We start from the raw sequence: 244,500 nt of genomic DNA on the forward strand, positions 1-244,500 counted from the left end.
GCTTCATAACAGAGTACAATTGTTTTATGAGAAACGCCTACGAAGTCTTGAAATTCCTTCCCTTTGAGTCATTGAGAAAGAACACCAGTCAGTTGTGTTGTATATAATGCAGACTGGAAGAACTCCAGGTTTAACTACAATCTGTAGAATGGGTAGTTTCCTTCATGGATATCCTGATGAAGTTAGTGGGACTGCTTCAGGGTAGTGCTGCTGGCATCCAGCTAATTCCTCTAATATTACTATAACCTTTAGCCCCCTTCAGCACATTTGGGTGTAAATTAAAGAACCCATGCAATGATAAGGGTAAAGTCTAGTTTTAATCTTCATTATATGATCAGCTCTGAACTTTGCTTAGTTGTTTACATTAATTGTTCTGCACCAAGTTTTTCCTTTATATCAAGGGTGGGGAATGTGTGGCCCTCCAGATGTTGGTGGGCTGCACTCCCATCAGCCCTAGAAAGCACTGCCAGTGGTGAGGGATGAACGGCACTGGAGTCCAATGACGTATGTAGGGTGGTATGTTCACCAGCACTTCCTTATAAAAATATTCTAATAGCTGCTGAAGGTGTTTTAAGAGACGATATAACAATTATCCACCACTGTAGAGCTGCCTGTGGTGGAAAGCAGTGCTGTAGGGGAGCCAGGACTTACGTGGTCAAAGCGTCAGGCCTTTTTTTTTTTTAATTAGGAAGGACAATGAGGTCATCTGCGAAGCCCCTCAGACTTTCCTGTTCCTTCAGAGCTTAGCTACAATCCTCAGAGTAACTAGTGTGGTGGCAGGGATAGATTTCCCCAGAAACAACATACTGACCCTGTTCAGATGACATGTTAAGCCATGGTGGTTAAGCATTTTGAACTAAATGGTTTAGTATGTCGTGTGAACCATTCCAAACCATGGTGGCTACATAACCACGGTTTAAACACACTGGCCCCATTCAGAAGACACCTTAAACCATGGCTTTTACCACAGTGGTTAAGACAAAAAACTGTTTTGTGGCTAACGCCATGGTTAAAGCTATGTTTTAAGATGTCTTCTGAACGGGGCCACTCACCATTTGCTGCAAACAGGTCAGTGCCTAACTATGGCTTAGCGTGTTATCTGAACAGGGCCATTGCGAGCTTTCCTGTTCTTATGCAAAGTATTCTGGGGTAGCTTGGTCTTGAATGGGCAATTAAGACCCATTAGCTTTATAAAAACATACAAAAGACATATATAATTATATAGACATATATAACCTATGTGGAAAGGTTACAACATCTGAGATTGTTTAGCCTAGAAAAAAGAATAAGGGGAGACATAGGTGTTCAAAATTATGCATAATGTGAAGAAAGTGGATAGGAAGACATTTACTTCCCTATCATAATAGTAGAACATGGGATCATCCTATGAAGCTGAGGGTGGAAGATTCAGGACAGATCAAAGGAAGTATTTCTTCACACAGCACATACTTAAACTACGGAATTCTCTACTGGAAGATGTAGTGATGGCCAGCACTTTGGATGGATTTAAAAGGGATTGGACAAATTCTTGGGGGATAAGGCAACCAATAGCTACTGGTCCTTACAAGTATATATATTACCACCAGCATTATTAGTAGTATGCCCCTGAATACCAGTTGCTATGGAAAACCAGCAGAAGGATCCTATCGCTTTCACGCCCTGTTTGTGAGATTCCCATTGCGACACCTGGTTGGCCACCATGAGAACAGAATGGTGGATTAGATGCACTTTTGATCTGATGCAACACAACTCTTCATATGTTCTTGAGACATATGTAATGTGTGAGAGAGAGAGATCAACACAGCTGCCTTCATTTTGGGACTCTCTTTGGGGACAGGTCATAATGAGTACCTGCATTTCAGCACTGGTAGCAAGGCTACCAGCATTACTGCATATTGAAATCATATCCCTTTAACTAGAACGGTGGTCTTTATTTTGATCCAGCAAGGAAGACAATTCTCTCACACAGATACAACCAACAGTAAACATACCACCCTGAAAGTATTTTCTTGACCATTTGACTTTAGTCAGGTGTTGTTGCCAAGCCCTTAAAAACACAGTCATTGGGTTACATGTGGTTCTTCCTTTCAGCGTCTTGTTATTATAAAATAATTTGTTTTAGAAGTTCCAGCACTTGCAATGATGGATGTGTCAGATCAATTAAAACACACAGAGCACTAAATATATGGGGTGTGTGGTGTTTTGTTTGTTTAAAAAAATGCTTCAGTTTCCAGATTTAGACCCAACAAATTCCTATGATTATTTAGTGGCCGGAAGTAAGTCCCTTTTAAGTCCATGAGACTCCAATTTCCGAATAAGATGGGTTAGGGCGTTGGACTGAAAACATCTCAGAGCCGGATGACGGTGGCGCTGGAGGCAGTGGAGGCTGGTGGCTCCAATGTCAGTGGGGCTGTAAATCCGCTCTGGGTTTCAGTCCCAGTTTGGGGACAGGGTCCAGCACCTTGGATAGCTCCTTTAGAGTTCTGACTGAAGCCCAGAGCGAATTTACAGCCCCACTGTAACTGGAGCCACCAGCCTCCACTGGGCGGAGGGGAGAAGTCGAAGCGTCGTCACGGCTTTCGTACTCTCCCCGCTAAAGTCTTTCCCGCGCGCCCTCTAGTGGCCGCCCCGGGGAGCGTCCTGCTGGCTTCCGCTACGTCCTCTCTATGGTGCCCGCTGGCTTTCTCTATGGTCTGAGGGATGGCCATTCTTCATTCCCCTCCCATCCTGTCAGTTCGAGGGCTGGGCACTGTGGGATGACAGCGGACTCTGGCTGACAAGTAAGCCCTTGCCACAGCTAGGCAGAGAGCATTGAGCTCGAGCTGGAGGAGGAAGAGGAGGAGGAGGAGGAGGGGGAAAGGAGGAAGAGAGGCACAAGGGGCAGTTCCCCCACCCTGGTGGCATCATGCCCCTTGCCACAGCCAGAGTGACCAGGCGGCTGGTTCAAGGGGTCACGGCCAAAAGAGCGGCAGTGGCACTGCTGGTGGCGGCGTATGGCGCCAAGAAGTTGTACCCAATCTTGCGACGGCAGTGGGCTACCTCTGACCTCCGGGTGAACTCTAACCCAACAGGAAACTCCAAGTGCGGGGCACCCGATGAGGCGACGGCATCCCCACCTGGCGTGAACAAGGTGTTCTTCCTCCGCCTCTTGCGCCTGCTGCGGCTGTTGTTCCCTGGGCCGCTGTGCCGGGAAACGGGGCTCCTGGCTTTGCATTCCGCTGCTCTGGCCAGCCGCACTTTCCTCTCGGTGTACGTGGCCCAGCTGGACGGGCGTTTGGCCCGCTGCATCGTCCGCAAGAACCCGCACGACTTTACGTGGCAGCTTCTCCAGTGGGTCCTCATTGCCCTCCCGGCCACCTTTGTCAACAGTGCCATTCGGTACCTAGAGGGGCAGCTGAGTCTGGCCTTCCGTGGACGCTTGGTGGACCATGCCTACCAGCTCTACTTTGAGGGCCAGACCTATTACCGGGTCAGCAATATGGATGGACGCCTGCGCAACCCAGACCAGTCTCTCACAGAAGATCTGGTGGCCTTCGCCAACTCCGTGGCCCACCTCTACTCAAACCTCACCAAGCCGGTGCTTGATCTTGTTGTGACTTCCTATACCCTGCTCAGTTCAGCCAGATCAAAGGGAGCTGACACAGCCTGGCCCTCGGTTATTGCCGGAATGGTGGTTGGCATCACTGCCAAGGTGCTGCGTGACTGTTCGCCAAAGTTTGGCCAGCTGGTGGCTGAGGAGGCACGGCGGAAAGGGGAGCTTCGCTACATGCATTCCCGGGTGGTGGCCAACTCCGAAGAGATTGCCTTCTATGGGGGGCACAAGGTAAAGTGTGTGGGCAGGATGCCAGGGTTCTCTAGGAGAAAAATAGGGGTGAGTTGATAGGAGGGTTATTGCGTATCAGAACTCCTGGGTTTCTGAGTAGAGAATTGTAGTGCAGTAGAATTAGGGAAATTAAGAGGGGTGGTTGTGTATTTTTATTTTATTTCTGCTCTACGGCTTGCCATTTTCCCCGTCCTGTAGTTCTAAGCTGTGAAATGGAGGCAGCCGGCTCTGTTAATCTCCAGGTGGAAGTGAAGCTGACGCCAAAGAAGGCGTCATGCTGGGGCTGAAAACGGCACTCTTGTTTACTTCCCTTTTCTTTGTTATTTGTCTTCCTTAAATCCCTCCGGGGCATGGCTGGGCCCGTGCTCTCAATTTATGGTGCTTGGGAGTTTGTTCCTGTTCACTAAGCACCACCAGACTGGTAGCTGCTTCCTGAATTCCTGTAGAAATCCTCCTTGGTTTCTGTTGCTCATGCCTGACTCCCTATTGAACTGTCAAAACAGCCCCGGGGCCTTCCAAATTCGTCTCTGGTGTGCCACTTAAGGACTCTTGCATTCCCTGTCAGGGAGTGGATTAGAGGACAGCAGGCATGTGTATATGTGAGAGAGCATTTCTGATCCCCAGCTCTGGAAAGCCAGTGGATTCCGGCAAAAGTTGCAAGCTGGAAATTATTATTATTATTATTATTATTATTTATTTATATAGCACCATCAATGTACATGGTGCTGTACAGAGTAAAATCGTGATGTCTCTGATTCTGAGGTATAGGGAAGGAAGGCTGTTATACTGAAGAAAGGGGTGTATGGTGTTAACCGTCATTTCTATCACATATACTGCAGTCCCTCTCCATCCGTTTCAATTCATCTGAGTAAAGCACATTTCAAGGACGAAAACTTCCCCCCTCTGGCATCCCGCCACAATTATGGGTAATTTCAGGTCACACTTATGCTCTCTCTCTCCCCCTCCCAAATGGGCCCTACCTTTGTCCTCAGCCTCTTCCTGGAACCAAAACACACACACACACACACACACATATAGACAGACAAACACACAGAGCGAGACATTTTGGACAAAAATCCTAAGGAGCTAGACGATATCCCATGACCAGTATTAGTCACGCCATGTTTGTTATGTAGCTGCAAGCTGACTTATGTCACTAATTGTGCTGTGTAGGCCACATCTGAATCTGGAGGCTTTCCTTAGGATAGCCTTCCCCCACCCTGGGGCCTTCCAGATGTTTTGGATTACTGCTCCCAGAATTCCTGACCATTGGCCATGCTGCCCAGGGCTGATGGGAGTCGGCATTCAAAACACCTGGAACGCACTAGGTTGGGGGAGGTTGCCATGCACTTGTGCCAGGGCATCCCCGCAGTAGTCTACTTACTGGTGCATCTTCAACTTAAGACGGTTCCACCATCAATTTTGCACAGCTGATGGAAGCTGTGGTGGGGAGAGGACACGTGCAAAATAGAAACAAATGCAAGAATGATTTGCAGGTCACACTGTTCCCATAAAAAAGCCACCAATTTGAATAACAGGATCACGATTCAGCCCCCTGCATGCTTCTCCATAGGGTAAGCCCTATTGGTTGTCAATCCAATGGACAGGAAATACTGATCAGATTCTGTTGGGACTCGTTGTAGCTTTCCCAATCCTAGGTGTGATGTTGATGCAGGTGTTTTCTCATGCTGCTTTGACCCCTCTCCTTTTTGGGGGGGGGGCACATTTCCCAAAGATGTTGTTCCGTGCAACCAAGGGACAGTCTAATAGGTACTTTTGTTTTCAGCTGTAAGCAAGCAAAATAGCTAATGTGAGGCCAACAGGGCTTGTACCGTGGAGACGTAGGCACAGACCAACTTCCCGATTTCAAATGTGGAGAAGCAAGAAGAACGCTAGAGAGAGTGACAACAGCAGCCGGAAATTCCAGTATTAAATCGAAAGCCATCCTTGGCCATGGCTTTCTGCAGAGGCACATAAGGGCATTGCTTCACCCTTGCATCTATCTCCACAGTGAAAGCCTTCTATTACCTGGCACTGACAAGCAGGGAGGCAGTATACCAGAAGTGCTTTCTCCTAGGCACGACAGGAAGTGTTTCCTTTCCAGTGTGCCCTTGAGGATTGCAGTAAGAGGAAAGTTAATAACAACATGTCTGGTTTTACTGTTGATGTTTTGAAATGGAGCAGAGCAGCCTTCCTCAAGCTGATGTTTAGATTTCAACTCCCATTAACCCCAGCCATAGTCAAGAAGTCTAGGAGTTATAGTCCCAAACATCTGGAGGGCATCACACTGGGGAAGGCATGAGCAGAGTCTCTTAGCCTGCGATATAAAACACTTATTAGGCAGTAAGCCCCATTGAACACAATGGGACTTACTTCTGAGTAGACATGCGCTGGATTGCATTGCAAGGCTGCTGTCCTATATTCCCAATCATACTTCTGAGTCTAAATGGGCTGTGTTTGGACAGCACAAATAGTCAATAGTGAGGTAATAATCAACTTGACAGTTGTTTATCTAGGGGGTACATCGCCCACAACATGATAATGATCAACCATGGTGTGGATTAGGATCAGTATTGAGTTGACTATTAGTCCTCATCGAGTTGACTCACTCATCCCCCACCCTCTCTCCCTCAAGTCCTTCACTAGTATCCCATCAGCCATTGCTGCCCAAAATCTATCCTGCCAGCTTGGCTCAAGTGGCATCTGCCGTTTTGAGCACTCTTGCCTTGCAACTCTCTGGCTGATGAAATGACCAAAGATGGCCAAGGAAATAACCAACGGTGCCCTCCACACAACATTTATTTATTTATTTATTTATTTATTACATTTCTATACGATCAGAAATGATAACCAATGGTGTTTCAAATAGCCAACTCTGCACAGCTTTGGTTATTTCGGCCAAAAAAACAACCATTGCTTAAAAAAGCTCCATCTACACAACACGATAACCCATGGTGGGTTAAATAACCAACCGTCAACTATTTAAACCACCGTTGGTTATCAGGTTTTCTGAATCCAGTCATGCACTGCATTGCACTATAATGCTGCAGTCCTAAATTCCCAATCATACTTCAAGTGCCATTGAATTCATTGGAACTTATTTTCAAGTAAATATGCAAAGGATTTCATTGTTAGAGCAACTGGATTCTAGAATTTTTTGCTCTCCCTATAATTTTCTCCTGGCATTTTTTTTACACTCTATTTCACCCTCATTATTTCCCCCCTTCTCAGGGTAGGAGGCACAATCTCAGGGCCACTTCACACATTCAGATCCATCGCTTGATTACTTATCACTAGATGTCTAGCAGCAGTTCAGCACTTTTTTGCTTTGCTTTTTTTGCCTGCCTCTGCTCCTGTGCCTTTAACAATAGCGGAATTGGACAAAAATCTGTAGGTGAAAGTTTTCTGGGCCTGGAGACAAAACCCTGCGGCTTCCCAATGTCTGCTGATAAAAGTTGCTGTTAAAGGCAAACAGAGCAGGGCATGTTAAAATGTTGAGAACACACACACACACACACACACACTCCCTTGCGATCGAGATCGAAAGGCCAATGCTATTTTGGGCTGCATTAATAGAAGTATAGCTTCCAAATCACGTGAGGTACTGGTTCCTCTCTATTCGGCCCTGGTTAGGCCTCATCTAGAGTCTTGCGTCCAGTTCTGGGCTCCACAATTCAAGAAGGACGCAGACAAGCTGGAGCGTGTTCAGAGGAGGGCAACCAGGATGATCAGGGGTCTGGAAACAAAGCCCTATGAAGAGAGACTGAAAGAACTGGGCATGTTTAGCCTGGAGAAGAGAAGATGGAGGGGAGACGTGATAGCACTCTTCCAATACTTAAAAGGTTGTCACACAGAGGAGGGCCAGGATCTCTTCTCGATCCTCCCAGAGTGCAGGACACAGAATAACGGGCTCAAGTTAAAGGAAGCCAGATTCCAGCTGGACATCAGGAAAAACTTCCTGACAGTTAGAGCAGTGCGATGGTGGAATCAGCTACCTAGGGAGGCTGTGGGCTCTCCCACACTAGAGGCCTTCAAGAGGCAGCTGGACAGCCATCTGTCAGGGATGTTTTAGGGTGGATTCCTGCATTGAGCAGGGGGTTGGACTCGATGGCCTTGTAGGCCCCTTCCAACTCTGCTATTCTATGATTCTATGAGATCATGGTAGAATTCTGTGATGTCAGGGAACGGCAATGGTTCTGTCACACATGCCAGCCCCCGCTGGATACAGTAGTCCTGAAGTCATGCATGTGTGAACCAGCCCAAAGTGCAGGGGTGGGAACCCTGTGGCGCTTCCAACATTGTTGCACCCCAACTCCCATCAGCCCCAGCCAGCATGGCCAATGGTCAGGGATGATGGGAGGTGGACTGCAGCACAAGTGGAAGGCCACAGATTCACACATACACACACCGTAATGCCTCCTGTAGCCATGGACAACACAAGACTGGTTATAGTTGCCCCTCTTTTTTTAAAAGCAAAACAAAAACCTTGTTTCAGTGTCTTTGAGACCAGGTTGGTGTTCAGAAATAAAGGGGGCAATCCCATATAAGTTGCTGGCTGGGGCATGCTGGAAGTTGTAGGGCTTTTTTTCTGTCTAAACTTGCATAGGATTGCCCCATTAGCAAGTGAAACTTTTTTGGGCATAGAGCGAGGAGCGAAGCTTGAGCTGCCTTATGTCAGCCTGCTGCTAAAGGCATTGGAGCTAGTAGTGGCAGGTGTGGGGGAGGCAAGGGGGCTCCCTTAGAATGGTTGAACCTTCTCTTGACTTGGACAAGGATGGGGACACGCCAGGTTCTCTATCAAGGTATGATATCGCCGGGGTTCCGCTTTGCCTTCCGTCGGTGACTGCAGAGTCCTCCCTCATTACCACCCCCTTCCAGCCCTGCTGCCCTCTGTGGTTCCTTTCTGGCCCATGCAACCACTGATAGGTCCACAGGTGCAGATCAATTGTCCCCACGTGCGGTTGGCCCCCTTGGGCGTGTTGAAACCGTGGAGACTGGAAGTGAAGGAGCAGCGCTCCCACGCTCTGAAATTGGAGCCCCGTGGCCACAGCCCCCTGCCTCGGCAGCTGCCAACCTCACGGCCTAACGCCTTCTTTTGGTGCCCCCTCTGCAGGTGGAGCTGTCCCTTCTATGGCACTGTTATCGCAACCTGGCCTCCCAGATCAACGTGCTGCTCCTAGAACGGCTATGGTACGTCATGCTGGAGCAGTTCCTCATGAAGTACGTGTGGAGTGCTGCTGGGCTGGTCATGGTGGCGGTGCCCATCATCACCGCCACTGGCTACTCTGAGTCAGGTGAGTACAGGCAGTAGTGGCTTTGAAGGGGGGCAAAGCTATGCCTCCTCTTCGCCTCTCCCTAGTCCCAAACTCTTTCCAAAAGCAATGCCTGTACTTTGGGACACAGCCTTAGGCTTCCAGTTCTGTGCAAGCATGCAGAATCATTATGAATAGTTGTAGTGAGTTAAAAGCAGAACATCTGGCAAAGATCCAGATTTGGGCATGTGCAACTGTGCAACGTAAAGTGGAGAAGTAGCAATTGAGCTTCTGTAGCTCTTTGCAAAGGCACAAAAGGGAAAGCGAGGGCCCTTTGCTGCATGGCTGATGCACATGACGGGAAGGTTCCGCCAATGGCTGCGTTGCTGGAGCTGCTGGGAAGAGAGCAGGGATGGAGCAGTGGGCAGAGTTAACTAGGGTGACCCTATGAAAAGGAGGACAGAGTTCCTGTGTCTTTAACAGTTGCATAGAAAAGGGAATTTCAGCAGGCGTCATTTGTATATATGGAGAACCTGCTGAAATTCCCTCTTCATCACCACAGTTAAAGCTGCAGGAGCTATACTAGAGCGACCAGATTTAAAAGAGGGCAGGGCACCTGCAGCTTTAACTGTGGTGATGAAGAGGAAATTTCACCCGGTTCTCCATATATACGAATGACACCTGCTGAGATTTCCTTGTTAAAGATACAGGAGCAACTGTTAAAGATACAGGAGCCCTGTCCTCCTTTTCATATGGTCACCCTAAACAAGCCTCAAGGTAAACTCGGGGGCTTTATTGGATTGACACTTGAGTTTTTCCTGGCTGTGCTGTCCCATCTCAGGAGCATTCTCATGCTGGTATTTTAAAAATCTCTACAGCTGCCTTCCCCAACCTGTGCCCTCTAGATGTGCTGGACTACAGCACACCTGGAGGGCTGCAAGTTGTGGAAGGCTGCTTGCTCGCTCTACAGCAAGATGAGTTCCCATAGGGAAGGGATTCCTGGTAAGATAATGAGATTTACAGGCAGACTCGAGTCCCTAAATCAGAGGTGGAGTGAGGGAATCCAGTCCAGAGATGCTGTTCTTGGCGGTCCGCTGACCCCTAACACAACTTTGTTCCCTGCCAGACTCAGAGGCGGTGAAGCAAGCTGCACTGGAAATGGAGGAGAAAGAGCTGGTGAGCTTGAGAACCGAAGCCTTCACCACAGCCCGGAATCTGCTGACTGCAGCAGCGGACGCTGCGGAGAGGGTCATCTCTTCCTACAAAGAGGTGTGGATGCAGCTAAGGCGCTTGGGTTGATTGGGGAGGCATTGGGTCCGTCTGACTGTCAAAAGAAGGAAGGGACGAAACCATTCCACCTCTACTTTCCCCTGAGATGCCCTTCCATTTCTGCAAGGCATGACTCACACCCCAGAAGCTTGGAGTCTCAGCCTCAGAACGTTTGGGAGCAGAGCATCATAGTGCCCTAGATTCTACCTTCTTATGTGAACGCGTTTACGTGACTTTTGACCTAATGACGCTGTCTAGTAATTTATAGGGCTGATTTTGATCTGTGATCACCTAAACCATTTCAAGCCAACACGCCCAATGAGTCAGTCTCTCTCTCTCTCTCTCTCTCTCTCTCTAAGTCCCATTAAATTTGTTGGGACTTTTATTGATTAGGATCGCCACCCACTTAGAACATGTTGAAATGTCTGTTACAAAAACCTCATTAACTCAATCCTTGTTTACCAAATAAGCACCTTCAGTGGTCAACTGGATTTCTTGTAAAAAAAAATGCCACATCAACATTAAGCTCTTTTAGCTTTGAAAGCACTGTTTTCTGCCTATTAATATTTCGGAGTCCCTTGACATTCCATGACATCACATAAAGGCAACATGCCATTTGCACCTCCATATAGACAAATCATATCAATATTGCAAGTATTTCTCACATTTAGACCAAAGACCACATTAAATCTTAGTATAATACATATTGGTCTGCAAAAATAAAATAAAAATCCTCAATAATATTTCTCTCTCTCTCTTTCTCTCTCTCTCTCTCTCAGTCCCATTAAACTTGTTGGGACTTACTTTTGGGTAAACATGCATAACATCTAGTTAGAAGAGGCCATCTTTGCTGTGTTCCATCCTAAGGGGACGTACACATTGCTGATCTTAACCCTGGTTTAAACTGCCTTGTTGTTATTGTATCCTCAGTTTGAGAAAACTCCTTGACATGTGTTTTAGGAATGCCCTGATTGATAGCACTCTTCTAACAATGGGACCCAAGCGCCATATGCAGAGAGAAATTGGGAGCTCTCTAGGCTAGGGAGCTCTGCCTTGCGAAATCTGCTCCCCTTGGAAACTAGCCCAAAATGTATCCTTGGGGAAGGAGCACTAGCTGAGTGGAAAAGCAAATGCTTTGCATACAGAAGGTCCCAGGTTTAAATCAGTAATAAGGATCCGGTGATGGGAAGGACTGAGACCTTGGAAAGCTGCTGCCAGTCAGAACTCGCAATACCAGGCTGATGGAGTGACGGTCTGACTGGGTATAAGGCAGTTCGTTATATCCATAGGACCATCTTTAGACTGTGATTCTGTGCACACTTAGGAGTAAGCTGTATTGAACTCAGTGGGACTTCCCCATAAGCACATATAATGCTGTCAGAAGGATTATAAAATTTGACTGGGTTGGTTTTAGGAGCCTGGAGTCGATCCAGTAAGTTTCTAGTTTTAGCATCTGGGTTACTCTTTTTTACTTTTTCTTTTTTAGCTGTTTGCTTGGATTTTAGCTGAATGTAACAAGGTGCTTTCAGGATTGTGTATAATCCTGTGCCAAACAAATTCAAGTTCTGCCCCAAGAAAAGCCTAATTCTGTGGCTCATATGCAAAATAAAGTGAAGTATAATTCTGCCTCTGCCAGCCATGGCAAAGGGCAAGTTGCTACAGAGTGTATAGAAGCCCCATTGGTGGAACATCTTCTAGTACTCTCCATCTGGTATCGGAGATTTCACAAGGCAATGTCCATACATTTTAAAAGTCTGTCACTGCAAGCATAAGGACTAAAAACTTGATTTTAAAACTAGAAAAAGAAAGAAAGCTGAGGTTCTCAGGAAGCTGGTATATTCTGGTTTTATTGCGACTGGACGGAAGTGGGCTGAACGCTTTTAAATACAGTAACATATTTTAAATAAATGACAAGCTTGCTCCAATTGGGTAGTAGTAAGATTCCCCAATAGATATTTTGTGGCATTTCCTTTATTCCCATGCAAATTGATCTGTAAGATCAAGGTAGTATCAGTTACATCCATTTCTATTATGGAGCTCTCTAGTCTCAATTGTAAATTTGACCATCTCTCGCAAATAACAGTCTGTGTGTTTCCAGACATATCTCCAGTAGCATAAGGACTAGAAACATATTTTTAAAAAGGTAATTTTACTGTCTCCCGAATTTGCACTGGGTGTCATGTTCTGGGCCGAGTACCAGATCACATGCAAAGTTGCATTCCAGGGCAAAAGGGCTGTTTTAGTTGACCTCTGGGTGCCCCTTCCAGCAGTAATTTGTTTGCTCCTTCCTACTTTAGGTGACCGAGCTGGCAGGGTACACCGCTCGCGTATACGAGATGTTCCAAGTGTTTGAGGATGTGAAATCCTGCAACTTCCGGCGTCCTGGAGAGCTCGAGGAGGGGCAGGCACGTGCTGGGGCAGTGATGAGGCATGGTGTACGTGTAGAGGGACCGCTCCAGATACAAGGTAAGGCGCTCCAGCCTCCAGGGTGTATATGGCGGATGAAGCACGCTTGCCTTTAGCGGCTGGCTTGGGAACTGCTGGATGTGTCCTGCTAGATAAAGAGACGTGTGTTGCCTGCAGCGGCATCAGATGTTGGCCCTTGCACAATCAAACCAAGACTGCAATCCTATGCACACTTACTCAGGAGTAAGTTCCATTAAATCCAGTGGGATTTGTCATCCGAGTAAACATGCATAGGACTAAGCTACAGAAAGCTGGAGGCAGCTGTATAGCTTATATAAAGGAACCAGGAGAGTAGAAGCTCCCCAGCTTCCCCGATTCCTCTAGCCTTTGATTGGTTGCCTGGCCAGCCTAGCTTAGAACCCTGATTGGTGGTTCTGTTGGTGATGCATGGACCTAATTCTCAGTAAGGTACTCAACCTGTTTCTGGGATGGGCCGCTTCAGACTGCAACTGGAGGCTCCCATGACATGACTCAGTACAAAAACAATTCCCTGCAGATAGAAATCTGCCATGTCTTCTGTTTAGCTGATCTCCTCTCTTTTCTTTGAACAGTATGTAGGGGAGTTGCTTCCCAAGGCTTTATTTTGATTACTTTTTTGGTTTTGTATGTACCCACTACCTTCAATAACCGAAATAGTTAACACAAATAAAAGAGAAGCACCATGTCAGGATGAAGAATCATAGAATAGTAGAGTTGGAAGGGGCCTATAAGGCCATCAGTGCAGGAATCCACCCTAAAGCATCCCTGACAGATGGTTGTCCAGCTGCCTCTTGAAGGCCTCTAGTGTGGGAGAGCCCACAACCTCCCTAGGTAACTGGTTCCATTGTCTTACTGCTCTAACAGTCAGGAAGTTTTTCCTGATGTCCAGCCAGAATCTGGCTTCCTGTAACTTCAGCCTGTTATTCCGTGTCCTGCACTCTGGGAGGATCGAGAAGGGATCCTGGCCCTCCTCAGTGTGAGAACCTTTCAAGTATTTGAATGTTTGTCCCTGGCATCTGTTATTCTATGCAGAGGGTGTTCTGTTTTGTTTTACAATTATTTTTTGTATGGATGAGTATTTAGTCATCTGGGCAGCTGTACAACTCAGGTGCAGCTTGACACCTCTGTGCGAATTCGGCCTTGCTGCCAGCAAGTGGGAATGGTCTCTTGTCCATCAGCCCAAGTCTGCGTGGCCTTTTCTTTTTTTCCCTCCCTTCCTTGTGCAGCGCACAATTGCAGATGAAGACGGGTAGACCAGCAATCAAGCTATAATGTAGTCTAATGGATGCTTTGACAACATTTCTTTATTATTATGGATTAAAACAATTGGCACAATTGATTAACCACTATAAACCAGGGGCCAGCACAACCCAAATGAACCCCAAACTCCTTTTGATGACTTGATGTCGGAAGTCCCTTTCAGTCTTTTAGTCTCTGCTGCTCTGCCTCCGCTCTTATTCTTCTTTCCGATGTCATGTGTCTCTCCTTTTTCTCCTTCTGGGCTCTCTTCAGCTTCTTCTCCAACTGCCCCAAAGCAACTTTACCTCCTCTCGTCTTTCCCCACACATTTGACATCCTCCCCTTCTCTCATTCACCCTGCAATCCACCCCATCATGGGAGTAGGCATTATACCTGCTTCTTGCTCTCTGTTGACAGATGCTTCCCTGGCCAAACTCTGTGCCTGTCAGGTGTGTGTGTGTGGTGTATTAGATTTATATCCGGTCTTTCCCCCCCAAAAAATAACGCGGGGTAGCTGACAAAGCTACAAATAGAGGAAAAATCTTAAGGTGCCACAGGGCTAGGGCTAAATGTTTTCTGTGCTTTAAAAATAAATACATTCTGCTCCAAGATCAGCTGATGTCTGTGCCTCTGTGCACATCATACAAATGAAACACATTTGCACAATATATGTTGCGTAATCTAATCTGCAGGGTTTATTATTTTGCATAATTTGTCCTGTTTGTGTTCATCATGAGGAGGGGCAAGGAATCATGCAAGGCACACTTCCATCGCAGGAAATCTCATTAGCTACTTCTCTGGCTCCTGAGGCTTCCACTGACATTATCCTGAAACACTTTCAAGCATATGTTCAGAGCCACAAGGGCTAGAATCGATTGTGCTGTATAGGGAGATGCAACGTCTACATTATTCCCTCACTCTCTGGCAAGCACTTTGAGCTTCTGGGTGTCCCATATATTGGCCAACACTTGTTATGCTTGTTGTGTTCGCCCTGCGGAGCTGGAGGTTCAGCCCAGTTCATGCCAAACTGTGGCTCAGTGACCTGACCCATCAGTCAGCATGATGTCTCAGGGTGCTTCCAGACAAGACTTTTATTGTGCAATCGCATCCCCTAATTCACAGAATTTTACCGTGTGTGTGTGTGTGTGTGTGGTTCAGACAACACGGTCTTCAATTTGTAGCCTTCCTGTATTTTCCTACCAATTTTGATTGGTAGCAGTAGAAACTGGAAGCACCCCAAACTGAGGCCCTGAGAGGGAGAGAAGGATTGAGAGAGGGGTGCTGCCCCCTTCTGGTTGAGTGTGTGTATGTACTTTCTTGCAAGGGTTCAAGCACTGTCTTTCACTGAGGATTTGATGCCCAGACTCTTCCTCCTGATCCCTCCATTCCCCCCCACCCCACCCTTCTTACTCACAGGGCGTGTGGTTGATGTTGATAGTGGAATTATCTGTGAAAACATCCCCATCATCACTCCCACCGGAGATGTGGTGGTCACCAGGCTCAACATCCGGGTAAGTAGTCAAGCTGTTGGTAGATGGGGACCGCTGGGTGTCAGGGAGACCTCAGCTGGGCTAGCAATTAAAAATATTAATTGTATAAAATGTATAAAATAAATTGTATAAAAATGTAATAAATAAAATAAATAAATAAATAAATAAATAATAATGGTGGTGCGGAACAACATTAGTACAACAATACAATATAAATCAAATACATACAATTAATTAAAAGAGCATATAAACCAAATACAATATTAAAATAACAATCAGGACATCTTAAAATTCTTAGGTTTAAAATTCATCTGGGTAGGCCTGCCAGAAGAGACTAGGCTTTATAGCTGTCTTAAAATCAGAGAGTTAAGTTGACCAATCTCCTCTGGCAGGCCATTCCACAGTCTGGGGGCGACAGAAGAAAAGGTCCTCTGGGTAACAATTGTCAGCCTAGCAGATATCCCCAGAGGACTTGAGTATGCAGGGCATATTGTATGGGAGAAGGCAACCCCGCAGGTAACCTGGACCCAAACCATGTAGGGCTTTACTTTGTACTTCGCCCAGAAACTAATTGGCAGCCAGCGGAGTGATTCTAAAGTGCAGGGGCCCACCTGCCTGGGCATTGTGTCCTTTGACCTGGAAGGATTTCTCTACAGCTGCAAAAATATTAATGTCACTCTCATTGAGTAAGGTTGCCAAACTTTGAATTGTCTTGTATAGCTATGTCATTAACATGGACCTGATATTCAGGAATTAGCAGGTGTTAATGCTGATCTCTGTAACATGAGAAACACCTCCACCTTTAGATTACGACTGATTAAGTTACTGTTAAAAGTACAGGAGCAGGTTGGGCCCAGTTCTTTATCCCCCCCCCCCCCCAGTCCATCAACAATCCGGTTTGCAAAGCAGATGCACTCTGCAGATGCTCCTTTTTTCTTCATGTCTCCTCGGGCAGAGCGCTGGCATTGAAATCTGTCTCTAGGGCTAAGCTCTGGTGGCCCCCTTTTCCAATTTACGGGAAGGTGGGGAGGAGGCAGGGGGAGCGTTGCGTGGGGCTGGCACATGTTTTGTAGGTTGGAATTCAGAGGGCAGGAGATCTGTGGCTGGGAGTGAGGGTTCCTGCCAGCACTGGCTCTGCCTGTTGCAAGGGCAGGGGGGGGTGGGGGCGTTGGATAAGGCCTTGATCGCTGCCTTCTGGCCTTTTATCTTTTTTCACGATTGTACAAAACCGCTGGCAGCATGGCAGGACAGAGTACAGAATCGGAGAGGGGGGAGGGAGAACTGACGTGGCTCCAAGATTGCTGTCAAGGCCTCAGAGGAATAAAGTCAAGTTGGCAGGTTGCCGAAAGGGGCCGGCAAGTCACGGATACAAGCTCCTATCTGAGGTTCTTGGGCATTTGGGGATGGAAAGGGGTGGAGGGGTGGGGGGAGAGCCGTGAAAAGAGAGACCTGCCCTTCCTCACTGTGCTCTCTGCTGCCCTCTTGCAGGTGGAAGAGGGCATGCACCTGCTGATCACAGGCCCGAATGGCTGTGGGAAAAGCTCCCTGTTCCGCATCTTGGGGGGCCTCTGGCCGACGTATGAAGGCATCCTCTACAAACCACCCCCCCATCGTATGTTCTACATTCCACAGAGGTACCGTGGGCCGGCCTTTAGGCCTTTTCATACTGTATTTTTGTATTTGTGCTTTTAACCTGTTGGTTGTTTTATTATGGTTTTAATTTTTGTGAACCGCCCAGAGAGCTTCAGCTATTGGGCAGTATAAAAATGTAATAAATAAATAAATAAATTTTAAGGGCGAGGGAAAGAGAAGCGGTCTAGCGGAGCGAGAAGAGAGGTTTGGCAGCTCAGACTCCTGGATCCTGTTCCCAGCTCTACGCGAAGAGTGGGTTCGGATCGGGGTGGGGTCGGGGGTCAGATATCCCAATGGCTGTATTCTGGCATCCTCTGAGGGTTTGATCTTTTTTGATGTCTGAGAGAACCAACAAGAGAACTGATGTAGCATGGTGGTGAAGAGGCAGAATGGAGAGCCAGGAAAACCCTGACTCAAATCTTGCCTCTGCCATTTATTTATATATTTATTTGTTCGTTCGTTCGTTCGTTCATTCATTCATTTATGTATTATGTTTATATTCTGCCCCATAGCAGAAGCTCTCTGGGCATTTCACAAAAACTAAAAAACCATTTAAATACGTTGCACAAAGTTCAAAAGAAGTAATTGCATCACATATATCTGAAAATATTTTTTTAAATCATCAGCCAAAGATAGTCCAAGACATAATTAAACTCATCGTAGGCTGCCAAATCCCTGAGAGATAAGGGCAGTTTTTACCTGGCGCTGGAAAAACGTTAGTGTTGGCACCAGGCGGGCCTCATTGCGAAGATCATTCCACAATTGGGGGGCCATTGCCAAGAAGGCCTCTCTCTTGTTGCTGTCCTCTCAGCCTCCCTTAGAGGAAGAACCCGCCTTGGATGCTGAGTGTGGTGTACAGGTCATTTCATGTCAGGACAGGGGCTCCATCAGGCATTGTGGTGCCAATTATTACATTTATATATCCCTTTTTTAAAATCTTGCAAGGAACCGAAAGCGAGCTACAGAGCCTTCCTCCTCTGCACTTTATCCTCACAGCAACCCTGTGAGGTAGGTTAGTCTGAGAGTCAGCAACTGGCCCAAAACCACCCAGTGAGCTTCATAGCTGAGTGGGGACTAGAACCCGGATCTCCCGAGTCTCAGTCCGACACTTTAGCCACTATGCCACACTGGTCATGAGCTTACACAGTGGCCTTAGTCAAGCCACGATTCTCTCAGCATCAGCACACGAGAGACACTCCATCTAGATACCAAGAGCATAATTATGGCCTACATGAACGGACTGTTTTGAAAACATGACTGAGATGAGGTATATGCAAGCGCTTTGGAACCTCTCAGATTGGCTCTTTTAATGCCAAGTATTATTATGACTCGTCTGCTTGGTATCTCACTGTAGGCCATACATGTCTGTGGGGACCCTGAGGGACCAGGTGATCTACCCAGACACGGCAGAGGACATGGCGGAGAAAGGACAGACAGAAGCTGACCTGGAGCAGATCCTGGGCATTGTCAACCTCAACTACATTGTGCAGCGGGAGGGAGGTCAGTGCAGCCAGGCGAGGTTGGCATGCATGGGGTGGGGGGAGGGAGACGAGGGAAAGCCAGTTCTCTGCACGTTCTCAGACGCCTTTAATCGTAGAGGAGAGCTGGCTGAGGCCGTTTATCTAGTTCCTTCCTCTGTCTCTGGCTTGATGAAGCAGGAAGTGAATGGACAAGCAGAGGATATGGGAGGGCCTGGTGCATCACCCTGACTGAGTGACCAATGAAACCTCTTGTCTTTCTGTTTGTGGGTGGGGCCAGGCTGGGAAGCCGTCAGCGACTGGAAGGATGTGCTTTCAGGTGGCGAGAAGCAACGAATGGGGATGGCCCGGATGTTCTATCACAGGTTAGTGCCTGGAAAACGCCATAAGGGGCCTGATCGTCTTTCCATCATTCCATCTTGGGTGTTTGCTCCTCCTCCCAGTGTGGGGAGGCAGGGCCTTTCTGGGGTTGGCTGCTACTTCCCATCTGTCCCCTTCCCAGTGGGAAAGCAGCAGAACCAAAGCCGGGCCTGCGGGAATGTTGGAGAGTCAACACCGAAAAGAATGTGGGGAGGGAGATGTTATCAGATTCACAGCTGAAATGTGCAAGAGCCAAGGCTGGGTCAGGAGTGGGGCGGGGTGGGGGTGGAGAAGAAAGGGAATCCACGAAGCGTAGCGGTGGGACAAAGTGTTCTTGGTCCAGCCAGCCAGCTGGGGGCCTCTCATTTGAGCCCTCTGTCATCTCCCTAGGCCAAAGTACGCCCTCCTGGATGAATGCACCAGCGCGGTCAGCATCGACGTAGAAGGCAAGATCTTCCAAGCTGCGAAGGATGCTGGGATAGCCCTGCTCTCGATTACCCACCGGCCTTCGCTATGGTATGTCTCGTGCTCCCCCCCCCCACAGGCCTTGGTCTGCTGTGCAGTGCTTCTTTTCACCGTCCTTCTCTGTTCAAGGACAGCCTCTTTTTATTGAATATCTCCCACTCTTAGCCCTGCTCTCGATTACCCACCGGCCTTCGCTATGGTATGTCTCGTGCTCCCCCCACCACAGGCCTTGGTCTGCTGTGCAGTGCTTCTTTTCACCGCCCTTCTCTGTTCAAGGACAGCCTCTTTTTATTGAATATCTCCCACTCTTAGCCCTGCTCTCGATTACCCACCGGCCTTCACTATGGTATGTCTCGTGCTCCCCCCCCCCCCACAGGCCTTGGTCTGCTGTGCAGTGCTTCTTTTCACCGCCCTTCTCTGTTCAAGGACAGCCTCTTTTTATTGAATATCTCCCACTCTTAGCCCTGCTCTCGATTACCCACCGGCCTTCGCTATGGTATGTCTCGTGCTCCCCCCACCACAGGCCTTGGTCTGCTGTGCAGTGCTTCTTTTCACCGCCCTTCTCTGTTCAAGGACAGCCTCTTTTTATTGAATATCTCCCACTCTTAGCCCTGCTCTCGATTACCCACCGGCCTTCACTATGGTATGTCTCGTGCTCCCCCCCCCCCCCACAGGCCTTGGTCTGCTGTGCAGTGCTTCTTTTCACCGCCCTTCTCTGTTCAAGGACAGCCTCTTTTTATTGAATATCTCCCACTCTTGCACAGGGTGCCCAACAGTGTAATGGTGAGAATTTTGACATTGCAGGCATTCGTCATCATTGTCCCCCATAGAAAGGCCAGAAATGCAGGCAGCTGTGTCAATCCATGTCAACAAACCAGATCTCGTAGTGTGCTTCCTTCCTCCCGCCCCACCCCCACCCCCACCCCCAGGAGCAGGTCTTTTGTGAAACAAATTGGTCTTAAATGCCATTCAGGACCAAGCAACCCCAAAATACTGTGCATTAACCAGGGGTAGCTCACAACTACGTGTTATTGCTGAGAAATTTCAGTCTCTCCCCCAGCTGCTGCAAGGATTGCAGTTAAGCTCAAAGGAAAGAGGGCCATCTGAGCGGGTGGCAGGTGACGTCATCGTCCCTGCTAGTCAAAATGTCCCAGCACTTTGACCCCGTGAGCCCGGGCTCTGCTACACCACCACACATGGCTTCCAGGGGCAATCTTCCAACTAGGTTATGGATCCAGGTCCCCCACCCACTTCACTTCATTGACTCTTGCCACATTGGGCGCTCTCAGACCACTCCCTGGGCCCAGCCAACCACGTGAAACCACGGCTAGTTGGAATGACGTAGCTGAGTGCCACACGTACTATCTTACCCTACATTTTTCCTCTCTTGCTCGATATCCCCTTGTGGAATCAGCCACACTGCTGGTCCACATGCAGCTTTTGAGAGAGCAGGGAAGGCTGGTTGAATTCTCTCAGAAAGCTTCCTCGGGGAGCCAGTTGTATGTTCCTCCATGAGAATACATCTCTGCCTCTAAGGAGTGGTTTCTAGGGATATACAGATTGTCTTTCATGGATACCAGGTGCCTTTCTTTCTGTTGTCCTCTCATTGATGGAATCGGATTTTCCCAATGTCCTGAATTTGCGCAGATTTGCATTTGTGAAGATTTGCATTTGCACAAATTTGCATTTCTGAATATGCGCAAACTGCCCCCAAATACACAAATCTAACCAAAACGGGCATTTCCCATCACAAATGTATGCTTTAGCTTATCAGAGAAATGTGCATTGTCGGCTGGTGTTTCTTTATTTTATTTTATTTTTTCTTTGATTAAAATTGTGTAAAATTCCAGAAAGTTTTTTTTAAAAAAACAATGGTTCTCAAGTCCACCAAATTCATGCGACTTGGAAAAACCGGCACACAGCCGAATCCACAGGTTGGATTCATAGAAATCCAAACTCATTTGATTCCATTGCAGATTTTCCCGATATTTCTAGACCGGCCCATAGCCAGCCTAAAAGTTCTAAACTTCTATTATTTGATTATAAAAAAATTAAGGGGGGCCAGGTCCCCTGCTGTGGGCTACCACTTCTTTCCCCTCCCCTGTAGGCGACTGGGAACTGGGGTTGGAACGGGGCACTGGCTAGAGAGGAGCACAGGGGGTGGGAATAAACTCCAGGGGCCTGCCCCCATCACTGCTGCCATTATTCTGTTTCTGCCTATCACTGCGGTAATGCCAGATACCACCCTAGTGTTTCAGAATCAGTGCCAGGGACAAGTATCTCATTTCCCCCAGTAACACTGTCCCCACCCGCACTTGTCCTGACTGCAGTAACACCCAGTTCCTGCTCCCCTTCCTATCATCCTGGCTGCCTCTGTATTAAGCCCCCTTCCCCTGTTTCCCACCTGGCCACACCTCCCAGGCCACCCAGTCAGGTGAGGGAGAGGAGGGGGTCCCTCTGGAGCCTGGAGGCAGGACCTGTCATTTCCCCATTGACCAGTAGAGGCCGCTGTAGAGTGGACAGCCTCACCGGCTCCCCTTTGCTGGGGCAGGGAATGGCCGAAGGAGCCTGTCCTGCGACCTTCTCCTGGAATAATTCCCTGATTCTAGAAGCCCCGGAAGCCTTTAGTAACTGAAGGAAGCTTTTTATGGCAGGTGGGGATGCACCTGCTGCGATCTTCCTTCCTTCCTTCCTTCCTCCCTGTGCTGGCTGTGAAGGCTGGTTCTGTATTGAATCTGGCAAGACCCGGGCCTGCCCGCCTTCCGGGCCAGCCTCCTCCTTCCTCTCTCACCCCTCCAGAGACTTCCTCTCCTTCTGCCATCAATCCCTGTTTCCATCACCCCCTCCAGCCCCTGGCCACTCTCCCAAGCAGGGAGTCACGTCCCCAGCAGGAAGCAGCGGGGGCATCGCGGTCTCGTCCCTAGAGACTGAGAGTGGCTTTGTTCCTGACTCCCCCAGAGACGGCTCAGTGGAAAGATCCCTCCCACCCCGGCAACAGCTAGGGATGCCAACCCCACCCACGCACAGGGCACTCGCCGCACCCGGAGGGATGAGGGGCAGCGAGTGGCAGGGCGGGGGTGGAGGCCGAGCTTGAGCTCAGCAGGCCCGGGGAGGTGGCAGGCCCAGGGGCGAAGGAGGGCCACCCTGGGGCAGCATCTCAGCAGCCTCCCCTCTCATTTCCAGGAAGTACCACACCCACCTGCTCCAGTTTGACGGGGAGGGCGGCTGGCGCTTTGAGAAGCTGGACCCAGCAGCCCGTCTCTCCCTGCGGGAGGAGAAGCAGCGCCTGGAGCAGCAGCTGGCCGGAGTCCCCGAAATGCAGCACCGTCTCAGCGAACTTTGCCAGATCCTGGGCGAAAACGCAGTCCCTGAGGTGGGCGGGCTCTGAGGACCGGGCCCTCTTCGACATCCCCTCCCTGCTCCTGCCACAGCTCGGCCAGAGGGATCCTGGCTGCTCCCTTCTCCTCTCAGGAGGGCCCCAGCTGTCGTCCAGGCGAAAGAAGGAGTCATGAAGGAGTCGTTCCGTTTCTCCCTGCTGGGGCACCATGTCTTTCTGGCACCCACTTATTGTGCACTTGGTAACCTTCCTTGACTTCCCTGCCTCAGTTTAGGGTTGGAAGGAGGGAAGGTGGGGTCTGGCCCCGTCCTGTCAAGCATCTCTGAAGTCTGCCCTCCTCCGTGGAAGATGGACTTCCCATACACACAGTGCCTGAATACCCCAAGATAGCAACTCCAACGCTCCTCACTGCTGTGAGTGGTGTTGCCCACTGCCAGTTTCTGTCCTCCGTATCCACTGACGTTTGGGGGCAAGTTCCCAGCGGGGGCAGCCGGCGCCAGTGCCGCCCCACAGGCCCAGGAGCTTCAGCTGGGCCAATTGTCGCCTTTCTTCACAAAACAGCCGCACAATGTTGGATGTGAACCGAAGCCATGAATGTAGCTTTTGCAACTCTCTTCCCCCCTTCCTTTTTTTGGGCCACAGCTGAGCAGCCATGGTTGGCTGCAACCCTGACCCCCTGGAGCCCAACTGGAGGAAGGCCTGCTTCCTGCTCTGGATTGGCACTCAGGTGGAACGACCCACAGGGGCAGCAAGTTTAGAACTTCACATTCTAGGCCAGTTGTTTTTCACCGCCTCCTGTGAAACCCTGGCCTTCCTCAGAGGCTTACAAGGAGTTCTTCAGTGAGAAGATGGGTGATGCTGAGCAGGCTGCCTAAAAGACCTCATGTCCATGACGGACTGACCTTCCACGGCTGTGTTGGGATTTGGGGCTCATTCTTGAGTACCCTCGACTGGTGCTGTGGCTCATAGGTCTGCCCGGTGCCCTGTACAAACAGAGGGTGCGCCCTACAATACATCCCAGAATCCTTTGCACTGCGCAGAGATCCCAGAGCTGACACTCAGTGGTTCTCCCACAGATAAACTGAAGTGGAAAAGGTTCCCTGAGGAAGGAAGTTTTGAATATTGCTGTTTGAAGCTAACTTGGCACCCCCTTGGGTGCCACAGAGCTGCACTTAGAATATAAAGCCCTTCCTGAGGCCTTCTCCACATGTCTTCTAATACCTGGCAACACCTTCACTTTTTGGAGGAAATTCTCCTTAATTTGAGGGAGATTGCAGTAATCCCACTGACATTGCCAAAACTGATACCGGGGTGGGTGGGGAGGGAGTGCCATAGGAAGGCCACCACAGAATGCCCTGTGGTTTTACCTTATAACATTTTCTACTGGAATCTATTGACTTGATTTAAACACACCTCACCCTTCCAGGTTCGTTTCCCTTAAAATATGTAAGGGGGTACAGGAAAGCTCCAGGGGTCATTTCCCCCCCCCCCCATTCAATTCAACCAGGACATATAGACTTATTTTTGTATACAAACAACGGGGCCTCTGCCAATGCCGCTGCGTTGTTTCAGCATTGCAGCCTGCCTCCGCATAAGGAGGAGCACGGAAACCCAGGCCTCTTTACCTCTTGCCGCTGTGTGATGTGATTGAGAGAGAGGGCCCGGGCAGGAAAAGGATCAGCCAGGTTACCTTTTGTAAGATCTGGAGTGGATGGTGGCCCTCCACTGCAGTGATGCCAGTGTTGGTCTGCACACACAGGCTTCTAATTTCACAAAGCAAACAAAAAAACTGAGCCCTCTTGTAATTACTCATGAAGGTAGATTCTCTTGTTATTTTTGTTTAAAGACTCACTGCCAGTTGTGTTTTGTGTATGAAATTACAGACCAGCAAGCTAGCAGAAATGTGTGCTCAGCCGTGCTTTTAAATGAGCATCAGCTACAGCCATCACAGAGAATGTTTCAAAATCCTAAGCTGCCCCCTTTTCTAGCTAGGGTCAGGCTTTGACTTAGACCCTGCAGAACACTTTTTGTTCTGCATTCCTCTGTCCCTTCTCTCCTCTCTGCAGTTTCGCATAGGTGTTTCCTTTCTCTCTCCTGACCTGCCCTTCCCACTTTTGCCGCAGTTTCTGAGCGTGCTTCATTCTGGCACCCTCCCCTCCACCCTGCGCCACATTTTCCTGAGACAGAGAAGAAGCCTGGTTGTGTAGCAGAAAGAAGCCAACTGCTAGCCCATTTCCCCTCTCTAGTGAACCTTCTTGCACTGCCCTGTGCTCCTGCATCACACCAAGCCCTGGTGCTTGACAACCAGGCAGACTGGCATCCATACCCGACATACATGGGCTAATGGCTGCTTTGCCCTCCCATTTGTGAATTTACTTGGCAGCTGCAGCCAGTCTGGGAAGCTGGCCACTGCATGAAATTTCCCACAGTTGTTCCAGAGTGTCTGACTTAGCATTGCTCCAGGGCATTGTGGGAACTTAACATCCCTGGGTGACACCCCAGACCCAGCCACAGATGCCAGGTAAGCCTCTAGTTGAAAGGCCCTGCAAGGAGCCTCTCACTAGGTGCCCTTTCAAACCTGGTCTCGGCCTGAGACCTCTGTTGTTGTTTTTGCAGTCCCAGGCAAGCAAGCAAAACCAGGAGTGTTTATCACTCACCTGAGCAATAGTCACCATGGGCTGCATTCAGCCTAGCAGCTTACAAGTTGTGCAGGCTCAATCTGCTTGGTGCTCCCCGTTAAATCTGGCACCCTACTTTGCCGACAGGTGAGCCATCCCTAATTGGGAGAGATGTGTCGTTCCTGAAACAGCACATTGCCTCTGGAGGAGTTAAGATGTCAGCAAGGAAAGTGGATACATGCAATGCATATGTGCGTGCAAAGAGACTCGCTGCCCAGTCCTGTCACATTCATAGGGAGATCACAGTAGCCAAGGCATGTTCAGATCTTTGAGTCGCCGGAGGTTCTTGACAGTGCCTCTGTCCAAGTTTGGCAAGGATTGAGCCACAAGGCACCACCATTAATGTTAAACTTGCTGACACACAGCGGAGCGTGTTAAACCTTGAGCCTGTTAGCTCATTGTAGGGCCCTGCTTCTTAGTTTGCGGCCAGGGGCCACTTCGGGCACTGCTGGATCTGTCCAAGCAAGCCTTTGCCACTTCTCCTCCCTCTGCTCATGCAGTTCCTCCCACACCTTTCTCTATTGTTTGCAGGGACTGCTGGTGCCGTGGTCCCTGCTGGCCCAATACTCCTACGTAAAGAAACACAGACAGCCCCGTAAGACTGGCTACCAGTTGCCGGTTCAGTTGCAGTTTTGCTTCCTTCATGTGGGCAATCACGGAATTAAACTCAAGGACATTATAAGAAGCACAGGGGCCAAGTCTCCAGCCAATTTCGGCTCTGGGAGCCCCACCCAAGCCACCATAACCGAACATTTTTGAGTGCCACATTTGGTTCAGATCCACCACAGCTTGCAAGGAGCTCTCATATTTTTAAATAACCCCTCTCTCTCTCTCTCTCTCTCTCTCTCTCTCTCTCTCACACACACACACACACACACACACACACACACACACACAAAATCAAAGGAAGGTGGAAACCTCCCTGCACATTTCAAAACACAGCAGAGAGAGGGAGAACTTGAGCCAGAGCTTTTCTCCCTGGTGTGCTAGTTTTCTACTTGCAGGGAGACTGTACATGTGAACATTCAAAACTAGTGTCTTCCCCACCTGCAGTTTGAAGTAGTACAGCTGCAAGTGTAGATCAAGCTGTTGGTTTCTCAAAAGCAGAGAGAAAACCATATCCACGTTGCTCCTTCCGCAGGCTTTGAACAGGGAATGTGACAGTTCAGGCTGGTGATTTCTCTCTGACCCCCGCCAGCAGCGTCTTGCATTAGCTGCCATTGCCAGAGGGAGTCATAGCAGCTTGTGTCCTCCATTGATTCAGATCCTGTCATTTCATTCCTGGTCTCCAAACGAACAAGTTAAGTCAAGCCCTTTACAGGTATGCACAGACCTAGACCCAGGCCCTGCCAGAGTGAAATCTTTGCATTTGCCCGTTCTAGAACAGCTCTGCAATTCTATAAACACACGAGAGCAGACAGAACTTCTGAAATGAGTTTAAGATGCCGATACCCTTGGGAGAAGAGGGTTCAACTTTTTTTGGTCTTCTCTTATTGTATAATTCGCTAATTTAATTGCAGAGTGTCTGGGTGTTCCGTCAGATATTTTCAAACATACTTTGTGAATCCTTTTTTGGGGGGGGGCATCTTTTTAGCCTGCCATCCACTGTATGAAACCCCAAACGAGCAAACAATGCAATTTTATTGCTTTTGACTGGGGGAGAAAGCCAAAGAATGTGCCACGGAGATTGAGTGTGTGTGTCAAAATTTAAGACTCTCGTAGTGGTATGATGCTGTACCCCCATCTGCTGGCTCTGATGTCAGAATTTTACAAACTATGCAACAAAGACTTCCTTTCTCTGCTGTTTTGTACGTGCAGAACTGCCACCCCAGCCCACCCCTTTCTCCTATCCTCACAGTGCCTTTTACGCTGGCAAAGGCCAGGTTTATTCAGATGATGACAATAAAATATTATAGATCACAAACAGCTGCCTGTGTGATTCTGAATTCAATGATAGGTACATAGCTACTGCATGGGCTCTGCCAAGCATGGTAGTAATCAGAAATGGAAGGGTGGAAGTCAGGGTTGTTTCCACCATGTGGGCCATCAGAGGGCTTCCTTAAGAGCTGAGAGATGGAAGAGGGAGTAACAGAATGGAGCACCTCAGTGCAGTGGTCTTCAGCTGGTCCAAACGCAAGATCCACCTCTTTAAGCTTCATCCCACGTACCTGTTTCCCTCAAATTATCCCCTACAACGCTAAGCTGTAGCCGCTGTTGTTACCGGGCAGCTAGATCCTTTGCATACAAGGAAATGGGTTAAGGGGGGGAATGTAAAAAAATTATTAAAAAATCAACGGATGACCCAATCCGATTCAAATTTAGTATGCTTAAAGCTCTCCTTAATGTCTATTACTGTGCCAATTTTGATGTCTTTCTCTTTAAAGCTTACGCAGATGTAAGCATTTGTTTAATTTTTCTTCCAATCCTGCTCCTGCACCCCAGTGGCCGCTCGGAAAACTACAAATGATACGCTGGAAAACTAGTAGCGTAATATTGCACTTCTTTTGGTTAAGAAGCGCAATTAAAGCAGAATGCATGGGAGTACTTCACAATAGAAGCAGATTATAAGGTGGAAAACTTCGGAGTCCCTTGCACGCTATTCGCAGTGATTGCACAGTATAATGCTGGTGCGAAAAAGCTCTTTGACTCCCGACCTGCAACATGGGACCCACTTCCACAATTGCCCAACATTGTGGCAACAGCTTTGCCATGACCCATCTCTGGACTGATACAGCGACCCACTTTTGGGGGTCAATACCACTGTCTTAATGCATTCCCCCATTGTCCCGGCCTTTGATTCCTTTCCCTTAGCCCAACCTCCTCCAGCCTACGTCCCTCCTGATGTTTTTGCTCATCATTCCCAGTCAGCACAGCCAATGGTCAGGGATGATGGGAATTGTAGGCCAAAACATCTGGATGACCCAGGTTGGAGGAGATTAGTCATAGAATCATAGAATAGCAGAGTTGGAAGGGGCCTATAAGGCCATCAAGTCCAACCCCCTGCTCAATGCAGGAATCCACCCTAAAGCATCCCTGACAGATGGTTGTCCAGCTGCCTCTTGAAGGCCTCTAGTGTGGGAGAGCCCACAACCTCCCTAGGTAACTGGTTCCATTGTCGTACTGCTCTAACAGTCAGGAAGTTTTTCCTGATGTCCAGCTGGAATCTGGCTTCCTTTAACTTGAGCCCATTATACCGTGTCCTGCACTCTGGGAGGATCGAGAAGAGATCCTGGCCCTCCTCTGTGTGACAACCTTTTAAGTGTTTGAAGAGTGCTATCATGTCTCCCCTCAATCTTTTCTTCTCCAGGCTAAACATGCCCAGTCCTATTCACCTGGTCCCAGTCCCCCGTGGGACATGAGAGAGTACACCCTTTCCCCATTCCCCACGGTGCAGCATTCTCACTGCTCAGCCTGAGAACATCCTGCTCCTTCACCTACCCCCCAGGAACTGGGATTAGATTGTCTTTACCTTCTCAAGAAGGAGGTGAGAACAGCACAAGCCCTCGCACTTCTTCCAACTTTCCTGGGACGCCAGTGCAAAGTGAAAACAGCCCTGTAACCAGCAGCCCTTTGGGCCCTCCCTAGGCCTCTAGCTATTGGCATTTTCCCAGCATGTGCAATCTCTGGCACTGGCCATGATGGCAATCTGTCAGTGGCTGCAGGGAATAAGAAGGCGCAGGTGAGGGTGCCGGGTATTTTGGTGAAACTCAGAAAGGTGGAGCTTCAAATCTGGTGCACCTTGATTGATGATGGAAAGATTGACCCACATCTTAAAGGCACAAAAACTTCAGCAAGTGCCCTGTCATCTTTTTGGGGGAATGAGGGAAAGGAGGTGGAACATCTGACACACTGTGGCCATATCACATTTTGAGGGACAGGGTGGATCCTTAAAGTTCAGTTAGAAATTCAAAGAGCAAAACTGTTTTAGTGAAGGCTAAAGGCGTATAATTGTAAGGGGCCCATTCTAAGTCAAAGGGACATAGCAAAAACCTAAAAGCAAGATAATGTTCTAGTGAGCTTGTTTAAACAGCCTTTGCATATAGTGCTGTGCTTTAACATTATATTTTAATTAAAAGGCATTAATATATTGTTTACTCTGAATTTAATTCATATATTTCATTAAACAAGCGGCCATGGGTTTATCAGCCCATCCCGAAGATTTTGCATTCAGTATCCAGAATATTGGCAGACAGCAGCAGGTTTACTTCTTGAAGACCAAGTCAACGAAATACAGCTTGCATATTTTTATAAATAACTCCAGAAGTAAAAGGGAGGGCGTCGTTACTTTTAATTCATTTAGCTAGGGTGACCATATGAAAAGGAGGACAGGGCTCCTGTATCTTTAACAGTTGCATAGAAAAGGGAATTTCAGCAGGTGTCATTTGTATATATGGGGAACCTGGTGAAATTTCCTCTTCATCACAACAGTTAAAGCTGCAGGTGCTCTGCCCTCTTTTAAATCTGGTCACAGTATAGCTCCTGCAGCTTTAACTGCTGTGATGAAGAGGAAATTTGACCAGGTGCGACATGCATACAAATGACACCTGCTGAAATTCCCTTTTCTATGCAACTGTTAAAGATACAGGAGCCCTGTCCTCCTTTTCATATGGACACCCTAATTTAGCACAACTTGAAAATTCAAGGATGGGACATTGCAGCTGCAATCCAAAATGTCCTTGCTAAGGAGTAAGCCCCACTGAACACAGTGGTGCTTACTTCTGAGTAAATATGCATCAAACTGCACTGTGAGGTGACCAGACCCATATTGTCCCTCCGGATTCATTGCAAGCTAGTTGTGAGATGAGTGTTGCATTTTATTTGTGTGCTGCAATATTATTTATTTGTTACAATACCACCAGTGTGTATGGAGCTTTGTAGAGCTTCATAACCAGGGAGCCAGTGTGGTGTAGTGGCTAAAGCGTTGGACTTGGAGCCTGGAGGTCCGGGTTCTAGTCCTCACTCAGCCATGGAAACCCACTGGGTGACTTTGGGCTTGTCACAGACTCAGCCCAGCCTACCTCACAGGGTTGTTGTAGGGATTAAAAATGGAGAAGAGGAGGAGGATTATGTACACCGCCTTGGGTTCCTTGGAGGCAAAAAGGTGGAATATAAATGCAATAATAAATAAATAACCTAAAACAGGGGTGGGCAAATTGCAGCCTAAGGCCGCACTCATCCCCCAATCTAATATTTCAAAGCCCTCCACAAGCAGAAGCTCTCACTGCTTCCAGCCTTCTCTGGACAGCCCAGTGAGTGGGGAGAGAGAGGGCGGGGGTGGGGGAGAGAGAGGGCGGGGGTGGGGGAGAGAGAGAAGAGAGAAGGCTGTATGGCTCCAAGTTTTGGAGGGCCATTGGGCAAGATACCCTCAATTGGGGCCCTCCCTCAGGGAGTCGACCTTCTCACTTCCATTGACACCAGCTGCTCTGGCTCCTCCTCCTCTTTCTCCTCATGGCTACCACTTGGCCGAAAGAGCCAATGAGCAAGCAGGCAGGGGCATCTCCTGCTCCTACTTCTCGCCACCACCATTGTCTGGGCCAGAGTGAGAGGCAGGTGAAGAAGCAGGTTGCCATGGTGAAGGGGAGGAGCACACCCAGGGGGCTCTTGGGGGGAGCTAGTAGCGCATGGGCCCTCAGCAGTTGCCTGACCATGCCAACCCTTGACGCCAGCTCTAGGTGTCAAAAAAGAGAGAAGGCAGTAGCCCACCCATTTTTGGCTCTGGGCCCAGCCACCACCGGCATCTGACTCACCCACAACCAGCATGTGGCCTCTGACAGATCACCCCCAAAGAAGTGTGTCCCTCAACAGAAAAAAAAGGTTCCCACACACCCCACCTAAAAGGTTAGGCCTCTGGCTGCTAAGGATTATGGGGTTTAGACAAACGCTCCATGGAGCAGGTGGGTTTGGAGAGGAGACACCTGAAGAAAGATCCTTCCAAGGTGGCTTGTGGGTAACGTCAAGCTGGAGCACTTTCGGATTGGCCTTCCTTGACCCCTGTACGCACCTGCCAGAGACATTAAGAAGGGCCCTGACATCCCTTTTTCAACCTGAAAACAAAAGAGATTTTCTCTTTGCGATTCAATTACAGTATCGCTGGTTCTGACAGCAGCCAGAAAACCAATGAATTCCTCAAGGGGTTGGCTTACAAAAGTGCTTTACAATTTGGCAGCATGCACTTCAAATGTTTACTCAGAATAAAGTGCTGTTGTTCGAGGGGACTTTCACCCAGGTTAGTCACAAGTGCAAAGCCATGTGCAGTCCGATATGCAGTCCGACATCTGTCAGGAGGGCTGGAGCTCAGTGCTGGAGGACAGTTTCTGGAAGAAATCACCAGCATCTCCAGGTAGGGGCTGGGAAAGACTCTTGTCTGAAACCCTGTAAGAGCCACTATCAGCTAGCATGTGGACCAGACTTCCCCAAACCAGTGCCCTCTAGATGTCTTGGACTTCAATTCCCATTAATGCCATTCATTATACAGGTGATGTGAGTCATTGGCCAAAATATTTGGAGGCACTAGACCTGTCATTATCACAGCCCATAATTTAATTAACCGTGGTTTGCTGAATCGTGGGGTTGTCATTACATTCGAATCCACAAATATGGGTTAACTGTGGATTTGTTAACCATGAACAACTCAGAAAAAGAACCCAAGGTTTGTTGTTGGGTTGTCAACTCTGTGTTGTTCAAACCATGGGTTGTTCTGTATGAACCCAAAATCGTAGACTGTTCTTGCATTGTTTTGCTAGGCTACAAAGGCAGCGGAAAAGTGATTAAAAAAAGGCCCAGCCTCTTTACATACTAATACTGTAGTACCACAAAGGCAGTTGGGATACAGCGAGCAGGAAACCCAAACAACCCAGAGAAAACAATTCATGGTTTGTTTGATTGTCTGCCAGACAAACCATGGGTAGGGCAACAATCTATGATTTTTTTAAAAAAAAACAAAGCATAGTTTAATGTTACATGTAGGGTGACCATATGAAATGGAGGACAGGGCTGCTGTATCTTTAACAGTTGTATAGACAAGGGAATTTCAGCAGGTGTCATTTGTATATATGGAGAACCTGGTGAAATTCCCTCTTCATCACAACAGTTAAAGCTGCAGGTGCCCTGCCCTCTTTTAAATCTGGTCACTCCAGTATAGCTCCTGCAGCTTTAACTGTAGTGATGAAGAGGAATTTCCCCAGGTTCTCCATATATACAAATGACACCTGCTGAAATTCCCTTTTCTATGCAACTGTTAAAGATACAGGAGCCCTGTCCTCCTTTTCATAGGGTCACCCTAGTTACATGTGCATAGCTGATTGAGATGGACCTGTGGTCTGACTTAGTAAAAACAACAACCAGACAACTTTTTTTTTTTACCTTTCTGCGTTTTCCCACCAGTTTTTCTTAAAGCAGAAAAGCAGGGAAAGATGGAATAGCCGCACAATGTCTTTTTATTGGTAGTGCTAGACGCCATCCATTTGTCAGTATCCTAAGTAAATGTCATTGCTTTCAATGGGGCTGTGAGGAGCTGCTGGCTGCCCCCGTGGGGAACTTCTGAACAGCCCTCATAGTGAACAACCTTCCGGACTGATTCCACCCACCTAGGCTGCCCACTGGCCCATTCTAGGCAGGAAAAGGTATAAAGGGCTTCCTGCTTGAACAACATGCACTTCCTCACCTCCTAGTACTCCTGCAGCATGTTAGCTTTGGTCTTGACATTTGACTTGCTCCTTGATTTTGCCTCCTGGCAGGTCCTTCAGACCTAATTTGCTCTGTCATCCTGTTTTCTGGCTCCTCCTATGGCTTCAGGTTCTTGGCTCCCGGCACACCTCAACCTACTACCGACGGCCCAGCCCTGTTAAGGTAGGGTGACCATATGAAAAGGAGGACAGGGCTCCTGTATCTTTAACAGTTGCATAGAAAACGGAATTTCAGCAGGTGTCATTTGTATATATGGAGAACCTGCTGAAATTCCCTCTTCATCACCACAGTTAAAGCTGCAGGAGCTATACTAGAGTGACCAGATTTAAAAGAGGGCAGGGCACCTGCAGCTTTAACTGTGGTGATGAAGAGGAAATTTCAGCAGGTTCCCCATAGATACAAATGACAGCTGCCGAAATTTCCTTTTCAATACAACTGTTAAAGATACAGGAGCCCTGTCCTCCTTTTCATATGGTCACCCTGGTTAAGGGCTTCTGCTGCAAGCTGTAATTCTAAGCATGCTTACTTAGGAAGAAGCCCCATTGTCCTCAGGGCTTTTCTATGTGAAGCTTTCAACCCGCACCTTAACTGAAGCTTCTGTTCCTGGATTCTTTGTGGGATTAAGATTGGCTCCTTTACACATGCTTTTTCCTGGGAGGTTTCTTTCTCTGCCTTTCTATATGTTCCATTATACAGCCACTAGGTGGTGCTGTGGTATGGATTTCTATGGTGTTACAGAGGCCATTCAGAAAAAATACCCCATTTTCCTCATTAGGAAAAAAATGTAATAATGGTTGCAAAGCACAGGAAAGGCCCTGGAGGATGACAACATTGTGTAAAGGACCCACAAACTACTGTAAGTGAGGTATCATGAGCACACATTAAAAGCTTCGTGTAGAAAGGTTCTCAGTGGGTTCACTGCAAAATTCACATACATAGGATCTGGCTACATTGTTACTTAGATGTGTGGCATCTATCTCTACATATTGCAGGTTAGGTCCTTCTGGAGTGGCAACACCACATCCCCTTGCAAGCTGATGGCATTATTTGGTAAGTTTCTGTATTTTGCAACAAAGCAAGAGGTTGAGTTGGAAGTAGAAAACTAATATCTGTAATGATGCTGATTCTTCAGTTCCTTCTTCACATGCCAGATCCTTAATGTAATGATGTGATTGTGATTCTCATTACATCCCCCCTGTGTAAAGAGGCTATTAATTAAAAACAAAACTTTTAGAATCAATTGTGGATGCATGCATGCAACATTGTGGTAACCTGGAATTTCAATCATTACTAACTGGAGTCTACAAGGGATCTCGCTCAGTTCCCCCCCCCCCCCCTGCTTTTTGAAATGTTTCTATTGAATTTTCAGAGATGGCTCCAACTGCAGAAGGCGCATTGGAGAAGGAACTTAGAGTAGCATTGATGTTCCATACCAGATTTCTCAAACCTGGGCTACAACTCCCATAATTCCCAGCTACCATGGCCGTGGTTAGGTCACCCCAAATCAGAAACATTAAGGGTTCAATCCTATTTGGAAGATACTCTGGCTGAGGGGCTATAAGATATGGTGGACACACACACCCCAAACACACACACACCACCCTGGCGTAGTGTGCAATAGGCTGCCACCACAAACGATATGTTGATGCAACTGCTCAGATATGTCAGTAGAACACATTGTCAAAGCATCTACTATATACCAGCACAATGGCCAAAATGGTGCTCATTTGTTGTCTCTCTACTATCTCATGACACATTTTAGATTGCAGCTGATGATCATTGGTCAAGAAAAAAAAATCTCTCCATGTTAGACTGGATAGAGATGCTGACGCTAAATCTCTTAATCTGTCGCATGCAATCAGTTCACACAATCTTTCATCGTTCATGTTTTTACTAAATCACTTCCAGTGCAATACCCTATGCATATCTACTTAGAAGTACCGTTAAGCTAATGGTGCTTATATTCAAGTAAGCGGGTAAAGCAATGCAACTTCCATGATGGGCATCTCTACATTAAGCAACCCCCCTTCATCCTTACCAGGCTTTCTTCTTTTGGAGTCTTTCCAGGTTTATGACGGGCTTCTTTAGATGGCAAACACATGATTTGGTATTGAAAACTTCCTTTCTTGGAAACGCTCCATATGTTCAATGAAACAGCGATATCTAGTGGCTGTATTATAGTGCTCCACTGGTATTACACGCTGCAGATATGTCGCATTAACTTTTATTACAGCTTATCTCCCATCTTTTTGAAAGTGGCATAAATGGGGGAGAGTAGGGAGCAAGTCCTGGAGGTTGAGAACAACATGTAAAGGACCTACAGTACATACTTCTGTGAGTGACCAATCATGAGCGTGCAATAAATCACTCGTGTAAAGAAGCTCTCTGACTCTCTGCTGAATGTGTAACAGTGTGAACCAATTCTACTGAAAAGCATTGATGTGAAATGTGTTTGATGTAGAATGGCTCATTCGCACATGCAAATCAGCATGTAATGAACAGGCATGCATGAACCAGCCAGCCTAGTTAATGTTCCTGAATGTCTCCACTCCTTTATGCACACAAGTACTGCAGAAAGGCTGTGTGAACTGAGCTGCTTACAATGTGATCTGTCAGCCTGTGACCATGATCTTAGCTGCACAGTTTCCAGTTGCCACAATCATTGGAATCACAACATGTTGCTCACCATCATAACTTTGTTTCATGCTCTCCATTCTTCACAGGGAACCTGCGTACAAGACTATATTAAGAAATTCAGCAGTGTGAATTGGCCCTCTCATATTATTTTGCACCAACCTAAGTTGTCTTGAAGCATTCGTCAGTTTCTGAATTTCTGCTCCTTTGGTGGCGGGCTAAACATTATACACAAGAAGCAGAAATGCAAAGGGGAAACTTATGGTTAAAATCCTAATTTGAAGCTCATGGGACTTCTCTACAGTTTTTTAACCCCTATGTCAAATTGTCCTAGTCCAGTATTTATTTATATCCTACCCTTTGTCCTCTTGCAAGGAACCCAAAGCGGCTTACACGGTCCTCCTCCTCTCCATTTTATCCTCACAACAACAACCCTGTGAGGTAGGTTAGGCTGAGAGTCAGGGACTGGCCCAGAGTCACCCGGTGAACTTCATGGCTGTGTAGGGACTTGAATCTAGGCCTCTCGGATCTACACTACTGCTTTAAAGCGCTTTATAACAGTTTTGAAAACTGTATATGGAGTGTGTCCTGGGCCTCAACAGTTATCAAAACTGTTAATAAAGTGCTTTAAAGCAGTAGTGTAGATCCTGCCCCAGTCCAACACTCCAACCACTGCACCACACTGCTTCCCTTTCCCTCTTTTTCCTTTGAGTTTTGCGCACTGTATCTCCCACACGGCCTTTGCCGGCCTGCATTCCAACAATATTTCATGAGCTGCCTCCCTCCAACACTGGGCATGGGTAGGATGAGCTCAGTTTTCATCAGTGCATGTCAGCAGTCCTTCCCAGCCTTAGCAGGGGAAGGGGGAAACCCTAAAAGATATTGCATAGCATGAGCTAAGAATTCCCTACTCAGCAACATAACAGGTAAACAAAGCCCCAGTGTCAACTTAGCAACTCTGGTGTTTTGTTTTCCCTGCTCCCGCCATCAATCATTAGTGTTTTCATAAATTGTGCTTTCATGGATTTATTTTACACTAGCTGTACCCGGCCACGTGTTGCTGTGGCTCAGTCTGGTTAAATGGAAAAGAAAGAAAAGAGAAAGCGCACGTTTTCTTGTCCATGTGAGAACCAATCCGTGTCTAGATCTAAACCGCACAATTCTAAAGATTGGCCCTGAGCTTTGTTGATGGTGATTGCAAACGCCAATCGAATTGGGAATTGCAATCTCTTAAATTGAAATGGCATATCCGTTGGAATCATAGGAATGCGAGGAATGAGGACATCTTCACCTTTGAAAGGTCCTGTCAAGATTGTTGCTTCTACGACGTTGCTCAGTAATTTTTTTACTGCAAGCCGTGTGGCGTTGCAAAGCTTTGGCTGGTTGATATTTCGCAATAGGATAATTGGCACACCGATTTTCAATTGCAGTACGTGCAGTGGCATCTCTGGCAGATCAAGTGAATTCAAAAATTCTGTTGGATAATTAACCGCTTCATCTGCTTCCACAACAGTGTCGACGGACTTGTATGTGACTGCCTCGCTTTGAATGTTAGACTGAATAATATTGTTAAGTTCGTAGACGTCTTTGTTCTTGGCCGCAAAAATAGCTCGTTCACTCAGCCAATCGTAATTCTTATAATTGGTTTGAATATTGGGAAATACTTTTTCAAGCAATTCTTCTTTTGACGTCACTAAATTGCAGAAGTTATGAGGCAATGAAATTTGTCCTGAGGTCAGATCAACCGGCACCTTTCCGTTCCCAATTTCCAGCAATTGACGTGAGAATATCTCAGCTGATCGATCGTTTTGCAGCTGGACACGCATATTTGTAGTTAATTTTAACGTCTTTACGTGTCGCCACAAAGTAGAGTATTTCAGGCAAGCATTTATTTCGTCCGCTGGTGTCGATCGAGGAATTACAGATAATGTTTGCCTGAAATCTCCTGCAAGCAATATTAATGCGTTCCCAAATGGTCTTATGTTTCCACGCAAATCTTGCAACGATTGATCAAGAGCCTCGAGCGATTTTTTGTGCGCCATTGTGCATTCATCCCAAACAATAAGTTTGCATTTATGCAATACTTTTCCCATGCTGGATGCTTTGGAAATGTTGCACGTGGGAGTTTCAATGAGTTGCATGTTCAATGGCAATTTCAAAGCAGAATGAGCAGTTCTTCCACCTGGTAGCAATGTCGCAGCTATTCCGGACGACGAAAGAGCTAAGGCTATGTTATTTTGGGCTCGAATTGCTGCCAGAAGCAATCTAATTAGGAACGTTTTACCAGTTCCTCCTGGCGCATCTAAGAAGAAGATTTCTCCAAGCCCGTTATTGACAGTTTGCATTATTTGATCGTAAATGCCATTTTGCTCAAGCGTTAGCTTAGGAATATTTGATTGCACATATGACAAAAGATCAGCCGTGTTGTAATTTTGTTCACGATGCAATTCTACATCGAACGAAGCAGGAGCAGATCGATTCGGTGATGGCATTCTCAATTGATTGAGAACTTTGTTCGCGATTTCTAAGCACAAATCTTCAATCATTATCAACGCTTCGTTGTAGATTTCTGCTGTGAAATCCATGTTCATATTTGAATTTTCCTTGCGTATTCGACGGAAAATATCTTCAGCCATGTGCGATTTATATTTCTCCCATAACTCTGTTGGAGATGAAGGAGAGCAGGCGGTCAATATGATTGCAAACAATGCACGAATTTGATTTGGATGTGATGTGTTGTACGCGTCACTAATGCATACATCCCAGTGTCGGTCGTTCTCCAATAAATTCAGAGCTTGACATGCACTGCGGAAAGTGGCATGTGTAACGCCGTTGACAATTCTCAATTGCTGGAAAGACGTTGGACCGGGCACATTTACCAACAGCATGCGAAGAAAGAAGCATTCATCTTGATTGGGATGCACGGTGTACAGTCTGCCTATCGTAGTTTCTTTGAATATGCCAGGTTGTCCGTCGACTCGCTCTCCTCATTTGCGTCATTCAAATGATTTTCTACTCGCATTCCATGTGTAATTCGTAGGCACTTCCGAATACAGCGGTGTTTTCGCAAACACGTCATTTTGACATAACGTGAAGAAAGCAGTTAACGTTGTAGCCAGTAGATTCAGGGCTATTTGTTGCACATTTGCAGCTGTGAAATAAACGCGTTGTCCATTTTCTAGATGTACTGCTAAGTGAACAACAGCTGGACTTTGTTCATGTATGGGAAATGAAAGAATTCGCCATACAGCTTCATTGCTGCTTATGTATCTTCCAGCCTGACCAGCATGTGTTGCTTTTACGTCCAACAGATGGCGCTGTTTTTCAAAAAAAGAATGTTTTTACCTGTCACAGGTGTGGTGAGGAGGTTAGTGGGTTTTGGCCCCTCTGCTAGGCCGGAATCTCCTGGCAGTTACCTTTCTTCAGAACTTGGAACTTCCATAGAAGGCCGCAGTCCCAAGAAACATTGCTAGATGGCGCCAAATAGGAGAGAACATGGAAATAGGAGAGAAGGCAGAGGCAGTGGATTGGCCTAGTGGTTGGTGATGTCACAATGACTTCTCTCCTATTTGCATAAGTAGCTTGGAGGAGGCCTCTGGGCTTTTTATACCCTATTTCTTCTATTCTAAGACACACTTTTGTCCCCATCTATAATATAGTTACATAAAACGCGCGTATTCGAATGCAACGTTGTGTCAAAATTTCAAAGCAATCGGTGAAGAACTTTCGGAGATTTTAGATTAGGAACAAACGAACATTTACATTTTTATTTATATAGAAGATGTATCCATCCATACATACATCTATGCATTACATTTTAGCATGTACTTATGCCTATGCATTCATTCACCTTTTACGTGCTGATTTTTTTTTAAAAAAAATCAGCAGTTCTGATGATGTTACAGATATGTGAGTTAGCCAGCCTTCCCCAACCTCATGCCCTCCAGATGTTTTGGACTTCAACTCCCATCAGCTCCTTCCAGCAAGACCAGTGGTCAGGAATGCTGGGAGTTGTAGTTCAAAACATCTGGCGGGTACCAGGTTAGCAAAGGCTGGGTTAGACCCAGATTTAGTCATGCTTAGAGTAGACCCATGGGACTTAAGTTAGGCATAACTAACTTTTCCCATGGATTTCTACTCTAAGCATAACTATAGCTTGCTCCAACCCTACATGAATTATTGTTTATTACATTTATATCCCACTTTTCCTCTAAGAATCTCAAGGCAGCATACATAGTTTTCCCCCTTCCCAACATTTTATCCTCACAACAACCCTGTGAGGTAGGTTAGGCTGGGAGTGACTGGGTCAAGGTTATCCAGTGGGAATTTGGAGCTGGGTCTTCCAAGCCATTGTCCAACGCCCTGGGATGAGTGAGAAGATTATTATTATTTTGCTTTTTAAGTGCTGTTCTCCAAGCCTCTCTTTCCAATCTTATCTAGGATAGTTCTGTATTCCCTGGTCTGCGACAGTATTGACTCATAATCGGTCTGTTTATTTATAGACTACACATGAGCATGGATTAGTTGGCATCCTCATCTAATCCATAAACTATGTAATCCAAGCTATTTTATAGCCAAGTGCTCTATCTTACTTGGTTTGAGAATCTCAGTCCCTTATATTAAAAAGTCACACGCCAGGACTTCGATTTAACAAGGAATGTTGGGGGGGGGGGTTGGAGTTTGTGTCTGTAAAACTGATACAATTCATAAAAATAAAGATAGGTTGTTTTGTTTCTGTTTGTTTTTGCCAAATAATTTGCAGTACAATCCTCCAGGAAGTTTTCCTAGGCAAGCATCAATGAAATGAATCACAAAACTGATAAACTTGAGTATAAATAGTGGATACTTGATTCAAGACAAAAGAAAACAGTGGCCAGAACCCAAAACATATACAATATATTAGTTCATCGCAGTGGGAAATTTTCATTTTATTTTCCCCTTTAAAAAAATACAGCCTCCACCACCCCATCCCATTTTACAATTGTCTTTCTTTCTTTCTTTCTTTCTTTCTTTGTTTTTGTTTATTGTGCAATATTTATTACCAAAGGCCAAAGAAATCCATGTCCAAACTAGCTCAGGAAGTATTTCGGAATAAATAAATAATTTGGGCTTGTAGCTTTTTTATTTTACTTTTACTTTATTGCAATTATTGTTTAGAACTACAGAGGTAAATAAAGATGGCTCACAAAGTAATACTTTTTTAAAAAAAGAGTTACAGTAAGGTGGCTAGCCAGAATAAAAGTGAGGAAAAGGCATATATAGCAAAGGCCTTGGGGTGGATACAATAAGAAATAAAGTGCTGACTGCAGGTTTTGTGAGGCCATTGAGTAAGATGCCCTAAGTAGGCTGGTGGGATTCCTTGCTTTTGTCATCACTGTGCACATTATTTATTTATTTATTTATTTATTTATTTAAAATATTTATATCCCACCCTATATCACTAAGATCTCAGGGCAGCGTACAGATAAAAACATACCATATAAAACAATAAATATACACAGTTAAAAACAAATTAAACCATGATCCAAGTTAAAACAATATATAATTTAAAAGCAATAGATACAGTTAAAACAGTTAAAACAATGTGCCAGTGAGTTTAACCATCAAAGGCTTTGTTAAAAAGCCATGTTTTTACTTGGCGTCGAAATGCAATCAATGTTGGCACCAATAGGGCCTCCAAGGGGAGGGCATTCCACAGTCGGGGTGCCACCACAGAGAAAGCCCTCTACCTTGTCCCGTCATAACGTATATGTTGCATTAGTGGGAAGCGGAGAAAGGCTCCTCCAACAGATCTAAGGTCTCGGGCAGGCATATATAAGGAGAGGCGCTCTCTCATGTATGGAGGTCCCAAGCCATTTAGGGCTTTAAACGTCATTACCAACACCTTGAATTCTGACAGGAAGCATATAGGCAGCCAGTGCAGTTCCTTTAAGATCAGTGTTATGTGGGCTCTAGAAGATGTACCCTCTGGGATTACCCTCTGGGACGTGTCTGCAACACTACCCAGGAGGGGAAGGGAAGGCAAGTGGAGGCAGCATCAGCTCCACATCTTTGCTCTCGTCAGATGATTGGAGAGGGCAGGTGAACAGGCAGAGACAACCAGGATGATCAGGGGTCTGGAAACAAAGCCCTATGAGGAGAGACTGAAAGAACTGGGCATGTTTAGCTTGGAGAAGAGAAGATTGAGGGGAGACATGATAGCACTCTTCAAATACTTAAAAGGTTGTCACACAGAGGAGGGCCAGGATCTCTTCTCGATCCTCCCAGAGTGCAGGACACGGAATAACGGGCTCAAGTTAAAGGAAGCCAGATTCCAGCTGGACATCAGAAAAACCTTCCTGACTGTTAGAGCAGTACGACAATGGAATCAGTTACCTAGGGAGGTTGTGGGCTCTCCCACACTAGAGGCCTCCCAGAGGCAGCTGGACAAGCATCTGTCAGGGATGCTTTAGGGTGGATTCCTGCATTGAGCAAGGGGTTAGACTCGATGGCCTTGTAGGCCCCTTCCAACTCTGCTATTCTATGATTCTATGACACCAAGGAAGAGGTTAAACCACTCTCTACCGAGATGTGGGTCTGAGCAGGTGCAGTAGTATAGAGCAGTGTGGTGTGGTGGTTCAAATATTGGACTGGGAGTCGGGAGATCTGAGTTCTAGTCCCCACTTGGCCATGGAAGCTCCCTGGGTGACTTTGGGCCAGTCACAGACTCTCAGCCCAACCTACCTCACAGGGTTGTTGTTGTGAGGATAAAGTGGAGAGGAGGAGGATTCTGTACGCCACCTTGGGTTCCTTGCAGGAAAAAAGGCGGGATATAAATGCAATAAATAAATAAATAAAACGAGCAGGTGCCCAACCATGCCAGCCCCCCTATGTCTGTCCTGGTGAGGTGAGTCGGGCTCCATTCAGTCAGATTCCAAGGGACCTGGCCGTTAGCGCAAGTGGGCCCAAAGCACATGCAAGTTCCAACACATGGGGTGGGTGGGTTGTGTTCCAGAGCAATAAACAGAGGCCAGAGCCATGTGTATAGTCAAACTGAAGCTGGGGTCAACATCTAAGACCGCCATCAGGGTAATGGAAGCAGGAGCTTGGCCCAGTGTCCACACAATAGCATCACGTTGTTCAGAAGGAGGCCAGTGATTTATAGGGCCCAGCTTGGAGTACTATGATTGGTCCGCAGGGGGCAGGGAGGGCAGGGAGTATCCGTAGGCAGCCTAGTACCGTAGTCGAGGCAGCTCACTTGTAGACTAGACCCAAACGCCGTCTGCCAAGAGTGCAATGTTGTGGTGTAGTGATTAGAGTGTTGGACTAGGACTCAGGAGATCCAAGTTCTAGTCCACACTCAACCCTGAAGTTCATTGGGTGACTTTGGGACTCTCACGAATTCTCAGCCTAACCTACCTCCCAGGGTTGTTGTGAAGATAAAATGGACAGTAGAATAGTTATGTACTCCGCCTTGGGCTCCTTAGGAGGAAAGGTGAGCTATACATGTAATAAATAAATAAAATAAAAACAAAAGGTAGGGTGTTGGACTCTGAACTAGCAAGAGCCCTGGCTTGAGACATACATGGTAAAAGGAAAGAAGGAAGGAAGCATGAGGGGGGTGCGTAATTATGGGAATGGGACAGCAACATCAGTGAAAGGATATTGAGAATGTCCATCTGTGCTATTATAAAAGCTTATCAGTGGTCTATAAGCTGTAATTACGCATAACTACCTGTGTACATTGTTCAAATGCTACAATCAGTTTCTTCTTCGAGTTGTCCTCCTGACTAGATGTGGCTACCTCCCCACCCCACGCCACAAATAGTTAGAAAGCCACAGAGCTAGATGGTTAAGCCAGGGTGGTTTCTAGTCAAATGGTTGATTTGAAATCCGACCAAGTAAGAAGTGTTGGATGACAAAACTGAAGAAGAGTTAAAGGCTGTAGGTGAAGGAGCCCATGGTTGCACCAGAACTGTTAAAGTTATGTTATTTCTAGAAGGAATGAAATGATTTGGGTTCGTATCGGGCTGACAAAACCCAGAGGGGAAAAATACCCCCAAGGCTGGGAATTATGGGAGCTGCAGTCCAACACATCTGGAGGGCACCAGGTTGGGGAACACTGGTTTGGGGTGCAATCCTATGCATGTTTAGGTAGAAGTAAGTCCTATAACTTCCAGCAGCCCCCCAGAGTTATAGGAGTTATTTCTGTCTAAACATGCATAGAACATCTATGAATGTTTAGATAGAAAAAAGTTCTACAACAGCTTGGAATTGTAAGACTTTTTTTCGGGCTAAACATCCATTACACCCTTAATAGTTTAACATCAGAGTCAGACCAAGAGCATCATTTCAGACAGTTTGGACTCAACACTCCAATGAACTGAACAGTAAGCAGAACACTTCTTGCAATCTTCAAAAGCAAAAGGATTCATCTTCCCACCACCTGCCCAACCCACATGCACCACTTCCCAGGTTTCCGCGCACATTTTGCCGCCGTAAAACTCACCCTCTTTGCACTTTGGGACGTGTATGTAATTGCTACGGAGGGTGTCTCCAAGTACCAGGGATTGCTGTATAAGTAGCTGCTGTAAATCGAGCACAATCAGCTGAACCTTACTGATGATGTGTGCCTTTTTGCTTTCATATGGCTGCCTAATTACGCTTCTGCGCACGCTTTTCCATGGCAGTTTAGCAAGCCCCACAAAATTGCTTCTGTTTCAGGTTTGTTTCATTTCCATAGCGATCTACTCAAACTGCGGTAGATTCTCACTCTGAAAAAAATATGTGGTTCTCTTCTTCGTCCTCCCTCTCATCCAGCCCTGAGCTAGCAGGGCCACTAGATGTGCATTCTTTGCCTGGACATCTGAAGCAAAGTGCAGCCCGATACAAACCCACTGTCTCACTTCATTATGGGAGTGCTCAGCATTCAGACAAGGGAAGGGCTGGAGCTCAGCAGAGAGTACATGCTTTGCTCACACTCCCATGTTCACAGTGGTAGCTAGTGCTCACTGGGGCAGATGGGGCGGAGGGCTGGGCTCAATACTCAATATTCTACTGAGATGGTTGGACGAGGAGGGCAGGAGAAGATCACGCATGGCCATCAGCAGCTACATGCAGCGCATTGGAGCAAATGCATCTGGTTGTGGGAGGATTGCTTTACCACCAGTGGGGGGGGGGGAGGCAGGGCCGGTGCCAGACTATTTTGCACCCTAGGCATTTGAGCTGCTTTCACCCACCCACCCCCACTGTCCTCGCCCCACCCCAGCATACCTGGGCGCAGGGCACCATCTCGCCTGCCCAGCTGAAGCGAAGCCAGGATATTGGGGTGGGGAGGCGGCCAGCCGGCCGGCTTCAAAAAGGCACGCCCGGAAGCCGCTCTCCCACTTCCCCACCCCAGCGTCCTGGCTTCGAAGCCAGCGCCCGGCCAGAAGCCATTCCTGGCTTCGAAGCCAGGACGCTGGGGTGGTGGGGCGGGTGGGCGGCTTTGGAATGGCTCGCCCAGAAGCCACCCTCTCAGAGCTGCTGTGGGAGAATGGCTTCCGGGCATGCCATTTGGCGCCCCCCTTACCTTGGCACTCTAGGCTGCCGCCTGAGCTGCCTCTATGGCAGCTCCGTCCCTGGGGGGAGGCAGAGGGTTGCCACTCTGTGTGGCCCAAATATAGAGCCACCTCTGCATGTTCAGTTGCTGGCATCTCTAGGCAGGGCTGCAAAAGGACTCCTGGCTGAAACCTTGAGGAGCCACTGCTTGTTAATGCAGAACTATAGGAAGACAACCTGGTGCCCTTCAGATGTATTTGGACTACAACTCCCATCAGCCCCAGCCAGCATGGTCAATGGTCAGGGATGATTAGGGCTGTAGTGCAAAACATTTGGAAGGCAACAGATTGGGGAAGGCTGTGCTAAGATTTCATAATATTTTGCATTGATCTAGTGCAGGGACAGGCAACCTGGTGCACTCCAGGTGTTCTGGACTACTACTCCCATAGGCCACAGACAGTATGGCTAATGGTCAGGGATTATGCATAGGGGTGCGCAAGGGGTGCGCCAGTTGTGCCCAGGCACACCCTAATGTCTCAAGCAATAAGCAGCTCCTCACCTACCATGGCCCTCCCACAGTCAGGCAAGCCAAACGTATAGTAGGGCAGTATTTAATCAATCAATCAATCAATCCTTTATGATTGAGTATTCAATAAATGTTCACCTTTAAAAAAATAAAATTCCCTGTGTGCACACCCTAATGAAAGGTGCTGCGCACATCTATGGGATTATGGAAATTGTAGTCCAACACATCTGGAAGGCACTAGGTTGCCTTCCCCTGATGGCAAAAATACTGAATTACAGAGCTGATTGGAGGGGGGCGGTTGGCACGTTGTCCTCCAATTTACTTAATTTGCAGCCTTCCCCAACCATCTGTAGTCCAGATCTTTTGGACCACTATTCCCAGCATTCCTGATGATTGGCTATGCTGAAAGGGGCTCATGGGACTTGAAGTCCAAACCCCTCTAGGGCACCATGTTGGGGGAAAGCTGCTCTAAAGCATCCTTCCTATGCCACCTAGGTAGTTAACATTCATCTGATCAGGGCAGGGCAGCTACCATTTTGATTTCCCACAATGCTCCGGAGGAACATTATGCCAGGGGCATGATGGGAAATTAACACGGTGGCTTCATGGCACTGAGCTGTGATGGGCTAGAAAATAAGTGTGGGAGGGGGCAAGGCAGGCATCAGCTGTGGGCTTTGAGGGGGGTGCTGGGGCCTTGCCACCCCCATGAATGCCCTTTGTTAACTGACCTGCTGAGATAGTTTGCCTGCTTCTGATATTCCCTATAGCCCTGTAAAAAAAGAAGGAGAAAAATTCCAAAGGCCAAAGCTACCCACTTTCCTGCTGCTGGGTCCACTCCCATTTCATGAAACTTCCTTATATGTTTCCTTGAATGATAGATACTTCCCTCATTTGGCGTTAATGAGGTGCTTAAGGTCACATCTAAGAGGCAAGGGCAGCAAAAGGGGAACTAAGAGTATCTGCTGAGTCTTTCCCAAAAATAAATAAATGGGAGCTTTAAGCATGATTCAGCCCATCACAGAAAATGTTTGCCCAGCATTTTACCCATGTGCTAGTCAGACTGAAAGTGGCACAGCCAAACAGAACTTGTAACTATGCTGTACTCAGGAGGAACATTTTGGAAACTCCCCTGTGTCCATCACAGAAACTTCCCTCTTCCCACCATTGAGGCAGTTGGGGTCAAATCCGGGCGTGACGCTCTGCAATTAGATTGCTGGAATTTTTAAAAAAGGCGCAGAGAACTCCAAATTGGGTTAGAGTGGCGGAACTGGGAGGGATTGTGCTCAACCCTTCGCCCCCCCCCCTATAAATTGCAAACGCCCACTCTCCACACAGCAGCTATTAGCTCTCTCTGTGTGTACAGATAGTTCATTTAGGGCATTTAAAGCAGGGGCACAAAACCCTTTCAGCCCAAGCTACCATTAGACCAGATAGGCAGCCGCCTAGGGTACAGACCTCAGAGGGGAGCAGTTCTGCCCTTTAAGGGTCACAGTTTTATACAAATTAGCTGTTTTAAGAAAAAACACAATAAAAGGAAAATAAAATAGTTCAGAAACTCTTCTTGAACAGCTGAATCAAAATTGGCCAAAAAATATATTGGGGGGTGCAAGTAGCTTGCCTTGCCTAGGGTGCAAAATAGTCTGGCGCCAACCCTGACTCCAATGCTTCAGACTGAGCACATCACTTTATTTTTAATAAGCAGCTCCTGAGTCGGACTGAGACCACAGCACCTGCTCAGGAGGAGGGGGCCAGCCAGCGGGCTCAGGAGGGACCCCTTCCTCCAGCATCTGCTGCCTGAGGCAGCTGTTACAGTCTGCTTAAGGGTAGGTGTGCTTGGGCACGTGTCAAGGGCTCACAACCCAGGAGGGCCCCCCTGACAAAAGTCCCCTCTTCACCCTTGCAACCTGCTTGTTCACTGACCTCTTACTCTGGCCCAGGCCACAGTGGTGGCGAGAAGGAGGAGCAGTAAATGCATCTGCCTACTTGCTCCCTGGCACTCTGCCTGTCAACATGATGATGATGATGATGATAATAATAATAATAATATTTCTTACCTGCCTCCCCGCTTGGATGGAGGCAGGGAACAACAATATGTATAAAATACTGATTAAAAACATACTATACACTGTTAAAACATCCCTAAAAGCCTACTAAAAGCATCCTAAAATTCCACTGGAGAGGCCTGCTGGAAGAGATCAGTCTTTATAGCTTTCTTAAATGCTGAAAGACTGTTAAGTTGACATGAGAACACAAGAAGCCCCCCCAACTGGTGTACATAGGCACCAACCTGTAACTATCAGGTCTAGTAGCCATTGCTAGCCTTCTCCTCCAGGAATTTGTCCAATGCCCCTTTTAAAGCTGTCCCAGTTGGTGGCCATTGCTATAGCAAGCAAGTGGTAGCAATGCTGAGAGAAGAGGAGGAGGAGGAGGAGGAGGAGGAGGAGGAAGACCAGCTGGTGACCATGGCAGCGAGAAGGTGGCCTGTCTGAGGGAGGGGACACACATTGAAAAACCTGGAGCCACCTTCAGCTCTGGTGAGCAATGGGCAGGGTCCCTTGCTTTGTGGGAACCTGGGTGCAGATAGTTATAATTGCCCCTGCTCTGGGCAGTTCCAGTCCATACCACACCCTCCTGAATTTAACAGATGGAAATGAGGGCATCCTTGTAACAAGGATTACAAGGCAGCAATACCAAACTGCAGAAGACTCAACTCAGCCTGCTATATGTCGGGCATTGTGTGGTATCTTAGTCCATCAAGTCATGCTCACATGTTATGTGCTCATTTCCATTTGCGTGTGTGTCCACAACACCCACTCTAGCCATGTCCATCTCGTGTAGAACGAACGCCCGCGCCTGTTGGTGGCTTTAAGAGGACAGGCTCCGCATCCGACTTACACGCGTTAATTAGAACGTCTGTAGGGAGCCCCAGCGCATTCGACTGCCTTTGCGGCGCCCCCCTAATCCCGTGTCGAGGAATCCCACGGCATGCAGTGATTTACCAGAGTCAGGCACCAGGAGATAGGGCTGCGTGTGTTAAATTTGGACAGTGTGTGTATTGCACATCACGAACAGGTGGCGACCCTGATTCTTTCGGGTTGCCTCGGGACGGGCGCGACTGTCTGCTTGCCTTCTCTTGAGCCTTTTGTGGTTTGATTTTTGGTTTCTAAAGGAAACTCCCGCAGCCAGCGACGAAAGTAAAGAGGTTGGATGGGTAGTTGGGGAAAGCAGGCTTGGGATGAGCTCGCTTCGGACAGCAGGGGGCGCTTTGGTGCCTCCACGTCCTCTAGCCAGCCTTGGGGCTTTGGGAGGGGGCGGGTTGGCTTGCGAACCACCGAGAAGACAGAGCCACTTCGGAGTTGGCAGCGGTGCATTGTGGGGGAGTGGCTGCTGGTACAATCGGTGCCGCTGCCCGGGAGCGGCTGCGGGCTGGGAGCGGCGACCGGGCGGCAAGTTCTTCGTAACTTGGCTCGCCAGGTAAGTGGCATCCGTGGCGCTTGGGGGGTGGGGGGAACCGAGGGGCGCGCTTGGAGCCCTCTTGACTAGGGGACGGATCGCATCTGTCCTCTTCCCCCACGCCCGCCGCTGCCGCCCCTTACTTGTTCCGACGTCTTCTGGAGACCCTAATTTCTCTCTCCCCCTTCCCGTTGGAGGGGCTGGTGAAATCCCCCCCCCCTCGTGCTTCGTTTCCTAATCAAACAAGCACCCGCGCGCGCCCCTCCGTGTATCCTTCTCCCCAAAGCGCTCCTTCCCTCCCCTGTCCAGGGTCCCACCCCGCCGGGATCCTCTTTCTCCTTCCTGTCTCCTGTCGCTTCCCAAACTTGTCGCTCCTCCGATTTTCGGTCTTTCAGCTGCATTTCCCTATTCGTTCTCCAGACAGTCCAACGCCGCTCTCGCCTTTCTCGTAAGCTTTCCCCAGTCTCTCTTTCTCTGGCGACCCCTCCCTTTAGCCCCCTTGAATTCCTCCACCCATCTGTATTATCTATTCTAATTATTTTTTTCTTACTCTGCAATCCCCTTCCCCTTTGTATTCTAGTTTCCCCCCCCCCCAAACAGAAAGTACTTCTTTATTTTATTAGATGTGTGGGGTGGGTGAGTGTATTTCCCACCTTTGTTCCTCTTGCAAGGAACTCAAGGGGGCCTTCTCTCCATTTTATCTTCACAACAACCCTGCGAGGTAGATCAGGCTGAGAGTCAAGGACTGGCTTAAAGTCACCCAGTGAGCTTCCTGGCCAAGTGGGGGCTTGAACCTGGGTCTGTCTCCCTGGTCCCAGTCCAACGTGATAATTGTTGCAGCGCAACCGGCTCTTAGAAGGTGTGCTTTTGAACAGAGGCATGAAGAAGTGGAAGGATGTGAAATTGTTGAACTTGGGGAGTGGGAGAAGGCAGATGAAAAAGTACAAGCGGAAGGTTCTTTTGAAAGGCTGGCTTCCCCAGATTCTGCCTCCACACTTTCTCAAGGTCTGTGGCACCAGCGTTCCTTATAGAGTATAATGCTTTGTGTCTACTTGTTTGTCTGCATTTGACTAACTGGATTGGCTACAAGATTCTAAAGAGGACTGGGAAACAGGTGCCTGGACAGGGTGTGGATGGAGCAGAGTTGTGATCACTCTTCTAAAACTATGGGGAGTGAGTCCTGGGCAGGCCTCGTCAGGCCAGGCAAAGGGTACAATACTTGTTTGAGGGCATGTTTGGTTGATATTTGACAGCACTCATTTTGGGGACTGTATTATGTAGCTCTTATATTTCATAGTTTTGAGTTTTGATTAAGCTTCTGGGGAAAAATAAACTAGAATCCTAAAGGTGGGTTATTTTATGACCGACTGGGGGGGGGGATTCCCAGTTTATTTTTGTTCACGTCCTATCTTTTCCAGGAAAAGAAGTGAAATTTGAGTCAGTGTGAATTTGGGGAAGGTCGTAACTTTTCTCTCCCTAAATACCAACTTCCTCAGTCGCTCAGGTCATTCGGTGCTGTTTCTCTTACTGGGGAGTGGCACGACTGACTGATTTGCAGAAAGACATTCCCCAAGGACTTAATTTGTGCCAGGGCTCAGCCCTGACATCTGATTTCATTGCCAGGGATCACTCTTGGAACATAAAATAAAAGTGTTCCTGAGGAAGTGTAGAGTGCATTTCCCTTTGCATTGGGTAATTACAGAGACACCCCACATGTCTGGTATTAAGAGAGAAGGGCTGCCAGATTCCAGGTGGCCTTAAGTGCTTTCATCATTTAAAAAATAAAATAAAATAGAAATTAAGTGCTACTCTTTCATTAAACAAGGTCACAGGTAGGATGAATTTGCGATCAGTTCCACCCATTTGAGGTTCTACATCTGCTAGTCAGTATGTCAACCATAATTCCTGAGCTCGATGGACAAATCAGTTTAAGGTAGCTTCCTAATGTGTGTTTGTTTGTGTGTGGTGATGCTAGTTTCTCTTGGTACTAAGCAGATAGCTCTCCTCTATCTTTGCAAACACAACAAAAAAGTTAAACCGTTTGATGACCCCTTCACCGAAATCAAATGGAGGGTCCCGCCCTGGCTGCACCATAGCATGGTGTCACCTGTGGTAGAGCCTGTGTTGAAACCAGACTTGTGTACCCTTCTCTTCAAGTTGTTTTATGTTTTTGACGAGGTTCTTTTTATTAATGCAATGTATTAAATTATGTAAATATTTACAGACACAACAAAAACTTGAGCATAAAATACAAATAACATTATAGAGCAAGGAAGGGTGAGTGGTATTAACAGATCCATTTGGATATGAGTAGTCTGGAAAAAGTCCGACACCCCCCACCGGTTTGCTAAGTTAACGTCACCCCGTGCGGATTTTGCCTTTCCCTCCATCGTACTTTTCTTTCTCCCCTCTCCTTTCCCTTGCGATTTGAAGTGGGGATAGCCAAATGGATCTGCCAAGTGTTACCCAGCCTGGTTTTTATGATATTGCAGGTGTTCGGATTACAAAAGGCAAGGGGGTGCTTCAGGAATCAGAAGTGAGGCAGTCAAGCTCTTCGATAGTTATTTTATTTATTTAAAATTATTTTTAAGGGTAGGTATGGGAGGGGGTTATTCCTGGGCGAGCTGGGTACAGTTCTGAGTTTTGGGTGTGTGGGCAATTGTTGGAGGGCTGTAGGGCAAACTGTGGCCCTGTTCAGAAGACACCTTAAACTATGGCTTTAATTATGGTGACTAAGGCAAAAGGCCTTATTCGCTGTGGCTGAAGGTGTCTTCTGAATGGGGCCGGCCACTGTAGGTGGGAGTGAGGTGGGAGCCTCCCCCCCCCCCCCCCCGACTAAAGCTCTCTGCTGTTGACTCCTGAGCAAGTCCCAACAGGCCTGGCTACCATCAGTCACACAGCTATTAAGTTCACAATAGGTGTTTGGTTGGTTGGTTGCTTCATCTTTCTAAAGTGGAATGTATTTATGGGTGCGGGAGGGGGGAGGCCTGAGCAGAAGACACTGCAAGAGGTGTTCCACCACACTGCCTTCGTCCCTAGAGATTTTGGTCAGTGCATGGTTAAGCTCTGGAGTGGGATGGTGTTGAGCGGGAGTTGGGGATGGACTGGATTTGCCAAGAACTCAGAATCACATGATTCTAATCCTGTAGCAATGTTGTTCTCTCCTTCCCCTCCTCCCTTCACACAGCGTAGGGGGGGATTAGAGCCTGTCTCCCCTTAATGGGACTGTTTACCATTGACTAGCAAATAGTGCTTAATGTCTGCCTGGATTATATAACAAACATAGTGATTATCTCTGTCTCTCTCCAATGTGCCCTGCTTGGGAGTGTGGGGACATTGCTGTAGCTTAGGATAGTTGGGGTTAGGCCTGTGATCCCATCTTAGACCTTGGTTTGGGGGTCTCTTCTCATCTGCTGATACCTAGTTAAGCCCCCGCTCCTCCCAGCTGTGGGATTGTCTCTCATCCCTAACTCATCTCTCTCTCTCTTTCTCTCTCTCTCTCTCTCTCTCACACACACACACACACTTGCTGCATAGGCACTTCTGGTGTTTCGCTCCCTTTCCGTGGGGGCCTGCCGCAGTTCCCAGCCCCACACTTGCTGCTGCATGTGAGGGATTATCAGAGGCCGCCCATGATTTTTGCTCTTGCGGGCACCACCGGCAGCAGTGCTGGGTTGGGTTTGATGCTGACTTGCCCAGTGTAGCAACCTGTGCAGAGGCAGGAGGCGGTAGCAGGCACCTTGCAGGCGAAGTGAGAACCTGCTCTCCCACTGAAGCAGGTGTGCGCAGGGAGCCTGAGGCTCTCATGAGCAAGAAATCTGTGGTGGAGGATCCGGGGGGTACCAATGACACTGTGGGGGAATGGTGGTAGGCTGTTGGGTGGGTGTGTCAGTGTGTGCCTGTTGCTGGAACTGAACTAAACCGCCTAGGTATTCATTGAAAGATGTGAGGGCGCATGTGCCTCAGTGCTCAGGGGAGCAGTGCCAATAGGACCTCTGTACATGTGAAGCATATGGAGTTAGGAAACAAGAGTGGCTTGTGGCGAGGTACCAGTCTCTCCCCCTCCCCGGCCATCCCCCCTTGTCTGTGGTCCCTTCACGTCTGCCCCACATTTCCTCTTCTGTTTCTTTTCGCTTCACGCTCTGACTTGCTTTGACGCCCTCTTTCAGTCCTCAATGCTTTTTCCTACCCCAGAGCTTGTTACCCAGGAAGGCGCTCAAAGCCCCATTGATTTCCTCCCGCACCATCATCCGTGTGTCCCAGCCCTCCGCAGCTCCTCCGACCTTTCTCCTCTTTTTGGCGGATGAGGCTCAGTGGGGAGTATGATGCATGTTTGCGTGGTGGGGGAGCGGTAGAAGAGAGAGAGAGAGAGCAGTTTCCTCCACCTGCTAATGTTTCCTCCGTCCCCCCCACTCAGGATGGGCTTTGGTATTGGTAGGGTTAAACCCGCCAGTGATGAACTCCCTGAGCCAAAGTCTTTCATTGTCCCCTGGACCCTTATCAGGGGTGGTTCTGTCCCTGCCCCGAGCCAAACAAAGGGGGCATTCAGCCTGGACTGGCATGGCTCTCCCCACGCCTGCTTCCCGCTGTGGGGGCGGCTGCGCTGGGTGGCCGCCAAGGAACAGCAACTTCTTGCTGACCCTGACACCTTCTCAGCCTCTGCTTCTTCCAGTTGAGGGAGGCCTCTGTCGTGGACTCCCAGGCCCCCACCCCACCCCGCCTGGGGTGCTGCTGGTGATAGGTGGGGGGATGACAGAAGTGTGGGACAAGATGGAGTTTGGAGCAGGGGTGTGAATTTGCCCATTCCTAACTTTGCAGGCAAGGCAAGAACTAGGTGGGACCAAACATGGCAGGGTTCAGGTACCTGGGGAAGGCCTAGTGAAGGAACACCTCGTACTCTTCTTCCTAATCCCTTAGTTTTTGCCTTTTGCACACATATATACACGCTGTTTAATTCCCAGCACTTCCCCACCCTACTTCTCCCTGCATCACTGACTGCAGCCTTACTCTTGCCCCCGCTGCCTTAAAGGGAATGTCCCGCCCCTCCCTGCTCAGGCAAAAATGTCCCAGATTCGACAGCTTCCTGGAGCCAGCAAACAAGAATCGATGGGCCTTTAATGGAAATCACTACTGTGCTATAATGGTGCAGTGGGTGGTGGTATAATAATTGCCTGGGAGAGCCAGGGGAGAGGGCTGTTTCCAGGGATTGAGGTTAGAAGTGGGGTGGGGGTGGGGGTCACTGGCAAGGCAAGCATTAGCAGGACAGCTGGCTGGCTCTGGGCAGCAGTCTCTGCCAAGCCCACGAAAAGCTTGGTGTGTCGTTTTGGTGCGGTCATTTCAGAATCCAGCCAAAGGTTTGCTCAGTTACATCTAGCCCCTTTCATACTCCAGGGGTAGCCTTGTCCTGAAGGAGCTGCCTCAACTAGCCACAGTTTCTGGTCAATGGGACTCAGTCCATTGGGAAGCTCTGTGCCGTCTCTATCGAAATAAACGGGCGCTCACTGCAATACGTCTTGTGCAGGAGAACTTCCCAGTAGTTTGGAACCCCCCCCCCTGTTAATTCAAGGAAACGTTTCTTCCTCCGCGCATTGTCTTGGCTCCATGAGAAGGGGTGAGGGAGCTGCAACACCCAGCAAAATGGCCAGAAAAGTTTGGAAATAGGATTCCTAATTTGGAAATAGGTTTGTAAAGAAATCTTCCTTGCACAATGCCTCCGTTTTGCCCTTCTTAACCTTTTTATTAAAATGTCCCAGGCCAGGCTTGTGATGCTCTGATTTCCTCCTTCCCCCGCTTCCCAAAATCCCCTCAATTATTATTATTTTTTAAAGGTCCCCTCGGGTTCCTGCAAACCAGGCATGGCCACACCCACATCTCTCTCTCTCTCTCTCTCTCTCTCTCTCTCTCTCTCTCTCTCTCTCTGTGCCCCTTCCAATTAATCAATAACTCCATGCAAACAAATTACAAGTGATTCCTCTGTTCCCCACCCAAGGGCTAAACACAAGTCCTGACCTGCCCATTTCTTGCTGCCTCAGACCCCCTCCCCACACTCATCTGATCAGCTGATAGCCCAGCCCTGCAATAGCTGCCTTCTTTCTCCTAACTCGGGCAATGTCCTCCATTCTGCACCCACCTCCGCCTTCCCCCCCCCCCCCCGCCATCCCATTTCATTTTCTCTGGGGTGCCAGTAACATGTGTATAAGAGCTGTGAGAGCTCAATTTCCATGGGATAATGGGCCCCTTTAGCCCCGTGTGGCTCTGTGATGGCACAGCCGAGATGGGAACAGTGGGGGCTTTGATTGGGGGGAGGTTATCACAGCAGCCATTGATGCAGCCTTGAATCGCCATCTAACCCCCACCCCCACCCCGCCTCTCCCCTCCGCGTCAACTCACACGCCGTCTTATCTTGTTCCTCCACCCGTAGGCATGTCTGTGGAGCCCTGCTGCCTGCTGACGCTACCATGTGGGAGCTGAAATGCCCCCAGCGCGGCCAACCGGTAAGCACTGGAAGTGTCGGGAGGCGAAACGGTCTGGGCCAAAAATGGGATTGAACAAGGGAGGAAATGGGCCAGCTGGGGTGCTAGAATTCCAGGGTCCAGTCCCTGGGAGCAGAGTTGTGGGTGAGGGCGTGTGTATCTCCTGGAAGTCGATACTGGAAACATCCGCTTTGGTGGGCTGACCTCTTTCCCTGGCAGATAACTTGGTATTAGATGCCACCCCGTGGTACACTTTGACAGCCGTTTTGGGTTGGTCTGCCAAGCCAAGAAAGTATATTTGAAATTGGGAGCCTGGATTATTTTCCTGGAAGTGTCTCTCTCTCTCTCTGTGTGTGTAGGGGGGCTTTTGTCTCCTTGACAGCCCCACCCCTGTGCCATTGTCTATGTCTATACCTCTCCCACCTTCCCCAGAGATTTGGGTGTGTGTGTGTGTGTGTGTGTGTGCCTGATGGTGGTGTTTCTGCATGTTTCGCCTCGGCTTCCTTCCAGCTGTTGCCAGGAGGGAAGAGATGGGGGAGGGCTGACTCTAAGCTCTAGTGGTCCCTTGCTTCCCGACTGCCCCCCCCCCACACACACACCTAAGACTGGGTGCGGGGAGATGGAATGCGTGGCGGGGGAGACAGAAGGTTTGATTTCCAGCCAGCCAGGATGTTGAATGTCTGGGTGCTGCTCCCGCTCCTGCCCCTGGCAGGCAGATGGTTCCATTTTCTCAGTGATGAGATGGGAAAGGGTGGTGGTGGTGTGTGTGTGTGTGCGTGTGTTGCTGGGTTGGGATTCCACGGGAAAGAAGGGGCTGGGGGGGGAACACCTTCACATCTGTGTGCTTAGGCAACAGCTGGGCCTGGGGAATTGGAGCAGAGTCGGAAAAGGAGCAGGGTTCCCCCCCTCCCTTAAGTACCCTCTTCCTGATGGCATCTGTCTGGCCGGTCTGCGGTGGGCTGTGAAGAGAAGGCTGTGCAAACTTGCAGTCCCATTCTTTGCATACTAATGGTTCCCCCGCCAAGGTGCAAGTGAGGTTGCCAGTTCACGCTCCAATCCTGTCTCGGCTCCCCACGGAGGTTGCTGAATCTGTGAGACTGAATGCAATGTCCCCCTTCCCCTCCCCTTCAGTGCATTGTTGATTTAAAAAATAAGAATTAAAAGTTAACATATACAGTAAACGCCAACAATCACGTTCCCAGTTTGTCTCCCCCCCCCCTCACACACACACGCTTTGAGTGTCTTAAATATGCCCGCAGTGGCTACCGTTGCAGGTCCTTTAAATAGGTAAATTTTAAAATGGTAGAAACGGGCACAGTGAAGAAGTGGGCAGTGAAACCGAGACCCAACCACATGCCATTTGTGCCCCAACTGGCCACTCTCTCTCCTGCCACGTCTGGCGCCTGAGCTGTGACCTCGCTGGGGGGGGGCGGTTAATTCCAAGGGGACGTGGCTTAATCGCCTTCCCTGGGCTGCTAAATCCCAGTCAGTGTCAGGAAGGGGGAGGGGGGGCACTCCTTTCCAAGGTGAAAGCCGCGTGAGAGAGGCCCTCCCGCCTCCTTCCACTTCCTCTTGGGGATAGTTTTGTCACCTCCCTTTCATCTTCTCAATGGAGTTAATTGTAGACAGGGCTGTCCCTGGTGAAGCGATCTGCTTCAGGTGGCACCAGGAAAGAGCAGGATGGGGAATAAACAAAGGCAGGAATTGGTGTCTGAAAAGCATACGAGACTGGTTGAAGTATTAGCCTTTGCTATGGGGGTGGGTGGGAGGTTGTTATTCGGGATCCTCTTCCGTCAGCGACATGTCTTGGGACAGCACCGATTGTGGATTGTTATAGCAGGCCAAAGTGCAGCATCTTGGATTCGCTGTGGGAAAGGGTGGGGGAACCGGGGTCATTCTTACTAGCCTCCATTTTGAGGGATGGGGATTTAATAGGTGGGGCTAAGGGCAGGAGTCTGAGGGAGGGGCATTGAGGCTGAAGATCAGAGGCATCGTAAGTCAGAGAGAGAGAGAGAGAAGTTGTATGCCAGGACTCTTGGGTTCTGTAGCGGCCATAAATGATGCTTTGTCCCTGGTATTATACCTTAGGGTGACCATATGAAAAGGCCCAGCATTGGGCAAAAGGCGGGATACAAATAAATATAATAATAATAATAGGAGGACAGGACTCCTGTATCTTTAAAGTTGTATAGAAAAGGGAATTTCAGCAACTGTTATTTGAATGCATGTAGCACCTGGTGAAATTTTGTCTTCATCATAACAGTTAAAGCTGCAGGAGTCCTGCCCTCCTGACCGGATACAAAAGAGAGGAGGGCTCCTGCAGCTTTAACTATTGTGACGAAGAGGGAATTCTACCAGGTGCTGCATGTATACAAATGACACCTGCTGAAAATCCCTTTTCTCTACAACTGTTAACGATACAGGAGCCCTGTCCTCCCTTTCGTATGGTCACCCTATTATACCTCTTTACTGCAGACTAAACCAGACGATCCCTGCCTGGTTCCCCCACTTGTACTCACTAATGGTGATTAGAATCCCAGATTCAGTTGTTGGCATGTAGATGGCAGAGTGGAAAGAAATCTCCCATTGTCTCCTTGAAATGTCATCAAATTGGCACATTGTCTCTTATTTTGCACAAGTTAGTCTGGTTTTGCTAGCCTTAGGGAGGGGGTGTCTGCCCAGGCTCCTTGTGGGACTTTGTACTTTGCTTCTCATTGACAAAATCTGGATGCAGTGGCTCCTGTTGGGGTGTATTACGACCCCACCCAGCAAAAGAAAGACAGAAAGAAAGAAAATCTGGTGCAGACACTGGCCCTGAGGCAAGCAGGGTTCAACTGGGGAGTGCCTGCTGCCTGCCTAGCACAGTGTTTCCCAAGCAATATGTTTAGCCCCAGTCTGGTGCTGTGCAAGAACTGCTTGTGAGTCGTGAGAAATATGCACAGTTAAAGAATTAAAGCAATCCTGTGAGCCCACAAAAGAGGCTGACTGCTGTGCCTCTGCAGGATTCACTGGAACAGGCTCGTTCTGTCCCATCTCTGCATGGTTGGGTGGGTGGATATTAAATTGCACCCAGTATGGAGATGCAACAGAATTGTCTCTCCCTTGAGGAGGCTTCTTGTTGGGTGTCTGTGTGAGTCATTGCTCTGGCTTGGCCCTCTTGCAATCAAGAAATATGCCCAAAATAGCAACTCATACAGGAATACTTGGGTGAGGGTAGGGAAGACAGGGAGCCTGTGAGGGTGAGTAGCTCTTACTCTTACACACACCAACACAGGGGAAGGGAACCTGTGATCCTCCAGATGTTGCTGGCTGGGGCTGATGAGAACTGGAGTTCAACAACATCTGGAAGGCCACAGGTTCCCCACACCTGCAGTCTAACAGGAAGCCTCTTTGCTCTTTCAGCCAAAGTGCACCTCCAGTTTTAATTCGGAGGCAGAAGTTATGCCTAAACTATTGGGGTGGCATAATGTGGGGACAGACCGCAGCAATTCCGGGCTTCAGCTCATTAAATTTTGTGGGGAAATTTGTGGGGTATTAATGGGTTTAAGCAGGGGTGGTTAACCTCCCGCTCATGGGCCAAATCTGGCCGTCCAGGAGTCCCCAGAAGACCACGCACCCTTTCCCCCTGACTGCCAAACGTTTGGTGGTTTCCAACATTTGCATGGTTCCTCCACCCCCGCCCCATTCTGAAAGGTTGGTTCCCCGAAGCCTTATTTACTGGCAGCAAGAGAAACAATAGTAATATTTTCGGTATTTTGGCTCTACCCCTTTTGCCCTGGACCCTGCCTGCTGCTGGAATGCGGCCCCTGAGAGCTTCTCTGAAATTGAATGTGGGCCTCAGACTGAAACAGGTTCCCCATCCCTGAGTTAAAGGCGAGAGGGCTGAGCACAGCAGACCTGACCCTGAGGTGAGGTGAGCTGGGGTAGCAAATTTTGGCCCTGTTAACAGATTCTGGTTGTGGATAATGCTTAGAGGCAACATGTGCTCAGAGACACCTTTGACTCCCTTTTTTTATTGTGCATGCTCTTGAGTTGGTTTCAGACAACTGATTGACCTGGGGATGACACGTGCGCTGGCTTGAAGGAGTTTTTAAAAATGAGGGAAGCTTCTTAGCTGTAGCGCTCTCTCATTGTCTCTCGCTCTCTCACTCACTCACTACCCTGGCTGGGGCAGCTCTACAGTTCATGCAGGCATGGGAGATTTCGGACGGAGTAAAAAGGCTTGAAACAAAGAACAAAGAAACTAACAGTCCAGTCATCCCAGTGTAGGCTGATACATGGCCTGCATGAGCTCTGAAGCTGCCCCCGCCAGACCATGTGTTCCTGACTACTCAGACACACATCCTATAGATTTCAATGGGGCTTATTCAGAGATAAGTATTATGGGGTTGCACCTAAGTCTTCATCCTGCTTGATAATAACACTCAAGTCAAGAAGCGAAGAACACCATCTGACAAAGCAATCTTGTAGCCCACTACTTTTTTAGGCATTGAATTCCAGCTGATCTGATTTCCTAATAATAAACCTATTTTATAGACTGCAATAATGCACAGTCTCTAAAATAATAGATTTGAAGCTCTGCACGTCTCTAAAACCCATAAACTATGGGCTGTTTTAGGGTTTTGTGAGGGTTGTTTAACTCTTGCATAAGCCTCCTTTGCCGGGTTCACATGACACGATAAGTCACGGTGACTGCAGCTTGAATATTTAGAATGGCCACCACCACTGCAACCCACTGTGACTTAAATAATCCTGCATTGAGTGGGGGGTTGGACTTGATGGCCTTATAGGCCCCTTCCAACTCTACTATTCTATGATTCTATGATTCTATGGTTTCTGGGTCTCATTTCTGCCTTCCCTTACTTTTTAAAATGCACATCTGATAGTAGAGCTTGCAGTGCTCCGGTCTCTAATGATTATTTAAAAACTGTTTGTTAAAGTATTATGAGCAATAAATGAAGAGACAACCTGCTGCTTTGGTTTCTTGGTGCATTTGGAGCAGTTCGGAAGGTAATGTTTCATGTACAGGGGATCAGACTGTGATGCAAAGAAGCAAAGGCATTTGGAGTGTATTTGGGTAGACGCCAGTGTCGCTGAGGACCAGGAGCGCTGGGACTGCAGGCATCGTTTGGATTCAAGGGAGCCCTCAAGGAGCCAAGATATCTTAGGCCTCCTAAGCAGGGCTGGTGTCAAGGGTAGGCCAAGGGCCCACACTCCAGCAGGGCCCCACTGACAAGAGACCCCCCTGGACTTCCTCTTCCTCTTCACCGTTGCATCCTGCTTGTTCACCTGCCTCTCGCCCTGGCCCAGACAAGGGTGGGTGTGAGAAGGAAGAGCAGGAGATGCCCCCTGCCTGCTTGCTCTTTGGCTCTCTGGCAGTCAAGCAAGCAAGTGGAAACACTGCTGAGAAAGAGGAGGAGGAGGAGAAAATGGGAGAGAGAAGGGAGACTCACTGAGAGAGGGGGGCCATTGAGGGGGTCTTGCCCAAGGGATCTCCAGAACATGGAGCCAGCACTGCTCCTAAGGCTGGTGGACTAGTGCTTAAAACGCCTGTGTTGAGCACAGGTCATCTCTTTTCTTTTTTCCTCCTTTTTGTCCAGGATTTGGCCATGTTCCTCGACCGCCTGCTGCTGTGCCTGATGGTTGCGCTGATGCTTCTGCTGCCGTTGTACCCTGCTGCTCGGCCCCCTTCCTACCCATCCTTCTTGGTCCCCAATGCCACCTTCAATCATCTAGCCCAAGCTCAGGACACAGGGGTGCTGTACGTGGGTGCTGTCAACGCTTTGTACCAGCTGAGCCCTGAGATAAGGCTGATGCTGCGTGTCCGCACGGGGCCGGCCCCAGACAGTACCGAGTGTTTCCCTTTCCGTGATCCCCGCGACTGCCCGCAGGCCCGGCTCACGGACAACTCCAACAAGCTCCTGTTGCCCAACGAGCGGGCTGGGGAGCTGGTGGTGTGTGGTCAGCTCTTCCAGGGTGTGTGCGAGAAGCGAGCCCTTGCGGATCTTAACAAAGTGCTGTACCGCCCCGAAGATCCAGGTGACAATCAGTTTGTGGCAGCCAACGAGCCACGGGTTTCGACTGTGGGTTTGGTGGGGCGACACGATGGCCGTGACCTGCTCTTCGTGGGCCGGGGGCTGACCTCAAAGCTCTCCGGGGGGATCCCGCCATTCACCATCCGGCAGCTGGAAGGAGCCCAGGCCTTCTCCAACGATGGGATGGGCAAGCTGGTGGTGGGTGACTTCTCCGACTACAACAATAGCTATGCGGGTGCCTTTGCTTCCGACGGCTATGTCTACTTCCTGTTCTCTCGGCGCGGAGCCAAGGCACAGCTGGAGTATCGCGTCTACCTCTCCCGGAGCTGCATGGAAGACACGAACCTCTATTCTTACGTCGAGCTTCCCCTTGAATGCCGGGATGCAAAAGGGCAGGTTTATAACCTGGCTCAAGCTGTGTATTTGGCACCTGGCTTTGCAGGGAAAGGGAAAACCATCTTTGTGGTCTTAGCCGCCGGGCAGGGCTCCACGGCATCTCCAACGGCGCAGACAGTGCTGTGTGCGTACAGTTTGAGTGAGGTCAATGAAGCCATGGAGCGGACACGGCGGCTGTGTTACACCTCGGCCGGGATAGGCCCAACCAAGGAGGAGGAGGCTGTCATTGCCTATGGGGTGTCCTCTCGCTGCAACTCATTACCCAAGGTGAGAGGGAGAGAAGAGGGAAGGGGCTGCCTGCATTTTGTGGGGAGAGGGTCACCTGCCCCCCACACAACAAGTGGCTGCATTCCAACCTTCTGTTTTTCATTTTACTTATTTATTTATTTATTTTTAGGAGTCCCCAGAGTCTTACCCCTGTGGAGATGAACACACACCTAGTCCCATTGCTAGCCGGAAGCCCCTGGTGGCTGAGGCCCTTCTAGCCACTGTGCCGAGACTGACAGCTGTGGTAGCCATGGTAGAAACGGGACATACCATTGCCTTCCTTGGGGATGGCATTGGGCAGCTGCATAAGGTAATGCTTGTGAGGGGTGTGCGTGTGTGTTGCAGTAACTGTAACCTGAGCTGTATCCTGATGTCCTCTAGATGTGGTGGACTATAACTCCCATCATTCCCATGCTGGCTGGGGATTACGAGAGTTAGCCCACCACATCACTAGGTTGGGGAAGCATTAAGGCACTAGACTGGGATAAACTGCTGGATTAGCTTTTCCTTGCCCTACTTGCATTTGGAAGCCGCTCTGATTGAGAGATCCCACACCTCTGTGCACATGTTAAAAATAGGCATTTGTGCAATTCTTCCTCCGCCATATTTATTTATTCAGACTCGCACCCACTTTTCTACTTGAGCATGTTTTGGTTTGGTTTGGTTTTGGTTCTCCCCATCCTCAGCTATGGGGCAGTATAAAAATATAGGAAATGAAACGAAACGAGTGTTGTGTGCAATGTGCCTGATGCCTCTGCAGGGCACATCGAATGCATGCGTGCTCAGGTAGCAAACCCTGGCAGCCCTTTTGTTCACCCTCTCTTGAAAAAGGCAGTTTTTTCTTGGGTGAAAAAGCAGCGGCAATGGGAAGGACACCTCCCCCCCCCTCCGGGTGTTTATAGCAGATCTTCCTGAAGGAAAATAGGAAGTGGGGCGGAGGACTGTACTTTGGTAGCATGTAGTTAGTCCCAAATGTTGTACATGTGGTTCCTGTTTATATTTCCTCAATTCTTGCAACAGGGGCTGCACCGATGGCACCTCCATCCCAGAAGTAGCTGTGTTTCAGTAGGTTGGCGCTCCAAGACGTCTGGTTATGGCTTTGGGCCAGATGTGCAGAGTTTGGGGCAGAGCCCACAAATCCTAGGATCCTATGGCTTTTGGCTCTATACCGTTTCAGGTTTGAGACATGGAGTAGGAAACTCAGTACCTCTTAGCCCAGCAGAAGTCACAGTAATTCCTTTGCAGAGGCTTGGAGATCCCAGTTGTGTGGGGGAGGTGAAGGAGGGGATTGCTAGCACTATTTGCAAGCCACAGAATTTGGAAATGGTTGCAGGTTCATCAACCTCTCTCTCTCTCTCTCACTCACTCTTACCTGGAATGGGTCTTACCTGCATGGGTCTTTTGCTCCTCCCCATAACTAGCAGAAGCAGAATTTAAACCTGTGCAAGCTGAACATGCACAAATTTGCTTAAATTGCATAATGTTTTGAGTTTGCTGAATTTAGTTTAGAGTGCAGAGTTTGGAGCAAAATGTAACTTTTCTGTTTTTGTTTTTTTAAAATACTAGGCTATGCTTGGCCCATAATATTTCCTCCTCCCTCTTAGTCTGGGACTCCACTTTCCCAGAAATGAAGGACCAATATCATCTTATACAGGCAGGGCTCATTTGACTCAGCCTGTTTGTGGGGTTAGGTTGGCTCTGATGGTTTGGTTTGGTTTGGTTTAATTGCAGGTGTCAGGCTTTTTAAAATTGCAAGTTTTATGTGTGCTGTGCCAGCACCTACTTGCAGTCAGATGGCCCCTCTTCCCCCGTCTTTCCCATGCCATGCCTGAAATCTAAAATCACCGCTTGGTTAATATCGCAAAATCCTAAAGTATTACCATTGTGTTACCTTAAAGATTTGGTTAATAATGCTGATGCATCTGAATGATATTTATAAGCATTACAAATATGCACAAATAGACACACACACACACGTACATAAACTCACAGACACACACATTGTAGAAGGTATATATGAATATAACGGTGGAAGAGCAAAGTAAGAGCTAACTGCATCATGAGCAATCTGTCTAAATGTGAGTATCATAGGGCAAGGAACCCCATGGGAATTCTGATTTCTCCAAAGAAGGGAAGTGAGAATAGACCCTTCTGGGGCATAAGGTATCTACTATCAGTCTTTCAGCTCTGGCAGAATTGCTAGACAAAGTCATGGAGGATAAGGGCACAATCTTGGGGGCTGCATTCTCATGTAGGGCGGGGCTGAAGGCAAAAGAGGCGGAGCCAAAAATGTCAGCATATTTTACTTTAAGAACATAAGAAGAGTCCCGTTGGATCAGACCAAGAGTCCATCTAGTCCAGCACTCTGCTCACACAGTGGCCAACTAGCTGTTGACCAGGGACTCACAAAGCAGGACATGGTGCAACAGTGCCCTCCCACCCATGTTTCCCATGGTGCACAGGCTTACTGCCTCGAAAACTGGAGATAGCACACAACCATCAGGGTTAGTAGCCATTGATAGCCTTCTCCTCCAGGAATTTTTCCAACCCCCTTTTAAAGCCATCCAAATTGTTGGTCATTACTACATCTTCTGGTAGTGAATTCCATAATTTAACTATGCGCTGTCAGTAACAGCCTTGGGGGGACATGTGTTGGGGACACATGAAAAAACCATGAAACCACCAAACAATCAATGGTTGGGGAGGGGGGAAGGGAGTGGTGCCAGGAGAAGGGCTGTGGTCATCTAGGGAAACACACACACCCCGGGCCAGATTGGGCCCCCAGTAGGGTTGGAAGTTCTGCCAATATAGGATCTGTTAGTGTTTCATCCGGTTGAGCAGCTGCACCAGGAAATGTGGGTGGGCGTTCCTAGAGAGTTCCTCTGTCCCTAGCTCCATGCACTGCAGTTTACTCAGGATATGGTTCATCCAGCCCACAAAGCTCCACAGTGTAAGGGGTAGGCAATCTGATGCCATCCAGATGTCTTGGACTATAACTCCCAGAATTCCTGTCCATTGGCCCTGCTGAATTGGTCTTGAAGTTTTGGATTACAGCATCTGGAGGGCACCTTATATTCCGCACCCCTACGATTGTATTGCTTAAGTTCAGAATTGGGCAGAATGTAGCATCCTGAGAATCTCTGCTTTCATTTGTTAAAGCCAGCTTCTAGCTGGGAAGTGTCCATGGTTTGCATGTGGAGGAAGGCCTTGGGCTCAGTCCTCTGCAGCTGAAGGATCTTGGGTAGCACAAAGATGCGAGAAGAAACCTCTGCTTGTGGCCCCAGGGAGAGTGGCTTTCCAGCCAGAGTAGGCATTTGACTTGGTCAATAGTTTCATTCGGGCATAAGGCAGCATCGTGTGTACCAGCTGTGGAACTAAGCTTGAAACTGCGTGGGGAGTATTGGGCGAAATCTCCACAGCCAGCCTGGTGCTGAGCGGGACTTCCAGAAGCCTGGCAAAGGCGCATTGTCACTTTCTGTTCTGAGCCTTCCTTTTTCTGTACAAGTGAAAATTCATGGGCTGGGAAAAGATAGTTAGCCTCTGAGGCCGCCCCCTGTTACCATGCAGTATTTTTAGCTGGGGATGGTCAGAAGGTGCAGATCTCTTGGTGATTTGCAGTAGATCAGCAAGGATTTCTGTCTCCCACGTTGCTTAACATTAGCAACAACAAAATGACTCCCCACCCTATCCCCACCTGGGCCATCCCAAGGCATTTTGCCGCCTGAGGTGAAGGGCAAGATGGTGCCAGCTACCCACCCTCATTGGGCTCAGATGTCACGACAACCTGCCTCTGCCGAGGGTAATGATGCTAATTAGACAGCTCATGACCAGCATGCACATAGAGATGAAATAACCCACCGTGGCTTACTCTCCCCCTGTGATTGTGTGAATCTCAGCAATGTCTTTTGCACCAGACCTTGTCTTTTGGACCTGGAGTTTTTAATAAAAACCAAAGAAGATGCTGCAAGCCTGATGTCTGCCCACCCCTGCTTTAAACTGAAAAGGAGTATCATCCCTTGCTGTTCAAAGGATCCTGGATGAGGTGCAGCTTAGGAATTGGGCTGAGAGGGTGATAGCGTCCACAGCTATATATTCCACAGTCAGTTCCACCCTCTTTCAGTTTCAGGCAGAAGAGAAGCAAGCAGTCAGTTGCTTGCTTCTTCTCCACCCATGTCCTCGTCCCTCGTTGAGTCCTAGCGCATGCACAGATCAGCGCTCATCAACAAGAGCTATTAGGCTGCCAGGTAGAAAGAGACAGGGCTTTCTCAGTGATGGCCCTACATCTTCGGAACTCCTTCCCTGGCTTAAAAAACAACCTAAAGACTCATTTATTCCAGTCTGCTTTTGTTGCTTAAATTTTTTAGCTACTACTGCTGAAAGTTTGTGTGTTTGTTTGTGTATGTGTGTAATTGTATGTTTGTATTTTTGAAATATTGTTATCTGCTTGTGAGGGTAGTGCACCCTGAAAAATACATATTGTTGGGGATTTTGTCCAGGAATATGAGGATCCATCTATGTAACCTGTGCCTAGTGTCAGTTTGGGGTGAGTGGGGGGGATGAGTCCAAATATTTCCGCTACCCCATTCATTTCCCCCAGATTTTAGTTGCAGTATACCACAGTTTTATATAGCACAGATTATATCTCTGCTGTCCCAGCAATGGTCTCTGCAAGCCCTTAGCTCCTCGAAACTGAAGTTGACCTTGGTTTGGGGGTAAAGTGAAGGTTATTCTGGTCTTGTTTCTGCAAAGATAGGGGGTTCGTTGGTCAAGACCAACTCTGTGCTTCCTGCTGCTTAGACTCCCAAGATGTCTTCCCAAAGGCATCAAGGGCTGGCTCAATGCAGCTCAGCTTCTTTCCCTTTTTCAAGTGGAGTTCCTCAGGCTCTGGCTTGGGCCTTTTGTCACACTGGGCCTGTTCACACAATCAAGCAGCCCACCGTGGCTTATTTAAGCCTAAAACAGCTCTTGGGTTCTGTGTGGTTTGTTAACCCATTGTGGTCAGGTTCAGGCAACACAACAAACTGTGTTTGTGACTTAAATATTCAAAAGCCACCCAGCATGTACCACAGTGGGCTGCGGTGATCATGTGAACCCCGTCTCTATCTGCTCACCTTCTCTTCTCCTACTCTCAGATCCACTCCCCGTTTTCCTCACCACCCTATATATCTTGTTTTACCCATGGTTCTCCTTAATTGCAGTGGCACCCATTTCCTTAATTGATCTAGTTTGACTGACTTCTTTTTCCTTTTTTTCAAATCTCTTCACTTTTTTGGCTACTTCTTACCTACTTTCCCTTCTCTCTCTTGTTGTTTGCCGGCTTACTGATCCTGCGTCAGGCCTCTGGCCTCTCCTTCCTGCTCTCCTCTTTCTCTAGCTATTCCTCCCAAGACCCAGCCCCACTCCTTACAAGTGTTCAAAGAAACTGAAAATATTTCTCTTCTGCCAAGCCATTAACCTCAGGCCTTTGCCTCTTCCCAGCCTTCTTTTGGTATCCCTTTCCTAATACTCCTGTGTTTGTGTTTTGTTTTTAGATTGAAACCCAAGGGCTGGGTTTGTCCTTTTACATGTGATCATCCAACAGTGCTTAGTGTCTGAAGTGTCTTTTTTAAAAAGCCAACCACTGTTGTATTATTCTCCATGGCTGACGGAAGCAAGAGGGGGTTTGCAAAATAAGGAAATAATATTAAGATTTATTCAGTACCTGACTAGCTTCCTTTGATGCTGAGTCTGGAGTTTATTTTATTGTTGTTTAAATAGTGTGTACATATGCATAGCTTTGCCCGTAAGGCTGAATCAGGTTTGTGTGGGATCTAATTTCAGTTGCACAAGGTGCTGCTTAATTCTCCTAAAGTGTGTGTGTGCATTTAATTATTTGTTAAGTTTATGTTCCACCCTTCCTCCTAGTTGCTCAGGATATACCTTATACCTGGTTTCTCTCCCACTTTATGCTCAACCCTGGATAGGCTGAGAGATGCTGATTGGCCCAAAATCACCCAGTTGTCACTATAAGCTTTTCTACATGAGACATTTACTCTGTGCACTCGTGATTCCTTTTTCATGGTTGTTTATGGATCCTTTAGATGAAGTTATGATCCTCCCTTTTGTTTTTTAAGAACACTTCCTGGATTTTTTTTTAAGAGTGGGGAAAATGGGGCATTATTAGATTGTAAGCCTATGTGGCAGGGTCTTGCTATTTACTGTTTTACTCTGTACGGCACCATGTACATTGATGGTGCTATATAAATAAATAAATAAATAAATAAATAATAATAATAATAATAATAATATTTCTGATGGCAAAAGAAAGTCCCCCCCCCACTACTTTTCCTGCTGCTATAGCGTTGTGCCACCTGGAGGTTATGTAGTGGAAAAGCAGGAAAGGAAAAACTTTGAATAATGCTCAGATTTCAATTCTGCAACAAAACCAAAAGTAGATACAGCGATTAATTGCCTTGTGTAGAAAAGCTCTTGGTCTAAGTGGGGAAGTAAAACTTGATCTTCCTATTCAAATTGTAACACCGTAACTTCTGAACATAAGAACATAAAAAGAGCCATACTGGATCAGACCAAGGGTCCATCTAGTCCAGTATTCTGTTGTCCAACCAGCTGTTGTCCAGGAACCTACAAGCAGGGCACAGGTGCAACAGCAACTGTTGTATATAGGCTTATTGCTCCTGATACTGGAGGTAGCAAATAGCCGTCAGGACTAGTAGCCATTGATAGCCTTCTCCTCCAGGAATTTATTCAACCTCCTTTTAAAGTCGTCCAAATTGGTGGCCATCACTACATCTTGGGGTAGTGAATCCCATAGTTTAACTATGTGCTGTGTGAAGAAGTCCTTCCTTTTATCTGTCCTGAATCTCCCATCAAGCAGCTTCATGGGATCAGCTTCTGGATCATACTAAGGCTGCAACCCTATAGCCACTTGCCTGAGAGTAAGCCTCATTAAATCAATGGACATTACTTCTGAGTAGGTTTTATAGGAATGCACTGTTCATTGGCATACTTAGATTAATGTGTATGATCAAAAACAAAGATGACAAGGACCTAACAGAAACAGAAGAGATCAAGAAAAGGTGGCAAGAATATACGGAAGATCTGTATAGGAAGGATAATAATATCGGGGATAGCTCAGACGGTGTGGTCAGTGAGTTAGAGCCAGACATCCTGAAGAGTGAGGTTGAATGGGCCTTAAGAAGCATTGCTAATAACAAGGCAGCAGGAGACGACGGTATCCCAGCTGAACTGTTTAAAATATTGCAAGATGATGCTGTCAAGGTGATGCATGCCATATGCCAGCAAATTTGGAAAACACAAGAATGGCCATCAGACTGGAAAAAATCAACTTATATCCCCATACCAAAAAAGGGAAACACTAAAGAATGTTCAAACTATCGGACAGTGGCACTTATTTCACATGCCAGCAAGGTAATGCTCAAGATCCTTCAAGGTAGACTCCAGCAATTCATGGAGCGAGAATTGCCAGAAGTACAAGCTGGGTTTAGAAAAGGCAGAGGAACTAGAGACCAAATTGCCAATATCCGCTGGATAATGGAGAAAGCCAGGGAGTTCCAGAAAAACATCTATTTCTGTTTTATTGACTATTCTTAAGCCTTTGACTGTGTGGATCATAACAAACTGTGGCAAGTTCTTGGTGGTATGGGGATACCAAGTCATCTTGTCTGCCTCCTGAGGAATCTGTATAATGAACAAGTAGCAACGGTAAGAACAGACCACGGAACAACGGACTGGTTTAAGATTGGGAAAGGAGTACGGCAGGGTTGTATACTCTCACCTTACTTATTCAACTTGTATGCAGAACACATCATGCGACGTGCTGGGCTTGACGAATCCAAGGCTGGAGTTAAAATCGAAGGAAGAAACATTAACAATCTCAGATATGCAGATGACACCACTTTGATGGCTGAAAGCGAGGAGGAGCTGAGGAGCCTTATGACAAAGGTGAAAGAAGAAAGTGCAAAAGCTGGGTTGCAGTTAAACCTCAAAAAAAAAACACCAAGATTATGGCAACCAGCTTGATTGATAACTGGCAAATAGAGGGAGAAAACGTGGAGGCAGTGACAGACTTTGTATTTCTGGGCGCAAAGATTACTGCAGACGCTGACTGCAACCAGGAAATCAGAAGACGTTTACTTATTGGGAGGAGAGCAATGACAAATCTTGATAAAATAGTTAAGAGCAGAGACACCACACTGACAACAAAGGTCCGCAGAGTTAAAGCAATGGTATTCCCCATAGTAACCTATGGCTGCGAGAGCTGGACCATAAGGAAAGCTGAGCGAAGGAAGATAGATGCTTTTGAACTGTGGTGTTGGAGGAAAATTCTGAGAGTGCCTTGGACTGCAAGAAAATCAAACCAGTCCATACTCCAGGAAATAAAGCCAGACTGCTCACTTGAAGGAATGGTATTAAAGGCAAAACTGAAGTACTTTGGCCACATAATGAGAAGACAGGATACCCTGGAGAAGAGGCTGATGCTAGGGAAAGTGGAAGGCAAAAGGAAGAAGGGCCGACCGAGGGCAAGATGGATGGATGATATTCTGGAGGTGACAGACTTGACCTTGGGGGAGCTAGGGGTGGCAACAGCCGACAAAAAGCTCTGGCGTGGGCTGGTCCATGAAGTCACGAAGAGTCGGAAACGACTGAACGAATAAACAACAAATAATACTTATGAAAAACACAGCATTGTTCTGGGATTTCTTGGGGTGTCATTCCTTCTAAGTCCAAATAGAGTAACTGATTTGGACTGTGCTTGGAGTGCCTACAGGCATAGCTCCGTAAGCGCTTCATTGCACAGAGGGAGTTCTTGCCTGCTTTGGTTTTCCAATTTCCAGTCTGTTTGCCTTCTCATAAACCACTCTGCAAATGTGTGGGTGAGATTGCTGTCACTGAGAAGCTGAGGGGGTTGGGGGAAGTTTGTGATCTACATTTGCAGTCATTTGCCGAGAGATTCCCCCAACATGACCCTCCCTTCTAAGAACCGCATTTGAGTCTATCGCTGCTTTAGTACCTGTGCAAGACCAACTCTTACCACAATAGCTGCCCCTGGTCTCAGACATGCTTCGGCATGCTTGAGCAGCCAAAGGGAAAAGCCTGCCTCATTTCACAGGCCTGGAAGCCAATGGTCAAGAATGTGTGTGTAGGCACACAAGAGGTGAACAACCACTTGCATTGGCCTGCTCATCCAGCCACAGCCCTTCTTTATGGCCACATGTGCATCATGTGCTGGGCACATTGCCAGTATTGTGTAATTTCTGTTGATTGCAATCGGTGACACATTCCTAACCTTATTAATCCACAGCAGGTAAAAGGAGGGGGAAATGGACAACGTAACCACATAGCAAGGCTACTGCCAGATGAAGGCATGGAATGTGGCAGGGGGCTGTAGCTCAGTGGTGAATCAGCTGCTTTGCATGCAGAAGGTGCCAGGTTCAATCCATGGTATCTCCAGATAGGATGAGGAAAGAATCCCGCCTGCAGCCTCAGAGAGAAGCTGCCAGCCAGTGTTGACAATACTGGGCTAGATGGACCAAGGGTCTGACTCGGTATAAGGATAGCTTCCTATGGCCATGGCTAGACGAGGGGGTTCGTGTGACATCGTGGCCGCCATTTAGATTTTTTTTTAAAAGGAAAATGAGCGCACGCGCGCTCAAATGAAAGGTAAGTTTTTTTAAAAAAAACTCGCTCACCTCATCCCCAATGGGCACAGAGCTCCTGAGGAGCCCTGTGCCCAGTTCCCGGTTACTTGCAAGGAGCCAGGACAACCCGCGATGCCCGGCTATCCCGAGACAGCGGAAAAAACTGGGGAAAAGGGTAGGGCGATATCCTGGGCCAAGGGAGGGATCATCCCTCCCTGCTCCCGGGATGCCCTGTGCATCATGTGGACACACAGGGATGATCCCGGGGTGATCACCGGGATATTTGCAGGTCTAGCCATGGCCTATGTTTCTCATATGGTAGAACATCTGCATTCCATGCACAAATTCCGAGGTTCGGTCCATGCCATGACCAGTTAAAAGAATGGCAAGGATTAGAAAGCCATTGCTAGTCAAAGTGGACCCAAAGTAGGCAAGTATTAGTTTTAAATGTTTGAATTAGTTTTATGTATTTTATGGTGTTTTTATTTGTGTTGTACCCCGCCTCGATCCAGAGGGAGAGGCAGGTAACAAATAAAATTATTATTATTATTATTATTGTGTCCGCCACATGATTTGGACTAGAACTCCCATAATTCCTGGCCATTGGCCATGCTGGCTGGGGTTTGTGGGAGCTGTAGTCCAAAACATCTGGAAGGCACCAGGTTGCTTCCCCCTGGAGTAGACACTACTGGACTAGATACATCGTGGGGTTCAGTATAAGGCCATTCCAGAGGGTCATATGTTCTAGGCCTACATAAGACTGCAGACTTGTTCTGGAGTTCACAGTGTAAATGGGGGTAGACAACTTTTTTAGCCCTGTGGGCTCCTTTGGTAATTTGATATACTGTCACAGGCACCATCACAAAATGGCTGCCATGGGAGGCGTAGCTAGTCACAGAGGGAAAGTAGCCTGCTGAAGTGAGTGTGTACAGGGCACAGCTGGGGGCTGAGCCACAGCATGTAGTCTGTGGTTTTAGTTGTGATCTGCCTAGAGAGCTTCGGCTATTGGGTGGTATAGAAATGTAATAAATAAATAAAATAAATGCACTAAAGAACATTGTTCTTCTTTGTGCTCTCTTATCAGTGTGGATTTGATTTAAATCATGATTTAATCACAATTTAAATCGCTACTCAGAAAGACTCGATTTAATCATGTGACTCTCCCCCCCCCCCCCGCAAAAAAAGTGCACTCTTCCTCACTATATTTTACATAACTCAGAGTTACCAAAGACTCATTCTTGCTGGTATAATCTTAATATTTACAACCAGATGAAGGTTTCATTTTTAGAATAGCGACTTCTCAAATTAGTTTCACAGTTATATAAAAAAAATACTGATTTGGTTATACTATTAGAAATATATCATAGATATGAAATTATTGTGAGGTGAACTATCTCCAGTTTAATAGGTTAATCATTCATATTTGGACAACTTTTCTGCTGTACTTTATTGGAAGGAGAAAAATAATCTTACAGAAACCCATCATGTAGCCCACAGGCATGCATGGGAAATGAAGAGAGCAATGTAGTCACCTTGGCAGCCATTAAAAATGGTGTCCAGAGGTCGATCCGTCTCCTTGAGCACAATGTTGTCTATCCTTGGTGAAGATGCTCAGACATGCGATATTCACTGTTCGGATACTTCTTCGATATTACATACTTGTACTATTATAAGTATATGATTTAATTCTATGTGATATTCCTGTTAGGTATTTGTGTAAAGGTCCGTATTGTATTATGCATCAAACTTGCAGCACAATCCTGTGCATACTTACTCAGAAGTAAGTCCCATTGTGTTTAATTGAGCACAGCCCTAGGTTTTAGGATTATAGCCTCAACACTACAATCCTGTACATGTCTATTCAGAGTTAAGCTCCATTGAGTTCAGTGGGACCTACTCCCAGGTAAGCTTGTATAGGCTTACATTCTAAAAGTTCTTTGCTGATTGATGTTATTTGGTAGTACACTGCTCCCTTTATTTCTGTGGAGTTGCTATTTCATTTATTTCTAAAGATTTCTAGACTGCCTTTTAGGGCAAAGTCCTGTCAAGGTGGCTTACGTAGAAGGAATAAAATATAATTCCAATATAGTTTAACTGCTGTTTTAATACTGCTGTTTCAAAGGCCGTATTAATTTTAAAAGCTAATAAGAGCAATTTAAAGCCAACAGCTAGATTCTAGGTGTAACTTTTATCCTTATCCTTCTCTTTAAAAACCTTTAAGCAGAGACTGCCAATGTCTGAGGGATGGAGCTTCTGTGTCTCTCCCTCATGACCTCAATTCATGTTGTCTTTCCCATACTACTAGAAGGGTTGGGCCTTCCTTTAGGCTGGGGTGAGGCAGCTGCCTCAGGCATCAGATGTTGGGGTACCATTAAAGAGCAGCAAACTATTCATTATTTGGTGTGTGTTTGTTTTTCTACCATGAGATGGGACTGGGAGCCACCATTTAGGTCTTTTGTCTCAAACACTTTAATGTCTTGCATCACCAATGATTTCATATTGCTGTTCTAGGTGCCACCCAACCCCTTGCCCAAAGTATCCAAATAATGCCTGTGTGCACACACACAAACAAGAGCCAATTTACAAGTCAATTCATGTAAAATAAGCACCTTTGCATAAACAGATTTAAGTTATTAAGACCAAGGGTAGTCCTTGGATCACTTTTGCACTTGGGTTGCCACATCAAAAAAAAATTAAGCATTATTTCACCCCTTTCCAGAGCATAATGGTCCCGTAGAACATTGTAGATGTCTCTTCTTCCACTTACTACACTCGGAGTGGGCAACTTGGGTCCTCGTGGGCCACATACAGTGTTAGGTCAGGGGCCATACACACGCATGCACACTCATGCATCCTCCACCACTGCCCGTCCACCCACTCATCTTGGCCTGCAAGGAGGAAAAGGTTTAAATCTCCCCTCCCCACCCACTGAGATCAAGGGATGGGATTGGTGGGGTGGGGAAGTTTAAGTCATCCCCCATCATTCTGACCAGATGGGTGGGAGGGAGCGAGGTTTAACGAATCCAGATTCAGAGTGCTGTTTCCTCACTACTGTTATCAGTTACCTGCCCTCCAGCTGATGACTGATCAGCTGGGGGATAGAGAGAATGGGTGTGACACCCCAGGGACTTTGAAGGCTGCACAGAAAGCAGTGAAACCACATGTGGCTCACAGATTACCCATACCTTCAATATGTTCCTTGTTTTTGAATACCTGGTCAGTGTGGTATAGAGGTTAGAGTGTTGGACTGGGACTCAGGAGACCCGGGTTCTAGTCCCCACTCAGCCATGAAGTTCACTGGGTGACTTTGAGCCTGTAACCTACCTCACAGGCTTGTTGTGAAGATAAAATAGAGAGGAAGAGGATCGTGTATACTGCTTTGGGCTCCTTGGAGGAAAGGCAGGATATAAATGTAACAAAAAAAATACTTTTAAATTAAGTTGGAGCCGATATAAGAACAAAACGACACAAAATCCTAATCAGAGCTACATGTTGTAAGCATTATTGGGATGCCGCTGAAAGCAAGTCCACCCCACCCCACCCTACGACATACTTATAGATACTTTGTTTTGCGTTGCTGTTTCAGCAGGGATTTCTCACTCCCCAATTGTTCAACAATAGCAACAACTTAAAAGCTTTCTACCCCACCCCACCCCCAAAAATTAGGTTGATGAAAAATAAGATGGTGGGGGCGGAGGTCCAGGAGTGGATTTTTGTTTGAAAGGACCTGTGAGCTCAGTTCACAAATTACCAACTGAGTGTGTGCTCAGGGCACCCTGTTCCTGAATTCTGTGCACCCACCTGCCTGACTCACTATTTGGCATCGTGCTCTGGCTGGTGGATCTCAGGTCTGTAATAAAAAAGTATATCCTGCAAGCCTGACATCAGCCCACCCCTGGTTTAAAGAATGTAGCTCTCCCTGAAGAGTGGACAAGCCTGTTCCAAAGCGTTATCTTTTTTTTCCCTGACAGTGGCCAGCAATGGAATTTAAGGAGGAAAAGTATGTAAGCACAAGGACCTAATAGACTAGAGTGTCAACATGTTGTCTGTTTCTAGAATATTATAGGTTTAGAGAGCTCCTTGGTGGTGGTGGTGGTGTATCCTCTAAACATCTTAATAATAAGCAGTGATGCTCTGATTAATTTGTCTAGGTTTATATGAACGGCTCCGTGGCACAGGTCTACAGCACGATCCCCACTGGCCAGCGCTCTCCGGTCAATCCAGATCTGGTACTAGACAACAGTGGGGCCCACCTGTATGTGATGACGACCTCCCAGGTGAGCCGTCAAAGGGCTTAACCTCCCTCTTCCCTTACTTTCAGTAGCATTGTGACTTACTATCTTCAGTTTGGGAGGAGGGGGGAGGATTCTGCACCATATCTGGTGTTAGGGAAAACTGTGGTTGGGTTTTCACTCTTTCCTCTCCCCCACATGAAAGCACTTTTGGGGTAGAAAACATATAACATTTATTGTGCTGATGTGTGCAGAGCACTTTGCGTGTGCTCTAGCCCCCCTATTCTTGGATTAGTAGATGTTAAAGGGTTGAGGCCTACTGTGGAAAATAAACGTGAGTTTGCAAGACTTCCTCTTTATGTTTGCCTTCCTGTGAAATATGTTGTTTAGCTCATTTGTGTTGTCTAGAGTAGTAGGATAAGACAGCATGGGGGGGGGGGTTTCCTATGCCAGATGCTCTTCTTTGTAACATATCCCCTGCCAAAATTGTACGTCCGCCTTTCCTTTCTCTCTACTTTTTCTGCCTTTTCCTTATTTATACCTTTCCTCTGCAACTGTAAAATTCCAAATTCTGCCAACAAACAAACAAAAATGAGTATCAGGCGGAATCCAACGGGGCGCTTCTGGCCCCGCTGATTCTCTTCTGCCCGCTGATTACATTGTACAAGTGGCCCCCACTGCTTGCGCAACAATGATTTAGTGCTCCTGGAGCAACCTGGAAATGCTCATTTCTGGAAGGAAGCAGGTTGGCAGAGCTCACATAAGGAAGCTCCACTGATCTGGCTCCTTCCAGAAATGAGTGTTTTTACTAGGAAGCGCTTAATCTCCCTTGCAACTGAATTGGAGGGGCAGAAAAGAATTGGTGGGGCTGTAAGTCCCCCATTGGATACTGCCTATTGGCTTCAGAATATATCCGCAATTTGTACAGCCCAGTGCAAAATGTATTGCCGGTTAGCACAGATTCTAGTTGTGGTATTTGTTTTTTGAGTGTAGAATATGAACTTCCTTTTTCTGAAAACAACCGGATCCTGCAACCAATTATTGACTCTCTTTGCAACCTAGGTTTCCAAGGTCCCTGTTTCGGAATGCCCTCACTTCCAGGATTGTGCCTCATGCCTGCGTGCCCGAGATCCCTTTTGTGGTTGGTGTGTCCTGCAGAGTAGGTGGGTCTCTGCTGAGAGAGGGGGCGGGGAGAGAGAGAGAGAGAGAGAGAGAGAGAGAGAGAGAGAGCAGAATGGCAAGGTTTACTTTCAAGGAAAGGGTACATAATCTTTTTCATCATCTCTAACATGATTGGCTGATTGGCAGGTGTACCCGAAAGTTGGAATGTGAGCGCCATGAGATGGCCAATCACTGGCTCTGGAGCTACGGAGCTGAGAGCCAATGTTTGAGAGTGGAACAGATGTCACCAGCCAATCACAGCCGAGAAAAGCAGACAGAGGTGAGTGAGGAGGCTGGGGGTGTTGAGGATAGGGGCTGATTCATCCATTACTCTCCTAACAAATGTATGTGTGGAATTAAGCTCCTCCACATCACCTGTGTTTACCTTAAGCCCACCACTGCTTGCCTTTTGTAAGCCAGTTCCTTCCCACTGGAAACCAATATGGGCAGTGGTGGCTAGAGAGCTGCCAAGAGAGATACCGAATTGCTATGCTGCCCAGCAAATTCACCCTATGCGCAAGAGGGGTAGTGTATGGGTTAGTTAAGATCTGTAAACTGCTTTTCCTTTCAAAGTTGCTCATTCAGTAAACCCAAAATGAAATACAAAAATTTCAATCTTGCTGTCAAGATCATAAAATATGAAACCACTTCAAAAGCAGTCAAACCGGTCAAGCTTCCGTCCAATAAAAATGTGTCTCTCCTGCCTTACCCAGGTCTCTTTGCTGGTCCCCCGACTCCCTTCTCTGGCTGAGGGAGAGCATTACCACTGTGCCTTTGGGACGCAAGACAGCCCAGCCCAGCTGCAGGATTCCTGGGTTCGCTGCTTCTCGCCTGTTCCCCAACAGGTGCCACCGACCCAAGAGGGCAAAGGTGAGCATGAGAAGTATGTGTGGCTCATAGCCTCACCAGATTGCCTCTTTTAGGGCTGCTGTTTGCCCCCAAAAGTAGGGGCGATTTTCGACAGGAAATCAGTGCAAGGGCCCAAATCCAGACCCAGAGTGTGAACTGGGTCAGGTCCCCGTAGGGCTGCTTTTCCTTCAAAATAATAGTGGCTAGCATTATTCCTCTAAAATGGTTATCACTCAGGTTGCCAGCATTTCAAACAGGCCCTGCTTCTGTGCCTTTTCACAGGAACTTAATCTAAAACAGGCAAGTAAAGAGTTTTGAGGCATGAAGACATGGCATTGTTAGTACCACACCAATGGGCAAATGCCTGGAGTTTTGTAGCCTGGCAGCATTCCAGAAAACCTCCAAACAATGCCAGAGAGGCAGTGGCACTCTGGTGACACCGGCAGCCATATGCCAGGTAGCAAAGTGCTGCTCTGGCAGCTTGGTGTCATTTTAATTTAATTCCTTTCCCCAAGAGCAAGAGTGGCTGTGACCTCAGCTATTTAGATGCCACTTTTGGCATTGGGCAGCCAATGAGTGCACTGGAGCATTGAGGGGGTGGGCTGAACCCTCATGCCCCCACCCCTCACCAGTGTGATATCCTCATTGGCCCCATGCCTCATAAGGTGGCTGCTACTCTCACTCCTGGGGAAAGGATGTAAATTAAAATGGCACACAGGTTCAGCCAGGACCGCACTTTGCTTTGCAACCCAGCCATTCAAGGGAGGAGGAAAATCCTGCCCCCTCCCAAAGGAAGGAAGGAAGGAAGAAGTGACCAGTGATGAATTAATGAGAAGAGCAACCCCACTGCCAACAAAAGGTGTGTTTTTTTAAAAAATAACCTCAAAAATATAGGCCACTACATGGGGGCTCCCAGAAGGCACCTTGCCAGGGGCCTCATCAAACCTGTCAGAACCACTTCATGAAGATAAACATTATCAGCCGCTAAGTGTCTGCAGATCAAGCTGCTGTTAAAGCACAGCAGTGAATGGCACTTCAAAAGTTGGCAGCCCTAATTACAAGCAATAATAATAATAATAATAATGGTTCAGCTCTGTAATAATGGTTCAGTTCTATGCTGCCAACCATTAACGTAGATTAGAAACTACCAAGTTACACCAGTTTGAAGAAATTGTCTTGTGTCCCTTTCTTTTGAGTACCCTCATATACAAAAAGAAAGGTTTATACTGTCTTAAGTAAGTAATCTATCTGAACTGACCTTGAGAGCCAGAGTAGGATTACTGTAAGGAATTATTTCCCTGCGCTATTTTATTTCCTCAGCAGGAGGTAGGGGAGTAGTGTTTTTGCAAAGTATCAGGGTCAGCCATTGGTCCTGTTGGCAAGGCCTTCATAAACCTTTGGGAGTTCACATCCAGGGAGGCCCACCATGGCGGTTTTGCTACACGTACCATACTCCAAAATCCTGTTGCTTTGCCAGGGGGATATAGGGAACGAGGTGGTATTCCCCTTTCTTGTGACTGTATTTTTATTTATTTATTTATTTATTTATTTATTACATTGTTATACCGCCCAATAGCCGAAGATGTCTGAGCGGTTCACAAAAATTAAAACCATGGAGAACATAATAAAACAACCAACAATCTAAAAACACAAATACAAAATACAGTATAAAAAGCACAACCAGGATAAAACCATGCAACAGAAGTTGATATAAGATTAAAATACAGAATTAGAACAGTAAAATTTAAATGTAAGTTAAAATTAGTTGTTAAAATACTGAGAGAATAAAAAGGTCAGCTGGCGACGAAAGGAGTACAGTGTATTTATGTAGATTAATACATTTACCCACCTCCTACCCACCTGTGGGCTCCCATGAAGTCTTATGAAACAATGAAAAATGTATTGACTTTGAAACAAAACCTCAAAGGGTAAAATACTTTAAACTTAAAAGCAACTGATAAATTCAAGTCTGGTTCCTATGTCTAGTTAGCCACACCGGATGATAGGCCTAGGCTTAGCTCTCACTGAGTAGGTGGTGATCATGTGTTTGGGCTGTCCCATTTCAGGCTGCAGGTTGGGACTTACATTTATTTATTTATTTATTTATTTATTACATTTTTATACCGCCCAATAGCCGAAGCTCTCTGGGCGGTTCACATGGTTGAGTGCTCCTCCATACAAAGCAAAAAGACCCTTCACATAGAAAACTAGCATGTCAGGGGAAACGGTGCTAGCCTGGCCTTTCCCCAACATGCTCGCTTTGTGGGAGCAGAGGGGTAAAACTTTTTGTATAGAGCAACATGCAGGCATGTGAGCCCAAACCTGCTTTCTGAAGTGGTAGAACAGACACAGATTCTCACAGAGAATTCAACTTCTCGGTGAGAAGTTGTTGGTCATTTTATTACATCAACCTTCCCCAACTCGGTGCTTTCTGGAAGTGTTGCACGTGCTGGCTGGGAATTATGGGAGATGCAGCCCAACGCATCTGGAGGGCACCAGGTTGGAGATGGTGGTTTTATATTTTTACCAGTGTGTTGGGAGGTGGCTGTAGCCACATGTCATTCAAATTCCTTCATGCAGGCTTTTGGAGTATTTGGGGCCTTCTTTGTGCATGTCCAAGATTCCAATCCTAGGTTTGGCAGGAAAAAGCATGTCCCTGTTACCTAGCAACAACGAATGCTTCTGGCCTAAACAGATAATCTCAGGGGCTTTCAACACAGTGGCCTCAATGGTGGGAGCAGTGGAGAGGCCAGCTATGTGTGCAGGGTGCTGGCATTTTGTTATTTTTATTTTATTTTATTTTATTTAAATCATCCCTTTCCTCCAAGGAGCCCAAGGCGGCCTGCATAGTCCTCCTCCTCTCCATTTTATCCCCTCAACAACCCTGTCAGAGAGGTTGGGCTGAGCGTTAGTGACTGGCCCAGAGTCACCCACTGAGTTTCATGGCCAAGCAGGGCCTAGAACCCAGCTCTCCCAAGCCCCAGAGTCCAAAGCTCCAAATACTAACAACGCACAGGATGGTTTGTGAAGAAAGCACCAACCATCTTGCATGATGGGTAATTGAAAAAAGTTTCCTGATCCCAGGCCTGTCTCACTTTTCTCTCCTTTTGCTTCCTCAGATCATGTTACTGTGGCGTTAGCTCTGATGTTCCGAGATGTGGTTGTGGCCTCCGTGGGATTTTCCTTCTATGATTGTAATGCCGTGAGCCAACTCGCTGATACCACCCCGTGAGCGAATATTGAGTGGGATTGGAGGCATAGGGGTGGTGGTGGTGGCAGTGGCTGCAGGTTGGAGACTGAGAGGCATTTCCAAGATGATTTGGGGGAAAGAGGATTGCCAGTTGGGGGGCAGGAAAGGGAGCTTGGCCTCACAAGAAGCTTTATGTTAAATCAGGAGTCTGTACACACTTCCCACCAAAGGATTGAAATTCTGCACCAGGACAAACTATATTCTAGAACTTTTCTGTAAAATATATGCAAAATATATGCCTATATTTTCTTGTTTTGCATAATTTATCCTGCTTCTGCTGTCAATGAACTATGCAGAGCACTGAAGCTCCACCCTCTGAGCATTGAAAATTGTAATGAGCTTCTCCTGGCTTCTATGATGTCACCTGACATTTTCAAGCTTACCTTTGCTGGCTTAAGGACTAGAAACATGCGTGCTTTAACATAAGAAAGAGAGATTCTCAGGATATCAAACTTTATATGGATGTTTCTTCTTCTTTTTTTTGTACTTGCTGATCACACACATCCCTTTTTCTTTGACCCCCTTCTCCCATAGGTGTGGGACATGTGTGGAGAGCCCCTGGATGTGCCACTGGTGTCCATCTAGTCACCGTTGTGTCCCTACAGGGCCCTGCCCAGATGGAGAGGGGCTTGTATACAACCAGAAAGTGAGTCACTTAAACTGTACAGCAGTGACCCCTTGGCTTTCCGGAATAGCTAGAGGCAGGGAAAGCAGAAGGGGTGAAATGCAGCTGGATCTTCCTCCTCTATGTCTCCTAGGTGCCCACTGAAGAACTCCAGGGTCCAGCTGCCTGCCCTAGTGTGGGGGGTGTTGGAGAGACCCACTTGATTCCTGTTGGTGTGGAAGTGCCGCTGAACCTGGTTGCCTGGAATCTGCACTTGTTGATGGTAAGCAAAGAGATTAGAAGTCCTAGGAAGGGGCCAGGGTGTGAGAGAAGGTAGGGCTTGAAGCTGGGACATCTGCTCTTGGGATACCAGGAGCTCATTTCTATTACAAAGCTGTCCTATCTTCCTCTAAGGAACTCTGGGAATTGTCATTCTTGTAATGGTGCTCTTAGCTCTCAGCTTTGGATAGCGTTCCTCAGCCAGGGCTCTCCGGCTCATCCCTTACCCTCAACCTTTGCCATTGGCCATGCTGCCTGGGGCTGATGGGAGATGAGGGCCAAAATACCTGAGATTCTTTGGAAGCTGTAGAACTTTAAAATGGGTTTCATTAAGAGTGTGCTTGGGCTGCAGTAGTGTCCCCTACTAGTATTTTATTGGTTCTTAGTAAAGAGTACCCAAGGGCGGGGGGCTTCAGATTGCAATGGTGAATGGGACTGGTGTTTGGGCATGGGCATTGCCCCTCTGCATTAAGGAAGATAGAAGGGTGGAGAGTGGGATAGGAAGCGAACAGACTTTGTGGCAGGGCTGGGGGTGAAGGGACAGGTGAGGTGTGCTGGGCCCTGTCTCACCCTGTCCTCCTCCCCAGCACCCAGTGACACTCTCCTGTGTACTGGAGGTGGAGGGAACCCCAGTTTTGGTCCCGGCATCCCTGGAAGATGGGGACAGGGGAACACCCCAGCATGTGCAATGCCTGCCCCAGGCATATAGCTACACACAGCCTGTCCCGGAGCTCCATGTCCGTCTCTATATCATGGTGGGGGATGACCAGCGCCTTGACAGCCGTGGAGACCTGAATGGTAAGGAATGACCAGACAAAGTTGGCGTTTTGTTGTTGCGATATGCCCAGGCCTATGTATGGGCTGTAATTCAACAGGAGAGCAGAACTTGGCTGGATGTAGAATTCAGTTTCATGAGAATCTCAATTTATTTATTTTTTTAAAAAGCACGTTTCTAGCCCTTATGGCTGCAAAGATAGACGTGAAAGTTTGTGTACAATGCTGAGGGGAAGGGAGGAGAAGAGTAAGATTTCCAGGAGTTGGGGCTGGGTTTTAGTGACCCATAGAACTCTTTGTCCTTTCCCACAATATAAAAACAGAAAGAAATTAAGCATTGCATAACAAAGCTATCCAGAATTAGAATGGATGAAATGTTAGCCATGATGATCTATGAGTAAGAAATCCAAATCCATAATTAGAATAAAATCCTAATCCCGTTTAGGATAAAATTTTAATCCCAACCAAATTTCCACAGACGCTTGTGCAAACTTTTGAGTTCTCAAGAACTCTTCATCAGGCCAGGTGGTAGAAGAGGCAGGATGGGGGAAGAAACAGAAAAGCTCAACGGTTACGCCACATCTTGTGACCATGAGGTCTGCAGTAGAAACTCTGTTTTGAAATTGTGGTTGCAGACTGAGTCACTGGTCGGTGTTGCAGGTATCAGATAACACCTAGCTTTCTTGGACAAAGGAGCAACTGCTGGCACCCGTTTCCGGAAACATTTGGCTGACTGCAACTCAAAGCTGCCTTTTGCCTTGGCTGAAACACGCAAGTCCCTGAGTAGAGAGAGAGAGAGCTAAAATACAGAGAAATGGCAGACTTTACATTAGCAAAGCCAGAGATTAGTTTTAGGTGGTGCACTAGATAAAAAAAATCATGAGTTGTTGAATTATGGGTTGTTGTTACATGCGAGCCTTGCACTATGGTTTAAATATGGGTTGTTAACCACAAACAGACCAGAGTTCACAACCCAATAACAAACCATGGGTTCTCTTCCTATCCAGTAGAATTTTAGGATACTTTTAGGATGTTTTTAACAGTGTATGCTATGTTTTTAATCAGTATTTTATGATTGCTGTTGTTCCCCGCCTCGATCCAATCGGAGAGGCAGGTAAGAAATAAATTATTATTATTATTATTATTATTATTATTATTATTATTATTATTTGCGGTTAACAACCTATAGTTAAATCATAGTGCAGCATTCACATGTAGCGACCACCCGCAATTCAACAACAAGCTGCACTCAACACATATTATTGGTTGTCGTTACGTGCGAACCAGGCCATTGTCTCTTTAAACTTTTGCAGTTTAGAAGAGACTTCTTGGTGCAAAAACATTATTTTTTGAATATGAATCCTGTTTATGCCTCATTGCTACTGCCTTCCCTCCCCACCATCACCACTACTCTTCATTGCTCAATGCCTGCTGTCTTACACCTTGCCTTCCCTGGGTGTGAAGAATTTGAGGGAGGGGGGAACAGGCTTTTTCCAAAAACTTGGGAAAATTTTACAATTTGGGATTATGAAACATTTTCTTTTAGAATTTAAGGCAAAATATATGTTATTACCCAGCTTTTACTCCCACCCCCCAAATGATTTCTAAAAACTATGTAATAAGAAAAGTTTTATAGAAAGACTAGAGATGTAAAATGTCTGGAAATAACGAAAGTATGGGGGAAATGTTTTTTTTAACCCTCTTTGTGAGATTCCCAGCATAGTTCTTTCTTTCATTCCGTATTAAAATTACTTATGTTTTGCTGATAGACATTTATGCCCAGTTTCCCAACATGATGTGAGCAGAGTCACCATTGATAGTAAATGTGCATTCTTGACAATTTGGATTTTGTTCTATAGAGTTCTGTGTTTCTGATGCTGAAGCAGTCATTTAATGTAGTTCTGATCTATTCAGACAATAATTACAAATTTACTGAGTTTACTTTTTAATGTTAATTTTCATAGAATAGAATACTTTTATGAGCAAACTAAGTTATACGTAAAATAACTTCCAGAACAGAAAGACTGCTTTATATTCCTAAAGCTACCCTCCCCAATCCGATGCCCTCCGGATGTTTTGGACAACAACACCCAGCATTCTTAACTATTGGCCAAGTTGCCTGGGGCTGATGGATGCTGAACCCAAATATATGGAGGACGCCAAGTTTGGGAAAGCTGTCTTAAAGCAACAAAGTGACTTCAGATCTCTGAAGAGCACTAAATAAAAAAAGAAAAGTATTGCTTGCTTTTTTCCCCTCCCCAAATTTCCGTTATTTGTTGGGGGCAGGGAAACGTTTTTTTCCCCTGGGCTCAGAATTTCTGGAATTCTTACATCTCTAGGTAGGGACGAGCTCTCTCTGGAACAGAAAAGTCAGTATGAACAGCTCAGCTTGGATCCATCACCTCTACCCTTCTTGCCTCCCCTTCCTCAGTGACTTTGTACAATTGCTTGGCTGGCCGTTCTGACTGCAGCCGCTGCAAGGCTGCTCCCCTGCGTTTCCGCTGCATCTGGTGCCAGCTGGAAGAAGGGCCTGGCTGCGTCTATGAGGAACAATGTCCATCCAAGGTTGGAGTAGCTGCTTGCCCATCGCCAGTCATCCACTCGGTGAGAACCAACACAGTTGATCCCACTAGTCTTTCTGCCTCCTGGGAATGGGCTCCTCCTTACCTGGTTTTTGGACAGGGCTTGAGCTAGGACACAGATGGAGACCTCCCTGCATTAACTTGGATCCACCCATGGCAGAGTTCTGGGCTGCTTCACTTCCAACTGCAGATAGGGGTTCACGTGATTGAATGCTCCTTCATTCAAAGAAATTCTCTTAATGTAGGAAGCCAATGTGTGGGGGAGAAAACTATGCTAGAACCCTTCTCCTTGACATCTAGTTTGAGATGTGTATACAAGCAAAACTCACGTTCTTCAAAACTCCTTCATCTTGTGTCCGTATGAGAATCCAGGTCCCCCCCCCCTTTTTTTGCATGGAAAATGTGTGTGTATTTTCATGAGCATTTTCCCAAATGTAAAATCAATTCTGCGCATCTGCAAAATGTACACCTTCTTCTCCCATTGATTAAAGCCTGCTTGTGTGCATTTTCAAAAGTATGTAATTTTTCATGCACATTTTTCAAATCTATGCATGCTGTCAAAATCAAATTCTTTTGGGGGGTTTGTGAATCACATTGCAAGATTTGGAACCCCAATTTTCTAGCATTTGAAATTACATAGAGCAGCTCCCCTTTGAGGAAAGGTTACAACATCTGGGACTGCTTAGCTTAGAAAAAGAATTGAGTAAGGAGAGCCATGATAGAGGTGCACAAAATAATGCATGGTGAGGAGCCATTTTTTCTCCCTCTCTCATTTTACAAGAACCCAATAGATCACCCTATGAAGCTGATTGGTGGGAGACTCAGGACAGATAAAAAGAAGTACTTCTTCAGACAGTGCATAGTTCAACCATGAGATATAGCGAAGGCCACCAACTTGGATGGCTTTAAAAGGGGGTTAGAGAAATTCCTGGAGGAGAAGGCTATCAATGGCTACTAGTTCTGATGGCTACGTGCTACCTCCAGTATCAGAGGCAGTAAGCCTATGTACACCAGTTGCTGGGGAATATGGGCAGGAGGGTGCTGTCGCCCTTGTGTCCTGCTTGTGGATTCCTGGTTGACAGCTGGTTGGCTACTGTGTGAACAGAATGCTGGACTAGAGGGACTCATGGTCCAATCCAGCAGGGCTCTTCTTATGTTCCCTTCAGAAAGCTGCCCTCCATGGGTAGAGGACCACAGAAATCATGATGGAGGGGGCTGGGCTAGCCTGCTCCCCTGTGCTCTTGCATTTAGCATTCACACTTTTAGAATGCCTGAATAGGGCTTATGTGTGTACCTGTATCTAGTGGAACTTCTGCTGCCCCTTACGCCTGGAACGCTCTTCCAGAACATTTGAGAACTACAAGTTCAATCGCAGCTTTTAAAGCTCAGCTAAAAACTTTTCTTTTTCCTAAAGCTTTTAAAACTTGATTTTGTTCTGACTTTTATACTGTTAGTTTTACTCTACCCTGTGCCTGTTTGGTGCATTCTCTTCCCCTCCTTATTGTTTTATTATGATTTTATTAGAATGTAAGCCTATGCGGCAGGGTCTTGCTATTTTATTGTTTTACTCTGTACAGCACCATGTACATTGATGGCGCTATATAAATAAATAAATAAATAAATAATAATAACAACAGGCTGTTGACTGTGAAAGCTCTCTCATAATAAAGTAGCTCGCCTCCAATGCAGATGTTGTTGGACTCCAATTCCCATCAGCCCCCTAACAGGCTTCGCTAGTGCTGAGGAATGATGGGAGGGCCACATGTTCCCTAGTCCTGCTCTAATGTACCACCAATGCTTTTGTTTGGTTGTTGTAAGATCTAGAGCAGCCTTTCTCAACCTGGGGCGCTCCAGATGTGTTGTACTACAACTCCCAGAATGCCCCAGCCAGCTGGCTGGGGCATTCTGGGAGATGCAGTCCAACACATCTGGAGTGCCCCAGGTTGAGAAAGGCTGATCTAGAGGGAGGAACTAGTTTGGAACTATAATGTCATATTCCTATTTTCTAGATCCATCCCCTCAGTGGACCATTGGAGGGGGGCATATCTCTCACGGTGATAGGATCCAACCTGGGTCATCGTTTTGAGGATGTGGCCAGAACGGTGCTAGTGGCAGGGCTACCATGTGTCCCTGATCCGGCCCAGTATCTAGTCTCTACTCGGTAAGGAGACCTCCGGTGGGTGGGCACGCCTCTCTCCCCAATCTCTCCGAAAACAAAGTAGCCAACTTTTGGCATGGAGCTACAAAGAAAAAATTAACCCTCAAGTGGAACTATCTCAGTGAATGTACGTATTCTGTGGCGCCAATTTGCATATCCCTTTTATTGACATGGTGGGTACCAGATTACAGCAGCCGGGGATGTTATTGGATGTTTACTGTGCAGTATTCTTCTCCTGATTTTTCATTAACTGTGAAAAGTGCAAACAAAGTACAGGATCCAGACTTTGAGGATCAAATCAAAGGTCTAACACAGCATTTCTGAACTTGGTGCCCTCCAGATGTTTTGGACTTCAACTCCTATCTGCTCTAGCTGGCATGCCCAGTGGTCACAAATGTGGGGAGATGTAGTCCAAAACATCTGGAGGGCACCAGGTTGGGGAAGGCTGATCTGGCATCTCGTTTTCTACAGTGGCCCTGGGAGCCCACATGCAGGGTATGGAATCAGTAACCCTCTCCTGCGGTTGCTCCCCCGTGAGTGGTGCTCATTGGTTTGATCCTTCTAAACTGAGAATTTCTATACAGCCATCATGATTGGATCTCCTCCTACTCCTTCTTCATGATTTTTTTCTATAGCTCATGTAAAGTCATTTAAGATAGTGCCCAATGCTAAATCTTGCCAGGAATTCATACATTTTCTTTAGAAGGTATCCTTGGAATTCCAGCAAGAGCCCATGGGTGTTATATTGACCACTTCTGCCCTTGCTTTTGGAATGAAAGGAAAAGTGATCCTGCTGAGACATTCTGCAGGCTTCCTCATAATAGGTCCTTTCTGTTATTCCCTGCAGGATTGTCTGTGACGTGCCCCCAGGAAAGCGAGGGTTATCTGGCCCTGTTGAGGTCACTGTTGGAGACCGTCCACCAGGGGTTTCTGTGAGCCACTTCACCTACCAGGTCAGTGTCTGATGCAGGATGAGGTGAGTGGGTGGGTGTTCAAGAGTGGATCTAGGGCAAGGGGGAAATTTGGGGGGGGGGACCCTTTTTTTTTTTTTTTTTTTAATTGATGCAACCAAAATGGCCTCCAGAACATCAAATTAAGAGTTTGCAAGCTAATTCTGACCCTTTGGGGACTCCATAGCAGCTGTGGATGCCATTTTGGCTTTATTTTATTTTTAATTCCCACCACCACTGTTTTGAGCACTCACAGGGGCTCTTGGGGAGGGCAGAAATGGCCCCATGCCTTCTGAGGTTGCCAACCCTAATCTAGAGAAAGACTCTGCTTTGGAACCAGTGGTGAAGGAGACAGAGCTGGGCATGTTTGCTCTGAGTGGTTCTCTGACACGATAAACCTCCTCTGAGTCACTGTTGCTATCTGAGAAGGATGGGGGAGGGACAGGACAAGTGCTGTGAACACCCACAAGCACCATCCACAGTCCTAATGGCTGCTTCTCTCCCCAGGACCCCACTCTTCGTGATCTGCACCCCAAGCTTGGCCCCATGGCTGGGGGCACCCGAGTCACCATCACTGGGGAGGAGCTTCTGACAGGCACTGAGATAGCGGCCTATGTGGGAGACCTGCCCTGCATCCTGTGAGTGGTAGTGTTTCTTTTTTATTTACACTGCCTCTTGATTTCCCCCTCACCTCCTTTTTACTTCATGCCCTGCCCAAGCCCTCATCTAATCTCTTTGCTCTCTCACCCCACAGCGAGGAACTTGTGGAACCTGAGGCCATTGTCTGCCGCACCAGTGCCAGCCCCCAACCACAGGAGGCGCCAGTCTGGGTCCGGTATGGGGGGACACAGCGCCAACTGCGGGGGAAAGCCTTCCATTATACACGTAACCCCCAGCTCACTGCAGCTTCCCCACACACCAGCTTCCACGGGTAAAAGGCTGCAGGGGAGGAAGAATTATGAAAGACGTTTTTCTTGACTGATCAGTTTAAATCTACATGACTTCCTTGGTTTTCAGATGATGCCTGCAGGTTGTGTCACACAATAGGCACCATCTTAAAAAATGCATCCCTTCATCTGTGTGTGTGTGTGTGTGTGTGTGTGTGTGTGTGTGAAAGGGAGAGAGAAGGGGGACTGCCTCTTCTAAAATAGCACCTGCTGTCTTCCATTTGTATAGATATGTATCAAAAAATACTTTAAAATTTGATGGCTGATTAATTGAGAGAATCTTTTATAGTCCGTCAAAAGTTTTTTAGTTCATCAGTCACACTGCAGCTCTATTTTGTAACATTTAATAATAGTAATATTAAGAATATTAATGGCTTAGCACCAACGGCGTACATAAGACGAAATGATAGGTCCCTGCTTCAAGAGCTTTTAATCTAAGGCCCAAGCAATGTGTGATTTTTATCCAAGTCTTTTGCCCTTTTGTGGCTGTTCTTTGTTTGGGGTGTTTTTTTAAAAATAAACAGCCAGAATCGGACCCTGGCAGCGGGGAGGAGTTGAATTGGGGCCTACCTCCTGAGCCACCTTTTTTTTTAAAAAAAATAATCAACCATGTTAGGGCTAAAGGACGTGAAGGATATCACATCTATTTGGCCTTAAATTTTGCCAGAGGGGGACGAAGAAAGAGAGGCGGGGTTATCAGAATGCAAATGAACTGTGGGTTCTTAGGCCTCATTTCACTTCAGGATGAGCACAAAGGGATTAAGCCAAAGGTTTCCCAGAAGATGTTGGTTCTGAGCTTGGTTTTGAAGGGAGAAAAATAAGTGGCAACCTGTATATAGGAAGCTGCCTTACACTGAATCGGACCATGGGTCCATGTAGCCCAGTATTGTCAAAACTGACTGGAGCTGTGGCTCTCCAGGGTTTCAGGTAGGGTTCTTTCCCAGCCTTACCTGTAGATGCTGGGGATTAAACCTGAGGTTTCCTGCATGCCGCTGAGCCGCAGCCCCTCCTGATGTAGGTGTTCTCAGAGGGTGTTCCCATGTACAGGGGCAGCATAATTTAAAGGAGCAGGAGACCTTCGGAGACCTAAGGGTGAGGTATGAAGGAAGAACGGGGAGGGAGAGCAAAGCCATGCAGAACTTCAGAGATGAGGGCAAGTTCCAACACCTGAGGGCTCTGTGGTTGTGAGTTTGGGAGCATACTGTCTGTGTCCAAACTGAGGGGCGGCAGAAGACTGACCCAGACATGCTCCCATTGCTGAAGCTGCTTCTCACCTTCCTGGATGTTGGCTTTTCCCAGGGGTGGACGGATCATCCATGTGGAGGGAACGAACTTGGATGTGGTGCAGCAGCCGCTCATCAAAGCTGTCCTGGAGCCAGAGGAGGAGGAAGAGGCAAGCAGAGGCAGCCGGAAGAAAAGAGCATGTGACTCCTTGCAGGGGCCCCACGCCCCGCTGACCCCAGCTCCCCCTCGCCCCTGTGCCGAGGTGGGGGGCTTGTTGGAGGTGAGCGCAGGGAGAGGGGAGAGGAGATGTTTTGGCTTGGCAGTTGCAGTTCAGGAAGCCTCCTCTCTCTCTCTCTCTCTCTCTCTCTCTTACTCATCCTACATCTTGTACCTTCACAGTGCTGGGAAACGTGCTGTGCCAATTCATCCACCCTCCTCCTCTGCCCGTCACCGGCCGTGCCTCCCAGCGCTCGTTTCCGCCACCTTCTCTTTGAGCTGGACGGGCTCCGTGTGCCCTTTAGCAATGCCAGCAGAGGCCAAGATTTCTCCTACCAGCCGAATCCCCATCTGCGCTGGCCTGGCCGGGATTCCACCGGACGTCCTTTCAGTCTTAAACCCGGCAATGTCTTGGACATAGAGGTGAGTTGGGGGAAGTAGCAATAGGAGCACATTGAGGTTGGTTGGAAGCCCCTAGGATGCGCCAATCTTTCATAGAATAGCAGAGTTGGAAGGGGCCTACAAGGCCATCAAGTCCACCCCCTGCTCAATGCAGGAATCCATCCTAAAGCATCCCTTTCCTCCTGTGCTCCCTAACGCAGTGATAACTTTTTGGAACCTTATTTCACCTCCACCCTGAGCTGTTGGTGCCCGTTTATACGCCTGTCCACAAAATCAACATCATATAGGGTTCTGCTACCCCACAGCACTGTCTCCTCGGCCTGGCTGTACAAGCAGGGAACTACATCCTTGTCTCTCTCTTTCTGCACCCCTGCAGGGAGAAGGCTTAAACCTTGGCATCAGCAAGAACGAAGTGAGGGTCATCATCGGCAACAGCGTCTGCACAGTCAAGACCCTCACGCTCACCCATTTGTACTGTGAGCCGCCCTTGCAGCCCCCACAGCCGCTTAATGCCTCCTCTGTGCTGCCGGAGTTCATTGTGAGTCCAGGAAGTGGATTGTTGGGAATGGAAATGTGTGTGTGCCAATGCGTTGTATGCATTTACCAGCCCGCCTGCCCACCCCTACTCTTTCCCCCCACATCTGTTTCCAAGTGCTGGGAAAAGTTCTTCCTCCTTTGAAAAACCTCTGGAGGATCTTCTGTGTAGCCCCAGCTCTGGGCTGGGCGAAACTCTCTCTTCCTAGGAACGTGATTTGTTTAAAGTACATAGATGAGATCACACTCTTGTAGTTTGCATAATGACACATGAACCAGTCCTCACAGTAGCTGCTACAGGTTAGGTTTCCCACTCCACCCATAAAGCATGCACAGGAAGTGCAGGTCCACACAATACAGATACCTTGGAACTCCGAGGTCACTACCCCCTCGACACACACACACACACACACAGAGCTTACAGTTCCCTGGGGAGAGGGAAGGACTATTCAACTGGTTTACGTAAGTATTGTAAATATGCCCTTAGAGATAAAGATCTGTTTTACAAGCCTTTATATGCGTGAATACAAAGGGATTAAAGGGATAGGGAATCGAGCTGCGTGGTGGCCCTGAATTTGCCTCCTTTCTTTTCCTGCTCCAAGACAAATGCTCTCAGTTAATGTTTGGGATTAAGATTGCAGATCCAGAGGGGGAGTTTGTAGCTCTTGCCCTCGGATCATGCCCTGTATGGGATCGATGCCAAGCTTACCCTTTGTTTGAGCAAGTTCGGGTGGTGCAGCACAGCAGTCCTAAGGTTCCCTTCCCAAATGGCATAGGAGCTTCGCCCCAGCGTCTTCCCATAGCCCCCAAACACCCCTTCAAAACAACAACAGCACTTGTTGCAGGCACAGCTGCAAATGCAATGCCAGTCATTTTGGGCTTGAGCCATTTTGGAGTCATGTGGGAGGGGGAGAACCGGCCTTCTCGGGAGGCACAGTATTTGAACCCTTCTCTTTGAGCCCATGTGTCTCCAGCACTTGATGCTCATTATGCCGAGGGGCCATCGCATATTTAATTACAAACCCACCCACCCCCAAATGTGTCTCTGATATTTTAAGAAGAAAGAGAAACTGGGTACACGAATCAGGGGATGGAAGGAAGAACTCAATCCCTGTCCCTGCTGTTTGCTTCCTATTACAGCCTTACCCAACCTGCCACTCTCCAGATGTGTTGGACTACAACTCCTAGCATGCTCCAGCCAGCCATCCTACTCTAAGTAGGATTTACATTAGATTTCACCCTGTGTGTGCACAATTCTAGCCTTTCCATAGCTTTCCCCAGCCCAGTGCCCTCCAGAAGTGTTGGACTATAAGTCCCAGCATGGCTAGCTGGGGGATGCTGGAAGTTGTAGTCCCAACCCATCTGGAGGGCAACAGGTTGGGGAAAGGCTGTCTTCCTAGATTTAGTGTTACTAGATATAACTGTGCCCATGTGCCGTATATTTGCTACAGGGTGGGAGAGAATCCATTAATAGATTGTGGGAGATTTGTGGATGGATTGCCAGACTGCTGCAGAAACACAAGGGATGGAACCATCAATGCAAGGCAATGATGAAAAGGAGATGTCTTTTTTGTTTAAGTGCAGAAGCTTCTGCCCTATACAGTTAGGACTGTAGGCCTGGTCTGGCTCCTCTTCCTGCCCCTTTATTGCCATATTACAAGCTCCCCCAAATTGGTGTCCCCCAGATGTGGTGGACTCCAACTTCCATCATCAGCTATGTCACAGCTACTAGCTAATAGATACCTTTGACACTGCACAGCCACAGTAAACAGGATATTCCATACATCGGCCTTCGCCAACCCGATGCCCTCCAGATGTGTTTGACTGCAACTCCCAGCAAGCATGGCTTGGTAGGGATGATGGGAGTTGTAGTTCAACACATCTGGAGGGCCCCAGATAGGGGAAGGCTGATTTAGAGGCTGTACAGGAGGAAAGAGAGTTAGGAGTCTTCAGTTTCCCAGCCTTGTGTAGTGATCTTAAGAGACTCTGGCTTCAGATGTGGTGGTCTTTAAGGTGCCGCAAGGCTTTGCTGTTGGGTGTGGATGGTTGGTTTTTTGCTGCTTTAGGCAAATCCGCCTACCTCTCTGGAATCAGGCCTTCTGCGCTGCTATTCTCCCCTTACAGGTACAGATGGGAAACTTACGCCTGGACCTCGGCCGAATTCGCTATGACACAGAGCCCCCGTCCCGTTTCCCCCCCGAAGCCCAAATAGGGCTAGGAGTGGGGGCGGCAGTGCTGGCTTTCGTCGTGTTGCTCCTCATTCTGATGTACAGGTAAAAATGACGGTGATGATTCAAGGGGAGGAATGCGCTGGGAGAGGAAACAGCCTTGTGTCTTTCACAGCAACTTTGCTCCTGAGAAATTCTGCATTTTGTCTCTTTCCCAACTTCCTGGCAGGCGGAAGAGCAAACAAGCCTTGCGAGACTACAAGAAAGTCCTGGTGCAGCTGGAGAACATGGAGAGCAGCGTTGGGGACCAGTGCCGCAAGGAATTCACCGGTATGGAATCAGGCCTGGGCCAGCTTTCCCCAACCTGGCACCTCCAGTTGCGTTGGAATACAGTGGTGAGGGTTGTACTCCCAACACATGTGTAGGCACCAGGTTGGGCAGGCTGGGTAAGTGTACGTAGCGGAAGGCAGGAGGCGGTTCTGAACTCGGGCAAGGAAGGCAGAGGGGTGGTGTGGGGCGGGAGATAGGCAGTGTGTCCCTAGGCCAGGGGTGGGGAATCTTTTTCAGCCCCAGTGCCAAATTGCAAAATGGGAAAGGTCTGAGGAAGGGGGACCCAAAAGGACTACAATGTAGGCCCCAGGTGAGCCTCTCTGGAGAGGGCATAGATATGTAGGTAGTTTAGCATATCAGCCTAAAATGATATTTGTAAGCTGCCTTGCTGGATCAGATCCACTCAAGGCAGCAAACACAATACAAACCTAACAGTTCGAAGCACTTTATGGGTGGGAGCCAGTCTTGGAAAGGTGTTGACTAGAAAGAGGCGTAACTCCTATGCACATTAACCTGGGATTAAGTCCCATTGAACTCAACGGGGCGTTCTTCGGAGTATGCATGCATAGGATTCCACTGTTAGTGCCGTGTGAGTTGAGGGCTGAAGAACTGGATGAAGGAATAGCTGGAGGGAGTGGATTAGCAATAGAGTTATCACCTTTCTTTTTAAACTAGCCTTAGTCCTGTGCACTTAGCATCAGCCTGATTCTCGGAAATTAAGCAGGTGAAAGGTTTCTTAGCAGGGAGGCTGGTGGTGAAAAAAGCTTGATATATCTGTATCAGGCTGTTGAATAAGGACACAGGAGCAGAGCCTGTGAAAGAGGTGATGTCCCAGGTGAGAGGATGCTTTCTAAAGGGAGAAATATCTCAAATTTCATAAAGGTGGTACACAGAAGGATATTTGCTGACATAGGAAGCAGCTATGTTTCGGGTAAAGAACCCCTTTCTATCAAACGGGGCTATTTTTACTAGTGTGAATGATTGGGTGTTGCTTACTGCTTTTTTCTTCCTTCACCTCTTCCTTCTTTTCATCCCCACACCCCCCAAACACAACCCCCTACTTGCTTCAGACCTCATGACGGAAATGACAGACCTGAGCGGGGAGTTAGAGGGCTCGGGGATCCCGTTCCTGGACTACAACACGTACACCCAGCGAGTCTTCTTCCCGGCTCAGGGGGATGTGCCCTTGCGGCGTGTGTTGGACCTGCCGGAGGGCCGCCGTGCCACAGTGGAGCAGGGCCTGGGGCAGCTCTCCAATCTGCTGAACAGCAAAGTCTTCCTGCTGACGGTGGGCACTCTGGGGAGGAGGAGAGGTAGATTCTGGAAAGTGGCTGGGTTACAGGGCAGATTGTGTGCCACTCTTGGGAGCAGGTTATGCTTTAAAGTCAGGGGTGGGCAACTTCCAGGAGTGGGCAACTTCCAAGTGTCCAGCTGCCCCGCCCCCCCTGCTGAGATTGGTGTAGCGGCAGCAAAAAAAAAGTGGCGATTTTGCAAGCCTTTTTTGCAAGCACAATCACATTCCTGAGAAGCTTCTGGGAGTGCAATTCTGCTCGCAAACAAGGCGCGTGCTCCCCGCACACCTCGTTTCTTTGCAAAATTGCTTTGAGTTTTGCCGCCACCACTGCAGGAGCAATTTCAGCAGCCTGGCCACCCCCCTTAAAAAAAAGAGCCATGGGATGCTGCAAGCGGCCCATGGGTCGCATGTATCCCACTCCTACTGTAAGTGGAGTGTTTTGGACTTGCAATTTGCATGAATGGAGGGTTGCCTGGTTACTACCTGGGGGTCAGCACTGTATTTTAAACGTCTGCACGCAGTGGGAGATGAAGCACCTACAACCACTTGCCAGCCGTAATGAAGACAATCCTAGTTGCACTGCGCAGTAGCTGGGAGAGGGAGAGGTGAATGGGCTGGAAGAGGGAAATGAAATCTGCTGTGAAAGTTCTCCTGCTTCATTGAATTAGGAAACATCAAATGTACCATGCTAACAGCTGAGTTGCAGCCTGGCGCTTCCTGGATCAGCCTTCCCCAGCCTGGTGCCCCCCCCCCCCGCCCAACGTTTTGGACTACACCTCCCAGGGCACGAGGTTGGAGAGGGTTGTCCTAGAGGGACGTGTCCTGCATGTTCAGGTGGGCTTTGCTCTGCTGCTGTGAGTGGCTGAGGACATAAACGACTGCCCTGAGTTTATTTATTTATTTATTTATTTAGAGTATTTTAAATACTCTACTGAGTTGTGTTTCCAGCCCTGGGAGAGGAGTGGCACTGAATGGGCTGTAGCATAGGGCAGGGATTCTGGTAGGGGAAGTGACGGGCTTCCTCTGCTCTTCCTCAGTTAATCCGGACCCTGGAGGCGCAACCTACCTTCTCACAGCGGGACCGATGTCACACAGCATCGCTCCTCTCGTTGGCTCTTCACGGGCGCTTGGAGTACCTGACGGACATCATGCAGACCCTGCTGAGCGATCTCGCTGCCCACTGTGTCGCCCGCAATGCCAAGCTCATGCTCCGCAGGTAGGCCCTGGGGTGGCAGGGAATCATGCCGTTGAGGGACGAAGCATTCTGTTGGCGTTGGAGATAAGGGTGGGAGAAGATGGACGGATGAAGGGTGTGTGTGGGGGGGGGAATTCCTTTGTTCAGAGACGTCATTTGTCACAACTTATGGCCTTCCCCCAGAGTATGGAGGCCTTTACATCTGGTGGCAGCATCTATATTAGGGTTGCCAACTGGCAAGAATTTTATTTTCCTGGCCAGAATTGATTCCCCTCTCCAGCTACCAAAACAGGAGCATGCAATACCCACCCACCGACTTGCTGCTGTTGTTTTGCTGATACCAGGAGGTAATTAAGGTTTAATTTGGAATCTCATGAATAGCAAAAACTCCTGCTACATTCATTTTTTAAGGTACCCCTGATGCATTGTCCTGAAGTCTTTTTTTTTTAAACCCTATCATAATTTCCATCAGGGGAAGTGTCCTCTCTGCCTGTAAAGAAGCATTCTGCTTAGGGGACCAGAAGTTTTGATATCAAAACCATTCTGGTGAAATAACACTTCTTAACCCCTATGTCCATCCCGCAGAACAGAGTTTTGAATTCAAAACCTCAGGCTCTGTGGGCAATTTATATTCTGCAACACCAGGTGGACAAAGGCCAATTTGTCCTACCTTTTGTTGGCGTTGGAGAATGGGAGCTGCTCTGGGAGCGAACCTTGGCATGAGGGACAGGTAGAATATTGCTGAAACAAGTTTACTTACCTTTCTAATCGTTCTGCAGGACAGAGACTATGGTGGAGAAGCTACTGACCAACTGGATGTCCATCTGTCTCTACTCCTATCTCCGGGTAAGCTGTGCAGCTTATATGTACTGTGTGTTCTAGGCCAGCCTTTCCCAACCTGGTTCCCTCCAGATGTGTTGGACTACAACTCCCATTCAGTCATGTTTGCTTAGGATGATGGGAGTTGTAGTGACACCAGTTGTTGGAGAACTTGGGCAGGAGGGTGTTGTTCTACTCATGTCCTGCTTGTAGGATTCCAGTGAGCAGCTGGTTTGCCACTGTGTGCAGGGCCGGTGCCAGACTATTTTGTGCCCTAGGCAAGGCACACACAAACACACCCAAAATTGCCAACTTTGATTCAGCTGTTCAAGAAGAGTTCCTGAACTATTATATTTTCCTTTTATTGGTTTTTCTTAAAACAGCTAATTTGTATAAAACTGTGACCCTTAAAGGGCAGTACTGCGCCCCTCTGAGGCCTGCGCCCTAGGCGGCTGCCTAGTTGGCCCAATGGTAGCGCCGGTGTGAATAGAATGCAGAGCTAGGTGGACCTTTGGTCTGATCCAGCAGGGCTCGTCTTATGTATTCCGACACATCTGGGGAGCACCAGGCTGCAGATGGTGTTCATGGTTAAAGAAAGTTGGAAAGAAGGTGGGAAATGGGGAACAGGCCTAGCCCATCATGGCGTTGTTACTTTAAGCAAATGTTGCCACTCATGCTAACTGTCCGAGTCCTGTGGCTTGTGGAGACTTCATGAGACACTTTTTACCATACTCTGTCTATTCCCCCAGTTATGCCAGCCAGGACTGGCCTGACACACTTTGGGGTTTGAGGCAGAAATATCCCAGTAACACCCTAACCAAACACACCTTAATTTAGAATGGGGTACAGTCCACCTCATGTAAGTGAACTTTTATTTTATCTCCTGCATTTTTTATCCTGAAAAGCAGTTAGAGTGGCTTCATCGCTTTAGTTCAGAGGTGCAGAACATTTTTGGCTCTTAGGGCTGGATATCAGATAGACACACACACACACACACACACACACACACACACGTGTGCAAACAGGTGTAATTCTTACCAATTTGGACATTTTGCCACCACGCACACAAAGCACAGCCCACCTGCTTGCATGTCTACTCAGAAGTAAGCCCCTATGAACAACAACTTCCGGCCATGCAAACCACATCCCAGTTCTAAAATGTAAATCTGCTTACTGCTGAAGAAAGTCTGCTTTCTGCCGTCTTCCTTTCTGCAGTCTTTTCCTGCAAGTCAACTGGGCATTGGGGGTAAAGTGGGTGAGAGCCATACAGCCCACAGCCGAGGGGGTGCCTTCAGGCTATAGGTTGCCCACCCACCCCTGCCTTAGTTCATGGTAGGGCTGTTTCTGATTCCAGCCAACCTGTCCATGCCTGCCAGCCTTGACCCCTTGGTCACTGGTCCACATCCCACTGCACTCCTTGCCATATCCTTGTCTGTTTTCTTTTCCTTCCTTCCCTCTGCGCATCCAACCATCTTGAATGTTCACCTGGTAATAGCAGAGAAAACTGAAAAGCCATTTCCCTTGCTGCAGACAGGCCTGTTTGCCTGTCTTGCATTCTCTTTCCCTCCTGTCACCCCTATTCCACTTTATAAAATATTACGGTCCAGATTTCCACGGCCTGTGCTGCTCAGGGCTGGGGTTACTCTATCCTAAAATCCAGCCAGCCTAAAACCACATGACAATGTAATCCAATTTTGGCACCAAGAAAAGTGGAGTTCTGTATAAATTATGCAAATTAAGGATATTTGCATGTTATGTTTTGTTTTTTGCTTCTATTGCATAATGTATTCTGCTTCTGGTAATCATGGGGATGGGTTGGGAGTTATGCAGTGTCCTGAAGCCCTGCCTTTGTGGCTACTGAGAAATCTATTCAGTCTCTCCTCTGTGTCTGAGACGAACCAGGAATTACCTACGCAAACACTTTCAACCTGTCTGTGCAGCCATAAGGGCTAGAAGTGGGTGGGTGTGTGGTTTTTTTTTAAAGAAAGCTGATATTCTCTGAAAACTGAGTTCAGCAGCCAGCCAATATCAACAGCTGATTTTTACCTGCACTTGCTCAGGATTTCTAAAAATACACACAACCCTGACTGTTGGTCTGGTGAAAAAATTGAGGATTTTGGAAGGTCAGGCTGTGGAGCTCCTATCTCCAGCCTTGCAGGTGTGAGATTAGGTGCGCAGCAGAACGGGGACTGTTTCAACCCCAGAGCCCAAGCTTCATTCTCATTGTCTGTCTGTCTGTCTCTCTTTCTCTTTTGTTCCTGGTGAAGGAGGTGGCTGGGGAACCCCTGTACATGCTCTTCCGTGCCATCAAGTATCAGGTGGACAAGGGCCCAGTGGATGCCGTGACGGGCAAAGCCAAGCGAACACTGAATGATGGGCGGCTGCTGCGAGAAGATGTGGAGTATCGGCCCCTCACCTTGACTGTCCTGGTGCGGGGGGGCGGCCCTGGTAGCGGGACTGAGACCCAGCGCATCCCAGCCCGTGTTCTTGACACGGACACCATCACCCAAGTGAAGGAGAAGATCCTGGACCAGGTCTACAAGGGTGTGCCTTTCTCCCAGCGCCCCTCTGTGCACTCGCTTGACTTAGGTAAGGAGTCTCCTTCACTCTTTCCTCCATCTAACAGGGATGGGGTGGGGGTGATTCTTGCATTAGATAAGGAAGGATCCAGATCTGTTGAGAACATTCAATTCGTTTTGAGGAAGTTCTATGTTAAGTGGTGGTTCAGGCTTGCTGGTGAGGAAATTCAGGGTTGGGGGGTGGAAATAAGAGCCCGTCATCTGCTACTCTTCCTTCCTCTCCCTCCCCTCCCTCAGAGTGGCGCTCAGGCGTTGCCGGCCATCTGACACTTTCTGATGAGGATCTGACGTCCGTCACACAGAACCAGTGGAAGAGGCTCAACACGCTACAACATTACAAGGTATCATGGAGGGGTGGGGGAGTGTGGGATAAGGTTGAGAGGAAGAGGGTGGAGCGAGATTATGGAGCACTAGCTGATTAAGGAAGGCCTCGGCTGCAATCCTGACTTTCCATATTTTGTTTCTGACAAGAGCTTGCTAGGTCAGGGCATGTGGTCCTGGGAATCCTTTCCTTTCCCAATCATGGCATGAAAGAGGGAGTCCGCTTTCCCTTCTCTCACCCAAATGACTTATCATCTTAGGCGTGTGTGTTTCCTAGTTTGCTTCCCTTCTTCTTTTTTCCTCCTCAGGTTCCAGATGGGGCCACGGTTGGTCTCATCCCCCGCCTTCACAATGACATCTCCCAAGGCACAAGCCAGAACTTCTTCTCTGGAGAAAGTGAGTGTGAGTCTCTTTCTTTCCCTGAACCATAGTTGTCTCGCGTAATGGAGCATCCTTCTCTTTCCCTCCTCTTCATTGCTCAGCCTTCCTCAACCTAGTGCCATTCAGAAGTATTAGACTGTAGCTCCCAGCATGCCCCAGCCAGCATGGCCAGTGTAAAAGAATTCTGAACATGAACCAATGGGCATTCTTGTGAGAGACTGTATTGCATCAATGACGAGGCTGTGCAGGAGCAGCAGGGACCCCACTTCACGTGGTCGATACAGGTTCATAGCTCCCTGCCTGTGAAGACTTTTACAGGCTTCCTCTGTGACCTCGGCTAGGGATGTATGGATATCGTCAAATCCATTCTGCTTGCGTTTCATGGATTGTCAGGTGTCTTTCACTGTTACACATTAACAGAATCAGATTTTTTTAACCAGAATTTCACTCTATTTGTGCTAGTGCACATTAGTTAATGCACATTAGCACTAATGCACAACAGTGCAACCCATCCCCCACCCCAAAGTGGAAAAACTAGCCTACAAATCCACAGACTTCATGTGACTCAGAAAAGCCAGTTTGCTATGGAATCTGTAGGTTGGATTCATAGTAATCTGCAACAGATTCAAATGAATTTGGCTTTTTCCGACATCCCTAACCCTGGGGATCTTTTTGTTTTTGAGTAGGTAGCCCACAGGCCTTATCAAGCCAACCAAGCCTCTGATGGGCTCCTGAGCCTCTGCTTCCTCCTTCCTAATAGGCATCCCCATTTCCCTCACATCTTTGTTTACTACTGCTGGTAGCCAGGGTTAGAGCACCAGTAGTTATTGCAAGCAGTCTGGTGTCCTTAGGATAGGGTCCCCTGATAACTCCCCCACTGCATCCTTTGCAGATACCCCAATGCTAGAGGATGGTGAGGAGGGGGGACTTCGCCTCTGGCACCTCGTAAAGCCATCCGAAGAACCTGAACCCACAAAGCAGCAGCAAGACCGGCGCAGCAGTCTGCGAGAACGTGCAAAGGCCATTCCTGAGATCTACCTCACCCGCTTGCTTTCCATGAAGGTAAAGGACAGGCATGGTGTTAACCCACCATCCCACCGCCATTGCAATGCTCAAATACATCAGTCCTCTAGAGTAGGAGTGGGCAGAAGGTAGTTCTCCAGAAGTTTTGGCCTTCAGGTCCCAGAAGTCCTGGCCAGCATGGTTAATGGTCAGAAATGTTGGGAGTTGAAATCCAAAACACCTGGAGAGCTATTTTCTGCCCACCCATGCTCTTGAGCAGCGGCTCCCTAATTGATATCCCTTGGAAGCTTCTCAAAATGGAAGATCACTAATGACAGACCAAAGCTAAACCATGTTCAGATTTTTTTATTGTTTTGAAAAGAGTAAGTCACACTTGACCCTCAAATTCTGATTGATTAAACATTGGGGTGCTTTGGTAGACAACATTGGAAACAGTTTAAAATAAATTTCTGAGAGCAATCCTGGGTGCTCCTTCCGAAGTTTATGCCTGCAGTTGTCCTAAGCGTGAAATTGGGAATTTTTGCACTGGAGATGAGAGCCCATTCCTACATACCTAACTATTATTGGCTTAAATGTTGTGTCAAGGGAAGAAGGAGCAACTAGTAGTACGTACAAAAGAGGTTATTGAGCATTGTTGCCAACTTTTTAATGTTCACAGTAGGACCACACTGTACTTAAAGCTGGTGTTCTCAAAGGCCTCAATTGCCACAGATGCACCAGAGAGTCTCTCTAATCTCCTTTATTTCTCCCATTCATCCTCCAAAGGGGACACTACAAAAGTTTGTGGATGACGCTTTCCAGGCTGTGCTGAGTGTTAACCGCCCAGTACCAATCGCTGTCAAGTATCTGTTTGACCTGCTGGATGAGCTTGCGGCACGGCATGGAGTCAGTGAGCCAGAGACCCTGCACATCTGGAAAACCAACAGGTGGGATAGGCGGGAGGGTGTGTGTTCAAAGTAGCCTCAGCTAAGAACGCATGGTAGCAAGGGAAGTTGAGACTCGAGGGTCAGTGGTTGTGCAGACTCGACATGGGCAGGTAGAACGGCTGCAGTGAGTCAGCCAGCGTTAAATGTTTTTTCCTTTCTCACCCACCTCAGTCTGTTGCTGCGCTTCTGGGTGAACACACTCAAGAACCCGCAGTTCATTTTCGATGTGCGGGTCTCCGACAACGTGGACGCCAATCTGAGTGTCATTGCTCAGACGTTCATCGATGCCTGCACAACTGCTGAGCACAAAGTTGGCAGGGTAAGTCTGCATGTATGTGCATGTAGTAAACAGGATGAGTGTGTTTGTCTAAAAGTCACTCTCATACATCTTGAAACAGGTCATGTCATGCTTATCCTGACAAAAGATAAAAAGTCATAACGTTGGCAGAGGCATAGTCATCGTCAATTTATTTGTATACTATACATTCCACAAACCATTGTGCTGAAAGCAGTTCACAAAAACAAACAAATATGATAGCCATAATTATAATACAATATTAACTCTACTAACATTTCATTTAAAACATATCAAAATTTAAAAATAAGCATAAGACATACCAATAGGTCAGTTAACTATATCCAGTATCACTAATATGAACGTTAGATTCACAATACTTCACATTCATAAAGTAACAAGAAGTTGGGGGTGGAATCACCTTCCCCCCTCCCAGGTAGCTATTGCTTTTACTTTAGTTTGGTTATATATTGGCCATTTTAGAACTTGGGCAACCTGTGCCTTTCTCCCTCACTTTCAGCCCAGAAGCACATCCTTGGCTCTAAAACAGGGTCCTCCAGACATTTCACATTAATATTAATCCCATTGCCACTGATCTCTAACCGTTCCCGGCAACTCATGATGAAGTTGCTCTCCTGAGTTTGGACAATGTGCCAATTCATTGCAGGTCTGAACAACCCTAGAACAAGCCATGGGTTGTCAGGGTGCCTTGTTCATGAAGAATATGTCGCCCCGCAGAAAGCACTCTGGGTTTGGATGACATGACAACCCACCATGGATAGCTGCCCCTGATGGGTGTTTGTGTCATTTGAACTCAAGTCATTCCCTTGTGCATTTCCTGGCCATTTCAGTGAGGCTTGTGCAGGAGAATTTCCTAGTGGATTGAGACCCATGTGAATTCGCCATCTGGATTTGCTGCCTGAGACACCAAAATACCTTGGCACAGGCTAGATAAAAATGTCTTGACCTAGCCCATGTTTTATCCCTCGCAGTTGACAGCTTCACATAATAAACAGAGAGCAGGAATTGAGCAGAAGTCCCTTATCAAAGGGAATTGAATCAAACTGTTTGAAGCATAACTTAATAAAACAATCCAGCTTGATTAAACATACGGAGTTAATCACTAAAACAACAAACTGTACTTCATGACTAACCAGCCTTGCATAGGAGCAAAGTAGAGAAACCACCTTGCCCAACATCCCATCTCTACCCAGGACAATTTTAGGTGTCCTAGAGGAACTGGGGACGGAAGCTCTAAGATCTTTAGCAAAAGGGCAGGAAACCTTTTCCCAGAACCACCATGGCTAATGGATTCCAAATATAAACATCACCATGCATGTCTTGTCTTGATTGGGGATAAAGGTTTTGGAATTCCCTAACAGTAGAGACTCCGCACTTAAGCTGAAATCCCATTCTAGGTTCAGTGTATTTTTAATCCACCAAAGCATCATCTTGGTTCCAAGATGCCTCGTGTGGTTTCAGCCTGTTTCAAACACTCGTGCAGAAGTGCTGATTTCAGGGTGCTTATTGCTGATTGTGTGGGAATGGCATTACTCCCAAGGACCATTTAACAGTCAGATATTCTTAATTGTATTGCATCAACTCTGCTTAACAGTCTGTGTTGCAAAACTTTTCCCTTCCCACATCTGAGCATTTCCCCCTTTCAGGTACATACATTTATAATTCAATTTCCCTCCTCTTGTAGCAGAATGGTGACTAAAAGCAATCCTAAATTCAAGCAAGCACAAATAAAACAACTTACTCTTTGGGGATCATCAACTGGCAGGCTAAATCTGGCTTCCCAGCTTTCAGAATTCTTCCACCATCATAAGCCATTTTCTTTGGGATGTGCAGGGAGATTTGTAGAGCATTCAAGACTTGCCTCTCTCAACTAGAAATTCTTCTTGGTTGCCTTACTACTGAGATTTCATCTGCTGTTGCCCACGCTTTCAAACCTTAAGATACTTTTTTAATAAAAAATGAGATTGCTGGAATGTTTTGTGTTGAATACAGTAAGGCTTGGCCTATATGCCATTTTTGATCTAAAAGTCTTATACTGTAATGTTTGAATTGTAAGGACTTCCTCTGCCTATAGCATTTGCAAGATGTCTTTTGAAGGAATTATTTTTGCATGCAAAGCCTGAAAGCTCTAAAAGGACAGAGGGCATGCCCTGCAATGTTGGGGACTAAATCACATTTGTTCTTTCTTGTTCTGCAATCGTTGATCTTTCTCCGTCTAGCATAGCAACCTGTTGAACTGGTCAGACCAGACTGAGACCTGCTATTGCCTCCTCTCAGGCATCATCCCCAAGGACTGGTGGTTCTCCCACACCATTTTTTCCATGACCAAGAGTTCTTTGATGATGCTATCTTTTTGCCATACAGGCATCTGTCATTTTTAATTAGAGATGTACTTCAACCTCTTTCTCAGCAGCTCATATCTGGCTTCTGCTATTCGGCTGGGAGTGCCTTGCTGAGATAGTCTTGGAACTGTAATTTTGTTAGGAAGATGAGTACTAAAGAAATTGGCAGATAAGAGGGCTGAGAGAGAAGGTGGAATGGCTCCTTCTCACACATAGCCCCTTAAAGGGGAAGCCGTTATATTGAAATCAGCACTATCTGTAGCATGACTGATGATTTTAACCCTTAAGCCAAGTTGAGAAAAAACACCACTGCTCCAACCATTCTTTATGTTTCCTGTATTTTATAGTTCAGATGAAAAACATGCGGGCTAGAAAGTACCAATACAAAAAGTAAAAGGGAGAAAGTACACTGGATTTTAAATTGTCTTTTTTGTTTGTGTTCTGTCCTTCTCAGTAACAGGTTTACTGCTTCAGTGAGAACAAGGCCTCAGTTAAGCCCATTCTTCTCTCCTTTTTGTTTTTTTAGCTCTTAAAAGGAAAAAAGAAAGGCCTAGTTCTCACTGAGGAGGCAAACTTGTTTATTCTTATCTTCTTAAGCTTAAGAACATAAGAATAGACTCTCTGGATTAAATGGAGGTACATCCTGCCCAGTGTTCTGTTTCCATCAATGGCAGCCAGCCAGACACTGTTGGGAAGCTCAGAAGGTGATGGTCTTCCCAGAATCTGGTATCCTGAGGTATTCTACCTCTTTGCCTCCCTACTTTTGATGGCTAATAGTCATTGACAGGCCTATCCTCTCCGAATTTGTCAATTCGTTTTCTTAAGACCCTATCTAAAATAAGTGGTGACCACCTCATCTTGTGGTCGTGAAATTCCACAAATGAATTGTGCGTTGTGTGAGGAAGCGCTTTGTTTAGTCAGTCCTGAACCTTCTGTTCTTTGGCTTTGCTGGCTGATCCCAGATCGTTTACACAACGTGCGGCTTTCAGCCCAACAGGTGTTCTTTTTCCTGCTCCTCACAAAAGCCCTGGGAAAGCTTGCCAGATAGAGAGAGCAACATATTTACCCATCAGAACTTTTGATCTGGGCCTTTCTGTCTGTCTGTCTGTCTGTCTGTCTTCAGTAAGCTGCCTATTTTGTTTCTGGAGGGTTCAGTGTAATGTGAGGCACAGGACACTTTCCTGAGCAAGGCCTGCCTTCCCAACATTCCTACATCAGTTGCTGAGGAGGCAAATCTGTGTCTGGACTGGAAGTAGGCCTCAGGACCCAAGTTGGGACTCATTAAAAAAATCCATGCTCAACGACAACTAAAGTGTCTAGCACTAAAGGCTGTGCTAAAACTCTTCTCCCTGATATCAACTCTTCTGGGTGCAGGGATTTTTATTTTTTTGGTATGGAGGAGAATTCCATCATGAGAGACCCCACCTGCAGTCTGAAGCAGTACAGCCCACTTACAAATATGCCACCTCCGTAAGAACTAGGCCTCAGATAAGCCCGCTTTTTTCTCCTTTTTGTTCTTCTGAACAGAATAGCCCTGGCAACAACCCAACTGCCTTTGGCAGGCAACATAATCTGTTTCCTTATTGTTAGGAATACTTTAATGCCTGCTAAGGAATGCATTTGGCAGGGGTGGGGAAAGATTAAAGCCTGCTTGCTATTTAAATGACAGGTCAGTCAAATAGTTACCTGTTTAAAAGACAAGAGATGGCAGGTCTGGAAATTATGCCTTCTGAATCACAAGGCCTGCGCCCTGATCCCAGATGTGGTTGAAGAGGTTAATGCTCCAAGGGGCTCTTTTTTATTACTTTATATCAACTAGGCAGAGTCCTGCATTTGGAATAGGCTTTGGAACCCCATTGCTCAAATTAAAGTGCAGAGTTGATCTACTACATTTTACATGGTCCCCCCTCCCCTCCCACTTCATTCTTCCAAATATATATTCTCTTTTCCTGCAAAGGAAACCAAGGAAACCAATTTTCTGCAAAAATGGAATAAAACAGGTTTATAATAATTTTTTAAAATGTGTTTCTTTTGTGAGCTGCTATATGGGACTGCTGTGGGTCAAAAGATGGAATTTGAAATCTTTAGAAAAAATACATACCTATAGTTAATCAAAAAAATTAAACATAATGGGTTTTGAATGGCATGTGTGTTCATGCGGTCATAGTACTTATCATTATTTTAGTTTTATTAAAAAGCATTTCCACGCAGGAAGGTTTGGCAATTAATTCTAAAGGTCTGTACTGTTACAGAAAGAGTTCCATAATCCTAGGGCTGCTGCAGAAAAGGCCCTGCTTTGCACCCTTATGGATTGACTTCACACAAAGGATAAATGATACTGAAGCAGGCCTCTCCACACACACTGTCTAAACTACCTCACAGGGTTGTTGTTTGGATAACAATGAGAATTCCCATGTACACAATTTCAGATTATTTTTATAATAGGGTTTATGCACTTATTATTGGTTTTGTCACATTTGTATCATGCCCTTCTTCCACTTGGAGCACTTGGGGATTATCTCCTTTTTATCCTTGTAAATTAGGTCACCAACGGCCGGATCTGATCCCAGTTCTGTGTGGTCCAAGTCCAACACTTTATCCAGGGCACCACACTGGCCCTCCACATTGGGAACAGAGCCACAATGCCCTCTGCTAACTTATATCTGGACAGCATGAAAAATTAAACCAGTAGCCACCTTACCATTGCTAGGCACAGAGACATAATTTGTGAGTGTGTGCGTGTATGTGTGCGTCCCTTCCAAAAGTTCTTTTGATCACTCTCTCTCTCCTTCCTCAGGATTCACCAGTCAACAAACTGCTCTATGCCAGGGAAATCCCACACTACAAACAGATGGTGGAGAAGTAAGTGTGAGGAAAAAATAAAATTGTGTGTGTGTGTGTGTGTGAATACCTATCTCAGCTGAAGACAAGAGGTTGTATGGGGGTGTTCAGTACTGCTTCAAAAATATGCAACAAGTAAATATTCCTTTTACAACCTGCATAAATCATTCAAATTAAGCACAAATTTCTATAACTTCTTATTTTGCATAATTCTGCTTCTGTTAGTCACAAGAAGGGGCAAGGATATAGACAGGGCACTGAGGCCACTTCCCCAACAACTGGAAATCTGATTTACCCACCTCCTGTGGGTTTGGAGATTTCATAGTCACTGTCCGCAAATTTTCAAGCATATCTTCATAATATAGAATCTAGACACTTCCTTTTAGCTATTGATTTCTGCAGCGTTTGTGCACTCCTATGAAATAAAAAAACATGCAGACCGCATCCATGCACTCTAAAACTCATTAATCTAAAATAATTGTCCCCCAACCAACCCTTTAGTGTACTGTCATCACTAACATTGGTCAAAAATTTCATGCCTAAATATGCACTGAAAGAGTGGAAAGATCCACCTTTTAGTTACTACTACTACTATTACTACTACTACCTGTTGTTGTTGTTGTTGTTGTTATAGTAATATTATACTATTATTATAGTATATTATTATTAATGCTATTAATGTTTATATGCCGTTCTATAATAAAATGTTCTCAGAATGGCTCACACAGTAAACAAGTTAAAAGCAACTGTAAACAATACAATGCAGATTGAAAAGGCCTAGAAAAATTTAAATAATAAAAATCTACATTATGAATGAGAAAGGTCCTTGGTGCTTTGGCTCCAATGTTGCTTAACAATATTGCTAATTTTAAAAGAATGACATCTGCCTTTCTGAGAGGGAGACAGAGGATCAGGCCTTTCGGACAGTTTAAAATGTTATGACACGGGTTTGCTTGAGGCATTGTGAGGCTATAACAAGTGAGACTTGTGACAAAACGCTATTTGGTTCTGTTTTGGCTACATGAGGAAAGACACTCGGAGAATGAGTAGATTCGTAATGTTGCAGTACAAAGTGATAAAGCAGAATCACTTTGTTATATAAGATGGCAGCATCTCAGAAGCAAGGAAGGTTAAAAAAAAACACCAGGTACCACTGGCACCTAAAATTTTGGGCCTGATAACTTAGGTTGCTCGATTAGGCAGGGAAAAGATTTTGCCCCCATTCAGAAGACACATTAAACCATGGCTTTAACCACGGTGACTAAGGCTTTTTGCCATTGGTTCCTTCTATGTGTGAAGCTTTTTACTACGGCCTGCCCACTGACTCCATTCCTTTCCCAGTTAGTTAGGCCACCAGCAGAGTGTGTTTCCTCATTACTGAATCATTGCAGTTAGCAGCCACTCATAAGAATGTTAGAAGAGCCCTGCTGGATCCGACCAAGGGTCCATCTAGACCAGCACTCTGTTCACACCGTGGCCAACCAGCGGTTAACCAGAGACTCACAAGCAGGACATGGTGCAATAGAACCCTCCCACCCATATTCCCTGGCAACTAGTATATAAAGGACACTCACTGGAGGAAGGATTCCCAAAGCAGAGGATTATATCCAATGTTAGAATAGACCCATTGAAATGAATGGGGCTTAAAAGTAGACTAAACAGGAAATGTATCCCAAGCCAAATCAAAGAAGCAATAAAACAATTTGATAAGTAAACTAGTGAAGATTACTAATATCCTAAAAGTCTGATAATCATGTTGTGTTATCTACACAGGCTACAAACATACAGTCATTAAGCAACAGAAGATAGCAAAATCAAGTTGTACATTCATATCATCCAACACAAGAAATAACCAAACATGTTTCAACCACAGGCCCTCCTCAGTGGTCTAGTATAGAAAAAGGTATATGAAAAAATATATGGAAAGATATAAGCACACACATATCTCAACCCAAGTTTCTCACACCTATTGACTATATAGGTGCCGTGTCTCCACCAATTCAGGCACCAATTTATGGTCCTTGCCATACCAAAAAAAAAAGTACACATGAAAAAGCATATGCATTTATTTACCGCTCAATAGCTAAAGCTCTCTGGGTGGTTCACAAAAAATTAAAACCACAAAATGCAGCATAAAATCAATATATAAAATATAATAGGGTGACCATATGAAAATGAGGACAGGGCTCCTGTATCTTTAACAATTGTATTGAAAAGGAAATTTTAGCAAGTGTCATTTGTATATATGGGTAACCATATATTACCCATATATTACCCATTAGAATAACTGATGTTATTCTAACGTTTTGAATGGGTTACTGTGACACGCACAGTGTCACGTGACCCTGGGTCTCCAACGTTGCAAATGAGTTGTACTTACAGGTTCTATTTCTTAGTTCCAGTGTGACTACAGATTCATGTGCCTCGTTCTACCAGTAATTTTCCTCTCCCTTTCTCAGAGCTGCTGGGTTTGCTCCGCCCACTTCCTGTTCTCCTTCCTTCGCCCCGTTTGCTATCTTATCTGCTACAGCAGATAAATCACACCAGCGTTATACTGTGCAATCACTGACAATTGCATGCAAAGGACTCAGAAGTTTTCCACCTTAGAATCTGCTTTGATTGTGAAGTAGTCTCATGCATCCTGCCTTAATTGTGCTCCTTTTGCAAAGGACTCACCCAAGCCGCTGCTGTGGGCGCAGGAGCAGGATTTTAAACAAATGCTTACATCTGCGTAAGCTTTATAGATAAAGACACCAAAATTGGCACACTAATTCAAATACCAAATTTGAATCAAATTGGGTCATCGGTTGATTTTTTATGATTTTTTTTTAACATTTCCCCCCTCTTTGCAAAGGAGCTGAGGAGCGTTCAAAGGATCGCTGTAGCTCTGTGCAGGAAAATTAACAAGGGTCCAAAGTCCAAAACTCATGACCAGCGGGTCTTAAATGGGGCTGCTGCTAAAACTTTTCAATTTGGTCTCCCATCCAAACTCTGACCAGACCCAGCCCTGCTTAGCTTCAGCAAAGTGGTTGGCACCTATGCATTCAAGCAATTCCTTGGGACTTGTGTTAAAATGTTTTGGGAGGAGGTTTGTGTGTGCGCTTATGACTATTGCCCTGCCCTGCCCTGCCCTGCCCTGCTCTGCTGGCTAGGAATGAGGCAGGCAGTGGGCGGAGCAAACCCAGAAGCTCTCACAGAAGAGGGAGAACAACAGAAGGATTGAACAATGTGCCCTGAAGTTTCATTGCAGCGAAACGTAAGTCACGCTAGTGTGTCCCGTGATACAGAGAACCACGTTAGAAAGGGACACTAGCAATGTTATAAGACTAGTGTAGATCCGGCCCTGGTGAAATTTCCTCTTCATCACAATAGTTAAAGCTGCAGGTGCCCTGCCCTCTTTTAAATCTGGTCACTCTAGTATAGCTCCTGCACCTTTAACTGTTGTGACGAAGAGGGAATTCCACCAGGTTCGCCATATATACAAATGACACCTGCTGAAATTCCCTTTTCTATGCAACTGTTAAAGATACAGGAGCCCTGTCCTCCTTTTCATATGGTCACCCTAAAATATAAAATCTTAAAACTACAGTATATATATTTTCATACTGTCATACTGAAAGGGGCCTTGGGCTCTACTATGAATACATGATTTGGAAAAAGGCAAGGAACTGAGTAATATACAGAGTAACCAAAATACTAATGAAATCTCTCAGGAGGCTTCCATTCCAGCAACCTACAAGCTGGTGAACAACTCCCTTTCAGTTTGACAGTACTCGTATATGGCGACTCCTAAACAATCGTTGAAGTTTCGCAAAAAAAATAATAATCTGTTCTTGATAATTGGGAAGCATTGCCCTGTAAAAGCAGAAAGAAAGAAAGGGGAATTTGCCACGACAAAGGCTTCTTTTTACCACCCTAACCATCCAAATTGAGATTGTGGATGCTTCTAGATGGAGGGCTCCTACCGCTACCAGTCAGAAGGCGTCAGGTAACTATTCTGTCTTTCTCTCCTTAATGGATTTTCTGTGGTAACAAAAGAGACAGAAAAAATTATGGGAAAACATGGGAAGGTTATGAGCAGAAAATGACATCTGGACCCCCATAACATTTTGTGAATGAGTCAGGATGATGATGTGCTAAAAGCCTCCTCTGGAAGCACCCTAGGACTGAGTGACTAGAGGGAAATGATCTTGAGTATATAAGCTCCAGGATGCTATCTTGTATAGTCTCTCCACTAATCTTTCTCTTTTTCTTCTCTTCTCTCCTCCCCCACCCCGTGTCCTTTGTTTTCAGGTATTATGCTGATATTCGACAGACTGTTCCCGCCAGCTACCAAGAGATGAACTCAGCCCTGACAGAACTCTCAGGGGTAAGGGATTGCTGGCAATGTCCCCCCAATCATGGTTTCAAGAATCCAAATAGTATATACGTAAACAAGGGCACCCTGACTCTCAGCTTCACTGATCTAAGGCTGTCCCATGCTGTTTTAATTTACCATCAGGGAAAGGTTGCATGCATCCCAGATAAGCACCTCAAACTTCTAGGCCAGCCCACCACAACCTGGTGCCTTCCAGATGTTTTGGACTTCAATTCCCATCAGCCTCAGGCAATATGGGCAATGGTCAGGAGTGGTGGGAGTTGTAATCCAAAACATCTGGAGGGCTTCAGGTTGGGGAAGGCTGCTCTAGGCATTATGCAGCCTCTTCCCCCCTCCCACTCCCCTACATGCACAGCCTTTCTCTTGCACTTTCTCTCGTCCAAGTCAAATGGGACATTTTCCATAGGATTTCATACATTGAGCTGTTCTAAACCTGTCCAAGGTATAGTGCAACTGATCCTGGAGAAATCTTCAAAAACTGTGTTGAGCAAGGTCTGCTTGTGTCATGATTTGGACAAGACTAGAATCATTTATGTGATTACTTCATCATGTGCCGGTCCACCAACAGTGGGATTATTCACACAACCGACAGGCTTGTGGTAGTCTTTGGGAAAGGGCTGTAAAAACCTATGCAGGCTGAGTCTGATCATGTGCACCCCTTGCTGTGCCCAGGATTCGGCATTCAGTGTGTGTTGGCATGCATTGAAAGCCAAATCCTGTGCAAGCCCAAATGATTGCAGGCTGTGAGCCAACATGTTGCAGCCACCATGCATCCGTGTGAATAGGCCCAGAGTCAGCACAGGTTCACTTCATTCTGCAGAAAAATGGCTGCATGAATTAGTAATAACTCTTAGTATTTCTATAGTGCTTTCTGACTGTTCAAAGTACTTTGTGTCCATTATCTCAGTAACCTTACACCAACCCTGTAAATCAGAGTTATCCCCTTTAGCAAAGTGGCCATCATTAGCAGATGGAGCATGTGTGGAGGGCTGGCATGTATATGGCAAGGACCACTCTGGGGGCACTGCATCTCTCTGTTCACAGCATGCATGGCACCCCCTTGTGGGCATCCAATCAGAGAGGTCTGGATCACAGTGCTTTACGTTTTCCCAGAGGAATGAATGACTGTCGTTTACTTCTGTGGGAGAAAGTAAAAGACTGCACTCAAGAGTGCCTTTTGAGGTGGGAGGTAAACCGGTTACTTCAGCTAAGAAGAGTCAAGTGTGCTGCTGCTATCTGTATTCAGATAGTCCTTATTGAGATAGTTAAACCTGCACTAGTTCTGACTGGAAGGAGGGGCTTAAATGATTGAATGTTCCTCCTTAAAACAAAACCCTTCATGGAGAAGGCTGTGCTTGAACACTTCTGTGCCTGTGTAAATGTAAATGTTTGTAAGAGAGGGAGATGGCGCCGTACCCCCGCCCACTCCTAGCCACTCTCAGGCTGCGGCCGCAATCCTATACCTACTTACTTAGAAGTAAGCCACATTAGTTCTGTGTAGACATGCATAGGATTGTGCTGTGATGGTCTTCATTATCTCTGCAAATGGGAGACGGTTGACCAGCACAAGATTCAAATAGAAATAGTTGCGCTTGAGTCTCTAAATTAGAGTGTTGTGGGTATGCCCTCATGCGAAATAGGCACAGATGATAATTTTGTGGGATTATTATGAGGATGAGTGAGAAGAATTGAAGGCAGTTGGACAATGTATGAATATGAAGTATACATAATACAATGCATGGAAATATATAAAAATACAAGTATAGTTAGCTGTCTTACGGATTTTTAAAAACAAAAAATATATAATAATTCTTTTCCTGTCATCTTGTCTTGGCAGAAATATTCCTCTGACCTCAATTGCCTGGTGGCCCTGCAAGAACTTTACAACTACATTAACAAGTACTATGACCAGGTATGGTGTTAAATTTCTTGGGACTTTGTAGTTGCAGCAGGGGGCAGGCAGCACCCCCCCCCAAAAAAAACCACTAGTTCAGCCTTCCCCACTCTGGTAAAAACAACAACCCAGATTTGATGGACTACAACTCCCGCATCCCCCAGCCAACATGGTTGGAAGGGGAATGCTGGGAGTTGTCCATCATGTGTGGAGGACACCAAGTTGGAGAAGCCTGAAGTAGTTGCAGTGTAAGAGGGAGGATCATGCACCCATCTATTCTAATCCAGTCCCTGAAGAGAGGTTGGCTGCTTTCAGGGCATGGGGTGGCATATAGAGGGATATACTAGAAGGCTTCTGCACCCAACGGCCAGGCAATATGTTGGCTTTGTGTGCCTTTTTGCAGATAATCAGTGCACTAGAAGAGGACCCACTGGGCCAGAAGATGCAGCTAGCGTATCGACTGCAACAGATCGCGGCTCTCGTGGAGAACAAAGTGACTGACTTGTGACATTCCTGGATCCACTACATGCCCAGATTGAACGTGACTGACTGTGCAATCCTAAGCATGTTTACTCAAAAGTACAGCCCACTGAGTTCAATGAGGCTTACTCCCTAGTAACTGCTTTCTACGACTGCAGCTGAAAGGGGGGGCAGGCTGATCCATCCTTTCCATATGTGTGTTTGTATGCACATATTACCCCCTCTCCCCCCCCAGTGCCTTAACTGCATAGATGCTGCCAGGCTCTCTTGCACTTGGTGCTCTCGCTCTCTCTTTTTTTAAAAAAAAAAACTAGCTGCAAAGGGAATCCTCCCAGTCCAAAACACTGGCTTTGTAAATAGAAGGGTGTATTTATTTCTGTCGCTCTCTGAGGAGAGTGCCGGCTGCTATCTCCCACCTTTGGGGGGTTGGGGTCATGGCAGCTCCCTGCTGACCACTGCAGCGCCTGGGATTTGGGGATTTACTCCTTCCACCCCCAATTTCCTGGCTGGTAATGCACTAATATTGGGGTGGTAACACCACCTTCCAGCTTCCTCTGTACAAACAGACTCTTAACTAGACTCTCCTTTAATCTTCCCCATCTACCTCCCCACTCCCCAATTTTATGTATATATGGGAGCTTTGTTCTCCAGGATTGTATTTATTTTAACGAGATTTTGAAGAAATAAAAAAAAAAACTTTTCAGAAAAATGCAGTTGTCTGATTTACTCAAAGAACCTTAAGATAGATGAGAAGGTGGAAAAGGAAAGGGTTGGCTTAAGGAAGATGACTTCCACTTAAGATGGGGTGTAACCTTTTTTCTTGTCCTGCCTTGGGCTTCTTTCTTCCTCTCTCAGAGCTTGTTGATTAGGAATCGCACACATTCCAAAACTAAGCTTATATATGTTCCACAATTCCATGCAAAGACAGAATATGCTATTAGTCCCAGATTTCGGCTTCATGACCTTCTTAGTTCCCTTTTTTTAAAAAGCAAATTTCTAATTCTTATGATTGCAAATATCATGGGAAATGCTTGGTGAAATCACAAACTGCTGGCTGAATAAGATTCCCAGGTATGTGTGTCCAGGGGAAGCAAGAATATAGGATATTCCCCCATATTCCTCCCTGCTCTGTCCCGTGATTACAAGGCACAGAACAAATTATATGAAATTCAATATAATGTGCACACTTCTTAAACTGCAGTGCATATGCTATGCTGCCAGGGTGGGCAATTTATGACCTTTCAGATGTTTTGGCCTAGAGTTCCCATCAACATAGAGGAGATGGATGATGGGAGTTGTAGGCCAAAATCATCTGGAAGGAGGACCATATGTTTCCTATCTCTGTAAATATACAGACTTGTACAGGATGTGGGGTAGCTTGTGGTAGAAGTCTGCTTCCTATAGAGCACTGAAACTGGGAGGGATCTGAATTCGGATCCTTATACTGCCATTAACCTGCTGTGTAGCCTTGGGCATATTAACGCACCTCACAGTTTTCCCATCGCTAAAATGGCATGCTTGTGGGGATGATGACATACTGAGCAGAAATGTTGTTCTTACCTGTTCCAACCACAGAGCTGTAGATCTAGATCAGCCTTCCTCAACCTGGGGAGCTCCAGATGTGTGGGACTGCATCTCCCAGAATGCCCCAGCCAGCAGAGCTGGCTGGGGCATTCTGGGAGTTGTAGTCCCACACATCTGGAGTGCCCCAGGTTGAGGAAGGCTGATCTAGATTAACAACAACACAACTGGGTTAGATTTGAACTTTAGCTTTTAGGCCATAATAGACGTAGCCCATTTTAGTGTGCAAAAACCTCTTGGCACAAGTACAAAGCTATCAGGAGTAGACTGCACACACACACACACCTGTTTTATTAGTACCATATCCACGTCCAGGTTTGAGAGGTTCCTGGGCAAAGTGTCCCTTTGTTGACTCCCTCCTCAGCTGGTGGCCTCTGGCAGGCTTACCTAGCTGTGGTAGCAGTGCTCTGAGAAGTAGTCATTGGTGCTGCCCGGGCTGAGGGGATCCTAAGTAAGATGCCCTCCAATCAGCCGCTGCACCCACCCACCCCGCCATGCCTGGGCCTCTCCCTCCCCAGTCTCTATCCAGGCAGCACCAGAGCCAAGAGCTCCTTCTTTCTTTTTAAAAATGTGCAATAGAGTTCAGGTGCTCTAGGAACGAAGCTGCAGCCGTGCCGACATCTTGATTTCCCCAGAATACCTGTGGGCAAATGAAGATGTTGGGCATGACTGCAGCTCTGTTCCACAGTGTGCCTGACCTCCACCTGTGCCCCGTAGTTTGGATCTAGTGGCATCAGTTGTGGTGCTTGGCAGCTCAGTCTCGCCTCAGAGATGCTAATTCAGGGGCATTGTGGGAAATTAAAAGTCCTAGCCACCCAGTGCTACTTGGAGTTCTGGGCCAGAAAAAAATACATGGTGTGGGGCAGGGGGACAAGCAGGCAGCATCAGTAGTGAGTCTGGCAGCAACCCAAGGATGGCAGGTGTTGATGTTGGCCCTGATTAGTATAATTGATACCCAATACATTAATACGTTGTGTAATGTGCAACCTACTTAATGATCCCTAGAACAACCTTTGAAATTAATTAAATAAGCCATGTGAAGTAGGTCACTAAATTCCCATTTTGCAGACCTGGGAGCTGATCCTAAATAAATAGCCAAAGGCCACACAGCGAGTCCCTGATTAAACCAGGACTATCATTTGGCTATTCCAAATCTAGGACTTTCTCAATAGTCTCTACATTGGTTCCAAGTATCCTTTGATCATTGCAGACCATCCAATGGGCCAGCTAATGGCATGGCAATTTCCCCTTCCCTGTCCTGCCAAGGGCTGAATGCTACTTTACATAAGAACTGTAATATGCCATCTCTGATAGAGGCCAGATGTCCCTGAGAGGCAAACAAAGAAGCAGATGACCACCTTATTTAGGGTGGTTAAAACAGAAAAGGATTGCAAAGAGCTCCAAAAGGATCTCTCCAAATTGGGGAAATGGGCATTAAAATCGCAAATCCAGTTCAATGTAAGCAAGTACAAAGTGATGCAAGTTGGGACAAAGAATCCCAAGTTCACATATACGCTGATGGGGGATTTGGGAGTTGTGGTGAATTTGTTATTTATTCGTTCAGTTGCTTCCGACTCTTCGTGACTTCATGGACCAGCCCAGAGCTTTCTGTCGGCTGTCACCACCCCTAGCTCCCCCAAGGTCAAGTCTGTCACCTCCAGAATATCATCCATCCATCTTGCCCTTGGTCGGCCCATGCTGGGCATAGTTAGAAAAGGAATTGACAACAGAACTGTCAATATCATACTGTCATTATACAAATCTATGGTATGACCACACTTGGAATATTGTGTACGGTTCTGTCTGCCACACCTCAAGAAAGGATATTGTAGAGCTGGTGAAGGTGCAGAAAGTAACTAAAATGAGCAAGGGGCTGTGCAGCCCCCCTATGAGGAAATGTTACAATGAATGGGACCGTTTATCTTAGAAAAAAGGTAAGTACAGGGAGACATGGTAGAAGTGTACAAATTACGCAAGGTGTGAAGAAAGGGGAACCCAGGGTCCTCTAGTTGCTGACTCCTACACCATGGGTGGGCGCTTTACTCTTCGGTTGCTTCAGTTGCGCAAATCAGGTTTCTGCAACTGCGTTCTGCTCTGTTGTAACTGCTGAGAAGTCGTAGGTCTATGTGGTTTAGCTACTTGTTGCAACCTGTTGTTAACTAAATTAGTGGTTATTTGTCATGTTGCCTTGAGGGGTCCAACGTGGGTCACAAGGAGAGCTAGAAAGAACACATACAGGTGTGTGATTTGACAGCATTCATTTATCTTTTATGACTTCAATTAAGAGGTAAGGCCTTTCAGCGCTGAGGTATGAATATTCAAAATTATTATACCAGGAGCTCCAATTTCAGTGCCGCACACTGCAAGGGCTTCCCCATATAAAATAGTAGTTTTATGTGTGACAGCACATACACTCTTCTCTGCGTGTGTATGCACGCAACATGTAAACAGAGAGAAATTATGTCTGTACGGAGAAATTGTCACATGGGACAGCGTCCTTAACAAGTGCAAAGAGGTTACTGTCACAGAATTATACATGGTAAGATGGAGAACAGGGTGGAAGCAATGTTGTTCGGGGACAGAAACTCTGCTTCCACCCAGAAGCCCTGAATTCAATGCGCTCCTTTTAAAAATAAAATAAAATTGAAGTACCTCTTATAGGATGATCTTATGTGTGTTTAGGGAGCTGGTGTAGTGTAATGGCCAAGAGACTGAACTATAAATCAGGAAACCGCTAGTTCAAACCACACCTCTACCATTGGCTCATGGTGGCTCTACAGGCAATAATACTAGCCTACCTTACAGGGTGATGTTAGGAGTTCAAGGGAATGGGTGCTTTGAACACTACAAAACTGGAACTGAGTCCATTAGTCCACCTACCCCAGGATTGACAGGTAGCTTCTCCCCAAGGTTTCAGACCAGATTTTTTCCTGGCCCTAAGTAGAGATGCAAGGATTGAACCTTGGATAATATGTACTTCACCCAGGCCCCGTCCTACACAGGTCGCTGCCTGAAGTGGGGACCCACTGCTGCTGCCCCTTCCACCCAATTTGCACACCTGTGCACCCAACAGCTTACTTTTTTTGGCACACATATGTGTGCCTGCCTCACTAATGTGCCACCCGTCAAGAGCCTCATGGCACCTATGTGAGATCAGCCAAGCTACTGCAAAGGTCCCAGAAGTTCCTGCGATATTTTGGCTAACCTTGCAAGCGCCAGGTGGCTCCTGAAGTTAGAAACGCGACAGGCAGTGTGCTGGTAAGGCGGCTGCACATGCATACATGCACCAACAAATGTAAGGTGAGCAGAGCAGGGCAGGGCAGGTGGATGGGAGGTGTGTGGGGGGGCATGCAAACGGAGCAGGGCAGGCAAGTGCAGAAGCGAATGGCTGCTTCTTGGGCCTGCTGGAGGAGGGCCCTTTGGAGCGGGAGAGTCACCACTTTTTCCATATTCGGCACCTGATGCTCCCGCATCAGGCCAGTTAATGGTTAACATTGACTCAACCACTGAGCCTTTCCCTCCCTGTGTTAATCAATGCTATATAGTTTACTCCAAAGTAAACATATTGTGTTCAAGGGGGACTTACTCTCCAGTAAGTGTATACAAAACGATGGCTTTACAATGCTTTGAGAGAATCACATCAGTGTAATACCTTCATTCGGTTAACCAAAAGATCTAAAAATTTGCGTAAACTTTTGAGATCTCCAGATCTCTTCATCAGGACTCTGAATGTGTGCAATCTCATTTCACCATCAAGTCAGATTCCCGCACCCACCTCCCTTACTCCCCTGCTCTGAAACCTGCATTTGGTAACATCTTGCAGGAAGAAATACGGAAAGCTTGTACCATCCTTGTCCGCTTTTCATTGACCTCATAAATATATGGCACTCATTTGGATTTTGTGGCGTTTTACTTTGCCATCAACTCGGCTACCTTTGTTATTGTTTTTGAGAGAGAATCACTATTTCAGCTTCAGTTTTCCCCAACTGCAATATGGAAGCCCCACCTTTGCTGCCTGGGTGGCGATTGCTAAGGGTCATGAAGACTGTGAACACATTTTAAGGAGCGCTATTTGTTCTTTGAATACACACAGCGTAATTCCCTTTTTGTAAAGTATGTCAAAGAAAAGCGCGTGGGGACGAGGTGCTGGGATGGGGGCAGGCAGACGGACGGCCAGTCTCCTCCCTTCCAGCCTCACGTGGTGGAGCAGAAACAGGGGCTGGGAAGGGGCCGGCCTACGCAGGCGCAAGGGGATCCCGGAGCTTCTATGGAGCTCACAGGGGCTGGGGGGGCCATGAGCAGCAAGAAAGGTAAGGAGGGGGCGGCTGCCCCCAAAAGTATAGGAGGTGCGTACTTGGGGGATGGGGTGTAGATAACTTTTGACTTGGGGAGGAGGCTTGGAGGTTGCATCGGGAGGGGGCTACTGCAGGTGCAAAGGAGGAGGTGAGGGGGGGTGCCTCCTGGCCGGACTCTGCTGCCATTTGCAAGCCTGCCCTGGAAACTTTTGCAGGGAGAGGGTCTCTTTCCACCACCGCCACGCGCTAATTCTCCCCCCCCCCGTTCCTCCCCTTCACCGCAGGGCCGGGGAATGGCCGGGGCAAAAAGAAGAAACATAAGAAGGAAAAGGCGCCGCCCCCATCGCATGCCGAGAGCGAGACCCCCACGGGGTGAGTGTGGGGCGAGATGAATGGGGGAGCGGGAGGCAGAGATTGTTTGAGCCGGTATCTTAGCTCGGCGGGAGGGCAGTGAACAGAACAACCCTGTCCTGGCTGGGGTGGGGAGAGGGAATGCAAGCGATTGCTCCGGGCTCTGCAAACTGCAGGTCTCAGGGCAAGGTGCCGTTCCTTCTCCGAGCATGGCTTGCGTTGGGGGCGGAGCGGGGTCTTCTGCGGAGCGGGGGAGCGGGGAATTCTGCAAGCAGATTCTTGCAGAACAGGTGCAGAAGAACTGCATGGGGGCTTGCGGGGCTGCTTATGGCTTCTCAAGAGCTGGTTCACACATGCACAGTTCATCGCTTGACGACCGTCACGTGTGAATGGACCATTGACACAAGTGTAACGGCCATGCAGAGAACTTTAGTGTCGCCTGAAACACCGTGCTTTTCAGTAGAGTCAGTTCATGCACTGGGCTGTTGAGAAATCCGGCGACGTATGTGCATGCGTGAATCAACGCTGAGTGTTTTGCAAAGGTGCAGATTCCAGAAGAGTCAGCCTTAAGTATCTTGCAAGGAAAAACAAACAAAATACAACTACGATAATACTTCTGTGGCAGTATAACTTGTTTATTGCAGCATGGGCTTTTGTAATATATACTGTATCAATGATGCTGGAGGTGATGCTTACCTTACCTATCAGGTAAGATAACTGTGGATTCAAAGGAGTTGGGCCATGTGCTCTTTTGAGCAGGTTATTTGTCCTTTGCTATGCCTCCCATAGCAGCCATTTCATGGCCCAAAAAGTTTGCCCACCTATGCCTTAGTAGGTTTGTTACTCAAGTCAAGCTTTGGGCCTTTCCTGAGTACTTGCAAAAGGCAAAAGTATCTGAAACGGAATCTCTCCCACCCCATCTTTCTCTACAGTTATATAGGGAGAAAAGGAACTCCTTAAACATGTAAAGTGTGATGAGATGGATAGATGGATTCATACCTAAGAAATCTGTATAGTTTGGGATAAGAAATAGCCTTATACACTATAATTTGGGGGGGTAGTTTTACTTGCTTTGGGTAGGTTACATATTGTTGCCATCAAAATCTTCAAGAGGCATGCGTTTAAAGGATCGCTCAATACTAGTTGTACTGACTTGTGTGCAATGCAGTGCTGTGCATGTCTACTCAGAAGTAAACCCCATTGAGTTCAATGGGACTTATTCCCAGGTAAGTATATAAAGGAATGCAGCCTTAGAAATACAAACATTTCCACTAATCATAGGATGGTTACCAGAGTCCATTTCACCACTCATTTTACGTCTGCCTGATGTTTGGTAAGATTCTCTTTGTCCATCAGCAGCATGATTCAGTTCGTCCCTGATAGTTTGGCCTTGTGTCTCTGAAGACAAAGTCAAAGTCTATGAAGAATCTGGGTGCATGCAAAATGGAGTTTGTTCTGTTTCTTTGTTGAGGGAGGGGAGCCCCTTAACTCGAGGCCTGAGGGAAGATGTGGTGAGGCTGAGGCCTTTCTGCAGTTACAAAGATAGAGCCCCATTTGTGGGTGATGGAAGTATCAGTGCTGGTTACTGGTACTTCCATCAGCCAGATGTAATGTTTGGGCCAGATCTATCCTTTGGGGAGTTTATCTGTGTTTGCAAAGAGTGCCCTACATGTGCTGTGAGAGGCCAGGAAGAAAAACATTTAGGCTGATTTGGAAAACACTGAACTAAGGCCTAGTTCTCACTGAGGTAGTCAGGTAGAGGCTGATATGACTGAGTGTTGTTTCAGACCCACCCACCCCAATAATAATTCTCCACAAAGGAAATTGCTATGTTAGAGAGAAGCTGTGCAAAAATCTCTTCTCTCTGACAGCTGGGGCTCTTTAGGCAGGGGATGGTTTTTTTGTGGAGGAAGTCCACATCTGCAGTGTGGAATAGCCTGGTCCAGACATAGGGTTACCACCTCATTGGTGCAAGGCCTACACCACACAGGGCCTGGTTGCTTTCCCTTGTCAGCCCCACCCCCCTTCCCAGATTCCATTCCCATCCTGGGCCGCAGCTGCTGGGGGCTGTTGGGCTATTTTTAACCCCCTGCCCGGCTCTCTTCTCTATGCGCATTTGGGCTCTGACGGGGAGGAGGGTTCTGAGCTCACAAGGTATTAATTCCTCTTTTACTAATGAGGGGAGCATGTGGGACAGATAAGGTGCCCAGACACTGGCATGGTCTGCTTCAGCAGAGTCTTCCGGCTCCATCCCAGAATTGGCAGCTCGAATCCAGACCGGGGAGCTTTCCTCTGAGGAATAGTTTCTCCCCCCCCCCCCCCCCCGGGGAGGACCTCAGCCGATTCCCCCGCCTCTTCCTTGGACAAGAGCTGGAAGTTCAAGAGCAACAGATGGGCTGCTCATAGCCTTTCTGCCCATTAATTTTGGTGTATGCTTGGTCACTGCGACTCCTACCCCATATATCTGCTGAGATGGGGGAGACGAAACAGGAGGGACGAGGAGGCAGTAGGTATGTACAAAAGATTGCCCCAAGAGGTTATTGGTATTTTATTTTATTATTGTACCATTGATGTACTTTATAAAGTAATGTAAGGATAGGTCCCTGTCCTGAAATCTTGCAATCTAACTAAATTTTGACAAGAGTAGGTGACGAGAGAGTTGTGGGTAATTGGGACAAATTTGAGCACACAAAGTTGCACTTACTTAAACTTTGGTTTCTGCATCTGGTAAAGTGGACTGTAGTGCACAAAAGTTTACAGACATAATAAATTGATTAGTCTTCAAGATGCTGCAGGACCCGTTGTTGTTTTAGCTCTTCCACTTTAGAGGCGGTGGCTCTCAGTCCGGAACAGGCAAATGATGTCTGTAAGGGGATGTTTCTAACTACAGAAGTAGGATAAAAATGAAATGAAATAATTTGTTGTTGGGAGTTGGAGGTATTCACTCTCTCAGTGGCTTCTGATGGGTCTCTTTGTCTCTCTGTCTCTTCCTTTCTCCCTTCACCCTCTTCCAGACCACTGAGTCCCTCCTGCTCAGATGACACTCCACGTACCCCCCCAATACTCCCCCTTCCTCTCCCTGCTGCAGTCGGAGCAGGGCAGCTGGGATCTGATGATGAGGAACAAGAGGACCCCCGAGATTACTGCCGAGGTATTTGGGCAAAGTGTGGAGCAGGATGGGCTCTCTGTCCTGAATTAAGAGAGATGGGGGGCACTCAGAAGCAGCATTCTTTTGGGGCCAAAACAGACATTACCCTAAATCTGAATCTAGCGACAATGCCTCTTTTTTGGTCATTTTTACTCTAGAATAAGCACAGGGCCCCAATACAGATCTTAAAAGCCTCCCTACCCCCCTCCTCATACTAAAGTTCCAATCTAGATTTGGGCCACTGTGCTTATTCTAGAGCAAAAATGGAGGAGGGGGGAAAGCAGATGTAGCTATTAGGAATAGATGTAAAGTAATGTGTGTTTTGGCCTTTAGTCCCAGATACTGGGGAAGACAGTGGAAGAGGACTTTTGCCTTCACCATCTGCTTGTGAGCTTCAAAGAAACTTCTGCCTTTCTTTTGTTGGAGAGAAGATGCTGGTCAAGATGGAGGTGTAGAACCTTAGGCCTGGGGGCCACATCTGGTCCTCCTGGGATCCTAGTCTGGCCTTCTCGGCTCCCCTTGATGGCCACACTCCCTTTCCCCAACCACTGATCATTGAGTTGAAACGCCTCTCCTCAGCCCTAGTTACTGGCAGTGAGGGCCTTAAGTGAAAATATGCTGGTATTTTTTTTTTATTGTGAATACCAACAGAACAGAAAATACATTGTGAAAGTGGGGGGACGACGACCCATATGTTACGTATATAAGATTATTGTCATTTCCCATCATATGTACCGTTTATTAAACAAAAGAAAAAAAGGAGAGAGTTATACAAAGGTTTCAAGAAAAGCAGACCAGATATCCGTATATTTATCCAGTTGCAAGTTGCGTCTATATAGCACCCATTCAAAAGTTGATCATATTATTAGGTCCTCGATCCATTGCATTATGGGAGGTGTGGATTTTTGGCTCCACCCCTTTTGCCCTGCCCAGCACTGGAATGCGACCCTCGGGCTAAAAGAGATTCAACCCTCATGCCCTAAAGAATAATAACAGAAATGTATAAACTTCCTTTATAAATAACTCGCATATAGTACTAAATGAACCTTGGTCTGAACCAATAAGGGTGCGGGTGGAGGGTGCGTAGTGTCTCGGCGCTAGTATAATTAATTGGCTTACCACTTGTGTCTTTACTAGGTGGGTATTATCCAGTAAAGATTGGGGACCTGTTCAACGGGCGCTACCATGTGGTGCGGAAACTCGGCTGGGGCCACTTTTCTACTGTCTGGCTTTGTTGGGACATTCAGTGAGTATTTTGGGGGGGGGGAAGAAAAGGAACATGCACGCTCATTTTCTGTCCCCTATCAAAATGAGAGGGAAGGAAAGCTAATTCAGGTAATATTTTCAGACTGGTCAGACTGAGGTGCACACATGAAGAAAAATGAAAGTATACAGGAAGTCATTTATACTCCAAATAGATCCAGAGTACGGAGTGGAAAGGAGTAGAGAAATGTGCTGAGAGTTTATAAATTCATGTTATTTTATGTTACTCTGAGGACTAGAAACTTGTTTTTTTAAAAAATAAATAAATCCTGTTTTTAAAGGTAGAAAAGCCCCTTTCACCTCTTTGGGGCCACACATTGTGTACGTTTTACCCAAATTAGTGCCTTAGCACAAGGACAGATGCAATCGGAAAACAGAACCTATAGTATAATTCACAGGATTGCATCCTTTTACTCATAACTAATTCCAAAATAGTGAACCCCCTCTAGTTTGAGGCTCACCATCACTAATATTGACCAGACTCCCCACCTTTAATCTATGATAATGAAAAGGAGTGTGTGTGTGGGAGAACCCAATGTTTCTAACCACCTCCTGAATGTGAGTACAAAAGGCTGAGTTGGTGCAAGGGGATAACAGATCCAGGGGTTCTGGGAGGGAGGTCAGGGAGGGTATTGGAAGGTGGTCGTTGCCTTATAGAAGCTGAAGTTGCAGCTTTTACTCAGCAGTTTTGAGGCTCTGTTGGGAACATAAAATGGAACAATATGTTTTTTGAAGAGTGGATAGGGGGAGCAAGGACTAATCCAGTCCCTCCCTCCGTTCCCCCACAACAGGCGCAAGCGTTTTGTTGCCCTCAAAGTGGTGAAGAGCGCTGTGCACTATACGGAGACCGCTGTGGATGAGATAAAGCTGCTGAAATGCGTGAGTTTGGGGCCTTGCCTCCCGCTCCCCACCCTCTGGCCACCCCAGTCCTCCAATTGTAGTGCTTAGGTCCTAAAACTTAGGTCCTATAACTGGAAATCCTTTTGCTTGGCTTCCCGGACCCCTCTCCACCCCCTGCTGGTATGGCAATGCACTGTGGGGAGGGGGACTCACCCTATGCATGTTCCCTTCATTCTTTCATGTGGTCTCGGATTGAGCCTTAGCACTGATTTTCTGGGCCTAACCCCAGAAACTGCTTACGGCTCTTCAGTTTACAAAGTGGTCCACTAGTGCTTGTGAACTGCTTGCGTCAACAGAGCAGCAATTTCTTCTGCTAACAGTACATTGGGTTTAGGCCCAAGAGAGGGCTTCTTCAGCAGTGGCACCCAGGATTTGGAGCAGTTTCCCAAGGGTGGCCCGCCTGGTTCCATTGCTGCTCACTTTTACTTGGGCAACAAAGACTTTTTGATTCTAGCGAGTTCTTACTGAACATCTTTCATGCTGTCTTCTAGTTCTTTTTAGATTGCTCTGTGACTCTAAAGATATTTTTCTTGTTTCCATTATTCCATATTGCTTTTATTTTGACTGTAAGCCAGCTTGAGCATTTGTTAAAAAGGCAGGGTATCAATCCTGAAAATATGGGGTTGTGCTAGTTCAGACTGCAGGTGAAGGACTGAATGCTTTCTCACATTAATAAAAGCTCTCTATATGTTGAGAACTAGCATACTGGGGGCAGAGATTCTAGTCTAGCTGTCCACATGCATGGCGTTCTTATATTTCTAGGGTGCCTTTAGACCTGCAACCATAATATCAAACTGAATGTGTAGATTGATTCTCCCTGTAACAAGGTGGGGCAACCCTTCTTCATGTAAGGGTAGTGGTGGGGGCTGAGTTGGAAATAGTTAGCTTAGAAGGAGCAGCTAGTTTCCCTTGAGGGTCAGTGTGGGATGGATTTGTGAGCTGTAGGCTACTCTCTACACCCTCTGAAGAATGTGGCCAAAGTGCAACAAATGTCACTTCTCTTGTCTCTAGGTTGACAACTGTGGGAGGGGGCAGTTTTGGCCCAGGGACTTCCAGTTGCTGACCATGATCTAGGATGTTTTGTTCACCCCCCTTTTTTTTAACCTAGTATCCTCCTTTTCTCCCTCCCAGGTGCGGGACTCCGATCCCAGTGACCCCAAGCGCGAGAACATTGTCCAACTGATCGATGACTTCAAGATCTCAGGGATCAATGGTGTCCGTATCCTTCCATAGGGGCACCTACAAAAATCATGCCTCTTCCTGTTCAATTAATATTGGGATCCACTCTGATTCCAAAAATGTGGCTTCTAAAAATACCTGACTTAGTTGGCAAAAGCCTGATCTAGACCGAGACTGCCTGAATGCTTCTCCAACAAAACAAAAACTGATCCCAATTCCTCCATACCCTTAGAAAACTAGCAGGCCAAGGAGAAATCTAACCTGAAAAGCCTTCCCACCAACATCTAGTCTCTGGAGATTTTTCTAGGATGGGGTGAGGGAGTGTTCAGTCCTGCAATCTACCACCTCCTGCTACCCGGAATTAAACAGTGTAGTGATAGTTTGAGCTGGTGATGAGCTTTTTGGCTGGATTAGGCCTGTGTGTATTTGCAGGAAGGGTTGCAGCCCTTTCCAGGTGTCTGGTGAATAAAGCCACAACTGTTACTAGGCTATGAAACATTTCCCCCAGTGCATTTCCCATAGTACTTCTGCCAGTGATTTGCTGCAATATTTCTGTATTTTTTGACTGGGAAAATTTATATTTCCCTCCAGTTACAACATTCATGGATGATGATGCGCTGTACATGAGATAAAATGTGACAGCCTTCCCCGTCCTGCATGCTGCTGGGGGATACTCGGAGTTGTAGTCCCAAGATATGTGGAGGGCACCGAGTTGTGTGGGGTGTCCCATTTACTGTGGTTGCGTACTGTCAAAGGCATCTATTCACTAGTAGCCATGAAAACTGAAATGATGAGCATCACATAATAATAATAAATTTATTTCTTGCCCGCCTCTCCATTTTGATCGAGGCAGAGAACAACAATAAACAATAAAATACATAAAACTGAATTAAAACATAATATACATTGTTAAAAACATCCTAAAAACATCTTAAAATTCCACTGGATAGGCCTGCCGGAAGAGATCAGTCTTTATAGCTTCCTTGAATGCTAGTAGACTGTCAAGTTGATGAGTCTCCTTCGGCAGGCCATTCCACAGTCTGGGAGCAGCAGAAGAGAAGGTCCTCTGGGTCACAGTTGTCAATCTAGTTTTTGCTAGCTGAAGTAGATTTTTCCCAGAGGACCTGAGTGTGCAGGGCAGATTGTACAGGAGAAGGCGATCCTGCAGGTAGCCTGGATGCAATGCGCACTGTCTTTCTGAGAACTTAAGTAAATGTCTTGGGGTGGCAGTGCTCCTTTTCCATTCTTCCAGGAGTTCCCACATACCATCTTAAAAAATGCTGTGTCTGTGTAATAATAGTAGTTGTTGGAAACTGGTAAACCTCAGCAAGACTCCCTCTCTCCTACACCCTATTTTAGATATGGATTGGTATATAAATATTGTAAATAAACAAATACACTAATTCCTTGCCATTAGTGAATAGTTCTTTTCTGTATTCTAGGGGCTGCTGTATGTTCCCCCTCTCCTTTGCTGCCTGTTTAATAAATGCAAAGGGAAAGAAATGACAAACAGCCAATAATTCCCTGCAGAAAAGTCACTCCTGCTATCCTTTGCATGAGGGAGACTCTAAAATAAAATGATGATGATGATGATAATAATAAATCCAGGTTTTGTGATAATTTGGGAAGGTGCTTAGCCTTCACAGTGGCTTGTAGTCAACAACCAGGTGTCTCAAGGATCTATTTTCAACATTTCCCCCCTGCAAAACACTGGCATGCTTCTTTGTCTCTCACTTTTTGGCCCAAATCCATTTTAAGACACATTTTTAAACGATTCATTAATATTCTGGGGAAAGTGTGTGTGTGTGTGTGTTCTGGCTCATCACTCACAACCAGGTAAGTCATTCTAGCAGTTGTTGTCTCTCCTTGACTTGGCCCCTGCCCAGATGTCTGCATGGTCCTTGAAGTTTTAGGGCACCAGCTGTTGAAATGGATCATCAAATCCAACTACCAAGGGCTTCCTATACCCTGTGTTAAGAGCATCCTACGACAGGTAAATATGGTTTTCATTGTAAAGTTGGTGGAGGGGGAGCTTAGTTTGTACAGTCTTGTTCATTTCCAACTTTCGTATTTAGGCTGCTCAGATATTGGTTGCAATATTATCTTGTATTATCCTCAGTACGGTACACTGCTACTGGTGTGTGTTGATCAGAGCACAAGGACAGGTTTGTAGTATATAACAAGCCTGGTCTGGCCAGTCTGAAGGCGTTGCTCTGCCTGCCAATTGAAGGAGCCAATGCTGCATGCACCTATTTCCCTCTGCTCCTGAAGAGGACCCTGGGGCTTGAGCATACACAAACTCTGAAGCCTCAGGACACATGAAATCACCATTTCTTGACATAAAAAATAAAGAACCCGATATTCGTTCCCCATTTGAGTGTGCATTCTGCCTTCCCAGGTATTGCAGGGCCTCGACTACCTCCACACGAAGTGCAAAATAATCCACACAGACATAAAGCCGGAGAACATCCTGCTGTGTGTAGACGAGAGTTATGTGCGGCGCCTGGCAGCTGAGGCCACCCTTTGGCAACAGGCTGGTGACCCACCCCCCTCTGGCTCTGCAGGTAAATATTCACATTTTACCTGTGCTCTGTCATTTTTCTATAGGCACACCATATAAAAGAGGGTAATTCCTGGCTTCATCCTCCTCTTCTTCGTTAGATGAGCAAGATGAGTGTGTGTGTGTGTGTGTTGTGTCAGAGTTTGTAACTAGCAAGCAAGCATCTCCATTAGATTGACTTTAAAAATAATCAACTGTGGCTAATATTACAGTGGGCCTGTTCAGACAACACACTAAGCCATGGTTAGGCCACTAAGCCTTTTGCAACAACAACAACAAAAAATGGTTAGCATGTTTAAACCATGGTTATATAGCCACCATGGTTAGAATGGTTCACATGACATGCTAACTCATGATTTACGTGACACGCTAAGCTGTAATGTTTAGCTCAAAATACTTAACCACCATGGTTTAGCGTGTCATCTGAACAGGGTCAGTGAATACAATAATATTAGGTAGCCATTGAACACACAAGAACTATGATAAAGGGGGGGTGGAATGGGGGCAGGAAAAAAAATGTGATTATAGTGATATTGAGGAAAGTAAATTGTCCAGAGAATCCTTCACAAAGCATAATACACAGAAAAGGTTTACCTGAATGATGAGGTAGCATCAACTGTGGTGTAGTGGTTAGAGGGTTAGACTGGGACTTTGGAAATCTGAGTTTTAGTCTTCACTGGGGCCATGAAGCTCACTGTGTGACTTGGGCCAGTCTCCTCACAGGGTTGTTGATGAGCATAAAATGGAGAGGCAGAGGACCCTGTAAGCTGCCTTGGGTTCCTTGCAAGAGAGAAAAAAGGTGGGATATAAATGTAATAGTAGTAATAAAAATAATAATAACCTGGTAAGATGTGCAGCAAAATTTAAAATATGTTGGTTCATGAAAAGCTAGACCCTGGTTGACAATATTTTTTTACAGGAGGGCTACTTTTAAGAAGGGCAACCACACACACCCCCAACATACAGACACATTGAATTGTCAGGACGTTCCATTGCCTTTTCCGTCATTTTTCCCACACCTGCCTGGGACGTGACAGATGGAGGGCCCAACTGGTACCTGTTGAGCCAGGGATTCCAGATCCTCAGACCCCAGAGACTTAAAAGCAGCTTGGAAAGTGACTTGAAACAAGTGAGAGGCTGGGAAAGAGAGAAGAAAAGAAAGTGGCTCTCTCTCTCTCTCTCTCTTTCTCTCTCTCACACTCACACACACACACACCTACCTCTATATAGATGAGTAGAGCAGCTTCCTCCATTCTCCTTACTAGTTGCCATTAGAAGTTCAGGGCTAGTCAGCCATGGTGGGAGATGTAGTACAGTGCATCTGGAGGGTGCCGGGTTGAGGCAAGGCTGGCTTCATCTCTTCTGTCTCTGTGGCAGAGAGAGGATGTGAGTGAGATGGTTAAAGAGAGTAGGCCAGAAAATGGAGAGCATTACAAGGAAGGGTGTGGCGGGACAATGCATTGTGTGCGGGGTGGGGAGTTGGTATAAGGCCTGAAAGGCTATGGGAGGCGGGGAGGTACCTGCTCACTGCTGGGGAGGGAGGGAAGGAGGCTCCAAGTGGTGGCAGCCAGGGCTGTGTGTGCTTTGTAGAAAACGTACTGGAACTCTACACTGAGATCTCCCAAAATCTGCATCAAAAGAATGCCCTCCGCATCTTCCACGTGCGTGGACATGATTTCTGTCCCTTTTCCCCCTGCAGTTCATTTTTCTCCAGCTTCTCATTGGCAGAGAGGAGGTGCTGGACCTCCTGGGTACAGCTGCTGGAGAACAGCACGAATGGACATGTCTGTAGGACCGTAGACTGGTGGAAGGTCAAGTGATGCTGCTGCAATCCCCAAATTTTGCAAGATTTATTTCAACTTCTGCCAACCTTTGGCCCTCCAGATGTCTTGGACTGTAACGCCCATCGTTCCCAGCATGCTGGCTGGGAATGATGGGAGTTGCAATCCAACACATCTGGAGGGCCCAAGGTTGACTAATTTGATCAGGCTCAGATTCTGATAAGGATCACCCAAAGTGGTAAATCCCTACTCAAGACTGTGCCAAGCGTGGCCAGAGAGAAAATTGGGCTGAAAGGGGATAAAGCGTTGCTTCACTTCCCTGGCCCTTGAAAGTTAGCTGCACTGGGGAGCCTGGCCCTCCAGATCCTCTCCTTCGTGTGCCCCTGTACCTTCTTAGCGTTACTGTTTGATGTTTGTTTGCCTTGGATTTCCTGGCTGTGTGGTTCTGGGAATCATTTCTGTCTCTTTCTCTCTCCCCCTTTTCTCTCCTCACTCCATCTGTGCACTTCTTCCCTCAGTCAGCTCTGCACCCCAGGAAAGCCTGGTAAGTCCCCCCACACACTCTCTCTCTGGGTGCCCCTACCCCATCCAGGGGTGGTGGGGGGAAATGGAAGTTTGCGATTGTCTGTCTTTCGAGCTTGCTCATTCTGTGGAGCTAGCTGGCTGCTGCCCACCACAGCTGTTTGCCTTGTGTGTGTGGATGGATGGATGGATGGATGCGTGGATTGATGGATGGATGCATGGATGGATAGATGGGCCTTCACCCCACCCCACCCCCTCACCTGGTTAGCAATTTGCATCCAAGGCCACACCTGCATTTACCAACAGTCCAGACATACAGATCCAACCAAAGACATTTTTTTCACATGGAAGCCAGCAGCAGCGAAAGGAAGAGCGATCCGGACCATGCGTGGGCTGTTCTCAGAGCAGGTTGTGAATCAGAACAGTCTGTTTCTCACTCTGCCCGCCTGCAAGGGCACTCCAAACCTGTTGCCTCAGGGCAGCCGCTGTCTTGCTTCATCTTGTGATTGGTCCACCACAGCCTAGAGAGGGAGAAGACGATTACGGTCTAGAGTCAGATTAAGAGTCTTACCAATATTTGGGATGTGTATATGTCAACCACACGCCCACACCTGAATGCAAATGAAAAACCTAGAATTCTTTGCATGGAATGCTATGTAGGCTGAGCGAATTTGCATAATTCCACTAACTTTACTGTGTAGTCTTAAAATAGGATTTCCTTTGCTGAATGTGGGATGACACCCATGTTTTGTAATGTGGCTCCCAGGTGCACATGTGTGGGGAACTTGGACAGGTTCATGGACTTGCACCTAGATGGAAATGGCATAGCAATGGTCCTTTTAAAAATCCCATAATTCCTAGTTTAGTTCCTGGTTCTGATGCCCAGTGGTTGTTCCTGCTGCTCTCTTGCATTAGTGGTGGGTCTTGCAGTGGCCATTGCCTTGCTCTGCTGGACACCGAGAGGCCTGTATTTCCTATGCCCCAGAGAGGCCTGTATTTCCTATGCCCCAGAGAGGCCTGTATTTCCTATGCCCCAGAGAGGCCTGTATTTCCTATGCCCCAGAGAGGCCTGTATTTCCTATGCCCCAGAGAGGCCTGTATTTCCTATGCCCCAGAGAGGCCTGTAGTTCATATGTCCCTCTACTATAGCTTTTCTTTGTTTTCTTTTTCACACTCATGTGCCTGTTTTCCTTTTCCATCTCAAAAATGCCTGCGTATGTACTCAAACGTATATATTGCCATCTATTCATACGCGTACATCTCTCTCTATATCCCTTTTTGCCTGTGCAAGTACAAGATCGTTCCCCTTGCACACCTGTTGTGGTTTATTTGTCTTCTCATTCCCGGTTGCACGCTCTTCATGCCTGTTCTCCGGAGTTCCCGCTTCTGCCACTGAGGACGCCCTTATCTCCGTATGTCCTTCATTTGCTCCTGCCCCTCGATTTGCTTTGGCCCAGCAAGGGCTAACCCCGAGACCTTTTACTACCTTAAGTAGCAGCTCTGTGCAGCCTGAGTGCTGGGCCCCAGGGTCCCTTACAGCAGGTCTGGGGAATGTGTGGCCCTCTAGATGTGGTCAGACTGCAACTCCCATCTGCCCTAGCCTACAACATCTGGAGGGCCACATATTCCCCAGCTCGGCTTCACAGGATAAGAAGGGTCCCTGAGGCTCAGTTCTTTGTGCTCTGCTATTCTTGGCACTTCTAAATATATGATTGACCTGAACAACCGCTTACTTCCACAGTGGGGCCTGCCTTGGACCCATCCAGCTTGCTTTATAGGCCCAACTTTTGCATGTCTGTCCTGCTCTAATCCCTCTTGTTATGTTGTTTGTGTACCCTTACACAAACTTTCTCTTCCCTGGTAGGATATTCCTCACGTAGGCCCAGTGCTCAGCACGGTGGTCGACCTGTGTGCAGGCTGTACCACTTCTGATGGACAGTGAGAGCTGACATGGTTGACATCTTCCTCCATACCCAAATAAACAAATACACCCTGCACGTAGAATATCTGCAGGTCAGACAGTGGGGCTAGGCTAGCCTTCTTACTTGGCACACTAGTTTTCTCTGTTGAGGGGGGAACATTTCAATCATATGAGCCCCCACCTGCAGTCCGGAGTGGAGAAGCTTGGACACCGCTGTACTTAGTACTAAGGCCTTAACACTTGTACTGTTTCTATGCATTTCCTTGTGCACCTTACAAATACGCAAAGCCTTTTTTTTTTTTGCTACGCTTTCCCCCCTCATTTGTTTGCACACTGCTATTCTCTTGCACTTTGCGTGTCTTGGTGTGGAATGACACCTCTGCTGTTCTGGGGGACCCCTGCCCACTGACAGTCCCAGGTGATTCCCTTGGCTTGCTCTTTCTAATTCCCCCCGTGTCTGCCCCCTAACCCCATGGACTGGCCCGTGGCTCATTGGCATGCTTCCACACACACGTCCTACCCACCCCCACGTTCCCACGCAGCCCTGTGACGTGAGGCCCTTTCATCTCTCAGAACGGGAAGCTTTCGAAGAACAAGAGGAAGAAACTGAAGAGGAAGCAGAAGCGGCAGAGTCAGCTCCTGGCTGAACGCCTTCGGGACCTTCAGCAACTGGAGGAACGGGCAGCGGGTGATGCCAGCGAGACCACGCTGACCCCAGGTGAGCTTAGGGATGGAGAGCAGCCTGCTGTGGTATAGCCTGTTCCCCCTGTGTGGTCAAGCCTGCAAGCTTGATGAACTCTCTCTCTCTCTCTCTCTCTCTCTCTCTCTCTCACACACACACACACACACACACACACACACACACACACATCCTCCATTTGTGCACTTGCTCTCCTTCCCCTTCGCCCAGTTTAAACATTTGGGCTTGTGTGCCTTCACTTGCTCCTCTACTCCTGTATTCAGGAGTAGAGGATTAGATGGAACTTTAATCTTCCTGTTTTCATATTTCCTTGTATTGTTATTTTATTATATTGATATGTGAACCACCTTGGGGATTTTTCACCCAAGGGTGACGTATAAATAGACTAAACAAACCACTCATGTTTCGCATGACTTTAGACACAACTGCTTGTCAGTGGAGTCACAGTTTGCATATTCATCGAGGGCTGAGCAATCTAGTGATACAGGGCAGACAGAAGAAAGTACTTTTTCACACAACACACAGGCCTTAGCTAGACCTAGCGGGATGAAGGGGTGAAGATTTCGCAATTTTTTCATCACGAGATCTCCCCCTCAGTTCACACATGGCACGCGACGACCTCCGACGGAGAGGCGTTGTGCCCGCCATTTTTTCGGGGGGTGGGGTGGGGTTAAAGGGCCAGCAGCACATGAACGCTCATGTGCAAAAGGTGAGTGATTTTTTTTTAAATAATTACTTTCCCTGCTCACCCCACCCCACCCTCGATGGGTGCAGAGCTCCTGAGGAGTGCTGCACCCAGTGCGCGGGTCCCGGCTCCTCACGAGGAATCGTGAGGAGCCGGGACAAATCGTGGCGCCCAGCCACACGTTCCGTGGTCTCGGGCTCAGCCCAAGACCGTAGAAAAAACGGGCCTAAAGGGTAGGGCGAGATCCCTGGGCAAGGGAGGGATCCCCTGTGCATCACGTGGACACACAGGGACAATCCTAGGGATCACCCCGAGATTTCGCCCCCTCTAGCTAAGGCCATAGTTAAGGCTATTTATTTATTTATTTATTTATTACATTTATATACCGCCCCATAGCCGAAGCTCTCTGGGCAGTTCACAAAAGTTAAAAACAATGAACATTAAAAACAGATATACAAAATTTAAAACCACCAAAAGTTTAAAAGACGACAATATCCATTTAAAACAACTATTCTCGGGTCAGTTAAAAACTCAGCATACGCTGGATTTACTTCCACAGGATGTGGCTAAAGCCACCAACTTAGATGGTTTTAAAGGGTGATGGGACAAATGGAGGAGGAGCTATATGCTTCCTCCAGTATCAGGTGGAGGTAGCATATAGCCTATGTGCCCCAGCTGCTGGGAAACACAAGTGGGATGGGGCTAGTGTGCTCATGTCCTACTTGTGGATTTCCCACAGGCTGTGAACAGAATTTTGGATTGGATGGACCCAGCAGGGCTCTTCTTATGTTCTATATGCATTTGCATTGCTGGTTGCAAGCTCGGCTCTCGTGGCCAGTAGCCACTGATAGCCTTATCTGCCATTAATTTGTCTAACCCTTTTTAAAACTTTTCAAGTTGGTGGCCATCGCATCATCTTGTGGTAGCAAATCTTGTAATTTAACTACATGCTGTGTTCAGAAGTATGTCTCTCTTTTTTTTAAATCTGGCCTGAATCTCCCACCGTTTAGCTTCATAGGACCGCTTGCATGCCACATCAGCTTACAGTTAGAGCCTGATGGGATTGAATGCTTCTCCATACCATCAATACATAAGTCTCTGCACATAGAAAACTAGATGTCAGAAGGGTTCTAATCTACTCTTCTCCTTGATAGGTCAGATTTCTGTGTGCAAGGATTTTAATTTTGGTGTAGAGGAATATTTAATCCTGAGAGCTCCCTGCAGCACAAATTGGGGCAGCTTCCAAACACGGGCGGACTGTCCGCCTCAGTGAGAAGTAGGGCCATAGTGATAAGAGAAATTTGAGTATTGTTCATTGGGTATTTGTAATAAATAGGTTTGATTTTTTGATGCTTTGCATTCCAAGTGCTTGAATAGGATGTCTGTTTTGATGTCTCCCTGTCCCTTGGATATCTTTTTATCCACATCTCTCCCCTTTGGCATGCACAGCTTTATTTATTCATCTGCTTGCTTATTTATAATACTTTTATACCAGCTAATATGCTAAAATCCCTAAGCAGTTCACAATAAAAAGATACAATATAAGACCAGTTAAAAATGCTAAATAATTTTTTTAAAAAGAAGCCATAAAAACCTAATAATCAAACCGGGTAATAATAAAGTCCCTTACAGGTCAGGGAAAGTTGTGTGAATGCAGCCACAGACAGAGCTCCGTTGCTCTTTCTTGGCCAAACGATGACTGCTTCATGCTTTTTCACAACATTGGGAAACTGTCTGGGAAACCCTGTTCCTCTTCTTTCCTCTCTTGTAGACCTGCATGATGGAGCCCCCATCTTGGTCTCCACAGTTGAAGGGGCCGAGCCCTTGGGGGGGTCTCTGGCCTGCAGCCCCCAGAGCTTGACATCATCCTCTGGTTTCTACACGCACAATGCCTATGACAGCTGCAATGGGCATTCTCCGCCGGGCACAGCCAGCCGCCATTTCAGCCCTGACTCGGCAACCTCAGGCTTCTCAGGGTCCCTCTTCTCTGGCTCAGCCATGTCGGGTGTTTCTAACCAGCGGGAGCGTGGAGGGCTTCTCTCCCCCAGCAGTGAGTATCCGCCTTCAGTCCTGTATCCCAACATAGCAAGGTGTCCAAGGAAACGTGTGTATAGGCCCAAAAGTTGCTTAACAGGCTTAGCCTTCCAGAACCCCAGGTTCAACATCTCCCCACCTTGGCCAGTGTTGCAACACCTTGTTCCTGAGGTAAAAGTGAAGGCGCACATGATTCTTACAGGCCAAGAGATTAAATTTTAGGATGTTTTAAGAGTAAGAATCACCCACCTTCTGAAGAGAACGTGTTTCTTCATGAGTCGCTCTTTAGCAGGTGTGGGGAATGTGTGGCCCTCCAGCAGATATTGGACTGCAACTCCCATCAACTGCGGCCAGCACAGCTAGTGGTGAGGGATGATGGGAATTGTAGTCCAGTAAGAGATGGAGGGCCATATGTTCCCCATCCCTGCTCTTTGGAGTGTCCTTCCTCTGAGGTGATTCTGAGTTATTGAAAGATGCTGTCACATTTGAGGCAGAGAATTCAGAACTGTTTACCCCTAGCAAGCCTGATGAGAAGACGACCCAACTGAAGCAGCCAATTTTACGGAGACCTAGCAGACAGCCTCCACCCCTTCTTGGTAGTCATTTTGAACAAGGCAATAAAGCGATTCCACATAATGGATGGCAATGGACAAGTTTATTTTGTATTATATTTAGTGGGGGTTGAGAGAGAGAGAGAGGAAGACGCCATTTTGAATTTCCCCCCTCAAAACACCATTTTGAGCTGATACCTCCCAAACAACACTTGGACAGTTTTTAGGCACTTCATTTTAGAGAGCAGGTGTGAGGCAGGTGTTTTCACACAATGGCGTTCCGTTTTTTAAACTCTGTTCCCGACCCTCAACTGTCCCATCAGCGTTTGGTACCTCTGAATTCCTGGTGAATCCCTTGGAACCCCAAAATGCAGACAAGATCAGAGTGAAGATAGCAGATCTCGGCAATGCCTGCTGGGTGGTAAGTGTGCCCCCCACAAACTCCCAAAGGGGGGCAGCATTGGTTGGGTTGTCCATGAGGAGTAGGAAATGGGGGTTGTGTTGCAGAGGGTGGGGGGCTGGTTTAAGGGCTTAAGCTATGGGGATGAGGGGAAACTCTGATGTGAGCAACCGGGAAAACTTCCATAGAAGTGTAAATTGCTCTTTACATGAGGAGGTATTTGCAGCAATCTTGGAAGGCACAGAGAAGAATTTTCATCCTTCCCTCTCCTCACCCAGAAAGAAATCTATATCACAAATACTTCAGGTTTTTTTTTTTCCATTTTTGCAGAGCTTAGAAATAAGTATGTTATTATTTATCACTTAGTAACTGCATTTGTAGCCCACTTTTCTTCTAATATGTTCATGGTGGGTTGCCCCCACTTTATACTCACAACAACCCTGTGAGGTAGGATAGGCTGCCAGTAAATGACTGGCAGCAGGGTCACCTAATGAGCTTCATGGCTGAAGGGAGGGTTTGAACTCTGACCTCCCTGGCAAAAGTCCCAACACTCTAGCCGCTACACCACATTGGCAACTTTATTGTCATACAGTTAAAAAAGAAACTCATGTTTGTAGAGCATATACACATGGGGAGTATATTGAGTGGTATCTCAGAGGGAGGCTTACGTGGGGGATTGGTAGGACCCATATGTTGAAAGGAGCAGGGTGTTGCGAGGGGGGCGGTGTGCTTTTTGGAAGGTAGAAGGGGGGTTAAGTAGGGCTCTGGTCTGGGGGGCAGCGCACACTAGCACTGAACTGAGGCGACTGTGTCATCATGAAAGAGGCATTCAGTTGGCCTGCACGGTGGCTCTTTGAAGGGCTTGCCTGTCGTGGGATTTTTATTTACGTTTATGACATCTCTATAAATGTACTGCTTTTCATTGTGGAGAGTGCAGGATGTGGGTTGTGTTGTCCTTGTGAGTGTACGTGTATATGGCATTCACCATCTTCCTAATTTCCTCAGCACAAACATTTCACAGAGGACATTCAGACGCGCCAGTATCGGGCGCTGGAGGTCCTAATTGGTGCCATCTATGGCACTCCGGCTGATATCTGGAGTATGGCATGTATGGTATGTTCAAGAACTTCCTTCCCAGCTCCTCCATACTACCTTCTGTGCGGGATTTTGGCAGTGGTGATGGCTTTAATTGCATTGCTCAGGGTTAGGTTTTTGATGCAAACATACTAAGTGTGGCCAGCAGCTTTCCACTGGCAAGCACATTTAAATTCTGGAGAGACCTCCCCCTCTGTTCTTCCAATGCCTGGAGAAGTGGGAAACGAAGAATCTCGCTAACCTTGCTCCGAGTCGCAAAGACACGTGGCTACTTACCGCCCACGGTCGCGAAATGCAACTCCAAGCTCAATACTACTTTGTGGGAGGCTGCAGGAGGCGAAATCTGTGGCCCTTGAGTCCTGCTTGTGGGCTTCCCAGAAGCATCTGGTGAGCTACTTTGGGAGACAGGATGCTGGACTTTGGTTGGGTCCAGGAAAGCTGCTCTTATTGTCTCTTGCATCTCTCAGCAAGGTGTCTCCTGCTCCTTTCTGAAGGCAGCACAAGTTCTGGAAGATTGCCTTGCCCCTCTACAGCCTCAGGAGAAGGGAGAGGGATCTCACCAACCTGGTGCTGAGACTCAGAGAGGCTTGGGAAACAACAAGACCGTCTTGTTGCTTTCCTCGCTTCTCCAAGGCTGAACACACCACAGATCCTGCCTTCAGTACTCAGCACAAATGAAATACCTCTGTGGTTTTTTAATTCAAAAGAAAATCGCAAACATGGCCTTCCCTTCTAACAACACTGCGGTAGCTTCGGTGTGTTACCTGCTCCCTTGCAATTCCTTTGCAGTCTGACAGACTCCTGTGTTGCAGTGGTGGAGTAATATGCAAGCTTCTTTTGAATCAGGCGGGCCCTGTGTGGCCCCTTCCGTGGCTGTTTCTGAGCCCCCAATTCTGTCGCCACCCTTGCTGAATTGGCTGCTGCCACAGCGGCACTGGCACAAAACAACAACCAATGATTTTGCAAGGAAGCCTCCGGGGAGCTCAACTCTGCTTACAAACAAGCCGTGCTCTTCCTGTGAGCCTTTGATTCCATGCAATAGTGCTGTTTTTCTTGCTACCGCAGCAAATTCAGCAGCAGTTGTATAGGTGGGGTGGAGTCCCTGGTGGGTTAATAATAATAATGAATTTATTTATTTGTTACCCGCCTCTCCCTCTGGATCAAGGCGGGGTATAACACTAATAAAAACACCATAAAATACATACAACTAATTCAAACATTTTAAACCAGTGCATCATTAAAAGCAGCACACCATTAAAAAAAGGCATCTTAAAATTCCACTGGGTAGGCCTGCCGGAAGAGATCAGTCTTTATGGCTTTCTTAAATTCTGGAAGACTGTTAAGTTGACGAATCTCTCCCGGCAGGCCATTCCACAAACTGGGAGCCGCAGAAGAAAAGGTCCTCTGGGTAATAGTTGCTAGCCTTGTTTTTGTTGGCTGGAGTAAATTCTTCCCAGAGGACCTGAGTGTGCGGGGCGGATTGTACAGTTACAGGGGAGGGCAATATGGACCCCCAAAGGTTGCCTGCCCCTGTTTTAAATTAAGTAAACCAAATGCTAGTTGGTTAATGAATTAAATGTCTTTCCTTTGTGGGAGTTGGACTAAAACCTCATGCTCTTTAGAAGCTGTAATAAAAGCCATCAAAAGCCAGGCCTGGTAGAGACAACTGAAGGCTGGTTTGCATATCTCACACAGCCTCCGAACAATGTAAAATTTCCTTTGGTATTTCTTAAACTGAGCAGAGGCTGGTAATGTGTGGCTGTCCAAATGTTTTGGCCTACAACTCCCATCAGCCCTAGCCAGCATAAACAGTGGTGAAGGCTGATGGGACTTTCAGTCTAAAAACATCTGGAGGGCCACCTGTTCCCAACCCCTGCATTTGAGGCAGATTCTTCTAAGGCTGGTACAAAGAAATGGTTTGGGCTGGTTGGGTGGGTTTTTTTCTGTCTCCGCAACATCTTCACACAAACATCCTAATACCAGTGACTGAAGCAGACTCTTCATGACAGCTGTGTGGTGTGTAAACCAGTCCACCAAACGCATCAGCATGACTCTCATGCTCTGAGAATAGCTCTGTGTGTGTTCTTGTGATCCCATTTGGTGCATGATGGCACGCGTACTCAGAGGTCACTCACAGCGCCTGCCAGCAGCAGAATCCCTTTGCCATTTACACTGGTGACTAAGCCTGCCCTGGAAACCTTTACAGAAACCAGACAGGGCCACATGGGCCCTTATGGCCAACTGCTTAGCCCTTGGTGATCTGACTCCTTGTAGTTCCCTGCCTTTGGCTGGAGGTTCAGGATTCACTAAGCACTGAAGTCCTGACATTGATCTGAAAAATTGGGATTGGCCGTGAAGGGAGAGAGGACGTCTTTTAATGCTGTAGATGTGATTATCCCCAGGAATGAGTATAACCCCCCCTGATAATTTCCTCCTTTCTTTGGCAGGCGTTTGAGCTGGCAACTGGCGATTACCTTTTTGAACCACACTCTGGCGAAGATTATACCAGGGATGAAGGTAGGAAGCTCTGCCTGGATAGTGCCTGTGCCTGTGTTGTGAGGTGTGGTTCATAGAATCATAGAATAGTAGAGCTGGAAGGGGCCTATAAGGCCATTGATTCCAACCCCCTGCTCAGTGCAGGAATCCACCCTAAAGCATACTTGACAGATGGTTGTCCAACTGCCTCTTGAATGCCTCTAGTGTGGGAGAGGCCACAACCTCCCTAGGTAACTGGTTCCATTGTTGTACTGCTCTAACAGTCAGGAAGCTTTTCCTGATGTCCAGCCAAAATTGAGCCCATTATTCTGTGTCCTGCACTCTGGGATGATCGAGAAGAGATCCTGGCCCTCCTCTGTGTGACAACCTTTTAAGTATTTGAAGAATGCTATCATGTCTGCCCTCAATCTTCTCCAGGCTAAACATGCCCAGTTGTTTCAGTCTCTCCTCATAGGGCTTTGTTTCCAGACCCCTGATCATCTTCATTGCCCTCCTCTGAACACGCTCCAGCTTGTCTGCATCATTCTTGAAGTGTGGTGCCCAGAACTGGATGCAATACTCTAGATGAGGCCTAACCAGGGCTGAATACAGAGGAACCAGTACCTCACACGATTTGGAAGCTATACTTCTATTAATGCAGCCCAAAATAGCATTTGCTTTTTTTGCAGCCGCACCACACTGTTGGCTCATATTCAGCTTGTGATCTACAAGCTGAATTGTGATCACTGCCTTGGCATTTCTTAACCTGGAGGCCATGGGTGATACCGCCGTTGTTTTTGCCTGGGCATGCTGGAACACTGAAGGGGGTACAAAGGGGAATGGAAGGGGCATGTTGGAGGGAAATGGAACGGCTCGGCCCTTTCTGCTACACTGTTGAAACCCTTGCTGTGAAAGGAAACAATGAAGAAAAGTTGCTCCAAAATGGAAAGCCAGGGCGGTAGTTGGGGGAACCTGTGTAGATCCGAGGTGGGTGCAATGCGGACTCCAAGCTTTTGAGGGCCCTTGGGCAAGAAGACACCATCAATGGGCCCCTCTCTCTCCAGGCATCTACCTTTCTCAGCGCCATTATCACCAGCAGCTCTGGCTCCTCCTCTCCCATCATGGCTACCACTTGTTTGCTTGGCATTCTGAGAGCCAGTGAGCAAGGAGGGAGCAGCATCTGCACCTCCTCCTCCTTGCCACCACCATTGTCTGGGCCAGAGCAAGAGGCAGGTAAACAAGCAGGTTGCCATGGTGAAGACGAGGAGCAACTCCAGGGGGCTCTTGTCAATGGGCCCCTGCTGGGGGGTGGATCCTTGGGCAGGTCCCCCACCGTGCCTACCCTCTAGGTGGGTAGATGCTTCTCAGGATGCGTTATTCCAAGGCCACTGCACACATTAGCCACCTTTTAGCACTGTGTTTCTCCAGGTTGGTGTGAGGAAGGCATCCCACAATGGGTTAACTCCCCCTATCGCCCAGGAAAAGCAGGGACTCACATGACTGAGTTTTAAGCCCTCTATTGGTCTGAAGCTCCTCCTAGCCAGTTCGTCCCTGCTTTTCGCCCAGGACAGAGCTACTTCTCATCTCCTCCTATCTCAAGCCTATACTTATCTCTATTTCTAACACTTTTTAAACTTCTTACCTCTTTGACTTTCTTTCTTATAACCAGGCTTTATTTTTTCATCCTCTCTTACCAAAAAACAAACAAACAAAAAACCTTTTCTGCTTCTTTTTCTCTGCCGCTTGCCTATCATTCTCTATGACCCCTCCGGCAAAGAAAAGCAAAGAAAACCATTTCGAAGCCTCAAAAGAAAAAGAAAACAATGACTCATGTGAGAGTCCTTCAGAAGCCATCAGCAGACAAAAGGATGACCTGCCAGAAAGGTCAAGGAGATAACCAGTTTGCCGGCTTATGCTGCCTACTGGCCTACTGAGTCTCCCAGCCACGGAGGATCAAAGAGATCACCAGCGCCTCGCTGAGTCTCGTAGACACCAGGAATGGTGCGATCCGGGCCTCAAAAGATGCGGCCGAGACTGAGGGAGTCGGGGGTTCAGCACGCCACCCTCTCCACTCAGAACAAGAGGAGGAAGCAACGGAGCAGCTGGATGCTCCAACAGCATCAAGGGTGAGATCAAATCCATTCTTTCTCCCCCACGTGGATGTTTCCCGCCAAACAAAGCGGGCGGCCATTTTGAGTTGCAGTTTCGATTCCATCTTGCAAAGGGAAGCCCCTCCTCCTTCCACCTCCTCCATTGCTCAGACACAGAATAATGAGATAGCCCCAACGCCTATCCTAAGCGTGGCTCAAATAGATAAATCTGTTTTAGCACAGATCACTAAGGCAGTACTGGATAATCTGTCTGACCATTTGTTAGACAAGCAAACCTTGAGATCAAGCCGTTCTGCAAAACGCACCAGAAGCTTGCACACTTCTGAGTCTTCCTCCTCTCCTCCTCCACAATTAGAAAACAAAAATAAAAACAATGATAAAACAAAAAACAAAAATAAGGCTTTCAGGTCAAAACAGCCCAATTCTTCCCATAGTCTGCACTCATCAGCAGGCTCTGGGGACGACTCTCCAGACCCACACTCCATAGCCAAAGGTCGCTCTAACAAATCCAAGACCCCCTTGGCTGAGCCCCACCATGACAGTGATTCCTCCATAATGTCACTGCAGGAGTTCTTTTCAGAAGGAGAGGAGGGTGGATGGTCAGACATAGAAATTACAGACCATATCTCAGCTGATCGATTCTTTAACAAAGAGGATTTTTTACCTTTATTGTCCAAAGCAATTGTCTCTCTAGCTAGTGAGCCAGTACAACCCGACAAACAGCAATCTTTATCTAGAGGGGCAGCGATGTTTCCAGAACCCAAGCCAACCACCAGAGAGGTACCTTTTCCCAATTCCTTTAATAAATTAATGGAGGAGTGGAAATCTCCCCTCCAGGGGAAAAAGGGAGTCAGTACAGCGCAGAGGTTTTATACTCTTCCTCACAATGTGATGGAAGAATTAAAAATTCCATTAGTAGATGCCCCTGTGGCGGCCTTGCTCTCAGGTGCTGTATATAATAATAATAATAATGGTGACTTTCCCCTAAAAGACCATGGGGAAAGAAGATCAGATACAGCTTTAAAAAAGGCGCATGAAGCTTCAGCATTAGCTTTAAGGGCCTCAGCAGTATCATCTTTTTTCGCTAGAGCTTCCATCTTATGGGTGGAAGACATAATAAACAATAAGGAATTGGATCAGCCTACTTTATACAGAGGACTGCTCAAACTCTCTAAATCTTTTGCCTTCCTGGCTGATGCTACACAAGATGCGCTTCAGTTTTCAGCCCGCTCCATAGCAGCTGCTAATGTGGCCAGACGTTCCATTTGGCTTAAGCACTGGAATGTTGATCTTCCCTCAAGGGGAAATCTTGCGACTGTACCTTTCACAGGTGCACACCTTTTTGGAGAAGAGGCCTTAAAAGATGTCCTCATAGAGACTAAGGATAAGAAAAAAGTTATGCCTTCATCCTTCCGGCGAGAAGATAAAAAACTCATCCGGTCTTATACATCCTTTCGCCCATTCCGGACCACTAACCAATCTTCCTTTCGATCCAAAAGCTACAGGTTTCCTAAACCAGCATGGTCCAGATCCCGCTTTCAGCCCAGAAGCGCCAACTCCTCTAGCGCTTCTGCCAAACCCCCTTCTACTTTCCAGACCTCAAGGTCTGGACGACAGCAGTTCTGACGCCAGGGAACCCTTCATCGGGGGGAGACATTTCCTCCCAGCATGGGAACAATCCACAGACGATCGCTGGGTCCTGGACACCATCTCCCATGGTTATCTCATAGAGTTTTGGAAACAACCTCCCCCTCGGTTCATCCCATCCCCCACATCACAATCCGCCACCAAGAATCACATCATATCTACCGCCATACAGCATCTACTTCAAATAGGAGCGATAGAACCAGTACCATCCATAGAAAAATACGAAGGTATTTATTCCATCTTATTTCTAGTAGCCAAAAAGGGCAAAGGCTGGAGACCAATTCTGGACCTCAAGCATCTGAACAGGTTTGTCAAATATCGAAAATTCCGTATGGAGACATTGCAAACCATCAAAGAAGCCCTTCACAAAGCAGAATATTTGACTTCCATAGACCTCACAGAGGCATATCTGCATATTCCCATCTCACTACCTCACAGAAAATTCCTACGCTTCACGTACCAGAACTATCATTACCAGTACAAAGCACTTCCATTTGGCCTATCCTCGGCACCCCGCATCTTCACCAAGATCATGGTGACACTAATAGCTCATCTCCGGCTAAAGGGCGTGCATATTTATCCATATTTGGACGACCTTCTTATCCATTCTGTTTCCAGTCAGAAAGCCTCGCAGGATCTACAGACAACTGTCGAGTGCCTAGAAAGACACGGCTTTGTCATAAACAGAAAAAAGAGCCATCTCACACCCACCCAGGTCCTCCCTCATCTAGGAGCACTCATCGACACCTCCAAGGGTTTAATATTCCTCTCCCCAGAGAGAATAGTCAAGCTTCAGGACCGCTCAAGGGCAATTCATCAGCAAAGAATAACCAACTTAATGGATGCTGCGCATCTTCTGGGTTTAATGATCTCATGCCTCGGCATTCTCCCATGGGCCAGGCTGCATTCTCGCCCCCTTCAGTGGTTCCTATTGCCCTTCCAAGCTCAAATAGCAAGGAGGGATCGCCTCCCAATACTTCTCCCTCTGCACGTCAGAGACTCCCTCATGTGGTGGCAAGACCTCCAAAATCTGCAGGTGGGCAGCCCCTTCCAGGAGCCTCAGAGGATCTTACTGACAACAGATGCCAGCCTCGAAGGGTGGGGAGCCCACTGCAACTCTCTCCTGGCCCAAGGAAAATGGAATGCAGAGGGAAAATGCCACAGCATCAACTGGCTGGAGCTCAGAGCAGTACACCTGGGTCTAAAAGCATTCTCACGCCATCTGCAACATTCTCATGTCCTAGTCAGAACGGACAACACAACAACACGAGCCCACATAACACGTCAAGGGGGTTCCAAATCCCTCTCCCTACACCTGGAGGCCCAGAGCATGCTATTATGGGCCGAACAGAACTTAGCCTCCATATCAGCCCAACACATCAAAGGGACCCTGAACCATACAGCAGACTATCTGAGTCAGCAGCAAATAGACCCAGGGGAATGGAGCCTACATCCAGCAGTCTTCCAGAGAATCATAAACCATTTCGGCCCACTAACGCTGGACCTGTTTGCATCCAGGCACAACCACAAGCTGCCAAGATTTCTCTCCAGATTCCAGTATTACGGAGCCGAAGGGATAGATGCACTATATATCAACTGGCCGAAAGAGAGGCTCTACGCATTCCCTCCAATCCCCCTCTTAGCCAGAGTTCTACAAAAAATCAGAAAGGAACAAGCCACTGTAGTCCTAGTAGCCCCCTTCTGGCCCCGACGCCCCTGGTTCTCCGAGACTCTAGCCCTAGCAGTGCAAGGTCCATGGTTCCTGCCCCAGATCTCAGATCTCTTGTCTCAGGAACCAGTACTGCACCCAGACCCAAATTGGCTCAAATTTGCCGCCTGGCTGCTGAGAGGTCAATCTACTTAACTCTGGGTTATTCTGAGGATGTTATATCCACCCTGCTGGCATCCCGCAAGGACTCCACCACCAGAATTTATGAAACAACCTGGAAGTCCTTCTGCAGGTGGAGTGAAAGGGAGAAGCTTATTCCACGGGCAACAGGTGTCAAGGAACTCCTAGCCTTTCGCCAACAAGGCCTTCAGATGGGTTTAAAACCGGGTACCCTGCGCAGGCAAACGTCAGCCCTGTCATCAGTCCTTTCCAGGCCTGGTAGGCAGCCACTAAGTTCACACCCTCACATCAAAAGATTCCTCCGTGGAGCAGCACTCAAGAGTCCTCCCATTGTCCATAGGTTTCCTTCCTGGAGCCTACATGTTGTACTTTCTGCATTGACTAAACCTCCCTTCGAACCAATTGCCTCTATCCCACTACGCATTTTGTCACAAAAAGTTCTTTTCCTTGTGGCCATAACATCTGCTTGCAGAATCTCAGAGTTATCTGCCATCTCAATCAGAAAAGGCCTCATCACCTTCCGTAAGGATTCTGTCGTCCTTCGAACAGACCCGACCTTTATCCCTAAGGTCAATACGCTATTCCATAGGTCACGAGCTTATTCTGCCATCTTTCTGTCCTAACTCTTCTCATCCACAGGAGAAGGCCTGGCACAAGCTGGATGTCTGCAGAGCCATTAAAGTTTACTTAAAAAGGACAAGAGTCCTTTCGAAAATCTGATTCACTGTTTGTTTCCTTTCACCCTGTGGCTATGGGCAAGAAGGTTACCATATCTACCCTAGCTAGGTGGTTAAAAGCATGTATTTTTTCGGCCTATGAGGCCTCATGCCTCCGCAAGCCATTAGGAGTCACAGCTCACTCCACTAGAGCAGCAGCCACATCAGCCGCCTTAAGTACTAATGCCCCTCTGGCAGAAATCTGCAAGGCGGCCACCTGGACAAGTCCTAATTCCTTCATAAGACATTACAAAATAGACACATATGCCTCAGCAGATGCCTCCTTTGGCAGGAGAGTCCTCCAGCAGGTTGTAGGACTACAATAGACTCGGCTTAAGATTTTCCCACCCAGATAAGGGGTTTTAGCTTTTGCATATCCCATTGTGGGATGCCTTCCTCACACCAACCTGGAGAACGGAACATTGGTACTTACCGAGAAGGTTCCTTCTGGGTTGGTGTGCGGAAGGCATCCCAACCACACCCTGAAACACCACCGAGTCTATCAGGCCACTTGTCTCTGCATTTAGCCGGCCAGACCTTTTCCTAAGGACCCTCAAAGTTTGTACTCTCAGATTGATTTCTAAGTACTTACTAATAAGTTATCTGTTCCTCTGTGGTTCTCCCTTACCTATGATACAAAGAGATGCTTCCTTTCTCAATTTCTGAGCTTTAGCCATGGACGGAACTGGCTAGGAGGAGCTTCAGACCAATAGAGGGCTTAAAACTCAGTCATGTGAGTCCCTGCTTTTCCTGGGCGATAGGGGGAATTAACCCATTGTGGGATGCCTTCTGCACACCAACCCAGAAGGAACCTTCCCGGTAAGTACCAATGTTCCGTTCTGAGGAGGAACCATTTGCCTTCCCCGCCTCGTTTCTGTCCTTTTCCCCCAGGCGCAAGCCCTGAATTCCCCTGTGCTCACCAGATGTCACATGGCTGGAGCACAGGGGAACGGCTCTGCCACAAAAGGGAGGCTACCTTCCATTCAAGGCCCCCCATGTCTCTTCCCCTCTTTCAGATCATATTGCCCACATTGTCGAGCTGCTGGGTGATATCCCTCCGCACTTTGCTCTTTCGGGGCGCTATTCGCGGGAGTACTTCAATCGGCGAGGTAAGCTGGGAAGTGTCATGTGTCTGTGTTAGTTTGGGGGAGGCATCACAGGTTTAAAGCCTGTCTGTGGGTGTGGGGTTGTGAAAGGTGGAACCCGGGGGTGAGCAAACCTGGATATTGGATGAAACAAAGTCAGAAAAGCTTGCACACGGCACAAGTCTGGCCTGGGCCCTGCCTACCCACGTGCCGTACATTTTCTGAAGGTTTCAACGTTTATCGGTGGTAGGGTCCACAATCAAGTTGACTTCATGCACAGACCATTTGTCACAGCTACATTGGTGGTCTTTCAAATACATTCTGCAGCCCCTGATCTCCATTCTAATAAATATGGAACGCAATCCAGCAGGACGCCTTCTTGTGGGGAATTCTTGCTCATTTGAGCTTGTACAAGAACGATCGTACGCCGTGGCTTAGATTTGTCTGTCTCCCACACTTCCAGCTCTGGTGCCCACTTCACCTTGCATTGTCATGTGGTCAGTCCCTGGATGCTCCTACCTGCTTCCTGAAGAACCCAGTGTTTGTTTATTTAAAGAACAGGCTTGTAGCCCTCATGTTTGTAAAGATACACTTGAAATTTCCTGGGCAATAGCTGCTGATTAAGTTGCCCCATCTAGAGAGGGTAGCGCTTTAGTGTCCTGCATGACTCCTTCTCCCTCCCCGTGACTAGCATAAACCACAGCGTATTTGCTGAATGTATCCAGGTTGCAGCATTTTATTTTTATTTTTTTCAGCATGAAATATGCACCGCCCTAGTCCAGACCTCTCACCAGTCTTGCCCTTTGCCTTTCTTCCCCAGGGGAACTGCGCCACATTAAGAACCTGAAGCACTGGGGCTTGTATGAGGTCCTGGTGGAGAAATACGAGTGGCCCCTTGAGCAAGCGGCCCAGTTCACGGACTTCCTCTTGCCCATGATGGAATTCATCCCAGAAGAGCGCGCCACAGCCGCCCAGTGTCTGGAGCACCAGTGGCTCAACTCCTAGGGCCAAACGTGGCCCAGACAGACCGTTTGCTGAAGTAAGGGGACGCTAGCCCACGTGGATTACCCTGGCACAGCACCTAGTCCTGTCCCTGGAGCAGAGGGAGGCGGTTTTTGTTCTCCCCCTAGTTCTTCCCCCTAAATGGAGGTCATTCCAGGAAAGGATAGGGCAAGAGGCTGATTACATTGGGGTGGGTGGGTGGGAAGGCTGTAAGGCGGAACATGGGATCCCAGGACCCAGGCATCACTTTGTGGACATTTCTGAAGCACAACCTGAAGTGGGAAGGGTTCCCATGACCCCTCGCCAATTCTTTTTGTAGAAGTTGCCTTCTTGGCGCTGTCAATAGCCATCTTTCTCTAGGTGCCCTTGACTGATGCTGTTTGGCTGTTTTAATTAGTCTGGGGACTCCTCGCAAATTTGTGGGTGGTGTGTCTTCCCTTCCCTCCTTTCCTTTCCTAACTCCAGTTGGCAAGAGACTGTAGGTGGGAAGCAGTATGAGAAGGAACGTTCCCAGCAGGTGTATGTGTGAGTGTGGTACAGGCTAAATATGTGAAATACTGGGTGATGTGCCTGAGTGTTTGAGCAAGAAGTTAGAAGCAACAGCGTAACCTCTTAAGTTCTGAGGACCCAGCCCTTCTGGAGATGGCAAAGGTGCCATGTGGTCCTAGCAAATTTCCATGCCAAGGAAACTTGAGCTCTCTTTGAGCAAAAAATATTATGCAAGCAAATGAATTTATGCAAAGCGACATGACCTTGGGATGGAAGTCCCATGGTGGAACTAGCTGGAGGGCCGAGAGAAGGCAGCGCATGGAGAAAGCAGTAGAGGTGCATAGGTAGCAAAGTGGGAGGGAGCAAGTCCCGTTCCCAGCTGACTTAGCAGCCCCCAGCACCGGACGTAACTGTACTTATAGACATTTCCTGGAAGAATTCTCCAGAATTGTGATTGGTAGCTGAGCAAACAGGGCCTGATAGAATAAGGCCCCTTTTCTACCCCCACAAGCATCTGTGAGCCCTATTCCCCGCTGCCTAGATATATAGATCATAGATTATGCTGCAGTCCCTAATATGTATGTTGTACATTAGCCAGGGGCTGACTTGCAAGTAGTTGCTCATGATTTGGTATTGTGAGCATCACAACTTTAAAAGCAAGTTTCTAGCCCTTATTGTGGAGAATACATTGTTGCAAGGGGGTCAACACTAAGAAGTTTACAACAGCTGGTCTTTCTGTACCTTGTGAAGTCCATATCTTGGGTTACGTTTTAGTCCTATACTCCCCGTTTCCTTTATCAATCCAATCGTCGCCCCAGTTTTTTTTGAGATCAGTGGGAAAAACAATAATCCCCATATCCAATCTATTCGCATAATGTATTGTAAGCCTTATCCTAGCTGGGGGGAAAGGAATCCAGCTGTGTTTGTTTGAGTTTGGGTGATTATCTTCCAACGCCCCTTCCCCCCCGCGCGCGGATGTTTGGGGGTGGCTAGAATTTTTGCCATCTCACATTGCTGCTACAGTATGTATTGACACTTTTGTTACCTGAGATCAGCTTTTAGATTATTATTTTTAAGGCAGAGGGAACAGCTGCTCCAGAAAGCTTTGCTTAAGATGAGCAAAATGTTCTAACTACATTGTGCCTTCAAGAAGGAGCCTATCTACTGTTTGTGATGAAGGATTGAAGAAGGAGGGTGTGTGTGTGTGTGTGTGTGTGTGTGCGTGCAGCCTTTCCTTGAAAAAGTTTGGACTCAGAAAAAGAGTAAACTGCAGCTAAAGGAAAGACACAGAAGGGCTAAAAAAAATTCTTAGAGCTAAAATTCTAGGCCCTCCTCTCCCAGGGATATCAGGTTGGTTTCAAACTAAGTTGGTTGAACTAAAGTCCCATTGATTTCAATTGGAAGTAGGTTCAACTCAGTTAAGCAGGATCCACCCCATAATACTGGAACCCAGGACTCGTGTCTCTGCCTGTAGCAGTGGGTGAGTGCAAAGCCTTCTGGGCAGCCACCCCCAACCTGGTGCTTGCCAGGCGTGTTCGACCGCCATTCCCAGCCTGGGAATGATGAGATTTGCAGTCAAACACGTCTGGAGGGCACCAGGTTGGGGCCAGCTGCTTGTGGGTATGAAAACATCTGGGTTGCAATGTTTACCCAAGAGGAGGGTCTTTAAACCAAAGTTGGGTTGCAGGAGAACTAGGCCGAAGGAAAGTGATACAATACTCTTTCCTTGCACTGCAGTCTCTTTAATGCGAAGCCATGGCCTTGGTGTTGGGTGTGGCCCGTGTTGGGGGAGTGTGTGGGTGTTTTGAACCCCCCCTGTGCTGTTGCAGGGATTGAATTCGAGACTTTTCATTAAAACATTTGCAATAGCCTCTGCCTCCTCTTTTCTAAGGGCAAAGTGTTTAGGGAAACCATGGCGAGGAGAAGAACCCCACCAGGAGTAGGTTCCTAACTCTTGGAAGGGGAAGAGTTAGGAGTTTTGTACTCTCCCTCCGAAGTGAGGAAGTCTTGCAATTCTGGTGCTACTTTCTTTCTCATAGCATTGCTATGAAGGGAGAGAGGGCTGGGGCAGTTCTACACAAGGGCAATGAAAGCCTGAATCAATCCGCTTCTCATTTAAAAGAAAAGGCAGTCCTCCTGCTACAGAACCACTCAATTCAGCAAGACCTGGATGAGCATCAAAATGCATCATTTACTTCCACAGAAGCCTGCTAAGTGCACAGGTCTTGCTTAGTGGATGGGATGGCAAGTTTGTAGCCCTTATGGCTGTAAAGACTTGGGGTTACAGCTATAGTGTCTTGCAGCTCCCTGGTGCTCCTTGGTGCTAGCAGAAGCACACAAGTTAAGCAGATCAAGAAACAGTGCACTATTTATGCAGGCTGAAAAATATACACTACTTTAGAGCTAAAGTTTGGGCTCCCCCCTCAAATCACGTTTTAACTTTCATTAATAGAGACGGTTACATAATTTAGTCTCCTGAACATTAAGTGTGTCTTTTTGTAGTTGATTGGGCAAAAGATTTGTAAGTACACATATAGCAACACACAAAAATCAGTGCTGCTAACACTCTCATTTCAGATGTCTGCCTTTGTTGCAGTTATTATCCTGTCCTTGCTTGCAGGTTCCTTCAGTGAAACTCACTACATCCTTCACAAAAAAAACCCAAAACCAGGGTTCCTACCCCAAAGCTTTCCCCTGCCTTTTTCTCGCCCCACATCATTCCATTTACCTATGATGGTCTACCAGGAAACCTAAAAGTAACAGACACATCCACACGTGATATAGACCTCACATTTACATTTATTTCCTTTGGGGAGGTGGAGAGGAATTGCCAACTTACAGACTATGTACAAAAGATGAAGATTGTGCTTTGACAGCTTGTCATGGAAGGGTCATTTCCATTCACAAATAGCAGGGTTGCGCCTTCCTCTTTTATGGAGATAGGAGCAGGTATTTGTTTCATTCGCAGCTGGGATGGAGAAATTCCTCTGCTGCTGCTCTTAGAATTCAGGATGTCACTTACTAAAAACAAAAGAACAGTTCATTGGTCAATGCAAGCAGCTCAGAGACTCAGAATTATTTCTCTCTCATTCTGCTGCACGTCCCTCAAATTCCCATTTTAAAAGTGGAAGTCCCCCTTGGCTTTTAATAGCCTCCTCCTCTCCTGCAAGCACTGAGTCATTACTGACTCTTGGAGGGACGCCAGCTTTCGCTGACATTTTCTTGGCAGGCTTGCCTTGTAGTGGGGGGTGGTTTGCCATTGCCTTCCCCAGACGTTATTACCTTTCTCCCAGCTAACTGGGGACTCATTTTACTCACCTCGGGAGGATAGAAGGCTGAGTCGACCCGAGCTGGCTGCCTGAAACCAGCTTCGGCTGGGATCGAACTCAGGCTGTGGGGAGAGTTTCAGCTGCAGAAACTGCTGCTTTACCACTCTGCGCCACAGTGTAGGACAAACATGCAACATCTCTTCCTCAGCTGCTGCCAACCGCCCTGCCCCACCTCCCGAGAGCTGCATTCTGCTGCCTTCCTGACCCCCTCACCTGTGCCAGGTTAGGGTTAGCTTTGCGGATCTGTTGCAGGATTGACTGAACAGCTGCTGAAGTTGTGCCCTGGCCCCCAATATCCGGCGTGTGGGTCTAGAGATGAGAGGGGGGGAAGGAAGGAGTTGCATTGAGTCAGCCTCTCACAGTTGCCCATACACAAAGCTTTGTCTAGTTCAACAGTGGTCTTCAACCTTTGCAAAACTGGGATCCAACTTTAGCCCAAACACACAGTTGTGAAACCCACTCCTTAATTATTATTTTTAACGTATCTTTGTATGGTAGAAGCACTGCCAGTGTGACCCAGTAGAGGTCAGTTTGTAACCCAGAAGTGAGCCTTGACCTACCAGTAGAAGACCAATAGTCACGTAGAACAGTTGGTGTTGCCATGCCTCGGAGAAACCCACAGAACTAAAGGTCACAGGAGTATGTGTGCTAGGCATCTCATGTAGTTGAAAAAATTAACTGTCATGGCTTCCATGAAAGAAACCGTTATAAAGCCACTATGGGTTCGTAGAGCGAATAGGCTATCTACCTCTAGTGCTAGGACAGTTGAGATAACACAGTTGCTAAAGGAGGCATACATTTTCTTGACTCTTCCAACCTTGTGACATTTGACCAATTGAATGGATTACTCACGACAACCTCCTTTGAATAACACCATGAACTTTGTACCAACACTGCTCTCTCCACAGCAAGTGACAGAGGCAGAAAGCTATTATTTCTGAAACTTTTGCTTCTCTGCAAGTCCCAGGCAGAGCTATCCTATGGGGAGGGAGAATGTGAAGCAGAGAAACTGCTTTTTCCTTTGCCCTGACAGCTCACACTAGCTGGCCAGAACATGGGAGGGGCATAGCTGTTTTCCCTTTTTATTTAGCCCTTATGACAGTTACTCTTTTAAAAGCTGATTTTGGAGTTGCAAAATCAGGGAAGCGCCGGCTGTGGTCCTTTCTACAGCTGCAGGGATAATACATGCAAGCTTGGACATCTCTTTCCATCCTCAGAGATCTGAAAAATTCTATGACCCCGGGGATGTTTTCCCAGGGACCAAAAGACTGCACCTTAGACATTTTATGAATTCTAATCCCTCCGCAATCTCTCTGATTCATCTGTACTCCCACTAGGCCAAATGGACCACCACCTGCTCACCCATCTTTATCTCAAATGTATTTGGAGAGGCTCAAAGAGTTTGTTTTTTGCTAATGGCTGCATCAACTCACAATTTCTGTAGGAATTGTTCCAGCTTGTACTTTTAAGAGCATATCAACCATACTTTTGAATGGGAAGATTGGTTTCTTGTTCGTTTTGAAGGGGATCCCAAAACCTATGTGAGGTGTTCTACAGTGGATTTTAAGACCTCTGTCTAAAGTTCCAAGAGAGAAGCAACTGTATATCTTGAGAAACATCGTTATATCCCCCAATTTCTTGATTCATCATTGGTCTAGGAGGAGGAAGTGGACAAGACAAGAGCAACTTACTTCTGCATCATCCATGGAGGCCAGGACTGCTTTGCGGATCACAGATGCGTGGCTGTGCAATCTGTAGTGAACAACAGATCTGAGGGGTGAACAGCAGCCCAAATCCAGTCTCATCTCCAATCACTGCCCCCCCACCCCCACACATATTATTATGGTAGGAGCTGCCACTGTGTGGGAGATACGTTTAATTCATTTTTAGCCCACCCTTCTGCTAAGGAGCTCAAGGCAGGGAAGGTGGCTCCCACATTTTATTCTCAGAACAGCCCTGTATGATATGTTGGGCCAGACACCGGCTCCCAATGTAACGTCACCCAGTCAATGCTACAGCTGAACTGAAATGTGAAGCCGGGTCTTCTGAGAGTCTAACCCAGTACACCACTTTCGCTCTCACAGCTAGGAACTGGAGTAATTGGGCCGCAGAGGGAAGTATGAGACTGCAGCTGGGTGGAAAAGAAAGGGCTTCGACACATACTTGAGATGATCCAGCATCATACAGCTGGCAAGCAGCATAGCTGTGGGGTTGGCAATGTTCTTGCCCGCAATGCTCTTGCCAGTATTGCGTGTGGCCTGTAGAGAAGGAAGGGTGTGTGTTAAAATGCTGGATTATATGACCATTGGAAAAAGCAAGAGGGATACCCTTTTGGCTGGCATATTCTATCCCCCTTCCATTTTTTTCCAGCCAATGCTTAACTAAGAGATGCTAGGACTCCAGCCAAACTAGGAATCATAGCCTCTGACTTGGGGAGCCTTTCTTCAGATTGAGTGGTTGCTGGTTGCAATCAGAGGGACTAACTTAGAGGAGCTAAGTTAACCAGCTTCGACCATGAGAAAACAGCACTCCACCTGCTTCTATGACTAAGGTGCAAATTAGATCTGGAGACCTGTATTTTTATAATCTCCCTACGTCATGGGATCCCATCTCCATTTGTTAAGCTTCTCCCTCCCCCTAGTCAAAACTTATCTTGTAGATTCCTTGGGGCAGGGGCCTATCCCTCCCTGACCTCTGGTGCTATAAAACAAGAGTGGGCAACCTTTTCAACCCCGAGGGCTCCATGTGGTGCACTGAGGGCTACACACACAGGGCTGGAGGAGGTGGACTACAGAAGGCAGCATAGGGCAGGGTACCTTATAGGCCCCTTCCAACTCTACTATTCTGATTCCATCCACCCCTGCTGTGTAAACAGTTCTCTATCATAATGGTGCTATATAAGTAATCAACAATAGCTCCTTATAGTAAGATAGCAAGCAAGTAGCATTAGAAAATCACTCCCTATGGGCTGCTGTGACGAGCACACAGCACTGGAAGATGCTGCAAATCTCAAGCTTCAAAATGTCCTCTTTACCCCCTTGTCTGTCTGTTCCTATCACAACACACACCCCACCTGGTCTCAAATCTTGGTTAAGCTGGAATCTTGGTTAGTCTTAACCCTAATTGATATTGGTGCCAATGTAACACCCAGCCAGTTAAGACAGGTGGGGAAAATGTGATCCAGAGATGGAGCACGTGATCCTGTGGTTTGCTCCCAGCGAAGAGCATCCCGTGGATTAAGTTTGCACAAGTCCACAAATAGGACACATGTTCAGTTGGCAGCTTCACATTCCTGTTCAGATCACATCTTCCCCCATTTTACCAGAGCTTTTGACATCCACCCTTCTCATAATCTCAGCTTCCTTCTAGGCCTTACCGTTTCAAAAACTGCATAGTCACGCCCGTAGTTGGCCCCCGGCACCAGGCCCGGACCCCCAACCAGTCCAGCACAGACGTTGTTGACGATGTTGCCATAGAGATTGGGCATAACCATGACGTCAAACTGCTGTGGGCGGGACACCAGCTAGGAATTCAGAGAAGGCAGTGTGTAAGTGGAAAGGTGATAGCAACCATAGACGTCCTCTCTCGGCCCACTCGGCCCAATCACAAAAAGAATGGTGATGTGTTTCAGGTCTACCCAAAACCAGGCATAAAGGCTCTCCAAATTCCTGTGAATGATATTACTTCAATCCCCTTTATCACCAGGAAATGCTGCCTTGCTTTTCTCAAAAGGAAACGCTTAAAATTTCTAATTCTCGTGGCTGGAGGAAGATTTTTACCAAAATGAAGGCTGTGGCCACAAACCAATAGGGCTAACATCTGGGCAAGTTTCATGGGATCTGCTCATAGAAGGTGGCTGTGCGGCTTTAGGAAAAAATGGGGAGAAGCTATTCAAGAAATTTGAGGGTGGAGGCCTTAGTGGGAAGCTGCCCAAATGAATGGAAGCCAAGGCTGGACTTCCTTCACAAAAGACTCAAGCCTTGCAGTTGGACATGAAACGAGACCAACATGGGAGTACCTGCATCGTGGTGTTGTCAACAATCATGCTCTCGAAGGTGATGTTTGGGTAGCCAGCGGCCACCTCTTTGCAGCACTGCAGGAAGAGTCCGTCCCCCAGCTTCCTTTATGGGAAGGAGAAACGGCCCAAGGTCAGCCAGAGCAGATGGCCAACCTGCAGCGAAGGCCGCAAGCACTTGTGGCACTCCTGGGCAAGAGTGGGATGGTCGGTGGAGCAGAGTGAGACCTGTCCTTCTGCCTGCCTCTCCCACCACTGCACTCCCGATGCCTCCGATGCCGTAGCCCAGGAGGACAACTGCCCCAAGGCACAGTGGCCTGGATTCTAGCGTGCACTGCACTGGCATCATTTCTACCGTGGGCAAAAGGCTTGCCCACCATTGAGACAGAGGATTCTCATCCCCTTTCCACAGCCGTCCCTGCTTCCCCTCACCCCACACGCTCAAAAAACCACACAAACCACACACAGGCCATGACCTACATGATGTTGGCCTTGTGGACAGCTGTCACCTTCTTGCGACCGGTCTCATTGGCCAACTTGAAGGCATATTCTGCAATGCGCAGCGACTTGGTCTTCGTAATGATCTTCAGGCTCTCCACTACGCCAGACACACTCTGCGGGAAGGGGCATCGTCAGTGTCTCTGGGGTTTGCCTCCAACCCAATACCAAGGAGAAAATGGGGGGTTGGCAGGGAAATGGTATCTACTGGGCAAGGACACCGCAAACCCTGACTCGGAGGATTGCCATCTTTAGGACCCCAACTCTCTGCTTGTGGTTTTCCCCTCCAACATATCCACCATTTCTAATTTTAAAGCGTGGCCATATATTTAATTGCACCAGAGCTGTAGACTCTGCCTGCTTGTCTCACACCCATGCGAAGCAAAAGCACAGGCACAGCCAGTGTGCAAAGATACTCAGTCGCTCACTCCTGTATGCCTTGTTTTGGCAGCTGCTAAGAGGTACTTCAGGGGGAAACTGTGTAGCTGTTCACACTGGGGAGGAGGGGATTCAAGAGCCCTTTGTCAGCATCCTGGCTTGTGCAGGAGGCAGCACTTGGAGGTGCATAAAAAGAGGAGGCATATTGGGGATTGGAGGACAGGCTGGATAGGAGGACACGCCTACCCACACAGAAAACGGCCTTGCCCTCATGCAAATAGGGTTGAGGTCAAGGTGCAGGGGCAATGGGAATAGAATAAAAGAGCAAGACTGGCTTCCTCTACTAATGGGCACCTCATGCTCCAGGCTGCTGTACTCCCCCTCCGTGTTCTCCCGAACTATCAGGATGTCGATGTCATGGTGTCTGGTTGCCACTCCTGGAAGGCTCTTGCAATGGATCAAGTTGGCAAAGAGATCCAGATTCGTGCTGTGGAGGCAAAAAGGCAAAGGAGAAGCTCACACGGCATAGACTCGACGGCGAAGTCACTTCAGAAAGCACTCGACCGGTTCTTCATCAGTCTGGCCAACTGCCTCGACAAGAGCTTCATATTGCTAGAGCTACACCAGCTAGGCTATGGGCAGACCACCTGGGCCACAGGAAGTGGGGTTTCCTGGCATGCCTGGGCCGGAGATGGAGAGCTGTTGGGTCTGGGTCTGGTTAGGGAACACGGCGGGGCTGTTGCTCCCACCTGCCCCTCTAGTGCTGCGTGGCTGTCTGCTCCCCAGCTCAACAAACTAGACGTAAAGACCACACTAAGACACAGATGGTGGTGCTGTAGTACACACTGGAGTGACATTACCTCATTCTTGGGACTTGGGACGCTACCACAGTAAGCAATACGCAAACTAAGGACACTGGCATTTACGTGCTAGCCGAACATACTTTATTCCAATTCCAAGATTCATGGCTGCTTGTTCTTTTCTAAGAATCTGGAATTTATTTATTACTGGGGTGGGAAGTGTGAGGGAGTTAAGAGGTAGGCAGAGGGGGCAAGAAACAGAAGGCGTGAGAAGAAGCTGTTTAAGATCCTAAAGCTTCCTTCCCAATCCTAATTGTGCAAGCTGCTCAACCCCAGCCTGGCTCCAATGACCTTATCAAATACAGCAAACGTGTGGTTGAGTATTACTCTGCCATAATTTTTATTTTTAAAAAAAGCAGGATGATGATCTTGAGGATGCCCTACACGGTACCATTAGGTATAGTAGAAACTTTGGGGAGAAGATACCAGGAACAGGATTCAGATCACTCCTAGGAACTATGGGGGCTCAAGTTACAGGGAGCCAGATTCTGGCTGGACATCAGGAAAAACTTCCTGACTGTTAGAGCAGTATGACAATGGAACCAGTTACCTAGGGAGGTTGTGGGTTCTTCCACACTAGAGGCCTTCAAGAGGCAGCTGGACAACCATCTGTCAGGGATGCTGTAGGGTGGATTCCTGCATTGAGCAGGGGGTTGGACTCGATGGCCTTCCAACTCTACTATTCTATGATTCTATGATCCATTGTGCCTCCTTTAACAAGCCCCCATTTATATTTTTAGCAGCGTCCAACTCCCGTGCAGAATGTTCCCAACTGCAGCAACAGTGTTCCCACTAGAATGGTCATTATTTTGGCCTATCAGTCGCCTGCCAGCAGATGCAATACAAAGGGGAGCATTGTCTGGGGCCCTGAAAAACCTTGAAAGGATAGATGGGGACAGGACAGCATGGGGCATTCAGCCTTGTGGCAGACCAAATGGCACTGGGAGGAATACAACCTACAAGAAATAAGCTCATGACTCCTTACCCTCAATCCCAGCCTAGTCCACGCTTCAGCTTTTATCCTCTTTCTGCGCACTAAGCAGTGTGCAGCCTACCAGCCAGGGATTGTGGCCTGCCAGATGTTTGACCCCAGCCCCTTGTTTTTGCAGTCCAGGCCAGCCGGCAAATACAAGAGGTGGTTCCTGCTAAGCCACTATCCACGCCTGGCTGGTTCAAGCTGAGTGGGCCTGTTTTAACGAACTCCCAAACCCTGCCCGCCATTTAGGCTGAGCTGCTCTCATCTCACCGCAGTATGTTGTTCCGGGACTTGTGGGAAGGCGGCAGGTTATGGTTCGTCTCAATGTTTCCTATAAAAACAGGAAGAGAGAACCAGTTTTAACTTGGTTTATGGTTTAATTTGTTTTTAGCTGTGTATATTTACTGTTTTATACTGTATGCTTTTATCTGTATGCCGCCCTGAGATCTTATTGATATAGGGCAGGATATAAATGTTTTAAATAAATACATAATAAAGAGGCCCCACTTCCGGGCTCTGGCAAGCATGACATGCTGTGATGGGGCAATCAGATAATAGCACCTATTCTCATCCCACTTGTCCGTGTTCATCAGGGGGGGTTAGGAACAGATGTGGATAGAGCATCCAGCCTGGCTGACCTGGATATTCAGAACTCCATACTGGCCACAAATGTACTGAGAGGCTGGAGGAAATGTGCTGTTTTTGAGCCTCCGACCCTTTGTCCTTAAAATGGGAATAAGCAGCACCGACCTTCCAGGTCTGTTGAGATGATGCACAAAATCGTTTTGTTTCAAGGCATGAGTGATCGTTGAGGCTCCCAAAGTGAGCCTCGTCACATATTGTTATGGCAAAACCCAGGACGGGCTCATTCCAGATGGAGAAAGGAAAAAGAGAAATGTGGAGCCGCGCGGGTTCAAAAATGTTTTAACATCCAAGAGGCATGGGGAAAAAAAAGAGTCACTCCGTTGTCTACCACCAGTCAGAGAATCACGGGGCTGTAAATTATTACTGTTATTAGCAGTAATTCTATTAGTATAATAAAATCGCTTGATGGCAAAGATCTCAACTAGTTAATTATACAAAACTACAAGAACATATTTACTGTTTTACAATCATTAAATTAGCTAGAGTGTTTTCATTCCATGTACCAAGGCAGGATTGTCACCCTAGGATAAAGCCAACTTGATTAAGGCCAGAGGGTGCCAAACACAGAAAGCAGGAACCAACAAGGTGGCCCCAAACCATGGGCCCAGCAGAACAGAGAGATCCGAGCAACTCAAGCAAGTGAACCAAACCACATGCTGTAGATCAGGGGTGGGGAACGGGCGGCCCGCCAAATGTTGTCAGAGTGCAGCTCCCATCATCCTTGACCATCGGTTATGCTGGCTAAGGCTGATGGGAGTTGCAGTGCAACAGCTTCTGGAGGGGCACCTGTTCTCCGTGCCTGCCAAAAGGGAAGGCAGACACCAATGCAACGCTGGCATGGCAAACGCCTCGTGTTGCGCTGAAGCCCCGTAAACCCTGAGCTGAGAGGACAAGGGTGGTGGCTCCCTCCTGCTTAAAGAGCCCAACACCCAAAGCGAGCCCCCTACGCCTCCCCAGCCCACCCTTCCAGCCTTTCTCAAGCCCTCTGCCCTTGTGGACCCTGACCTCCTTCAGCACCACCGTCCCCTCCAGCTGCTCACCTGGAGGTAGCCAACGATACCCAGGACACCCCCGGGCACCCCATCTTTTCAGCTTCCCTTTTGCTGGGGATTGACCCCACCCCCATTCGCATGATTATACCTGCTGTAAAAAAAAGATCACCTTTACCTTTCAGGGCGACACGGTTACGCCGGATAGCCATGAGGGCGTTCTTTATGTCCTCTCCTGAGGCCTCCGAGCTCACCAGAACTTCCTCAAAGTCCACGGGCACACAGGCATGCCTGGTGAAGAGACAAGAGAAGACTGGGGGGCACTCCCTGGCAATCCTGGCCACGGCTTTGGGAGGAGGAGGCGGTCTCCCGGGTTAATGCAAACTCTGATTGCCCAGAGTCCGGCTGTCTGGAAAGGAGGGAGGGAGAGGGAGTTGATACCTGAACAGTTCCTTGACGTGAAGCATGAGTTCTGGTCCAATCCCATCTCCGGGGATCATAGTCACGGTGTGGCGTCCCCCATATTTGGCAGGGGGAGGCTGCAAAGAAAAGAGAAATGGGTTTAGGCAGATTAAAACAAAATCCAGAAATTCACACTCGTCACCCCATGCTAGCTGGGGGAATAGCCCAGCACTTCCCCATGGCTGCGCAATGCACAGGAAAATGATCACGTGTTTGCGATTTCTGCTCTTCCTTTGAACAGTGGCAGGGAACGTGTAGCCTTTCAGATGTTGTTGGATTGCAACTTTCATCAGCCCCAGCCAGCACAGCCAATGGTGGGGGCAGATGGGAGCTGCAGTCCAACAACATCTGAAGAGCCACATGTTCCCCAAGCTCCTGCCCTTGATCAATGTCTGAGGAACCCCAGAGCTCCCAGAACAGTCTAACCCCACTGATTCAGATTTCTTGTCCAAAGCTAGGTAGAAAACCCCAATTGTCCTAGCTCCTGGACAAGCAGCATCAGCTGCCCTGCTCTAATCACTAGAGCGCCCTCTCCCCAACCTACAAATCCAGCCTGGACATAGAAAGCTGCCTTCTACCAAGTCAGGCCATTTAGTTTAGTATTGTCCACACTGACTGGCAGTGGCTCTCCAGGGTTTTGGAAAGGAGTGTTTCCCAGAGATGCCAGGGGCTGAACCGGGGAACGGTGCCTTCATGCCCTGCTTATGTGCTTCCTGGGATCACCCAGTGAACCATTAAGAGAAACAGGTGTTTTTGTACTAGATAAATGTGATGTTCTACTGCATAAGGATATGCTGTTAAGTGTAATATAAAAGTTTATTAAGGCTTGCAGAGTTTAAAGAAGGTACTCACTGAGTGTTTGTGGCAGAATGGTAAGTATGAAGCCATAGAGGGGGAGTGAGTGCTGGATGTTTTTGTGGAGCGTCTGGATTGGTGTAAGAGAATGGGAGGAGTCAGAGGACTGTGGGGAATATAGATGCTGCTACTGTCAGGTATGTAAGGAGAGATGATGATATCAGAGTGAATATATGAGAGGGGTTTTTGGGATAGAGATAGGAAGGGTCTGCGTGTTTTGTTGTTTTGGTGGATTAGAGCGTGGGAAACTGAATAGTGTAGTTTAGAAGGGGTAGAGTACGCAGGAGAACCTTAAGTTATGTTGTGAAACATTGAAGTGAAATTACCATCTGAAACCTACGCATTGTACTTTGAAACCATACGCTTGTGAACTGAGAGAAACCATTAAGCTTTTGAACCTGCATTAACGTCTTGTTAATAAATTATATATTAATTTACACCTGGTGTGCTCATTGGTGTACCTGGGGAAGGGTACTGGTTGATCTATAGCGGCAGCAGAAGGGAGAAGTTTGAGGCAAGGGTGCGGATCTGTATAGCTGTAGGGCCTAAGCAGAAGTAGGCGCACCACAGGGACGGCTTTAGCATCCCAAACCCCTGATGAAAGCACCTGAGCTGGGTCCTTTGGGTTCCAGAAAGAATAAGGGTGAGCCAGAGTAAACCCAGTGAAGGGTGGTCGTCACAATAAACACTTGGTTTGATACAGCAGGGCTGTCCTCATTGTTTTTAGGGCCATGGACTATACAGGCAACGCATGGGCCCCTGCCACACATTCTGGCCCTGCAACCTCAGAGCCATCCCTCTCTTGTAATGGAATTACAGAATCAGCCATCGCCCCTTCCCCTTCACCAACCAGCCTGGGCCTCTTGCAGCCCCCTTAAGACTTGACAGACAGAATCAGGGGTCTCTGTCCACCGGCTAGAATGTTAGGCTTAACATTGACAACATTGGAAAACTACTTACAATCGTCTGTTGCTGTAGGTGGCGTGGCACGAACAGATATTGGGGAAAAGGAGAAAGAAAAAGAAAAACAGGTGCTTTAGACAGCAGTGTAGAAAATGCAAACTTAACTAAAAGGGTGCCTGTGTAGACCGTTTATTTATTTAATTTACAATTTTTATATACTGCTCCATATCTAAAATAGATTCCGGAGTGGTGAACATAGGAATAAAACAGTAAAAACATAGAAAGATTAAAACAGCATATTAAAATTATTCAATTTAAAACAGAATACCAATAAAAATGGTGGCTGGTTAGTTGAGGATGGAAAAGAGCTGTTTTCAGAAGGCATCAGAAGCAGCACAGTGTTGTCACCTGCCTGACCTCCAAGAGCAGGGAGTTCCAAAGAGAAGGGACCACCACACTAAAGGCTCTCCTCCTGGTGGACTCCAATCGGGGCACAGGTCCATGTGAAACCACCAAGAACATGCCCTCCAATGACCTCAGTGACTGGGCAGGTTGGTATGGGAGAAGATGCTCTCTCAGGTATCCTGGTCCCAAGTCGTTTAGGGCTTTGTAAACTAGCGGCAAAACCTTCAACCTGGCCTGGTAGCCAATAGGCAGGCAGTGTGGTTCCCTCATTTAGCCAGTATTTTAACCAGTACAGTGCTTTATAATCTCTTACGTACTTATAGCAGTCCATCCATGTAAGACAGCTGTCAGTGAACTTGGGGACCACAGGAGGAAGTAATATACAATAAGGCAGGAGTGCTGCCCACCCCCCATAGCATCTCTCTGGAACAAAGGAATAGCAGTCATACACTATTCCAGGGGTGCAGAACCTCTGGTCTGGAGGCCAAATCCAGCTTGCCTGTGGTCCCAGGTGGCCAAACCCCCCCATCCCCTGCCCCCCCCCCCCGCCAAAATCATTTGGTGGCTTTCTGGATGTTGCAGTTTTTTCTCCATTCTGAAAGGTTGCAGTGCCTCTCCTAAGGTTTCGTTACTGACACTCAGGACATTAGGCTAAAATGTATTCTTTGCGCCACCCTTTTTGCCCTTGGGCCCGCCCACCCTTGCCCTGAGACTGAAAGGCCTTCAACACCTGTGAACTATACACACCGAGGCCAAGTTCCTGCGATTGCCATCTGTTAGAACCTGCACCTGTGAGGGAGAGAGAGAGAGAGAGAAAACAAGGAGAGGCTAAGGAAGGAGATTTGGGAAATCCAGACGTAGAGGGGAATGGGACATAGCAGGGGTCAGGAATCCTGCCTGGGTCCACAGAATTCTAGCATGGAGTTGAGACCTTGCACAGCCTCTTGCCACACACCAGCGTCTTTTGAGCTGTCAAAACCAGTTGTAGTTAACAGGCTCGGTTGCATTTTTTGAAGCTGTCTTTTTGTAGCGCCATGCCAAATGTTATGCTAATTACAAAAGCTCAAATTAGTTCACGTCATGAAACAATCAAATTAAACCATAACTACCTATAAAGTTATAAATAATATTATGCAAATATAAAGGCACATCAGTGACGTTCACGAGATCAAACAGTTTTTCATAACCCAACATAACCCGTTTTGTTAAAAAAAACTAAACAAACAAACAAAAACAAAAACATTTTTAAGCATGCAATCCTATATCCAAAATCCACTGGCTGAGGGGGCAACAGAATTCAGCAGAAACCATGCTATGCTGGAATAATGCCGGATATCCCATCACCACAAGAAATAAAAAATAAAAATAAAATCAGTGGAACTTCTCAGATATGCCAACAAAGCTGTTCTGCTACCAAAGATACACTAGCACAGCCTTCCTCAACCTGGGGCGCTCCAGATGTGTTGGACTACAACTCCCAGAATGCCCCAGCCGGCATTCTGGGAGATGCAGTCCAACACATCTGGAGTGCCCCAGGTTGAGGAAGGCTGCACTAGCAGAATGGCTGAAACAGGGCAGATTTGTGGGCAGGACGTGGGTGGCACAGGAGAAAAGCACACTCACACTGACTCCTATGCCTGTTCAAGCTATCGTCATGCCTATTGACAATGCAGCTTTACTTAATTGGGATCCCCGAGGTGATGCCTGTGGATACCCCATTTGCCCCATAGGGCCCACCTGGTTCTCCTGCAGGGAGCCAGGTGAGCCCTATGGGGCAAATGGGAGGCTTGTACGCTGCAAAGTAAAGTGTTAGCCTCCAGTGCCATCTTTATGTGCAAGGATGCCTCTAGAACTCACAAGATAAAAATGTTGGGTGGCTGTAGCTCAGGGCTTTGTTCTGACATGTGCTCAGCCACCCAGGAAGATGAAAAAGGGAAGATCAGAGGTGATACAGTACACTTTGGGGGACAGAGTGAAGAGAAGGGAGGTGTTTTGCCTGTGCTGTGTGTGCACTTCTCTGTGCATCACCAGTATATGATGTGAAATAGTGCTGGAGTAAAACAACAACAGTGAGTTCAAAAGAGCGCTTTTGTGTCTTGGTACGCAGACACACCCACCCACCCCACCTCTGCCTTGCACTTAGGTTCTTGGGCAAGTTACTTTTCTTTGAGCCCCAACAGTTTGTTTTCTGGTCAACAGGTGTTTGTGACTGGATAGCCACTGTGCATGGTTTGCAGCAGATCAGCAAGGGTTTCTTTCTCAGTCCCAATTGTTTAATAACAGCAACGACATAATTACTTTTTCCACCTAAACTCAACTGTTGAAAAGAAGGAAGTTCAGTTTCAGGAATGAAAACAAATTCTCAGAATGTGCTCAGAGACGCCTTGTTCTTTTATTCGAAGTACCATCTCTTTTCCACCCACATCTATTTGGTAGATATGTTTTTTAGTTTAAAAAACAACAACCAAGAACAAATTGCAAGTACAAAAAACCAAGCCTGAAATCTGCCCCGCCCTGACCTGGAGGATGCAACGCCCGGCTAAACCCAACCCTTTAATTCCCGCCTACTCTATTTCTATCGTCCAATCAAAACAACCCGTAACGCAACGAATCCCACCCCTCTTGGAAAGGGACCGCCCCTTGGGAGTCTTTTTAGGACCGCCCTCCCAAGGGACGTTGAGCCAATGCAAAAGCCCCGTTCTCCTTTTAGCCCGCCTACCATTTGCTCCTTAACCAATCAGAAACATGGTAACTCTCCCCCCCACACACACACACCTCAGCAGGGACAAACCGCCCCAGTTTCCCTTCACTTCCCACAAGGTCAGTGTCAACCACTGTGCAAGTTAGCCGTTGTCTCACCGAACGAGGCGCCAGCAAGACCGGCCTCCAGAGTTGTCTCGTGGTGCTCAGGACTATCGAAGCTGCCATCCTTGAGTCTCCTTGTGTGGGGGGTTTAGGCGTAGAATTGAAGGAACCTTCGCCAAATACCGCGAGACTCGTATAAAATCGCGCGAGAGATAACCACAGGTTCCCGCGTGAATAGTGAAAGAAACGCATGCGCAATAAAGATCCTCTTCTCCCCCCACCTCGTCGTTGCCACCTCTTTTGCCCTTTCCCCAATTAAGGGCGCAATCCTATGCAGACGGGGGGGGAGGGTAATCCTACAACTCGCAGCATGCCCTAGCTACGGCATGCATAGAATTGAGCCTTAAACGTCGAAGCTCGTCATAGCCCCTTGCCTCTCCCACCAGTGTAAAACAAACCCTCCCAAATCAAGTCGGACACCAGGGGGCGCCTGATGCCTCTCTAGACTTACTCTATGATCCGGCCTCTACGCGTCCTCTTCCCACCTAGGCTGCCGCGAGGACCGGCATCTATGGTCACCGCGTTGTCCTAGAGCGGCCCCATTGATAAGCGGCGCGCAGGCGCGTCCCCACTCTCTTTCCGCTCGGCGAGGTGAGTGTGGTAGTGAGATGGCTGCCGCGCGGCTCTGGCCTGCGGAGGCCGAGTAGGCCTCAGACACGGTCCCGTTTGGACCCTTTGTGGCCCGTGACTGACTGACTCTGTCTTTGTCTCTCTTTCAGACCCGTAACCATGGGCCGCCGCCCCGCGCGTTGGTGAGTTTTCCGTCCCACTGGGGATAGAGAGAAAGAACGAGGCAGGAGAAGGGAACGTGGCTGGCTGCATTGGGGGCGAGGGAAGGGAAGGGAGGGCGACGCCCGCCTGCCTGCCTGCCTGCCATAGCGGGACAGGGGCAGGGATGCTGCTGTAGAGGATCCTTCTTGATCTTCCGTTTCCCACTTATTTGTCTCCCAGACCTGGACTTATACTCCCAGTAGTCGTGGAGGATAAGTCTATCAATAGATACGAAGCACGACAAGCCCAAGTTCGCTGGCGGCGGTCGTCTTCATGAGTTGCCCACCGCGAGTGGTTGATCTCCTGTTGGGAGCCAAAAGGGTGGATGAGATCGGCCTTCCCCAACCTGGTGCCCTCCCGTAATCCCGTTGTACTCCCATACATCTGGAGCACACCAGGGTGGGGAAGACTGGATTAGAAGCACCCTTGTTACATCACATTTTTTCCGATTAGCAAAGTAGTTTTGTGGTGGTTGCCACCTTGCCCCCCTGCTCTAAGAATGTTGGGAGCTATGTTGAATTCGAAGAAGCCAGCATCCTGCTTCCAACAGTGGCCAGTAGCCACATAACTCTGAGAAGTCCACAAGCAGAGCATGGAGGCAAAAGCTCTCCTGTGTTCATCCTCACCACCAAGTATGTTAATACTTGGCATTTTCATATAGTGCGCAGGAGTGTTCAGAATGCTTTATGCAAACCTTGTTACCCTTAGGACTACACTAAGTTTAGGCCAGTATCAACTCCATGTTGCAGATGGAGAGTTGAAGTTGAAAGTGGCATTGCCTAAAATAATTTAGTGTGTTCATAGATTAATCAAAACTTCCTAATTTGTAGATTATTCTGTCAGCCATTTTGTTATAACAGATATTTGGATAGGTATTAACTTGAGGGAAAAGCCTGCTCCAGACATTATTCTTGGTGTTGGGTGTAATTAAAGAGAGAGGATGACTCAGAAAACCACATCTCCCACCTAACAAATTCTCTTCTCCCCACCCCGTACCAAAGTGAATTCTATTAGAATTAGACACTTATCAATTCAGTCTTGTATAATACTTGCTGGGACAATGGGGGTGGAGTAGAAACTGTTACTTCAGCTCACGCAAGCTGGTTTTCTAATCATAATGTAACATGAATGTAACAAAATACATCAAATACATCAAAACAAGGAGGTTCGCTTGGCACCTACATTATATGCTTTTAGACGCCAGGTGAAGACCTTTTTATTCTCCCAACATTTTAACAATCTATAAATACATTTTAACATGGTGTTTAAAATTTGTAATTTTGCATTGCTGCTGTTTTTATCTGGTTGAGTTTTTTTATTGTATTTTATATTATGGTTGTATACTGTTGTTTTATATTATGAATGTTTTTAATTTTTGTGAACCACCCAGAGAGCTCCGGCTATTGGGCGGTATAGAAATGTAATAAATAAATAAATAAATAAAACTGGGCTCCAAGCTTACAAAATTGTGGACACTTAACTGTGGCATATAGTTACAGCTATTTGCCTTACCATAGGCTATTGTTTCCTTGCCCCAAATAACGTGTAGGGGTGTCACAGACTACATTGAGGGCCACCCATGCACTTTGTTTGTTTGTTCAGAATGTAGTGAGAATTTCTGAGCATTTGTAGAATATTTTACTATGCCACTTAATAGCCTGCAATCATTTTTGTGGGAGCAAATTCAATGAAGCAAGGGCACGGTTGTGAGGGAGGTCAATTCTGTTGCCGTACCTCTTCTCCCCCACCCAAAGTTGATCCGGCCAATAAAATAAGAACCTGTTCAGAAGACACACTAAGCCAGTCATTAAGCATTTTGAGCTAAATATTATGGCTTAGCCTGTCATGTGAACCATTCCTAACCATGGTGGCTAGATAACCACAGCTTAAACATGCTCACTAACCATTTACTGCAAGAGAGTTAGCCTAATCATGGCTTAGCATATTGTCTGAAGAGGCCCATAGATGAGTGTTTGTCGGCTGTTTAATAATGATTTGATTAATTATTTATTTAATCACTTACCTGGTAACCATAGGAGACAAAAAATTGCGTGCAGTGTGAGTGCATATAATTCCATGCAGGCAACTAAGTAGATTGGCTGCCCAGCATTCCTGTAGCAGCCCCAGTAGGCTAGTAAAATACTTTTGAAGGGTGGTAATTTTTGAGGGCTTGCAACTCAGGCCAGTTTCTAACCCACCCACCCACAGCATTCTTGCTTAACGCCAGTTAAATATTATCTTGGGTACAAGGGACAACGTTATCTATAGGCAACAAGGTATTGTGGCTGCAATTAAAAAAAATAAAATGTCCTCAACCTTTCTTCTTCCTGCAGCTATCGATACTGCAAGAACAAGCCTTACCCCAAATCTCGCTTCTGCAGAGGTGTTCCTGGTAAGTAAGATGGTGGCAAGCCAAGTTATGACTGGGATTTGTTTTGGCATAGGATGAATTGTAAATGATTTCTGAGCTTCCAGAAAGCAACATTAGATTTAACCTGAGGTGGGGCTGCCGGATAAGACTCAAAACAGCCTGGTCCAACCGTATGGCATATAATTTCGCCAGTGGCTTCTCCGCATTGGATAGAGAGTGTCAGAGAACTAGCCTCACTTACTTGCCTATGCCCTCATGTAACAGTGGCTGATGAAATTACTTTTTCTTCAGATCCCAAGATCAGGATATTTGACCTGGGAAGGAAGAAGGCTAAGGTTGATGAGTTCCCACTCTGTGGGCACATGGTGTCAGATGAATATGAGCAGTTGTCATCAGAAGGTAAGGAACACCCAACAACTCTTGCAACCTGCCCTTGCTGTCACTGTGATTATATGATCTGCTACTATTCACCATGTGCTTCTTCCCCACAGCTCTAGAGGCCGCCCGCATCTGCGCCAACAAGTACATGGTGAAGAGTTGTGGCAAGGATGGTTTTCACATCCGTGTGCGCCTGCACCCCTTCCATGTCATCCGTATCAACAAGATGTTATCATGTGCTGGAGCTGATAGGTGAGGAAGGGTTTAGAGACCCAGCTCTGATGTTAAACTTTGGAGGAGGTGTATGAGTGAGCGTGCAGTCAATTAAGCCGACCAGCCCCTGTTGCTATCAGCGGCTGGTGTGCACTGACTGCACACAGCAACTCCCTTGGTTGTGTACGTGCTCCGTTCCTTGTACAGAGTACCTTAAGGGACCTTGGGTACACCTTTGACTCTTCGTGAGGTGCTTCTCTAGACATAGCACTTGTGATGAGCTGACTCTATTCACAAAATTCCGCTAAGAGAGTTTGGCTGGTTGTGGTGTTGAAATCTAGAACAACCCTTGGTAGACTAAAATTTTATGCTTTTGTTTCTCATTAGGCTCCAGACTGGAATGCGTGGAGCCTTTGGTAAACCTCAGGGCACTGTGGCCCGTGTGCACATTGGCCAGGTCATCATGTCCATTCGCACCAAAGTGCAGAACAAGGAACATGTAATTGAAGCGCTTCGCAGGGCCAAGTTCAAATTTCCTGGTCGTCAGAAGGTAATGTGTATGGATGGGGCCTTACGTAAGAGTGTGTCTTGTTTTTGTGGGGTGTGGGTATAAAGGCATTGGGCCTGTTCAGCCAACACACTAAGCCATGGCTAGGCCACTAGCCCTTTTGCAGCAAATGGCTAGTCAGCGTGTTCAAACCTTGGCTATGTAGCCATAACGGTTAGGAATGGTCACACGACACACTAAGTCATGGTTCACACAACACACTAAGCCATAATGTTTCGCACAAAATGCTTAACCAGCCATGGTTTAGCGTGTCATGTGGTGCTGAAGGTAGGATGCAGAACGAGAGTTAAGTCTCTCAAATACTCTAGTGGGACCTTACGGTTCTTTTTAAAAAGCCGAGATAGCCGTGTTGGTGTCTTGCTGCTCATAACAAATTAATCCTTGGTGGAAGGTTCTTTGTGAATCTATTTTCTCTATATCACAGTGACTGGTGGTAGAGTAGTCTAAAGTTCAGAGCTGTTCATAATATGTAGTAGTAGCTGCTTTTAAGTGTTCATGTGTCCAGACCTTTACAAAAGAAATCCTGGGGTAATTTTCTGCTCTCTCCTCATTCTCTCCTCCAGATCCACATTTCCAAGAAATGGGGCTTCACCAAATTCAATGCTGATGAGTTTGAGGAAATGGTGGCTGAGAAGCGCCTGATCCCTGATGGCTGTGGAGTTAAATACATCCCCAGCCGGGGACCTTTGGACAAGTGGCGTGCCCTGCACGCAGCATGAGTGCCTGATCTATCCATACGTTGCTCCACTCAGTTCTTTTCTTAAAGGAAGATTCATGCAAATAAACAGTTCTATCTAGCTGCTGTGTGGTGGTTAATATTTGGGTGAGCTTGGGATTAATATAACCTTGAAATGGTGCTTTTTAATATTTTTTCCCCCTTATACTGTTTATGCCTACGTTCACAACTCTGGAATCCGTGTTAGATAATTGAGCGGTATATAAATATTGTAAAAATAATTTCAAAACTAAAGTTGAAGGTGCTTGTGAACCAATGAGAGGATCAGCAATCCTGTCAATGTCTCAAGACAATTCCCATAGCAGTCTATCCCTTAAAGGTTGGTCTTGTCACATGTGCTCCTAAGGAAGGGAGAACCCACAAAACATGCAGGGCAACATGATCAAATACAGAATTTGCCTGTGCTTTAGAGCACCAACTTTTTAAAATGAGAAAACTTGTCTCTGCATGGTTGGCTGCAAGGGAATGGCAGTAGAAAACAAGCAAGTGCATGCTGAATGAAGCGTGAGGAGAAAACAGGGATACATATACACAATATCACTGCACTTTTAGTACTTTCATGCTGTACAACCCTGAGAAGTCCTCCAAAATTATTCGGTTAGGCAAAAATCCGTTCTTCGGAAACAGGCTTAGATTTTTCTGGCTCTTGTAAGTAGGGCAAGTAACTGCACATCCCGCTTCAGTGTTGCCCTTAGTGGTACAGAAGCAGTGGTGCCCATTGGGATTTCCAGGAAGGGAGCAAAATCTAAAACCTTTCATTTCCCAGTAACCCAGAAGAAACAAGTATGACTGCTTCCGTGCTGCTGATGTCTTTCTCCTCCCTCGTACCAGCAATCTTGTGTGTGGCTGCCAATGCCTGATGCAGTCCTTGTTGTAAAATCTGGGTTTTCCCCTTGATTTAATTGACCTTTTAAGGCAGAATGTATATAAAGGAATGGATAATGTGTGGCTCTCTGGAGATAGATAGATAGATAGATAGATAGATAGATAGATAGATAGATAGATAGATAGAGATTTAAAATTTAAGCCTACAACTTCCAGCATCCCTAGCCACCATGGCCAATAGTGATGGATGATGGGAGTTGTAGGCAAAAACATCTTGAGGGCCAAAAGTTGCACACTTCTGTGTTACAGATGCTTTTGAGTTCCAAATGGGCATCGCAGAAACTCATTGTAACAACTCCCCATTCCTGGAAAAAAAACACATACAGTTGCTTTAGATCTTCAACTGAAATAAAACCAGAAAGCAAGCTGGGGGCTTGGAGGGAGTGTGGGGTACAGGGGCCACAATTGGGAAATCCCACGCACACACAAAGTACGTACTGAACTCCAGAACTAGATGAGTAGATTCCTGTTTGCCTGCCCTTGAACATAAGCCAGGAGTTGAGGGTCCTGAAGTCCTGACCACTGGAAAAATTTAAGCCCTCTCCTGTTTCTGAAACTTCCAACAGGTTCTGAATGCTATTTTGGCTGAAAAGTTAGCTTAAAATGCATGGCATAAATTAAACACCTTGTCCACTCTTAAAAAGTATTTTAATAACTTGAGAATCTAGCTTTACTTATCGTGGACCTATCCTGTCAGTTGCCTAAATGGAGGCACTGTCTTAGTGGTTGTTTTCTTCCCCCATTCCCTTGCTTCACCTTTAGTCTCGAGGAATAGCAGGAAGGCCAAAGACTTAGAGCTCCCGCTGGGCCTTGAGAGTAATCCGCAAGTTCACCTCCACAGGATAGTGATCACTGATTTCTAGGGCCTATAGAAATAATGAATGTGGGTTATCCAGGCCTCGTCCCATCACATTCACACCAGCAGCTTGTGCTGTGGGTGTCATGTGTTTCTTCTGAGTTTGTTGAGGAGGGAGCCCAATTGCACTCACCTCTTCTTCAGAGAGTCCAAGCGCTCGTGTGAAGTTGAAAGCCTTAGCTGACCTTGGCACAACAGCCCTGAGTAGCTCTTCACCATGGACTATGATCCTAGCAGGGAGGGACAGAGAGAGTAAGGTGGGAACTGGGAGGATTCCATTTTCAGCCCTGAGAGATGAACAGGTTCCTGTCCAGATGGGCCAACCTGTGTCACAGAAAGCAGGAGTTTGGGGCATGCCTGAACGGGAGCTGGGCCTGGCGGTGGCATCGATTCAAGAACACCCTCCCTGTCTGCTTCTTTAAAGACCTTTGGCTATTGGACAGTATAGAAATGCAATAAATAGTGTTGCATTGTTGTCTGCTCCCCAGCTCATCAGACTTAAAAGAGACAAAAGGCATGGGAAAGGTTGTGTGCTTATGTACTATAGTCTACAAGTAAAGGGAAATAAATGCTCCAGTCCAGCCCCATCCATTGGCCTAAGGAACAGGAGCCTCGTTCAAGCAAGAATAGCAATGAGGAAAGGTTAGCCTTGCCCAAAGAAACCTGTCTCCTTTTTTTATTACATATTAGCCATTTTGGGAGACAATCATTGTCTAATAATAATATGAATATACTTTAGAGGCAGGCTGGTGACTATGGGGTTGCTTTTGTGAATGAAGCAGAAAATTCCTTTGGAGAAAGGAGGTGGCTAGTACTGGAAACATGGCTTTGGTACCTGTCGTAGGCATAGCACGTCCGGTGGCTGACTGTGGTGTCCTCTTTGTCGCCGATGAGCCAGTGGAAGGCAAGGTGATTGCGCAGGTGGATCCCAGCCCAAGCGCTTGCTGGGATGTAGGCACCGGCAGCATTCAGGTCTCCCAGGACCATCACGTTCTGCTCATATTGTGGAGGGGGAGGGTTGCATGTGAGTATTCAATGGCTCATCTACTTCGCAGTATCCTCCCCACCACGTCCCCCATAACGTACTTCAGTTTTCCACCGTCGCATCAGTTCCATGCACACTCCAAAGAGCAGGTTGAGCTCCTGGACGGCTTCTCGAGGACTGGAGTGGTGTAAGAGTAGCACAAAGTCCAGGATGGCTGTGGGGGGTGACAGTGGTTCCAATGATTTATTTATTTATTACATTTATATACCGCCCCATAGCCGAAGCTCTCTCGGCGGTTTTCAAAGATTAAAATATTAGATTAAAAAGACATTAAAAATCAACATACAAAATTTACAAACAAAAACATAACAGCTAACGCTTAAAACAATTTGGGAGGGGAAGAGGGAATGGTAAAGTTTCCACCTCTAATTCTTTCTCTTCTTCCCTATGCACTCAACCCAACACACACAAGCTTCTTTCCCTCATCTTAGCTTCTGTATACATTTGTGATTTGCTTTACACGCCCCCCCCCCCTCCTCGTCTCTAATCTACCACATGCTCTAAGCACCACTAAAGTATCCAGGGCTATGTTTATGCTATAGGAGCATTTAAAACAAAACAAAACAATCCAACATATAATATGGCACTGGGTGTAGCATTCTTTTCTTTTTTAAAAAGAGCATGTTTCTAGTCCTTATGGCTGCAAAGATATACTTCAAATTACATATAGGAAAGAGTGACTGAAATTTCAGAAGTAGGATGGGTTTCTCTATAAGAAAGCATGGTCAGAGACAGGGCCACAGCACCCTGTATTTCTGTCTGTTTCTTCCCCATGATTAGCACAGCAGAACAAATTTTGCAAAACAATATTAGCCAGAGGAATTAGTGAAATGTAGTTAACTTACATAATTTATATTGGTTGCTGAATTTAGCCTTTCCTAGTCCAGAATTCTATTTTGTAATCTATGGACACATGTCCAGAGCTATCTCTTGGAGCCCCAAATGGAAAAATTGGGCTTTACCTGTGTATGAAGAGTAGAAGCGTGCAGCAAAGGGTTCCCTAGCAAAGACCTCAGACTCTCTGGCAACTTCATCCCCAAATTGGCACGAATCAGTAATTGATGCAACATCCGTCCTGTCAATCGGAAAAATAGGCAGCAGAAGGAAGGTGTGTTCAAGGAGGCTTCATAGCTCAGAAAGTTTTAAGTGTGGGAACTTCCCTTTAAATACTTGCTTTCATAGTTTGGTCCACTATATATGAAGGAGAACTTAGATCTGGGAGATATTAGTGTCTCGAGTGAGTCATACTCAAGCCCTAGTTCTTACTGAGATGGTGCAGCTTGTGTCTGGGTTTGCACCACTTCAAACACTGCTGGTGGGGGCTGTCATGACTGAATTTCATTCATTCATTCTCTTTCATATAGAGAGACGTATCTATATTCTGATTAACCTTGCCTTCACCAAGCCATGTTAATGTTCCATGTGGAGGGATTTTTTATTATTCAATCAGCAGTCTGAAGTGGTTCAACTCAAACACTGGTTTACATCTTCAGTGAGAACTAGGCCTCAATTCCCCATCTGTGTGGCCTAACAATAATGAGAAAGTGTGCTGTGTAGATGACAAAAAGTTGGACCTGTGCAGGATTTGAAATCCAGGTTTATATTGCTGCTCAGCCAGAAAGCTCACTGGGATGGGCTTGGGAAGTTAAGGACTCACACTGCCGTCTGTCTAACTGGCTTATTGTGAAGGTAAAATATAATAAATGTAGTGCAAATTTTAAATATGTACTATATACATATTTAAAATTGGTATATAGTACATATACAAATATGTGGCGACAGCCGACAGAAAGCTCTGGCGTGGGCTGGTCCATGAAGTCACGAAGAGTCGGAAACGACTGAACGAATAAACAACAACAAACACTATATAATTGGTTAGCAGTTTAGATATCCTGATATTTTCTTGGCTAGAGTTGGATTTGGTTCTGGGGCTTCTAGTTTAATGGTGTTCCAGCCCCTCTCCCAAAAAAGTACCGATAGACAAAGACATTCTGCTCTTTGTAGCTGCCTCGCCCAAGCCTCTTGCTCTCCAGGTAGCTGTAGTGATGAGAAGAATCATACCTGCCAATAAAATGATGCCATGTTGAGACCCAACCGAGGAATTGTGTGAGGGTTCATTTCTTTCACATCTTACATTCTTAATATTGTGGCTGCTGCTGTTGATTACATTTCTATAATTGCTAAAGCTTCCTGGGTGGTTTACAAAACAAAACTTAAAGCCATAAAATACAACGCCACAATAAGATACAATATAAAAACCTTAAGTTTAAAACAAAATAAGAGTAAAAGCCAGCAGTGCAAAGATCTAAAAATGCATTAATATAATGCTTAAAACGGAAGGACTAAAAAGCCTAGGAAAATAAAAGAGCCTTTACCTGCCATTGAAAACATCACAGTGCAGGCACCAGGCAGGCAGGCCTCTCAGTGGAGGGCATTCTGCTACTAGGGTGTTACCACTGAAAAGGCCCTCTTTTTTATAGCCTTGCCTCATTCCGTAGGGGCACATGGAGAAGGGCCTCTGCCAGGTATATATGTAAGGAGACAATCCTTCATGTAACCTTGTCCCCAAGGTTATATGAAGGTTAATACCAGCACTTTGAATTGGGCCCACAGTGCTTTGTAGGTTAATACCAGCACTTTGAATTGGGCCCACAGTTTCCGGAGTGTTTTCAAAGGCAGCCCCACGTATAATGCCTTGCAGTAATCCAAAACCATTTAGGTGATTTAGAATATATGAAATAGAAAAACATGTGACACACAGATGCTATGGCTGGTCTACACACATAGAAGCAGGGCTGTCCCAAGACATTTTGCTCCCTGAGGTAAGACAGGTGCATTGTACCCAAGGATGGCCAAGTTTGCCCTCAATGCAGAAAATCCCACAAGCCCATCTCCCTGGCAGTAAAAATACAATAATTAATTAAGGATGCAATCCTATGCATGTTTAAGCAGAAAAAAAGTCCTACAAATCCCAGCATTTCCTAGTCAGGCATGCTTCCCTATCTAGCTGGGGAATTCTGGGAGTTGTAGGACTTTTTTCCTGTCTAAACATACATAGGATTGCACCCTAAATAACTGGCAATATGCTGCCCTTTCATAACACCCAAACTCAGCTGCCCAAGGTGGTCACCTGAGCTCGCTCTACCTGATGGTATGGCCAGCCTTTGAGAATGAGGTGATAGAATCCAGAGCTGGCACTTCTGACTGCAGGTGGGGAACATGGCTCACCCACCTAAAACACCCTGTGAATAAAAGCACACTAGCACATCAGGGATGACGATTCTAGCGCACCTCATTCATCGGTGTGCTACTGGGCCAGCATTCACAAAAGGGATTCCTCCACCTGTAGTGGCTATGACCATTATATCGCCTCATGTACATAGATCAGGCCTATGGTCGGAGGAGACATCTGCTGGTACCTGTTCAGCTCCCACAACAGGGTCCGGATAGCTGAGCCCTTGGAGTCGCGCACCTCTTGCACGGCAGAGATATCACAGCGAGAAAGGATCTAGCAGGAGGGAGGAGAACAGTGGGTGGTCAGAGCCTGAAGCTGGAGACAAGGTTTCCTTTGCTGCTGAGGTGCTGTGGCCACTGGTCATCATTGCCCTGACCAGGCCGGCTGCTCTGAAGCCAAAAGGGAGAGTGTGGGTAATGCGACATGAGGGAAGCCAAGAGATTGTGTCTGCTTTAATGTCGCATGTCAACCATATGTCCTTTCTATCGAAGGCTGTACAATATTCCCCTCACGATATGGGGACAGGAGTAACCATATTGATGGACAGCAGCACGAACATGCAGACCAGGGCAGACATGTTTGGACACATGGCGAGGGCCCACACTCCAGTAGGGGCCCACTGACAAAAGCCCCCTGAAGTTGTCCCCCTTCTTCACCATGGCAACCTGCTTGTTTACTTCCTCTCACTCTGGCCCAGACAATGATGGAGGTGTGAAGGAAGGAGCAGCAGTTGATGCTATTGCCTGCTTGCTCAGACTAATACGAGGAGAAGCAACAGGAACTCCACTGAGGGAGGGAACACACTCTGAGAGTATTGTTACGCTCTTGCAGCCCAGTCCTGGGAGGGGTGGACTTGCAGGGGTTTCAGCGCTTGCTCAGACTTCAGTTTCCTAGGAAGGCATTGAAGACTTGTGGTGTTTCCTTTATGAAGGTTTATTTAGATTGTGTTCAGGCCTACAACAACCCAACTCCAAGCAAACCCTGCTTCCTCTCAGAGGTGCTCAGCAGATCTCTTTGCAAGACAAAATCCGCTATCCTTTTGTGTCATATTCAGACTTCCCCCAGCTTCATTTCCTCCTAGCCCCTTCGGCCTTGTAGAACAAAAAGGTTATCCATTTTAGAATTAGTGTATGTGTGTGGGTGTGGGGGATCCTCAATCTCTTTTACTCAGAGACCCCATAGGTAATTCAGACTGACTCCAAACAGTCTGCACAGATCCAGAGCATAGGGGAAGAGGCTAGAGACATTACCTCTCTGGTTTCTGCTGGAGTCCTAAGAACTGCACCAGAATGAAAGCATAGGACGCTGAGAGAGATGAACTGCTGCAGGGTGAGTTCTGCTTTAGGGAAATGGAAAACACCTGGTTTCCAGAGTGGTTGCTTCCAGAGGCCCTTCAGAAGCAGCAGGAACAGCCAGAGCAGCCTCTGTTAGAGCCTTAGGAGCGTTACCAAAAGAGAGTGGGGCATGGAGAGATCAGCTGTTGCAGGTTATGGGAGATCTGATTGCTATTTCCTTCCCTCACCACGCTGTTGGCTGGCTATGTTGTTTGTCGATGCCTTGATTCATTGGGAAAGTGTATTTGGTGCTGGCTTAGGCATGGCTGATAATTAATAATGGATATAACATTTTGATCATGGATTTTGCCCATTTTGTGCTGAATTTGAAATGGTGTTGGTATTAGTGAAATGAATTGTTTGGGTGGTGGTTGTTGCGTTATTGGAACCTGTGTATCAATATGCATTCTTGTTTGTGTTGTGAGCTGCTTTGAGCACATTTTGTGGGAAAGTGGCATACAAATTCAGATGATGATGATGATGATGTCTTCCCGCTACATTGCCAAGGGGTCAGTATTTGCTCTCAATCAGGGATGAACAAGGTCCTCCAGATGTTTTGATCTGCAACTCCCAACAGCCCTAGCCAATATAGCGAATGGGGAGGGGTCATGGGAGTTGTAGGCCAAAACATTTGGAGAGCCACAAGTTGCCCATCCCTTTCCTATTGGGAGGGGGGGTCTAACAGTTCTTTCTTGGCCTTGGTAGTACAGTTATTTTTATTTATTTTTATTTCTAAATTTAATTTTTTTAATATATCTTTATTTTTAAATAATTAATTGATTGATTACATTTCTATACCACCCAATAGCAAAAGCTCTCTGAGCATTCAGAACAATTAAAATCACAAATGTATCATAAACTACAATATAAAATTTAAGAGCTCAAAATTGCAATATAAAAATACAAACCACACTGAAACCTAGCAGCAATGCAGAGATTTTAAATTTAATGGCAGATTTAAAACAACAGAGCGAAATGACTAAAATGTCTGGGAAAATAATGTCTCAACCTGACACTAGGAAGAACATATGTATAAGGTGAACATATGGAAAAGAGGACAGGGCTCCTGTATCTTTAACAGTTGTATAGAAAGGGAATTTCAGCAGGTGTCATTTGTATGTGTGCAGCACCTGGTGAAATTCCCTCTTCATCACAACAGTTAAAGCTGCAGGAGCCCTCTTTTGTATCTGGTCACTCTAGTATAGCTCCTGCAGCTTTAACTGTTATGATGAAGGAATCTCACCAGGTGCTGCACACATACAAATGATACCTGCTAAAATTCCTTTCTCTACAACTGTTAAAGATACAAGAGCCCTGTCCTCTTTTCCATATGGTCACCCTACAACACATAGGCACCAGGTGAGCCTCTCTGGGAAGCTCATTCCACAACTGAGGTTGCACACAACTGAGTAGCTGCCCACCTCGTTTCTTTTGGCAGAGGCTACTGAAGAAGGATTGTTGAAGATGATCTTGGGGTCTAGGCAGGAGACAGTCCTTCAGATAACCTAGCCCCAACTCATTTATTTGAATCAGGCAAAAAATGGACTGGCAGCCAGTGCAGATGGAAAAGTATTGGCATAATATGATCATATTTAAATCGCATTCAAGCGTGCGCCAAGACCTGCAGGCTGTGAGGGGTCAGTTGGGTTCCTGAGAGGAATGCTAGCAAGCCCACTCCTCTCTGGCATTTCCAATGGTCAGTGAGCTTCCTGCTGGTCTGGGGCCCTTGCTAGGGGCCCAGCCATACCAACCACTGACACTAGTGGACCCAGACAGCAAGAAAGGTAGTCAAAAGGTGTTTTGGATCTGCTTTCTCTTTATATTTTGGCCATACTTATGTGTCTTTTTCTGCACCCAAAAAGTATTAGGGCTGCGACCCAATTGAATGCATTTTAATCAATTAATCATGTGTGTGTTAAAGAGTGCAATCCTATGGTCCCTTGAAGGGGAAAATGTACCACCTGCAGGCTTTAGAGGGACTTGCATTAAAAATAACCATTTAAAAATCTGCTGCCTGTTTAATTGGGAGCACCTCTTTTGACAATAAATTTTAAATACTTTCAATCTGAATAACTAATTAAACACTGCAACCCTAGAGAACCCTAGCTGGCCTCAGCACTTTTTGCTTTCTAAACTGAGATTAATATTAGGGTTGTCAACATTTTCTTCTTCTTCTTGTGCCTTAAGAAAACAACCTTGCACACAGACATTTCCGGGAACAATTTCCCCCACCCCTCTATCACCAGGTAAGGAAGAGCTTGGATTGCTGATTGTTTCTTATCAAGCTGTTGCTAAAGGCACACATGCAGGACCAAGTTAAAAGGTGGTAGCAGGCATAATATTAGCTTACTGGAGACTGGGATCAGGACTCAGTGTGAGCAGGGATACCATTTAGGCCAGGCAGTTGCACTTTTTCCCCACCACTGACCCCCAAATCTAGCCCAGCTGCAGAATTGTTTGGGGGCAGCAATGTTTTCAGCAATTGTTTTCGGGCAGCAATGTTTTCAGCAATGCCAAAGAAGCTGTGTGCAATTGGGGAGGTTTTAGCCTTGGATTGCATCCAGTTTCTCAGATGATGGAAGAGTGCAAATCCTGCATTGAGTCCAGCTGCTGTGAAATCTTCTAAGCATCCTTTGTAGGATTGCAAGACATCCTGGTCTGTGCACCTTTACACACTGCTGCAAAGTGTCTTAGGCCAACCCTGCCCAACCAACCACCTTTCCCATAAGATTATTCCTTAGGAGCACCTATATTTCTGACCAGCTCATGGACTGTACGTATTGAGTGACCATTAGAAAAGGTTAAGTAGTCCTGTGTTTTGCTTAAGAGATGACTGCTTAATATGTGATAACATAGAAGCTGTTTTATACTGTCAGATTGTTGTTTCATACAGCTTAGTGGGAGGTGTCCAACATCATATGAGCAGTCTTCCACATACAGAATAAGATTTCCCACCCACCCCACCTCTCATACCTGCTCAGGAGGGTTTCTTGGAGGGCACATTCCACCAGCAGTGTCCATTCCACTGGTAGACAAACACAGTTGGATATAACCCCAGAGTAGGAAACCTGGTGCTTTCTAGATGTTTTGGACCATAACTCCCATAATCCTCAACTATTGGCCATGCTATTTGGGGCTGATGAGGGTTGCAGTCTAAAACATCTGTAGGTCACAAGATTACCTATTGGCACACAGGGGGTTCAGGCAGATGGGGACTTTCCCTATTCCCAGTCCTTCCTGACTATGCTTGGGATTGAATCTGGGACCTTTTGCATGCAATGCATGTGAGACAGTATAAAGTAGCACCACATGCTCTTAAAATGTGCTACATATTTGCAATTAAACCTTAAGGTTAATATATCCAAGAGCAGGCCTTTGAATCTTACTGTGAATCAGGTTCTTCCTCAACCGAAATGAGACCTCTGTTTAAAATGTCTGTTAGGTACAATGTCCTATATCTCCCATCGTATGGATTGTTTGCTACTTTTCCTTTCCTACTCTTTGTTCATATTCAGTTATTTTTGAAGGCCAGGCTTCCAGATAGACATAAACTCCTATCAGCCCAGCCAACATGGCCAACGGTCATGAATGCTGGGAGTTGTAGTATAACACATCCAGAGGGCACTAGGTTGAAGAAGCCCACACATAACCTACACTTGCAGCCTACTGAAGAGGACAATTGGGTGCAATGTTTTTGCTGCTGAGCAGACCCCGTTGTCTCCAGATCCCTTCGGTTGGAGATACATAGTTTCTTGCAGGGCTGAGAGCCGGCACTCTCATTGAACAAATGTAGCATGGCCTCCACCTGAACCATTCACAGACTCACCTGGACAAGAGCTCCCATGACCCTCTGATTTGCTGCCTTGGCTCTTCCAAAGCTGCGTATGTTGAAAGCACAGATTTTGAAGGTTGCAACCACAAGCTGCAGGCCCAGCAAGGTAAGCAGGAGGGTGAAGGCTTGTGCCATTGGCCCCAGTGTATCCTACATGTCCTGGATGTATGTAGTGAGCTGATCAGGAGGAGAACGCTAGCCCAGAGGGTCTATATTGCTGCATCAGCAGCTGGCCAGGCAGGGGAGGATGCAGGCCTTTGTGCTCACTGTTGAGTTTGACACGTGACAATCTAGCAGAGAAAGTTCTGGGCCACACCAGCAGGCTATCATTTGCTGAGGGAGAATGAAACCCCAGAAATTAGACCTCCACTTTCTCCTCCTTACTCTCCATTTGATTCCCTTGTCCTTTAGTCATAAATCATCCTTCACAATGGGCTTGTTTCATGGAGCCTCGGACATTTTCTGGGAGCAGCCCTTGGTCAAACGTTTTCTGAAAATCTAATTAAACCACACAGGGCAGTTCTTTATCAATTCATACTTTTATTGATCCTTTCTGTTTTTTTCTGTTGGGAACATTGAAGCACAAGTGCATGGCACAGTTGAGGTTGGACTGGTTGTGTGTCTGCAGGACCATCGCATGCAGAATCCTTTAGAGGAACTTTGTTGGAAATATTAAAGCAAGGTGTAAGCCTTGCATTTTGTGCTCTTTGTTAATGGCATTATTAAAACAATTCTAAGCATCCCAAGAGAGATCGGTGGCAACAGATGCAGGTGTGGGGGGAGGGGAATACAATCAGTTTAACACACACACACACCCATGCCACAAAGAACTAACCCACAAATAACAAGGAGTGATAGTGAACAGGAGAAAGTACAAAGCAAGATGTTTTGCAGAAGGTCCTGGGTTCTTTATTACAAACCAGGAACCTTGCTGAGAGCAGTTCAAACAGCACTGGCCTAATCTACACCAAGCAGGATATAGCGCTATGAAAGTGGTATGAAAGCGGAATATAGTATGTGTCAATGGGCCCCAAGAATTGTCAGTGCACTTCAATACTGCTATAAAGCAGTAGTGTGGCTCCTGCCTCTTTTATACCACTTTCATAGTGCAATATCCTGCTTTGTGTAGATTAGGCCACTGCATCATTTTATCAAGGACTAAATGTTCCCCATTGAAATCAATGCTCTTTAAAAGTGCTTAACTTTGGCAGAATAATGTCCAAAGCTTTTATAGGCACAGTGAAGGTAGAGAAACACAGACAGATAAGAAGAACCAGAAAAACATGTTAAGAGTTCCAAAAAAGGCATTTCTTCCATATTAATCACTGACAGAGGTTTCATAAAACTTTATGGAAATCCCAATTACATACACAGTCCATCCTCATCCTTCTTTATAGGTCTCTTTCTAGCTAGAGAGGGAAGTGAACTTCAGATGAAGGATGAAACAATATAAAAGCTCCATAGCACCTGCACTGATTTACTGCATTGCCTTTTAAAGTGGGTATTCGATCTTCTCAGTTTGAGAGGTATTTCAGACAGCAATTGGCTAGGGCTATTGCTTATACTATGCAACTCTTTATACAGGATAAAACAAGTCCACACTTATTCATGCAGTATAAGTGGGTGGAATAACACACACACACAAACACACACGCCTTGGCCATATTGTTGTCTAGAGAGATGTTCCTAAGAATGTACATATTTTATTAAGTCCATTCCATCTGTATTTTGCAGGTTGTCAGGCACCTTTCATTCCATCATCTGCTCATTGATGGAATTGAAGGGCTTTTTTAAAAACCAGAATTCCATTCTACTTCTACTAATGTGCACCTACATATGCCAATGTGCTGATTCACATTGGTGCTGATTCACATTAGTGCAAATTCCAACCCCCATGCAGTGAAAAACTGGTCTGCAATTCCACGGAATCCCTGTGACTTGGTAAAGGCCAGTCCGCGGCAGAATCTGCAGATTGGATTCATGGAAATCTGAACTCATTTGAATCTGGTACATTTCTCAAACATCCCTAGAAGTTCCCTGAGCTAAGAAAGACAAGAAGTTTGAAAGCTCCTTCCCAGTCTCAGAATACAGTTCCTATTTTTAAACCTTTTACGAAGTCCTCTTTGACCCAAGTTATTCTTTTCTTCAGAAAAAATGAGACATGTGATCAGTTCTTTAAGTTTTTGAAAAATGAACCCTACAGGTGTACTCACGGATCATGCTCCGTAGGGTTCATTAACCTGCTCTGTCCATTGAGGACTGAGACGATGTAAAAGGCAGTGAACGGCTTTAAATGATAGAGAGGTAGATGTAGATAAAACTTTATAAATAGTTCTTCCTAAAGAGGACTTCAGTAGTGGGAGGATTAGAGAGGCTATAGAGACACTTTTTAGTTTAAGTTGGAAAGCATCTCTGAGAGATACCCTGTTCTAAAGAAGATCTACACCAGCCTTCCTCCAAGCTTTGGATTTAAATCCCCATTAGTCTCAGCCAGCATAGCCAATGATGAAGAATGCTGGACATTGTGATCTAAAACATTTGGAGGGCACCAGGTTGGGGAAGGCTGATCCTACACCATCAGGTTAAAAAAAAAAGCCCAAATAGGATGGTACCACAGCTTCAGAATTGTGGCAGGGTGTTGCATGTTGTATGCTCCCAGTACTTAAAAATCTGCCTAACATGCTAGCTTTTCACACCAAGAGAGATTTTGATGGTGGCGAGCATTCATTAGAACTATTTTTCATATTGTTGGTTAAAATACAAAGTTAAAGTAGCAAGTGGGGGAGGTTTCTGAGTGACCATGTGGATTTGAGCAGTGGGGAACAGCACCTCCCACATACAGGTGAGGCACTCATTCCCACATGCAGGGGAGCTCCTGGTTGGCAGGGGAGGAGGTGTACTGGGAGCTCCATCAGACGAGCGTTTTATTGCACATTAATTACTGGGCACTCAAGGATTTTCGTGCATCCCTCTCACGACGTCGTCTACCTCCTGTGCACCTCCCACCCCTTCTAGCCTTCTTTGCACCACAGAAAACAACCCTAGTAAGTCCAATTTATTTTAAAGACAGAAGTTGCCGCTCTCTCCTGCTGTGTGCAGGAGAAACAGCACAATCAAAATGGCTCACTGAATGGCCCATGTGCACATTGTTTACTTCCTCTTTCAAAAGAGGAAGTAATGGGGGACAAATGCGTGGGTGGAGAAGCGACAGTAAGCAAATGTGATTTTCGTTGTCTGATGGAGCTCTGGGTGAGTGGGAGTGTCCCCACCTACCTGAATTCACTGGCTATCACAGTGTATGGGTGGCATTTGCTGCCAGAGGTAGGGTAACCATATGAAAAGGAGGACAGGGCTCCTGTATCTTTAACAGTTGCATTGAAAAGGGAATTTCAGCAGGTGTCATTTGTATATATGGAGAACCTGGTGAAATTTCCTCTTCATCACAACAGTTAAAGCTGCAGGAGCTATACTAGAGTGACCAGATTGAAAAGAGGGCAGGACATCTGCAGCTTTAACTGTTGCGATGAAGAGGAAATTTCACCAGGTTTTCCATATATACAAATGACACCTGATGAAATTCCCTTTTCAGTACAACTGTTAAAGATACAGGAGCCCTGTCCTCCTTTTCATATGGTCACCCTAGCCTGAGGTAGTCACCTCAGTCTGTCTAATATTAGAGCTGGGCCTGGGCTAGATCATGGGCAGAAGCCATGTGGTCAGCCAATACTCAGGACCAAAGAAAAAGTCAAAACCACAGCATTGCCAGGAGGTAGGATCATGGGTTAGCATAGTCAGGCACTTGCTGGGGGCACACACTCCAGCAGGAGGGGCGGACTAATAACCCACACACAGAGACGAGTTGCTTCTCCCTTTCACTATTGCAACCTGCTTGTTCACCTGCCTCTCGCTGGGGCCCACCAACAGAGGTGTTGAGGAGGGGGAGGAGCAGCAGATGCTCTCAAGCAAGCAATTAGTAGCGATGAGAGAGAGGAGCAATAGCAGGTGGTGGCAATCGTTGGTAGGTGGATTCACTGAGGGAGGGGAACCATTGAGGGTTCTTGCCCAAGGGCCTGCAAAAACTTGGAGCTGACACTGAGCACGATTGAGGAGCAGCGGCCAGGAGGTAGCAAGAACCAAAGAGTAAACAAAAACCCAGGCACAGACCAGAACTCAGAAAGCCCTTGATGCTTGAGCATGGCTCAACTGGAACAGGAAGCCGCCTTATACTCCTTCCTGGCCAGGTGGATCCAAGGGCCAGCCTGAGTCAGCGGCAAGGCCTGAAGGTTCTTCACTGAGAAACTGCTTCCTGCAGTCCCACTGTTTACCACGCAGGGGAGCCTCGCACAGATCCAGCAGCTCCTGACATCTGGAAACTTTACACAACGTCTTTCAGTCCTAGGATTTCTCCAGTCAAATGTATCTTCTATACCGTGAACAAGCAAGACAGCATAGCTATGGCCAGCACCACAAGACTGGCCGGACTGATGGGCTGGAGTCCCCAGCAGCCTGAGCTCAGCTCCACCTCCACAGGGTAATGGTCACTGATCTCCAAGGCCTGGAACAGTGGAGAAAGAAAGAGGGGATGAGATGATGGGAAGTAAACGATAAGGTTTCTGTTCCCTGCTCTCAATTCAAGAAAAAGGGTGCCCTCCAGACAGCAGATTTCAATGCAAGGCAACTACCTCTCCTCTTGCCATGGAAACCACAGCTACTCAAATCCCCTCTGCTACACAACTATTAGGGAGGTGGGATTCCCTGTCCTCTTTTGCATCCGGCCACCCTAGGGGCAGTCTGCAACAAAACACTACCAAGCCAGTAGCAGTGATTGCACAACTCGCGGTAGTCCCACAATAATGCATATGGAACCATTAGTGGACTGCAGAGCCTCAACTACATAGATGCATTTATCTATGCAGGTATAGAGGACCCTAATAAAGAGATGGGGGGCTCTCAATGGACAGAGGAAGAAAGCTGTGAATTGGCTGAAGGTGTAGCACCATGGCGTGCTGTCTGTTTCTCTCCATCTCTCTGGAGAGCTGATGCAGAAATAGCAGATCTGGTGCCATGTAAGTGTGCCTGTTGTTTGCCTCTATCTACTTAAGCTCTGCTTGTATATTTGTAAATAAAACAAATATTATGAAGACTCCATCAGTCTCCAATGTTTCTCCTCCAAAGGAAAGTGTCCCTGTAATTGAGACTTACCACCGGCCAGCAGCAGGAGAAGCCTAGATCGGCGCTGGGGGCTGGGAGACGCATTCCCGGAAGTCCAGGAACACGTCTTCCAGCCCTTTGCCCCAGTGAATTGGGGCCCAGTCCCGGTTGCCCCAGAGACGTCCATTTTTCCGGAGGTCTCTGGGGTTTCCCAGTGCATCTGGTCACCCTAACCATGAGGTAATCAGGGAGCACAATACTTTACAGATATCAAGTATTTCTAAGGAATCCCCCAGCTGGAGAGGCGGCATACAGGGCAGAAGAAGCAGATTAGCCTAACCGGTCTGAACATGAAGATGCTCAGACCGAGGGAAATACTCAGCGTATCTTGATGCTTATAGCAGGATGTGGTGAGGGCTTGGTTCTCTAGGATCAACTGACCCCCAGCACCAGGAAGATTCTAGCCTGTAATTTTATCATAACAGTTTTATTGCATAAAATTGGTTTTAATAATATGCATTGTGGTGATTGTTTTACTGTGTTTTATGTATTTTATTAACTTATTTTTTGTAAGCTGTTTTGAGTTTATTTTATAAGAAAAAGTAGAACATAAGTATTTTAAGAATGCAGTCCTATCGTGAAGGCCATTACCCTCCGAATTTGGAGGCTTACAGATGGCCATCCAGTGCAGAGCTGGAGGAGTGGTGGGGGCAATCTTCACCTCCATGCTCCTCCCACTCTGCATTTTGGTAGACAGGCTTTTTTGCCCATCTAGCTGGGGCTCTGTGGAGTGGGAAGGAAGCTGGGGAAGCCTGGGGATAGGGCATAAGCCAGCCTCTCTTGTCTCCTTTCCCTCCTCTCTGAGGTTTCCTTTGTGACTTTGGAGAGGCAGCTGGCATGGGCCTCTCTGCGCTGCCTGCAATGGGGAGGGGAACTCAGATTCCTGACTCCAAGGTCAGAGCACTATCTCCAGCCTCAGATCCAGGAACCCGAACTATCCTACAGCCCACCAAACTCTGCCTAGGGGCCATAGGATTGCTCTCTAAGTATTCTTAGCCCTTCTTCAAGTAAAGGGATTCTGCACATTGTTGGGTTAAAACTCTGGTTTGTTTCTCTCTCTGGACTCACAAGAATGGGATGTTCCTGGGTTGTTTTGTAAACTGGAAACAAAGTGGAAGCAGCGAGCAATTAGGAGGCAGCCTGCTCACTCCTGTGCAGCCCCTAACTATCTATGGGTTAAACAACCCATTGTTGGATGTTATGTGCGAACCAGGTAATAATAACCATGTGATTTCTACATCCCCCAAAGAACTGCCTGGTACCTTTTCCTCCGAGAGTCCAAATTTCTTGGGGAAATCAAATGGTTGAGCTGATCCAGGCACAATGGCAGCCAAGCAGCGTTGGCCGTGTACCACGATCCTGTTTAGAGGTGAGGGAGAATGAGACATGGGTTAAATCAGAGTGGACTATGGAGGTTTTCACCTGAACCAAGCCTGCGTTCCTGGATCCCACCCAGTGATACATTAATTTTAGGTGCTAAATGTAATTACCTTACAGCCCCACCCCCTCTTTAGATTGTAAGGAAGCCCTGCTGCCTTTGGAGACCCTCCTATTCATTTTGCTGAGTAGGACCCTGGGTGTCTCCATCCAAAGTCCTGCCCGGATGGCACCTCTGACCCCACCTGTCATAGGCACAGCGGGTGTTCTCTCGGACGGTGGTGTCTGCTGTGTCCCCAATGAGCCAGTGAAAGCCAGGCTCCCGACGCAGACGGATATCTTTCCAGCGTTTCTTTGCCACATAGCCACAGTCAGCATTGAAATCACCCAAGAAAATCATGTCCTGTAAGAGGGTTACATGGGGTTTTTTTTTGGGGGGGGGACACATTAGATCTCCTAGATTGTTTAACTGAGTAACAGGATCAGTGCATTATCACACAAGGTGTAGAAAAGCTATGCCAGCTGTGAATGTATCCTCAGCTTCCAGGAAACCATTTGATGAAGTGGCTTTTTTGAAAGGCTTTTGGTAGTTACTGACTGCTGTTTAAGAATCCTTGTTGCTGCTGATAGTGGAATGTCTGCTTCTGTGTGTGTGTTGCAACCCGTATTGTTGTCATGTTTTAGTAATAACCAGTGAATGTTCTTGAAAAGCGACAGAATATACATTTTTTAAATAAATCAGTCAAATACTAATAGTAATGTAATCTAATCTTTCTAAAGTTTCCCAAACCACTAGATATGGTAGAAAGACTTAAAAGGTAGGTTTATTTTCTGATTAGAATTCCCTGGTTCACAGTACAGTCTCTTAGGCTGTGATTCTGTAGCTCACTTTCCCAGGAGGAAGCACCACTGAACACAATGGGACTTAAGCCTTAGTTAGACCTAAGGTTTATCCCGGGATCATCCCAGGGTCATCCCTATTCATGTAAATGACACATAGGATATCCCGGGAGCAGGCAGGGACAACCCTGGGACAATCCCAGGATAAACCTTAGGTCTAGCTAAGGCCTTAGTGTTAACCACTGTATTACAGTAGCTCTTCAATGTTTCAAGGCAGCCAAGTCAACAACCAATCTATCCCTACAGTGGTACTCTCACCTGCCTTCCTCCCTTATGTGTTGAGGAATAAAGGAGGAGAGCCAGTGTGGTGTAGTGGCTAAGGTGTTGGGCTGGGAGTTGGGAGATCCGAGTTCTAGTCCCCACTCAGCCATGGAAACCCACTGGGTGACTTTGGGCCAGTCATAGATTCTCAGTCCAACCTACTTCACAGGGTGGTTGTTGTGAGGATAAAATGGGGAGGAGGAGGATTATGTATGCTACCTTGGGATCCTTGGCAGAAAATGTGGGATAAAAATTAAATAAATAAATAAATAAAGGAGGAGTCCTGCTCAGCTGGCAACAGCTGGTGAAAGAACAGGATGGGGGAAAGGGTCAGGGAGAGTTGGTCTCCCTTGGTACCCTCCAAGTGTTCTGGACTGCATCTCCCATCATTCCTGCTGACTGAGGCTGATGGACTTTGAAGACCAAATCCTCTGGAGGGCACCAGGTTGGAAAAAGTTGAGTCTAAAGGGGGGAAAGACACTTGCAAAGTGCCTTGGAATATGCAGAGACACATATCTACGTGAGGATCTGTACATTGTCTGCCCACAGCCATGAGCAACCTCCCATCTCTCCTCTCCTACTTATCTCAAAAACATCCTGGGGCCCCTACCAGAATTGCCAATGATTAGGAATGCTGGGAGTAGTAGTCCAAAACTTCTGGAGGGCACCAGGCTGGGGAAAACAGCTTTCAGCAATACTACCAACACTGCAAACTTTACAGTGGCTGTAGCATAATCAGTACTGGTGCCAACAATGAAACAACAAAAAATGCCTCTTTAGATGCACTGTGAGACAGCAAGCCCCCTATAATTTCTCTGCAATGTCAGCTCCCCATCCCTTGCAACTCCCTACCCCATACCTCCGTGCCCCAGCGTGCCTGTACATCCAGGAAAACATCATAGAGAGCATCCATTTCAGCCTCTGCCATTGTAGGCCTCGTGTGCTGTGGGATCAACACCAGCTCTGGAAGCTCTTGGGGAGTGAAAATGAGAAAATAACCATAAGGATCAGAAGATGGTTTGAGATCAAGTCAAGTTCTGAAACTACAGTTTGATCTGAGCTTGTTCTCACTAAACATAGTTTAAACAAACCACAGTTCCCTGACTTTGTATGTAACCAGGAACTATGGTTTGTTTAAAAAGCAGATGCTTCCAGTCTTCTCCTCTGGTGTGACAAACAGGAAGAGAGAGGAGTAGATAAACCTGAAGTTCACTGCGGTTCATTCATGTAACAAGGAACCATAGTTTCCTCTTAAGTTTCACCCAGGCTTTAGCGCCTAAGGGCGCAATCCGATGCATATTTTGTTGTGCTGGGTGGGGTCAAATACAGGGTACGGCATTTGGTGCTCAGACCCAATCTCTGCCTTGTACTCAATTTCTTGGATATGTTACTTGCCCTTTATGATTACGTAAACTCCCACGGCAGCCATTTTGTGGTGGTCTCACTACTCAGATATCCAAGTTATGCCAACAGGGATCTGATGTAGAGCATCATGGTGGTGTGATTCTATCCCTGCAGAAGCACGGGTAAATTTTGAAGTTTAGGCGCTCATCATGACTTAGCCATGCCCCCATGGAGAGTCCAAACATTCTGGCAGCCATACTGATCCATATCAACAAATCAGCTCTAGCAATTCTCATCTCCACCTGGAGCAGGTCTTTTGTAAAGCTAATGGGTCTTCATTGCTCATTCAAGAACATCCCAAAATACACTGCAACAGAGGAAAGTGACTGGGTTCACACGACACAATAGTCAACAGATGATTAAATAGTTCACTGTTGACTATTGTGTCATCTGAAGAGCATTTTCCACACAACACTAGGTTATTTCCCAGAAATAACCAATGCAAATAATCAATGGTGTGGAGAGTTGACTATCTGCACAACTGTTGATTGTGTCATGTGGCAGGCTCTGTCGACTCTTTCACATGCTTACAGAGTCACAAGGCAAGAGCAGCAGAAACCCCTGCTGCTCTTGACCAATGGGGCTCTTTAGGCATGTGTCAGCTGTCCCAGGAATCAGTGGCTCCCCACATGTTTCCCGGGATGTGCACATGTCGTCCCTGAGTGGGGATGTGCACATCGCTTCACCCTCCCTGCCCTGCAATCCATTTGGATATCGGCTCAAGGGGATTGAAGGAGTTCCTTCCATCCCCTCGAGCTGATATCCAAATGGATCGTGGGGTGTGGTGGGGAGTGAAAGATGTCTCCCGTGGCTTGACGTGTAACATCAAACTGTGGGAGATACCTTCCGCCAATATCAGGCTGGGGCTTACAATCATCTCCTGCTCCTTTGTTCGACACAAAGTGGTAGTGAGTGGGGATGGGGTGGTGGTGCTAGGATCTCTTGCCGCTTGAGAGAGGCAGGAGATCCTAGCTTCCCCTGTCCCCATCCCCATGATGGACAAGGACAGGGCAGAGGAAGATGCTCTCCTGACAGCCACAGGAGGAGCGCCCTCCTCTGCCCCACCCTTGTTCACCATTTGTGGACATGGGGCGTGCAGAGGAGGATGCTTTTCAGATGGGCTGGGACAAGGGAGGCTAGGATCTTCTGCTGGTTGAGAGAGACAGATCCTAGCATCCTCATCCCCATTCATCACCTCTTTCCACGGAGGAAGATGCAGGCGAGCCACTGGTCGGCAGTAGCAAAAGATTGGGATGCCATGGAGAAAGACGCAAGAGAGCTGCTTTTGCCACCATCCGCCTCTTCAGCACAAAGAACCAGTTACCTAGGGAGGTTGTGGAACTAGTTACCAAGGGAGGTCATGGGCGCTCCCACACTAGAGGCCTTCAAGAGGCAGCTGGAAGGGTATGCTTTAAGGTGGATTCCTGCATTGAGCAGGTTGGCCTTATAGGCCCTGTGAAGGACATGGGGTTTGTCAAGTTACTGTTAAGTTTTAATTGTGTTTATTTTCCTGTTATTAATTGAGTTATGGTTGGGATTGCTGGAGAAGTATCTGTTTGATATGTGTTTATGGTTTGGCTGGCGCCAGGACCTTGCTTTGGTATGTGGGTTGGAGGTGGGAGTTAGGACTCCGGATGCCAGAACTTCCAGATGCCCCAAGGTCAGCTGGAGGCCTCACACCTGCATGTTATCTCCTGGTCAGGCTAAGTTGCAACTAGCCCATGCTATGGCTTGGGGGGGGGGTGCATTTGGGAGTGAAAAGAACTCGGGACAGAGTCTCCAAAGATTTTTATTGGCCCGCGGTGGCCCAGGCTGTGAAGGATTTCTGCCGCTCCTGTGATATTTGTCAGTGGGTGGGTTTTAACCGGGACCACCCGAAAGCGCCTCTTCAACCCCTACCAGCAATAGAAACACCCTTTGAGCGCATTGGGTTGGACGTTATGGGGCCCTTCTCTCCCTCCACCAGGACTGGGAAGCGGTTTATTCTGACGGTGGTTGATTTTTCTACCCGATATGCGGAAGCTATTGCCCTACGGTCCATTACTGCTGATGTTTTGGCTAAAACTTTGTTGTTTGTCTGTTCCCGCCTAGGAATGCCTCGGGCTATCCTGTTGGATCGTGGCCCCAGGTTTGTTTCCCAGCTGCTTCAGAAGATGTGGGACTTGGGCGGTGTGGAGCATGCTTTTTCTGTTCCTTATCATCATCAGACTAACGGGCTGGTGGAGAGATTTAATCAGACACTTGGTAAAATGGTGCGGGCGTTTGCCGTGGAGCACCCTATGGATTGGGATCAAGGACTTCCTATGCTTGTTTTTGCATACAATGACACCATTCAGGAGAGTGTGGGATTCGCGCCAAATGAACTGATGTTTGGGAGGCGAGTGCGTAGCCCCCTTACCCTCCTGAGGGAGGAGTGGGAGGGTAAGGTGGAAGGCAGCCCCCAGTCAGTGGTAGTGTTTATGCAGAAACTTCAGAACTTGTTAAAAACTATCCGAGTGGTGGCGCAAAAGAATCTGGGGGAGGCCCAAGACACTCAGAAGGTGTGTTATGATCAAGCTGCCCGAACCCGTGTATTTCCAGCCTGGGGACGAGGTGCTTGTTCTTAAACCCTTAAAACCAGATAAGTTGTCGCTTAAATGGGACGGCCCTCTAGTGGTCAAGCAGTGTCTGGGCGACGTGAACTATTTGTTGGAATATCCCGGGACCAACCAACAGCCCAAGGTGTTTCATGTAAATATGTTAAAGCTTTATGTTAACCATCAAGATTTTGTTTTTGGGCTGAAGGGAGAGGTGGAAGGGCCTATGGATTTGTTAGGGGAGTGCCAGGAGGCTGAGGGGGTAGAGTGTGTGGTGTTACCTCCTTCTCTTTCCCCACAACAACAGGCTGAGTTGAGACAAGTGTTGGAGGAGTTTCAAACTCTTTTTTCTAATCACCCAGGGCGGACTTCCCTTGCTAGGCATTCCATCCATACAGGGGACCATCTCCCCATTCGGTCTGTGCCTTACCGGGCTACGGGGCAGCATGCTCTGAACATTGAGCGGGAGCTCCAGGAGATGTTAGCCCTGGGAGTGATCAGGCCTTCCCAAAGTTCGTGGTCTTCCCCCGTGGTACTCGTCCTGAAGGCCCAGGGCGTGCGTTTCTGCGTGGACTACAGACACATCAACCTGCTGACCCAATTGGATCCCTACCCCATGCCCCGGTCTGACGCCCAAATTGATCAGCTAGGGGGCGCCAAGTTTATTACTACTCTGGACCTAACGAAGGGTTATTGGCAAGTGCCCCTGAATGAAGGGGCTGCTGAGAAGTCTGCCTTTGTGACCCATAAGGGGCTGTTTGAATTTACTGTGTTGCCCTTTGGGGTAAAAAATGGCCCTGCTACCTTCATGAGGTTTATGGATGGGCTATTGGATGGGTTGGGAGATTTTGCCTGTGCTTATTTGGATGATTTGGCTATTTACTCCCAGACTTGGGAGGAACATGTGTCCCGTGTCCCATGTCCGTCAGGTGTTGCAGCGTATCCAAAAAGCGAATCTGACCATAAAAGCATCAAAATGCCAGTTTGGGCTGGGGGAGGTGGTGTACTTGGGACACCTGGTGGGGGGAGGTAGTATTAAACCCCTGGAGGCTAAAATTCAGTCCATTCGGAATTGGCCCATACCCCGGACTAAGAAACAGGTTCAGTCCTTTTTAGGGTTGGCAGGGTATTATCGAAGGTTTGTGCCCCATTTTAGCACGCCGGCCGCTCCCCTTACGGATTTATGTCAGAAATGTAAACCAGTGCAGGTGCAGTGGACCCCTAGCTGCCAGCAGGCCTTTGATTTGTTAAAAACCCGTCTGATGGCTGCACCCATCCTGTTGGCCCCTGACTTCCAGAAAACCTTTGTGTTAGAGACGGATGCTTCAGAAACGGGGGTGGGGGCAGTTTTGTTACAGGAAAGGCCTGATCAGCAGTTGCATCCAGTGGTGTATTTGAGTAAGAAATTGCTGCAAAGAGAGAAAGCCTTGTCAACTATTGAAAAGGAGTGTTTAGCCATTGTCTGGGCCCTGGGCAAGTTGAGGCCCTATGTCTGGGGGCGACATTTCCAGCTCCAGACAGATCATTCTCCTTTGTGTTGGCTGTCTCGAATGAAGGGGTCCAATGGGAAGTTGCTGCGTTGGAGTTTGGCCCTCCAGGATTATGATTTTGAGGTGTCCCACATTCGAGGCCGAGATAATGTATTGGCAGACGGGTTGTCCCGAGCCTATGGGCCCGAAGAACAGACCCAAAGGTATTTGGATTAGGGAATCAAGATGAGGGTCTTGAGGGATTATCCCCCAAGACTCATCTTCCAAAAGGGGGCATGTGAAGGACATGGGGTTTGTCAAGTTACTGTTAAGTTTTAATTGTGTTTATTTTCCTGTTATTAATTGAGTTATGGTTGGGATTGCTGGAGAAGTATCTGTTTGATATGTGTTTATGGCTTGGCTGGCGCCAGGACCTTGCTTTGGTATGCGGGTTGGAGGTGGGAGTTAGGACTCCGGATGCCAGAACTTCCAGCGGCCCCAAGGTCAGCTGGAGGCCTCACACCTGCATGTTACCTCCTGGGTCAGGCTAATTGGGCCTGCTGTGAGAAAACTGTCAAGCTTCTCCAGAAGGGAGGGGTGTTAACAGCCGAGTGGAAAAGGGGATAAAAAGAGTAACTTGACCAGGACACGGGGTCTTCTGTTCGGGGATGATGGAAGAACACCAGAAGCGACCCAGTCGGGGTGCTTGAGAAAAGATAGAGTGTTTGTTATGTTTTAGAGGTCTGGTTTTCTGAGACAAAGCTAGCCGCTTTATAGCTGGGAGGAATAGTGGTGTAGCTGCAGGCTTTTAAATGGAACTTTGGCTGTTCGTGTCTCCTCTGTTTGTACCTCATCCACTTACCTTTTCCCCTTCCTCTCCCTTCCCTTGTTACCCTATTAGCTGCTACTACCGACCGAGGCCTTATCTGTTAGTGTTAGTTCCTCTGTATTAAACTTGCTTTGGTCCTTACAGTGTGTCTGTGTGTTTTATTCCAGAAACCTCCGGTCCTCCCTCGGTGAGAGGGGCTAGGGAGTGGGGTATTGGGAATCATTGGAGCATGTTGCTCCCGAGCCTACCTGGCAGGAAGGTCTGATTAACTCTGACCTTCGTTACAGGCCCCTTCTAACTCTACTATTCTATGATTCTATTAATGTTCTTTGGGCTGAAGGAGCGGCTAGCGGCGAAAGCAGCTCTCTGGCGTCTTTCTCCATAGCGTACCAATATGGAAAGCGGGAAACAGCTCTGCCATTCAATGGGGAGGGCAGAGGGGGGGGAGAAATATCCATTTGTTAATAGTCAACTCCATGGTTGGCTATTACCATGTCGCGTTGGGGGGTACCCCCAAATAGTCATCTGTGGAGTTGACTATGAACACATGGTTGACTCTTGTGTCATCTGAACATGACCACTGTTGCCGGGAAAATTAATTACTTCCTAGCTACTGTGTGAGGGGTGCTCTGATTTTGGTGGGGTGGTGAATCCATTCTGGGTTTTAGTCAGAACCAGCCAGAGCTCTAAAGGAGCTATCCAAGGTGCTGAATCCTACCCCCAAAATAGGTTCAGCATCTTAGGTAGCTCTTTTAGAGTTCTGGCTCATTCTGACTAAAACCCAGAATGGATTCACAGCCCCACTGGAATGGGAGTTACTCACCTCCACTGTATTGCAACTAAGCTCAGACGGAACAGAGAAGTCTGAGAGGTAGCAGATGATGTCTGTGTCCCTGTTAATCAGAAAGCGCTCATGCTGTGCCCCTCAAGCCCTAATTCCAGTACTACACTGCCAAGGGGCAATGGGCTTGCCGTTTTCTCCTGTAGACATTCAAGCTGGCCTCTCCCTTATCTGGAAATGGACCCCTGGGTGTGTCCTGGGCACTCACGTTTGCTTGGCAAGCTGAAGTGGGCAATGAAGGGCTCCCGTGCAAAGACGTCGGGTCGGTCTGGATGGTTGTCTTCATATGTATAAGAGGCCAACACCCGAATCTTCTGGTTCCTATAGGAAGGGAAAGGCATAGATAAGCAGTGGAGAATCTGGCCCAGGGAAGAGGTGCTTTCCAATGCATGTGGAGGCTATCAGGTTGGGGGAGGCATTCTGTGAGTGGCATGCTGTCAAATTTGCTTTTATAAGTGGATCATGCAAGACAGTGGTGGTGGTGGTGGGGACACCCACTCCGTTTTGAAACATCTGTTGAATTGTGCTGAGGCATCAATTAGCATTGTTTATACGTGCCAATAGAGTCAGGTGGAACTTTCTTGGGAGTGGAGCTACAAGACTACAGTGTATCTAGTGTGCATTTTAAAGAGGCAAAAAGAGGAAGAAGTTGTGAAATGTGAAACCAAAGAAGGGGAGAAATAGCCCGTCTTCTATGAGGAAGAAAGGAGGAGTGCTACTTCTTCACTGTAGTAGTTGTGTTGTCTGGTGAACCTTGGCTACAGACTTCCAGCTCAGCATAGATGCTGGTAAGTGACAGGGTGATATGCAGCTCCCTGGCAGGGCTCCTAACACAAGTCTGCAGCAGGGATTCTCTTTGTCCAGGGGTGGGCAACCTGTGGCCCTCCTACAACTCCCATCACCCCTAGCCAGCATAAGCAATGGTGAGGAATGTTGGGAGATGTAGGGAAAGACGTCTGCAAGGCTACAAGCTGTCCACCCCTGTCCTAGTCTATCAGAGGGGAACTAGTAGCTCTCTGGAGGTTGTTGGCTTCCAACCCCCATCATCCCTGGCCATTTGATCATGCTGGCTGGGGCTGATGGGAATTGGAGTCCAACAACATCTAGAAGGCCACAGGTTTCCCTCTCCTCCTAGTCCAAAGTAAGAGCCAAAGGGAGGCAGGATTGTACTTAAAGGATCAGTGTACAATTAATTCATACTGTGATTGACTAAAACAGTCTTCCCCAACCTGGTGATCTCCAAATGTGTTGGACTACCATTCCCATCATGCCCAGCCAGCATGGGTATTGCCCTGGGTTGCTGAAGATGATGGGAGTTGTAAACCAACACATCTGGAGAGCACTGGATTATGGAAGGCTGATTACTACAACCTAAGGAACGACCAACCAGAGCCAGGTGCAAAAGACATGTATTTTTAATTAAAGAACAGGGTGCCTCTCAGTGCATTCTGAGCCTAAGAAATTGTTTTCAGTACCAGAATTGAACTGAGCTCACAATCCTTTCGTATAAAAATCCACTTTTGGTGACACCAAGTTTTCTTCATTTCAGCAGCCTAGTTTAGGTGGAGAAAGTCATTTTGTTAGGAATCAGAAACTATTGCAAATTACCCAAAGATCTAGTAGATTCCAATGTACCTTCTGCCCACCTGTGATGTAGTGGTCACAGATATAGGCTGTGGGATGTCTTCCAAATATCAGCCACAAACTCATGACCTTAAGCAAAGCTCATGAGTTAAACAAAGGATGCTTAAAGTAAAAGGATGCTCAAATCAAATATGTCATGTATCAAGTGGGAGAAGCAGGTAACAAAGTTGTGACAAAGAAAGTATTGGACATGAATTAAAATGAAACAAAGTGTGATGGGAGAAGGGGTTAAAATATCCTTTTAAAGTGTAACATACTTTATGAGCAGCACAGTCCTCAAAATTTTATTCTTTAAGTGCCTAATCACACATCTGCTTTATGGGCATAGTAACACTGGCATGCCTTATGATATTTTCAAAGATATTTGAGATAATGTACTGAAGTGCTTTGAACACTTAAAGGCATAACAACAACAACAGGTTGTACAGAGGGGGAAGGGAAGCGGGGCCATTCCACCAGCCCCGCTGAGAAACTATTTTATTTTTTCTTCTTCCTTTCCCATTCCTTTTTGCTTGTGCGTTGTGTCTTTTTAGATTGTAATCCTGCAGGTAGGGACTACCATGTTTTACTGACTGCATGTAAGCCATTCAGGAGGGGGGAAACATTTTCACTGAGGAACAGGATAAAAATATTTAAATAAATAAATAAATAAATAAAGCACCACATAAATGTCAGTAGTAATAGTACCAGTAGTAATTAATAAATAAATTTTAATAACTAAATATGTGGACAAAGTAGAGGCACTCACCTATATATGAACACATAGCGTTCCTGGTAGTTGCCTCGGCCCAGTGGAGCGCTGGAGTGGTAGCTGTAGGACCCAGAGCCACCATCAAACCTGATAAGAGAAGAGATTATTCAGATGAATTTAAGGACACGTTATTTGCAAACCAAAGTACAGTATATGTGAATGCAGAAAAGGCACAGATTGGCATAGAACAAGTCCTCCCTGTAAGTCAGCCTTCCCCAATCTAGTATCCTCCAGTTGTGCTGGACTGCCACTCCCAGAATGCCCCAGCCACATGGCTGGGAATTGTAGTCCAACACATCTGGAGGGCACAAAGTTGGGGAAGACAGTTGTAAGGCACTGATGGCAGGGCTCGAATTCAGAGTCCTGTGCTCCTGGCACTGGGTCAGATGAATGGACTTCAGAAGTTAAAGCCAGAACACTTATCACTACAGGCTAGAATTCTCCTGGTCTTGGGTGTCAGTCAGGTGATACCAGACAGACAATCCTGTGTGCTGCTGTCAGCTATAAAATGCCTGGGTCTGGTATTCTCCCTCAGTATGGGCAACTTGACACTGTGTTACTTGCCTCTGTAACATCCACCAAAGGTACTTGACAATCCTTGGACCTGAAAACCTGACTCTCCTTACCCAGGAGGTGCTCAGACCTCATAGCTAGGAGGAGCTCTTCCACCTCCTTTGTGTTTTAGTCACACTACAATTAAGGTGTCTTCCTACTCCATTTCATTACCACACACAACATTATACCCATTCCCCGCTCTGACATAGTCCTACCATGAGAAAAATGAAACGACAGGATTCTGGTGCATTATGGACAACAGAGTGGCAACACACAGGATTGCATCCTATGTTAATCCTACTTAGAGTAGGCCCACAATCTAATGTTTTCAATCTAATGTATCTAATGTTAGTTAAGTCCCATTCTTTTCAATAGGTCTATTCTAAGTAGAATGAACATTGGATACAATCCATTGAAATGAATGGGACTTCAGTTGGACAAACAATCAATATAACCCACAAAATTGATCTATCAGGGGCACAGCCAGGGAGATTTTCCTGTGCAAATCACATAAAACAGCTTTTATTCATTTCAACGAGGCTTGAAAATGATAATAGCCTGATGAATTGTGCCCAAAGTAATTTGGGGGAGAAGTTTATTTTATTAATTTTATTTGCTCTCTGCCTTTCTGTCAAGAAAAATGGCAGCATACAATCATAAGAAAAATGTGTTTAAAACAATAATAAAATAAAATGCATTAAAACACAATTAAAAATGCAGCAATAGCATCATAAAAGGGCTGCCCTTTGGATTTTTCCACCTCAGACACCAAAATTTCTGGGCCAACTTTGCTCTCCTCATGCACCCTAACCAACTTCTCTCTTGTTCATTTCCCTTTCCAAAACCCCAGTCATCCTTTACTCTACTTTTCTGTCATCTATTTACAATTGTGTTCATCTAGTCTTACACTCACCGGTTCAGGGCATCCACCAAGGCAGGAATTGCCTTTCCCTTTGCATCCATCACCTCTTGTAGGACAGAAATATCGCAACGAACCAGGATCTGTGGGTAGTGCAAGAACAGGGTGGAGTAGAGGGAAACACATCAGCCTACGTTTGCTTTGGGCTAATTACTTTTTCTCTTTGGGTTTACCTCAGCATGTCCTTTTCACTACCACCACTGACTAAACTCCTAGCAATACATAATGGCCTGGTTTGCATATAACAAAAAGCCAGCATGTGTGAATTTCCCTATGAGGCTTCTTGTTGCCATTTTGAATATTTGGGGCATGGGGGTGGGGTGGGGCGGGGGAGGGGGCAGACGCCATAGCTTGTTATGTGTGAACCTAGCAAGGGTAGGTTGGGGTGTTTGACAAGCCACCCACAACTCTAAAACAGCCCATGGGTTCTGGGTGGTTACCTCAACAACCCACCCTTGCCACATTTGCCCATAATGACAAGCTACAGCGCATTCCCACCATGGCTCAAATATTCAAAATTGTGGCTGCCACCACAAAAAGAAGCCCTGCAGGGAAATTCACCCTGCTGGCTTCTTGTTACGTGTGAAGCAGGTCTATGGGTTCACACCCATATGGGTCTTTAGAATATAGATTGTGCTAAGTAGCTGGAAATCGGGGTAATGGAGAAGAAATTTAAGGGCAAAGTTGGTGAAATGAAGAGGAAGTGTTGAACTTTTCTTTCACCTGCTACTCTCCTCACAATTGCTTTTTCCTCAGCTGCTTTCTGTCATGCGAAATAAGCCTAGCTAAGAGAAAAATGTGTATGTGTATTGGTGTGTGAGTGTGTGTAATTGGGGAACTAAAGTTGTGAATGGTAAAAGAGTTCAGTACTCCACTTCTTTACTTGAAATTTCCTTCCAATCCAGCTGCTAGGCAGCTGTTCAGTGTGACCCATATTCTAAGACACAGGTCTGCTGCCGTAACATTTTGTTAGGCCTAACAAAGCTCCTGTACTAGAATTTGTCCTTAAGGCCTGCACAAAGAGCAGATGATGTGGCAGAATTGTTCCTGGACTGTATTTCTTTATACTTCAGGTGAAGGGCTGAACTGTATGACTACATCTACACCCCATATTAAAAAAACAAAAAACTGCACAGACAAAACTAAATGCCGTGGGCTGAGTGCTCATTGGTGAACCTATGTGTGGACTGTACCACTTCTGACTGAACACTCCTACATGGAATAGAGAGAGAGCATAGAAAACTAGATGTAAGGAAAAAGGATAAGCTTAAAACCCCTTGCCCTAACATTTAGTTTTTCTATGTGGTGGAATTATTTTGTATGAAGGTGCATTTCATCATGGGAGGCCGCACCTGCAGTCTGAAAGTGATATTGCTCATAAACAGGTTGATCACCTCACTCAGAACACTAGGCCAGAGAGAATTATTCTAATCCCAGCTTCCTCCATGATATGCTATTTTCATATGACTAGGGATAACGTTTCATGGTGGGGAATATTCAAATATACAAGCCCCACTGCCTCCACAGCCTAAAGAGGCACAGTTGTTGGCCAGCTCCACGGTACTTAAATATTCTAGGTAGGGTTGAATATGTACAGTATAAGAACTAACTATAAAAAGCTAATTTTGCAACTTCTATAAATTAAATTAGTTGCAAATTTAACAATTTCCCATGTGTTTGATTATTTTGCATAGTTTTTTTATTTTGCATATCCCCAGGAATTTGCCTGAAGGTTTTCACGCTTACTGCTGCACTCATAAGGACTAGAAACGTGCTTTTAAAACACACCAGTCCTTTGAATGCTGAATTCTGCAACCAATGTTTTTCACATACTACACAAAGCCCTTGTCCTAGGAAAATATTACAGTTGCATTCCCATATATATTCACACAGGCACCCAGGACTGGATCCTGCAGCTTCTGTATTTGGTAACTTTTCCTCCTATCCAGGCCTGCTTATTCTTTCCACACCAGTCAGAGTTCGTTCATACCTATTGTTCACTTGAGATAAGATTCCCTGAATACACTAAGGAGGGGTTTCACCAAAAAAAGTTTGTTCAATATGTATTTTCTATATTATGGTTTTAATTGTAAACTGCCCAGAGAGCCTTGGCTGTTGGGCAGTATAAATATGTAATAAATAAAATAATAAAAATAAAAAGCTGCACACACTGAGATGGCGCTGAGAAAACAAGGTCACTCCCTTCCATTCACTGCTGCTGTGCCTGCCTTGACACCCCACCTTGACAAGTGTTTCCATGACGTTAGGTTTGTCTGCCTTTCCTTGGGCAAAGCGCTGAGTGTTGAAGGCACAGATCCGCAAGGAGGCTCCTGCCGGGCACAGCAGCAAGAGCAGCAAGAGGGGCAACTGGAGGCATGGGGGACCCATCCTGAGGAATCCACCCTGGTTCCTTCTACCGCAGATGGATTCTGTGTGGAATAATGAATGAGAGAAACATGTGGAAGCAGACTGATCAAGTGCCAATGGTGACAGGGAGAAGAGGTTGGGGTCTGCATGCAACAGCGGGTGCTCATGAAACCTCTGGATGCAGTAGCAGTGCCAATCAGAGCACAGGGCGTTCAGTGTCCTTCCTCAAACCCCAAACTCCCAAAACACAACGAGTAAACTACAGTCACTCTCACTCAGGTTTTCTCTTTTATTTGGCTGGAACGCACACTAGACTAAATATTATTATTATTATTTATTTATTTATATAGCACCATTAATGTACATGGTGCTCTACAGAGTAAAACAGTAAATAGCAAGACCCTGCCGCATAGGCTTACATTCTAATAAAATCATAATAAAGCAATAAGGAGGGTAAGAGAATGCACCAAACAGGCAGTATAAAAGTCAGAACAATTCAAGTTTTAAAAGCTTTAGGAAAAAGAAAAGTTTTTAGCTGAGCTTTAAAAGCTGCGATTGAACTTGCAGTTCTCAAATGTTCTGAAAGAGCGTTCCAGGCGTAAGGGGCAGCCGAAGAAAATGGACGAAGCCGAGCAAGGGAAGTGGAGACCCTTGGGCAGGTGAGAAACATGACATCAGAGGAGCGAAGAGCACGAGCGGGGCAATAGTGTGAGATGAGAGAGGAGAGATAGGAAGGAGAGGAGGAGTGCTACTACTAAATTAAGACCAGCGCAAACTAAAGAGCAGAAGGTTGCAGCAGAAAGCATGACAGGTAATGCAGCTTTCATCTCAGAAGGAATAGTCCCCTAACCTAGCATGCTGACCCCAGGTGTGGCAGAGGATGCTTTTCTGCCACCAGTGTTGAAGTAAGATTCAACTGGCAGCCCAATTTTATTATATATGTCATGGGTGGGCCCTTTTTAGCTGCTGGGCTGCCACATCACCAAATGATGGCAACAAACTATTGCTTGTTTTCCTGAAATCAAGATGCTGCTTGGTGCTACTGCCACCAAATGAGCCTGTCACGGACCACAAACTCAGAAGGGCCTCAACCAGAGAGTGCTTTTGCCTTGGATCCCCTCAAACCTGGATGTAGTCTGCCCTTCCTGCCAAGCTGAAGTTTTAGGGGAGGCTTCCAGGAAGAATGTGCTCCCTTGGATATGCTGGGCCTAGTGTAACTGTGAATGGTATCAAAAACAGCTGGCACATTCATATTTTTCTGCTGCAACCATAAGGTCTAGAAACTTGGGTTTTAGTGCCAGCTTCACCCATAGAAGCTAAAAGGATCAGCCCTTGGGTGCCATGCAGCACAGTGCTTAAGGCTGCAGTCTTAGGCAGACTTTGTCCTTTTTCCTGCCAAAAGAAAGGGATGAAGGCCTTCTGCTCAGCTGCACTATTGAAAAGAAAGTCACTTCTTCTTCCACTTGCAGTGAACAAATACGACCAAGCCATGTTTTTTTTTTTTTTTTTTTTATAGGACTTTAATCATTCTGCCTTCCACAAAATGGGTTGCCCTCCAGATGTGTTGGACTACAGCCACCAGCATCCACAACCAGCATGGTCATTGATGGCTGGGAATTGTGGGAGTTGTAATCCAATACATTTGGAGGACATCTGGTCTGGGAAAGCTGGAGGGACAATCCTACTGCAGTGTAAGCCTCCCATTAATTTGAGAATGCAATCTTAGACATACTTATCTGGGCGTAAGACCTGTTGAACTCAATGGGACTTATTTCTGAGTAGACATACATGGATTGTTTTGCAGACAGAGCAAAACTGAAGTACGTCTTTACAGAATAAGCATTCCACGATTGAACAAACCAGTAAATAGAAATCATCTACTTATAGTGATGAGGAGTACCCCACAACCAAATCCTAACGTGTCTTCCTCCAATTTTAGTTCGCAGCCATTATCAATAGGTGCTGAAGCTGTTAGACAAAGGTTCTTTTGCCCAGGGGCGAGATCTAATTAGCCCCAAAGCACGACTCTACTTTCACAAGGACAGAGGGTTCAAAAAGCGCTTTATTGATTTAAATCAAGATCTGAGCTCTAAAAGGCGAGTGGTCAGACAAAGAAAACGAAAGTTAAGTACCTTTATATAGTTAGTGTCTGGGCTTTGCCCAGTGACAGTGTTAGCTAATCAGAACATAAAAATGCCTGCAATTCTACTTCCTTTCTAAAATGGCTTCACTTTGGCTAACATAGCTTTCTTTTTCTAACAAAGCCACTGTGCTTAGGTAGAAAGGGACACAAAACTATCTTGGCAGAACTGGCCATAGAGCGTGGATACTTGCCAATGTCTATTGATAGACCAACTTTCCAGCTAGTTCAAGTCCCTTTTTCAGCCTGATCTTGATCATGTTTACACAGAAGCAATTCCAGTTGGTTTCAGGAAGACTCGTGCACCAAGATCCTAATCATGTAGATTCGGACATGGCTTACTTACATTTGATTTGCAGGCAGCAAATTTTATTTTCAAAGAAGCAGGAAGTATATTCTGAGGACTGTTATCTAACCTTCTAGGAGGGTGGGTGGAAATAGACCTGAGCCTGCGGGACATCACTGGAGACTCCAGTTACTGTCGGATCGGGACCAGGACTACTCATAAGTCGACACTTAAGTTCAGGATCGATCCTCGCGAGTGAACTTCGTCTGCCAAGCCAGTGGAGGCTGATGGCTCCGACGTCAGTGGGGTTGTGAATCCGTCCTGGGTTTCAGTCAGATCAGGCAGAGCTCTAAAGGAGCTATCCAAGGCGTTGGCCATTAGTCCCAAAATGGTTTCAGCACTTAAGTAGCTATTTTAGAGTTCTGACTGAAATCCAGAGCGAATTCACTTCCCCGCCAGCCTCCACTGGCTATGCAGGAGACACCCAAAAAAAAAGACAGGGCGGCGGCGGCTGTTCCGGGCTGTGAGTTTTCCCTTCGTGACAACTTCTGGCGATTCTAATTCGCGCGCCCCGCAATCGCCTCCTTCCCTTCCTTTCCCAGCACTTACCCGCATCGCGATCCGTAAAGCACCACGTCCATTCCGTGCTGCTCCTCCAGCCGGGCTCGAAGAATCCAGTCTGATCTCCCAAAAAAAGAGAAGAGCGTCGCCCCGCCCCTCAGGATTGCCGTCGAGATCGGGGAAGCGCAGGCGGTGCGCAGACACAACCCAACACGGCGTCGCTTCCGCCAGTGTGGCCCAGAGATGAAGACAATGTTGGGGTCTACACGAGCATGTGCAGAGAGCCCTTCGGTCGCCACTAAAGAACAGCAGCCTGACTGACTGCACCTCCTCGCCCCACAGGCATTGGTTTCAGCGCTGTCATCTCTCTCTCTTTGGCCAGCAGTTCTGCCAAAGCCAGTAAGGTGGAAACTGTAGCTAAAATCAAGGGGCAAAGGGGCCCTTCACATGCCACAAAATAGCTACACAAAGTCCTGCCTTTCTGCATGGGATTTGCAGGGAACCCGCACCTAGGATTGTCACATCCAGGGCCAGTCCTACCATTAGGTAGAGTGAGGCGGCTGCCTCAGGCAGAAGATTTGAGGTGTCTCCAAAGGGCAGAATATTCTGATTTAATGTGTTATGGTTGTATTTTTACTGCCAGGAATGGGGAGAGGGGCTTGTGGGATTGTTCTGCCTCAGGTGCCAGAATAAATTAGCTAGTTCTGGGTTCGATGCATGTCAACATGGAGGCAAGGGGGTGGGCATTTGCTGCTTTGTTTTAGGCTGCAAGATCTCTCGGGCCACCTCCCGTCACCCAACTCATACACGTTTGGCAACCTGCAGCCCAACTCCACCCCACCCCACCCCACCCCCGCTCTTGTCTGACCACTGGCAGGAATGTAATGGCGAACTTGCAGCCTGACAGGATGTGTATGGAAATGCTGGCTGCACAAAAGAGATGTGCCAGGTAAGGTGTTTAGCTTTGAAAAAAGGAGGCTAAGGGGAGTCATAATAGAGGTGTACAAAATTATGCATGGTGCAGAGAGTATGGATAGGGAGACATTTTTCTCCCTCTCTCAAAATACTAGAACCCGGGGTCATCCCATGGAGCTGGTTGGTGGGAGATTCAGGACAAATAAAAGGAAGGACTTCTTCACACAGCGCAGAGTTAAATTATGCTCACTACCACAAGATGTAGTGATGGCCCCACCAATTTGGATGGCTTTAAAAGGTGGGGTGGATAAATTCCTGGAGGAGAAGGCTATCAGTGGCTACTAGTCCTGATGGCTATGTTGTACCTTCAGTATCAGAGGCAGTAAGCCTGTGTGCACCAGCTGCTGGGGAACATGGGTGGGAGGGTGCTGTTGCATCGTGTCCTGCTTTGTTGGTCCCTGGCCAATGGCTGGTTGCCCACTGCGTGAACAAAGTGCTGGACTAGATGGACCTTTGGTCTGATCCAGCATCAGGGCTCTTCTTATGTTCTTATGCTGTGGTTGAAATCCCTGCCTGTCAAAGTGTTCCTGATGTGCCCCGTTTATGTTCAGATGCACTTACTGCATGCAGGGCCTGCCCAAGACATTTTTCTGCCTGATGCAAAGGCAAGGTGGCACCCCCTACCTGATTACATGTGCAGAAGCTGACTGGCAGTTGAATCTTACTCCAATGGGAATGATAGGAGGACAGCATCCCCCACTGCACCTGAGGGCAGCAGGCCCGGTTAGTGGGTGCAGTCAGGCTGTGTGGCAAGTGTGGTTGTGCTTTTTATATTGAATTTTGTATTTGGGTTTTTAGATTGTTGGATGTTTTATTATGTTCTTAATGGTTTTAAGAGAGCTTCGGCTATTGGGTGGTATAAAGATGTAATCAATCAATCAATCAATCAATCAATAAACTCTGTCCTCCAACAGAGGTAAACAGCTGAGGAGGGTTCAGGTGGCATGTCCAGGGAACTGCTGTTGCTCCCCACCTCACACCCCAGTATCTGCTGCCTGAAGCAGCCATTTCACTCTGCCAAATGGTAGGGCTGGCCCTCACTTCATGCACCACCCCCATTGTGTGTTGCATTTGTAGGTGTGGTCGGCTTACTAACGTGAATAGGAAGTGTGCAGGTGGAATGCTTACAGAAGCATTTACCTGTGTTGCAATTGTCTAAACGGAAGATTCCCAGAGCTTCATTGCTGTCAAGAGAGTAGCTGGTTTGGCTTTACTTTGCAAGCAACTTCAAACAGGAATTCTCATCTGCAATCCCAAAGTGGTAAAACAGGAGCAGATGCTCCCCTTGGTATCCCAGAGTGAGAAATCACTTTACTCCTGTGTTTTTGTTGTTTGTTTTGTTTTGTTTGTCTTTCAGGACTCAGACAAGTTTCATTGTTCCCCAGGGCATCCTCTGCTATCTAGAAAGCACCATCCCTCACTTCTAATAAGTCCAAAGTGACAGAAAATCACACACACATTCACATACAGTGGCACACTGAAATAATAATTAAGAAAGCACAAACATTTGAACACCATTGTTCAACATGTGCATGTAAAAGAAACAGGTCTATGTGCTGATATATATCCAGAAGAGTTGTAGGAATACACTCCAAAACATTACACAAAGTCTCAGACTCTTGTGACGACATGTAGTGGCCTAGCCCCAAAAGTGCACATGATGCACATGAATGTGTGCTGCCTTGCAGTGCCAGAAATGACACATGCATTGATGTGTGTCAGTCAATGGCTTCTAGGCTTTATGGTTTTATATGAGCTCTGAGATCAGAGGCTGCATGCGCCTGAATACCAGTTGCTGTGAAACAACATTGGGAGAAGACCATTGCATTCCTGTCTTGCTTGTGGATTTCCCAGAGGCATCCCTTTGGCCACTGTGGAAACAGAATGTTGGACTAGATGGGCATAGTTCTTCTTATAAGAATATAAAAAGAGCCATGGAAGATCATATGCACACACATGAAGTGAGGCAATACTGTAGACGCAAGTGAGGCAACGGTGTTCATCATCTTATAATCTATGGGTTTCCAGCAAAATCAGCCCCTCTTACCCCAGATATGGAATATACATCATGATAGGAAACACTCAGTGAGACATATTAAATGTAAAAGCTTGTATGGTATGTAATTGTACCCATTGAGGTGTGTTAGGAAGACTTATAGGCCCAGAAACAAAATAAAATCCAGTTGAGCTGGATTTATTTTACTAATTTCGTTTTCTTTCAGACTATTACTTGTGTTATCCTACTCCAAGTGTTTATTTATTATTGCGTTTATATCCCACCTTTTTTCCTTCAAGGAACCCAAGGCGGCATACATAATCCTTTTCCTCCTCTCCACTTTATCCTCACAACAACAACCCTGTGAGGTGGGTTGGGCTAAGAGTCTGTGACTTGGCCCAAAGTCACCCAGTGGGTTTCCATGGCCAAGCAGGGACTAGAACCCAGATCTCCTGACTCCCAGTCCGGCACTCTAGCTAGTTACCTGCACTAATATCCCATGTGAAAAGTTTATCATGACTAATTTATTTATTATTCATTCATTCATTCATTCATTCATTCATTCATTCATTCAAAGCATTTCTATCCTGCTCTTCAGCCAAAAGATTCCCAGAGCAGCTTACAAGAATTAGCAGTCAGACAGTTCTTCCCCCTAGGCACATGATATTACCATATTCCGATGTGGCAATATTACCACATTCTATTATACAGTATGTCTTCCCTGGCAGGAATAAAAAACCATTGAGGTATCAAGCCTGCCACATCCAAGAAAAGCAAAAGAATTTTCAATGCCTATGTTACTTGTCATTTAAAATACAAGGGCAACAACACAGATCATAGAACTGAGCCCAAAAGTAGAGAAAGAAAAATCAAAAACCTCTGTGTGTTTTTATTTATACTTGCTAGCTTCTGGGCCCAATTCAAGCTGATGGTTATTGCAATGGCCTGGTTGTGCAATGGTCAGGGCCGGATCTTCTATTAGGCAGAGTGAGGTAGCTGCCTCAGGTGGCAAATGTAAAATTAAATTGCTGGTCCTCTATCCAAGGAATGGCGAGGTGCCTTCAAGAAACACTTTGTCCCATATTCCCCCCTCCCCATCTGTTAGAAGGAATCCCTGCTCCTGGGCCCCTTCTTTTTTGAGGTAAAATTGGTAGGGTTGAGGTCCACAGCCTTCTCTGAAATTGCATCATCTTTTAAGAACTTCCTGCCAAGTGAAGCTCACCTTATAACAACCTAATATTCTTCTCAGCGTTTAATTAAAACTTGGCTGTTTGAGAGAGCTTTTCCTGGGATTGGCTAGCTTTTTAAAAACAACAACAATAACACAGTTGCTTACTGAGTTATGATTATGTCAATTGTAAGTTTTGATTTTGTACCGTTCCATTATTCGATTATATTGTGCAACACATTGTGTAATTTAAATAGAAAAAAAGTTACCTAAACACATTTTAACAAAAGAAAAAGAAACAACGCAGGGAACAATGAAAAAGTAGGGTGGTTTTTTTTAATGACATGCCTACTACATTACACAGATAATCAATAATAAGCATTTATATAGTGCTTTAACCCATGTGTTCAAAACGCTTCACATAATGCATCTCAATAAACATTACAACAGTCCTGTGAGGTAGGCCAGCATTATTATCTCCTTATTGCCAATATGCAGCAGACGACCAGCTTAGGAAGCTACTTTATTCCAGGTCAAACTCTTTTGTCCGTCTGGCTCAGGATTGTTTATTCACACCGGCAGTGGCTGTCCAGGGACTAAGGCAGAGGTCACTTGTATCATACTTTTAACTGGACATGCTGGGACCTTCTGCATACAAAATGGATGTTCCACCACTGTGCTGTATAATCACTCCAAAGGGAAAATGGCTTTGCCAAAGACTACCTAATGAGGTCATGGTTAAGGTGAGATTTGAACTGGGGACTTCCTGGCTCCTTTTCTTAGTCAAGTTCAGTGCTCTACAGGAGTGGTTCTCAGACTGGTCTTTAGAGGTGGCCACAAGCAAGGCCACCACACAGGCACCCTGGTTAGCTGCCTGGGAACAAAATTAACAGTGAGTCCACACCAGAATACAATTTGATGCCTTTACACTATCCTAAATACAACAGCAAAAATGCTTGAGCCATTCCTGAGTATGCAGCCTATAACATGCCCCAGAATCCTTTGCGAGGTATAGGAGTCATGTGACAGTAGTTTATGGGTTGCTCAGCCGATGAAGCGATGTGGAACGGGTTCTTTTGAAGGCAGAACATTTGGTGGTGGGTGGGGGTGTAACAGTGCTCTTGAATAACCTTCCCCAACCTTCCCCATAGTACAAATGTGTTGTACTATGACTCCCAGCATCAACAGAGAAAACTATGCACCACCTCATCTAAAGTCTCTGGCTAGCAGTTGCTTTTGCTGTGTTTGAAGAGCTAGGTTCTCAAATGCAGCCAATGAGAAGCCATGCATGCCACTTTGCAAACTTCTGAATTCTTCAGAACCTTATCAGAGGTTCCTCAATGAGACAAACAGAAATAGTGGGTGAGTTGCCCTGAAAGGCAACTTGCCCACTACCACCACTGATATTCCCCTACAATATACAGGGCACAGGGGAGTGCAGAGTGTGGTTCAGGTTACTCTACCACTTCATGAGAATCAACAATGAAGACCAATAGGCCTGGCCAGTGTCCAGCATGAAGTGAGTGCACACAGGACTGGCCCAGCCATACAGGCACACTGGTCAGCTGCCTGGGAGGAAAATGAATGGTGAGTCCACTCCAAAATACAGTTTGATGCCTTTATACTACCCTCTCTACAGCAGCCAAAACCCTTGAGCCATCCCTGGGTATACTGCCTATAACATGTCCCAGGATCCTTTGCACTGTAAAGGAGTCATCTGACAGGTTCATGGGTTCCTCAGCTGATGAAGTGATGTGGAAAAGGTTTTTCTGAAGGCAGTATTAGAAGCAGCAAGTTTGTATATACCAGTTGCTGGGGAACATGGGTGGGAGGGTGCTGTTGCACTAGTGTCCTGCTTATGGTCCCTGGTCGACAGCTGGTTGGCCACTGTGTGAACAGAGTGCTGGACTAGATGGCCCCTTGGTCTGATCCAGCAGGGCAATTCTTATATTTTTATGTTCCAGCACATTAGGGCAGGGGAATAGTGCTCTAGAACAGCTTTCCCCAACCTGGTGTCCTCTGAATGTGTTGGACTACAACTCCTACCACCTGTCAACTAGCCATGCTGGCTGGGGGCTGCTGGGAGTTGTAGTCCACCACATCTAGAGGTCATTTGGAGAAGCTGCTTTAGAGACACTATATCATTCAAGGAATTGGGGATTTTTCTGCAATAACATCATCATCTCAAACACATCATCCTGAAGAGACGCCATTTGGGGGCTCAGGACCTGACTGTTATTGCAGAATAGTTTCTCTACAGGAGCAGAGTTTGGCAGGGTGGTGTTAAATTTGATAAAAAGCTTTGCAATGGCCGGGTATCTTTTCAGTTGCCCCAATTCGTGCGAGGGATCGTCTAGGAATTGCAACCCGATATTTCTTAAAGTTGACTCGGCTGCTGCCATTCCCCGATCATCGAAGCCGTAGAAGTCGGTGGCAGCTTTTGGCATTGCTGCTTGGCTGCCGAGCTTCGCCAAAGCGTCGCAACGGAGCAGTTCTTGCAAGAAAAGCTCCCGGGCCATTTCTTTATCATCTAGACTCTGCAGCCAACGCAACTTGAAGAACGGATGCGACACGGAAGCAATGACCAGGGGCCTTGTGCTTTTGCTACTCACAGCAGCATCCAAAGTCAACATGTGCCCAAACTGCTTTTGAAGTTCCCTTTTCAACTCATCTGCTAGACAGGAAGTGTATTTTGGAGACACCGACTCAAGTCGGCACTTTAACACAAGCACCATGGGTAGGACAGCGCCGTAGAAAGACTCCACGGCCTCATCTGCTTGGAGTTTATCAAGGGCCGTAGCCATGGGGGACATCACCTCCAGCCACTCGCCTAGGAATTCCAGCTCCAAGTTGGTAAATTTGGGAAGCTGAAGGCATGCCATCACGAGATTAATTGTGCTGCGCATGTCGTAGATGCGGCAAAAGCAATCAAACTCTGCATTCCACACAGAGGCCGGCTTGCAGCCCGGCTTTCCCAGGGCGTAATTCACAAGCTCTGCATTTTTTAAGCTGTCTTGGGAAATGTTCCTTAGAGCGGAGCATTTGCGTGCCACACTTTTAAAAAGATGCCTGTACGGAGGGCTTGTGACCAAAGCCCTGGAAGCAGCGGTCGTGGCGACAAAGTTGAGGGTGCAGGAAAAACAGGACACGCAGGGCGGCAAGTAAAACACACAGGAAGGGTCGACCACATTGGTCGACAAAGTATCGTAAATGCACATGTTGACACAGACGTCAGCCCTCGGGAGATCAGCTTGCTGCTCTGCGCCCTTCACTTCTTGTCGGTCCAAGTTATCCTCTAGTACTGAGAACAGCCGGAAGGTTTTCCCAAAGTTGCTTCTGCTGTCTGTGACAACGTGTGTTATTTTTGTGGAGTCCAAATCGTACATTGTGTGTACCTCTGTCAACAGAGATGCGAGCGTCCTGTAAGAGAGTGGCCCAGTGAAGCGTCGGAGACTTAAGACCGCAGTTTCTCTTGTCAAGTTGGCTGGATTGATCCAGTGACACGCCATCCCCATGTAACTTTGCCCCCGATGTGTCCACGCATCTGCAGTCGTGCAAACGTAAGCGACAGAGGCCAATTTCTTTTTAATCCTTTCAAGGACCAAACCACATTGTCTCGCTAGTTTCTTCTGTAAGGTTTCTCTAGAAATAATTGCAGCCCTGGGAATAATCCCTTTGATCAAAGTGTGGAAGCCACTTCCTTCAACAATCGATAAGGGAAGCATATCGGTGATGACAAAATTGAGAATCAGCTGGTCCAGATTTTCTTTGGATAATGACCCATCATGCAGCTGATGCCGTGGAAAACAATCCCGGTGAGGCGCATAATATTTTGGAACGTCCGCATTCATTTTTAACATGTCACCACCAATTTGCTTGCAACGGATATTTTTCCTTTTGTGCATCATCTTCAGATATTTTTCTCCATGGATTCTCTGCAACAGGGAAACTAGTTCAGCCAATGCTATATTTGCACATTAGTATAATAACCATATAGAAACGCTAAAAATCTTGTGTCACATGCAAAGATACGGACAGTTCTGATGACTTTCTATATGACCTTTACTGACTCCTTGTTAGAATCTTTTTTCTATTTTTTTTTAAGCCTGTGGGAGAGCAATCACATGGCTCCTAGACAGTGTCTGGGAAGCCATAGGATTTTTTGGATTCCAGGATCTGAGGTCAGAGACATTGCTGTTTTGGACAGCCAGAGAGATGCCTCAGGAAGGGAAAGGGACGAAGAGGGGAGGGGACTGGGAAAATGGGGATATGAGTTGTCAGCAGCCTCCACTTTCCCCCTCTACAGAGCCTTAGCTAGACAGGCAAAAATGTCCGTCTAGCAAAAATGCAGAGTTGGGGCAGCACAGAGGCAAAGATCACCTGCACACTGCCCTTATTCTGCATAGGATTCGAGTTTGGAGGCTGATGGGAATCCCAATAGGATTAAGCCCTAGACCGCATGATTACGCAGAGGAATTTGAAAGTGTGCTGGCAAAATTGCTAATGGTCTGAAAAGAGCCAGGGTGGTGTAGTGGTTGGAATGTTGTACACAAAAAGGGAGAGAAGTGTCAGGATGCTATTGGAAAAGTTTATTATACAAAGGGATTTTGTAGAATTAAATTTTCTGATTGCATCCTGAGACTTGTCTCCCTTTTTGTGTACATCTTGGATGCTCATTTGCCTTGCACCGCTGTTGGAATTTTGGACTGAGAGTCGAGAGATCTGGGTTCTAGTCCTCACTCAGCCATGAAACTCACTGGGTGACTTTAGGTTAGTCACACTCAGCCTAACCTACCTCACAGGGTTGTTGTTGAAGGATAAAATGGAGAAGAGGATTATGTACCTTGAGTTCCTTGGAGGCAAAAAGGTGGGATATAAATTTAATAAATTAAATAAATAAGAAAGAAGCAAATAAACAAGAAAGAAGCAATTTTTTTTGCTTATTTTAAAGCAGTAATATGTATTTATTTTGGTAGAAATATTTTATTTTGGTAGAAATAAGCTCTTCTTTTTAAATTCTTGATTTCAAAGACTATTGGTTATGATAGCTAAATAGAACCTCCATGTGCAGAGGCAGTATATCTCTGAATATCAGATGCTGGGGATAAATAAAAGGAGAAGAGTGCTTTTTCACCTTGCTTATGAACTTTCCTGAGGAATCTCTCCAGCCGCCTGAAACAGAACGCTGGACTTCAGTGAAGTTGGGGTGGAAAATTGTAGCTCTCTATATGTTGTTGAAGTACAACTCCCATCATCCCCGACCATTGGCTATGCTGGCTAGGGCTGATGAGAGCTGGAATCCAATGACATCTCAAGGATCATGGGTTCCCTACCCCTGCTGAGTAAAGGCTCTTCTTATATTCTTAACGTCTGCTATTTGATTATTATAATCTTGAAATTAAGACTATTCTAAGTACAATAAATTCATGGGCTGTAGTTTAGCTTTTGATAGGTGAACAAAAATGTGCACTGAAAATGTTTTCCAGCTAATCATATATCTCTTCCCACCCACTTTCAAAACAAGGATGCTTATGGACTGGAATGTCAACTACAGTTTGTGGAAACAGGTGATGCTAGAGTCTAGACCAGCGTCCCTCAATGTGGCGCCTTTCAGATGTTCTGGATTACTCAAACATTTTCTATGCTGGCTGGGGTTGATGGGAGTTCTAGTTGAAAACATCTGGAGGGCACCAGGTGGCTTTCCCTATCTACTTGATGGCCAGGGGCCTAGATTTTCCTGGTGTGAAAAAACGCAAGCCATCTGGTTCATACATGGATGTCCATTGCTTGCTGATTGTAACATCATTTGATGACTTGCATATGTGAACCGGCCACAAGAAACAGAATTTCCATATCACCTCACATCACTTAAAAATTCAATGATTTTGGTTAGCACTAGTTCAACTTCATAAATGTCAGTCATCAATAGTACAGATAAAAAGTAATCTACATGCCAGGTTCTCAAACACCTCTCAAAAGCACTTAAGAAGCATAAAATTGGATCTCCCCCCATGCCTGCACTAAGTCATGCATGATTAACAGCATATGCAAAAGATTGCAACCTGGTCTCTCTTCACATACATGTTTATTGATGGACTGAAATGCTTTTTATTCCTCATATTTGGGGGTGATGCACACCTCAATTTACTTGTATGCAGTATTAGCTTTCTCAGGGTACATATTCATGTGGACAAATGTAACAGGAGCGGTCACAAATATGGTCAGCAGCAGCAAATATTCCATCTTCCACGATCACAGGAGTTCAGTAATTACTGGATACTCTTGGGTGCACACATGCACGTGTGGATCAGCCCTCAAGGGCCAAAACAGAAGCAACTGCGAGCGGTGAATAGTAAAGCGGTTGCTAGCGTCATCAATGGTCCATGCACGCCCTAACCGCGTACAAACGCACTTATAACACGTGAGTCAGTTCCTCCACGTGTAGAGTTTGCACGCTAATGGTACGCTCGCTCCCCTAAATGCGAAATGGGCCGACTCGCATGTAAGCTCTTTACACGTCGGCCGGACGCGCCTGGAATGTTCCCTGAGGAGCATCCCATGCCTAACGCGTGTATCAGACTGCACGTCTGTTTTCAGCGCTTTGTTATTTACCTGCACGTGTTTGGTGAAATTGGATGGCGCCTTGTGCTGCCCTCGGATGGTCTTCCTTTTGTGCCTGCAAAGGCTGCAAACTGCTTGAATGAAGTTCCCATCGTCTTCAATGACCTCCGAGAAATAAGTTCTCACAACGATTGGCAGCGCTTTGCTCTCCGCTTCCGTCCCTGAAGACATGGTCATTGCAATAGCCACTAAGGGGCAGAAACTGTTGCCAACCCGGGCGGGGGATTACTAATTGGAAACAGAAATACTCCCCATAATTGGGGTGCCTTCAGCAGCTGGAAATGGTTTCCCACCCTACTGGGCATGCGCCAGCTCTGGAAAGGCTGCTGGGAAATGTAGTTTATTCCCAAAGATTTCATGCTGACGGTGGTGTGTGCGTGCGTGCGTGCATGTTTTACACGTGAGAGAACTTTTGTTTTAGCGGGGCTGGTGCTCGCGTTGGGATACTCACGACCTGCAACCTGTCACCTCACTCGTTTTCAACATATTATGGAATAGAAGATTTGCGGGTGGCGGGGGAGAGATTGAATTTAACGTTGCAATTCTGCTGTATTGAACTCGGTGGGACTTACTTCCAAGTAAACGTGCCGAGAATGGCACTGAAGGTGTCTTCTCGAAAGAGAAGTCGAGGTTGGAATCCTGTACCCGTTTATCTGGTAGCACGCCCTATTGAACTTACTGGGGCTGGCTTCTGAGTAGACACGCATAATATTATGGGACGGTGTAAAAGCCGGAATAGAACAGGCCGGAACGACCCCATTATATTAAAAAACCATACCAAAAACAGTGGCATGTGTTAGCAACACTTGGGAACAATAATTTAGGACTAAAACCATTGCAATATTATATCACTATTAACCCCAGAACTCCCAAAACAACATCCGGAACAGAATGGGATGGCCGGAACAGCCACTTCTGAATGAGCGATATCAACAAAACTCACCAGTTATGCATAACTCCAAGGCAGGGATGCAAGAAGCCACAAAAAGTGCAAAGAAACTGCGTTCCGATACCCGTTCCGCGCATAGTGCATATTGCACAAAACGGGCCGGGACAGCAGCTTCCAAGTAAGGTATGTTAACCAAACTCACCAGACACACATTACTAGGTGAACCCGATATAATAAGCTCCAAAAATTGCCCCCAAACCACGTTCAGATACCCGTTTCAGGCAAAAGAGCATATTGTGCAAAACGGGCCATAACGGAAGCTTCCCGATGAGATAGTCAACCAAACTCAACAGATGCACATGACTAGGTGGGACAGATATAGAAAGCTCCAAAAGTTGCCCTGAAACCACATTCTGATACTCGTTCTGGGCAAAAGCCCATATTGCGGAAAAACGGGCCGTACGGCAGCTTCCCAATGAGGTAAGTCAACCAAACTCACCAGACACACATGACAAGGTGGGACAAATATAGAAAGCTCCAAAAGTTGCCCCAAAACCATGTTCCGATACCTTTTGGTGAGTGTTATCTGTGTTCGGTGAGTTTGGTTGACTTACCTCACTTGGAAGCTGCCGTTACGGCCCATTTTGCACAATACAGACTTTTGCCCGGAACAGGTAACGGAACGTGGTTTCGGGGCAACTTTTGGAGCTGTCTATATCTGTCCCACCTAGGGACAGATATTTGAGGTATGTTTGTTTATTTGAGGTAAGTTTGTTTGAGATATATGAGGTAAGTTTGTTTGACTTACCTCATTGGGAAGCTGCTGTTATGGCCTGTTTTGCACAACACAGACTTTTGCCCGGAACGGGTAACGGAACGTGGTTTCGGGGCAACTTTTGGAGCTGTCTATATCTGTCCCACCTAGGGACAGATATATGAGGTAAGTTTGTTTGAGGTATGTTTGTTTATTTGAGGTAAGTTTGTTTGAGATATATGAGGTAAGTTTGTTTGACTTACCTCATTGGGAAGCTGCTGTTACGGCCTGTTTTGCACAACACAGACTTTTGCCCGGAACAGGTAACGGAACGTGGTTTCGGGGCAACTTTTGGAGCTTTCTATATTTGTCCCACCTTGTCATATGTGTTTGGTGAGTTTGGTTGACTTACCTCACTTGGAAGCTGCCGTTACAGCCCATTTTGCGCAATACAGACTTTTGCCCGGAACGGGTATCGGAACGTGGTTTCGGGGCAACTTTTGGTGCTTTTTACATCTGTCCCACCTAGTTATGTGCGTCTGGTGAGTTTGGTTGACTTACCTCACTTGGAAGCTGCCGTTACGGCTAATTTTGCGCAATTCAGACTTTTTGCCCGGAACGGGTATCGGAACGTGGTTTCAGGGCAACTTTTGGAGCTTTATATATTTTCCCCACCTTGACATATGCGCCTGGTGAGTTTGGTTGACTTACCTCACTTGGAAGCTGCCGTTACGGCCCGTTTTGCACAACACAGACTTTTGCCTGGAATGGGTGTCTGAACGTGGTTTCGGGGCAACTTTTGGAGCTTTCTATATTTGTCCCACCTTGTCATATGCGCCTGGTGAGTTTGGTTGACTTACCTCACTTGGAAGCTGCTGTCCCGACCCGTTTTGTGCAATATGCACTATGCGCGGAACGGGTATCAGAACAGTTTCTTTGCACTTTTTGTGGCTTCTTGCATCCCTGCCATGGAGTTATGCATAACTGGTGAGTTTTGTTAATATCGCTCATTCAGAAGTGGCCATTCCGGCTATCCCATTCTGTTCTGGATGTTGTTTTGGGAGTTCTGGGGTTAATAGTGATATAATATTGCAATGGTTTTAGTCCTAAATTATTGTTCCCAAGTGTTGCTAACACATGCCACTGTTTTTGGTATGTTTTTTTTAATATAATGGGATCGTTCCGGCCTGTTCCATTCCGTTCCGGCTTTTACACCATCCCCTGCTTTCCATCATCACGGAAGCAGACCAGTTGAATGTGGCGAATCTGCTTAATAAAGTTGTCTGCCATTGAGCTTTTAAAGTCGCAGGAGAAGCCCTACCACCCACCCAGTTTCTACATATGTAGCTTGTTTTTTATAGGTAAAATGACATCCCTCCAAAGCACTGAAACAAAAAGATGCTTGTAAATCCTTTGCCTTCAAAACTTGGACATGTAGAAATTCCACATTTAAAATCTTTTCCATCACTGCATCTCTATCTGCAGAACTTCTGCCTGAAGTCCTGCTATAAAAAGGATGTGAAGACTGCCTGGATATGTGGACATTTATAATTAGCCATATCTTCTCTTGGGGGGAATGTGTGTTTCAAAGCACTGAAGTGAAAGAGAACCTTAACCCTACCCATTTTGAGTGTTTTTGGTTGTGTTTACATTGATTCCTATGTAGATCTCTCTCCCCCCCTAAACTGAGCTCTCATAGCAGCCTGCTCAAGAGAAAACTGACAGAGAAAAAGAGGATGTTAGGCCTCACAGTGATGGGATAGTCTTTAATGAACATTTTTAAAGGTAGTCAACTGGGAAGCTTCTGTTAGAGAAAATAATCTTTTTTGGGGGTGGGGAGTGCTCAGCATTCTAACTGTCATTATAATGTTTTCTAGCTTGAATCCTGTTTTTAGAATTTTCCACTATTCTGAATAAACAGCTTCACTTGGAAATGGTGTCTTTGACTTGTAATTCAGAATTTTTGTCAAATGTTTACCCTTCATTTTTAGATGTGCAAATAATCATTTTGAATGTTGACTTTACTCACATTCTGTATCAAAGTGGCTAATTAAAATACATATATACACACCGCTATACAATTAGAAGATGTAGCACATCAATTTTTTAACTGACCAAATAATAGGAAGTTGCTGTTTTAAGATGTGATTATCTGAACCTCTCACTTGAAATAAGGGAGTGGTTAAAATCACTCTCATTCATCAATTCTCCCCTGAAAGTGCCCTCCCACACCTTAGGGTAGCTGAGAGGGAGACTGAAGAGCAGCCCTTTACTAGATACAGCTAGGGCAGTACTTTGCCAAAGCCTGCAGTTCTCAGCCAGTGATACTGAGGAAGTCATTTTTCAAGGATTTGGAGGAGAGGGGCTAAGAATAAAGCATGGTGTGGTGTCAAGAGCTGGTTAGTTCCCATAAGCCAGCTGGGTCCTGGAAGGGTTTTCAGTAATTTTAGGGTGACAAAAAAGGAGGGCAGGCATGAGGTTCTACACCAGTTACTGTTCCCTTACTCTGGTCCCTAAATTGTGATCCTACATTACCAATTTTTTACTCTTAGCTCCTCTCTCTGAAATCCTTGAGCAGCAGAACGTTATGTGAAAATCTGTAACCAGAATTAGCCATGTAAATTAAGCAAAATTCAAGTTTCATAGTTCACATGGCTGGGGGGTCTTTCTTTTCCAAAAGATGAGGCACATAGCCAAGTTGTGGTGCACCTCCAACCTTCTCCTCATTCTGTGCCACAAGACTCCATTTTGCATATGGCATTTTTTCTTCTGTCTCCTGAGCTTGACAGGGTGTCTCTCCTCAAACAGCATCCCTCTCCACTTGGGAAGAGTTCCGGTTCAGGCATGACCTCCCTTCTCATCCCCATGGCAACGGTACCAGACAAGAGACAGGGATAGACTAAGTGAATTTATTATCTTGAGACAACTGAGCAGCTGTGGAGCAGAGGGGGGTGACCCCTCACATCCCCCTAGAGTTACAGACAGATTGTTAACCATAAAGCCAGCTTCAGAATGAAGGAAGCCTCTGACACAAAACAGGCCCCAGGCCTCTTTGCTCATGCCAAGACCTAACCCCCCCCATCCAAACTTTATTAAATTGTCAAGGAGTCAACAAAAGTTTGACCTGCTTCGTTAATAAGTTACAATAAGTTACAGCAGGTGGCAGCAAGTGGAAGGGGACAGAACCACCACCCTGTCCCTATGTCCAGCACACGAGAGAGACACACACGCACACACACACACACAAATCTTCCCACACTTGAGGCTAAAGGAACTAAGAGGGATCGAGGGGACAAAAGAGACGCAAGACAGACAGACAGGCCTGTGGGAACCTGAAGTGGCTAGGAGGAGAGGGTGGGGAGACGGGACTGGCTAAAGGGACAGCATGTGTGGAAGAGATGGTTCGGAATGGCTCTTCATGCCTCCCCCACATCCTCATACTGTAGTGGTAGCCATTCCAGTTCTCCTCAGGATACAGGAATGAAGGTTCGTACCATGATTGGGATGAAAAGGGAAAGGAAGAAGGGCTGACTGTATGCATGAGCAGGGAAGGTCCGTCACAAGGGAAGCAGCAAGCAGCACTGGGATCAGACAAGGGAGGAAATTACGAGGCACAGAGGAGTAATAATCGGGGCACAGTGGGTGGAGTGGGGGATCTGTCCAGCGAAGGTGGGGCGGGGCGGTAGAATGAGCCAAGGATGAGAGTTTGGGATTAGCAGCGGGAATGAAGGCCCAACCAAAGACTACACACAATTGCATGCTTTTAAACCTCAATGGCCGCTGCTTCTAGGTTAAACCAGGTTTGTGATGGGGCTAATTGTAGTGGGAAAGTGGCAAGTGTGCTTCATTCTGCCTCCTTTGAAATGCATCTTGACCCTCACAAACATGCAGTGGAACCCTCCAGGAGAAAGGAGTTGCAGCAGAAAATGTGCCAAACCACCTCTGTCCAGCGCTTGGGGTTGGGGGGGGGGAGGTTTCCCTAGAAGGGGGCAGTGCTTAAATGCATGCAATTGTATATAATACATGGTTCGGCCCCAAATCCCTACAGGCACTGGAAGGAATTGAAAAGATGGATCCCCAAAGGATTTAAGTTGCACCAACTTTGAACCAACCTCAATTGTGGGGCAGGGGGCGGGGTCTGGTTTTTGTAGGCAGAAGGAGCTGGGAGGGGGATGGATAGGAGAAAGGAAAATTAAGCTAGAAATGTGTTTTCTCCTTGTGGTTTAAGGGGACTGGTCCCAGGCAGGAGATGTCTGGCATAGCCGAATGAGGATTTGGAGGAAGAGCCAGTCTCAGGTGAGGTGCGGGGTGAAGCCAGTCCCTAGTGGGAAAATGGTCCCTTGCATGGGGAAAAACCGGGGAGGGGAAGGGGAGGGGCGTGGTCACTGCTCGTCCTCGCCAAAGACGTCGTTCTGGCGCCGTTTCATGCTCTCGAAGTCAAAAGGAGCCCCTGCCATGCGCCGGTAAATGTCTTTGATGTCGTCACATGTTGTCTCAAAGTGGGTGGTGGCATCATATGATCGTGAGCAGAATATCTGCAGCGGGGCAAACAGGGAGAGAAAAACAGAAGACTGAGACATGAACTGGGGGGAATGGGGGGGGGAGAGGGAAAAGCCAGGATCCTCTCCAAAGTCAGCTTTGAACCAGACAATGCTCCTCCCTTTTTGAAACACTCCATAACAGACGCATTGGAGAGTCTCACCTGGCTATCCGTTCCATCATCAGTGGGTTCATATATGTCACTGATGGCCACAAACCTAAGAAAAGAAGGAAAAGATGCGTAAGGAAGTCTGTCTCCCGGGCCCAAAGACAGTTGAAAGCAGCAAACTTCACTGTCCATGGTATACACCAGCCTTCACCAAGCTGGCGCTGCCCAGGTGAGTTGCACTACAATTCCTATCATGTCCGGCCAACATGGCCACTATTGGCTGGGGATGATGACCAGTCAGACATGTCTGGAGGGTGCCGGTTTGGGAAAGTCTGGGGCACACACTACTTTTGCCCCTCTTTCACTTCTAGTCAAACAGCTTTTAACTGGTTTTTGAAATAATACAGAAACTCTTTGAACCCTGTTTACCATAGGCAGAAGTAAGATAGATGCATATAACAGCAGTGTAATTCTCTTTCAAATGATGTTCAACTCTGATACCTACGATTGGTCTTTAGTAGCGTTGGAGCAGTAATTAATCATGTGAGTATCCACCTGCAGCCTAAAGTGGTTTAGTCCAATACCAGCTTACAACCTCCATCCGCTGTTCATGAGAACTACGCCGGAGTTTTTATTTCTTTTCTGCTACTGCTCCTCCTCCTGCTTGGAACATTCACCATGCTTATGTTCACCATATAATGACACCCCTCTTTTCTCCTTCTTAACCTAATGTGGAGACCATCTCCCAGGAATTAACAGCTTTTGCCACTGTTAATCAAAGTGCAGCCGTGTCGAAAGCATTTGCATTTTCCTGCTTCATCTTGCTTCTCTGGGTGCAAGCCCTATCCTTTAGACTTGCCATCTATAAGCAGGACATTGTCCTAAGTTACAGCGCCAGGCGATAGTCGTCATTAAACGTATGGTTTTCATACGATGTTTTTCTCTGTGATTGTATTTCATGGTTTTCAGTTTGGTTTTGTGAACCACCTCAGAGGGTTTGGGGGAACGGGCGGTATAGAAATGTAATGAATACAAATAAACAAGCAAATCAGACTCATTCTGGATGCTGGATCACTCGGCGTTTTATGCCGACTCCCTCTGCTTCACTCACTTTTGGTCGACGGGTTCAAGCAGTTCAAGGGCCGGCTGCACTTCGTTCTCAGGAGAGTCTGTCTCCACAGTAGTGCTAGCAATAGCAATGTACTTGCCCTGGGCAGCTACGTTGTGGGCGGAGGAGATGAGGCAGACATAGATATCTGGGCGGCGAGGAGAAGAAAAGGGTCACAAGGCTTGTTGAATATGCCCCTTAGCCCAAACCTAGTAGCCTCCCCAACATACTCAAGTACTACCCCCTTAGATAGAGGGCCAAAGGATAGAGGGTTGTTTTTTTTGGATATTAAAAGGAGGGGGCTGTAGCTCAGTGGTGGAGCACCTGCTTTCCATGCAGAAAGTCCCAGGTTCATTCCCAGTCCTCGGGGAAAGCCGCCATCTTGGAACCCTAGAGAGCCGCTGTCAGGCAATGCAAAACAGAGCTAGGCTAGATCTATACTACTGCTTTATAGCAGTACTGAAGTGCACTGATAAATGTTGGAACACACTACACATTCCGTAAACCACTTTCACAGTGTTATTTCCTGCTTTTTATTCTATATTATCCAAAATACTGCAATAAATGCCACTGCGTGTTCTATGAGGTATAGTGTTACCATGATGGGATCGTAATGATTTGATACAAGGTGTAGATCTGGCCCTAGCTGGACCAATTGTCTGACGCAGTATGAGGCAGCTTCCTTTGTTCCTATATTGGTTCTAGTCCACCATGCTTAACTGGCCAACTTTAATGGGTTGTTCAGAGGTTGACAGTTGGATAAGATGTAAGAATTGTAAGACACTTGGGTGCCCATTTCCCCCACCTCGGTCCTCTCTTCAAGGCCCATATCCCATCTGCACTCACCTGATTTACGCCCTACTTGGTTCTGGGGGATGATGATTTGACAGGAGTTGGCGTCGCTGGTGCCACGGATAGGGTGGCTCAGAATACAGATGACACGCACAACCTTCCCTGCCGGGCGCACGCGGTCTGGCACGTAGCTGGGGTCACAGATCAACTGTTTGCAGCGTGCCACCTGGGGCAAGAAAGCAAGCATTATCAGGAGGGATGGAAGAGGCACCTATTCTTCCCCCGCTTGCATTTTATCCCATGAAGTCATAGATCTAGAAGGTCAGAGTGTATCACTCAGAAACTGACTTTCTAGCCAGTGTAGACATCACACTCCCCACAACAACTGGCATCCCCATGGTGGGTTTCCCACCCTCCCAGCCTTAAAATCCACCATTATTCAGTTGGGCCTGTCAAATTGTGAGTTTCTGCACTCACGCCAAGAGGAAGAGGAAAGAAATTTGTTCTCCCTGAAGCTGCTCTGGGATTCCTCAAAGAAAAGCCAACTAGGCTGAAAATGCATTAGGCATTGGTCAATTGGATATGGGTGATTAAATGTTCCCAACACCTTTGGAACTTTCCCTCAATTTAATGCTACAGCCCTCTTCCATTTAGACCAGCTTTCAGGCAGAGCAGCATCGGGCAGGTGACTTATGGATGGATGGATGGATAGATGAGAGAAAGGAGGGGGGAGCGGCTAGCCCAAAGAAGGACAAGAAAGTAGTGAATGCAGTGAAACTGGACAATAAATTCTTGCAGATGCAAAGATGATACAAAAATGGCAAGGTATTTCCAGTTGGGATCTCAACCCTTATATCTTTAGTACCTTGGTGATGGGCAGAGGCTGGGCTGACGCCAGGGCTGAGGGGGCCCTTTGCAAGGTGCTTTTCGGAGGTGTTCAGGCAAGCACACCTTTCTGCAGGGACAAGCAATGGCAGGGATGGGAGCCAGAGCTGACAGGAGAAACTCTAAACTGGGCAGCTGAGGCCGCTGCCATCTTCACTCCCTGAAATGCCTCCAAGGCTTGACATAGGGTTGCAAATGGACACTAAGTCAGGGGAGGGGCACAGGAAATATTGGGGGTAATAAGCAGTAGCCACCGCAGCCAACCATATGCCTCTTTGTAATGGGGACGAAACAAACAGAAAGAAGGTGCTGACGTCTGCCGCCATGGGCCTTGGGCTCACACCAGGCCTGGGGAGAGGTTACAAGGATTTAACTGCCCTATGTAAGGGATAGAGGAATAGATGAAACAAGAAACAAAAGTAACCAGTGGGGGAAAGTAAAAGGAAAGTGGGAGCTCCCTGGCTCCAGGGAGACCTTATGAGAGGACAACAGTCTGGGTGATGAAGTCTCAGGGAAGCAGCTAGCTAGAAGGAAGGCTTAACCCTGACTTGTTACCATTGGGCCAAAGGTAGATTGAGATCAGTTGCAGAAGATATGCAAGGCCTTCTGATTCCCAATGGTTCAACAATTGACTTTGGGACCTGTTTATTCTCAGGGAAGACCAAAAAAAAAAAAGCAGCAACCCAGACCAAAATGATGCCATCAACACTGGAAGGAACCAGCAATGACCTCAGAGAACTTGGTTAGTCTATAATTTGAAGTATCCATTTTTTTTAGTATTTTAAAATTTTAACCCCCTTGGGTGGCTTGGCACAGAAGGTAGTATATAAATGCAATAAACAAACAGCAACAACCAAATGGCTTTTTATTCTTATTTCTAAATTAGGCTGCTGAGAAAAGAAAGGAGTGGATTTTTGTATGAAAGGACTAGGAACTCACTTCTAGTACTGAAAATAAATTCCTGAGCCTGTCCTCAGAGGCATCTAATTGCATAATTCTGTTCACCCCTCCGAGCTACTATTTTGCACCTGGCTGTAATCAGTGGACCTTGAGATTCTAGTAAAAAAAACACCAACAACAACAGATCCTATTAGCCTGTATTCTTCCCATCTCAGCCTTTAGCCCACGCCTCTTGCCCTGGTTCAAACTGTCAATGCATGCAATAGAACAGCCTTCCCCAACCTGCTGCCCTCCGGATACGTTGAACTGCAACTTCCATAATTCCGAGCTGGCAAGGCCAATGGCTAAGAATTATGGGAATAGCTGTCCAAAACATCTGGACAGCACCAGGATGTGGAAGACTGCAATAACACCAGTTTTAAAATCTCTAGTTTCCAGGCGAAGCAGCATAAAGTGTTGGTACTTACCTTTAAAGCCCTACATGGTTTGGGTCCAGGCTACCTGCGGGATTGCCTTCTCCTGTACAATCCACCCCGCACACTCAGGTCCTCTGGGAAGAGTCCACTTCAGTCTGCCAAAATTAGGCTGACAAGTATTACCCAGAGGACCTTCTCTTCTGCTGCTCCCAGACTGTGGAATGGCCTGCTGGAGGAGACTCATCAACTTAACAGTCTTATAGCATTTACAAAAGCTATAAAGACTGATCTGTTCCGGCAGGCCCATCCAATGGAATTTTAGGATGTTTTTAGGATGTTTTAATAATGTATACTATGTTTTTAATTCAGTTTTATGTATTTTATACTTATATATTGTTCCCCGCCTCAATCCAAACATATTATTATTGTTGTTGTGGTGGTGGTGGGGGTGGTTAGAGCTGAAACAGGTGATCAGAAACTCTTACTGGGTTAGACCACCTTGACTGCAGTTGGAGGAACTGTATAAATTTGCCCACATGGACTAGAAGGAGGTGGGAGGCAGTGAATGAAGGCAAGCGGCAATGGGAACTCATGTCCCTTGCAACAGGAAGGATCTTTTCAAAGTTAGGCTCTTCTTGTTTTAGGAGCAGCCTTCCCAGTACCATCATTCCTGGGAGCAATTTCTAGACATGGCTCAAGGTATCCCTTCTTGGGCTCTCTGCCACATAGGAGTGAAGACACCAGGTTCATGTTCTCACCTCTCCTTCCGACTTGACCCCAATCACCTTGCCACCTTCCATGACAATCTCATCCACTGGCTTGTTGAGCATGTAGGTACCACCGTAGATCGCGCTGAGCCTGAGGGCAGGAGGAGAGGATAAAGGGCCAAACTGCTCTGCCCCTACCTTGCAGTTCAGATATTTTGCTAATCCAAAACATGCAAAGGAACCTTTGTCATTTCTCCTCACCCCCATTGCGCTCATCCTCGGGTTACTCTAATTAGATATACACTAGATATACACCCAATTATCAAAGCAGTTTGTTTTCTGCACTGGGTAGAAAATAGAATTTTAGTTTTCTGGAAAAATAATCTTTAAATTATACTTTTTCTTTCTTTTTTTTTTTTAAGAAGTAGCATGCAATCCATATGTCTTGCAGACAGGATCTACAAAGTAAGCTTTCAAGGAGTACAGTTTCTGTGCTTGTCTTAGACATGTGTTTCACCCACACAATCCCATTCAGGAAATATCCCCATCAGCTCATACGTATTCATCTTTCTCCTTTGTCCACCCATTCCAAAAATGAGAATTCTTCAAAATCTCAGATGTCAAATCCAGGATATGCAAGTTTAAGCAGAATTTGCAGATAACTGATTTGAGCAGCTCATGTAAAGCTCAGAGTTTGAGTTTCTTGGAACAGAATTTGGGGAGCAGGGAGGGAATGTTAGCACAGATAACAAGACCATGCCTATACACCAGTTCCAATATGAGAAGTGGATCAAAGGCAGAAGTTCTCCTACCTATGCCCTTGGTTCCCTACAAGATGATGTACCTGGCAAAGCCCTGGGGGAGCTCACCCAGACCATAAAGTGGGTAGAGGTAGGGGCTCTTCCCATAACGAGCCAGAGATTCACTGTACAGTTTGATGCGATTGATGGTCTCCAAGCAGGGCTGGTCCAAGTAACTGTGGAAAGAGAAAACAGCCTGCTTCAGTCCCACCTAAAATAACAGGTAGGATGAACATGGTGAGAAGGAGCTTCCTAGGCGGCAGCAGACCAGGGGTATGTTGCTTGCCTCCTTCCAAGGACAACTGCCTTGGAAGAAGTCCAGAATTTTTTAATAGGAATTTCCTTGGAAGTTTCTCCCCCTGCCATAAAGCCTAGCAGCCAATCTTGAGAAGGAGATCTGACTACCTTCCAAGTCTCTCTTGCTTGACTTATCCACCACCACCCAAGAATAAGAGGCTGGCAGAAGAACTAGTGTGGAGCGTAGTCAAGAATGAAGGGGCAGGGAGGGAGATGGGCGAACCTGTCAGAGAGAGAGAGTTCTGGTCAGTCAACTCACTCATCGGTGCGGTAGAGCGCCAGCGCGTGTCCCGTGAAGTCAATGACATCCTGGCCCAGGTCGAAGCGTCGATAGACCTCGCGCATGGTGGTGCCCTGAGGATCTACCCCTTCCAATGTCTTCGAGTCATTCTCATCAAAGTTTGCCACAAACACCAGGAACTTGCGGAAACGCCGCTTCTCAAACATGCCCATGAGATCTGAGGGGTGGGGAGCAGGGAAGGTGGGTGGATTGGAGACAGCACATTGGGCCTGGCTCAGTGGTGGACTCAGAAGGCCCCAGGTTCAAGCCATGGCATCTCCCCTTAAAAGAATCTTAGCTAATTAAGTATGGTCAACAAGTATAAACATATCATCTTCCAGGGAAGGAGATAGAGCCCTTGCTCTCTTTCCAAGCCTGGAAGGGATTTACTAAGCATCATTATGGTATCTTTGGATCTAGGAAGGCGTTAAAAAAAAAACTAGCATCAAGTCACTCCCTGGACTCCAGAATCTCAGATCACACTTCGAATGAACAAAATGTGGCAGAAATGTTTCCGTTTAGGCAGGCGATTATGGCCCAAGGACAGTCATCTGCAAACTTTATGTTGCAAGAAATAAAATGTGTTAAATAATCAATGGCTCGGAGTATCCACCCGCAGAGAAGGCTGTCCAGTCTGCATGACTGGAAGGAGGAAAGGTCAGAGTAGCCCATCAGCCTCTTTGTGGGGAGGGTAATTCTGCTGTGTTTCTGCATCAGGTGCATTTGAGATCAGTCAATCACCCCTGATGTACGAGCAGAATTTGCCGGCCTTCAAAGGAGGCATGTCCATACCAGTGACTCATGAAGACACACAGGAGGTGTGCTACTCCGACAGTAGAGGTTCTCTAAAAGAAAAGCTTTCCAGGTGTAAAAGTGAAATACACCTCTCACTTTAAATGGGGGGAGCGTGGATAGAAGGAAGGGTGGCTCAGTTATCAGAAGTTTTAAAAAACACAGCCCTAGGATGATCTTGCTACTGTCACTGGTTTTAATGGTTTTAGATGGATTTGTGGCATTCTTCTCTAGCTGATTGGCAGCTCCATTACTGGATTATAAAGCAGGATATCAGTTTAAAATGAAATAAAAGCAAATAAATATGGATACCAATGTGTCTCACTTTTCTGACTAGAACCTCTCATTAGTAGAATTGTGTGGCAGGCAATTGTGAAATCAGGCCCCACTTACTGGATGCTAGCGCCTCTGTCTCTGTTGACGGCACCTTGTAGATCTTTCCTGCCTTGTAGACAAAGCTGCCCTCCACCACTTTGAAGTCCAGATAGCGCGTCACCTCTGTATACAGCAGCATCTTCACCAGCTGGCCTGCGTGGGAGAACGTAAGCCTCATTTGGGTCCCTGGAACCCCTCTATCCACCTTCACACCCACTGCATTATACCCAGGACAAAAATCAGAGGAAGCTGCAAACAGGAGGCATGACGCTCACAGGGCAGATGTGCTTAAGTGTACAGACAGAGGTGTGGCGCATGAGAGACAGAGTCTGGATACTTCTTCATTGGTGCCAGCTAATGCACCAATACATCCTGTGGTGCTATTTTGTTGGTCTGACCTTAAGCACTGCGGATTATCATTCCATAGTGATGCCCTTTCTTCAGCTCACTGTCACCTCCTTTCAGGAAAATACATCCTATCTCTGGCCAGCAGGCCAAGAGATCAACTACAGCTGGACTTACCATTGGCCATGAGGAATTTGGGAATAAGGTCCACATTCCAGTCCCGGCCACGTCCCATGGATTCTGGGGGTCCCTCAGCAATCTCAAAACGCTTGTAGAGCTGGTGGATTGAGGAGAAACAGTGTATCATACGCACTCAGACAGGACACTTCAATTAGAACATAGGATAACACAATGTATCAGTGCCACCAAAATGCAGCAGGAGAATCTATTTCAGCTGTGTCATCCATAGAAAGTCTGTTACCTCTCCTAGAAAAGTTTGTTACCTCTCCTATCATCCCCACAATGTATGAGAAAACTGGAAAGCATCCAAAATAGATTCAAAAAGAGAGTCTCAAGATGCTGAAAAATAGTTTTTATTATTTTAAGAAATCCCACACATTTCGGTCCAAAATATTAATAATGGCCTAAAATTGCACAAATACGATAAAATCATAGAGCTAGTTTCAAGATGCTGGGCGTGGGAGGGGGGGAGTTTTATTCTTTAAGAAGCCCAATGCATATACAATGTATTACATTCAACTATGATTTCATCTGCCTATCTTCAAATGTATGAGATAGTCCTGACAGAGTTCTTTGAAGGCTTTTCAAGAACTTTACGTATACATATGCAATCTTCACAATGTGAATGATTTAACAGTATGTGAACAATTGTATTTATGATATATTAAATTAATGAATTGTCTCTTTATAGCACCAGAGTAAGGCCATAAATAATATACCAGGCAGAAATGCACTAGGCTTCTTAAAGAATAAAACTATTTTTTCAGTATCTTAAAACGAGCTCCCACTTTTTGACTATAACCTCCATCATCCCCAGTCAACATGGTCAATGATCAGGGATGATGGGAGCTGTCATCTAGTAACATCTGGAGGAATAGTTTCCCCCCTGTTCTAAACATGTATGCTTTCTTTTAATTTCTGTTACAATATTTATGAATTGCTTCTATTAAAGAAATTTCTAAGCGATGTACAAAAACAGGTGTTCATACAGACAACAAAATGACCTTCCTGCGAATGCCAGCTGGAGAAGATATGATTTCAGTAGGTGCTGAAAACTCAGAAGGGTTGGCACTTGCCCAATTTGTAGAGGCTTGAGGTCCAGAGAGTGGACACTACAGCACCTATTCTGAGCCATGATGGATCAAATCTCTAAAATTCTGAGGACCAGGAAGATATCTACTGAACAGACCAGTAAGGCATCATGTGATCTTTTAAGTATCCTGATCCTAAGTTCTTTATGTAAACAAGTACCAAAACTTTAAATCTGGCCTAGCAGCATTCTGGTAGCCAGTGCAACATAGCATGCAAACAATAACTTTACTTTTTTTGTGCTATTGACAGGCATTTGGCAAGGATTCTAGGAAACATGAAAATTTGCACAACAGAGTAACACTGTGCTTAGCTTTATGTGGCAGTTTCTCGGAGTGTGCTTCACATACGTTATCTCCGTAACCCTTACAATGATACTGTAATTACTTCCTTATGAAGACCACAGAGGATGCCTTGCCTAATATCACCTATTAAGTTCATGATTGAGAAGAGATCTGAAGTGGGAATTCCAAAGCACACTGTATTTGAGGTCTCCTTCCAATATAGGTATACACAGTCACAGTGCCCCTGATTCCTCACCTCTTCCAGGGGGGTAATTGATGAGCTCTCACCCCCATAGTATGGATTCCGGTCCATGTGCAAGACCTTCTTGCCATTCACAGACATGATGCCTGAAAGGATACATTCCTAGGAGAGAAAGTGGGTGGGGTTATATTTTCTTCACCGTAGTTCATAGTGAACACTGGAACCTCTGTGGTATACTCCCGGAAGCACACATTAAATGCAATAGCACGTTATTCAGAGCACACTATGCGTGTGTATTTGGGAGGGGGGATAGACTTTTCTCATCATGATCATCCCAATGTGTGCTCTGCAAAAGGAAATGGAGCATGCTCAAAGAGGGAGGCAGGCACAGGAGTAGAAACTGACTGGTCTCAGGGAAATCCAAGAAATGGGGTCAAGGGGCTTTTCCACACACAGGGTCAGCAGCAAGTCTTCGCCTTGGGATTTTAGCCATAAGACAGCTGCGGTAACAACGAAATTCTCTGGCCTTGAGATGGTTAGCCAAAACTATCCATCTGAAGCCAAAGCTTGTGGGATGTTCTGGCCAATTTCTCCTCAGCAGCTTTCAGCTATAAAGATTCAAGGCAAAGACTAGTGATAGTTCTTTCAGTTACCTTTTCAGTTACCAGGGTGGCAAGGCATTCAGCCACAGGGGAATGGCAACCATGTTGTTCTTGAGTATAATACAAGAACAAGCCTTATATTGCAGCTCCATGTGAGTCCTCTAACCACCAGTCCCATTTTGCACAGGCATTCTTGGGGATAGTAGGGTGCAGGGGAATTATCAGTATTGTCACAGACACTCCCCAATTCATGTGATAAATTCACACACTTCCATTCCACACAAATCACAATGCTCTCGTTGATTGTAGAAAGAAATGCATTTTCCTTCAAGAATAAATGGCTGAGTGAGTGCAGGGAAATTAATGGGTGATCTGTGAAACAGAAGTGTTTCTGCAAGGGAAGATGTTAATTTGTGGTGCAGGATCCAGGCAATAACTGCGTATTTGTTCTGCTCTCAAATGGCAATTTGAAAAAGCCCCTTTGAGTATATCTACTTGGCAGATTACACTGGTTTAATAAATGGTTCTTCTTCCTAGGAATTGTAGCAAGGCAGTGGGGGGGAGGGGGTGTTGCGGGGGAGACCAGAGCCTTCTAACAAAGAGTTCTTGACACTTCCATGAAGTTACAGCTCCAAGGATTCGTTGGAAAGAAGCTATAAAAATCAAACTTCCCCCACCCCAAAGAACTTTGTTATGCAGTTAATAGTGCATTGGGAGTAGGGGAAGAGAGGGCAGCCTGCTTGCCAGAAGAAAATGAACTGCTTCTCTAGGCAGGGCTGTCCCAAGACATTTTGCTGCCTGAGGCACAGCAAAAAATACTGCCCTTCAACCAGTCAAGGTGCATAGGATGCAAAGATAAGCACATTATTTGATCATATGAGGCAGAAATTCCCACAAATGCCTTTCCTCATACCTAGCAGTAAAAAATACAATATATATATAAACTGAATAGCTAACAATTTGCTGCCCTTTTAAATCTGCCACCTGAGGTGACTGCCTCACTCTGCCTCATGGTAGGGCTGGCCCTGTCTCTAGGGAGTATCTGCATGGATTCATTTATGAACAACCTGGGTTTGGAGGAGAAGCTCAGAGAAAGGAAGCCAGGAAAGGCAGAAGACTCCATGGCTTTCTCCCTAAAAGGTTTTGTCCATTCCTGTTCCACCACAACACAGAGACAAGCTGGTTGCAGAATGAAGGGCTATAAGCTCAGTGGTGGAGCACATATTTTGCATACAAAAGGTCCCTAGTTCAATCACCATCGCCATTTGGTAGGGTTCGGAAAGGCTCTTGTCTGAAACCCTGGTCAGCATAGAATCAACAATACAGAACTAGATGGACTAATGCATGCAGCTTTCTCCAACCTGATGTCCTCCAGATCTTTTAGACTACAAATCCCAGGATGCCATGTTGATTGGCACTTATGGGAGTTGGTTCAAAATATCTGGAGGGCACCAGGATGGGGAAGACTGGACTAGTGAGTCTGATTTGGTCTGTGGTGATTTCCTAAGGTCCAAAGACATGAGATATCCAGGTTTAACCCCTTCCCAGTGGGGTTGCAGGAGGAGATTGAGTGTGCACGCACAAGAGGACAGTGTGAGAGTGTGTGCGTGGGCACAAGGGATACAAAGCATGAGCAGGGCAGAAGTTGTGGCCCTCTCCACTTTAGGGCCAAGGAATTGCAAGAAAAAGAAGGTGGTTTGAAAAGAGACCAACATTAGAGCTGTATCCCTTTGACATTACTAGAGTGAAGAGACATGGAAGAAGGTAAGATCTTCAAGAGGGCAAAAGGCCAACTATAGAAAGACCCTCCCAATCACGCAAGAAAAGGGGCTACAAGCTACCTGTCGAGGACAGTAACAGCTGGCCTGCATTGGTTCCCAAAGCAGGAAACCCCAATCTACAGCAATGTTGGAGCAGGGGTAAAACAATATACAGGGGGTTTGGTTAACATTTCACTGTGTGGCCATGCTAAGGTACACTGAGAAGCAAGACAGTGATTAACCTTGGAAGAAACCTGCGTTAGTCCAGTTCTGCCAAAGACCTTGAATGACACAAAGTCAAGTTGATAGAGACAGAAGACACAGTGGTACCAAGGGGAAATAGGAGAAGGGTTTTTCAGTGGGGAGAGGAGAAACTTGACATAACAGGGATGGCAAGGGGAGAAACAATACGTCCTTCCTAGACTGCAAAGATTTGCATGGGGAGACGCAAGCTATGATTTTTAAATATATAATACATGGGCGAAGCACTTACATTAGCAGATAATGGTTTTATATAGAGTTACAAAGTTCAGAGTGGGGAAAATACAGGAAGAAGGCTGCAATAATTGGAGGATCCAGAGCACTGCATATGGAGGACAGATGGTGCACGGCTTGAGCAGTGAGATAAACATCTGCACCAGCTGCAGGGATGCTCAGGGCATGGCATAGAACACGGTCCATTGCAGACCTTTCAACCTTGGGCACTGATGGGGTGTGCTGTTCGACTGCAGGGAAGCGAAGAGTTAAACAGCTGCATTAGGGGGTGGCTGTGGAGTGGGGGTGCATGGGAATTGCAGAGAGGCCATTGCCTCTTCCTGCCCTTATTGAGAGGTAAATGGGACAGAGCTGCCAACTGACCAGAAAATAGCAGCTTGAACTGCAGAAATCGTAAGGGGGAATCTTTTTCACAGCATAGAAATAAACAATGGATTGTAGCCAATGTTAGTCTAACTGAAATAGCAATTACTTCCAATGCTTCTACTCTGAGCAGGACTAACATTACATACAACCCATTCATTATCACCTACTTAACAATGTCTGCATTTCAAGGCAGAGCTACAGTAGGCAGATGATGAGTTGGCCACCCAAATGGGAGGGGCGCTTAGAAGAAGAATAAACAGCGGATGGTGCATGCAATCGGTGCCTCGGGTTTCTCGCTGTCGGGAGCAGCTGATGGCGTCGGGTTGCATCAGGAGCTGCTGCAGCAACGGAGCCAAACACATCTCCCGTTAGGTGGCTGGGAAGGCTGGGGAAGGAGGAGGCCGAAGGGCTGGGAATAACTGCAATCCGGGATGGAGGACAAATGTTGCAACATGGACCCGGGGCTGCTAAGGAGATGGGTGGGCAGCGCCTTGCAACGAGGGAGGCGGACAATGCCCCCCGCGCGCGCGCCACTCCACCCCACCCCACGCACACGCGGGTTTCGCTGCAGCCACAAAGGGCCGGCGATTGCTGCAGAGCGCTGCTCGCAGGGCGATGCCAATGCAACCCCACCCGGGCATGACAGCGATGCTGACGGCGGGCGGGGAGCAAGGGAGGGATGCAAAAGCTGATGCCATGGCGGGGCCGCCACGCGGGTTGCAAAGGGGGCGGGGGGGCCGATAGGCAGGGCAGCCCCCCCCCCGTCGGACTCACGGTCAGGCCGGTGCCCAGCACGATCACGTCGTAGGCCTCGTCCATGGCGCCGGCTGCGGAGCCGCCTCCCCCCGCCCCGAGCGGAGCCAAGATGGGGCCGCAGCTCCAGCCGCCCCGACGGATCCCTCCGCCGGAAACGAGCCCCGGCACTGGGATCGCTCCGCCGCGGGGAACCGCCCCGCCGAGCGGCTCATCCCTTTGCCAAAGGCGCCCATGAGACCGGGACGCGGAGGGATAAGAGAACGGAGTCGTTCTTTACATTTGATACCTACGCCGTGGAGGGAAAGAGAGACGGGGGGGGGGATATAGGGGGGGGAAAACAAGTCCCGGCTCTGCCCCTTCTCTGTCATCACCTGTAAAGTGGAAGGGGGGGGGGAGTTTACCAATTCTGGGACCCTCCCTCCTCCTCCTCCTCTTCCTCACCATGGCAACGGGTACAGCCCCGTCGGGTTCCTGTGCCAGAAAAAGAAACCCGTGTTTTTGAGGGGAAGGGAAGGTGTGCACCCCTCGATAATGCTTCCCCTCGCTCAGTTGGTCTTAATTTGTCGAAAAGGAAGGAAAGTGATTCTTCCTGGTGCCCCTTCGCCTCCGTAAAAATAATCACACGATGCCTTAAAATATTCCCAGTTGCAACGAGTTCATTGAACATTTATTCTCGGTGAGAGCCGAAAATACGTCCGCCAAAGAAAATAGGCCTATTTTGTGCGCCTCATAAAGTAAATCGGGCGTTGGGGAGGGGTGGTGGTGACGACCACCTGTCTTCTCCCCCTGGTAAAGGTGGTGGTGATGGTGGTGGTAGGATAGCCAGCATGCTGTTCTGCATATGCTGAACAACTGGCGAGATTATGATGATGATATTTATTTATTTGTATCCCGCCTTTTGCCCAATACTGGACCTCAAGGCGGCCTTACAAAGTTTAAAACATTGTATTAAAAAAAAAAGTTAAAAAACACAACAAATTTATAAGTCATTAACATACATGTGCGGGGGGGGGGCAGATTATTCTCCAAAGGCCTACTTACACAGCTTACTACTCCTGTGTACCAAAAAATAAAGAGATGCCCACTCAGAAGTAAACCCACTGAGTTCGAGATTTGCTCTGGTTTAAGCGTGCATTGGGTGGCACCCCTAAATGCACACCAGTTTAAACATTGGCCTATCGCTTATGCAACAGGTAAGGAAGTTTGGGGATACCTGGCTGTCAAATCTAGTCGCTTTGCTCACTTAAAATGGGCCCAGCTGACTTTTCTCTCTCTCCTCTCCTAAGACACTGTTGCCCGTGGTAACTAGAGGAAATAGCTTTCCCCGCCTACCCTTTTGAAACCTCTTTTAAATGTTATTTTTTTGTGAGAGAAAGGGGGAAGGCACCTTTGAGTCTCCCGCTCAAAGGCCTGGTACCACCAGCAGATGCAATGGAGAACAGGTGTCCTGTTACTTTCCCCTGGCAGTGTTAAGAGAGGGGATTTAGGCCAGAGCAGCTAGAACTGCAGCATTATGGGAGTGAGGACAAAGAGCTTTAGGTGCTGTGCCATAATTCTTTCTTCCGAATCTCGAGATACAAAGAGGCAAGAGCCCCCTGTCCTCCTTGGCATCTGGTCATCATCTTTCTGGAAAAGGTCTTTCAAAGCAAATAAGCAAGCATCCCTTCCCCTCCAGCCATCTCTTCCCTGGCAATAGAGGTTATCACACACAACTTATTTTGCAGGGCAAAATAGAGATGGGAAACTGTTGTTTTTTGGTTTTTGGTTTTTTTGCTGTTCAGGATTTCACGGCAAGGGTGCATAGACCCAGGGCTCATCTACATGGGCACTTTACCCCGGGGTAGCTTCAGAGTGGTGGCAGGTGATCTACATGGCACAGCCGTCACTCTGAAGAGATCCAGGGGCAAAGCCCCAAAGCTCCACACTAAAAAAGTTGGGTACTTACCCTGACTTTTTTAGCTTGAAGCCAGGTTCCGCGCCTCTGCAGAGCCTTTTTAAGGGGGGAATTAAAGAGGGTGTTGGAAGGGGGCAGACTGGGAGCTTCAGGCTCAACATTGCAAAGAAATAATTAAAAAAATGGGTGAGGGGGAGAGGAATAGGGCTGCAGGGAGGCTGCCACCACTGCCAGTACAAGCGCTGGAGAGGGGGTAGGAACGGGCCAGCTCTGGCTGCCCTGTTCCTCCCCCACCCCCAATTTTTAATTTTTAATCGTTAGATGCGAACTTTAATCTTTAGATGCGAACCTTCGCATCTGAAGATTTAAAAAAAATTAAAAATGGAGGAGGGAAGAGGAAAGAGGAAAGGGGCAGCCAGAGCGAGCTCAGAGGAAGGAGAGCTCAGAGGAAGGCGAGCCGGCTGCCCCATTCCTCCCCTCTCCTCGGTTCTGCTAGTGGCAGCAGTGGCAGCTCCGATTTGGCGTTCCTTCCCTTGCAGATGCTGGGAATGAGTGCCAGTTCAGGGGCCTCAGGGTGCAGACCTGAGGCCGTCAGGACAAGGGCCCACTGTTCATCCCTGTTTCCAACACCTCATTGTCTCTTACCCAGCCCCTGCCAGCAAAGTACAGACCCCAAACACAGATTGTTCTTACCATTCTGCTTGCAAATGGCTTTTAAGATCAGGAAGAGAAGCGCACTTCCAGAAGATCACAGTGCTATTTAAAAGGGCCTTTTTTAAATGCATTGTTCTAGTACCCCGCTGTGGAGCTCTTAATTTATGTAAATATGATTTTGTATTTTTATATTCTTGTGTTTTTCTTTTTCTTTTTATTTTAAATTATCTATTTTTATTCCATTTACATACAGCTCATCTTTTTACTTGTATTTTATTTTTCTAACTGTGTTAAATTGTGATGGCTTATCGCTTTTAGCAATAAAGATTTCGTTCATTCATTGTGCTATTGTATTATGAAACCCCTTGTTTGGGAAACAACAACACACCTGGATGTATTGTTTAGGTCAATGGCCATACTTCTGCAATAATTTAGCACACACACCCCTTTAATGTCAATGACAGAATAGCTTTTAATTTGATCTAGGGTTGCATTTTTTTTAAAAAAAAGTGTACTGCACTCGAACATGTCTTCGAGCGGTAGGAAAACTTCATCCATTCTCTACTGGTGCAGAATCTTGGAAGGTAATCTCTCCCATTTACTGTGAAAGCTCAAGTGCATGGTATATCAATCTAGTTGTATATATTCACTGGGATGGCTATCCTTTGGGCATTATGTACAAAAAGGCTGGAGACACACAGCTATGTTAGTGGCCTTAATGTACTTACAATAACAGCCTATGAAGAGGTGCTACAAAACATGTCTAAATGGGCTACTTTGAAACTACTTAAACATAGTTGCTAGAGTGATTTACTTGCAACTTGTAGACACCTGACTTTATTTCTATAACACTGCAATGCTAATTCCTTTTTATTAGGTTGTCAAACACAGTAATTGCTTTAAAAAAAAATAGGGAGTGGGGGAGACAGAGAAGAGGCCACAGCATACAATGTTTGGGTATCTAAGATCCAGCACTTAAAAAAAAACACCATTTAAATATGTTCTCAAGCTGTTTTGAACACTTGGTATGTGAGTGCAAACAAGATGTCCGTCTCAGTCTATAGGCCTTTAAAAATAGAAAGTGGCTCACCGAGTGAGCGATGGGCAGTATCCAAACAGGCCATTGCTTAAGTGAGGGTCGCAGCCGATTCCAGTTTAAATCCAATGACATGCTAGTAAAAGTCAGCTACCACAATGGCCCCGTTCAGACAACACGCTAAACCATGCTGCTTAACCACAAATTGGTTAACGGAATGCATTAACCTTAAGGCATTCTATTAAACAGATTATCGTTAAGCAGCATGGTTTAGCGTGTTGTCTGAACGGGGCCAATGAGATTCTCATTCTGTCTTTCCCCATACAGCCTCCCATGCTGCTCAAAAATTTGCTCTGGAGGGTTTCCCAGCCGCTTGGAGCAGATTTTGAGGGGACATGGTAGGGGAACATGCCCCCCCTCTTGCTTTTGCTGATGGAAGCAGTTTCAGCAATGGAATGACACCACCAGATCCAACCCATAGCATTTTAATGCCAGATTGCGATTGCCTCATTTTGAAAATGTAAAACATCATAATGGAAAGCCACGAGTGTGTGTGTGTGTGTGTATAAGAAATATCATACCTTATTTAACACTGATTATGACCCGCTTGCATTGGCTGCCTATACATTTCTGAGCCCAATTCAAGCTGCTGGTTTTAACCTATAAAGCCCTACATGGCTTGGGACCTGATGGAACACCTCTCCCGACATGAACCTACCCGTACGCTGCGCTCAACATCTAAGGTTCTCCTCCGAGTGCCTACTCCGAGGGAAGCTCGGAGGATGGCAACAAGGGAGAGGGCCCTCTCGGTGGTGGCCCCCCGACTGTGGAATGACCTCCTCGATGAGGCTCACCTGGCGCCAACATTGTTATCTTTTTGGCACCAGGTCAAGACTTTTCTCTTCTCCCAGGCATTTAACAACGTTAAGCTTGTTTTTAATGGACCCCAGAATTGTTGTTTTTATGTTTCTGATGGTTTAAAATTTTGTATACTTTTTAATGTTTACCATTTTTAATTGTTGTAAATCACCCAG

At 46.8% G+C, this 244,500-nt stretch overlaps 9 protein-coding genes and 1 non-coding gene across 14 annotated transcripts; 5 read left to right on the forward strand and 5 right to left on the reverse strand.

Annotated features, from left to right (window-relative positions):
• Positions 1-2,745: 2,745 nt before the first annotated feature.
• Positions 2,746-27,394, forward strand: ABCD1 (ATP binding cassette subfamily D member 1). The gene is made up of 10 exons (XM_063119391.1): positions 2,746-3,823; positions 8,937-9,117; positions 10,202-10,344; positions 12,642-12,810; positions 15,445-15,539; positions 17,007-17,152; positions 18,505-18,650; positions 18,909-18,993; positions 19,379-19,504; positions 22,637-27,394. The coding sequence occupies exons 1-10, from the start codon at positions 2,906-2,908 to the stop codon at positions 22,839-22,841; spliced, it is 2,214 nt and encodes a 737-aa protein (XP_062975461.1). The 5' UTR covers positions 2,746-2,905; the 3' UTR covers positions 22,842-27,394.
• Positions 27,395-49,229: 21,835 nt separating this feature from the next.
• PLXNB3 (plexin B3) lies at positions 49,230-116,262 on the forward strand. Of its 2 annotated transcripts, none has more exons than XM_063119395.1 (35): positions 49,230-49,307; positions 55,708-55,780; positions 61,360-62,457; positions 62,588-62,767; positions 76,268-76,393; positions 77,411-77,511; positions 77,657-77,789; positions 78,223-78,379; positions 81,478-81,586; positions 82,143-82,254; positions 82,367-82,495; positions 83,079-83,289; positions 85,697-85,869; positions 87,857-88,008; positions 88,853-88,958; positions 89,463-89,593; positions 89,710-89,886; positions 91,202-91,406; positions 91,526-91,765; positions 92,121-92,282; positions 94,403-94,551; positions 94,676-94,776; positions 95,847-96,064; positions 97,108-97,286; positions 98,045-98,111; positions 100,352-100,673; positions 100,901-101,004; positions 101,293-101,386; positions 102,258-102,427; positions 103,154-103,314; positions 103,486-103,633; positions 108,770-108,834; positions 113,107-113,182; positions 115,029-115,103; positions 115,489-116,262. In XM_063119395.1, exons 2-35 carry the CDS (start codon positions 55,745-55,747, stop codon positions 115,591-115,593), a joined length of 5,772 nt encoding a protein of 1,923 aa, XP_062975465.1. In that variant the 5' UTR covers positions 49,230-49,307; positions 55,708-55,744; the 3' UTR covers positions 115,594-116,262. The 2 variants fall into 2 exon arrangements, with proteins under 2 accessions (XP_062975465.1, XP_062975466.1); XM_063119396.1 differs by having other exon boundaries at positions 101,293-101,380.
• Positions 116,263-121,385: 5,123 nt separating this feature from the next.
• On the forward strand, positions 121,386-151,559 carry SRPK3 (SRSF protein kinase 3). 2 transcript variants are annotated; one of them, XM_063119409.1, is made up of 16 exons: positions 121,386-121,456; positions 121,726-121,813; positions 124,807-124,943; positions 126,078-126,186; positions 126,995-127,082; positions 128,235-128,322; positions 130,169-130,275; positions 130,681-130,846; positions 133,142-133,167; positions 135,640-135,784; positions 138,223-138,501; positions 139,360-139,457; positions 140,442-140,549; positions 142,979-143,048; positions 150,346-150,438; positions 151,235-151,559. In XM_063119409.1, exons 1-16 carry the CDS (start codon positions 121,414-121,416, stop codon positions 151,417-151,419), a joined length of 1,830 nt encoding a protein of 609 aa, XP_062975479.1. In that variant the 5' UTR covers positions 121,386-121,413; the 3' UTR covers positions 151,420-151,559. The 2 variants fall into 2 exon arrangements, with proteins under 2 accessions (XP_062975479.1, XP_062975480.1); XM_063119410.1 differs by lacking the exons at positions 121,386-121,456; positions 121,726-121,813 and adding an exon at positions 124,039-124,302.
• A 3,134-nt stretch (positions 151,560-154,693) lies between these two features.
• Positions 154,694-169,191, reverse strand: IDH3G (isocitrate dehydrogenase (NAD(+)) 3 non-catalytic subunit gamma). The gene is made up of 14 exons (XM_063119422.1): positions 169,080-169,191; positions 166,968-167,009; positions 165,873-165,884; positions 164,037-164,134; positions 163,774-163,886; positions 162,232-162,292; positions 160,480-160,612; positions 159,730-159,863; positions 159,253-159,355; positions 158,611-158,757; positions 157,398-157,492; positions 156,926-156,986; positions 155,448-155,543; positions 154,694-154,926 (listed from the first exon to the last, which is right to left on the reverse strand). The coding sequence occupies exons 1-14, from the start codon at positions 169,146-169,148 to the stop codon at positions 154,924-154,926; spliced, it is 1,167 nt and encodes a 388-aa protein (XP_062975492.1). The 5' UTR covers positions 169,149-169,191; the 3' UTR covers positions 154,694-154,923.
• Positions 169,192-169,728: 537 nt separating this feature from the next.
• RPL10 (ribosomal protein L10) lies at positions 169,729-174,183 on the forward strand. The gene is made up of 6 exons (XM_063119421.1): positions 169,729-169,837; positions 172,190-172,248; positions 172,519-172,626; positions 172,719-172,857; positions 173,206-173,368; positions 173,950-174,183. The coding sequence occupies exons 1-6, from the start codon at positions 169,815-169,817 to the stop codon at positions 174,103-174,105; spliced, it is 648 nt and encodes a 215-aa protein (XP_062975491.1). The 5' UTR covers positions 169,729-169,814; the 3' UTR covers positions 174,106-174,183.
• On the forward strand, positions 172,920-173,053 carry LOC134397081 (small nucleolar RNA SNORA70). The gene has a single exon (XR_010025349.1). It is a non-coding gene; the product is annotated as a small nucleolar RNA SNORA70 (small nucleolar RNA).
• Positions 174,184-175,678: 1,495 nt separating the features above from the next.
• On the reverse strand, positions 175,679-185,711 carry LOC134393927 (deoxyribonuclease gamma-like). Its single transcript, XM_063118956.1, has 8 exons — positions 185,304-185,711; positions 180,328-180,416; positions 178,883-178,969; positions 177,871-177,983; positions 176,950-177,062; positions 176,699-176,856; positions 175,997-176,093; positions 175,679-175,873 (listed from the first exon to the last, which is right to left on the reverse strand). The coding sequence occupies exons 1-8, from the start codon at positions 185,442-185,444 to the stop codon at positions 175,799-175,801; spliced, it is 873 nt and encodes a 290-aa protein (XP_062975026.1). The 5' UTR covers positions 185,445-185,711; the 3' UTR covers positions 175,679-175,798.
• Positions 185,712-186,640: 929 nt separating this feature from the next.
• On the reverse strand, positions 186,641-216,269 carry DNASE1L1 (deoxyribonuclease 1 like 1). Of its 3 annotated transcripts, XM_063119416.1 has the most exons (10): positions 216,265-216,269; positions 209,449-209,464; positions 206,288-206,475; positions 204,041-204,129; positions 202,570-202,659; positions 200,386-200,498; positions 193,918-194,030; positions 192,143-192,300; positions 191,783-191,879; positions 186,641-189,864 (listed from the first exon to the last, which is right to left on the reverse strand). In XM_063119416.1, the coding sequence occupies exons 3-10, from the start codon at positions 206,432-206,434 to the stop codon at positions 189,733-189,735; spliced, it is 939 nt and encodes a 312-aa protein (XP_062975486.1). In that variant the 5' UTR covers positions 206,435-206,475; positions 209,449-209,464; positions 216,265-216,269; the 3' UTR covers positions 186,641-189,732. The 3 variants fall into 3 exon arrangements, with proteins under 3 accessions (XP_062975486.1, XP_062975485.1, XP_062975487.1); XM_063119415.1 differs by lacking the exon at positions 216,265-216,269 and having other exon boundaries at positions 209,449-209,517; XM_063119417.1 differs by lacking the exons at positions 209,449-209,464; positions 216,265-216,269 and adding an exon at positions 205,223-205,258 and having other exon boundaries at positions 206,288-206,346.
• On the reverse strand, positions 215,411-220,331 carry LOC134393928 (uncharacterized). Its single transcript, XM_063118957.1, has 2 exons — positions 220,152-220,331; positions 215,411-217,474 (listed from the first exon to the last, which is right to left on the reverse strand). The coding sequence occupies exons 1-2, from the start codon at positions 220,329-220,331 to the stop codon at positions 215,681-215,683; spliced, it is 1,974 nt and encodes a 657-aa protein (XP_062975027.1). The 3' UTR covers positions 215,411-215,680.
• Positions 220,332-224,698: 4,367 nt separating this feature from the next.
• GDI1 (GDP dissociation inhibitor 1) lies at positions 224,699-239,966 on the reverse strand. The gene is made up of 11 exons (XM_063119412.1): positions 239,901-239,966; positions 235,958-236,065; positions 234,326-234,425; positions 233,822-233,956; positions 232,616-232,814; positions 232,104-232,235; positions 231,311-231,410; positions 228,406-228,577; positions 227,563-227,707; positions 226,506-226,560; positions 224,699-226,338 (listed from the first exon to the last, which is right to left on the reverse strand). Exons 1-11 carry the CDS (start codon positions 239,943-239,945, stop codon positions 226,186-226,188), a joined length of 1,344 nt encoding a protein of 447 aa, XP_062975482.1. The 5' UTR covers positions 239,946-239,966; the 3' UTR covers positions 224,699-226,185.
• Positions 239,967-244,500: the final 4,534 nt, after the last annotated feature.

This window comes from Elgaria multicarinata, chromosome 3, assembly GCF_023053635.1.
Source record: "Elgaria multicarinata webbii isolate HBS135686 ecotype San Diego chromosome 3, rElgMul1.1.pri, whole genome shotgun sequence".
NCBI classification, from domain to species: domain Eukaryota; kingdom Metazoa; phylum Chordata; class Lepidosauria; order Squamata; family Anguidae; genus Elgaria; species Elgaria multicarinata.

Coding starts and splice junctions, on each gene's coding strand:
- DNASE1L1 (XM_063119416.1), bottom strand. CDS start 206,434: ATGGGTCCCCCATGCCTCCAGTTGCCCCTCTTGCTGCTCTTGCTGCTG. Junction 204,130..206,287: donor TCATGGAAACACTTGTCAAG/GTGGGGTGTCAA, acceptor CACTACCCACAG/ATCCTGGTTCGTTGCGATAT. Junction 202,660..204,040: donor TTGGTGGATGCCCTGAACCG/GTGAGTGTAAGA, acceptor TTCTCTTATCAG/GTTTGATGGTGGCTCTGGGT.
- RPL10 (XM_063119421.1), top strand. CDS start 169,815: ATGGGCCGCCGCCCCGCGCGTTG. Junction 172,249..172,518: donor CTTCTGCAGAGGTGTTCCTG/GTAAGTAAGATG, acceptor CTTTTTCTTCAG/ATCCCAAGATCAGGATATTT. Junction 172,627..172,718: donor TGAGCAGTTGTCATCAGAAG/GTAAGGAACACC, acceptor TCTTCCCCACAG/CTCTAGAGGCCGCCCGCATC.
- PLXNB3 (XM_063119395.1), top strand. CDS start 55,745: ATGTGGGAGCTGAAATGCCCCCAGCGCGGCCAACCG. Junction 76,394..77,410: donor ATGTGATGACGACCTCCCAG/GTGAGCCGTCAA, acceptor TTTGCAACCTAG/GTTTCCAAGGTCCCTGTTTC. Junction 103,315..103,485: donor CACATCTGGAAAACCAACAG/GTGGGATAGGCG, acceptor CACCCACCTCAG/TCTGTTGCTGCGCTTCTGGG.
- SRPK3 (XM_063119409.1), top strand. CDS start 121,414: ATGGAGCTCACAGGGGCTGGGGGGGCCATGAGCAGCAAGAAAG. Junction 121,814..124,806: donor GAGAGCGAGACCCCCACGGG/GTGAGTGTGGGG, acceptor ACCCTCTTCCAG/ACCACTGAGTCCCTCCTGCT. Junction 138,502..139,359: donor AGGGCTTCTCTCCCCCAGCA/GTGAGTATCCGC, acceptor CTGTCCCATCAG/CGTTTGGTACCTCTGAATTC.
- ABCD1 (XM_063119391.1), top strand. CDS start 2,906: ATGCCCCTTGCCACAGCCAGAGTGACCAGGCGGCTGGTTCAAGGGGTC. Junction 17,153..18,504: donor ATGTTCTACATTCCACAGAG/GTACCGTGGGCC, acceptor ATCTCACTGTAG/GCCATACATGTCTGTGGGGA. Junction 18,994..19,378: donor GCCCGGATGTTCTATCACAG/GTTAGTGCCTGG, acceptor TCATCTCCCTAG/GCCAAAGTACGCCCTCCTGG.
- LOC134393928 (XM_063118957.1), bottom strand. CDS start 220,331: ATGTCTTCAGGGACGGAAGCGGAGAGCAAAGCGCTGCCAATCGTTGTG. Junction 217,475..220,151: donor ATTTCACCAAACACGTGCAG/GTAAATAACAAA, acceptor TCCCTGTTGCAG/AGAATCCATGGAGAAAAATA.
- GDI1 (XM_063119412.1), bottom strand. CDS start 239,945: ATGGACGAGGCCTACGACGTGATCGTGCTGGGCACCGGCCTGACC. Junction 234,426..235,957: donor CAATTACCCCCCTGGAAGAG/GTGAGGAATCAG, acceptor TCAATCCACCAG/CTCTACAAGCGTTTTGAGAT. Junction 227,708..228,405: donor CCAAGTAGGGCGTAAATCAG/GTGAGTGCAGAT, acceptor CTCGCCGCCCAG/ATATCTATGTCTGCCTCATC.
- LOC134393927 (XM_063118956.1), bottom strand. CDS start 185,444: ATGGCACAAGCCTTCACCCTCCTGCTTACCTTGCTGGGCCTGCAGCTT. Junction 176,857..176,949: donor TGCGACGGTGGAAAACTGAA/GTACGTTATGGG, acceptor CAATATGAGCAG/AACGTGATGGTCCTGGGAGA. Junction 175,874..175,996: donor TTGGACTCTCTGAAGAAGAG/GTGAGTGCAATT, acceptor TTATTTCTATAG/GCCCTAGAAATCAGTGATCA.
- IDH3G (XM_063119422.1), bottom strand. CDS start 169,148: ATGGCAGCTTCGATAGTCCTGAGCACCACGAGACAACTCTGGAGGCCG. Junction 159,356..159,729: donor GTCCACAAGGCCAACATCAT/GTAGGTCATGGC, acceptor CTTCCCATAAAG/GAAGCTGGGGGACGGACTCT. Junction 158,758..159,252: donor TTGACAACACCACGATGCAG/GTACTCCCATGT, acceptor CTGAATTCCTAG/CTGGTGTCCCGCCCACAGCA.